Below are 236,323 nucleotides of genomic sequence, written 5' to 3' on the forward strand. Positions count from 1 at the left end.
TCAGATAATCAAGAGAATTCCTAAGGATGCAATGCTTTGCTATTCATACATCGTTGATTTATTGGTTGTATAGTATCGTCGCAGAAATGCGATACTTGGTACCTCACTCTGTCTGTCGGGACTGTGTAAATAGATGTTGTCTCAAAATTTAATAATGTGAGTTTCTGATATCACGAAAATAATTATTTCTGGAAATTATTATCGGTCTAGGTGAAGAGATTTGATTGGTCAAATGAACTATATATTGTTCATTTCGGTGAAACTAACTATAAATGGAAATGATCCTTGAAGATTGACCCTTGTTATTGGCTCCTTTTTAAAAGAACATTCCAAAGAGATTCTCGATTCATTTTTTTGCCTTGTATCGAATTTTATTTTTGGCCTTAACTATGGGTTATGATTTATATTATATAATATTATATTATCTACACGTTATCTGGATACGACTAGGTACCATACCTGCATACCTAGGTAAATAATACCTACCCAGTATTCGTATTCCAGTCTCTACCAAAGGATTAAAAGGATTAATAAAGAAACATCCCGCTCGAGCAAAATCTACTTTGAATACTGTACTTACTAAAAGAGCCTACCTAGGTATCGACCCTTATATTACCTTCATCTAGGTACTATAACGGAAAAGTTAGTCCGATCAGACTTCCGAGCATTAACCCCATCAATCCCCATCTCCATCTCCCCAAGAACACCAAGACCGAAAGACGACTAAAAACAGAACAACAACACCATATAAGAATATCACCAAACCCCCCCCCCCCATTCGTCCCCCCCAATTCTCATCATCCACCACATATCTCTACATCTTACATTCTATACAGCAACTTAAGCCGTCGTCTCTGTTGTTTCGTTTTCTATCTTCATTTTTCTCCTTTCTCCTCCCTCGTTACGCCTCCCGCCTCAAGCTTTAGGTCTCCTACACTTTCACAAGCTCCAGCTTCCCTCTGAAGTTCTGCTTAGACTTTCTGATTATTGGCAGATTCAATTCGATTCGAATCGGATCTCAATCATTTTCGTTTCCTTCTATCTACAGTCTCTCGTTTCATCAACATTTAAACTGCCTCGCAATTAGGCACTCAGAAGTAAGCCCCTAAACTTTCTCCAAATTCATGCATACCTTACCTGGGTCAATACCTCAATTCTTGCGGAGATCCGCATTTCTCACTTTGCTTACTGCACTAAATTGCATGAAACATCCAATGAGCTCATCGCTGACGTTGTAACTGTAGCTAGAACCCTTCGACAGCCGCCATCAGATCTTTCATATCCCTTCTCCAAATTCGAATATACATCTTAACATTACAACAAGACGCTCTCTCGGAGGCGTTTCTTAACCTTCAAAATTCCTTCCGCAACCACCGCCAAGCTGTCTTCCCCACTCCTCCTCCCTCGCACAGTCTCTTACGACGCGAGTTCAAATCCACCTCGTCCAAGTGGTCCGTATCGAACAATGAGTGAGCAAAAGGTTGGACGAAGGAGGCGGTCGAGCAGTTTGCTATATCAGGAGCCACCGGAGACGATTGAGCATATGAGTGATCAGGCGGCACTACCCAATCTCAATGCCAACTGGGTGAACGCAAAAGGTCAGAAATTCCTGGATTCGATTATGTGCCATGTAGCAATTGGAGCATTTTTTATAGCATGATTTCTACGTGGGATATGATGAATATTGAGTTCCCAATGCTAATTACTTCATTCAATAGGTGCCTGGACCATACATCTGGTTTTAATCGCATGCCTCAAGATTCTTTTTGATATAATTCCTGGTGTTTCCCAAGAGACATCTTGGACATTAACAAATATATCATACATGTTTGGTTCTTTTCTCATGTTTCATTGGGTCCGTGGTGTACCATTTGAGTTCAACGCTGGAGCCTACGACAATTTGAACATGTGGGAACAAATTGATAATGGAGCTCAGTACACGCCTGCAAAGAAATTTCTCATGAGTGTACCAATCGTTTTGTTCCTAATTAGTACTCATTATACCCATTACGACCTCACCTACTTCATCATCAACTTTCTCGCCGTTCTCGGAGTTGTGATACCAAAATTGCCTTACGTAAGTTTTTCTCAACCAAAATTCCCCATTTCCCATCTTCTATTTCATGTTCTCATATCGAAGACCCTGAATGTAAAACATTATATTGATATGACTTTCTCAGAGCCACCGAACTAGAGTTGGTCTATTCTCAGCGCCAGAAGACAATTACAGATGATACGATATGATATTTGAAAGTACGTCGAAGTACATGATTGCATCCAATTAGGCGTTTGTTTGTACGATATCTTGAGGCTTCACTTTTTTTTCATTTCAGATAATGATGAGAATACACTGGTTAACACAAAAGAATCCGGACCCGGTGAACTGTATCTAGAAATAGGGATGGAGTTTAGGTACATTTACAATTCTTGGCTATCTTTCTAAAATTGTTCTAATACGGATTTGATCTTTTTATCTTCTTCTCGTTTTTTCCTTTTCGTGGTGAATGTGTTTTCCCTTGATGAGCAGTCACTGGTAAAGGTGACGCTGTTTTCCTTCATAAGACCTATTGAGATTTGACCAGGAGATTTACCCTAATGAGCCATTGGCATTTGGTAATGGGACGGTGTTTTCCATAACCTGTCCTGTTGGTATTGGTGTCCTTGATAAAAATTCAATGGCTCTTTTATTTTCCTTCCAAAATCGAAACTTTGAAGTTGTTCAAATTCGGTATTTTTGTCAGACACATTTCCCGTACGGAAGATACGGAATCAAGGTTCAATTCCCTTCTTGCGTGGGTACTAAGTTGTAGTACCTACTAGATATGTAATTCTGCCGGTCCTCCGTTAAACTTTACAAGAAGCGAAATCTCTAGAATGATCAAGGCCTTGATACATATGATTTCTATGGCATTCCTCCGTGAACCAATCAAAAGCATGAGTATACGAGAGTTTGTTATGAACTTTGATAAGGACTATGTAAGCCAAGAAGTTGAACGACTAACAATTCAAGTTTTCCCCGAAAGGAAACCGTTGCAAGAGAAAACTTTAATGCGTTCAACAAACCCACAGACATTCTCCTAGTCTCTGGGGATCTCAACACTAATCCCCTCAATCAAACTCTAAGTCGTGGTGACCAGCCAGTCCTGATTGTCGAATCTATATCTATTGATATCGTCATGATGGTCTTAGTTGTTGAGGCAATACTAGTATTGGCTTTAGTCGATTACGTTTGAATTGAAAATTCAAAATATCTTCCAAGATATTGCTGTGCCGACAATATTCATTACTCATGAGGAACTTGCTAGTTCACTTTCCTCACTAAACTCTACGTCAGTAAGGTTTATCAATATTTACAATCACATGCATTGTATATACTCTCGTCAGGACCGGGGATCTTTTGAACTGATGCTAGCCTCATTTACTTTCGATGGCTAAGTCAGGAAACTTTAGGCGCTTAATAGCTTGAGTCCCATGAACTACCGAGGACGCTAATAAATATTTCACCCTAAAATCAATCTTGTCGGGAATATCTTCAACTTTTTTTCCAACCTCTCTGTTTTTGTACGACGTAAGACGTAATTCAAAGATGCCGATGGTTGAAAATGCATCTCGTAAGTACCCAATGATGCCGGTCTAAACTTGGGATTCATGGTGTTCTTGGGTATTCTCGAATATACGCCGGACGTGACTCCGATGTCCTTGGGGATCGTGTTTTGCAGCTAAAAGTTCATCATCCATTATCAACCATCCGCTCTTTCTGGAGTCAGACTAGGATTTATATCGCCAGACATATCAACTTCATAGAGGGAAAACTGTTTCCTAGAGCCAAATTTTGAATTGAAGATCAACCTCGTAAGACAGCATCTGCGGTGCTGTAATGGAACTATAACCTTGTATGGCATTCATCAAATGGCATGCCAGTTTTCAATTTTTGGGAATGGCAATCACTAATGAAACTACACTAACTCATGATGTTTGATTGTCGGAACTGGCTTCAAGAGCCAAGTGGGTTTCTGAAGAGTTTTCAACCTTAAGCACTTGATGTACCTCCTTAGTTTTACCTTGATATTCCTCTAAAATCCCCCCCCCACGCTCTTGAGTGTTGACATCCAAGAACAACTGGATCCCGCTTGGTACCATTGGTCCATACAGTCATTGCAAATGTCAAGAAACCAGATTGATTGATGATTTAGAGCTATCGACTGTGGCAATTGCCGTGCATTACCGCAAGTTTGACCCGAGTGGACGTCACTTCCTAGATTTCTCCATACCAAGCCCTGATAGTCGCACCATGGTAACCAATTACATGTTTACTTGATCTCGTGCGTCTTTGATCTGCTCTAGGAAGACCGCACTTTGGTCGAGCTTCTAAGTTTGGAACAGTAGCTAACGTTACCCGGCGCATAGCTCATGAGCTTCTAGAAATCTTATCAATAGCTTCTGTGGTTGTTCATGTCGCCATTGTTGGAATACGGTATCATCACGATGACGTTGGCTTAAGACGCTAACTTTTAGGGTGTGGTGGATTTGTATAAATATCGATTCTTCCCCTCGAAAAGGTTGAAGTCTTATTGCTTATTCTAGCAGTCAATCGTTTCTAATTCACAACACACCCTTCTCTTTACAACACCTCTTCCCTTCACAACATCTCCTTTCCTCTACCCAAAAACACTGAGTCACGATGAAGCTCAACTTAACCCAGACAGCTGCCATCCTCGCATTCTGCGGAGTTGCTACCGCACAAAACTCCCAGAATGGCCAAGTTAATGGTCAAGTCAGTGGTCAAGGTAACATCGTAGCTCAAGGTGCTGCAAGAGCCAACGGCAACGGTGCCGGTGCTGCTGCAGGCGCTGATAGCAACATTGCTATCCTTCAAGGTATGTCATCATCTCTAGGAGTTTCCCTGAAAGGGTCTATCAAATGATGAATAATTTAACCTCGTCAGGTAACACCAACAACGGCGGTAACGTCCTCGTCAACCAAGGTAATGCTTCATACATTACTCAAATCGTCAACGCCTACGCTACCTATTTGCCCGCACCTACCACTATCACTCACCAGAACTCTGTCGTTACTGTAACAAAACCAGGATGGGTCACCATCAGTGCTTGCCCAACTGGCTGCACCATCATCAACAAGGTCGACACACCACCTACCGTGACCCCAGTTGGACCAGTCATCTCCAAGACAACAGGCCACGCTTCCCCTGTCGCGACCACATCTGTTAAACTCACAATTGTCCCCGTTATTTCAACTGTCAATAACACAGCAGTTCTTGTTTCCTCAACTGCCAAGATCACAATAGTCCCTGTTTCTTCAGTTGCCAAGACCACAATAGTTCCTGTTTCCTCAACGGTTCAAACCACTATTGCCAGAATCACAACAGGACCTGCTTCCTCTGTAGTTCCAGGTATCGTCTCCGTCGCCGTCCCTATCTTCAAAAACGGAACCACCACTGCCGCTACTGTCCCAGCTGTTGTACTTACCTCAGCTCGTGTCTCCAATGGAACCATTGTTGCTACGGCTGGTTCCCCTGCTCAGACTCAAGCTGGTCAATCTGGTCCTGCTGGTCAAGCAGGTCAATCTGGAGCTGGTCAATCTGGTCAATCTGCGCCAGGTCAATCTGCGCCAGGTCAATCTGCACCAGGTCAATCTGCACCAGGCCAATCTGCACCAGGTCAATCTGCACCAGGCCAATCTGCACCAGGCCAATCTGCACCAGGTCAATCTGCACCAGGTCAATCTGCACCAGGCCAATCTGCACCAGGTCAATCTGCACCAGGTCAATCTGGAACCGGTCAATCTGGTCAACCTGGAGTTGGTCAACCTGGCGCTGGTCAAGGCGGAGCTGGTCAAACTGGTCCCGCTGGTTCCGCAGGTCAAGCTGGTCAATCTGCGCCAGGTCAATCTGCACCAGGCCAATCTGCGCCAGGTCAATCTGCGCCAGGTCAATCTGGTCAACCTGGAGCTGGTCAACCTGGTCGACCTGGCTTTACTGGCCCCGCTGTATCAGGCACAACCTCATCTAATGGCTCCAGCACTAGCGGCCCAGTCACCTTCCAAGGTGCTGCTTCTGCCAACGGCGTCAGCGCTGCTGCAGCTCTCGCTGCCGTCGCTGCCATCGCCATGGCTTTGTAATTACTACCTTCGCAACCTTCTCGCAACAATATTCATATTGCGGGAGGGCTGTCTCTAATCATCAAGGTTGGGACAGGGGTAAGGAGTTCGGGGGTTTGGAATCTTTACTGGAGTTTGGGAAAAGGATCAAGGATACATACGTTGTTGTTATAATCTAATTATGGGTATTTAATCTGGGCTGGTTTTGGGGGGGGGGAGTTCCGGATATCCTGCTGTCTCTCGCAAGAAATAATAGCGGCACGGCAGTGATTTGGGGTATACAAAAGTTCGAAAGGGGGCTTGGGCTTTGGGAGGCAGTTTCTCTCGTCAAAGATCGGATGATCATTAGCCACGGATCATGTGGATTTTTGGTGCTATCATTTTCAGATCACTTAGTGATCCGCGAGTATCGATTTATATTGATGCGAGTGTCTTAATGCACGATCAGAACACTTTGAGAAATGACATTGGAGTTAGGGGAACATTCGCCATGGGGCTTGAGTATTGAAGTGGTCCGCGAGTATCGATTCGTATCGATGCGAGTGTCATGACACGATCAGATCATTTAGTGATCCGCGAGTATCGATTTATATTGATGCGAGTGTCTTAATGCACGATCAGAACACTTTGAGAAATGGCATTGGAGTTTGGGGAACATTCGCCACGGGGCTTGAGTATTGGGGGCGTCACGGCTTGGGAAAAATGTATAATTATTAATGGGAAGAAACTACGTCCATCAAGGGATCGAAAACGGGAAAAAATGGGGAAAAACGATAAAAACTCAACGAAAAAAAACCATCAACGCCGAGAGGAAAAGAAAGTACGTCCATCAGGATCGAAAAGGAAAAAATCGAAAAAATAAACAAAGCCGGGGAAAAAAACATAAAAAGGATGCATGAGCAATCGTTTCAGGGGGACTCATACCAAAAACAAGTGGAAAATAGATGAAGAAAATCACAAAAAAAAGGGGATGTTTATAAACAAAAACCATTCAAAAAAAAAGCTTTGTGTTTTAACATGAAGTGTTTGGGAGTGTGAAATGCTAATCTTAGGGGTGGCTGTTGAGTTTTGAGTCTAGCCTTTCAAGTGAAATCAACACTCCGCACTCTCTCGTCTGATCAACTAATCCCCGGAATATGGGCATCGTGACTGACATGTCAGTATGTCATGCATGATGCTTGCAGGGGTAATGGGTTAGGATCTGCAACTCGCGGATTAGAGAGAGGTAAGTCGGGTATGGGGGAGGGGCGTTTTGGTATGGGGTTCTAGTGTTTGTCTGTCTGGCGGTTTGTGGAAGGGCGTTTTTGGTGGAATTTCTATACAGGGGCCTCGTACAGGTTACATCATATGTATCGTATGTACATGTCGCACTCTCTCATCTGGACTCGTCTTCATAATACTGATATCATGGTTGACATGGATTTTGCCATGCCTGATGCTTGTAGGGGGATGAGTTAGGAGAGGTAAGCCGATGACTTGTGGAAAGGCGTCTCTGGTGGTGTTCTCGGCGGGATTCTCGGCGGCGTTAAAAGGACGTTCAAGATCGTTATCGACTGCTTTATCAATGGCGTTTCGGTAAAGGCGTTCCGGCAAAGGCGTTCCGGCAGAGGTGTTTGGGAATTGTATTCGAAGGGCAATATGCTCGGTCGAGCATGTCGCACTCTCTCGTCTAATAGACTAATCCCCGGAATCTGGTATCATTGGGGTATGGTACTTGCAGGGGTAAAGATTGGGATCTGTATATGTCTTGGGAGTATTGAGTGCTGGTAGTGATATGTCTGTATGTCACTCACCATACTCTGCTACAATACTCTAAAGCAACTATAGATTAGAGAGGGGTAAGTCGGGGGCATGGGGGCGTGATGGGAAGGCGTTAGGGTATCACTTGCAGGCTGGACAGCGACAGGATTCTCTCGGGGACGGGGCGTGAGGGAAACGAGTATTATCTCGTGAATTCCATTGCTGTTTAACGTATAATATTCATTGTATATACTTACTTTGGGATATGGGATTATGGGGGCTTCACTTGAGGGTAATGGGATAGGCGCTATGGTTGAAAATAGGGGCGATGGGGTCTTTCGGTTGGGTGGTAGGCGGTGTTGATGGGGGACTGGGGCGTTTTGGTATGGGAAGGGGAAGGGGCGTAACGGTTGAGGATTAGAGGGGGGATTAGATATAGGCGACTGTACCTAATTCAATACCGATACCTCAAAATTTTGACTGTGTTCGAGTGACTTTGATTCTGGCTATGTATAACGTTGAATATAGAATCTATTTCTATACTCTTTATGGTGCGAGGTGGGGTGCTGAAAGTTCTCGAGGCCATTTAGAGAGTATGTTGGAATAGATATGTACAAGTCAGAATAAAAATATCAGGTCCTCATAAAACATTTCAAATCGAAATACAATAAAATCAATCTTAACCAAAAACAAACAAAGAAGTTTCCCCCCATTTTCACAGCAACACCCCCTCTCATACTTCATCACCTTTACCCCGCAATTAGCAACCCCACCGAGCCCACAATAGTCTCACATCCACCTCTATCAAACGAGCGATATCTAAGCACCGCGTCTTGGGATAACTACGGAAGCACTATTTAATCTTCTCAATCAATCACATTAACTTCCATTACATACGTGATTCTTATCAAAAGTTTCAACACCACTGCTATCATCGTCTTATCTCAAACCATTCCACTATCGTCGTACACCTCGATAGCTGAGATATCCTTTAGGTAATCTGTTTGTGACAGGTCGATCCACCACTTCGCTATCTAAGTCCACATTTGTCTGGTATTTACTGTGCCTCTATTTTTGTGTTGACTGGCGTGTGTATATATTGATACATCCAGGGACTCCGTGATCGGCTTGATATTCTAAATTCAAAATTGAGATCGAGATTGAGATTTGAAGAGTGCTATATCTTTACTACGAGGGTTGATCGTCTGTTTATTATACGCCATCTTAAGATTATTTATCTCCTGATAAGATAAAACGAAGAACAATAGGCTGGAAATTATGGCACCCTCAGCGACTGAATCACATCTTCCTATTCAGAAGAAAACAGGGGATATTTCAACCGCAAAGGATGAGAAAGTCGAACATGTTCATGGTGGAGAGGATTTAACTCCTTTGGAGGCGATTAGTCATGGGGGTGTGGTTATGTCTGGTGAGATATGATGGATTTTCCTTGTGTCTAGGGTTTCATGGGAAAATGGGAGTAGTGGGCGTGGAAGTTGAGCGTCCTGTATTGTTGAGATGAGTTTTGGAGGATTGTGAAGCTAGATGATGAAGGGGGTAGAAGGCATGGGCGTTACTGCGTGGTCCTGTTTTGCAAGTGCAAGATAGAATCATTCTGTTGGATGGCTAGTTTCTGTCTGGCTTGAGTATGCGAAATATACGAGGATAATTATGTATATCCATCTTCGCTTACAAAAGCTCTACTGTGTTTTTTCCCTTCAAAATCACTCCCTCATTTATTAACAATATTGTTAGGTATTCCAGCCTTTTCCAATCATGCTGATCACCGTCGCCACATCCTCATCCACATGGCGGCTGTCTTCCGAGACTTCTCTCGTCGTGGCTTCACCGAAGGAATGGCAGGACACATCTCTGTCCGAGACCCAGAGTTTGAGAACTACATCTGGATGAACCCCCTCGGTCGACATTTCGGCCTGATGACTGCTGGTGATATGATATGTTTAGATTTAGAGAGTGGAAAAGTCGTAGGAGGAAATCAAGTATGAGCTTCCTTTCGCAAACAGTGAAGATGAACATGGAAAGATGTTGTCATTAACTTAGTCATAGTCTCGTCCTGCAAATGCCGCTGGGGTTTTGATCCATTCTGCAATTCATAAAGCACGTCCTGACGTACATGCTATTTGTCATGCACATACAAATGCTGGTCGAGCATGGTGAGTCTTTTGTTCAAAAATTTACCACATACAAGTATTAACAATACCAAGGTCCGTCTTCGGTCGACCCCTCGATATGCTCAATCAAGACATCTGTAACCTTCACAATAGCATCGCCGTCTATGCTTCCTACGGCGGCATCGTCTTTGCCTCTGAAGAAGGCGCCAACATTGCGCGAGCCCTCGGTCCCCACAACAAAGTAGCCATCCTCCTCAACCACGGCTTATTAAGCACCGGATCCACCGTCGACGAAGCGGGATTCCTCTTCGCGCTCTTAGATCGCGGATGCGAAATCCAATTAAAAGTTGAAGCGGCGGTGGGAGGAACCCGCGATGCGAATGGAGAGCTGAAGAAAGGAGTGTATGTGATTGAGGATGAGGAAGCGGCGTATAATTTCAAGATGGCGAGTGAGAAGAATGCGTTGTATGCGGAGATGCAACCGGATCTGGAATTTGAGATGGAGATGGCGGGGCCGGGGGTGGTCGAGAGGGGTGTTGAGAAGCAAATTGTGGATCATGGATTGTGAGGAGGTGAGGCCTGGAAGCGAGGAGGAACTTGGAAGCGAGATGTGGGATTCTTGGAGGTGCGAAATTGTGTGGTTACAGTAGTCGCTTCTCTGTCGGTGTTTGGAATTATTTACATCTCCCTACCCAGATTATCTCCTTTCCAATCTGAACGTGAAATCGTGTGGGAATTTATTACTTATTGTAAGGTTACAATTCCCCGCCCCTTTTCCTAAAGAAAACAAAAATAAGAAATGGCATGCCCCTTCACCCCAGAACCCGCAAGACATTTGTTTCTTCACCACTACCTACTACTCACTACCTGCAAAATCACAAAACAATCACTACATCACTACATCAACTCAACATGATAACAATACCAACCCCCAAATTATAACATTCACATCCGCTACTACGATATACGAGTGAAGACTTTTCCACACTCCTCAAATCCATGCCTTCCAATTTCTCCGCAAGCAAAACTCGTCGTTTCGCTATGCGTGCGTGTGTTATGTATTCATGTTATGGATTCATGAGGATTAACCATTTGATGATTCAAAATGAAGTATATATGTTACATACATACATACAATACACTAGTCTTTCTATCTTACACAGCTGTGTGTTAAGTATATATGTATGTATGTATGTATGTATGTATATTCCGAATTAATGTATAGTTATAAAATATATAAAATTGATTTATTCCATACCCAACTAAAAATTTGTCTATAATAAGAGAGTGTGATTGGATATAGTACTTACTTCATATTGCATAGCATATTGTATATTCTAGACATCTAATCTAAGATCCGAGAATTTTCATTATCCTCGGATCCTGGAAATTACCTAGCTAGGTATGTACTGCACTCTCCCTGTCTAGGTATCTCGAGGGTATGTAAGGTTAGATATCTTCCCCATGATTTCCCAAACGGAAAGGAAAGCATCTTTTCGGTCCGTTCACTCGAGATGATCTCGGTCTCGGTCTCGGGATATTGTGATCTTGAGATTTATTATGTTGTCACATGATTGGTGATGTGAAACTGGATTTGGATGCACCTTTGACTAGGTAGATAGATACTGTACGTACTTCGTATTTCCATTGCACCTAAAAGTTACATACCTCCCTAATCTTCGTTATACAAGAAACGATACGAAAAATACACTTCGTAAAAAGCGTCACACATACACACATATCTACATCGTACATCTTGTGCTTCATAAAAATCAAGGGGAAGGAGGCGAAACCCAATTCGGAGTATGAGAAGTATTCGCTCCGCTCCGTAAGCAAGGAGGATGGATTGGATGTCTGGATGTTTCTTTCCATATATCAGTTGATTAGTTGAGAGGGGGTGTTACCTGATATGGCATAGTCGCGGATGAAAGAACCGTTTTTGTCTTTGATTGAGATGATTTTCATCATGGACCAATGAGAAGCAGTAGTGAGGCTCCGGTACAACTTACCACGCTGGTGTAGGAACTGGGATCGAGGGTTTTTTCTTCTTTTGCTTGGAGGGTGTGGCTGATGGTGTGTGTGGTGGTGGTGGTGGTGGTGGTGGTGGTGGTGTTGTCTGTGTGTGTGTATGTGTGTACAGTGCTTGTACTCGGTATAGATAGGAGATTGTATTGTTGGTACGATGTATTGTCGAAAGAGTGATATGTATTGATGGTACGATGTAGGAGATACTAGGTAGGTAGATCGCTTCACGATAGGTCGTTGGATGTGATTCGTAACACTGTGGGATTTTATGAATGTTTTGGTCTTGATAGATCATTAGGTTTTCTGGGGAGCGATTTCGATCGAAGACATAGGTATGTCTATCCATAAGTGTCTATGCCAACCTTGGAATGGCTCATGCCCCTTGTCATGGTAATTTCTACACATGTCTTAACGGCGGTGATATGATTGATATCTTGGATAATATGGTGAGTGACTAAAGTATGAGATACCTGTCGACTACCTCCCTCCCTAGCTACCTAGCTACCTATCAAGACGAAAGACGGACGGACAGTGCCACAATGAACCGTTTATACTTGTCAATTCAATCCTCCCGTCTCTTCCTAGTATGGATATATTAGATTGAAATATTGATACCTACTAGATAGGTAGTAAGTCTAGACTAATAATTATGAATTTTAGCCGTGGGTGTGTAATAATGTATGTTTACTCGTATATGTATAAATAATGTAATAATGTGATAAATAATATAGTTACATGTAATCTGTACATTTACTTATATTCATCCCATTTACTGAAATGAACAGTCCAGACGGACAATCTGGACTTCAATTGCTCACCCGCAAAATAAGAAGGCTTCTATAAAGTTCTTCTATTCATATCCATTATATCCATATTCACATCTATTTCCATAATTAATCATCATAATCCCTTCAATCTGGATTCACCAGAATCCAAATCGTTTAGTTATTTAACTTTCGTCTTTCTATTTGTGGGGTTCGGGGAGTACCAAATCATAAATAATCCTGGTCTAAAGTTGTTTGTTCACTTGCAAACTCTAGAAGCAATTCTCTTTCTTTAATCCTCCAATCTTTAATCTCCAATCCACGCTGGGCACTTCTCACTTCGGACTTCTGACTTCTGACTTCTGACTTCTGACTTCTGACTTCTGACTTCTGACTTCTGACTTCTGACTTCGGACTTCTGACTTCTGACTTCTGACCTCTAACCTCTAACCTCTGACTTCTGACTTCTCACTTCTCACTGCTCACTTCTCACCACATCTTTTCTTTCGTGATAGCTTTTTGGTAATCGCTCTCAACCACCACCATCTTTTGTAAATCTTATCATCAATCGACCACCACCTTTCCTTCTCCAATTCTCTTCAAAACCGATCCTTTACATAATGATGCATATGTTTTGAATATGCGACGCATACATTGACCCGAAAATCAACAACTTGAGTTCTTGTAGTTCTCGAAGGAAGAGCTCAAGCTACTAGGCTTGCGCGGCAACCTTCGGAAAATAATTCGACGACTTTCTTGGATGATACGATACTCCTGATGAATTCGAAACATCGCAAAGAAATCAAATTGAAATTCTACGAGTCCAAAACTACACGATCGAGGAAATTGTGTGCGAGTGTAGCAAATCGTTCGATTGCGAGGCCGGATTCGGCTCAAATCAACAAGGCAGTTTCCCTGACCTATCCTCGACGACCAAACATATAACGGTCTGGAGATGAGGATTGGTATCAGGCTGCAACTTGGCCTGGTTGTCCTGGTGGCTGCTCTTGTTCCATTAATTGTGCTTGCTCTCGCTACTTGGTTCAACAATTATAGCTTTACAGTCGACGTTAAAGAAAATGCACTGAGTCTTACTGCATCACTCAAAGCCGCTTCAGTGGCCTCCGATCTCCTCCTAATCCAGGCCACATGCTCGACCATTGTCACTAGAATCCTTATCCAGCAGGCCATTCGCGACTTTTATAGTGGAGTACCCGAGTGGAATGAAGCAAGACAAGATGTACAAAGCGCTTTGGCTTCTGGTGGTCTATCTGCATTGCTTCAAGTAATCATATTCTCGCGGAATGAGACGGGTTCAGTCAATGGGATATTAAATGTCACGGCAAATGCATCCGGTAGGTCATCTTCTCTCACAAATATAACTCATACTAATCGCTTGGAGGTGTTGCAGATATTAAACTTCCCTATAATAACTCATTGAATCAGCCCGCTTTCCTAGGCGATGCTGATCAGGGATACCCAGCGGCTTTGTATCCGAATATCTCATATATCCCAACCACAGATCCCGACCCAAATGCTCCAGGAACGAATTTTACTGAGGTATACGCATTTGCCGATTACCCACTGAATAAAAGTGCTGCTCTTCTACTCGGACCTTTACAAATTAACAGCACCTATGCTTTAGTATCGCTGACCTTACCGATTGTCGAGAATTCGAATCCCGATTACGTTTTAGGTTATATGACTGTGGTAGCAGCCGCAACTTCGCTAATCGATGTCATTTATTCTCGGGAGGGCTTGGATAATACAGGAATAGTGTTGGTCGTGGGAACCAATCGACGAGAGAACCAGTTCTCGTACGTGTCGAGACCGGCTACAGCAACTTACGAGCCCGACCTCCATAATTTGACAAAAGCGAGTGTCAAATACGTTTTCCCTCCATATCCTCTTGAAGGACAAACTGATAGACATTCTGTCTACAATGCAAATTTGACTAAATATGGAACCTCGAATTTTAGCGAAGGCCAATATCCGGCTATTCTAGATGGGTTTGGACGACAGAATCCGAAAGTCAATAATGCCAGTAGTTATATCACAACTACAAATGAGCAAGGAGTAAAAGTGTCGGTAGGCTGGGCAAGACCACAAAGTGTACTGGTTGATTGGCTTTTGATAGTAGAACAAGCTCATTCTGAAGCTTGGGAACCCATTATCAAGCTTAGGAATATCTTACTTGCATGTGTTTTTGGTACATTTGGATTGATTCTTATTGTGGTAAGTTCTTTTATTATAATTTTTCTTCCCTCGCCGTGGTTTCCAATAGACAGTCCGGGCTTCAACCCGGTATCGAACAGCTGTTCAATCTTGATTTCAATTACATTCTGGTATTCTTCTAGATATTGGATTCAAGTTGAACTGCAAAGCTTGTATCTAGTCTGCTAGCTCGGACCATTGAGCATATATCCAATGCCTCTTGAAATTTGTCTCTCTTGGCGAATTGGATGTACTTTGTCCATTCAGAATTGCTAACAACGACAAGGTTATACCGATGGCTCATTTCAGTGTTCGACCAATCAGAAGACTAAGAGATGCCACGAAACAATCCATTCAGCCACCGGGTTACACGCCGCGTCAAAGTATAGACGATGATTTATATGGCGATGACGAGGTCGGCGAGGGCGATTCAAGCGGGTACAAGAAAACGGGATTTCTGGTCCGACTGAGAAAATTGACACAATCAGGGCGTCGTGTGTCCAAAGCAGAAAAATCAGAGGCCGATAGACGAAGAGATTTCAAAATTCCTGGAAAGGTACCTGATCGAAGACATTGGATTGAAGACGAACTCACAGATTTAACTTCGAAATTCAATGAAATGAGCGACGAATTGCTGCTGCAATACACGAGTCTCGAATCTAAAGTTGCCGAACGCACGGAACAACTTGAACATTCTAAAAAGGCGGCGGAGGCAGCAAATGAGAGCAAAACGTTATTCATTGCGAACATATCGCATGAATTGAAAACTCCATTGAACGGGATTCTGGGAATGTGTGCCGTATGCATGGGCGAGGATGATTTGCCAAGCATCAAACGCTCATTGAAGACGGTTTACAAATCTGGTGACCTTTTGTTAAACTTATTGAATGATCTTTTGACGTTCAGCAAGAACCAAATCGGTCAGCAATTGCATCTAGAAGAGAAAGAGTTCCGGCTGTCTGATGTAAAGGAGCAGATCAAGAACATATTCCGAAAGCAAGTGGACGAAGGCGGTATCACTTTTGGAGTTCACTTCTTGGGCACTGAAAGTACAGATGGAACTCAATTAGAGAACCCGACTGGAAAGCCTCTACCCGCACTAGGACCTAATGGTATTGGTAGATTGAAAGATATGTGTTTGTGGGGTGACCAGCACAGAATTCTCCAAATCATAATCAATCTAGTTAGCAACAGTCTCAAGTTTACACCACCAGGAGGAAAGGTAGAAGTCCGAATCAGATGTATGGGCGAAATAGAACAACAACTTGATGGTGTCACTAGCCGAAATTCTATGGGATCGAAGCAGAGCTCGCACAGGAGAAATGTTAGAACCCGCACGGGCTCTGGATCAAATGCTTCAGGGCATACTTCAACGCATGCATCGGGGCAAATCTCAAGGACAGCTTCGAATACCAAGCAAGCTGGTACTGCTCTAGTAATCAACCCTATGGATCCAAGAGCTCGTGTCCAATTAAATGAGAGATCGCCAACTCCGCCACCGAATAATGCTAGGACTCTATGGTTTTCAATAGAGGTTGAGGATACCGGACCTGGTATTCCCGAGCATCTACAGGAGCGAGTCTTCGAGCCTTTCGTACAGGCTGATCTAGGTTTAAATAGGAAATATGGAGGAACCGGGTTAGGATTAAGTATTTGCTCCCAGCTAGCAGGCCTTATGGGAGGTTCTATCTCTCTCGTTAGTACACTTGGAGAAGGTTCCACCTTTAATGTTCAGCTGCCATTGAAATTCGTCAAGGAGCGGGCACCAAGCACATCTAGTTCCGATGTTATTGGTTCTCGGCCCGCAAGCATGGTTTCGCAATCAGAACTCGAACGCCATACTCCACAGGGTTCCATTGATGCCACGGCTGCTGTAGGATCCCCTGGAAAAGGGAATAGCAGTGCAAGCTATTCAATAGATACTCAACCTCGATTGGTGGGACTTCGACAGCCATTTTTTACATCATCCCCTACACCTCCTCCACCTAAGGAGGATAATGCGAAATCTCAACTCGCCGCAATCGATCGCGCTGCCAAGGAGAAAGTAGGGGATAAGAAAATTCGAGTTCTGGTTGCCGAAGACAATCTTGTTAATCAAGAGGTGGTTCTTCGCATGCTTAAACTCGAAGACGTGTATGATGTAGTAGTAGCCAAGGATGGCCAGGAGGCATACGATAAAGTAAAGCAAAGCATGGAAGAGGGCACGTTCTTCAACTTGATCTTTATGGATATTCAAATGCCAAATCTGGATGGTCTGCAAAGTACGAGATTAATCAGAGAAATGGGCTATTCCGCACCCATCGTAGCACTAACCGCTTTTGCCGAGGAGAGTAATGTCAAAGAATGCTATGAGTCCGGAATGGATCATTTCCTAAGGTTTGTTCTCCGTATATTTACTTTCATTACAATCGGAAGACTAATCTATCATAGTAAACCTATTCGACGACCAGCTCTCAAGCAAGTTCTTAAGAAATTCGCCACTATCCCAGAGGAGATAGAAGACTCCTCCGTAACTCGAAAAAGCACACCAGAAAGAGAGCAAGCGTCGAAAAAACAACACAAAAATACATCCACATCAACATCCAGTCCAGCATCAAATTCTGAAGCTGACCTCATTAAAATGAATGGGACTCCCTCACCTCCCTCACCTTTCACCTCTACATGACCGCGTTACAACACAACACAACAGATAGAGCGCGTTTAATTTCCGCATTTTAACTTTCTTTTTTGTTTTCACTTCATTAGGATACCCAGCTTATTATACACGAAAAAAGCATTTTAATATTTATCGCGCAACTGGAATGACACGAATTTTCTTTATTCACTCGAGTCCTTCAGAATCGTATTTTCAAGGGGAAATTATTGGCTGTAGGTACAAAAAGTACTGATTAAAAGATATTGCATAATGGCGTTTGGGCGAATTGAAAGACCAGGAAACGAGACGATATAATAAAAGTTCACTGGCGGGGTTTTTCGATTGGGCTTACTTTTTCTTATCTTAAACTTTGTATTTTCGAAACAGTCTTCAACTGTTTAAGTCCGTTGGATGGAAGAGTGGGTGGACAAGCGAGTAGATGGGGAAAATGATTGAACATCTGGAGTTGGCAAGTTCGAACAGCGGCATGCATGGCAGAATAATGAAAGATGATAAGATGTGAAAGATCGGCATAGTGGTTCAAGGGGTTCACGATTGGATGGGGTACAGAAGGAGTTAGATGTTTTGATCAGAATGGGATTTCAGAGATGATAGGAGGGAGATTGATCGTGGTGGAATGGTTGAAAAGTGGATGTATGGAATAGTAGGAGGCAGGCAATCACATTGGCACGTTAGCGAGACGCGAAGAGAATGGAACGTAGATGCAAATAATCGCATGTCATCTCTCGTGTGCTTTTCGCCTCGCGAACTCTTGAATTTTGAATGGATTAGTGATTGCGTGAATAAATGAACGTGTGATGAACATGTATATGATAAGCGAGTGGAAGAAAGCGCGTCGCAAAGAAAACATACACGAATATGAATATAAACAAGAGACTCGTGGCAATAAAACGCGAGTAGTTTTGCGCATATCATAGGTACCTACCTACTTTCAGGTATTAATCAATCCCTTGAAGTCGAATCGATCAATCACAAAATAGAATTCAAAGCTCTTAGGTCGTGATACTTACTTACTGCCTGTCAAGTACTCAGTATGAACTCCGGGAGAATGTAGATCTGGTGAAGGAAAGGAAATTGATCATGCAGTATCCGGCTATATTATCATATGATTTAAGTAGTTGGATCGAATCGAATAGAATCGAATCAAGTTGATGTAGAATTGGGAAAGAATCAAATGTGATGTTAATGACATACACAGCAACAGCATAACAAGCAATTATTTCCAAACAAGCGCGTGGCTTTCGCGTTTGTGTTAAGGTTATTGCATCCATGCACGCGTTATTTGTTTTTGGGACGGGGGGGTGTTGTTTATTTGTTTGGGTTGTTCTGGGTCTGGGGAGGATGGAGATAGAGATAGGGAGGGAGCTCAGAGGGAAAGATAGGGAGAATACAATGCCGGTCCCCCAATCCCGATGTGTACAGAGCATGGAGTAAGCTACATACATATTCGACCCCTTGATACTCGCAACTCATCGGCTCGTCTATTGGGTTTTCGCTCGCTCGCTCGCTCGCCACTGTGATTGCTAATGAATGGCACTGGACTACAGTAGTAAGTAATCGGTAACTATGTGTCAATCTTACCTACGAGACGAGCAAGTTGCGTTTCCTCATTCAATTTTTTTTCGACTTTCGATTTTCGATTTCGATTTTGACTTTCGACTTTCGACTATTATAAGGTTAGACTCGCAGAAGAAAAATAAGTATGAGTAACACCTACCTACCTACCTACCTACCTATCTCTCCCTCCTCTCCACTCAACATTCAACTCCCAACTTTCCACCTTTCAAAACGGTATCTCTATCTGCATGCATGCATACATATTCTCTTGCTTCCAATCATCGTTTTTGAAACATACATACATATACATATACGTTGCATACAGAGTACACTACCTACCTACATACATAAGATACATCCTTACCCCTCTTTCTTTCTCTTTCCCCTGCACTAAACTTATGGTTAACAATTCTCCGCCAAGATCTGTCGCTAGCGAATCGATCGATTCCTTGTTCGTGTGCGGATGATCATGATCCAGAATATTCACATCCGTCCATCCATCCATACATACACAAAATAAGCATCGGAACTCACCCTCCTCCAATCCCTGTTTCCTTTCCTCTCCATCCCCGACATCCCCATCCCTGTTCCCTCGCATGTGCACCTGGGCGCACCCATCCATCCACTCAACGCGGCTATCGCGCTCCTCCTCGTGTTTTTCACGCGAGTATTTCGCGTTTAGTGTTTCCGAGTGGCGCTTTTTCTTTCGTGGATATCCCGGGGTGCGGGGAATCAGACTGCAGAATGAAAGGAATGGGTTTGATGTGCTTGTATAGTATACCCTGTGTGTCGGACGAGCAAGTGTGAGTCAGAGGTTAGTGCGATTGAGAGACGGGAAGGGGAAGATTCGATGCGAGGAATCGTTTTTTTTTTGGGCGGCATTTCGAGATGGGGAGGAGGGGAATGGAATATGATGGGTGGTGGTGGAGGATAGGTTGTGTGTTATAAGGAAAGGGGAGGGACTGAGGTTCTTTAATTTTTCTTTCGTAACTTTTGTGTTTGTTTTATTTGAACTGCGATTTGAGGTTACACACTCAATCGATTGATGTTGATGACGACGAGGGTTTTTTGTGATTGAGTGAGATTATATTACATTGTTGAGTTGCGAGTAGTGAATTGAGATTTGTTTATTCATTCATTTGGAATCTATATTCAGCTCACTTCGACTACTCAATCTCAATTAATCATTTCACAACTTTTACTCCTCATTTGTATCCTGCTCCAAAATTTCATCAAAGACGATATCTATTTATCAATATCAAGCAGGACTTGACTTCATACTCCCTCCAGTCCCTTTCCCAAGCGATATGCGCAAGTTATGGCTACCACCAACCCAACAATCAACCGCCTCTGGCGATCCCAGAATATCATCACCAATATTCTCTCCCACTTAGATACCTCCTCCCAATGTTCCCTCCGCCTTGTATCTCCTGAAATCTGCAGGCTAACAACCAGCGAGATCTTCATCCGAACCCGTATAACCTTCACTCCCACCTCACTCACTCGACCTTCTCGTTTAGAAGCTCTCTCTCGGATCGGGAAACATATCCAACACCTGATATTCTACATGCCTCACTCCAATGCTACATTCCTTCCCCCTCTCTTGAACCCCATTACTGGCCAGGAGGTCAACTTTCTGTATACACCACATACCAGCATAGCTCCTCACAACGAAAGACCCAGTAATCGACGTCCCAAGTATGGATGTCCTGAGCTAGGCGAGATATTAACTCAACAATATCCACCTCTCTTCCATGCCGCGACCAATATCCCCACATTCATTAAAGCGCTATCTCATCTGCCCAACCTGCGCCATCTGACAATCTCATGTCCAGATCAAGATCCCTCGCAGAGGTATAGAAGGGATATTGTAGATTATGCACTTATTAGTCTGCGAATTGCCATTGAGCGAGCACCGGTATTAAAGTTGGAGAAACTGTCCATCCACATCCATCCATCTGGACTGCAATACCTGCGTCATATGCCTGGATTTGGGTGCACGCCATCTGCAGGACGACGATGGAGACAAATAAGAAAGCTCAGTATCACGATGGATTCATGGGATTTCCAGAGCTTACTGCCTGGTCGCGATCATTTGAAAATTTTGGATGATTACATTCGGAACTTTGGGCCAAATTTAGAGAAAGTGGGTTTTGGATGGCATGGAAGGAAAGGTCCTTGTCCATATTCTCTATTCAGTGATCCATTGTTCGCGCCACCAAAAGAGTCGATCAAGTTATTTGGAGAAGTGACATCCCCGATGTCGCCATTACCAGCTGCTCCTCCAAGACCACCAATGGTATTCCCCAAATTGCGATATATGCAAGTGAGGAATGCCACAATGTCGGAACAGCAAGTCGCAGATTTCGTTTATGGACATCGACACACGGTGAAAGAATTCGATTTTGAAAATACCACGTTGATAAATGGTGGCACTTGGGAACGAGCATTGGCACCATTGACGTCGAGAAATTGTCGAAGCAGTGATGAATGGTTGCCTCAACCGAGCGGATCTGATGTTGATAGTTTGCAATATCAGAGTGGTGGTGAATTGTATGATATTGAAGAGGCACCGGAGGTCATTGATACTTTGTCTGGCGTAACATTGCCTGGTATGAAGGAGTCGTTGATAACAGGTACAAAGCTTAAGAGAAAGAGGTCGCATCATCGCAGACGGAGACGCAAGCATAGGCAAAAGGAAAATAATAATGAGAAGAATGATGAAGTTGATTCTGGTAAAGAGGTAAAACTAAAGATCTCGGCTCCAATACCGATTGCTTCGCCTCCAGTAGAGTTATTGCACCCAATGACTTTTGATCCCAATATACAAGGCGTTCAGCGTGATTTTGAGAAGGAGGATGCTCAACAGGAATTGATTGATGATCCTGATAAGAGGATAATGGTTTTGAGGAAGGCTAGAGAAGCTGTACTAAAGCAGCTTAGCAAAGAGTTCTGCAAGACTCAAGATAAAAAAGAACGGGTATTGACAGCCTGGCCGAAGCCTTTGCAACTAGGGGCCTCATGTTCTTCTCCAAAGAAGTCCAGAGGGTTTTTTGGTCATGAGAGTGGTACCGCATTGGTACCTTTGATGTTAAGCCGATGTTAGCCAACAGGATGAGGTTGGCATTTTGCGATTACCTTAACGATTGTATGTATGGATAACGAATTATGATTATGACTTTCAAAACTCATTTTCTCGATTGTGATCGCTGCCATTGAAGCCGCCCTGCTTATGAACGACGGTAAAGATGTACCTGGTATCGCATATTTTCCAAAGGAATTGAATATCGGAGAGTTTCAGGTAGTCTAAACCACTGAGAGTCCTCGGAGTGGACTTTGACCCAGTCAGGAACGCTCTCTTTCCCCCTTGACTTTTGCGTCTCAATCAAAAAATGGTCAAGTAAAAACTTCATTGGATATTTTTTCTCTTCTGTACCGACTGTGGTTTCTGAATATGACCCTGGACTATCCACAACTAGAAGAAGGGACCCTTTTGGAAGAACTGATGTCATCTTGAGTAAGAAAGCAGTCGTTTTGCTAATTGATGCCGTGTATAGCTCATTCAGGGTGAAGAATAACGTAACAAGAACGGGCTTTTTGCCAGACAGATCACCAAGCTCAGCTTGGCTCATGGCTAATACGTCATGTTTCAGAAATTTTGTAGTGAAATCTTCAGGCTTAACAAGAGCCGAGTTTGCTTCTTTAGCAGATGCGCTTGCATATTTGGATATTGGCGGCGGAGTTGTGATACCGGTGTGAAGTTTTTTGACAACATTTGCCCAGGATGCTGTATCTACAAGTAATAATTCGATTCTATCATTTGCATCAGATAAAGTAAGGGAAGTCATTGCATCATCAGCGGTTTGAGAAGTCGTTCCCGTGCCTGAAGTTTGAAATCCATGCTTTAAGTAGCCTCCGAATGCAACAACTTCGGCTGCGCCCCCACCGATAGATATAACTCGTGACGTTGACTTAGGAGGAGTTGTGGAGGAAGCAGCATCGGTCGTGGCCTCAGAGTCAACTTTCATTTGAGCGCTCTTATCACGTGGCAGTATTTCTCCGAAATGTTCTTGAAGGTCCAAAAGAATTGAAGCATAACATAATGACCTGCTGGGTGACCATCTTGCAGAATAAACATCGAGATATTCGTCGTTTCCAAATGCACGACTGAAATCTCTATCATATAAAGCTCCTTTGACGTCCTGCAGAAGCTGTTGAAAGTTATCGGAATCGATGACACCTGAATATGCGTCTCTGAAAACATTCAACAAGAGCTGTTGCAACTTTATAGGAAGAAGAGATTCTTTAGGTAGATCTTTCTCCTCTTCTTGGTTTGTCTTTCTTGGTTTTGGTTCGGCTTTTTTTGTGAATCCTGGGCCTTTCCATCCGGGTCGACCAGGAAGGTCTTTACCAACCACTTTTCCATAATCTTTGCCGAACTTTCCGTTTTTACCCATGATGAGAGATGATATTCAAAGGTATTTTTCTTTTGCGTAATACGAAGTGTTATATGTTATCGATCAGTTTGCTCAGTTGAGAAGAAATCTTCTGCGGTGCGAGATTCTCTTCGCTTGAGAAATTTCAGACTAGCGCCATATATGCATAGGCTCGGATAGGTACCCCAGAATTTATTTGCGATTCAAAATTGACAACCTATTTATGTTCGAAAGATATTCACTAGATAACGTCGCAATTCACGTTGATAAACAAATAGTCTTTGGGATTGGTGGAGAATGAAGAAAGTAGTCTTCTGTCTAACCAATTTTTCGTGTCGACTGCCCTCTTCTCCTTCATCAGGAATCCGTACCTAAGGGTTGTCTGTCCCCGGTGAGCCTTTTACGTTCACGTACGTACCGTAACAACCATTCTTCAAAGTTCCGATCAAGGTCGACAATTAGATAGGCCACCAAGACTATTCGTAAGTACGAATTTATTGTTGTTCTAAAAAAAAATCAAAAAAAATCAAGGTTGAAATGATGAATGATAAACAACCAAGTACTTGCCATGGTCAATTGAGACATTCTTAATCCGGTAGTGTTGATCCTGTAAGCTAAAACTGCTAATTGATCCTTCAACCTCCAAACTTTAATTCCACTCTCTAAAGATCCACCCACATCCTTCCTCATATGACTTCGATGATAATTATATAGACACTGCCAGTATGCCTGGCCTCGTTCGCAAACTTCTTATCTTTGCTGCCATCGATGGGCTGATTTTGCAACCAACAGCGCCAAAAGGTCAACGCCCCGCCCCCGCAACGAAGATCACATACAAAGATAAGCATATCGGGTCAGTATTGAGTGATTCGCGGGATGTGGAGGGGTTGCCTGCCAAAAGTTTCGAGGCATTTGGTATTGTCGGTATGTGTCTGCGATATCGAGCGTGGTATACATGTCTAATCGTATCTAGGTCTTTTAACGGTTTCCAAAACCTCCTTCCTGGTATCGATTACGAAAAGAGAGCAAGTCGCACAAATACAAGGGAAACCTATATATGTTATTACTGAAGTGGCTTTGACCCCATTGAGTTCCAAGAACGAGGCAGAGATCTCAATTGATAGTACGAAAGCGGGGTTATTGAAGAGTACTACTGAGGGGCAGCATGGCTTGGATGAGAGTGATAGCGAGGATGATGTCGTTAGCGATGAAGTTGAGGAAGATACAGCGGTACAAACACACAAAAGAACAAGCAGTGTGGCTGAAGATGTGATCTCGAAGAAAGGAGGATATGGAAGATTTGCACAAAAATGGTTCTCGAAGAAAGGATGGGCTGTGGACCAGAAGAAGAACCTGGGAATGAGCGTTGAGCCGTATTCTACAGTAGAACAAGATTCCAAGGCCACAGGTGTAATAGCTACAATTTCGGAATCCCCTGAAGGGGAACCTGATATCCCAACTCCCGATAAGGGCAAGGACACTGGGGAGATTGAAAGTCCTAAAGATATTAGCGACATCGCGGAGAGCATGCTGCCAAAACTACTACGGACATCACAGATATTGTTTGGGACCTCTAGGAGTTATTATTTCTCTTATGACCACGATATCACAAGAAGTTTGGCAAATAAGAGGAATACAAACTCTGAATTACCATTGCATAAGGAAGTTGATCCACTCTTCTTCTGGAATCGGCATCTTATGTTACCATTTATTGATGCTGGCCAGTCTTCTCTTGCCTTGCCTCTTATGCAGGGCTTTGTAGGACAGCGTGCATTTTCGATGGATAGCAATCCACCAAACCCTGTTGTAGGTTCAGACACTGGGAAGACTTCCATGGAGATGAATGATATTACAACAAGTAGTTCAGATGAACAAATTTTCACAGCACGTGCTGGCACAGAGAAGTCATATCTATTGACGTTAATATCTAGAAGGTCAATCAAACGTGCCGGGCTTAGATATTTACGTCGGGGCGTGGATGAGGACGGCAATACCGCCAATGGCGTGGAAACAGAGCAAATCTTGTCGGATTCTGTTTGGGGTCCTTCGAGTAAGACATATTCGTTCGTCCAGATACGTGGCAGTATTCCCATCTTCTTCTCCCAGTCACCTTACTCTTTCAAGCCTGTGCCTCAAGTTCACCACTCTACCGAAACAAATTATGAAGCTTTCAAGAAGCATTTTGATAATATAAGTGATCGCTACGGGGCCATTCAAGTGGCTTCCTTGGTGGAGAAACATGGAAACGAGGCCATAGTTGGCGGAGAGTACGAGAAATTGATGACTCTTCTTAACGTTTCCCGAGCTAGCGAGCTTAAAAAATCCATTGGATTTGAATGGTTTGATTTTCATGCTATTTGCAAAGGCATGAAGTTTGAAAATGTCAGCCTGCTCATGGAAATACTGGGCAAGAAGCTTGACTCGTTCTCGAACACTGTAGAAGTCGATGGGAAACTTGTATCGAAACAGAATGGCGTTTTAAGGACCAACTGTATGGATTGTCTGGATCGAACAAATGTTGTTCAAAGTGCGGTAGCAAAGCGAGCCCTTGAAATACAGTTAAAGAATGAGGGACTAGATATCACTCTACAAGTCGATCAAACTCAGCAATGGTTTAACACTTTGTGGGCCGACAATGGTGACGCCATTTCTAAGCAATATGCATCTACAGCAGCATTGAAGGGAGACTTTACTCGTACCAGAAAGCGGGATTACAAGGGAGCTATCACAGATATGGGGCTTTCTATCTCCAGATTTTACAGCGGGTGCGTCAACCTTTTGAATTAAAAACTTCAGATACTAATTGATTTTTAGTATTGTGAATGACTACTTCAGTCAAGCCGCCATTGATTTCTTGCTAGGAAATGTGAGCTATCTTGTGTTCGAAGATTTCGAGGCGAATATGATGAGTGGTGATCCTGGCGTTTCGATGCAAAAAATGAGGCAGCAAGCTATCGACGTTTCTCAGAAACTCGTCGTTGCTGACGATCGTGAAGAATTTATTGGAGGATGGACATTTCTCACTCCGCAAGTACCAAATACTATCAAATCGAGCCCTTTTGAGGAATCCGTTCTCCTATTGACAGATGCGGCATTGTATATGTGCCACTTTGATTGGAATATCGAGAAAGTATCATCTTTCGTGAGAGTGGACTTAAACCAGGTGACCGGTATCAAATTTGGAACATACATCACGAGTACTTTGTCACAAGCGCAGGCAGATGAGAAAAGGAATGTGGGCTTTGTGATCACTTATAAAGCTGGTTCAAACGATATTATTCGTGTGAACACAAGATCTATGGCTACGGAATTTCCTTCTTCGAAACTTTCTCCTGAAGACAAAACATCCACATCTACTACCAACTCGGTCGTTGCCCCAATTGCCGCCGGGTTTGCAAACCTAATTTCAGGTCTACAGAATCAAAGTATAGCGGAACCTAAAGATGCTGTGAAGGTTCTCGCATTCAAGGCGCTGCCCTCCAGATCTGCAGTGTCAGATGAAGGAGTTAGTGAGGCTGAGCAAGTGAAGAGTGTCTGTGGAGAGATTAGAAGAATGGTTGAGATTGTAAGTATAAGAGAGGCTGGAGAGGAGAGAAAGGACATTGTAGAGGAAGGTACTATCATTAGTTTGGCCGAGGCCAAGAAAAGCACGGGACTATTCGATGTGTTGGGACATCAGGTGAAGAAACTGGTTTGGGCTTAATGAAAGTGTATCGATGCTCATGTAAGTAATGTTGAGAGCAACAGAGACATTTTTTCTAAAGATTTACGAATGGACTTATTAGCAATTGGCAGGGAGGTTAGCGATTGTCCAGAACGGGGCTGTGGAATAAAATTCCACATTGAAACTTCAATCCCGTCAATTTCAATAGAGGTGGATGTGTAGATAGACCCGAGTATGTGGTATTGGCCAGAAAAGTAATTTTAATGAGGACTCTGTACATAATGCAAACGAAGATACTAGATATCCATGAATTGAAACTTTTTTGAGAAAAGACTCGCTCTGATACAAACTCCAAGAAGCTTCACGTCTCATCAACAACATCTTTACCCACGATATCGAGATACCAAGACAGCTGTTCTATAGAAAATTGGGTCTACAGCAATGATTTCTCATGAGCTAATCAAAATTAGCATTAGTACCGGGCCCAGAGCCCCCGATGGGAAATGTTGAACCCCACTACGGGAGCTCCCACCACACATCAAAAATCAGAATATTCTTTCCATCCCTCTGACCACCCCTCGTCTCTCTTACTCTTCTGTTCATTCGAACTTCCAAATAAAGCAGCAATTGAGGAACTCTTAGATCTCAGTCGCAACAGTTTCTCTGGAAGACCATAATATCTGCTAGCACGCATTTCCATTGCTTCACAGGAATTATGGCACAAGCTGGGGATCGAAGTTTTGGTGATCACGACCCCACCATAGCTACACATGAGGGACAGCTTGATGGGAAAAGTCTGAATGCAAATGAAGTTTATGCCGATGAATCTGGGAGGGCATATGATGACGAGGAAGTTAATATCGAGAGAATTGAGAAGGTTTATAGGTAAGGATAACCTATAACTTCCAAAACTATGACAAGTTTGTAGGTCATATATCCTGACATCATCTTGTAGGAAAATTGATCGCCGCATTATTCCAGGTGATTCACACAACACTCTTTTTGCAAACGGCCATTAATGAATATATAGCATTCTGGGTTTTGTATTTTCTCTGTTCGGCTATCAGATCTAATGTTGGTCTTGCTCAAACTATGAATGCTTCAGCGGGCCATGATCTCGCCCAAGTTTTGAACTTGACAGCCAAACAAACTTCCACGGCTCTAGCTTTATTCTATGTTGCCTATGTCGTCTTCGACTTACCTTCAAACCTGATCATGACAAAGCTGAGTCCAAGAGTTTGGATGAGTCGTATTGTTCTCGCGGTTGGTATTATTGGAGCTTGTTTTGCGGCTGTGAAGGCGGCTTGGAGTTTGATGTGAGTTTATTCCTTCTATCAAGTTTGATTTCGTTGCTAATACTTCTTAGGCTCCTTCGTTTCCTTCTTGGTGTAGTTACTGCGGGAATGTGGCCGGGAATGGCTTATTATCTTACGCTGTTTTATCCACCCTCAAGAACTGGAAAGCGTATTGGCATGTACTTTACTGCATCTCAGCTTTCTGCTGCTGTTGTAGGTCTTGTTTCCGCCGGTTTCCAGAAAATGGATGGGACCAGTGGACTTGTTGGTTTTCAATGGATGTTCCTGTTGTATGGACTTTGTGGTATTGTGCTTGGTATCTCACTTCTTTGGTGGTTGCCAGATCGTCCCCTTCCTCCTGGAGAAGAACGAGTCCCCACAGGTCTCGCAAGATGGCTTCCTTCTACTCCACCAGTATTGACTGGAGAAGATGCCGAGATTCATTATCAGGACCTGAGAAGAGTTTATCATCCAAGATCATGGGGCTGGAAAGATCTTGCTTACGTTTTGATTGACTGGCGTCTTTGGCCTCTTACTCTGATGTACTTCGGCGTTGTTGGCGTGGGTATTGGAACACAACTCTACGCTACCGTCATTATACAAGGAATCGACTCCTCCTTCTCGGGCATAACTCTTAGCTTGCTCACAGCACCCATTTGGATCGTAAGTAAAATGCACCAAGATTATGATATAGGGCTCGAAGCTGACAAACAATAGATGGATCTCATTGCAATTCTGATGGTCACTCCAATCTCTGACCGTTTCCACAAGTACCGAGCTTTCTTCTTCTCCGCCGCAGTACTCATTCAAATTGCCGGTCTACTTACCACCACCTTTGCCCCTGTCTCTCACCCCTGGGCACGCTACGGTGGTCTCCTTATGGTCGGATATGGACTTGGTCCCACAGTCCCTATCTGCATGACATGGACCAATGAGATCTTTCAACATCGCCACGGAGAAGTAGGCGTTGCCGCCGCATCAGCTCTTGTATCCGGTCTTGGCAATCTCGGAAGTATCACAACTACCTACGCACTCTATACCGGATGGCCCGAGGATGCCAAAGCAGGACCTCATCGCTACCGCAAGAGTAATCTCGTTATGATCGGTATTCTCTGTTTGAGTATTCTAAGCAGCGTCATTATGACTGTCCTTCTCAAGATCTTTGGCAACCCACGTAGCACCAAGATTCAAAGCAGCGGAAGCTCAGCCAGCGACGAATTTCAAGATGGTGCTGCCAAGCGTGAGCAGCAACAACGTGGATTTGCGAAGATGTGGGGGAGAAAATAGTTTCGCCCGCTCTGTTCTACTAGCATCTGGTATCCCTATTTTGGGATAGGAAGAGATCTTCAACAGTACAGGTTATGCTAGACTATTCTACCCCCGCATCGGTAGCTCAACCTTCCATCTCTACCACTCACACTTTACCTCGATCAACTCCGCCTCCACTATTCACACTCTCACACTACTACCCCTTTACACATCTCCCATCATTCTCCTTCCTCCCTACAAGGAGCATCTACTCTACCCGAATCTCCGATTTCCGATTCGATTTCCTTATCTGTTCCATCTTTAAACCACCTCATCAGATGTTTGTCTTTTTGTTTTTTTCCATCTCTTGTCTCTTGTTTCAGCGAATGATACCCCATTTCACAGCGTATGTTACGCTCATCATCTCGAATTTCGAACAATGGAAGTGCCGCTGCGCCACCATTGGGATAGGCGTATCGGGCTGGATTAACGGATGTACATACCGCGACAATGTTTTGCGCTATCGTGTGTTGTCGTCTTGTGGAAATTCCTGTGTTTTTTTGTTTTCTGTGTTTTTGTTCATGCATTTTGGCGGATGCGAATTTAGACGATATTAGAGGGGACGAGGGGATGTTTTATCTATCTAAATTTTGCAAAGAGAGAGAACGAAAAAGAAGGTTTGGAGAAGTTTATATTTTATATTCATCCTAGATCCAAGATGAAGACACGAAAGGATAGATAGTACAATACTATTAGAATGTATGTTATCCTGGAATAAATTCTCAATTGAATGCTTCTTTTGATCCATATCTACAATGAATGGTTTGTGAATTATTCCTCTTCATTTCACTTTACTTCATTTGACCTTACCGAAGCGGACTGGATAGCATCATGACCAAGTCGTTCTATCCAGACTTGAGTTACTGCCCCACTGTCCAACATTATCAAGTGCAGCTAGAGAGATGTTCAATGTAAATATTGAGTACGCTCATCTCTCACATATACAGAGAAAACTTTGACAGTCGGAGAATGTACAACCAAGGCCACAGTAACCTGGGATATCTACGAAGAATTATTTTCATGTTATTGGATTGTCACGGTATCATGTTGTTGAAAGTATTAACCATACTATGCATACGTATACGCATACGCCTGCATAATCACCCATCCAAGTATAATGCATCCGCCGCACCACCGATATCCTTCCCAAAAGTTACCTAGCAAAAGGGAGTAAAACTATAGGTACAACGCCAGCCAACCCAGTACGCTCTCACCGAACCGAACCGTAGCCGAACGCCATTCCGAATAGTTCATCACCGTCATCCATCCCATGTTCCTACAGATAGCCGACCAAAAATCCACAAGTACAGACAAGAAGCAGAAGAAAGCAAAACATACAGATGTGGTATTTAAATCACAAAAACAAAGAAAAAGAGTGAAAAGAAAAGAAAAGAAATCAAAAGCCGTTGCCATCGACTTAACCAATACGCCGGCCAATCTGCTTGCTAAACAAAAAATGCAAAGAGGTGTGAAAGGAAGAGTTGTTCAACAATCAATATCCATCGAAGCAGCCATATCTTCACTAACGCCACGTATAGGTGCTTTGTAATTCTGATCATCGAATTCATCATCAGCTTCATCATCATAGCCGTCGTAGTATTCCTCTTCAGGGTCTACTTGGTCGTCTTCATCCCACATGTTGACATCAGTATCATCGTCGCCATTTTGATCAATCATAAGATTATCTGCACGATCACCTAGCCAATATCTGGCGCGTTTATTTGCACCGGCGTCGTTGTACTCGGCTTCTCGGCCTGCAATGCCCTGACCTTGACTTGGACTATGGCTCATGACTGGAACAGCTCGAACGTAGAAATACGCGACTCTCTTCTTCTCTTTATTGAAGAAGAAGTAGTTGAGACTCCAAATAGATCCCAATTCACCGTCAAACGGTTCATCAGGAGGGGCCCAAGAATAAACTGTACAGTCCTTGAGAGTCATCTCCTTATCAATCAAAGCCCACATCTGTGGACACCAGGCTTGACTTGTAGCACCAGCAGATGAGGTTGTCTTATATGATGTCTGCGATGGCACATGAAGCGTCATACCCGAACTCGGTCTAAGATTATAAAGTGTCGAATCAATGGTATTGATAACAGTCTTCAAACTTCGTTCTTTGTGGAAATCGGCAGGTCTGAGATTGTGCGAGAAGTCATAGTCGGGATGACTTGCATTAAGTGTTGCAATGAGATACGCGAAAGTTCGACGACTCGATACCTGGCTCAAGGGTCCAAAAGGACTTGAACGTGAGAGATTTACGCCAGCTTCGGTGGGATCAAGAGGAGGCGACACAGAAGCCGATAGTTTGAGTAGAGATTCATATTGAGATTCTAATGAGTTCTCAATATTTTTGTAAAGTTTCTTGTCGGAGCCAGCAGCTTTGGTTGTATAGAGATCACAACCACCAATGACGTGGCAATCAGGTGTGTTGAAATTCAACGCACTTGTGATATTGTCGAAGTCGCGCAAAGGAAGGAACTTCATCTTGGCTGAGATGAGAGTTGAAATTGATTTAGATAAGTTCTTATCGTGGATAGTGGTGAAGGATAATTGAAGAAAGGCGGAATGACGACTCGCCGTGCTTTGAAGAAAGTGAGAAGTATGTGGCTACGGAGCCCGAGTATTCTGTGGAGATAAACAACCTTTCGGATGATTCTTCAGACTCGTTGAACTGAAAACCAGGTACTTAAAACCTCATATAATTATTTCTGGTGACGGTGTATTGTGTAGTATGAATGTGTTGTTAATGGTGTTGTTGAGAGTAGTGTTTAGGGGTGAAGTATGGACCAAACGTGTCGCTCTTTGTTCCGTTATCGGTGTGTTTGTAGGACCTGCGTGAACTAAGAAAGCAAGATTGATACTTCCTGCGCTGGCTGCGGAGGTAATATCAAGATGTTCTTTAGCTAGACTTTATGTCTAGCAGGTAATGGACATTTTAAATTTGTTAATGTAAGTAGTGTTGAGATGCGTAGTAATGGGATAGACGGTGTGTGGTGTGGTTGTTGATACCGAAGAAGATTCGGGGGGGAAGGGGTGAGCCGGATGATGTGTGTGGAGACACAAGTTGATAACCTTGATTGTGACCAGAACGATTGATAAGCTAGTCTCATTATGTATTAGCGTGATGAATAAACGATGTCGCACAAAGTGGATCATGAAGTTTGATCTGGTCTGGGATTCTGGGGAGATCAATATCTTACCTCTGTACTTTTATTACCTAACAACCAATAAATGATTCTCGTGCGTGAAGAATAGATTCATATCAATTCCGGAAGCTTGTTACACATTCAGAGGTTGAAAAGTATCGTGAATCATGTTCGGGTGACGGTCAATTTGAGGGTCATCTTCTCAAATCTGCATTGAAGAATCAAGCACGTTTGCAGCTTTCACTTCGTAAAGGGTTTTACCTGATGACATATAAATATCACGTAATCAAGAATTGCCTCTCAGGCAACTTGGTCACATGTTGAGCATTCTTCAAGAATCTCGACTCTCTACACGTTAGCAACAAACAGCATGGTCAATCTGTGAGACATGAATGGCTACATGAGTAGTATCATGGTGAGCATGGATGACGACCTGGCTTACGAGCCAAGTAGTAGTGCACCTCAAGTGCAGTAGACAAGCTCGAGACAAGTCGAGAGGAAAAAGCGGAATAATGCCAAGCAATAGTCACTACTATTAACATTCAGAGGGGTCAAAACTAAGAAATAATCCAATAACTCAGTGCATTCAATTCCACACCCAACTTACGCAAACGCCATTTCGTAGTTCATACCTAACCTACGATTCCTCCTGGGTATCTTACCATTCATTAAACACCCTAACAAGAAAACCAGTACCATTCACATGAATTCCCAACTCCGAGTCGGCAGTTGTAAAAGGGGTGTTAAGCAAGACCAATCTCCCTAAGTCCGCTTATCATCTCTTCTTGGGCCTAGAGAGAGGAACCATCACCTAGTTAGCAAACAAACCCATCACTAGAAATCATGCACAACGCTTGAAATTGCTGGAAAGTGGTATATGATATTTTCGCGCCAGACTCCATCCACCCATATATTTCTGTAATACATGTGTAAAAGCACCGATTCACATAAGCTTGGTAATCTCTTCGTCGACCTGGAATTGCGGAATTTCAATCAGCATGAAAGAAATTCGAGTTTGAATAATGTTGTTCCCCAAAAGGTTGTAGAATGAAAGAATGCCCAGAATAATCACTACGACCCAAATTGATGTTCACCACTCACCTCCGTATCTTCAATTGAGTCTTGCGCTGATATCACCCTAAGCACGTTCTTCTTACTACTCTCCTGCATTTCGCCCGCTAGCAATAACTCATCCAATATGAAGTAGGCTTTTTGAAAGTTAAAAATAATGTCCTGCCTCCAGATTAGTATACATGCCACGTTCCATCTTGAGACGCAAGATTTACCAGCTCGCAAACATTTCCGTAGTATTTATCCATCTGCTCAACATAGCGGTGAACAATTTCCAGAGTGATAAGTTCGTTATCTGTCGAAGCACAACCTGCGATGAAGAAGAGAGAAGCGTATCGTCGATAAACTATCTTCGAATCTGCCATTGATGTGATCAGCATGGAGCTCAAGATATGGTTTTGTAGAACCAATCTGACCTTTGTACTCTAAGAAATTGCACATTCTCGTTCTACGTGCCAGCACAAGTTGAGAGACATCTTTGATGATCTTCGCCTTCTCTTTTGGTGATAATGTTGTAAACCACTTTGCGAGTCTCTGTGGACAGTTAGAGTATGTTTCGAGCTGCTTCTCATCCAGAGAAAGGAGAAGTACATACGACTTTACCCTGCCGCGATAACAAGATGAGATAGCTGCATGATATTAGCTTCATTCAATTATCTGCATATCATCTTTTCAAATGTTTACTTACTGAATGGCCATGATTATGGTTGTTTTTCGAGAAGATTGATATCTCAGCCTTGAGGGTGTCGTGTCTGGGCAAAAGGAGGAGCCTTGTTAATTGTTTGCAGGGGTGTGAGTAAAGTTCGGGGAATCTCCGCGCTTGCAACAAAAGCTTACAAAGAATGATGGAGGGGCAGATAAGTAAACGATTAGTGAGCGAGTACCGACAAACACTTGTGACAGTATTGATAGAATAATATAATTTTCCTTTTTATCCTTTATTATCTTGTACATCTCTCTTCGGTCCTATTCACTCTTTTCCCTAAACCTTTAGATTTCTTTTCCCTATATTATGATATATCTTATTCCGTGCAATTAGAATTGTATTATATCTGTGTTCTTCTCAGTCAATCCAAAGGAATTCTCATCCCACTTTCCCGTCAAATTCGATATAATCATGACTAGATTAATACTTTCCACGTCGTACGTTTTTCTCGACCCATCTCTCAAAAAAGCAATTGACTGACTGAGTATTTAGAAACATCATGGTCGGAGGTCCTTCCATCATTAGAAAACCCGGCGCGGACCGGTCAAATCTTGAACTTACAAATTCCCTACGGAGCAATTTTCTAGCTGCGCAGCAAGACTATTCACCCTCACCTTCATATGCAAATGGAGTCAATGGACACGATGAATCCGATGACGAGAATAGATCACCGAGCCGACCTCCAGTTTCCGTTTGGACAACTAGACAAGACAATGACTTTTATATCCCCACCATAGACTGGTCTCTATCCGGGCTTGCAGAAGAGCCCGAGAATTATGAAATTACTGTTAAGCTATTCTATATGGCCAATACAGATGTGAAGTCAAGGTCAAAATATACAAAAGATGCTCTAAATCTGGTGATGAAAGAATTAGGTGTCGATTCAATTGATCTCCTAATCGTTTCATTTCCTGGAATGTCCTTTGACGGCGACTGCGAATGGGAAGCAGACAAGAAGAACTCGGAACAAGGAAATGAAGCCGAAGAACTTGGAACCTGGCCTATATTGGAAGAACTATATGAGCAAGGAATTGTAAAGAAATTAGGGTTGGCCGAATTTGGCACAGCGAAACTTGCTAAGTTTCTAGAGAACGTCAGAGTACGACCGCAAGTCGATCAGATAAATGTGAAAGATTGTTGCAGAGTTCCACAGCCTTTGCTCAAGATCGCCAAACAAGAGAACATCGAACTTTATACTCACAATGATTGCACCGACATTTTGCCAAGTGGAACATTGCGGGAGCTTTTGGGACAAGGAGTTAGAGGCGCTGGTGTACTGTCAGAATCTAAGAGGGGAATTGATGGTATGAAGGGTGACTTGAAGCCGGAATGGGTGGTCAAATATACCGCAATTGTCCGGGATCGTGGCGTGATAGAAAATAAGGGATATTTCGCTTCGGCAGAATTAAGAGAGTGAACATTAAAGCACAATTAGGGGTTTGAATTTTGGCGCAATGGCGAATTGCGGTTTTCTGCTTGAATAGCGTGTTGAAAATAACGGGAACGACTTGAAGTAACAAGATTACCTGGTCGGCAAATTGTAGTGTTTGGAGAGCTGGTGGATGACGAAGACAAGTACATGGATATATAGAAATCCTAATACAAACATTGGACATATTATAGAATCAAAAGTAGATTGTAAATTCTCAACCTAACATGCTCCTTTTTCTCCCTCTCATTCTCACATCTTCTAACTTCTTCAAAACCACTTGTGCTCCCTTGTAACTTGTTCCGTACGCATTCAAAACCTCTCTGAACAATCCCTCCGCCCGTGGATGTGTACTTCCAAATGCTCTCTCTAACACATATAAGTCGACAGCTCGATCCTCCTCTGCTGTAGTCTGGCTCGCCAGCCCAAAATCAATTATAACAATCTCCCCTTCCAATTCCTTCCCGTTGTTTATCTCCTCCCCTTCAACTGGTATTGGTCGCAACATCAAATTACTCGTCGTCAAATCTCCATGTACAACCCCAACTCCATGCATCCTTCCCACCGCCCGTCCAATCCTCCTCATAAGGTCCACCGCATCTTCACTTCCCTCTTCCTCCCCAGTAACCTCCTTATTCCCTTCCTTCTGCTTCCTCCGTTCTAGCCACTCATTCAATCTAATCCTGACCACCTCCCCCGCAATCCACTCGGCCATTATACATCCCCTTCCCTCATCCACCGCATACACAGCTGGCACCACAACGCCCTCCCTCCTACACTTGACCAGCACTCTCGCTTCTGCCAATATCCTGGCTTTCGTCAAGCGCTGATCAAGAATCGGATGGCGATACGGTTTCGACGGGCGCCATTTGAGTGCGCAGGGTAGAGACGGCAGTAAGTATGTGGATTTGTAGAGGAGAGCTTCGGCACCTTGAGTGATGAGCGAGGGTGGGGTGGAAGAGGGGTATGTGAAGAGATGGGGGAGAGACGGAGGCGGGGAGATTTCTGGTTTGCCGGTTTCCATGGTTGGCGACGGTATCGTTTGTCTTTTTATAATATTGAACTGGACTGGATTGAAGTGATGTGAAGTGATGTGAGGTAATCTGTGCCGATCTTGAAACTTTCCTATCAAAGTCGCAGAAGAATTGTCGTTGTGTATTAGTGGATTTGACTCAGAGATGTGGATTTTTCTCTACTGCAGGTCATGGTGCTTTACATGAATTTACTGTATGTACCTACCCCACGCGTGGTGAATTAATGGTTCAATTGGCCAACAATGGGACGAAAGGTTGGAAAAACTCTCCACTTCTTGATTGTGTTGCATTGTCACATTTTCCTTTTTCTTATTGCATATCAATCATCAATCGGAATAGTATCACAAAATATCATACAGACAGAGCCCTAATTGTCCGATATCCCGATCTATTACACACACCTTGGACCTTGGACCTTAGACCTTACACTTTACCTAGGTAGTTCCTCCCAGTTCCCAACAGAACGAGAACTTACTTACTCACTCACTCACTCACTCACTCACTCACTCACTCACTCACTCACTCACTCACTCACTTACATCGGCTCACACCACCACGCAAGGATCCTTCCCTAGGTTCTCTCCGTTAACTTGCAAAAATTCAAAGGCCGCATGTGATGATTCTGCAAGTACAAGGGTTCATTTTCCCACCATCTATTGGTTTTTGGATCGTTTGGATCTATCGGTTTCCATACATGTGCGGAAGTGAGTAGTAAGTGGTACGGAGGGGAAAATACTACCTAGGTAAGGTACGCAGGACCAAGTATTCCTCTTTTCTTTTTGCCTCTCTTGATTATCCTAGATATCCGGCTAAGGGAGGTTACTTCATGATTCACCCATCTCACATCTATTCATCACATCTTTGTTACCTTAACATCCTTCTTCTTCATCTCAACCTCTCTATCAATCTAGATCGAATGCGACAATACTTATCTCAAAATTTGAATATGTGCACAACTCACTCTACCACCTTATTACCATCATCATCATCATCTTCATCATCTTCAGCCACCCCAGCAAAATGTCCCTCAATCCATTGATCCAATCCCTCCCACCAATGTCCCCCCTCCAATCTAGTCTGCCCACTTCCCTTCTCCTCACCTGTGCCGCGACGGCCGTTTCCCTTCCTCTTCTTGTCCAAACCCTCCTCACCCACCTCTCAGCCTACAATACCGCACCTCAAGACCTAACCACCTATCTCTCTGTGCTTGAATCCAGTGTTCAAGAAAACGCCTCTTACGACCATGATATCAGCAGAATCTCCAAACTCGAAGATAAACTTCGCTTGGCGGGCATGGTACGCGAAATCCAAAGATGCGGCGATGATTTGAGAGAACTTTTGAATAATATGGTTAGTAAAGAAGATCACAAGAGGTTGAAACTCGGATCTCGGATATTATGGGGAACGACCCGTCGGGATCTCGAAGAGCGAGTGCGCAAATTGGATTTACTGCGCATGCGTTTCCTCGTCGTGTATCTGGGAATGGTGGCTGCGAAAACGGAAGTCGTATTGAAAGAGAAAGAAAAGGAAAAAGAGAGAGAAAAGGAAGATGCGGATAAAATCTTCGGCTCTCCTATTCGGAGTAGGACGCTTCCGAGTAATTTGAGCGAGAATCTCAAACGTACACCGCCGCTCAGGAGGATTACGAGTAATGCCATAGGACATAATGAGGGTACGGGAAGTCCACAGAGGAGTGGGTGGTTAGGAGTTGTGAGTGAGTTACAAAGCAGTCCATTGATGCATAAGAGGAGGGCATCAGTGGAACAGAGTTCTTCGATCGGAAGTCCGAGAAGTGAAAAGTTTGCTCATTTTCCTTAAGGGGATTGACTCGGGTTCTCAGGAATCACTGAATCAGTTATCTCAAAAGAGAATCACTGGATGTTCCACTTGGGATTGACTATTGATTGGGAAGACGGAGGAAGCCAGAGGCTTTGAGTATCGTTGCACATACATGATACATTACGAATCTAAGTCGCTGCACCAATGCCCTTGTGAGGGGCAGTATGATTCGGGAGACGACTTTGGACAATGCTTTTAGGACGAAATTTTACGAAATATACGGTAGATACAGTACTACGACGCCACGAAAATGACACGAAATGAAAATGAAACGACAAACAGACGCAATCAGAAACAGAAAACAGAGAACACAACACGAATTCACTTTTTTTATGGATATAATGAAAGCATGCATCATCATGAACTTGGAGCAGCATTTAACGAAATCTACGAATGTCGGGGAGAGAAATTGAAAGGAGAGAAGGTGCGGTAGAGAGGGGGAATGTGGCTTGATGATGGAAGAGAACGGTCTGGAAGGCGAGAAATTGGGATGGGATGGGATGGAATAGGATGGGAGGGTGCGGACAGAATACTGTTGTTCTTCAGGATATATCCCTTTTTATGGATGGTCGGCGCATTTCATTTTTGTTTTGTTTTGTTTCGTTTTGGAGACATTATGATGTGATATGAAAGGGTAGTTGATTTTGGATATTAGATTTGAGGTCTTTAATATTGGATATCGAGATTGGATGGAGGATAGAAGAGAGGAGAATGCTAGGACTACTCAGGAGCTCTCTAGCTAACGTGGAATCGAAATGGAATTTTGATGGAGGCAGCTTACCTAGGTAGTAGTATTAAATATGGAAATCAGAGATTACAACTTGTCACAAGATAAAAGATAAGATGAGATGAGATGAGATATGTTAATCTTAGAGTCAGCATACAACTAACAAGCAAGTAGGTAAATACATCTCGATACCCTTATACTTACTTACTTTTCAAATTGAAACAAAGCTCTCTCGTCTTATTTCCGTATTACTTAAGATTATTAGTCGAGCATGCGTTGAATTGAATATTTATCTACATATATCTATCTATGTAGGTATATCATCTCACTGCACAGAACGAACACTATCTGAATACCTACCTACGTAGGTAAAAATGTATATATACATATATAAATCCTAGAAATAAGACCCTTTCTTGCCTCGCATCACCTACCTACAATATGTTTCTTAAAGATAATCTACCTAGATATATATTTAGGTATGTAGTGATATCACATACGAATTTGGGTTTTCCCTATTTTCTCTATTGATTATATATCCATGGATACCTATATGGTTTATCAGATTGGATTGGATTGGATTAGATGGGATGGGATTATATTGGGTATACTATGATTATATTACAATATCTACGATATGTAATGTATTGTATGTACTATATTAGGTATATATCCAATACCTCCTACCTATATTTTCCGCAAGAACCAACCGACCCACTCAACAGCATCAATCGATCTTGTCAATCAATATTCAACGTTCAATTAACATTCAACGATCAGATGAGATATAGAGACAATGCAGTACAACACACGAAATCCAATATAAGATTCAAGAAATAGAAACCCACACATTCCTCATCTCGCATTCATCACCTACACACACACAGTGCGAAGAAGGCAAACATTCATTTTATTTCGTAAGCCGGCATACCATACCATATCGACTTCTACTGATGCAATCATTCGCAAGTGTTCGCTAATACAACCTCCTATCTGCGATATTTCCATTTTCGATTCCCATTCATCGCTTCATTCCAAGGCCCATTCATTCATTCGCCTCAAACACTCAGTTTATAAGTAAATAAGTAAAACCTTTTTTAAATCTCAAAAATCTCTCCCACGCCCTCACCACCCGCACTCCTATTCTCCACTAGATCCAATCGCCAACCTTCCCAATTCCTCAACGCCCGCTTAACCTCCTTAACCCTCTCAATCCTCTTCATCGCCTCCTCCTGCTGTGCCTTCCTGAAAGCTTCCTCGTCGAATTCAAGGAATTCATCATCATCCAACAATTTATCATCCTCATCCGCCCCTGCATGCCCATGTCCTACCGGTGCCGTACCTCCCGTAATAGCATTAAAACCACTCGTCAAATAATCACCGATCCCCATTCCTTGCGGACCTCCACTCTTTCTCGCATGAGGACTTCCACTTCCACCTAAATCCACATCTGTAAATCTTGCGCCAGGACTCGTAAGTCCATCGTCTCCTTCACCCTGTAATTCGATTCTTCGATCTCTCCATACGCCTCTTCTCAATTCATGAACTTCCGCCTCTAAATCCCTGACTTTCTTTTCCAAGCGCTGTCTCTCTTCGTTTTCCAATTCATCAACCCCCTCATCATCGATGCCTTGCGCATCTCGTTTCTTCAATCTTTCCCTTTCTTCCTTGAGACGTGAATTTTCATTCTCGACAGTAGCGAATCGAGCTCGGAGGTCTGACGCTTCTTTTTCTACTCTCTCATGTTCCTTCTTCTGAGCTTGTGATCGGGCATCATGCTCTTTGTGAAGCGTCGTGAGCGTAGATACTTTCTTCTCAAGTGCCTCGACCTTCTTCTGAAGTTCATCACTGTGTGCCTTGGCCTCCTCCGTTTCTCTCTCCAATGTGCGTAATTTAGTCTCTGCAGATATACGTTCGCTACCTTCCTTGACAGCTTTCTCAGTCGTTCGTTCAAGATTCTTCTTCAGATCTCCCAATTCCCGTTGCGCATTTGCTGCCGACTTTTCACTCCTTGCCAATTTTCCTTCCAGAGCGGTGATTTGTTCTTTTTCCGCAGATGATCCAGATGCGATACGATCAAGCTGCGCTCTAAGATTTGAAATCTCAATTTCCATTGATTCGATCGTCGAGGATTTGGAACGAAGCTCGGCTTCCAATTCCGATGGTGCTGGCACCGATGTTGAAGGCGAAGATACATGTTTGCGGGTGGAAGAAACCTGAAGCTGTGTGTTTTGTCGTTGGAGGGCTGCGATCTCAGATTTCTGCAATATTCAATTAGCCCAAATTGAATTGTGCGCTATGGTCCAGAGCTTACCAATTTCTCAACTTCCTCTGAAGTCTCATTTTCAGTACCCTTTCCTCCTTTGGCAGATTCTCCCTCTGCCTCTCTCAAATCCTCCAATTCTTCCTCTGCCTTCTTCCACCTCTTCTCTGCATCTACCGCCTCTTTACTCAATTTTTTATTCTCTTTCTCCAAATCCTCGATTCTTAAAGCTTGCTTCCTATAAATATCCGGCGCCGTATCACCACTGGGACTAAAAGCAATTTCCGGTGAGAGAGGTCCCGACGCTTGTCTAAAGGACGATGACCTCATCTTAGATTGTACTGATAAGGAGGGCGATCTTCCATGTCTCGAGGCTGAATTGAGTTCCGCTACCTTCTCTTCCTCACCCTTACTCTTCGAAACTTCTGCCGGATTTTCCCCTTTCTTTTCATCCTCGACTGTTATCTCTTCATGAGCGACTGACGTTTCGGCGTGGGCCTCGAGTGGTATTTCAGTCGAAGCTTCGGATGGTACTGCAGCAGTTGTCTCGTGGGTCTCTTCGCTCTTCGTTTCTTCACTCTTCGCCTCCTCACTCTTCGAAGCTTCAGCTACTGCGCCCGCCTTCTCTTCTTTCTTCCCCCCTGCCTTCTTCGCCTTTTTCTTTTTCATTTCCTCAACCTAAATGCCACTCATCAGTAAGTAATCATGCTCACCATCTCCCCCGATCATTCCCCCAAACTCCCAACGCTGCAACAACCCACTCCTTCATCCCCCATACAAAGTAGAACAACATACCCTCTTCTTAGCCGCAGCCAGCTTTTCAGCCTTGGCCTTTTCCTCCGCGTCCGCCATGTTCAATTATTTCCGTATCGTATTGAATTCCTCGTTATCCAATGATGAAGATGCAGTTTCCGAATATCTTCACTCGTTGATCAAGTGCGCAGCGTCAACAATCGTCAATGTTTAATGCTTAGTATTGAAAATCAAAGGTGTTCAAAGTGAATGGAATGAATGTAGATATGTTCAGACCAGCTTGCAATATTGTCCCTCCGTAACCTTCACATGCCATGGATCGCGCTAAGTTTAGCTCCCGCTTTACCGACAAGGATACGCAAATGAACCACTGAATATGAACCGATACCTAGGTAGGTAGATAGCGTATGCCCAGGTCGCCCTAGGCCTTGTTTCCAAGCTGTTTCCTTTATCAGTTGATCATCAATTTCCCATCTTATTATCATCTCATTCACCTTTTTCTTGCCATCTCCATCTCATTTGCCCTGTTTCCTGGTTATCATCATTCGATTGTTTTGGTAGATTCGGATTCTCTTCTCCTATTTCCATTTGTATGGCTTTACAATTCTTATAATACAATTAATACAATTGACGTTACACAGCCATTTATCCAAATAACTATCTATCTATCCTATCATCCATCCATCACAATATCTTTGGGTACAACCAACATTCGCTCACAACCAACGATGACTTCATCCTCTTCTCCCTCCCCCAATCCAAATCACAATCCCAATCTTTCCCTCCATTTGACAGATTTATCACTTACCCCCCTCATTTCAACTTCCTCCTCTTCCCACCCCTCCCACTCCAACTCCCACGCCAAACCACCTCAATTTCAATCCCTCACAACTTTAACATCCACCGCTCTCTCTGCATACAATGCCTCGCTACATCTCAACCTCGGATCTCCGCAACGAATAATTGTTGAATCCGCTTCATCGGGTCCCATCCTTCTCCATTCCTTTATTTCTTCTACATCTTCTACCCCCCATTCCACCTCCAGTACCCGCCATCGCAGCCGATCTACACATACCAATGCACACGACACTCGAATGAATGGATCAGAAAACCTGAATGGGGTGTCGAACAATCGAAGTTTAGAAATTCTGTCTGCAGCCCGAGAGGAAATGCGACCGTTAAGTGGCACGACTGAGGGAAGCCATTCTGAGCAAGAGCGCCATGATGTAAGGGATGAGGGGGCCCAGGCTCCATTATTAGTGGGAACGATTGTAGCGAGAACAGCGGAGCATGTAAGGGAGGCGAGGAAAGCGGCACATAGAATTGAGATTGTCGCGCATGGGTTTCAACGAGAGCTCACGAAAGATACTAAAGTGAAGACGATGGGCGAGGATGAGAGCATGGCTGGAGAGGGTTGAGTCATTTGGAGAAGTGAAGTAAATGCCTTGGACGGATACGAGGATTATTGAACATACACTAGCAAGGGAAGGCTGCTTTCACAATGCATATCGAGGAAGACAAAACCGTTTGGCTGGAGGTCAACATTCTTATAAAAGCAAATTGGGAGTTGGTTAGATATCATGTAGATGCGAAAAGAGGGGTATCTTAGGAGACTGTCATGAAGAGAAGGAGCTTGGACCACAAGTAGCTCTGGAAAAGCCCAAAGCAACACAGATGCACATTGTAAACATTAATGGTTCGTTCATAAATCATTTGCTTATTTTCATAGTCTATTTGGCGAACTACACCCAGGACTTGCATTATTCATAAAATGCCCCAAAACCAATCGCGAAATTATTTCCAGAAATTTAGATAAGTTGCTTGAAAGCTCTGTTGAGAGGAGAGCGGATGTTTGGAACGTCCTTCCAGAAATCAACAGTGGCGACGGCGCGCTTGGAGATACCTTCTGGGGTGAATTCGAACTTCTAAAATGGGGGTTAGCACAATTCATTGGTTCCAAATCTACATGAAGAATAGAACATACCTTGTAAACATCCTTGTAAGCACCGGAGGCACCAAATCTGTTGAGACCAAATTGCTCGTGGGTATAACGTTCCCAGCCCATAGTTGACATAACTTCAACGGACAAAGATGGGATACCGTCTGGCAAGACACTGAGTCTGTATTCTTGGGGTTGAGCATCGAAAACCTCGAAACAAGGGATTGAGACGACACGTGCGGTGAGGTTGTGCTTCTCCTTGAGGTACTTGACAGCATCAACACAGATACCGACCTCGGAACCGGTGGAAACGAGGGTGATATCAGCCTTCTCAGCGTTGTGCACAACGTAACCACCCTTGATAGCGTTACCAATGGTAGAGTTCTCGAGTTGAGGAAGGTTTTGACGGGAAAGTGCGATGATGGAAGGAGTGGTCTTAGAGGTCAAGGCAATGTAATAAGCTGCGCTGGTCTCGTTTCCATCGGCTGGGCGCCAAACCATGCAGTTAGGCAGAGCACGGAAATGAGCCAAAGTCTCAATAGGTTGATGGGTTGGTCCATCCTCACCAAGACCAATGGAGTCGTGGGTAGCAACCCAGATAACACGTTGTTGGGACAAAGCAGAGAGACGGATTGCACCAGCGGCGTATGAAACGAAGTTAAGGAAAGTTCCTCCGTATGGGATGACAGTTCCGTATGCAGCCAAACCGTTCATGACAGCACCCATGGCGTGCTCACGTACACCATATCTGATGTATCGTCCGGACCAGTCACCAAGACCGGTAGCAGGTGGTTGGAAATCAACGGCCTCCTTCCATCTGGTCAAGTTGGAGCCAGTCAAATCGGCGGAACCACCAACAAGTTCTGGGATAGCTTCGTGAATCTTTTGGAGGACGATCTCGGACAACTTTCTTGAAGCGACTGCATCATCTGATGGGGAGTATGTTGGGAGGTTCTTCTCCCATCCTTCTGGGAGCTCTCCAGTCAAGCGGCGCTTGAGATCGGCAGCCTCCGAGGAGTACTTTTCGGTGTACTTCTCGAGCAATTGGTTCCATTCTTGCTCCAAGGCGGCACCGTGGGATGCACGCTTGTTGCAGATATCGTAAACTTCTTGTGGAACAACGAAAGATTGTTCGGGGTCGAAACCGAATTTCTCCTTAAGTTGCTTAATATCATCAGCCTTAAGAGGGGATCCGTGGACACCGTGGGTGCCTTGTTGCTTGGAACCGAAACCAATGATGGTTCTGAGCTTGATCATGGAAGGCTTGTCCTTAACGGCTTGGCACTTCTTGATAGCAGCCTCCATGGCTTCCAAATCGTTGTCACCGTCGGTGACAGTCTCGACGTGCCATCCATATGACTCAAATCTCTTGACGACATCTTCAGTGAAGGCAACATTGGTGTCACCATCAATGGAAATGTGGTTGTCATCGTAGATAGCAATGAGGTTGCCTAATTGCAAGTGACCAGCCATTGAAGCGGCTTCACTGGCAATACCCTCCATCAAACATCCGTCACCGAGGAAACAGTATGTGTAGTTGTTGATAAGCTCGAATCCGGGCTTGTTGAACTCACCAGCTGCGTGGTGTTGTGCGATGGCAAGACCAACAGCGTTGGCAATACCTTGACCGAGAGGGCCAGTGGTGACCTCAACACCATCGGTATCGGCGGATTCTGGGTGACCTGGAGTGCGACTATCTATCGACTGGAGAGGAAGCAAATTAGCTAAAAGTCAGGAATTTCAGATCATCAGACTACTCACTCTGAAAGCTTTGATGTCATCCATGGACAACTTGTAACCGTAAAGGTGGAGAAGAGCATATTGGAGCATGCATGCATGTCCGTTACTGTAATTTTCGGACAATTAGCTTTTGAATCATAAATTTTGGTACTAGATTTCTTTGAGAGTAACAGAAATGTGAGAGCCAAGGCGTGCTGTAACTAATATTCCCAAGTAATATGATAGTTGTAGACCTCCAAATAAAACTTTGCGTTCTCGAATGCAATGCAGAAGGATACATCTTGTGTCAAAGGACATTGATGCGCAAAGGCTCAATTATAGTAATAAATGGAAATGACTCACGAAAGAACAAATCTATCGCGGTTAACCCAGCTTGAGTTTTTTGGGTTGAAGTTCATGATCTTGTTGAAAAGAACGTGGGCAACTGGTGCCATTCCCCTAATATCTCATCAGCAAACGTATCTTTTTTGTGCCAACTTTGTAAAACTCACATAGGGGCTCCGGGATGACCGGAGTTGGATTTGAATGTAGCATCGGCCTTGAAGAGAAGATATCAGTACATGTTTTGAAGGTGTTGACGTTGATGTGTTCTTTTGAAAGAAGCTTTGAATTTCCGATCGCGGGGCAAATTCCCAGGGAAAGGGAAAGGGAAAGGTAGCGCCAACTTACAGCAAGAACACGAATAGTGTTGATAGCAAGCTTGTCAACGTCTGTGAAACCCATGATTGCTATTCTATGAAAATGAAAAATAACTTTTGGGTGTAATGAGGATTGTAGAGATCTTTGACAAAAAGGTTGTTGAGAAAGAAGAGATGAGAGAGGGAGAGAGTTGGAAAGAAGTGTAGAAGTGTAAAGTAAAAAGGAGGGGCGGACCCAAACGTTATTGAATGTATTTGGCTGGCTCTGTTTTTCTATGGTGGGGTGGAATTGGGAATTTGCGTCACAGAAACAGAATGCTCGGTGAAGGGGTCCACTTTATTGTGGTTTTGCGTTGAATGGATGTCAATACATGTGTGTTATTCAGCAAAAGCAAAAGAATATCCCAGATGGGAGTAATGAGTGTCGACGGAGAAATTATTGACTTTTTCTATGGAGTACATAGAACGATATCTACCAAGGTACTTACTTGGCTTGGGTCGGTAGGTGCTAGGTATGCTCTTCATTTCGTTCATTCATGAAGAGTTTGTCATGTTTGTTGGCTGGATGTATAGGTAGGTAAACTTGAGAGGATTGTATTGACACCAGTTGCACGTCGAAATATATGAAATGGTAATGGGAGTGGTAATGGGAGTGGCAATGGAATGAGAATAGCAAGAACATGAGAATGACCAAAGAACGGCGACGCAATGGGAATAGCAACAGAATGGCAATAGGATTCGGACCCATCTAGCTACGGAAAATGGTCCCTCCCATCTTTCTCTTTCTCTTTCTCTTTCTCTTTCTCTTTCTCTTTCTCTCTCTTTCTCTTTCTCTTTCTCTTTCTCTTTCTCTTTCTCTTCTCTTTCTCTTTCTCTTTCTCTTTCTCTTTCTCCCTCATCCCTCAAACTCTGACACACACATATCAATTGGCTCCGAATGGCTATCACCAGAGATCCATCATCAACAAACTTACTTCCACGGCTATAAAAGTCTAATTTGGCCGGCTCTTTCGACCAGGCCAGGTAAGCTCCCGATGCTTTTAGTCTAGAAGTTATTCTTGCATGAACGATTATATATCAATACATGGTCCCGAGATATTCTTAGCTACACCAGCAAGTGACTTGCAAAATCTCTGGAGACTTTAAGATGAAAATATCATGATACTTACGTTTAACCATCTCCCTTCATCAGTTTTAAGAAGGCATGATTCGGAGGGCCAAGACATCAAGCATTATTTGGTTTGACCCGTTCCTGGATCCGTTTGCTAGGAACATTACTCCGGAAAGATACCAACCTACAAAACGTTACACCAACACTTACTATCACTTACTTTCTACTTAGTATCAACACTCGGGACATATAAGCCAACATTTAGAAGTGTTGTGTTTTGTTGCACGTTGCTACCCCGAGTTGCAGAAGGTCCATAGTCTAGTGTATACATCAACCCACTTCTGAACCTTTCACTCTTTTGATTGATTGATATATATAAGGTTCTCTCAGAGAATCTAATCGACCGTTTTCTAAATCGCGCATAATAACTATCATTAAAATATTATACACATGTTAACTTTATAACTACTAAAGCTATAAGTAATCCAATACATAATTTCGATTTGACAGATCGAAACAATTCAAATTTACCTTTTGATTTATTCTCTAGCCCTCCTATAACCCCAAATAATAATAATATCGATTTGATAATTTTATTACTACTAATACCAATTTTCAATATCTCTTAATCTTTATTTCGATTTTCTATAAATAATATTAAAGAATGTATTGGATATAAATTACATAATAATTAAAATATGAAATATCTTGATTAAAATATTTATAATTATAGAAGTCGCTAAATTATTATATCTTTCATTCATTATGAATATTATAGATATACTATATTACAAATATAGTTTTTATAGTTAACTAAAACATATATATTACATAAACAACTCAAACTTTTTTAATTATATTTGTACTAACAAAATTTGGAATTTCAAAATAAAAGAACTTATATTAAATAGACAATTAATCAAAGTATTATTTTATACTATTTATAATTCATTATTATAAAATTAAATAATTAATTATTACAATAAACTATTAAAAAAGGATTAATATTTACATTAATCAAATATGATTTAGAAAATAATCGTTTAAATCCTCCTGGTGAAGCTATTAAAAATCATGTGATCGAACGCTTCGAGGGTCAATGCACACGCTAGACTAGAAGGTCCAGTGGAATGTTGATTGGTCTTTTAATGCCTTCTGACCTAGCCAATCCGAGGTTAATCAGTCATTCTTCTTATCGATAATGGTCTATCAAGCCTCGACTTCTCAGAACATCAAGACTGTACCCATTATTCTAAGTCACCTAGGATGAGGGTTGAACACGAGTGTCTGCAATCACAAGCTGTATGATTGTCGAACTGGCGTGTGAATATTGAAAATAGCTTGGATGTTCGAAATATCCGGTTTATCGAATCTAGATTGTGATATTCGATCTTGATGTTTCGTTTCTTCCCCTCCACCACCAGCAAGTCTATCTTCACGAGCATTGGGATTTCCAAGAACCATTGAACCCTGAATTTTGAGAAGATATGAGATCTCCAATCAAGTGGACGAATTGGGCCTACGAGATTGATCACCTGGCATCATTTGAACCTCGCGGAGTTATCAATTTCCTGCATGTCTCCAGCAAGCATATGCTGTGACATCTCTGCAGCCTACGGCTCAGATATCCGATTGGGAAGATCGTACAAGACAAACGAATCACGGTACAGCAAGTAGTAATACCCACGACTCTCCTCATTCATGTCAAAGTATCCATCAATACTTCATCTTTGGAACCATAGGCCACATGTATGGAGTAAATGAAAATAGTCATAGCACAGCATCATGATATGAATGTCCTCGAGGCTTGAGATAGCATCCTGCAAACAAATGTGCTACGGTATCTCATCTGATTGATCTCCAAAACCATGGCTTGCTTACTGTATCCCTTGGAAAATTCAAGATTCGTATGATAATGCTATCAACGGCATTGCGTTTGCAGTTCTTGCACCACCAAGCAAAGCACGTTGTTTCATCTCCACCACCATCTTAAGTCCTGTCGAAGGTTCGGAGGTTCGCAATCAAAAAGTTTCGCTGGGATCAAGGTTTATCGCTTAGGACTCAGACATCATGCAAACGCGAGAGATTATTATCATTGGGTATATAAAGTACATACAGGTGAAGCATATGATAGATGCGGATAGTAACATAAACTCCTCATGGCAGAGTGTGCCTCCAAACCGACCGAGAGCCAGTCTTATCCGTCTTTTACAATCCAACAACCATGCTCCTAGTCGCCAACGCCGGAAATCACACCCGAATGAAACAATCACAACCTATTCCTTGGATTGCGGCCCACTCTCCTCCTGATCAAAGCAAAATGCAGAGACGTCGAAAAGTAACGGATCCATACTTTCCACCTTGGATTCATCCCAGCCCCTGAGATTGGATTGCTCAAAATCTTTCGGTAAGCACGATACCGAACGTTCGGGATCGGTCTTCCCTTTACGCATTCGATCCAACTCCGACTTGACGCCCGAATACTCCACTTGCAGTGACTCATATGACCGCGAAAGTTCACTGTGACGACCTTCAAGCTCCTCCAATCGTTGCTCGAGTTCACGCATGTGTTTCTCTTTCCTATCCCTGAAAGCTCGTTGAGAAGCTCGGTTTTGGGCTCGGCGACGCTGTGTGGAATCAGTATCATGTTCTTTCGGTAGATAGGTCAACCACTTACCGAATGCACGTGTGAAGCAACCACTTTGTCGTTTCCACCCTTTCTCCTTCGGCGATCATGATCCTCGTAAATGCCTTCGATATCTAACTCCACTGGTATCAATCCCACCGGTACACCGTTTGGTTGATACTGTATGGGAAATGATGGATATGCCATATATGTGTTTCCTCCGTATACGTGGTCGTTTCCATATACATGATCAAAAGTCTGTGAAAGCATGAGGGTCTGAAAAGAAGTGATGGGTAGAGTTTGAACATACATTGCTGTTAAGTGGTGAGCTTGCTGAAGACTCGCTCGAGGTGTCATATAAATTCATGTCTCCGTGCATTAGATATTGATCGGTAGAACCGTCATGATGAAGAAAGTGGCCGCTTGCCATGTCGAAATATGTCGTATTATTGAGAAGTGAGATAGTGATACTGTGAGGGAGCACTTGATCTTTATGAGATGGAAAGGGGTTGAAGTCTGACTTGTATATTGCGAGGCTATGATGATCAAATGATATCTGTCAAGTATAATCGGAGGGGGTCTCAGTAACTTTAAATCTTACATCTTCTCTCTTCAGGATTTAGTTCGGGCAAAGATATTCCACGCCCATTCCGAGTGGGGACCGAATATTGCAAAATGAACAAGCCCTATCACTGTCGCGGAATCAAACAATTCCAACTCGCATACCGCTGTTAAACATAGACAATACCGCTTGAGGCAAGTGACCTAACCAATGATAGACAGCAAAAGACTCAAAGGAAGCGGTAACCACTTTTCGCCGGGACATGGGATGGGTACAATACTTTGCATGCAAATTACTAGGGATACATGACCTCTGCAATTAATCTCTGTCCACGATCCTGACCTCCACAACTCGCTTCCACCAGTCACCGATTGCAAATCCTTCTTGTATTTCATGTGGTAGGGTAGGGGTTCACAGCAAGGTGGCACTGCGCATTAAGGTTACGGACAAGCATGGCCTTGTGGGGGTCTTTCCATCCACTCACAACGCTTCTGGGACAGCGCTTCTTCATTACCTAAACTTCCTCACCAAAATTGGGAGTGCTTACTTTATGAGCAGTCAGTGTGCCCCCGGTCGCTCGTCTTGCTGACATTACAATCTCATCGCTCGGTAAAGATCGCTAGCTCGCGTTAGCGCGTACATCCTGGATTCCTCGTTCTGCTTTATTGCTGTTTTCATCCTCGTGTCCCTCGTACTTTCCATGCAGGCTGACTGCCAAGAACCGTTCCTCGGACTTACGCTGGTGTGTGTATATTATTGGATTTTCTTTTCTTCTTCTTCTTTGGAGGTAGAGAAGACGAGTTTGGCCCGGTGTCGTGGTGGCTGCGGAGTGATGAAATAAATGGGTAGATTAACCTTATCCAAGCGAGTTGTAGATACGGTAGATCCATGTTATGTTTGCCCGTTATTTTGGCAATGCAGATAGATAACAGTACCTAAGTAACATAGGAACGTTACTCTCCCATGCATTCGAATATTCCAGACATGTTGGTCGCATCGTGACATAGTATTCTATTCGTAACATCACTAGTCCATAGTAGTCTCCATACTCCAACCTGCCATATCAAGAGCGTCTCTAACTCTACCACAACACAACACAACGACCCCAACCCACAGTCACCCCATAAGAACAAACCCATCTCGATATCTCCCCAAACCAACCCTCCAAAAATTGCGGCTTACAATAGAGTTCCACGACGCTCGCGCCGCCATTACCAAACACAGCCTAGCCCTAACATTAAAATAACGTCTGTAGGATTCTTACCAGCTCGCTAGTACACGAGACCCCTGCGCAGTGCGCGCGCCCAAGCAAGAGAAGAAGAAGAACCCCCACTCTGCAGATCTCACCATCTCATCCCATCCCATCCCATCCCATCCCATCCCATCTCATCTCCAGCTCGGGAAAATTCCCAACTCCCTTTATAGTTACCGTAGGATTTTTTTCACCAGCTTCAAACGTCAGCATCTAAATAATTTCGCAAGACATCCATTTTTTATTTTTTGTTGCTTGTTACTTGTGGCCACTGCAGCGGGAAGGATTTAGAATCTACAAATGTACGATCCGATTCTTTTCCCTATCGGAATTAGCGCCGTGGTGGTTGAACAATCGAAGTCCTTGAATATTTGCCTCATTCGCTTGATTCTAGAAAATCCTAAAAGACGTCGTAGATAGCATCATTCATGATATATTCTCATATATTTCATACACTCAGAGATACAAGTAGAGAGTGTATGGGATTTAAGCTTATCTGCTCATAGAACCTTCATTTTCTCGGGATAATTCGATGACGAGATGGCGGAATTCTTGCTTTGAGCTATTCGGTGGATGTTTCGAGGTGTGTGTTACTGAAATGAGGCTGAGATATCTAGAGTTTAATGTTGCACTGAGGGTTTGGGAATGCATGCATAAGATGGGTTGAATACCGAGGATATCGAATGGGTACCTTGGGGAAGTTGGAATGCCATTATGGGAAATCGTAATTATTCTGTCACGATCGAAAGGATCCCCTACTTTTGGTGTTCGTATCGATATCTACACCCTCACCCTACGCCCATTTCCATCTCTATCCCCGTTACGTTTCACAACGACACATATCATTGAATTTGCATCCTCGGATCTTCACACCACATGCCAAGTCCCCATTCATGAGCTCATCCATCGAGAGCGCCCAAAAGATTATCCCAATCCCATTCCTTCCCATCAGTCTCGAATCCCCATCCCAGGGGGAAGAAAACGTGGAAATCCTGCGCCCCCAATGTTTGTCCCACATTAAACTTCTGACTGTGTCACATAATGCTCCTCGTAAAGTCTCTAGCACATCGAGAGAGAAAATCCTGATCTCCTAGTCTCCATATGGCATATTTTCGATTTCTCTCTGTTGGAGAAGAGCTGAGCTATGGGGCTCGCAGACTCAGCAGACCAGGAACTTTTCACCTCATCACATCTTATTCCCGAACTCTTCCCAATCCAGTAGTTTGGAATACAAAGATACTCGTATAGCAAAGATATAATATATTACCCGGAAACATTCAACCATACCCAGGCCCTTAACGCTAGCACCGGTACATACACATCATGCTGGCAGTGAAGTATTAGCGTCAAGGGTCCAATCCGTACGTATCCACTAGGAAACCAAACGTGCAGAAACCTTCGCGTGCACAAACCGAAAATGGTAATCTTACCATTGGCTCGAGTACTGGGTAGAGTAGGTATCTGGAAATAGGGTGACACGATACTATCCATGTATGTAACCCTAGCGATGGTTGACATGGCATGAGGAAAAAGCTTTTTCTTTCCAAATGTTGTGTGCATCCTAAGGTGGTGTCCGTTTGGGGAAAAAAAGGGGAGAAGGCGGGGTATACGTATTTGCAATTCCGCCCGCTGATTCGAGCTAATTCCCTCGTTAGATTTCAGTAGCGTGATGTATTTAATGCATCTCTCATAGAATTGGGAAAGGAGAAGCCAAGAAAAGTATTTTTATTGAAGCACTAGAACTGGTTTTCATAATGATTATTTCCGTATCACGAACTCTCCCCATGATTTTCCTCTTGGGTATCTTGGCACATATCTAACAATGATACCTGTACCATCAGTCCATCCAAAAATAAGAATCCGAGAAACTTCTGTATACATACTAGTTCCAAGCCCTTCTGCAGATGAAGATGCAGCAGGATAACGATCTCTTATCATCTTCCTTGTCCCACCAGTGACACGACACATTTGCCATTCTCGTCCCGCTTACATACACGAATCTTACATGTGTCAAAATAAGTATCAAGACTGGTCGAATATGCACCGCCATGTACCTTGCCCAAACGAGAAGTCCGCTCAAGCCCCATAGTAGAGATGGACTTCCATTTGTGAAGCGGAGATGCTCAGATGACATATACATGGGCTTACTTATACATGACATGGACATTTGGAAGAAGAGGGGTAAGGGAGGTGTGTAGTTGTAGGTATATTGCATGGGAGTTTTATATACTCGAGTAACAAGCATTCTAATTATTAACCTTATTTGTTTTAGATGTGATCACCATAATTTCTCTCTGCTTACTTTGTATTATTGGTTCTCCAAAGACTGGCAGGCAGCCTCGTCTTTTACTGATGTTTGCAAACAGCCTTCACGGGAAAAAGCGTATCTGGGACTGCTTACGATTTCAATCTTAATATGAAGGCAGTACTTTTGAAGTCAGCAAAACTTCCACTCAAAAACTTAAAAACATTGTTTAACGAACCGAGGAATCCACGCTGGCGAGGCTGGTTACTTTAGACATTTGAGATCGGTTACAATGTCTCTTTATTCCATCTACTGGATCATTCTTTCGAACCGTCATGTTTATGTCCAACAAAGAGTGCTTCGATCATGGAATCTATTGATACTGCCCGTGAGCTCTTTCTAAAGAATCACCTTCAAGTTTGTACACTGATAAAGATTAGGGAAAGAGGATAACTTTTCCGGGAACCAGTGGAACTCATTCTCATTGCAAGAGGGTGCGCTTTCGCTCTCGCACTCAGACGTTTCTAGCATCTGTAAATTGGCCCGGACTTCTGGAATACGCAGCAACGAAGTGAAACTCAGACACCCGACCACCAATTGCATTTTACTTCCGGACATTGATCTCGGCTACAACCATATGGTGCGCATTATCGAATTTACTGACAAAGTTCGATGGGTAGCGCGCGTTTAAATGCCTCGTCTAGGAAAATCGACTTACGATGAGGCCGCAGTCAAAAGACAAACGAGTTGTGAGCTCAATGCAATATCCTTTGTGCGACAACAGTCAAGCATAATAACTCCTGAAGTCCATGCTTTCAAGATGAGTAACGATAGCATTGTGAGAGTACCGTTCATCTTGATGGACTGTTTAGAGGGTAATGTTGGGATGGATGTGGGTATGGAGATACTGCGAGAGTATATGCAAACTTGTTTGCACGGAATGGCAAAAATACACGTAAATGATGGTATTAAGTTTTGGATAATCCATTGACATATATCCTTCTAGGTTGAAGTATCCGCAGTGCAGTTACCCAAGATTAGAACAATCATCTCCATCAATGAGGACGGCACGTATGGGTAAGGCCCCATCCCAGGAATAGGTGGTCCATTTGATACGGCAACCGCATTCTATACAGCTTGGGCATCCAGTGTTGAATTTCGCATGTCAGAAGATAGATTGCGAGCAGCATCCGGTCCATATGCTGCTGAAATCATCCCCAGAGTAGTATTGTTTCCAGCAGCCGTCAGCAAAATAGCCAGCAAACTTTCCGTCCGTGATAACGGCCCCTTTCCCCTTTGTCACGGTGATTTTGGTCGCAAAAACATTATTGTTGACGCCAAATACAGGATTGTTGGCTGAATTGATTGGGAAATGGCTTTTGCTGGACCTTGGGAGATATTTGGAGACTTCCCTTTAACTCTCTCGGGGACCCGCCTGCTATGAACGCACCTTTTAACTATGATGGAAATGGGTTACACATAATTCCTGTATTGATTCAAAAATTTCACCGACCAGGCTGAATATATTGTCGCTGTAAAGCAGGTAGAGAGTCAAAGTAATCATGACCATAAATATTCTCTTTCAGAAGCCCTGAGCGATACACAAAGGCAACAAATAGCTACTGCTTTAAGGCTCTATAGTGATGGAAAGGTTGCGTTTTACGCTAAGTTGATAGATAAATTTGCTTGATAGACTTCGATATCTTGAGCGCGAACTGGAGAGCAATTCGAGCGCAAGATATAATTAGATATCAAAAGTAAAGTATTTCTCACTCTATAGATGACTTTTCCCGAGAGCCTCACCAAACTAAAGCATCTTTAATCAACTTTAACTTGTAAAAAAGAATGAAGAGGAAAAAGTGACGGTGATGCGGCTTGGTATATGATGAGCATGTTCTGTGTACTGGAATATTCTGTAGGATGTGACCTTGACAACGATATGGAGAGGTTCTTTTTTTTTTGGTTTTGTTCTGTTCTGTTTTGTTTCCTGCTTTTCTGTTTTCTGGAAAGTACTAGGTAACCAGGATATCTGCATAGCAGTGCAGTAAAGTGGCTTGAGAACTACGAGGTACATGTGCATAAAAATTCTCGCAAATTACATATCTAGATGTACGGCAAAGAAGTTTGTGGAGGGGAACAATCAAACTCGCCATTACCTACGTCAAGGTAACGCTCTCTTTACCCCTCCTTCCATTCGCGTACGTCGGTCTGGAGGGAATTGGACACCAACCAAGAAATCGTATTGCTCCAGAGGAAAATCTTTGAGATTTGTGGCGAGAGTCTGGTAGAATGCGAGAGGGGTTTTGACGTGTATGGCGTGATCTGTCATGCTCCTATGGTGTGTTGATATAATACGAGGCGTAGTCTTGTACATCGGGAAAACACGAGTACCTTTGATAGGTGTCTGGACTTCTGAACATCTGCATTGCATGTACGTGCTAAATATGAGATATCTCACGGTATCAAATATGTACTCAACGCATCAGAAGCTTCAATGTCATAGGCCCGGCAAAACACAATTTCAATATCACCTCTAACATAGAATGGAGTGGATCGAGTAAATCTTATGACAATCCCAAATAATGTATTCTCAATAACCGTACCACAAACCTTGAGGCTTATTATTGTAAACCACTTCATTGCATGTGCACATGGAGTTTCTGCCTGTCTACTTTAATTTACAACTCTAAACCGCACATAAAGCCCGGTATGAATTGACACGTTGCAATGCATAGAACAAGCTCAGTCAACTACCACCTATTGACCAGTAACACAACGCCAATCTAATCTAATCTGCACAGGTGCAGGAAGATGCATGAAGAAACACAGAATTTGCAAGTTTTACGAACCACGGACACGATTGATATGTGATGAAGTGTGGTATAAGTGGTTTCGGAGTGTGGTGGGGAGATCGACTCTAAGGAGGGGAAGAGAAAAGCTTGAATATATGGTAAGTAGGTGAGAGGGGAATATAGAGGGGAGGGAAAAAGTGAATCGTTGAAGAGATAGTGATGGGTAACAGTGAAATGAATAGTAATCATTCAACAATTGAGTGTTCTTGGAGCGTTGGCAGTGAGTAAAATATCGAGTGAGATGATGGTAAGGAAAAAGGTATCATCATTGGAGCGGGGATATGCATTCGAATTCGAAAGGGAAAGAGTTTTAGTCGAAGAGAAAGAAGACGGGAAGACCACGCATGCTTCTTGTGCGATTCAAGTCGGGGGAGCCGATATCAGATCCGAGCTCAAATAATGCATCGTCGTTGAGCCGCTGTAAACCTGCTGATCTTTCTCTGACTTTCGCCAACTTTGCTGCATATAGATGTTCTTGCATATTCTGTGTTCCAAATGGCGTAGCGGCCTCTGTTTGATACTCACAATAGGATTGGATACCATGGATATTTGAAAGTCTATCATTTTGCATCGGGTAAAGAATCATGACCAGATACACGAATCTCGGAATCTTAAAATACAGTTGTGGATATATGTCGGTATTTAAATTCTCCAACCAACAGACGAGTTTAATGAGCCACATCATCCGGGCCGCTTAGCTTATTTTTTTCCCCAACTGTGAGGCGTGTTAGTAAAGAAGAGAGAAGCAATGGATTCATTGGAAGCCAAGCGAGAGGGTGTACGTATGAAAGGTGCATGAGAAGACTTACCATCAAGAGCTACCAGAAATCTGCTAACGCAATTGTATGCTGCAACCTATATTTCAGTATTAGCTTTCACTCTCAGCTTCAAGATGCATCTTATCTCCCTCTAATCTCCACTCCACTCCTTTTCACACTACTGGCAAGTGTCTCCTCAAGATTCTCTAATATCTCCAAAGGAAAATCCAACATACCGTAGCCGTTAACTCGACGATTTCCTTCTGATCAAACCACTTTTTCAATTCGTCAAAGACCTCATCCGGCACCCTAACATTTCTAGTCATCTCATCCGTATACTTAATCACAGCCCACTGTTTCGCGCTCAGTCCCTCTGCATCTCCATTCGCATCACCACTTCCCTCCCTCTCACACTTTTCCCTCTGAAGCGTCTCCATGCCCTCATCACTAACTCCTCCTTTCTTCGCTAATGGCGCATGATGTCCCCACTCATACCAAGCCGTGTTACAGATAGCAACTCTACAAATCGCTATCTCCCTGATATCATCAGCCAGGCTCGTTTGTGTCCTGACTGCTCCAAGAAATGAGTTCCAGCCATCTGCTACAGGGAGACTGTGTAGTAAGGTCAAGTCCAGTGCTTGAAGAGGTCGTGGTGCGCGACGCGCTTCAACACGTTCGATTATTGCACGGTCAGAGGGAGAGGAGAAGGTTGGGGAAGAGGGATCAGCATATGGAAGACGCATTTTGGTGTATGTGGTTTGGTGAATGAAGTGGAGTTGTGTTTGTGTCGGAAGTCGATGGTATCGAAAAGTTGTTTGCTTGACAGTTTGAGAGAAAGAGACGAGAGAAATGGGATATCTGCTACGAAACTTCATATTATTGTATCAAAACCTGGAGAGGATTTAACACAACTACCTGTGGCTATCGACGTGTACATATATATAACTTGCACCCACATCACACTACCCCATAGATGTGGGGTTGAGTCGGCCGATATAGGAGAATACTTTCCCGGCAGTTTGAAAAGGCAAATGCAAACGGTATCTTCAAATCTGAAAATGATATACGTTCACGCCGACAACGTTACTATAGACAATTTATTTAGCTAGGATGAGAGTGCCAATTCCATGCCATCGGTAGGCGTCTTGCAGTTTTATAGATCCGCCATCATGTGTATAGGTAATCCCGAGCTATTCGGGAGGGAAGCGGGAAGGTGCAGCACAGATAAGCCGACCTGTACATTTTGGTACCTTCATTTTTCTTTACCTTACCCAAAAATAACTCACACTCTTGGTATCTAAATAATGATCTTCAAAGGATCTTCTCATGTTTGTGACATATGGGTCGGGTTTATAGTGATTACAAGCTACGAACTAGGTTGAGTTTTCGTAGCGCTTAGAGTGTTGGATCTCGCCCCCAAAATTCGGGTGTTTTATTAGAACGCAGAATCTTTAGAAATGTCAAAACTTTCAAAGACTCAACAGATTGCATACGTGAGATCCTCTGTATTGAAATGAAAACCCAATACCATATGATTGCTACCAACAATAGAAACTACTAGCATACACGGTCAATTTGACCCTCCTCCACCTCCATCTCTACTTCTAATGCACGTCGGAAACGCCGAAATTTGTAGAATAACAACAATACATATATTTTTAGCCATGAATTGTTCAATTCATAGCTTCCATCCCGAGTCCATCCCCAAAGGCCATCATTATAACCCATTCATATATTCACAATTTGTTGCAGAAGAGAGGTGTGCGTTCAGATTGTCTCGAGGCTCTCTCTGTATGAAGTGACGTTAATTGCATGTAACATCTAGAGAAGCCTTGGAGTTCATGAGAAGAGCAACAATCAATCCGTAAAGACCTATTATTCATGTCAGTCACTGTTCAACTCAATATAAGAACCTTCAATCTTACCTAAAACTTCAGCGAAAATCAAAATCAGAATCATTCCGACGAAAAGACGTGGTTGTTGTGCTGTTCCTCTCACACCTGCATCACCAACAATACCAATAGCGAAACCAGCAGCCAAACCAGCGAGACCGACACTGAGACCAGCACCAAGTTGAATGAAACCAGTATATAATGCGAGGTTTTGTTTAAGCCCATCGGAAATCAAGACTGAAACAACGAGACCGTAAATACCGATAATACCAGCCATAATAACGGGAACAATGTCTATATAACACATTAGTAGGACTCTCAAAGATCCGATGATGAACATGGCTCACTCTTGACGATCAAATCGGGTCGGAGAACACCCATTGCGCAAATACCAACACCAGACTTAGCAGTTCCGTAAGCAGCACCGAAACAGGTGAAGACGATGGCGGATGTGCATCCCATGGCGCCGAAGAATGGCTATACATTAATTAGCATGATGCGTTGATACAGATGATGATTTCAAGTTGTTGGATATCGAATCATCGGTTGGTTGGAAAGCACATCGGAGGTGGCATTCGAGGGTAACTAACCGCGTAGACGGGACTATCATTATTGCTGTCAGTACTTGAATCAAGGCATGGAAATAATCGCGATCATATATATCAGTGCCAACTTCAGAGATTCTTATCTCGAAAGCAAGGCAGGTAGGTAGTAGAAGCGGGAGGCGTCAAGGAGATAGTTTGTTGACATACCAGAGATCAGACATCTTGAAGGTATTAGAGAAGGTGGTGCTTAGATTATTAAAGGTATATGAAGTTCGAAGAAGCTTTTGAGGAATTGATTGAAGATTTGGGTTGATGAAAGTTGAGCTTGGAGAGTTGATGGATAGATGATGATCAGTGATTCAAGGTGGTTTGTACGAGTTGTTTGATGAGGCTTCTCTGGCAAGCTTAGCTTTTCGACCAATCAAGTTATGGATTAGCGCGCAACGTAAGCGAAGCCTTTTTGAGGCACCCGATAAAGATTAATCTTCAGAAAAAAATACCAGAAGATTTTCAACTTCATCACTACCATTTTTTGCAAGTCAACCCACAGGGCGAGCCAACGCAAGGAACCCTGAAAGAGTATTTCTAAAGAAATCCTTATCATCTCAGTACATCCTCCAACAAATTGTACGTATTCCTTTCTGTCCAATTGGATCGATCGCAAAGTCTTCAATTCGATGAGGTCAACTTCTAACATTTTTATCTACAGTAAATTCAATTCCAAACCAAAATCACAATGGCTGAAGAACAAAACGAATCCGCTGCTTGGCCCGTCGGTAAGAATTATACAGACACTCTACGACCTGCATTTTACTAATACGCTACTTTTCAGCCGATAGCACTCTCTCCCAAGAGATCCTCGATCTCGTTCAACAAGCTCAACATTACCGTCAATTGAAGAAGGGAGCCAACGAGACCACCAAGACCCTCAACCGTGGTATCAGCGAAATTGTTATCCTCGCCGCCGACACTGCCCCATTGGCTATCCTTCTCCACCTTCCTCTTCTCTGCGAAGACAAGAACACCCCTTACGTTTACGTGCCATCCAAGACTGCTTTGGGACGTGCATGCGGTGTTAGCAGAGCTGTTATCGCAGCAAGCATCACCACCAACGAGGCATCCGACTTGATGGGCCAAATCAGAAGCTTGAAGGATAAGGTCGAGAGACTCCAAATCTAAGCCCTGAATTGAATAGTACATTGACTGGCGCTACACCTTAACTGCGTGATGGCATCAGGCATTGTTCTAGGAAGAAAAGAATCTATGAGTTGAAGATGGGCAAGAATTCCAACTTGTTATATAATTACAGGTTATGAATACAAATCCCATGACTGGGAAACAGACTCAAAAATGTGATGACTTTTGAAATTATTGGTTCTTTTTCATTTCCACCATCGATTGTCAAATGAGGCATCGATGGATTCCTATAGCCCAATTCTCATTCTGACGCATTGTTTTAAGGCCCTGAATACTGTTTGGGACTTATCCTTGTAAATGAGAAGCCCAAAAGATTCGATCTGTCACAAATGTAGAGGAAATCAGCTCGAAGGGCCATGACCAAGACTGAGGACATCATAAGTCTAGAAGCCCATGCCAAGCCAGTTTCATCCATAAATGCGTAATATCTTTCCATTAGTCAATTCCAATGCAATATCTCATGCGAATGGAACTCCGAAATCTTTACTTGTAACATTGATGACTATTCTCTAAAAGCTTTCAGGCTGACACCTTGGAGTGCATATTTGGGCTGAACTGGTAGCTTTGGTAGAAGTTGAAAGTTTGAAATTGCGTGGCTATGTATAATCCTGATATCTGAGTCGTCTCAATCACTACGAGTATTCGATTGTGTGTTTAAGAAGTGGAGTTTGGTGAAGTATTTGCCGCCTAAATCAGTTTAGAAACTTTCAAGCATCTAGTCATTTGATTGAGGTTTGTGTTCTGACTCTGAGCAGATAGATAGCGCTTCCGTCTTGATAGGAGCTTGTTGGTTATTTTATATTGACTGCTCGTGGTTACGGTCACTTCTTCGTCAGCGGGTCAAGACTTGGTTATCCTTTAGATTGATGACATCTAGTCTCGCTATAGGAACTCTGAGTACTATGACAGTGATGGCTATGAGTTTGTGGTGCTCATGGTACACCATCTTTATACAGGAAATCGATATATCATATTTGGATCAAGTGCACTCAGGATACGACTGAAGACGGTCAAATTAATAGTAGAGATTCTATAATCATATCTCTAAACCTTCTATTGTATATAATCCTCTATCTGTGTTATGTAAAAAAATGCTTGACGCTCCCTCTCTAACCAAACCCCGAATGCTACACGATGATATAATACAAATACACAAGCCCTCTTTACAACTTACTCCTAAACCTCTCCGTCTCGTCACTCTTGACGATGTTATCGTTGTCCGCATACGGATCAACTGTCAGCCCGTTCAACGGATTCAACTGACTAGCTCTATAGAACATATCCTCGTAAACCTTTCCATCCTTTCTACCCAGCGATGAATCAAGTTGCCAGTCGGGGAATGCCCATGCATCAACAAGACGTAATGCATGTGGTCTAATCTCTCCCAATAACTTCATTACGCTCTTGGTTCTCGCCAACTGGATCTGTCGCACAGTAACAGCAGACGAGGAGTAGAATTCTGATGCCTCTTTCTCAAGAGTATTCAGAGCATAGAGACGGTAGAGTTTGTGGAGAACATCAATGGTCTCGGCATCAAGCTCGTGTCGGAGAGACTCGCTTTGAAGAGCGTCGTAGAAGTTTTTGACGACGAGGTATTGAGAGTGCGCAGTGCTGAGGCGCCAGAAGTCAACAAGGAGAGAGTTCCATGATCCCTTTTCGGCGTCACGATGTTTCAGGGCTTCAAAGGTTAAGAAGGATGTTCTCCATGCAAAAGCAGCAACGATGTCACTGTCTGAGCCGAGAACATCGTGAGCTGCACCCATATCTTGCTTTTGAAGGAAAGTTGTGAATATTTTAGTTGTGTCGTTGTTGGGAGCATTTCCTTTCAACACTGCGCGAGCAGATTTGAGAAGGTATCGAGCCACTTGCTGCGTGAGCATGTAGTTGTCACCTTCCCAAGTGGTGGTTGGAAGGTAATCAGCATACCAGCTTCCGATACCACTGAAGCTTGAGTATCCATGACCACCGCAGGCTCTACGGCAGACCTCGAGACCTTCTGCGGCTGTAGTACTTCCAAGAGCTTTGAGACCACACGATGTAGCATGTAGATCTGCCAATAAATCACTCCCCGAGTTGAGTTCCTCTGGACCTGCACCCCTGCTGCTATCAGAAGCATTTGTAGCACTTTGTTGCATTCGCTTCTGGTTATCTTGGTACAGCCCCATCATGGCCTTTCCTGTAAAGTGCAAAGCAAACGTGGCTGCAAGCAATGGCAATAATCGATATTGGACCATTGTGTAGTTAAGAACCTGGTTCTCCTCAGATGCACCAGCTTCAGCATCCCGATCTTGGAATTGCCGTCTGACAGAGGCATATCTTGTTGCAATGGTCACACCTCTAGCTAAAACACCACCCGATTGTAGGACGATGGTTGATCGGACCCAAGTCAAAGTACCGTAAATCAAAGATGGTGACGACGGCTTGACGTATTTGTTTGTTTCAGGGTCAACGCTAGAGAATTTGGCCAACATATTAATATGTGGAATCTTGACTTGGTTCAATAACAGGAACCCATTGTCCATTGTATTGTAGCCAAATTTAGGCCCAATATCACCTACGTAAACACCATCTAATGGCTCATGGGTTTTCATGTCTCTGATCTGGCATACGAAAGGATGTGGGCCGTATGGCTTTCCAGCAATAATAAGTTGTGCCATAACCACAGCATGATTTGCAGTCCTTCCTAAAGACCCGATCCACCATTTTGACGCAGTGAGATGTGGCGAGTGAAGAATGAATGTCTTGTCTTCGGGATTCCAGGTAGCAGTCGTCTCTAAGCCTCGCACATTCGATCCATGTCCCAATTCGGTTTGTGCATAGCATCCAATCGCCTTGTAGTTCTCGGCGGGTTCGAGGAATAACTTGTGTTGTTCAGGTGTGCCTTGGCCACGCAGGGTGGTGAGGTACATAGAAGCATGAAGCCCGTCTAAACTTGATGTTAGTATTCTTTTTGAAAGGCATTGAAGGTTTTGGGAGTTACATACAAGGAGTCGGCTCGCTAATGAGCTCATTTGCCACTTGATACTCCTCTTGATTCCAGTTATGCTTGACTTGTAGTTGACGAAGTCTCTTCGCCCTTGCGAGAGAAGTCTTGAATCTATCTACTCGACCATCGAAATAGTTATTTGATTTGTCGAATATCTTGTCGGCTTGCAAGATCTTCAATATGCGTTCTTGACGCTCTAATACCTCTTTGGTGAATAAAAAGTTCGAGAGTTTTTCGACATGTATGTTAGACTTCTCCCTTTCCACCTTGATGAGCTCAGTGCCTTGCGGACCGGATGGCTTCAGATCTTTGACCCATTGCGGAGGTGACATTTTGAATGATTGATATAGAGAAAGATGGTTATGATGTTGGGAATCAAAAGTTATAAGGGATTCTTTTGTTCAATGAAATCGGCCCTCGGTCAACAATAGTTTCGAAGGCGTTTGGCACATGCGCCGGTATTGATGCATAGAGTTTGGAGCTTCTTGACAATGGGACCCGGATGCCGAGGTACAAATGCGGGCTTTTGATTGGTAAGAGTCTGTGGAGCGAATAGGGGGTAAAATGGGGTTCTCCATTTTGATCTCCATACTTTCAAAGACGAAGATATATGAACGTTAGATTATTTGGAAGGAAATCGGATTATTATATCTTCATCATAATTATGTAACTCCGTCCTCTGGGAGGTACTTAAGACATAGACGGCTAAAATATACCGTTACACTCGAACAGGGCTATTGTTGGAAATGCTATTATCCTATTCGTTACAATTTTCATCCTTGTCTGTCAGTACATCTTAAGATCAACCACACACATCTGGTTTAGAAGATCATCAGGATAGATCAAGAGTTTTATGAATATATGAAGCAAGCTGTTGGATGTTGGTGTCGACATCGCACTCTCCTAATATATTGGCACGCAATGGACGACATAAGCTGCGCACCAAGCTATAACAATATCTTATCTCTAAGTCTCCAAGCTATCTTCAACATTCCAATTCAGATTTGACATTCAAATAGCTGGACATTTATACCAACGACTGGATGCTTGGTGTCCCGTTTTGGTGTGTAGCTTATTCTCATCCACGTGGAGATTGATACCAGGAGACTTCTTAAGACGAGGTAAACCTTAAATAACCAAAGAGAAATAGCCACCGTCTCCTACCTGCTGCCTTGAAGCCGATAATACAAAATCTTTCAGATTCATAATTTGTTGTGATAGAGTCGCGGATGAGTTGGTGAGTTCCGCGAAATGTTTGCAGTAGCCGTCAAAACAGGTTGGAAAGTAATGCCATCGTTCCTTCTGTTTCAAAGGCATACCTTCCAGTTATTGTCACTTGCGTAGGGAGCTTTAGACATCTCATTATATCATTTCGAGATTTCCATACATCATGCTCGTCATTTCACCCTGAATTATATCCCCGTCTGTTCTCATATCCAAATGTCACCTCAATTTCTATTACACCGCTGGATTCAACCTATATTCGCTTTAATGCTCTTATTTCAAGTTATTCGTGTATATTTAAATTACCATCATCTCGATGCCAACACCTCCGCAGGAACCGCAGCAAGCACACCTGAATCTCAACCAGGATCCATCATCATTGGAGCCGGTAGAATCTCAGCTGACGTCTGATCCAAATGAACCAAGGCCTTGCACACGGAAGCTGGCCTCAAGGTATTGTATAGAGGCGTGCGTAGAGTCTCTAAGCTGGCGTGGATGGCTATGTTACCTTGCTTGTCTACTAGTTATCATTATGATAATTGGATTTGTCTGCAGCGCCCATGTATACTATCATGAGATGGGAGGGCAAGGTTGGCTCAAATTGAAGCGAAGAAGTCAAGAACAATTTGATCAAGTGCAGAGCTTTTCGGAAGTCTGTCTGCCATCAAGACAGTTGAAAAACCACAGTTCGATGTTCGCGTTGAGTCTAAGAATGCCAGCCACTGTACCTTGGTACACCTGCGGGGATCAGCAAAACAGCTGTGAAGCATACGCCCATCCAGTGAGTTTTTGTTCGAAGTAGGATTCCCTTTCTTTGCTGACCATGCCTTCTTTGCTACAGGAAATTTGCTGTCCTCGAGGCATGATCTGTCGACCTACAACTCACACGATGTCAGGTATATACTGTTGCAATCGAACGTTATCACATTCCAATTGTCGTCTTTTAAGAGCGCATGCAAGATGTAGGCCTAATTATTTTGAATGCCCAGGAGACATGGGAGGAGGTTGTTGTCCAAATTCGACAACTTGTTACAGAGATCAATGTATTCCGGTGTTTAAACAACCTTCCTCCGTTCGGCCGTCAGATGGACCAACAGTGACACCCTGGCCAGCTGCTCCAGTACCAAGAGAAGGGGAAATAGCGCAAGGATCACGTCTTATCATATCGACATTTTGGCGTGCTGGTTATCCCTTTTCGGCGTTTGGTTTCTTAGTCTTCATTGGTGCTGTGATGGGGATGCTCTAATAGTAGTTTGAATACATTGTCGGGCATAGGACTATTGATGACGCCAGTGGAATGCTAGTGTTTAACGATCAGTAGTTGGCGAATTAAAATGAAGAGATGCTACTGTTTCCGCGAATTGGATGAACGGCAGTTGATGTGTGGAATTAGTGACTGACAGAGCTACTCATAAAATGTGAGACATTGATTAATCATCTTTTGTAATTAATTAACCGACACTGAACTTTTCTCATACCTAACTTCAAGAGCCTGTTTTTTAACCGTTCGAGAAGAATAGACCACAACGATCTGTCTTCGAATCTCGTTGGATCGGATATTTCCTTGACATACCATGTACATAGCCACTTCCGGACCATTCGAAGCGATGAATCCATCCTAATCTGCATGGCTCGAGGCGTCGTGGGGCTTTCCTTTGTGCATTGATGCAACGATATTCCCTCATCTGTTTTTTCCCACTTAACCATCAAAAAAATATTAGACGAGGCACAAACAGCCCCAATCTGTCAATCAAGGAAATTATACACTGCCAAGGCGTATCAGAAATGTAAAAACAGCCGTCAACTGTCGAGCTGAAATGCTGGATAGCGCGTTTCTCCGATGGCAAAAAGAGTCTCAACTTCATTACCGCATCTCTACCTTCTCTTCAAGTATTTTGATCACCGTCACATTGACATCCTCTCAGCCTCTATTGGCTTTGGATGATCACCGTCGTGTAAAAATGAGGGTCTTGCGATATTAAGTTATGGCGATCACCTCGATGTCGATGCTGTGTTCGTTTATCTCAACATCTCAAGGTTGATCCCGATCTAGGTGGATATCAAGTGGCACAATTGTACAATTTGATATACTTCTGGCTTTCTGCTTCTCCATTGACGTGATCTTCTCGCCAATCACTGTTCAAAGTCTTTTCAATTCATGATTTTGTGGCAACCCGCCAAAATACTGATAGCCGATGACCTGAAGAGTGGAATGGATGAGTAAAAGAGCTAGATTTTTTTCACCGGAGTCTAGAAGTATTATGAGCTATTTGCTGGACACCATCATAACGGTGGCTATAGGGCGTTTATTACTACATGAATTGATAGGACTGCGACGAAGTCAGGGACAGAAAAGGATTCCTCTTTTGATTTTTGACTTTTCGGATTTACACATTCTTGAGACTAACAATTCATAGATCAATTTCCACGAGTCAACCGGGGTATGCTACAAATGTGCACGGCTTTCACCCCATATGCAGTGCGACTCGGCCGTGGGATTTTGTCGGGCTCGGACGTCATATGAATGGCAAAGAAGAGCCACACATCATCTTCTTCGATTGCTCTCTGTCGAGCCCTAGGATCTACTAGGTACTGTTCATCAAGAAGATTATCTAGATTCGGTTGAGCCAGGAGCCCTTGTCAATATTACCTTGTCACTCATTTAATACTCTACTCGCTTCATCCTGCGGAAAAGATTTTATAAGGGTCACACTAAGATGTATCCACCATAAAACTGGTATTGGTAACCTTTAGCTTTGGCGGTACGCTTTGTTGGGCCAAGACACCACACTATGAGAAACTAATCAAGCCTGATATTTACTTCTCGCCCCTCATAGGGGCAGTAAGCTTCGAAAGAAAACTCAGGTACCGTTAAACTAGAGCAATCGCCTTGACTATTTTGAGAAGCACTCGGATATTATGACTGGCTTCTTCTGCACTGAAGCTGGGGACAGTAGTTGCCAATATGCATATAATAAATAGCACCTCCACCTCCACATGGCAATATGCATTGTCTAACGTGGGTGCTATCTTTATTTCTTTTTACATTCACTTGGTCCGCGCCCCCTCATACTTATCTCAATTCAAGAGAATAAGTTGCTTTTATATCTCATCTCTTAGACCGCGAGCTATCTTACCTAAAGGGTAGACGCTTCTAGCCATGTCTGTACTATTTTACAAAAGACCAGATTATACCAACAAAACCAATGGTCCTTTAAATGCTACGGAATGTCAACGATATGCTGCAAGAGCGAAAAGTGAGTTAATCCTGTCTCATCCAGGTTGATTTGACTGACACTCACCAGATTCTGAACGTACAATTCCGCCCGGGCTACGGTTTGAAGACGTGCTCGAAAATCAATCTCTTCCAGTAAGTTTGAAGTCTCTCCATTGAAAAAGAAGTCTTTTACTGATATTCGTTTTAGCCATGTTCTCTGAGTGACTTCATGGACTTCCTTGTTTATATTGAGCACGATGCAGAGAATCTTCAATTCTACCTATGGTACAAAGACTATGTTCGTCGATTCGAGGCACTTCCAGATTATGAAAAGAAGCTGTCTCCAGAATGGGTACCGGAAACAACCGAGCCCTCTGCTTTTGCCAGGGACGCAGAGAAGAATGAAGGAAGGAAAAGAAACCCACCAATGGATATTCCGGACTTCAACGATATGGCCGACTTCGATGCAGATATTAAATCTAAGGATGGCCAGTCTCGTACCAATTTATCGAGGGCCGATAGTGCTCTGGGTAGCCCAACAGCTCCTTCAGTTTTATCAAGTAGTACTGGAGGACGCTCGGGAGAAAGATCGAGCCAACCAGGTCTCAAATGGCAACCTTGTATGTTCAGAATTTCTTGGACAAGAAAATTAGTACTAACTTCATTTAGTCACCATTCAACCTATGCGAGAAGAGGTGAATCGTATAATGAGACATTATCTTGCTTTCAATTCCGCTCGAGAACTTAACCTATCTCACAAAGACCGCGCTTTATGCCTACATGCCCTTCAACACACAACCCATCCGTCAGCTTTCCTACCAGCTGTGACCATAACTGAAGCAACACTTCGAGGCCAATCACATCCGAATTTTATTAGATGGTCTATATGCAACGGCAATAAACCTCGTGTCTTCTTCGTCCGTACCATGGGCGTCAGTAATACCATATTTGGGTTTGTGATGGCAATTCTTTTGACGTTATCGAGCGTTAGTCGGTGGTGGAGAATATTCGCGGGCGTGCAATGGTTTCTAGGAATGAGTACCTTAATAGCAGCCTACAAAGGTCTCTGCTTGATCATGCACCAATCGCACAATCGCAACCTACGGCCCTGGGAACAAATTCTACAACAAGAGGCCGCCGATGAGGAAAGTGGACGACATTCTTTTGAGAGTTCATCGGAACGACGCATCAAAATGACGACTCGCACAGGCGACGATCATGATAAGCAAAGCGATGGGTTCACAATCTCTGAAACTTCGACTATGTCGAGTTTTGGCCCGAAGAACGATGTGCAAGAATTTGAGGAAAAATGGAACAGTATGTACAAGAAGAAGAACTTAGTGAGGAAGGTGTTCGATAAGACTACTTGGACTCAAGATGAAAACTTGAGATTCTTACAAGACAAGATTGTGACTGGGGCTCTTGCTTGGAGTATGATTATCACGGTGCCGTTGACGGTTATATTTGTCGCTTTGCCAAAAGGAAAATTTTATTAGGTTTTGCGGAGATTAGTCTGAAAGGTACTAGGTACCCTTGCATATAGTTCAGGATCGGATGTTTTTGTATATGTTTGGATTGGTTAAAACTTTTCGGTACACTGAGATGATTTTCTTCTAGACTACATTGGAACCAGGCGGGAACTCTGACATTCCTAACCCCCAAGCGGGTTTTCTTGTAAATATATTTAAACGGTTCATTACTTAATCTTCTCAGAGGCAATATGATGGTTCTACAATGGAGACACGTGATTGTGATTGTGGTTTTGAGAAAATACAAATGATAATTTAGGTTTTTCCTAAGCACGGGGAATCCCCAGTGGAGATCTTAGCTCCCGGTGAGCGTTGCCTTGGCTTGTAGTATTTGGAAGGCTGTGGTCTGTGCTTTCCAAACCTTGGGGAAGAACTAAGAAGATTTGATTTTTCCTCTTACGTCCAACATCCGATTGGATATCTCTCTTAGTGAGATGCGGGTTTAGTAAACAAGCTTCTACAAGTGTTTTGAATCGCATGTTACCAAACGGTGAATTGGGATGGCTCGGTAGGTTATGTGGCAGTTACGCTCGTGATAATGTTCATGTGCTTGGCCACTTCCATCTACCATTTCGCTGCTAAGCAGCATTGGACTACCATTTTGCCAATGCAGAATCTCACTACATGATGCATTCAGCCAAGTACAGAGGCTCGGGGTTTCCTTTACATTTTCAATGTATGAATAGCAATTGATGTAACACTGCTCGGTTGCCGAATTGGGAGTCTGCGGCTCTCAAGTCATCTTGAATCAAGTGGTCCTATATGATTGACGAGGCGTTCTATTTGCAATTTCGATCCCTCCGTTTCTCAAATATTGGCTTCGGATTACAACAAGAAAGGCACAGTAGTACAATAGGCATTAGAAATGGCAACTCGTGTTTTATTGCCACCAATCAATCAAATTTCCCTCGCGAAATTCTACATCAAGAGCGCAGTCGGTATGAAATAGTTGTTTAGCCTGTAAGCATGCTTTTTTTATTATTGATATAACTTATTCTCCAAGTGATACTTGGGCGTTCGAATATTGAATGTATCTGCGCCAGTGGCTGAGAATTCTCGGGGGGTTGGAGGCCATGGAGGATGATAAGAAGGTATCTTCGTCTTACAGTTCTGTTATGATTTTTCGGGCTTGCCTTGAATGGCATTCAAAAATGAGTACTTCGACCGTGGTTCCAGCTGCATGTTACAGTGTTTGTAGTATGAAAATTGTTTGCCTGATAACCATGTGATGCTGATTCACTCATCTAGACAATGCATACGTTGACGCGATGAAAATTGGCAAGTCGCCAGCATTGTGCTCAGATTCAACATTCAACAACGAGTACAGTGCTTGCCAGGCGTGCGTTGCAACAGATAGCTCGGATCCAGCTGCGATGAACGAGAATTATTTGGGACCTCGATTTGAACAGTTCTTTGAATATCGTGCGTCACTGAATGCATCCTCGATAGCGTCGAGTGCGTTAGAGAGTACAACAGTGGCGACAACCTTGAGTGTCGCCTCCTCACTACTTTCCTCGCTCCCAAATTTCACGAGTACTTTTTTGAATTCTGCTTCCACTCTCTCGTGCTCACCATATGCGACCATCACAGCAACCAATACCCAAGGTATCTCATTATTTAACGGAAGCACAATTACCGTCACCTTTTCTAATGTAATAACACTATGGACGCAAACAAGTTCCAGTAAGATAATACTGATAGTTGGAAATGCGACCTACTGATTGTATTCCATTTAGCTTCATCCTCTTCCCCAACAAGCTTACAATCTGAATTGACACCTGGCCATGCGCAATTAAACGGTATAGTTGTGGGCTCCATTTTTGGCGGACTTTCGATTATTGCCTTTGGGATGATCTATTGGAAGTTTTGGAGGCACCGGCATTTGCGAAACTCAAGAGTCGGAGCTGGAATTGGTGATGAAACTGGCCCCGAGAAGGCGCAGTTACATTCAGATTGTATTCCTCCCAAACCCCTCGAAGAGATTGACGGGTCACCAAAAGGTCCAGTCGCAGAATTGCCAGCTATAGAAGCTGTTGTAGAGATGCCGGGAAGCGTCAAATACTTGTCCAGGGAGGTTGGGTGACTTCGAGTGATTCTGTAATAAATTTTGTTTTGGAGCCTATTGTGATACATAAGTTCATGGCGCATCAGTTTGCCCCAAGCCATTCAAAAGTGGATTCTGAATCACCGACGAGCTAGTTTCTATCGACGTCGGAATTATGGGCAATGAATCTAACTCGTGGTACTCCGTGGCCTCAAGCTCATACATCTCTTGCCATGGGTCTGTTAATTCAACCGATCGTTCCACGGTCATGAGTTCGGGGATATTTTCAATCGTGGTACGATGACTGGATAGAAGATTGAATGACATGGATTTCGCGGATTCGAAAACGAAAGCCGATCTCATACGGTTTTTGACGAATATTATGATGCAGGTAGCTAGCAGAATTCCAAATATTATGGAAGGTGCGACGAAGATAGACGAAAAGCCATGTTTCGAGCCAATGTTTTCTAAGACCGGTGTATATTTATTGCTGGGGCTGAAATCAAGACATGCAAGACTTCCTCCAGGAGTGTTGATGGATCCAAGCTCTGATGGTATGCGACTACAATTCCGAGTACCATTCTTCATCGCGCCATGAAGCGAAGGAGATAAAATCTTCAAGGAGGGCAATGGTATTCTGTTTAAATCAGTACAGTGACGGGTATGTAACATCCCACGGGTAATAATAAGGGACTGATTAAAACATACTTTGTGAAGGTGACGTTTATCACAGCGAGTCGTCCACGGATTTCCGCTAAACTCGTTAAATTGATATGCATCAAGTTTTTGCTACCAGACATCTCTAGATCTTTATCGACATGTGTTAAGGCTGGCATAGAAATATCCTGCAAGTTTCCATTTCCTGTGACTTTAAGTGATGAATTGCCGATAAGTGTGTTGTTTCCTTCATAAAAACTCTCGCTATGCTCCAATAACGCAACGCGTTGCAGAAGTGGCAGAGAAATTGTCCGCAAATTTTCGTTTCCAGTAATTTCGAGGTTCCCTTGGACATACTCAAGTTTTGGAGCAGAATATGATGAGAAGTTGTTAGCTGCCAAAATCAGGCTGTGACAAAATTCCAAGGCTGGCATATGTACCTCAGCAGCCCCGTATATCTCGCCATCAAAAAACGTTTGAGCAGAAGAGTAGACTTGCAATGAAGAGTTGGAAGGTGGAGCTTGGATGTGAAAATGGCTTGCATTGGATGAATCAATCAGCTTGAGGCCTAGGTTGTTGATTGCTCGGAGAAAATGAACAGCACCCATGTTTGGCAGAAAACCCGACGCAAATCGCGCATTTTTGATATTAGCTTTTTCCACCACAACTATTTCTGGAAAATCGACATTTAATGGAGAGGAGCAATTTCTGAGATTTAAAACATATATCGACTTCAGCCCAGGAAAGCTCCAGAAAGTCGGTATATCAACGTCATCAATCGTGAGATTCTGTGCTATATACCGAAGCGTCGAAGACGACACGCCTTGAAATTTGCGCCAATAGAGAGAGTTCATTTCAATCGATCCGAATACCTCAAGGCCTTCCAGCGAAATTTGTTGGGTTCCTTTAAACAGAGTCACAATCAACCGGCCAAGTATGTATTTGCATGCAGAGACTGCGGATGCTTTGGCTTGTTCTATGACTATGACTATTGACTGAGAACACACTCTGTCCAATCTGTTTGCTGTAAGACAATTCACGATTTCAGTCAGCCAGAACTATGTACTTCGCTCGTAACATACGTACGAAAGAAGTTCCACATGCTGTATCAGCTCGAAAAAAGACGAAATGCAATGAGAAATCAGTTGACGCGAAACAATAATATTAAAAGAATGGCCACAGTGTTACCATAACTAAGGAGTACAGCATGTTACTTGTACTGAAAGGTCAATCAATCTGGTACGGGCATTGCTGACAACATATTTCGTATTGGGGGCCAATGTTAGTTACTATTTTTGTTGCAGCCTTTTCAAGCATAAATTTCTCAGGGTATGTATGGGTTTGCATAACTCTTCTGTGGCTTGTTAGCATACTAGGGTTGCATGGAGATGGGCTTTGCTAACCGCTCGAGTATTCCTATGTCGTATGGTTGTTGGTTGGCTTAGTAGCCAGAACGCCAATTGGCGTTCTCATCAAGTCATAAAGGGTTTTACGGCATTTTGTATCTGAATGTTGAAACTTGAAAGCTTCTTTTTTGGTTAAGTCTGAGAATGCTATCCCAAAACATTCAGTTATGCGTTGATACACTTTTGAAGAAAACGATTTTTTGGGGGGGGGGGGGGGGGGCAGCACAAAAAGACCAACCGAAACAGACTCAGGTAATCAAATGGAGATCGGCCCCTCATGAAAGCTGCCTCTACGTAGCAAAGGCCATATCGCTCGTATTGACAAAACAAAAGGAGAACAAGAGATCGAAAAAATAGATTCACAGCGAAATTCCATGAGATTTATCGTCCTAGATGCAGTCTCGGACTGACGTCATTCATCAACTAACAACCATATGCTAGAAGCTAGACAGCGTCTGGTGTCTGGTGTCTGAGACTGGGTATTCATCGATGACTTTCGTCAGACTATTAACATAATTGAGATATTTGTGACATTATGAATGCCGAACGAGAAAGTAACTGTGCTCGGCGGGAAAAATTCGAGTAATTATTTTATTCAACTCGGATCTGATCGCGTTGTTATCAGAGGTACTACTACGCTTGAAAGCAGAAGAACTGGAAAGTTTTGCATTTATGCCAACTGATAGAATATCGAAGTGCCAGACTATGCTTTGAACGAACATTTGATCATGAAAGATGTGAAGCCGCCGATCACGAACGAAAGCCATTAGAACTTCATCTGGCAACATTATATGAGTCTGAAGCAGAAGACAAGAGATTCATAAGAGGTCTCTTTAATGGAAATGAACTGTACAAAATAGAAAACTACTATGTATGACACACAAGGTATGTCTTCGATGTAAAAGATTATATAAGATGAAGTCATCATATGAGACTACTCACATTATGATATATTTTTCGCCGTCACACAGCAGCCAACGAAGTATGTGTCACGTAGACGCTGTAGCACATAAACTGTGTGAAAAACATAAGTGAATTAGAGAGAATAAATGGAAGAAAGTGAAAAGGAGGCTCGGCCCACGCCACTGCCATCAGGACTAAAATTTCCAAACTGTTATTTCCCGCCAACCTTGTCCGTCAAACCCGCATACATCATCTGAGAATGTGACCAACAACGCCCTGCTTTGCAGCTTGCGCACCCGCATCTCATATCTTCCTTGTAACTTGTGAACTTGTGAACTTTTGCTACTGAAGAAGCGGCTTGAAAGTTCAACACTTGGTACTAGGATTGACAGATTGCTAAGCTACCACTGCAGTACTGTGAGCGAACATGCACAATACCCCTCGTATTGTGGAACTTAATTTTCTGAGCCGGATTTCGTTCCGGGAATTGAGTTTGAGTGGGCCTCTGTCTCTCCTCAAATACCCAATGACCTCTTCGCCGAGGCCAAGTATATAATCACGTGAACCACACGTGATTATTAGCAGCCAGCGGGATTGGCTAGGCAATTACGTACAACATGCAAATGCATCTTGTACGCACAAAATCAAACAGACAGAACGGACTCTGAGTGGATCAATCATTGCTGCGAGTAATACTTCATGATCCACTTGCAATTTATGTACCCGCCGACACTAGGGCTGATATGGAGTGTTGAAAGGGATGCATTACATCGTGACAGGATTAGTGTGCATGCATTTTGTTGGCTCGATGTCAAGATTGCTAAATAGAGAACGAAGGGCAGATTAACAAAAGCAAGCAAGCGGAGAAATAGATGATCGTAAATGCCTGTTCAAATGGGGCTTTTACATGGTAGTTCTGCCATGGGTGACGGAGGGTTGGAGGGGGACAAAACGATTGATTGGAACGATCGTCTGTGCAACGGCTGCAGATAGCACGGACGGTAAAATAGCTGGATATAAGCAGAAAGGGTGTGAGAGGCACATAAGTAGCAACGGTAGGTGTGATAGAGCAAGGGTAATGTGCCGCCTTTGGAGAGAGAAAATAATCGGACGGCGGTCGAGTCATCGATGACTTGTGACCTACGGTGCTCAAATGTTAATATTGACCGAAAGAAGTGGAGAATATTTGCTAGTGAAGTCGTTGAAAATCTTGAATTTGCAGCCATACTTCGTATGAAGCCGAATTGGGGGTTCGAATGCGAGACGTCTTGAGCATGAATGTGCTCAAGTGGGCATCGACTAATATGCAACAAGGCTGGCAGTCGGATATCTCAAAGACGCAGTCTATCCACAAGCAAATTTTGCAGAACTTGGACCTGCCCACATGCCTTCCTACCTTTCACGACGTTGTAGCTAACTTGTACTTGCTTCATCATTCCTTCACCGATTCTTTATTTTGAAAGCAATAGTTTGATGATTGATCAGAGTTCTTCTGCGACTAATAATTCTTCCATTGTACTTGTGCGACCCCTAGATATCGTACTGCTTTGCTGACTGCATCGAAGAATCATTTACTGAAGTAATGCTTGTGATGGCTGAGTGCGAATGACAACCTGATGACTACCTTTTCATCCGATATAGGAAAGAGATACGCAACTCGATATTATCCGTGTCAACGCCTGCAGAACCATTCGACGCACTTGACTTACCTAGTTCATTTAAACATCAATGCCAGTCTCTAGCTCGACTCTACTTTCCCTTCAACGACGTCGAGTCGTCAGGTATTTCTTGTTATGATCATGATGAGCTCTACTTATTCGGTTCCCTTGCAATTGATCCACTCTCCGGCAAATTTTTGATAATGTACAGTAGAGTAGATCATAAGAAACATATCCACTATCCATTATCGATAAAAGTATCCATCCATCACAAGCATCACTTTTCAAGGATCAAAAAAAGGTTGTGATGGGGATTTCGTTATGATAGGGTGGATGTTTGCGTTTGTTCTCCCACCAGTACGACCCCAAATTAAGCGAAGAAATTTTGTTGGTCTTTCTCGACGTCTAAATGGTCACAAATGGCAAGGATTTAGTCGCCAGAATACTATATTCGCACTAGCTGCCGTCCATCCAACATGTTCACCTTGCTTACGCGCCCAATGACTGCAGCTCACCTTGATCATCGAATCACCATATTTTTCCTTGAGTTTTGTCAATTGGGTCGTATAATTCGTGGAGTCCGAATGTACGGTAATCTAACCGGACTGCATGCATATACGCCGAGTAACGAACGAACTAACTGACTTCCCCTCATCAATGGCTGCAGTCTTCCCCTTGTCCAATATTGCACTTGGCCCTGCACTATTGCATGCGGACGGGATTTGCGGGATTCTAGGATTATACCAATTCTGCGCCTTACCATGAGTAGTTCTATGGTGGGCCTATCCAATGATCGATCCCAATGGCTATGATGGATGTCTCTCTGCGACCATAAAGGGACGCTGTGCCCCCTCTCAGAATATCTTCTTCTTCTCCTCAGCAAGCAGTCAATTCATTCTCAAGAGCTAGTCTCCTTCATTTTCCGCCCTTTTTTTGTTTTTCTTCATCTTTTTGTTTTTTCCCCCGTTCCCAAAGAGCTGTGCTCTGTAATATCATACCAAAATCTTTACATTCTAATCATTCTATCAAGTTGCCGGCCAACTTTTTATTAATTTTTTATTCACAAATCCATACAATCCGAAATTAACCACCAAAGACTAGTCTCTTCTTGCTCGAATTAGTCAATTTCAGTACATTGAATTTTCATCTTAGTATTTCGCATCAAAATCGATCAAAATGGCAGCTATTCAATTATCATTCTCTCTCCGTGTTTCTTCCAGTGTTAAGACCGTTCATTTGCTTGGTAGCTGGGATAACTATGCTGGTCAACTTCCGCTCGCTAAAGACAAGACTTCTTCAAAATCAGGTAGCTGGAAAGGTACTTTCAGATTTCAAGGCACCACTCTTCAACCAGGTCAAAGATATTGGTATTACTACATCATCGATGGATACCACGTCTCACACGACCCTGCCGTCTCATCAACTACCGAACCAACTACCGGTCGCGTCTTGAACATCCTCGATGTCCCTGTCGAGAAGTCCTCAAGCCGATCATCCAAGTCCAGTTCATCAAGCTCCAAGCATTCTTCCAGCTCATCATCTAAGCACTCTTCCAGTTCCAAATCATCACACTCTTCTCATTCATCTTCCCGCAGAGAATCCCGCCGCGACTCACATCTCAGTGTTGACATTCCCAAAGGTCGACCCCTCTCCATCTCTCAAATCAAATCACCTAAACCCATGTCTCCACACGCCACCAAGCACATCCTCGAAGCTGATTACGCTGCTGGTCCAACTGTCGATGAATTGACCGCACGCTTTGGTGCTACTACCATGGATGAGTACGATTATGATTACGATCTTCCAGGCTCACCATCTTCATCTGTTGGCTCCACCATCTCTGACACCAGTGGCACAAGCTCGCCATCTTCAGCTTCGAGCATGAGCGATTATTCATCAGGTTCTAATACATCATCCTGCACCTGTGAGAGATATGGAATTACGAGAAAGGGGGATAGAATCAAGTTGGATTGTGGGGGTTCCCGATGCGGATCCAGCGATTCAGAGTCCTGTAGCTCAGAGGATGAGGCTGATTACTCACGATCATCCCGCAGAAATGGAATCGTTGTCCGTCGATGAATGAACACCTAATGATCCTGGACTGGAAACCCAACACAACACACAGACGCAAACACATGTCACAAAGAGAGATGTGCCATTTTCGCGCCTTGCTCAAACACTCACCTCATTGCAAGTTTTCGCATCCAATTAAATCAAAAATCACGAAAAATATGCATGCATACATCACGTCAAGTCTGGTACTTGTCATGATGTATGTCCCACAGGAAACCGAATCCGCGGCGCAAAATGAAAGCAGCGAATCATTCGCGAATTTCATGTACACTCAACAAACGACAAGTTTTCATGGAACTATTACTGTACTTCTTCAATTTTTGGGGAAAGAAAGGAAAGTTACCACATGAAGAGGAGGAAAAGGGGATGATAAATTGCCAAAGGGGTGGGGGAGGGGGAAGGGAGCAGGATAACGATAGAGACACATACTCTCATGATTGAATGAGATATGACACGTCTTTTATTGGTAATGAAACATGATGGTCATGATTCATGATGATGAGAAATATTGGCACGACAGATTGGATAATGATTACGTGTCAAATCATGATAACGAGATGATAGATGGATGGGATAGAGGACAATTGAATCTGTTCCACACCATACCTTTTTGATGCCTTTGATTTGTGTGATGTGATATGATTGCAAGCTATTTTAATCTGTTGGTCGCCGGCCTTTGGCCTTTTAAGTGTTTCATGGCTCAGTAATCCGCGGCAATTTCTAATTGATGGCGCATTGCCAATTGCCCAATAGAAGTCTCATGCAAAGGCAAATTTAGTACTGATTATACTCTCATCAATGCATAATTTCATGGGTAGTTTTATGACTTGATTAGACCCCAGGCCTCACCCCTTTTTCGTCATCTACCACCAGCCCTCGACCTCCTATGAAACTTCTTCAACCCCGGATTTATCCAGTAATAGCCTTTCTTTTTAAAAATAAAAGGATAAGGAATTCCACGTCCTGAATAACCGAACTATAGGTTGAATCATTCGCTAGCCAGAGCTGTTTCATGTGCGGATGTTGATGTAGCGGTAGATATTCCATGGATTCATTTGTATTCGAATAATCTCATTACTCTATTCATTATGAGCCCTTATTTCTCGTCTTGAGTAGACATATCTACACATGTATCTAAGGCTTCGAGTTGCCTTTGTTTCATGAATCAATATCTCTCCACCACCATCCTCTAAGATGTCTTAAGTCAGAACAATTTTGTCTTTGTCCAAACATTCATTTGGTGCCTCTCGTCTTTATGTCTCACCCACAAGCTAGTTGATACTAGAAGTTATAACCAAAGTAGACCTTGAATATGGAAGAAGTGATATCCATTGAATTTGTCTTGTAATCAACAGTCGTTGATCATAACTAGCGACAGAAATAGTCAACTTTCCTTCCTATCAGTTTGGGAAACTGATCTTTGACACCTACCAGGTGTCAATACCGATAGCCCATCAAAAGACCCCTTGTTTATCAATAGCTCTTAGAAATTATTTCTTCATCAAGCATTGCCAGCTTCATTCACTGCCTCTATTTTCTTTCCTAAGATCCCCTTAGTAGCTCAAGTTAATCAAGTCATCCACAAGCGTAGGTAGTTTCAATACCTATTTAGATTCACTTCATATTATTAGATCTTCAACATAATTCCATTACCAAGTCAACTCAGACCTTCAGCCCATTCATGCTATTGATTCCTGTCTCAACCAACTACTCATAGAATATCAAATAGCACATCGGATCGTTTTTCATGTGCTACAATATTTAAACTCTGCCTACAAAGATCTCGTAGTTCTCAGTTCCAATGTGAAATCATGGCCTTGCAAACTAAATGCTTCTAAACCAAAACCTATCACAGTGCCACTGAGAAGTAAATTGATCAAATAGCCAGATAGCGAGCCAATGTTCAACTCTAGAGTTCCATCCAAACTACACAGGAATGCTGTCAACAGCTGATCAAAAAACAAGTAATCATGATTGGTGGTACTAAATTCCATCCGGAGATGAAAAATGATGATATACTTATCTCCTTCAACGACACCAATGTTACTAACTTCAGTACGACAATTTGTCTCATCAATAACCAGACACCAGCCGGATCATGACTTTGCTGACTCATTAATGTTCTAAATTCTCAGTTGGGAGGCTTAAGCTAATAACTGACACCAGCAGTCAGCACCGAATGCTGACTGATTGATCTTTTTGAAAGAAACTTTGGCTATGAGTAAAAGCTGTCGCCGCCGAGGAAGCAAAGAACAAGTATAAGACGACAACATCATGTGTGCGCCGAGAACTGTCCAGCCAGCCAATGTGAAGTCTTTGGACGATATATGAACTGATGCTGTATAAAATGCGACGTTTGCAAAATTTGTGATCAATTGCCAAGAAAGAAACTCTGCAAACTAAACTCAGCTCCATTATAGGTAATATCCAAGTTGGGGTGAGACAGGTACGAGAATGATCTCGTGTCACTGATTCTTTGAGCGCGACAAACGAAGCTCTTCCCAGCCGTGTATTGATATCTAATCCCTCATCTATGTCTCGATCAAAACTACTGATCTTAAAACCTATTTTCTCTACAGCTCAAACAATTCAAAATACTTCTTTCCAACAAGCAGCAGCCTAGACTATCAAGATGGACTCCGATAGTAGAAAAAGTTGATTCCTCCAAACAATCCAAAGACGCCTCGATGGCTCCTTGATCTTCATGACTGGAAGCTCGAGAGATACATTGATATTTCCCGTGCCATGGAAGTGGAAGGTTATGGTATAGTTTCCCATACCTGGGGTTATATTGCAGACCTCCAAAAACCGCAGCCAGAGGATAAACTGCCACGCGATCTTCTTTTGGGACGTACCAACTACTTCTGGATTTGGTCTTGATCGAGCGAGGTTATGTCCAAAATTGGCCCTCGTTATGTTTGGTGAGATTAGATGTGTGTTCCTCAGGAGACTTTGAAAGGTCGCCGAACTATCACTGATAGCCTGGGAATTGCAGGGCACGAAGAAATCAGGAAGCAATTGTGTGTTCGCTTATTGCCAGTGTTACCGAAGTATAACTAATCAATTTACGAGGAATATATAACGCAATGCTAAGAAGAGCATCGTGTGGCTTCATTCGACGGATTAGAGTCTGCAAAGCCCATCGAAAACGCTACTTCTAGCTTGATCAAAAGACAATGGAACGCTGACAACCGAACCCAAAGCATATTTTGATAAAATTGTGCAATTGCCCACTGAATTCCGGAAATTGAAACGATGGTTAGTTTGGGGTTGGAAGCTCCAAGTGGGCGTTCTACCCCCTGGAACTATCCTAATCGATGACTCTAGCAATGCTCTTGAACATGATACATTCATGCACAATGGAGGACAAGCTTCGGTAATCGACTTGACGGCCAGGGTTACTAAACCCGCTGTCGGAGTACCCCAATCCTTCTTGCTACAAGCCAATGGGAAAGAGCCTCAAAGCCAGGTCAGTATACTGATTGATGAGTCGGTTCACATGGCAAATGAATTTCGACAAATCCTTCGAGCTCTGGTCACCTTTGGCTTCATCGCGTACGGTAAAGCTTCTCTGCTATTTATACTCAGTGGCAAGCAGAGCCGCAAATTCGGCATGGAGCAGGATTCTTGCTGGGCGTTGATCAGAGCAATGAAGCTTGAGGATGTTACTGTCGACTACAAACTTCCCATGGATGAAATTAAGGTAATATTTCTCACAGCGAATATCAATGGTCAATGCTTTTGGTGCCTCAGCCTTTGTTTTCTGTGAAAAAAGGGCAGTCGGCAAGCGGTTTGAAATGGATCAATATTGTGGATGGGCTCTTGATTTCAGTTGGAATGTTTGTAGATTCACAAATAGGCTTAGCATCTCAGAGTATGCTACCACGCATTTCGCTTGATAACGCAATCAAGGTGACTGTTCAGCCACCTTAAACCAGCCAAACTTTCACTTTGTGGAAGAATTTGGGTATCAAATGGTATCTACATTACGTCCAGCCAGAAGCAGGAGTTGAGATTCGTTCCCCAGCATCAAAGACAAACCCCACACCGCGTACTCACGCGGTCTTTGTGAAGCTAGAGGATCTCGGCAAGAACGACTAGGCTACCACTACATCTAACGGTATGAGATGTATTGCTATTATGGGGTTTGGGACACCACAGATCAAAGAGTCTGCTGGCGTAGTTGGTGGAATTGTGGATCTCTGCTTTGGTAGGGGAAAGCAAAGTGGAGGATTCAACTTTGAAGCTCCACTTGTCGGCGCCGTGAACAAAATCCACCAGGGGGTAGATAGACATGCACGGTTTAAGACAAAGTTGGGCATTGAGATTTCATTGAGAAGGCTTTGTTGATTGGAATGTGTTTTTTGGTGAATTATGTTGAATTTGTATTGCTATTTTTCGAAATTTTGAGTGAAAGAATATGCTTGCGGCCTATAAGATCAAGGATATGGGTAATGTATCGCCTCGTGATATCTGCATTCATTTCAATGAACATTTTAGTTGGGATATGAAGGCAATTCTGCAGGCGAATATCAAGAACATCAATCCCCGGATCCTGCAGCAATCTTGAATATCCAAGCCATCCCTTGTTCGGCGAGGATATTGATATTACTACCTAATGAAGATGTGGCAAAGAATAACGGGACAAACATCTATCATTGGTTATTCGCATTTCTGTGTGGGGAGAGGAACAATGCCATTCGACGAGACGGTGTTTGATGCAATGCTGGCCAGACTATAATGGAAGAATTTTTCAAGTGCTTCTCCCGAGTTCCAGCGATGGATGATGTAATAACATCCGTTTTACCAACCTCACCCTGGGCGATATTCACACTCACAATCAGAGGCCTTAGATCTGGCTCGGCGAAAATGACATATTTCCTGAGCCAGCACTTGGATTTCTTTCCACCATGGGGAACAACACCAAGGATCAAGACTTGACTACGTTTCGAAGAAAAGCACGCGTGGATAAGAATGCTCTTGCGAGAGAGCTAGACTTGTCAAATCGATATTCATGAAAGTAGTAACTCAATACTGCGTGGGACGAAGCAGAAAGTCCAAATCCCGAGGGTTGCACATGTGTGGGAGTGGGAGATCCCAGTTTCAAGTTTGGTGATTCAATTGTGGCTATAGCGTGATCACCGGTGCCTTTTGTGGTGAGACAGAGTATGGATGGGTTGTAGAGCCCTGTAGGGAGGTGTTTATAGATGGGATTATGTGTGAAGAGGCGATAGAGGAAGACGAAGAATGGGGAGAGATCATCTTGGAATAGTATAGAATGGCTTGCATCGATGAATCAGAACTGTAGGATTTCCAGTTTGAGCGGCTGAAGTACTGACCTAGCTCCAGTGAGTTAAATTTTCGAATATAGGCCCCAGTAAACCTACTCGGGTATGTGCATCCAGAAGTTGCAAGCAAAACGCGAAGCAAAGAGGAGAAGTCGAGACACCTTGAACGAGGATCATGAATTTTGTGACAAGTCAGAGGTGAAGTGATACTTCTCACCAAATTTAATTCCTCTGGTTTGGATTTTGGTTTTCTGGAGTTGCGATGCTACTATGCAAGGGGAGTTCGTTTATTCCATTCCCCTACTACCCCGCGATCTCCTGAAACTGAACTTTGTTGGCAATTATAATGTTCTTCGGTGTTCTCAAATCTCCGCATTATAGTTTCAACCCCTACATTTCCTTTCACCCATCTTATATTTCCAGTACATCTCTACTCCTCCGTTCATACCAGTACACCATCTCCCTCCCCCCAGCACCTCCTAAATACCCTGTCTCTGTGCCTCTCAAGATTTCTCCACCTGCCCACTCCCTCTGCCAACCTCTTATCACCCTTCCCCCACCCCAACCCCTCATCACCCAATAGCCACGTATAAGCGAAAACGCTCGCATCAAAGAGGCCCGGCGCATCCCCGGAAAACCATTTCTCCTCCCCAAGTAACAAACTGAGTGCTTCCCAGGCTCTGTCCGCCTCCCTATAAATCATTTCCTGGTCAATAATCTCCGCGCTCTTGCGCAACTCAGATTCGGCTGCGGAGCGCAGTTGGTGGGCCGTATAGAGGCGAACTGGGAGAGAGGAGGATGCCGGGTCTATGTAGAGGGGAGCGGCTATCGCGCGGAAGTTCGAGGGGGTTAGATAAAGAGAATGTAGCTTGGGAAGGTTAGCTGGGTCGTCAAGTCTAATATTGGGCAAGCAAAGAGACGTACCCAAGCATTTCTAATGTTATAATCGATTAGAGCTTGATAAGCTTCCAATTTCCTACTCTTTGGTTCGGGGACTTTCTTTCCTTGTTCCTTTGCATATTTCACCAGTCCATTACTCGGTATTGGAAGGTAGCCATCTTGTGAAGAATTCGATTTGATGCCTGGTAAGAGGAAAGGTAGGACACCAGTAGGTGAAGCATGATTATTTGAAGAGACAATATTATGATTAACTCCTGCGAGATTTAAAAAAGTCTGCCCATACCGTCAGCCTCGTAGTCTTGCATTTGATATTGCTTGCTTCAATTTCTACATAGGTAGACATACCTGCCATTTCAAACATCCCGGATTAAAACTTGGTCTGCCTCCATTCTCTTCCTCGCCCTCTCTACAGAAGATATATAAACTGGGCAATCTAGCATCTCTATCATTCCTTCTACCCTTTGCCCCAGGACTCCTTTGTGGTAATTCGTTTGCTGGATATGTAACAACAGGAACTCTATCAAACAATTTCTTAACCGGTCTAGGTATACTGAATAAATCCTTCACGGCATTTGTCTGTCGAGTGAAGTTGGATTGATTGTATGTGGTATCTTTCTGGGCAGTCGAGGCATCCTTTCTCTCATTCTGCTTCGGCCTCGCAGACGAGGTTGTCTCATTTGAAGGAGGCATGGCTTCCCTTCCCTTGCCAATCTCGAATGGTTTAGATAGAGTCGACCAGGGTAATATCGAATCAGAACAATAATGATCGAGTTAAGTTAAATCCGTAACAAATCCGTGACTATGACTAGGTACCTTGGTAGTTTCGGCGCGTCTTCCGATAGTTTCCTTTTCTCTGATGGGATGGGACACAAATGGGACACAATTAATTTCATTTGCTTAATTTTTTTCAAATTTTTTCTGGATAGCCGCGACATGGCAAATTTCAATGCGAAAGAAAAGGGCCGAGGAACGGCAAGAACGGAGGATAGGATAAGACAAGGCACCTTTGCATTTCGAATTAGATTCAAAGGTCCATAGGTCCATACAAGTTACAAGTTACAAGTTACAACTCTTCCTAGTCCTGGTGAGTATGAGCTGTTAGTAGTAACTTAGTACCAGGTACGATACGATACGTATATTTACCGGAATGTACACCTAAATGCCGAAGTATCTCCCGTTTTTAATTGAAGGAAAAAATGGATTTATCCGTAAAATGTACGAAGTAGGAATACAATTCTAGGTTCTAGGTACCTAATGAGTGGAGTGAGGGATTGAGCGATCGAGAAATCAATATTGGAAAGATATGATCTCGTGAAGAATGTCGAGAATTATCGAGTATGAAAGCTACACAGTAAGTACTTGGTGTGGTCCAGTCCCATGTTACCACCGAAATAGCAACCTCCACATATGTATATATATATATATATATATAAAATGCATCTCTGGCGTGAGAATGATGGAATGATATTGGATGAGATGAACTGCCTTGGAATCTTTTTAAAGATCTTGGATGCATGAACCTACAAGGGATGAAAAAGAACCTCCGAATCATAAGAAATGGGTCTTTGGCTCAGGTACGATGCGTACAGAATGCATGTAAGATTGTTTCTGACATGCAGGATAAAAGTGCTAGTATGTCAGTGTGAAGGAAATATATCGTCACATCCAACAAGGTCATTTCCATCATAAGCGCAAGTGAGACAGATAGGAAAGAAAGATGAAAATATGTATAGTTATATAAAAGGGGGCAACAATTTGATAGCCGAATCTTTCTCGAAAAATCGTCATGCTCATACTCTCACACTTTCATCCTCTCATACATATACATACTTGCTACCTACATACTTACCACATACATTTAACCTCTTATCCGACCTCGCAACATGGAAATCGTTGTACCTCGGATGAAAAGAAAAGAAACGTATGATCCGTTTCGGTTCCACAGCGATAAGGCTCTTAGTGACTCCCACTCACGGCAGGATGAAATATTAACCCGAGAGAAAATGCTTACGAAGTGGCTAACTCTCGACTAACTCGATAGTGATATGGGGAAATACTATAAGCGGATTAGCTCTTCGATAAATTGGTACGAGTACCTTGCAATTGCGGAGAAAACAAAGCGGTCTCTTCTCTTTGCCCATGTCATAAATTGAGTTAGCAACATATGTACCAAGGAGTAGCCGATAACAAATACTTTGGTAAAAATCAAATGAAAAACGGTTGTGGGATATTTCGAGACAACAACCAATTAGATTTGAATTTACCTTCATAGAGAGGAGATACTTATGAGACAATAATCGATAACCCTGAAGTAACCCCATTCAAAATCGTAACTCGGATGATGATGCTCCTTCGCTGTCTGTCTAATTGTCAAAAATGTGTTTACCGAAAGGAATCCCTTCTGAATCATTGAGACCCTTGAGAATATCATATCATATTCAACCCACTTCCAAACCTTGCTTGCCTTGTTGAACCCTTTCAATCCGAAATTGTGAATAAAGAAAGGAATTTCGTTACTTGATCATCTTGAATCAAATATTCAACAATTCCTTCTTGTCCTCAAAGGAAGTCACTTGAAACAAAGGACCTGGCTCAAATCATCATCACCCATATCTCGACCGACCTCTTTCAATCCCACATCTTCTCCAACAACGAGAAATCTACCGAGTACTTAAGAAGCACTCCGTGCCCGCTTCACGTTACGATTACCATCCCACCTCAAATCCAAGTTACCTTCCTACCAATCTTCTACTCACCCAGCCATTTCACCCCTCACCTCCATCCCTTTAGTTCAAATTGACATCTTTGTTTCTGAATATACTCTCACACTATCTCTTTCGAAATTGACACTTGACGCATCCTCTCGCCCATCGTCATATCGTAGGCCACCAATCCGGTATCAATCTACGTACTTCGAGTCAAGCTTTCTTCGGAATCTCTTGTCCAAGTCCCAAAACAAGACCGATCGTCATATACGATCCAAACCATCTTCGATTCCCACAATAAGTCCGGGGTTTGAGTTTAAGATTACCCAGTCGAAATTCCGCAGGAGAACCACTTGAAGAATTTTGAGTCTTAGTTCGACCGAGGTATACACATTTTGGGAGTTACAAAAAATACAAGAGCAAAGAGCGAGAAAAACGAGCGTGGATTCATACGTTACGTCGTTCAGATCATACAGATACTTGAATACCGATTTATACATATATACATATTTCTCCTACCGAAAAATAAGAGAAAGTTCCTCATATTAAAAAATCTGCCCTTCTAACCCCGCTCTTCGTTCCAAGCACAACAAAGAAAAATACACTTTTCTATCTACCTGCAACCAACCTTATTTCCCTAAAGAACGCAAAAATGAACGCCCCTCTCACATCACCAACCCGCACCACCTCCTCAGCAACTTACTTCCAATCCTTCCCAACGGGCCCCTCGAAATCCTCCACCTCCTCCTCTTCCTCCAGCGGCCCAACATCCGCACCTCAACCCCCCGCACCCCAAGCGCCCCAGCGCTCCTCAAGTCAAGACGAAACCTCCCCGTTTCTCAAAGATTTCAACCTCGTCGCCGAAGCAGCCAAGAGGGCACAAATGGCATGTCTGATGCGAGATATGGAGGGCTGCGGATTGTAGATTTTGGGAACACGGAGAATGCTGGTGTCGATGCGCGTGCGAAGATGTCGATGTGCAATGGGTAGCACACCTACCCATTGATGCGAATCTGCACCAATCAATCGTCCAAAAATGGAGTGTTGAATAACTCGCACTGCGAACACAAGATGAAACAGGAGAGAAAGAGAAGAAGAGAAGCGATGGGTAAACAGAAATCTATCATCTAGATACTGTTCCCAGTGCACAAACCACACATCTCGCTTCCCTTCACTAAACCCCTTCATCGACATTTACACACAATTTCGAAACCTCAGCACACACCACATCACTTACTCCCCATCCACTCCACCAACCAACCAACCAACCACCACTCCTCAAAATAACGAAACCACGAGTTCAAGAAAGGCGGCGACGGCGGCGGCGTTTTGGCATCTGGCATCTAGGATATAGCATTGAGCATATCAGGACCACACATGGTGTTTCTTGGCGTTTCCTTTCCTTTTTCCTTCCAATTTTCATTATCATTATTATAGCATTGATTGATTACTTAATTCAATCCAATCCAATCCAATTATTTTCCAAAATTTTCCACCACGAAATTAATAACCATCTGGCTGGTTACCTACCTTTCCTATTTATTGTTATTAGACAAGAGGAGAGGAAACGAGAGACGACGAGGGGGAAGAGAGATGTGGTTTTTGAGAAATCAAATGGGAGTTCGGGATCACATACTTATATACTATCATCCCAGATCATAATACCAGAATATTTTACACGCAAAAACTGCTTCTTGGTTTGAGATAGCTATCTAGTATTCACTTTTGAGATTATGTGTACATCAATCCGTCCCCTATCCTCCCTACAAGCAAGTCCTTACCTCCTCTCCTGATCACACATCACCAACATATCAAGTAACATAATATTATCCCCCTTAGAGATCATACCGTGAATCAAAGCCCTCACCCCAGCAAGGATATTATAAGAAAATCGTATTCACAGTAGCCACACAGTCATGTATTCGAACAGGTATATCCTCGCTCTGCAGCTAGGTATGACTTTATTAAATATAGTATATCATTCCATATTGCTAATCATTAATCATTCATATAACCACTCCGACCTTCATTGCTCACTCCGATCCTCAATCTCCAATCCTTTCCCTTATCCCAAACCCATCCGAGAATACTCTGCTCGCATCCTTTCCCGAAAACTTTAGGCATTTTGTACAAGCATTTCCCCATTAACCCTAACTATGATTTCTACTTGCGCCATCATTCCTCCTAGGTCTCGTATAATTATCAATATTAACAAAAGCCCCCGTTCCGCCCGATTCTCTAAGGTCTTCTAACAGTACCGTGGTTTGTTGGTAAACACGTTCAAGAGCCGCTGAGGACGATTTGCCAAGGGAGACTTTTGTCTGTGTTAGCAATTAAGCACACAAACAAGAAAGTGAGCACTAGCGATTCTTCAACCTAGAATGCAAGTGAGAGAGGCGACTTACGAAGAATAGCAGAGTTCAATTCCTCTGCTACAGCAACCCTTCCACTCGGATCCAAGAGATGGGAGACGGTTTTCTCATTGATAGGGTCTTTGTATGCAATCAACGAGAAAGCATCTTCCAAAGCTTTGCTGACCTCTCTTCTTGGATCGTCCTTGAATTCTGCTTGAAGAACCTGTCCATATGATAATGTATCTGCTAGCAAATTCTGATAATCGGTTTCAAAAGTATCACCGCCGTCCGTTTCCATTCTATCCCAGTTGTTGGCCTGGGGTTGATGATCATCCAGTTCCATATCATGATTTATAATATCATCATACCAATCCCCTTTATGCGTCGAATTCTTCTTCGATATGTTGGTAGTATTGGAATTATGCATTTCTGCCATCTGTCGAACCATTTCAATGAACTTGCGACATCTTAATCGAAAGTAAACATGTTCGTTGTCTTTCAGAACTTGAGGATAATATGCGTTAGTGAATTTGAGGGCCTGTTCAACATCCCCTTCTAATATTGCTGTGCGTATGCCTGTATAGAATTAGTATTGAAATCTGGCATTGGTCGGGAATACTCACGTTGCCTATTGCTAGCATCTTGATCATCTTTGATATCGAATCCTGGTATGGTAACATTAGGATCCATGTTCAAAGCCTTCTTTTCAGAGTGAACTTCATTCGCAAATTCTCTTGCCGTTTCGACATAGCCATCGTGTGTTAGAAATTGTAGAACCTATCCGGAATCAGTCATTAGATGGTGGAACGTCTTGAGAGTAAGTCATACCAAAGATTGGATCAATTCCGTTTCATTCAATGGTGGTTGAAGTTTTGTAGTACTAAGACAAAGTTTAGGATCCCAACAAGCTACAGGGTCGAAATGAAGTACCTGGTGGAAGCGATCTCATTCTTAATCCGACGTTCTTCGTGCTGTGAAAGTGTTAGTTCACGATTCCACTGTGAATTGTCTTTTTAATTTTTTTGGTGCGCGAGTGGTCCGAAATAAACGATGCATAGCAGACAAGGGTTCTTATGATGCTCGGAGCTCAAGATGCGAAGACATTATAGAAATATTTTCACTTACCAAAATCATTTCATCTATGTTGTAGACGAATGGACTTTGCCCGAAATTTATTCTAATATGCTCGCCGGGTTTCTTCATACCTACAGATGGAAAAAGCTCGCCCCTTCCAGTTACATCTCGGAATGCGATACCTTGAATAATGATATTAACAGGCGCTTCAAAAAATAAGAACAGTGACAATGGAATAGAATCGAGTTGTAGCATGAGGAAAAGTTTTACCAATACTGACCTAAATGATCTCCATTCTTTGTGAAGAAGGCAACACCAGTTGAAAAGTTGACTCCGCAACCTATTACATCTTCTGTGGAAAATGATGGGCCGTAAGCTTTTCCAACACTTGCACCAGCATACCCATGGCCATCGTCACCATGATATGCCCAAGAATCAGGTTCCCATCCCGGTAATCTTGATAAGGGTATTTTTTTGGTAGAAAATCCAATACCAATAGAGCTACTAAGGTGAGCGTTAGCGAGGCTCCAACTATGCAAATCAATTGGAAATCATACTCTTCTCGCTTCCGCGACAAAATTGTTACCTCGAAGTAATAAATTCCACACTGGGGAGGCATGGGGTGATCGGATCTGATGGCAGATGCCTCATTATCTCGATCGTTCATGGATTTCGGGCCCGTCAATTTCACTTCAAAGCCGTCACTTGTGACTTCCAATGCTCCAAATTTGTCTGTTGTGCTCCATTTACTTGGCAATGGGGATAAGGTTTCATCTTCGATGAGGGGAGTTTTTTCGACGAGGTCATAAGGTCTACCTCGATGCGAAGGGACCATCTTTGCATGTAGATTAACACTGCTAGCACTAGTTGATAGAGAATTTGGTTGTGATGACGGGGCTGACCCATCTCTATGCGCCAGGACCTTTGCCTTGTGCGCTTCCTCTAACTTTTGCACATATTTCGATCCCCTCAGATACGAGGGCACAAAGAAATGGTCCGCATTCCCACCAAATCCACCGTACCCATGCCCGTTCGGGAGTGAGGAAAACTCATTTGCGAGTGAACCAAAAGCGCTTGAGAAACTTGGCAGTTGTCCTCCTCTACCCCATGATCCTGATCGTCCTTGATTGACCCCGCCATTACTATTTTCCTCATCAAACCCAGCGAATGCCCCATATCCGTATCGCCCATTATAATTTGGATCGTAGTAAATGGAATCATGTTGTTGATTCAACATGTGTGTGTTCGAATTTAGGAGATTCGCGAAATGGCCGGGTCTTGAAGGTTGTCCATATTGTTGAGAGTTCCCGGCAGCTATACCAGATACAACAGAGGCATATGAGGATCTTCGAGGCATGAAACCGGGAGCTCCAGTAGGCATGCCGGAGTCTGGAACCCCCGGTGAGCCCGAAGGATATGAGTTTGTCATTTCGAAAGTATGTAGACAGTAGTTAGATTGAGAGAAAAGATTCGTTGTCGCTGTGAGTGTTTAGAAGTCGAGAGCGTTGTTGGTGTATGGAGGTTGTTTTGTGTTGTTCTGTTCCTTGAGCTTGAGGTTGCAAGGCGCAGAAGCTGTGTTTATTACCTATCTGCAGCTCTCAATTCAGCAGTGAATGACGGATTGGATCAAGGTGGAGACGAAATGTGATGTACCAGTAGTAGTTGGATTGTTTCATGACTAGCGAAATCTCATTAAGTATTTAATGTGGTTGAGTTCACGATTCACATCAGAATCATAGTTCTGAATGTTCAATTTCTTATGAAGCTTCAGTTTGTAGTTTGTACGAATGATAAGTTGTTATCGAATCTTTAATACATCAATGTACGGTAGCTGGGTAGGCTGGTAGGTAGGTTCCTCGAATGTTGCCATTTGTGGATTTCATCATACGTGAGCTAATCCCGTTATGGTTCGATCCCCGATGACCGGGGGTGTGATGGATTTCATCATGAGGAGAAACATTTATTACGATTCACGAACTTCACTGATTTCTATCATTTGTTGCTTATGAACTAATTCACCAGAATTCGAGAAACATTTATTATGATGGGACACTATGAGCGGTGTGATAACCAGGTAGGTAGGCAGGTAGGTAATTAATTAATTAATAGAGCTAGGTACCTACATACATACACAAGCTGAACGATATCCTCTCAAGTGTTCAATATACTTTTTGAAATCCCTACTTAATACAATGATAGAAATCATCCCGAAGACACAAGACCACAATGTATTGAGATTCAAACCCCGTTTGAATGAGCATAGTTCCCAGCCATGTCATTCATATCGTTTTACTTAGCATGTACATGCATTACCCAATCGAGGTCGAATCTTTAAGAAGAACACATCAGACCGATCAGACGAAAATCAATGAACGCTCATCTGAACTTAAATAATCACATTATCAATTATTTCAATTTGTATACAAGCTCAAACAAACAGACCTCTATCATGTAAATATTCAAGAATCACATGGATATCTGGGTCCCTTATAAGAAATAAGACTCGCCGTGAACCGATGACATAAATGGACAGCCAGTCGAAGCTACCTTTGTAACAGTACAAGCTACTGACGAATTCACTCATCCGTCTGCGAATAGCTTGCCATCATGGTTGGAACTCTGCACGGGAGATCATGGTAAGGAAACACGTGGATTGACCCTTGTATGCCCGGTCAGGCTGTGAAAGCAAGAAAGTAGTCATAATTTAGAATTGTTTAAGCAATAATGCGTGAACCCAAAAGGCCGCGATATGCTATATTAACACTCTCCTGCTTGGAGGAAACGCCAGAAACACCATTGCTCTGGCGGAATTTATTTCCACTCCATCCCATTCCATCCACAACGCCCCAAATATTTTCCCAAAGCCCAGTAAATTGAAACCAAAGAAAATTTTATACATGTCTTGCGTTGGTGACAAAGCAGGGTCGTTTTGTAATCCGGTTCCTTGAAAAGATTGCCCATTAATGAGAAAGAAGAGGTTGACCGGGTAAGATCCGGGTTCTAATACACGGTATAAAAGATTAAGATAGATGGAAAGTATTAGGCGGAAGCAGTGATCACCGCAGGAGACTGAGTTTGGTCTTGAGCGGATGTAGGTGCAACGGCAGGTGCAGAAGTGGAGGTAGATGTAGAGGTTGGAGCTGGAGCTGGAGCTGGAGCTATAGCTGGGGGAGAGCTGACGAGGTTGGTAGCATCAACATCCATCGCACTCGTGCTCTTCTCACTTTCAACCTGGCTGTTTTCCTTGTTCTCCTTGCTACTATCACCAGTTGACGAACCTTCAGTACTGGGATTAATTGACGTCTTAGGAGGGGCTCTCCATCTAGGAATTTCGATAGGGATACCCGTAAAGGTTTTGATGATGAAGGAGCGCTTCTCCCATTTGCGACAAGGTTTACCAGAACGATCGAGGGCACGTAAGCCAGCATTGATTGCGCCTTGGTTGGCTTTAGGCCCAAGCCGATGGGAACTGTTTCCATTGGACGCCCTTGGAGTACTTCCGTTAGGAGCAAGTGTGCCATCATCCCTAAGATAGAGTTAGCACATGTAAAGGAAGATAACTGCGGAGCCCGGCGTTCTCTAGAGCATTGATCCACCCGGCAAGAGATACAGCATTGAAGCTCGACGACAGTGAAAGGGTGCAATATACTTACAATCTTGCCTTCTTCTTTGGACCTGGCTTGCCTCTAGCCCTAGGGGTTGTGTCTGATCCCAAGGCGGCAGTAGAACTTCTCTTGACGCCAGCCTTCTTCTTAATTGCTTCCGTCGGAGGGGGCATCGATGATGAAACTGGTGTATCCGTACCGTTTGGTACGGGCGTATTTGGATCCGACTCGGCCTGAGCATCGCCATTTTGACTCTTTGCGACAGGCGTAGTAGTTGGAATTGTTGATGTGGAATCCTTTGATGGAGAGTCTTCTTTGATCAAAGATTGGCCAACACCCCTTAACTTTGCAGGAGATAATTTGAGAGTAATGATCATAGAACTCTTCTCTCTCAGGCCCGACGACTTTCGTCGTGGAGCAGAGGTAGTCGGCGTAGGTTTGCTTGCTGAAGCCATGATGGAGAAGTCGTGGAAGTTGTCAGAGGTGAATGATTGAAGACTGGGAATTGACGGTCGCAATAATTAGGGTGGTGAGGTGTTGGATGTGTCAAGGAAGGACGTATTGAAGCCTCGAATCAATAGTACAGTATGGATATGGGTGATGGGTTATGATTTGGGAGGTCAAATGTTGATGATATTCAACATACTTCGAAAATAATTTAAGGTGTTGAGTGTGAATAATTTCTTTTTGGTTGAATTGAAAAACGAAGTAATAATAAGTTGGAAGGAAAGGTTATGGGGGTATGGAAAATCATGATTAAAATTTAAGAGCAAATGGACTTGTCTCGTTTTTTTTTCCCCTCTACTATACGCGTTGAGTGAAGGCAGGCTGAGAATGTTGGTGCTCTTTCACCCAGATTATTATTAGTTCAAGTTGAAGATACTACGCGAAGTCGGGGTTTGTGGCTTCCTTTGTTTTTTTGGCTGCTAACTTATTATTACTCGTTGATATGATGGATTTCCTTTACATTTTGTATTTTTGTATGTAGTTATTTCTTTTCTTTATCACTTATCAAGAATTATACATATAGTTATATATTTCTTTTGAAATCTGATATTTTATACGGTATTCATTCATTTTCTATTTCCAGCTTCAATGAATGAATGAATGAATCGATCCATCCACGAATACCTGGGTAGATGCCGTAAGTAGTATGTATTAATTCATCGTTATCATCCATTTCCAGTTTCAGTAAGGTACTACGAGGTAGGTAAGCCTTTTCTTTTTCAATCTCCTTATTATTCCTTCCTTCCGTAATCCCTGGCCTGACCATCGAACATTGGATGCTTGGAAAGCAGGAGAGGTAACGCCGAGATGGACATCATGATCAAACTTTTTACCACCGGTACTTGGGTCTTCATAAACCCCATCTCCATCCACGTAAGTATGAGGGAGGTAGTAGGTATATATATATGTGTGTATATCTACATATATTGAGCCGGTCGCTTTTCCACTCATTCCACTCTCTCTCATCGCATCCCTCAATCAACGGAATCTCACGTCATGAGCAAGACATTGCTGGAAGGTAGAGACGACAAGAGTCTAAAAGAAGGGGCCGCCAATCTAATGGAAGTAAGAACAGAGTGAGTGATAAACTGGTTTTATTACTATTCATTACTATATATATATCTTGACTTTTAACTTTTGTCTTCGTCTTCGTCTTCGTCTTCGTTACAAATTTCCCTTTGCTCCGGATAGTCAAGTATTTCCACCATGTGTCCGCCCTCTCCCCTCTCTTTACTCTACCCTAAGGACATCTCGGTCATTCTTTCCGACATTGTTTACCAAATTTGTAACCCCCAAGAAGTATCAAGAAAGAATTTTATCCACCACATAAGGATGAATACCAGGTATCTGCACAGACAGAGTGGCGCCAAAGATCAAAACCAACTCATTCTTTTTCACCAACAATAGACGAGGCTTGCAACATTATACAATCCCCGGAAACAGCAATTTGATGTGCGTACCATCACACCCATTTATCTTGAGCTATTGGGTGAAGAGATTGCGAGGGTGACCCCTTTCTTCTTTTTCTTCCTCCTCCTCCTCTTCTTCTTTTAGACACTGGATATTGAACAGGTGGCTGATCATTTAGTTTTTTATCGGATCATGAGCATCATGATCCGATGCATCCCTCTCTATCCGTCACATTGAAATTCAAGATTCAGGTGATGATTTGGGCTTCGAAATATAAGCATTGCCACGCACACCTGAAACCATGAATTATTCAAAGCAGAGAATTTGGGAATTTAACCAAGAAAGGTATGATAGCATTAACTAGCAGGAAAGCAATGACAAACAAAGGATAGCACAGCACTGCTTAATCCTTTGATCAATCCTTTTGTAGATGTTCCGCTGAAAAATCGTTGCGTTGGTGATCTGGAGATTTAGATATGTCAGATAGTTTTGACATTAATAAATCATCGGTCTGTTATACTTTTATTCTAATATTTATCGCTTTGGATGAATAGGTTGGAAGTCGAAATGTCTACAATCCATGATCTCACAGAGATACACATCAATCAATCAATCAATCAATCAATCAGGCCAACTCATGTTGGACAGCATTTATAGGCAAATTCTACTTGTCGCATACAGCATTATTTGCATTTATCATTGATGGTTACCCAGCATGCCCCATCATTTGATGTCTGTCTAAGTCACAGTGTTGGAACAATTTGACCAATAATGTGTAATGAAGCAAACATGGACGATTTCTCATGGGCGTTGCTTGAATGTCTTATTTGGCTTCAGATGGTATGTCGGTCAAAAACTCTAGTCTCATGAGGTTCGCTGGAATACACATCAATCATCTTCAAGATCCAAAATCTTCGTTCATGTCACATAATCGATACCGTAACTCAAGACATCACAGTATTAACATCGTTGGAGGCGTCTTCGAAGTACTGAATACTAAAAACGGCAATTAGACACCGATTCTATGAGGAGATTTTGGTTGAGAGGTTGAAAGAAATGTTGTCCTGCGGACAGCAATGTGAGTGGAAGAGGTGGTTCCTTTGTTCCTTCGAGATTGTTGCTTCATTGCGTACTGTCTTTCTATGGTTCTCTGTTCAACACTTTCATCGGAACGATTCAGAGATATAAAATCACTATGCCATTCGGTACTGGGTGGATAAACTTCTCGAGTCTTTCTAACCAAACTTTGTGATGTCTTGGCCGATTTAGATACTTGGGTATGTAAAGAGAGATCAGGTAAAAAGATGACGAAAATATAAAATATTTGGTGTTCAGTATCGTCTGTAGATATCACTGATATTGCAAGTAAATGACTAGCATTTCTAGTACTTATTAGTGATGATGTTCATTGAGTGGGATTAATGCCCAGGCTGATGATAAAGTTAATACCTGATGATGTTCCAATACCTACTAGGTACCGGCTTAAAGAATACCTCATGCTGATTGGACAAACTTGAAGGGAATCACATGTATTTCGCTCAGCCACAAAGCGGAGAAAATGTGCCACAATTGCAAGTGGGGTTACGACAGCTTCCAGAATCTGATTAGGCAAGAAACCATTTATCTATCTATCATCCCTAATTAGCACCATTCCTAAGATCTTGAACACATTTCTATAATTCATATACGCACGCTACACCTGAACTTCTTCTTCTCAATAGCCATTTGACAAAGGTGACTTCGGTACACTACAAAATGTCTACACCAACAAAAAAAACAGAGAGCCCTGTAAGCTAATACATGATACATTCCTTGATTCCACAACTTTATGCGTTATTCCGACATAGATTATGAAATAATTAATTCCTAACTCACTTCCTTTTTTCAGAGTAGAAGCCCTCCTCCAGAATCTCCAACCACTGTAGCGCCATTCGATATGGACGACGATGATGCACAAGAAGGTACTACTGGCGGAGATGTACCAGCATCGAACAATAAGAGCGCAGATGAGCTACCCCCGCAAAAGCCTCCGCGCCCCTTAAGCCCACAACAACAAGCAGAGCATACTCTGAAAGAAGCTTTCCCAAGCATTGATGCAGCAGTAGTCAAGGCGGTTTTAATTGCTAGTGGAGGTCGTGTTGAGCCTGCTTTCAATGCTCTTCTGGGTAGGCTTGTATTCCTGTCGCATTATATCACATTCCTAATACTCGATATCCATAGGCATGTCAGATCCAGATGCTGCGATTGAAGTTCCCCCTCCACAGCCCCCTCGTCCCCAGGCGCAACGAGTCGGCTCTACTCCAAAATCACAACTTGAATCAGATGAACAATACGCACGTCAACTTGCAGAACATTACGAAGGATCATCATCATCGTATGGCCCACATGGAGCTCGAGGCGGTTCCAGGGGTGCATTTCCTCAAGGTCGCAAACAGACTGGATTGAAACCAAATGAAATGTACGGCGAGGAGGATGAACATAGCTTTTTCGATGATGATCTCCCAGTTATCAAAGAGAATCTTAGAAAGGGGTTTCTTGAGACACAGAGTACAGTCAATGGTTGGATTACCAATTTGAAGAAGAAGCTTGATGGAGATGACACAGAAGAGAGACCTTCCAATCAGGGCTACAATCCCAGTCAACACACACAGTATCGCTCCCAGAGAAGCGGGGAAGGCAGACAGAGTGGGGATTATAATCGATATGATGCAGATCCTCAGGTTCTCGGTGACGATTTCGCTGGAATTCAGCTCAATGAGGATGGCAGTAGACACGAAGGTAATGCTTCTCGCGCAAGCCAACCTTCAAATGCTTACCATCAACCCTCTCCTGCAGCCCGCCGATCTACACGTCCACTTGCAAATCCCGATCTTTTCAAACCTACCCCTAGTGCTCCAAAAGCTGAAGGTCGGAAGGTATCATTTCAAACTGCTACGGTGGAGGATGATCTGTACCGCACGTCACCCAAACTCGGCGGAAAAGAAAATGCTCCATCAGCCAAACAGAGCAAATGGCAACCACTGAATGCAATGGAGCCCAGCCCCATCGGCGACGCTGATAACGACCATGACCCATTCAGCCTTGGAGATAGCGAGGACGAAAAGGAGTCTAAAGATCGAGTTGGTGGCAAAGAAGTCCGTATGGATGATGCGGAGAGACTCAAGAAAGCAGCAGCTGAAGCGATGTCCGAAAATATTGTTGAGCCTGCAAAGAAGCCTGAACCAGCCGAAACATCAGGTACGAAGGATAAATTGGCAGCGGAGCTGGCTAGCAAGCCTTGATTGTTGAAGAATCAATTATCCTAATCTCAAAACTTTTTCAGAGGGAGGTTGGATAATCTTGTTAGTACTTTCCATGATATCCAAATTGATTTTATTGCAAACTTGAAATAGCATCTATCATGTCTCTCACCGAAGTCAATGTACGCGAGATTATGCCGCTCGAGTATTGCATTGAGGTCTGACTTTATAAACTCCCGCTACTTGTACCTCGATGCTGAAGAGTAGTTTACAACGGCCATTGTCACTTGGTTAAGGGACATGGCAACATCATCCAGACAGGCCAATTCAATAATAATAATTACAAATTTTGACACCAAACGTTTCTACATTATTACCTAAAAATTGCCCACCCGCTATGTTTATACGAGATTTAATGATGCCGATGGTCGACATATCCCAGTGACATTCTACTTAGATAATAATGACTTGTTAACTTGTCTCATCTTGCAATTCAACATTTGAGAGTCGAGTCTCGACGTCCCCTCACCCCACCCCACCTTTCAACAACGGCTCAGCATTCTTGAGCCTTGCGTTTTAGCACGTGGGGTAATGATTTGCTAGGAATAGCTCATGAATGGCTGTGAAAGGTAGAGAGTACGAACGTTGCATGAAATGAAAACCTATCGATCGGTACCTGCCGATACTTTCCTGTAGCTACCCCGTTCTCTGGAGTCTCAGCGAGTAAAGTAAGCAGAGACGCAGACGATGATAAGCAGCGACAACAAGTCAATCAGCGAATCAACTTGGCTTGGTTAGAAAGTGCCAACTATTTTCCGATCAAAGCCTTTATAAATTGAAACCGTGCTAGATCATTGATAGTTAAGACAAAGTAACATGATCGACATCCAATTCCAAGATCATAGAACTGTCAACACTAATAACCATCTAGGTCCTCAGCTACTACCATCTGCCATCTTCCATCTACCAGGTGAAAAACAAAAAGCATCCTTAGACATTTACTGTGGGTGTTGGTTACTATTGCCCCTCACTAGTCCTCTTTTGGCCAAACCCTTCTCTGTTCGAGAGCTCTCAAGGGAAATCCGAGAAAAAAATAAAGTTGATCATTAAATACTGGACATCCCCAACCTGCATCAATTTTCGATTCGATATACAAAGTACTCATTGAATCTCGAGGATTGTTTTCATGATATTAACTTTGCAGACTCACATCACATCACAGCACTTGAAGACTTTCTTGCACGACTTAACTTTGTTTCTTCACCACCCACTAGGATCTTTCCCCCCTCTGATCCGGCCAACTTCTACTATCATATCAGGGTAGCAAGCAATACTACGGTACGGCGATCACCACAGCTCTCTTGCAGGCCCACGTGTGTCACACAAAAAACGTTTGGTTTTGATCATCTCCACATCTACTACCTTACAAACACCACACATACTCAACGTCATTTCTTGTTGGCTTATGAATGTAGCATTTCGCATGAGATATAGTCATGATTTGCATGTGATCTGATCGACCTCCCGCAACCTACAAGCCTTCATCTGGAAAGACCTTACTTCTTCTACCAGTCAGTTCTGTTTTCGTTGCTTTGGGACTTTAAGACTGCAAGCAGTCTATCATGTACGTCTCACCCCAGATTCAAGCCGTTTCGCCTTCTCTTGAAGACATAACCACTAAACTCTCCCTGCATAGGAAGTTTGGGAAGCAAATCCAAAAGAGGCAGCTCGAAGTGCCCGAGTATGCAGCTAGTTTCGTCAACTATAAAGCTTTGAAGAAGGTTCGTCTCAAAAATTTCTTAATCTGGAGCGCAACAAGTAATAAGCTCTAAGATTCTGGCACTTGCGATAGTTTGATGAGAGAGTTCTTACCATTGACTAACACCACGATAGCTCATCAAGAAACTTTCTGCTACTCCCATAATTCTTGCGCAAAATGAACTCCACCGTTCGGCACCGGTCCTTGATTCCCAGGCCGCGCTGCAAGCAAATAAGGCTACTTTCTTCTTTCAACTGGTACGTTGACCTCCTTTCTGCAGACACAAGTTGTGCTGATTATTCAACAGGAGCGAGAACTAGAGAAAGTCAATGCCTTCTACCTCCAGAAGGAAGCTGAGGTATGTCATTCATCGAACATGGGTCAAAACGCCATTTGCTTATTGAGAACAGCTTAAAATCCGGCTGAAGACTTTACTGGACAAGAAGAAGGTTCTTCAATCCCGCAGTCAAAATACTTCAAGAAGATCTGCCAAATTTACCACTTTGGAAGAAGGTTTCCAACAATTTGGTAATGATTTGAATAAGCTTCAACAATTCGTCGAGATCAATGGCATGGCATTTTCTAAAATCTTGAAAAAATGGGACAAAACTTCCAAATCGAAGACGAAGGAGCTCTATCTTTCGAGAGCTGTTGAAGTACAACCGTTTTTCGATGCTACTGCTATCAGCGAACTGTCTGACCAGGCCACTACAAGCTTACAAGAACTTGGAGCTTGGTCCGAAGGCGATAATGTTAACTTTGAAAGGAGTCAAGAACATATTGTTAGCAGTCAACATTTATTGGGGACTGACGAAGGCGATGCCGATACCTTATTATTGGAAGCTGTCATTTCCGGAAATCTTGATTCTTTGAAAGATCTCCTTCAACGTATGAATTCCGCAGCAGGCCCTAACGGTACTAGGGATCTGGCACTGATGGAAAGAATTACTCGAACATTCCTTGCAGCGATTAATGAAGGCCCCCAGCAATCATTACAATTGCTTTTGGATACTGGCTTGGTCGATGTACAGTCTGAAGATGATATAAATGAGCGCAATTGCCTCCATCAAGCTACGATTTACGGAAACTGTTTTGTGTTGACCGTTGGACTTTCTCAGGGAGTGACTATTAGCCGAACTGACGTATATGGGCGAGTACCATTGCATTATGCATGTATGCATGGTCGACTTGATATGATGGAGCAGCTGCTGAATGGTATGTCGGTCCATGAAATGCTGCCTCATTTTCAAATACTGATGACCTTACTACTACAGCGGATCATTCTACCATTGATCTAATAGATCATGACAATTTCACGCCTCTTATACATGCAATCATCCATGGCCATATTGAATGTGCCCAGAGGCTGCTTGCACGATCTGCCAGAATTGACCCGGTATCTGAGGCAGATCATGTGCCTTTGAACCTGGCTTGCGAAAATAGCTCCATCGCAATCGTCGAACTTCTGCTTAAGCACGGCGCCAAAATTCTTCCAGATGCTGAAGGTCTATATCCCCAGCATCTTGTTGCACGATCTGGTCAGACACCGCAATTACTTCTTTTATTGAAGAGCTATGGTGCGGATCTCAACCAAATCGACAAACTTTACTCATGGACACCACTCTTTCACGCAGCTAGTGAAGGGAATGTACCATGTATGCAAACATTACTGGATGTTGGAGTCGAGACTCATGTTCGTGACGAAAAAGATCTTTCCGCCATGTATTATGCGGCATGGGAAGGGTATCTCGAATGTATGAGGCTCTTGTCCTTGATTCCGCAGCCACCTACTGGTGGGAAGGCCATCGCAGTACCAATCATTGGATCTACAATGGGAAGCAGTGCTCCTATGCCAATGAGCATTGATGCTGATGGTATCCCTGACTTGGAATTGCCACCTCCTATTATTCCATTACGACGATATGGTCATAATTTCCTCGACACGAAAACCTTCATACAAATTAGCTTTGCGGAAGAGAATGGAGAGCAACCGATGATCTTTTTCCATGGCAGCAAATATCCTGCAGCACGTCTCACTATTTCCTCCAAACTTTCAGACTTGATACCCAAAAACATTTTACTCCCCTTCCAGGAAGATACCCGACTTGTTTCATTTCAAATTGATAATTTAGATTCTTTCGCCATCGATTTCGATGTTTTCCCCACATACGGTGCTAAAGTCATTGCAAAGACAGTCGCATTACCTAGCACATTCCGAGCATTAGAAAGCAGTTCCGGCCGTTGTTGCTTGCCACTATTCGATCCACGCCTAAGGGCCATTGGTCAGATTACTTTCAATTTCCAAGTAATTAAACCATTCCAAGGAAAGCCACTGGAAATCACCGATTTCGAAACGTACTGGAAAGCTACGAGCCAATTCGATTCTAGGCCAAGTGCTTTCATCACCGGATCTAGTTTATCTGGAGATTATATACAACTTTTCGTTCAGCATACTTGTGATGGGGTCCCAGTTCTTTGGCCACGCTGGAACATTACCTATAATGATATCGAATTTCCAGTCTGTCGCCTGACCTATGCGCAATTTTTAAGTGCAGGATCAGCCCAAAGAAAATCAACTAGGGGTTTATCTGCTTTACCTGGAATGCCTTTAGCTAACATTACCGAAATCCATGATATACTTGCAGCATCGACTGTATCACTGGAAGATGCGCTTTCTCTACTCCCAAAAGGTATGCATGTTGACCTACAAATCTTATATCCAACCATGGAAGAAGAGAAAGTCATGCAGCTTAGCCCGACGGTAAACATCAATGCATTTGGTGACGCCATTCTCAGAGTGGTTTTTGACCACGCAAGAACTCTCCGAGAACAATCCCCAGATGCAATGAGATCGATTGTTTTTAGCTCATACAACCATACTGTCTGCACGACTCTGAATTGGAAACAACCTAATTACCCGGTATTCTTATGCAATGATCTGGGCCGTGAGAGGGAACCAGGTCAACAACTAGGAGTAGAAATTAGTGGAAGGAGAACTACTTCTATCAAGGAATCGGTTAGGGTTGCAAAGAACAATAATTTCATGGGCTTGATTTGCTGTTCCAGACTTTTGGTATGTTTTTTCTCTTTGAGAAATCCGCCTCACCTACAAAATCCCATCTCGTGTTTCTTTGCTTTTACTTGCACGATGAATGATTAATTAACACAAAATTAGGATATGGTACCAGCATTGATCGAAGCCATAAAATCACAAGGACTTGTTTTGGTGATTGATAAATCCGCAGAACCGGTCGATGAGAAGAAATTATTCAGTGATCCGTTCCCACGTTTGCCAGATGGGGTTGATGGGGTCCTGAAAGCAAACGGCGTGTTAAGATTTAATGAAAGCATTGATATGTAGGTGGCTGGGTAACGTAGCTTAGGTGATGGGATTACTGGAGATCATGAGCGGGAGTGAGTTAGCTTTGATGGGAAGAATTGAATTGCAAAAATCGAAAGAAGGAAAAAAACTAGAATGTTGAGTCCTAGTACTTCGTGGCAGCACTCGATCTCGTAAATGCTTGTAGATATATAGAAGAATAGCTATGGCTACGCATTCTAGGTACACGCGATGTCTGTAGATAATCATTCTCTCATTCTTTCATAATCCACAAAACCAACTGTGTTCATTATCTTTCCCTCATTCATCTTCTCATCCGGACTTTTCTTCTCGCCTAAATAGCCCCTGCTAACCCTCCATTCATCTAGACCCAATCTGTACTGTCCCATTCACGCCCTCTTCCCTCCCAAAATTTCTCTCACTATAACACTTTCAGCCGAGAATCCTCTAAGAAAGACACCAGAATCCGTATGCTGAGCAAATTACTCGCTGTTCGCTTCCAAGAACAAGGGGTTACCCGAACTTCTCCTTTCCTTCTCGCTAGCAGCTCAGCTCTGTGAGTGAAATGCAGTGGTGTTTTATTCGCAGCGTTCTTCAGATATGCAATATTGCATGCAAAATGGGTACGTATGTTGTTCAAGAGATAGATATATGTGACATGAAGTTTTGCGATGCGGAAATGTGGTATAGGATGTTTGTAGCTTCATCTTGCGCTTCTCTTTGATCCACTGGAGTTTTGGCCTTGAGCTTGTAATTCATATGTTCGTGAGCTCGCCATTTTGTAGAAGGAATGAGATGATGTTATTGGGTGGAATGAATTGATACAAAATAGGAGGTATTCAATTCTTGATACTGGAATCGATAATCTTTTGAGTATTCGCTTGGTCTTTTGAAGGGATTGTCGCTGTAAAGCTTGACATCTCAAGCCAAATTCAAGGAGGCAAAGAAGAACAACAGTGTCAAAATTTGAAGAGATAAAAGTATAGAATATAAGTATTGAGAACAATATCGGAGGTATGTAACACTCTTCAAGCTCCCTTGTATCCATATCTCAAACTCCCCAGCTCTTCTTCGGGGTTTACACTCCCCATTACGGTTTTCGCTAAGAGTACCACGGCGTAAATCCCCAGGGGTAACCATTCGAACCCAGTCCACCATATATTGGTTTCTGCTTCGGACATTCTGGATCTGGATTGGTGTTTGGACTTGATAATCGTTCCAAGAATTCCTAGTATAAGACTGAGGACGAGATTGAGGATCGGAAGGTAGGTTTGGAGTGGCCCATCGTCTACGCTATTTGCTCCCAGCACTCCTATCTTTGATCGAGGGAAATTTTCAGATGGCTGGTTGATTTTATCGAGGAAAGAGATCGATGTTTTCTCCGGAGGTAAAGAGTAAATGAGGAAAGCGGTAGATAGGAGCGAGGTGATGGAGAGGATGCTGAGGAGAGAGGTAATTGGAGAAAAGAGGGTGAGGAGGTAGGGGATAATGCTTATTAGAGGGAGACAGAGAAGGAAGCGCGTGTAGATATTATTGTATTTTGTATGAAGGGTCGCAAGATGTTGAATTAGGTTGTCTTGTTCTAGAGGGTGAAATGATTAGTTTTAATATTTTAAAAGACGAATCGCGGGGTCAAGCATACCTTCTTCATCAAGAGCTTCGGGTAACGAGTCATCGGAGTCGTTATCTGTGGGATATCGAAATGTCTTGCGTAGACGCGAAGTAGTTTGCTCCATCTTTTGCAACAGGTTCAAATGCAAATTTGTTGTAGAAGATCTTGATCAGTATCAAATAAACTGTCGGGATAAAAGATGAAGCTGGAACGGGAGCCTTGCACATGCATAGCTCTCAGCCTCGCATTTGAGCCACACTAAACTTTTTAGCGGGTCAGTTCGAATCGCACGATTAATTCAAAGCTCCAGCTCCCCTCCTTTGCGAACAATTGTGATTAATGTCAATGCCATACATCATACATCATACATCATACACAAAATGTTACCACGACTACTACGAAGCTCGAGAGTTCTACCTAGGTTGAGAGTAAGCAACATAAACAATGCGAGAAATCTTGTCCAAAGGAGAACGTTAGTTGCAGCGCCAAAAGTTGGAGATGGCCCATTGATGGAGAGGAGAGGGGATCGAGAACTACCTGGTACTTTTACATGAACAGAGTAACAACTATGAAGAATACTGACAAAAAATATCAGACATTCCTGAGAATGGCATGAAATGGGTCCGATCTATCCCCATATTCCTCGTTGTCCTAATCTCCAGTACCCTCGCCATTTTCAACTACCAAAAGTCCTCATCCTCCGTCGTATCATCCACTCTTTACGCCCTCCGCACATCACCCAAAGCGCGTGAGTTCCTCGGCGACGAGATTTATTTTGCGCATAAGATGCCGTGGATCTGGGGAGAAATGAATCAATTGCATGGCAGGATTGATATTCAGTTTGAGGTCAAGGGAACGAAGAGAAGTGGAACAATGAAGTTTACAAGTCATAGAGCCACACGACAGGGCATGTTTGAGACGACGGAGTGGAGTTTGGAGGGCGGGGAGGGGGAGAAAAAGGTTAAGATTGATCTCTTGGATGGGGCGGATCCGTTTAAGGGAATCGAAAATGTGGAGGAGAGGTCAGCGGAACCAGGCAGAGGAAGTTATGCGCCTACTTTGTCAGGATAGAGGTTGGCTTGTGGTCGAGTGAAATTGAGAGATGAAGGGAGTTTTGAGAGAGTATAGGGATCTCGTAAATTGAGGGGAGAGAACCTTGGTTGGCTTTAGTCATTATGAAGATGGCGATGTCAGACTATTAGTTATGTGCCGAGCGCATGTATAAGCATATTCGTATGCATCAAGACGATGAGGATAGACTTAACAGTTGCAAGAAAAAGGGCATTGGGTTGGCGTTATAGGTTCAGGTCTGAAACGCCTGTATATGCCATGTATTCATACAAACATTACAATGTAAAACCATTCAACTCATGCTGCAGTAGCAGCTGTTTTCGCTGGCTCCTTAACTTCTTCCAACAAAGCGGGTATCGATGCTACCTTTGGCCATGGTTTCTTAATGGCATCTTGAATCTTCACCACACATCCATCTGGGCCCGCAATACATCCATTCAAGAGGACCAAACCTTTCTCAGCATCCACCTTCAATACCTTCACGTTCTGAATCGTAACCTGATGGTTTCCCATTCGCCCCGCCATCCTTTTTCCTGGATGGACTCTTGAACCACTTCCCTGACTTGCACCTGCACTACCCATCGTCCTGTGATTCTTAGAGTTACCGTGACTAGCCGGTTGACCACTCCATCCCCATTTCTTCATTCCTCCTGCAAATCCCATTCCCCTACTATTCGCCCTCGCATCCACAAACTGTCCCTCTATGAACCATTCTGCTCCAATGCTCCTACCAACATCTAGTAATCCACTCTCATTCTTCACACGAAACTCGGCCATATGCCTCTTAGGCGCAACCTGACTCTTTTCATAATGTCCCAATTCGGGCCTCGTAACATTGCTAGGGTGTTTCCAGCCAGCACCAACTTGTACCGCATAATAGCCGTTCTTCTCTCGGGTTTTGTGAGCAACGACTTGCACGCGATCGAGTTGCACGACGGTGCAGGGTGTGCGAACGCCGGTTTCAGGGTCGTAGAGGGCGGTCATGCCTTTTTTGATACCGAGGGCACCCGTGCGTAACGGGAGAGTAAAGTCTTTGCGGGCGAGAGCAGCGGTTGAGGAGGCGGAGAGGATGGGCAGTCCAGCAGTTTGCTGGTTAAAGCGTTCGGGGTGGGAGCGAGGAGGGGCGGTTGTCCAGCCATATTTTACACCACGTTTAGTTATGAGAGGGAGGAGAGATTCGGGGAGGAGAAAAGAGGGCGGAATTTGCGCCCAGCTGGTGGGGAGTTTGGGTGCCATGTTGTTTGGATTGGGGTGGAAGCTTATTTAGAGATTTGGTTATGGATGGGGAGGGGAGAAAATCTTTATACGGAGACCGAAACGAGTCGGGAGTGCGGTCAATATCAGAATTCGAACACCGATAACTTCAACCTTGACATTAATTACCTAGTCTCTAGTTTAATATCACAACTTTATGGAAAGGTTTACAATATAACAAGATGGTGTATTATTATACCTCTAACACTGTTTCGCCATCGGCTTACATTTACGCTGGAAAAGATAAATTCGAAAGTAAGAAAATAATTTCCATTGACTGAAACTCAAAAACACATGTTAACGAAACCCACAGATGAAGACCTCATCAAGCATGGATTAGAAGAAGATGTATGGTTTCACGTAGACAAGTTGTCGAGTGCGCATATTTATCTTCGAATGAATGAGGGAGATTCATGGGAGTCTATTCCGGAGGAATTACTGATGGATTGTGCTCAACTGACCAAAGCAAATTCTATTGAAGGTAGGTGGTACTGAGAGTTTGAGAAGGGAAAGGAGAGTATTATGAGTACATGTGAGTTGATGAATTTGGATTAGGAAATAAGAAGGATAATATTACTATCATCTACACACCGTGGTCCAATTTAAAGAAAGATGGAAGTATGGCGGTAGGACAAGTTAGTTTCAAGAATCAGAAGACTGTGAGTATTTCATTCGGATCTTTATTGAATTCACATTTCAATGTATGATGTGATGTTGAGATTTGCGGTATTAGGTTAAGAGAATTTTGGTTCCAGCCAGGGAGAACCCAATTGTCAATCGGTTGAACAAGACCAAGGTTGAAAAGTTCCCAGATTTGGCAATGGAGAAGGAGGAAAAAATGAAGGCTGCGAGAAAGAAGGATCAAGCTGCTTTATTGGAACGGGTACGTAGTGTGCATTCTGACATTCAAATATACTAATTCCGGGGATAGAGAAAACAAGAAGCGAGACAGGCTCAGGAGTATAAGGATAAGAAGTGGCAAAAGGATCATGCATATGATGATCTATTTGTTCAAGATGATGATGAAGAGGCGAACAACCAAGATAGAGGTGAAGATTTCTTAGATGATTTCATGTAACTTGCTGTATTGAATATCATTGGGCTTCTGAAACGATATGATTGAAGAGATACTTTTGATCTCATAGAAACATAACTCATGAAACACGATGTTCGCATCTTCATTTGTCGAAAGCACTTTTTGTGACCCCATTCTCTGGCCCCTCATATCTGTGTCTGTGGAGAATTTTCCGGTCCCGTTGTCTTCAGCTAGACTCTTCTTCCAATTTCTAGTCTTACCATGTACCGAAGCTTCTACCAACACGCGCAATCTCACCCAGCCAGAACACTATTGTAACATTCTTCACTGACCAACATTACTACCCATCTGATTCAAACTTGTGCCCTTGATTTTGTGATCGGTTGGATTTGCCGCAGCCTCATAAATGATATTCGTAGGCGCCTTCCCTAATTGCATCCAATCGCCCTTGAAGCCCATATAACAAATACGACTTATGTCCTCCCCATGATTATCCTCCACAAACAGCGTCAGATTCTGTACTTTTCCGAACAAGGCCCTTTTGACCCCTATGTCCTGAATCTCAGATGTTTGACTTAGTTCGAATTCCTGCGTAGGCCGTAGCTCTGACGCGGTGCTGAAATCAATATCGTCGCGATTGATAAACACTTTAAGGGTCTTAGGAGCAGATTCAGAGTTTGACGTGCGGATAAGAATCGAGTGGAGTTTCACTTGGCCGGTGAACCTATTGTATTGGGATGCATATGTTAGCTACGATCGCAATGGAAGATTATTTGGAGGGGTAAAATGGCGGGGTAAACAAACGGGATATGTATCAACAGTTGTTCATCAGCATCGCTCTCGAGCTCTGGTTGCTCATGCATCCGTTCATCCCATGTTTTCTTCACAATGGATTTTCCAGAACCAGAAGTGGCTTCATTTAGTGTGGTTATGTCGTCAAATTTGATGTGCTGGTAGAGTGAGTATTGAAGTGCGGGGGTGATATCATCAGAATGATCGTGACCTTCGTGAGAATGCCCGCCGTGACCGTGGTCATGCTCATCATGACAGTGACTGGACATATTTATTACGTTTTTAATGTCTGCTGAGCTTTGAAAAATTAAGAGGATTTTGTGTCGGGTTCTGAGTTGGGCTGTGGAAAAGTTGTTTTCTCTGTTTACTCACTGGCGGCAAAATCATTGTAGGGAAATTCACCAATCACTGGGTCCATAGTTCCTAAAATTTATTGTTGATGGGTAGTGACATATAGTCGTTGAGGAGTTTAATATGGTTCTTCAGGTACTAAACTTCAGGTACTAAAACTAAATTGAAAGATCCATACTTAAGGGGTGTATACAAATACTTTAACATGAACTACTTTAATCATCACACAAGTAATACAAGATAGATCTTTTGAACCATTTCCAAATCTCACATTGCAGAATCCAACTATCCTTGTACTAAAATTCGAGCCTCGTAAGAGTCATTGAAAGAGTCCAAAAGCATACTCCAACTTGTAATCTAAAAACCTGCTGCCCTACGCTTCTTAGACTTTTTCTTTCCAGGAGTGACGGGGGCAGCCATGCGGCTACCGAAAGCTCCCTTACTCGGTTGAGTCATTGGTAAGTCATTAACAGGCTGTGAGCTGTAAGTGTTGTAGCCAGCTGGTTGACTGCCAAACGGTTGAGCCATAGCTTGAGATGAAGATGCGGCTGCATTCGCACGATCTCGACTCAAGAACCTTTCTGCTCTTCGTTTGCGCCGAGCGTTTTCTCGTCGACTACGGTAATCGTCGTCCCCACTCTCTTCCGCAAGCACGGCTCTCTGAACATCCTCCCAGGAGTATTTAGCTGGGTCTGCGCCTGGGACAGATGGCCATTGGGATAATAGTGAAGCTCTTGCCGCACCAAACTCTATCTTCGGCTCGATGCTAACAGCATACTGGCGAAGTCGCGAAATCGTAGGATCATGTACGACTGCAGGGACGGATATCACTGAAGGAGTAGGCGTGGGCAAGCTGAATTGGGGGTTCTCCATTGCTCGGGATTGAACCTGGGAACTGAAATATGGAGGTGAACTGGCCCTTGAGACTTCGTCAATATCCTTCAATATGTGCATTGAGGTTTCATTCTCAAAGCTTGGTGGAGGTCTCGGGTCGAATTGTTCATTTCGTAGCGAAATACCAACAGAGCTCAGCCATATTTCCATAGCGATTCTGCGTATTGATCTCGCTTTTTCCAAACGAACTGACCCTGGAGTCTTGCGAGGGAGGTTTGTTACCCAGACATTGATTAGTTGATCATATATTTGCAGTAGATTAGGACACGTATCATCGGATGTTTGATCTTCAGAGAAGGTCATTCCGGGACAAGATATCAATTTCGAAATGCGAAATTTAGAAGATGATTCCTCTTCACCCTCATCAAAGGTCTTCATGAAATCCAGAAACTCAGTCACAGTTTTGGCTGCCTCGTCGAGGTCACCTGAAGGAGATGCATTATTCGATAGCTCGAGACAAGTTTTCAATGGCATGCTATCCTTTTGCTTGCCACTTTGCATCTGAATCGAGATATCTCGGAATGCCGTTTCCATGTCAGTATTCGAATCACTGGACATTGGCTTGTTGAATATTCGTTGAAACACCGGTTGCATGTTGATTCTGAGAAGCAGATCTGTGGAGGCTTTATTAAATTTTGATGAAAACTGGCCATTTTGTGTTGTTAAGGAGCCTATCTGATCCACTAAAGCGTCTTCGTCTTCCTCATCAGGAACGATAAAGTCATCTGTAAGACGGCTAGCTGTCATGCGGGTAGCATTATCCGCAATTTTGTGCATCGGCGCAAGCAGGGTGGGCCTTGCAGTCCATTTCTTTTGAGAATCGAGAATCTCAGATGCCCATAGGGAAGATACCAGCTCAAGATTTGGCGTGAGCATCCACGCCTGGTGAAATTTCACTCCTGTTTCCATGAAGTCTAATCCCATTCCCTCAGTGAAGTCTCTGGGTATCAGATATGAGGCGGAACGTATAGAGATACTCTCGGCCTTGAGTGTCTTTTCCTCGCTTATCCCAGGGGATAGCCTGAATCCTCCCTCGAAAGTTCTTGGGCTTTTCCCATCCATAAAAAAAGTGTAGGAATTCAAACGTGAATTCTCGCTAGATGAAATAAATACTGTCAATTCCTTTCCATTTTTGTCCTTAGACATTGTCAATTTCATTGTCTCGTCGGTTGGAGTTCTGTAGTGGCGATGCGAGAGAATAACCTTGATTCCAGAATCCCTGTTCAGACCATCCTCGCCAGTTGGTATGACTTTTAGCCAGAAAATCCGAGTCGTAGTCAAAACAAACAAGTGTGAAAGATCAACAGTGCTGCGCTTGATGTCCAGTATCCAATCTTTCAGCAGTGAAGTGTTGAATGAATAAGATGGTAGCCGCGTTGGCTTTGATTTCGTATCAAAGATTGCAAGGTGTTTTCTGTTTGCGACTATCATAGTGCTCACGCTACCTGCCCAGAGGACTCGGTGCCAGTCGCCAACTTTTCCAGGTAATTTATATGTCGGAATAGCAGGATCTTCGCCAAAATCGTCGTAAACATGCCCCTTTTTGCCTGGCACGATTTGAAAAGCTGAGCGTTTCTTTTGTCGACCTTCAATATCCCAACTACTCCATTGACCAGCGCGATCTACAACTGCAAACTGTCGAGCGTACCACGGGTTAAAACTGACATCCACATGTTCCTCTGATCCAGACTGCTGGCACGTTAAAGTTGCGACAGGATTAGGATCTAGACAGGATGGAGGATATGTAGCAATGTGCCCAGTGGGGGCTATGAAAGGTTTGGGAATATTTCGAAGGACGGGTCTGAAGATTGTTGTCATGGCTGCCTGTCTAACAGCGAACCAGGTACTAAGCTCATTGCCATCGTCGACAGAAGCAATCTGTAAAATTGACCCCCCAGCACCAAACCAATGTCCCTGATCCGTATTGGTAGCACTCATGTAAGATAGTCGGACTCCATTTTGCGACTCCCATCCAAGTTTCTCTGGGCGAGGTTTGACTAGTTTCAGAATATGGCCGGCTTCACCACATGGTATTGCTACTATGAATGCGATTTTGGAACCGGAGGTATGATTGATATCCGCAGCACCTCCAATTGCCATCAATGTACTCGTCTTGAATTGATTCAGTGTCGCATTGGAGCTATCTTTGGACAAGGTTGTAGCAAGACTTCCCCCAGGAAATGTTTCGGGTCGCTTCTTTGCGAGCCATCTCTGTTGAGTTCGAGCAATCTTCGAGCCTATTTTACCGTTTCCTGGGATATCTCGAATCGAGGGAGGAATGCATTGTGTGGATGAAAGAAGTTGCTGAAATCGATGAACTGCGCAAACGAGTGAGTAAGTATTCAATTGAAACAAAGGACCAAACCTACCTCTGCTAACATCTTGCGAAAACGACCATTGCTCTTCATTAATATCGTAAGAGAATTCACCAAAATGACCATGTACCAGGTCGGTTGCCCTGTGGTCAGTCATTTGGTTTTCGCGGACTTCTATTTGCACAATAAACCCTTCCAATCATCGTATTTTCGCAAACTTATTGAGGAGTGATTATAAGAATCAAGAGTGAGATGTGAAATGAATGAAGGGGGTCAGATTTCTATCATAAAAGTGAAAAGCAAAAAAAGGCTGGTCAGGTAAAAATTAAATGATAAATTATTCATTTTTTTCGAGACCGCGATTATGTCGGATTGGCTCCACCGCAAATAGTGCCGGACCTTAAATATTTGGTTTCCTTGCCAACCCGCTTATCGGAAATCAACATTTCGTTCCCATTTCTAGTTTTACATTTTTGCATTCCTTATCACCACCATCACCCATACCTGTGAAATAGTACCTTGACACTCGATCAACCGCACGAAGTTTACCAGCGATCATCATATCACTTCTACTCCCGAATCAAAGTATTTTAATCATCACGATACAATGTCGACAATGTTCGAGCCTTCGCTGTCTACCAGCATGTCTAGCAGTATGATGCGACCACCTTTGTCTTCAGCAGATGCCCCATCAATGGCAGATACACTTCCGAGTATCAATTTTGGCTTTGATGAATTGCGCGACAGGATGGCAAAGTTTACAGTCAAATTTGATGCCTTTATAGAGCAAGGAAGAAAGCGTGTGTTGGAAGAAAGAAACCAATTCCGCATGAATGTAACTGAACTACTTGGTACGAACGAGAGTCATTTGCCCAATGCGCTGCGCATTCAACTAATCCATATTAGAGGATCAACGTATGAAGAAGAGGGATATTGAAGTCTTGACGTCGAAGAGCAGTACACATCAACAAACTCTCGCGAAAGAGGCCGCCGAAACCGCCGAAATGCAAGCAGCGATCGCATCACTGAGCGCTCAACGTGATGCCCAACTTGCAACACGTGAAGCATTGAAAGCCCAGATCGCCGAAACACAAAAGGCTATAAATGGACGACTTGCTGCGCAGAAATCCCATGCTCAATATATCGATAAACAAGCTCGATTCAACGTCCCAGAACTCGACTTCTGGATTTCGAATTTGGGACTCATGATTGAGGGAGCGGGGCAAAATGATCGGTTGAAGTTCATTTTCACGAATTTTGACGAGAATGATTATGATAGAGAGGCTTGGTTTGAGCTTGATACTTCGAAGAGGGACTATGATATTCCGTACTGCAAGCCAAAATTAGAAAAAGAGCAGATTGAAAGGGTGGTGGATAATTTGAACGAAACCCGTGATTTGCGTGTTTTGTTGAAGGGTATGAGAGAACTGTTTGTCGAAGCTGTAAAAAATTGAAGACAGAGAGTGTAGAGTTTAGGGAGGTATCACAAAAGGTTGATATTTGGGTGATCTAATGATAATGACTTTAATTCTTTTGAATGTTATTACTTTGTACTGTTTTCAACTTTGCTCGAATTACCTTCTTTCAGATGAGACTACTCCAGCAGTATTTGCGCCGTTTGATTTTAGAACATATATCCTCTCAGCATCTTGCACTAGATTTCCTCATAATTTAAGCTTTTACCCATAAATAAAAATAAGAAGTCTGATGCCGACATAAATCTGCGTAATACAAAAATAATTATGATTTCATCCAGCTCAGTTCCTTCACCACCGTACCCAAACCCAATTTTCCTTATCTCCAAATCCCCGCTATCCACCTCCGCCCAAATATAAACAACAAACGCGACACCACGAACACAACCATACAAACCCAAAATGGCAGACACATCCCAAAAGCCCGACAAAGCTACCAGTGCGGCACAGGCTCGTCAGGTTATCGATGTCTTTCATGAGATTTCCACACTACTTGTAGGTTCTTCTTTTGGTGCTTGTCGGTTTTTGTTGTGGAAGGGGGGGAAAGGGAGAGCAGAGAAATAGGATTGGAAGATAGTCACAAGATGGGAATGGAAGATATAAGGGAAACAGGAGGGAAAGAGAACAGTGGAGCTTATGCTAACGCGCGATAGAATGCAGAACTCGATCGCGGAACCTTGAGTATTTGTATAAGTCTCATTGAGAATGGGATTAACCCCGAGGCGCTTGCAGTGAGTCTTTCTCCTATTGGCGGATTCTGGAGCTTCTTTTTGCGTGAATTGAGGCTGGGAAGATGAGGAGAAGTGTATAAGGGGATGGGAGGAACACCAAAAGCAATATTTCGGGCGGAAAGGTTAAGAACGCTACAGTAAAACAGTACAGCAAACCACGAGAAGAAAAGCTAACCAATATCCACCCAAAAGACAGTAGTCCGAGAACTCAAAAAAGACGCAGACGAAGTACGAAGACAGATTGCCGAGGGGGGTGTTCTCAATGGCGAATGAATGTGCAGTTACTAGGAAGGGGTTTGGGACAAGGAGCTTATGCTATGGAATTTTAACGTGCTCTTCTTTTGTATACGTTTGAGATAGGGCGTTCTGCGAGGATATACCGAGGCGTTACTGGAGATGCGATGCATGGATCTGGGAGTTTAGTGTATGGGCGGAGAGGATTTCCATAGTGGTTTAGGCATGGCACTACTTGATTTCTTGCCTAAGATGGTTTGATAGCCAGACTTGTAGCCCGCGATCCTCAATGGCGAAAGCCAGACGAGAAGACGGTGAAAACTTCAGTAGACAGTGGTGATGCGATAAAGGCCCCGGTGTCTGTGTGCATGGTGAGACTAAAGCATTCTCAGGAGGCTGCAAGTTATTGAAGGTGGAGTGTAGTCTAGACATTAGAGGCAAATGGGCATCAAAACAAGCTTTGGATATCTCATATATGGCCCTCATTACACCATGAGCAATAGGAACGAGGATTATCGAAGAGCTGACTAAGGTAAACGATCGAGGAATCAATAATTACACAACTCCATATAACTACAAGGTATACATATATCAACCTTCATCCCTGCCTGCCCATGCCCAGAAGAATATCCAGTACGCCTTCCGACCCTTCCTCCAATGTCTTGTCATACAATGCTGTAGCGCTAGAATCAACGCCCAAAAATGCAAGTTCTTTTCATTACCAATCCATGCCAGTGTCAACGGTGTCCAAAAATGGCAAAAGGTTCCTCTTCACCGTCGTCGTCTTCTTCATCATCATTTCCAGATTCCGAGTCACTGGAATCATCTTCATATTCAATATCGTAATCGTCTTGTGCATCTGCGTTCTGTGTCGCTGGTAACAATCTACCGCTTCGCGGTTCGTCTCTTCCCCAGAAATCTAAATCATCTTCATCTCCGGAGCCATCACTTTCGCCGCCAGCCGCTGATTGGCTATTGAACAAGTGTATTCCTCGAGCAGGCGATACTGATCTTCCTAGCCGGGACGGTACGGGATATGGAGAAAATCGACCAGATTCCGCTTGTGATGAAGAGGAGGGTATATGAGAAGAATGCCTGCGGTTCCTGGGAGCACCGGGTATCAAATGAGTAGATGAAGACATTTGATGTTCCTGGCCTGTTTGCATATCGTTCTGTGTATCTCCTGCTCCTGTGGCCGAAGTCTCGACATCTGGGTCACTCAGGATTGACAATTGAGCTGTGTTATATGAATCACAAATGGCACATTTCAGTCCCAACCAGTGGTATTTCACCGCACTTTTAGCATAACAATCGTTGCACGAAACCATTGCCAAAGTGTTTTGAAATTGAGGCGGCATGGGTTGGTTGTCAATGGCTCGATCGAGATTCCGAAATTGTGTCTCCATCCCAACGACACTCTTGCTACATATCGGGCACTTGTACGAAGTTTGCATGTGCTCGATGTAACAAGCTGAGTGAATGCTGTGACCACATATCATGAATACAACGGGTTTTGGTGATGTAAACATGTAGTCTCCACAAATAGGACAATCGCAATCAGATACCCTTTCAATGCATTTGTGGTCATCCATAAGTGACATAGACATGCACACGCCGCAGGTCTGATAATATTGTGAGCAGAATGTAAATTGATTGATTGGCAAGGGTAGACTTTACCTTGCAATGAAAGAAATCTTTGCCCAGACCACGACCCTTTCTACATATTCCACAATCATTGCAATGATAGATGCTTTTATTGGAGTCATTGTCCCACAACTTACACACCCCACAATAATACCAAGCAGTCCTCTCTCCGCACTCAACACAAAATTCCCCAGCCCGTTGAGCACAACCACATATCATACATAGCATATTTTTAGTATCATGACGAATTAAGATGTGATCTTCGACCTCGTCATGACAAAGCCGGCATGTATACCATCGATCACACGTAGAGCATTGTAGCTTCACATTCCTCTTGTAGTGTTTGCATCCGAGCTTGGGCGTAGAATCTTCCGTATTCTCAGATTCTTCGCTTCCATCGTCAATCTCAGGAGGATCAAGGGGTGCATAAGTCTTCATTAAGTCACCCGGAGAGAGGTGGAAAGTGTGAATTTCAGTTGCTGGTGCTTGATCCAAAGTACCATTCATTTGCCAGATGAAAGAGCTCAATGAGTTCGGAGTCGCAGGTCTCTCCTGGCTGATCATTTTGTCTGCGGCCGTGGTTGGTACAAATTTCTTCGCACTGAATATTTCATGAGCTTCAGTGTAACTTTGAGTCAAAAGTTGATGCATCAATAATGCTTTTCGTTCTGTAGGAATGTCCATAGCTTGTATATATATGATGCGTTGTCGAAGAGGACCCATGCCATCATCCGCAGGAAGAGCAGTACTTCCTGCATCAAGTCCCATTGAAGCTGGAGTGGAATTTTGACTTGAGTCTTGAGATGAACCTTCGATAGAACTCATAGGGAAATTGGCGGCGTTGAGGGCGGCACTGCTAGACGATCCTTCTGTGATGTTGCCCTGAGTCAGGGATGCTACTCTGGAAGAAGCGGTACCAGACATATTGTTGTCAACTGGACTTATATTCGACTGTGAATGAGAGCTTGCCAACGCATCAGTATCGTCATGGTTGGCATCATGTCGAAGGCTCTCAATATCGCCCGACGAACTTCCTTCATGAGTTGAAATTTGATTCAGAGAACTCCCAGTTATGCCACCGTCGCCTACAAACTCTCCCGTATCCGGCAGATTCATAGTTGACTCCATTTCCGTCGCATCTTCTATGACGGTCTCGCCAACCTCATTATTGCTGCTTCCTGGGATGAGGTGCGGGTTTAATGTATCATTCGAGTCGTGGGCATGAACAGGCTCGGATCGTGAAAACCGTCTGGCCTGTCTCAGAACTGGATTAATCAAAAACTCGGAAACAAGAGAGGTCATTTAGTGACATTTGCTGCTCATATGAAGCTATTTTGTAATTTTGTTTATATCAACTTCGGAAAGTTAATAAGTTAATATTTAATGTCCAAATTTGGATAGAATCAGATTATCAGATTGTCTAGTCTAACTTTGGAGGCAAGGCCGATGACGCGCTACTCGGAACCATCCGAAACATGCCCCGTAACATTTTCACATGCGATCGGAGTTTCAGATGTACCGATATCAATTTATTTTATTGTGAATTGCGTCAAACAAAAGACAAAAGCCAAACCGCCTACGCGAAAATATCATTCAAACGATCATGTCACCTACACAGAAGGATTATATATACGCCTATCGAGGTCTCTACCGAGCTCTACTACATGCTGTACAATATGCAAAGCCAGCACGATACATGGGAAGAAACATGCTGAGGGACGAGTTTCGCAAGGGAAATCCGAAAACTTTTGATCAAGGACGAATCGACAATACTATAAACTTTTTGAACCTTGCGGCGAAAGAAACTGGTCTTGAGCACAAATTGGTCAAGAACCTATTAAGGGTAAAGTACGAGCGTGGGATTCAATGGAAAGCGTAAATATTCCTTCAATATATAGATACAGATATCGATATTGCAATTCTGATCCTCTCGTAGGCAACTCAGGGAAAGACATCCTATGCAGATACATCTGAGGAAAAACAGCATGACACATTACGACAAAACCATTGAGATGCTTAACGAAAGTATGGGACTATGTCTACGTTAAGGGCATCACAAGTAGCAGAGAGAAAAGCAATTTATCGACTTCATGACTTCACGCTTATCATCATCCTAAAGCAGTTTCTAGAACGTATCCCTTTGCGGAATACAGTACATTTAGCCAAAGTCTAAATCCCAATGCCGCTCAACAAGCAGAGGCTGGTGGATGGTTGCCATATATCTTGACAATCGATAGCCAAGAGCTATAAATGATATTGGGGGTGTCGACAGTATAATCAGCGCATGGCTCAGTTGATTAGATGGTAGACGAACGGTCATACCATGATTGCCTGATGTTACCGCTGGTTGGGGATTGTACTTGGAGACGAAGTCCGCAAGCTAGGTTTAAGGATTGTTGGCAAGAGCTTACTTACAGCCTCACAGACTTATCTTACAGAGTATGGCAATAATGTATAACGAATGATATTGATGAGATCATTTCAGATGACTATCATGAATAGCCTGATGGTATCCGAGGTTAAGTTCTCGATGCCGCCCTATTTCAGCCGATAGCTACCGAAGTGCTGCGTTCAACAATAACTATGACTCTAATAATATAATAAGTACTACCTAGCTATACAAGTGCTTCTCCATTCTCTTCTTCATTTGGAGAGTGGCTGGTGTATGTCCCCTGTCGTCAACGTCTCTGCACGCCCATGAACGCCCAGGTGGTGGATGTCGTCTCTTGTGTTTCCTTCCCCTTATCGAAAGGTAATGGTATCACTGCGGGGCTTATCCAAATCCAATGATTACAATCTAAACAAACTGCCCTTGCTGCAATGCATCATTACAGTTTACATTCTTGTTACCTTTTCCTTTGAGTTAAATGTAAATGATACGTCAAGTCAAGTGGGGGTTGATTCTTTGTTCGAAAGCAAACGACCATCGTGATAGATTTCCTTTTTTGATATAGTTAGTCACCTAGGTAGTATTGAGAAGTAAGTACTCGAATACCCAACTAGTCAAATACTCAAATACTCAAATACTTGGTATTTACTAGGTGATTTGCTTGAAAGGTCATCGACTCCGTAGATTGTATTTGTATTGTATTGTATTGTATTGTATTGTACGGAGAAGCTGCACAAAGTGGATCCCGCTCTTAGCGAATTCCTTCCCAAGAACATGAGATTGATAAACTGACACTGACTTCTCGAATGAAGAAATGATTTGCGTTAAATCCAAACCAACTTCCAAGCCTACGTAACTTGAACGAAAAGTACCTCAGTCCTTGAGTCTCTATTCCTCGCTATTCCTAAGCCAAATCTTTGTGACGCCTCTGGTTGGCTCTAATCCTCCTTTCGCACTACCCGTATCTCGATTCTCCATATATTATATATCTCTCAACCCCGCCTTCTCACAATACATACCTGATTCACTTTCCCCAGACTCTCCATCTTCTTTCGGCTGCCACATCTTGCAGGGCAATTCTTCCGCTCGATTTTATAATCGACAGAAGACTCATGGACGATCATTGGCATTCGCCCTTATCGCGATCGCGTTGAGGACTCTGGTCGATTGACCACTGTCTTCCAGCGCTCGCTACGAATAATACCTTCCATTATGCCTGTTAAGCCTGGTCAACATGATATGATCAACCAACAACAACTACTACTTCTTCATCAAGAAAGATCGAAGGCACAGAAAAAATGGCTGAAACAATATCGAACAGAAGTTGCTGCGTCTGTCAGCAGCATCTGTTCTACCTTCTGCGCAGTGAGTTTCTCCGTGCTATGTGTTCAATGCAACCGCTGATTGCTTGTAGTTTCCATTGGACTCTGTAAAAACGCGAATGCAGACATACAAATATAATAACTTTACGGATTGTGTCCGACGTACATATCAAACGGAAAAATTACGAGGATTCTTTCGTGGTGTTGCGGCACCTTTAGCTTCAGTAACTCTGGTCCGAACAATATCTTTCTCGGTCTATCAGCGTTCAAAGTATACATACTCAGCTTGGTTCAAGAGAAACTTTGACGTCGATCCATTGGTGCATATCAATACATTTGGAACATATCCTACCCTTTCAACTGTTGCTTGTTTTGGAGCTGCCGGCGCCACAGCTGGATCGTTTATAACGCTTGTAGCTTGTGAGTGGATCGACTAAGTTTATTACTGTTTCTTCACGTTTCTAACATTATTTAGGTCCCTTCGAGTTGACGAAGCTTAGTGCCCAAGTATCGGTATTGATGGCTACTAAACGGCAAACAAGCCTTTCTGATCCCGTTAGAAACTCTCCTATGCAGAATGCGACTGCAGCGAGCTATAAAGATAAGGGAACATTTAAAACCGCTATGAACATTGTCAAGAATCGTGGGGTGTCAGGCCTCTATTCTGGATTCAACCTTCACCTTCGTGAGACAATTCTCCAATCCAAGATTGCTTGCACAGACTAATCTCGTCTTATACAGTTCGGGATACACTAGGGACTGCTATCTACTTTATGACTTATGAAAGTTGTAAGCAACTCTTGACTACATATACAGGGTCAAAAGGCACAACGAGTCCATTTGCTGTCGTTGTCGCTGGCGGTTTCTGCGGCGTAGCGAGCTGGGCATTGATTGTGCGTCAAAGAACCATATTCTTGTAGTGTTAGCCAAGCAACTAACGATGGATAGTACCCAATTGACTCTGCTAAAAGCATTTATCAGCGAAATTGTCTGACTTGCTGCAAAGGCGAGACCGTTCAGAAGGCACCAAAAATTAGATTTTTCGACAAAAAAATGTACCGAGGCTTGGGTGTATCCATGGGCAGATCGTGCGTTGTAAATTCAATCTTTTTTTCGGTATTTGAATGTAAGTGAACTCCATAGACTCAACAACTACATCACTAACAAGTTGTAGTCATCAAGAAAAATGTAAATGCAATTCCAGAATGATGGAGTATCTGGAGATGGAGGTATAGTCTTTTGTAAATATCCTCTTTTTGTATGGCAATTTGGCGATGCACAAGCATTAAGGAAATGGAGTTTTCAGGGAGCATAATGGCTAAGGTCAAGTCTGCATGGAATAAGGAGAATTATCTGAACTTTGAGTTTGATATCAAGGCACTCGAAACGAGCAAGGTTTGCTAAATAAATGGATGGCAATAGTAGGAGATTGAATGAAGATTTTGCATTCGCTAAGTCTTAGATTGGTAGTTAATAATGAATACATGGAATTTGAATTGAAACTGTAGTTAGATGGAAATAAATATACATTCAAACCACTCACGGTTGCAGTTGATCTCTTTGGGTGGGTGTCGATCTTTGTGTAAAGAGTCGCCTGAATTCTCCATCATCTACATCAACGCCTCCGTCCTTCGTTCCCCTATTTCGCTTTCGCTTGTCGAATGCATGTGCTGTATGTATAGTAACGGGCATTGTGGAAGGGGCCGAAAGATGGACTAGTGAACCTGTTGATCTCCAGATTCGCATTTGTACCTCCGCGGTGTGCACTTATAAGTTTTAACGACTCTCAGTATTGGCAAGAAGATAGAGGGACTCAATGGAGAAAGCTTCAGGTGCTCGATGATTCGGATGGAATTTTCATTTCGTGTGTTATCCGAAGCACGTTAGTGGTATTTCCATCAAGTTGTCCCTCAGGATCATGATTTAGCTCTTTTGAAGCGGTCGGCTTTTGATGTTTTGGTAGGGCGATACATAGATACTTGGAGAGAGAGAGATACGAGATTTCTGGTCAGATGTGAAGGGGGAGCTGATATCAATAATCATCGTTTGCTCGCTGTCAATGCATTCTTGAAAGTCTGTGGCTGTTTTGTGGTTTGTCTCGTGGGCTGAATGTCTTGTTATTTGGTAGCTTCAGATGTTGAGCATTGGAAGGGATTACAGATAGTGGGAAGCTGGATATAGGAGAATCGGGTACGGAAAATTGAGTTTCGGATAAAGGTATGGATGGATACTTGAAAGACGACCGCGGATCTGGGCCGCTTTGTGCATTTCTTCTATTTCATGGATTGTTGGAAAGTACAGAAGTTAGTTTGTTGCTGAGTGAGGAAGTGTGTATATATTGGTGAGAATTGGGGGGATAGAGAATGGGATGAATATACGGAAGATGTGCTGTTGAGTATGTTGAGTTGAAAACTACACAACAGTAGCAAGAGTTTGCGCCGCATATTCCCATGGCAAGAACTGTATATGTCCAGGTACCAGAATTCCGTCCAATGCTGCATTATCTTGACCTATGAAAGGGCGATGAAATCGCGGACGAAGTATTTTCTACTACGAAAAATTGAACTCATGGCGGTTTTGCTCGTCTCGTATGGTTTCTCGCGAGCGATTGTATCTACGATAGATATTGCAAGTGAGTCTCAAGAAGAAAATCCAATTCTCAAAGTCTTTTATCAAATATTCTCCTGTACGATAGTGCCCTATCCTACGGAGTTGCCTTCATATTCTAAAGCAAAAGTAGGTATCTGTTCGCGGCTGATTGTTCATAAAACATGATTGCTGGAAGCTGAAGAACATTGGGTCAAAAGATCATGCCTTAATTTCTCAGTTGGAACTAGTTGTATTTGTCCCTTCGCGTGCATCGAAAACCTAGGATGGGAACGCGTAGTATTTGAGATGGATCAAAGCAACCCGATCTAGACCTGCCTTTCCACCAAGGCACGATCTGTACCGCTCACCTGAATCAACCATAGGAGGTACCGTTGAAACGGTAGGTCTTGTGATTGAAGCCGCCTTCGAATTTCTCAAGGATATCCCTCAAGCTACTGGACAGTTAATGATTAACATATCTCTACCTCGGCATTTCTGATCCTGCTCCTATTGCACTCTGGTGAGCAGCATTATGGGATTGCGTTCATGTTAACATGGATCTTTCAAATACGATGGAGAAACTCCGCAAGTGAAATGGTGATCTTGAGATCTTATAGGAAGGTCTTATTACTGAGCACTGGTTCCATGAAGCAAAGTTTGAAATGAGAGATCGTGGCAGAGAAAGATATTGAAACCAAAGTCATAGAAGAGGTTTGCGTCGCCGAATGTGATTTCACGCAATTTGATTTGAAGAGAGACCCCACCACAGGCTTATTCTTAGCTACAGATTTCTGCTTTTTGAGCCGTGGAGCCTCGCCAGATGTTGTTTGAATAAAGCCTGTTATCACAAGCACATAGCTTTGTCTTTCAGAGCAGCTGATGCTCCAGTTGCAGCCACTGACTCTGGTTTGCTGCTGCCTGATGCAGTAACAAGAGCAGATGACTGTCGCCCTACTTGTATTGTACCAGAACAATTCTCTCTTCCGAAACATAAACGATATTTTACACAAATAGAACATCACTCCGTGATTCTGCACACCCATTGTTGTCTAGATTCCAACAGTATTCTGAGAGATAATGCATAGCAAGCCTCAAATCCACACTCGTGAAGGAGCTGAACTTAGAATACACAAGTACTGTTTTGGGCACTTCCCATAGGTACCTAGGTATGCTTTAGCCAGCATATCTGCGACCCTACCCATTCAAGCTACATACGAACTCTTGTAGTTTCTTCTATGTTGAGCAAGAGCTTCAGCGAGATATAACATTACGACATGATTTGAAATACCTCTAATATGTCCGGTCTTCACTTTTAGTAATAAGTATTCAAGAAGAAGAACATTCTTTGCCGCCGTATGCTGACTGAAATGTCGTGTTGGACTATTAGCATTTCATATAAATACTCTGCCATGATAATATCAAGACAATTTCATCAATATACCTAGTATTCACATATAGACACATACAAATATACGGCCTCGACGTGGTTCATTCATACAGCAGAAGTGAATAATCGATGTAATTGTCATGTCAAATCAACCTCAATTGCCCCGCGGCAAGATTCTGCGGGACCTGCCACTCGCTTCACACGCGCGCTAGGATTACGATTACCTACTGTACGCTGCCCACCCCGAGGACCGTTTGCTCTTTCTCCAAAGTTTGCGACACATAAGATTTTCATTCTTCCATCTCAATCATTTTCATTGAAAACAACACGCAAACAACCTTTTCCGTTTTCTAACACCAGAACACTGGATGTATTGTTAGGACGTATCGTGATTCTCTATTTTCTTATCAGCCTAGCATAAGCTGCTGATTTCACTTTGAGAGAGTTGTTATCGTGCCTTTTTATCAGCGCTTCTGCGCACTAATCTCTTTCTTTTAATAGGTCATAAGATTCTTATGGTAAGTCGAGGATAGTACTCGATATGGTGGGTAAAAGAAGAAAAGCCCTCCTGGCAAAAGGAGTCCTCAAGAATCCGAAAGCGGAAGCTGCCCGAGAAGCTTCGAAGGCCAAAAAGGCTCAAAAGAGTCTATCGGCTCGAGCTGGTAAGGAAGACCGCCGTGCTAAAAAACTGGAACGTCGGAAGAAAGAGAAGAAATCATATACTGCACAAGATTGGGCAGAGCCTGCCCCAGATCATTTGATTGCCAAGTTAGATCTTCCCAAGCATAGTTCTAAGTATCAATCGTATTTCGAATTTGCGGAGAATACAGAAAAGAAGAAGAAGTTGGAGTTTCAGGTATTTAGTTATGCAATATGTTTTTACCATATTGACTTGCGTTCAGGTCACAAATGATCCCAATCCTCCACCAGGATTCACCTATGTCCCCATTGGAGATCCGACTTTGACGAATGCTTGCAAAGAATTATCGCGAGAACAAAATGCTATGATCTTTATTGTTTCGGTAAGATTGACCGACAGGCCTATTTGTGCTGAGTGCAAGACTACACCTACTGACTTCATATCTTTCTACAGCGCTCGAAAGAGGACAACTCGAAAATTTCCGAGCACGTATTTCGAACCGGATATCACTTTCGAGAAGTCATCGTGGACGAAGCCCGCAAAGCTGTCGGCGACACCGTTATTTCGAACACGACCCATGGATTAATTGAGCCAATACCAGAATCCCAAGACGAGATAAACAAACAAGCAGACGCTGCAATACGCGATCTTTTTCCAAGAATACCTAATACTGATCGACAGAGGATTATAGAGCATGCTTTTCAAAAAGGTATCAAATTTCATGGAGAACCTACGGTCGGCCTACAAGCCGACCTTCCCTTGGCACGTCGAGTTCAGCTCGCTGTTCTTGCTCACATTCGTCATACACACACTAGATATGACAAGCTACTCAAGGAAACCAGTTGGATAAATGCACGAAAGGTAGTTGAGCCTGTGTGTTTAGATGTCCTTGTCAAATGGCGAGGAGATGAGGAAACTGGGCGTGATCAAATGGATGAGATCTTACGAGAAGTTGTCATTATAACTGATTCCGACGATGAAGATGACGACTCTGATGAAGACGATGATTCAGATGAATCCTCGGAAGAGGGAGAGACATCCATCGGATCTGCTGCTCCGGCCCTTCATGATGGTTCACAGAGGCGGCAACCTTTGATGACTGAGCAAGATTCCTACGCGAATGTTGCTGGCCCCTCAGACTCTATTTCTTCTCATACACGATCTAGAGCAAGGCAAAATGAAGGATTGAGAAGACCCCAGCCTCGCTTCAAGCGATACCAAGCTGCATGGGATGAGGCCGTCAATCGAGGTCAGAATAACGCTCTTGAATCTAACGAGCGAAGTATGCAAGGATATGAGGCAAGTATGAGACCCACCCAACCTAATGATGCACCACATTACCAAGAGATACCTCGACGACAAGCACCTATCGCTGCACCACGTCCTCACGTGGAGCCGGAGTATATCTATCGTGACACAGAGCCTCGGCATAGTGTTCCGCCTGAACAACAAGTAGGTCCAGTTTGGAGGAGACAGGTAGAGAAAGCTTCGTGACTAATATTTACAGATTCGCTATTACTACCAACAGGAGCGGGCACCTTCAAGGACGTTGCTTCGCAGGAATGAGGTAACAGTTAGACCCCTGCATGACCGCCCAACTTTTCAACCTCCACATTTTGATACTGCCCCACAAGTGAGCAGAGAGCCAAGATCCCAAGGAGTTGTCAGAGTTTCCCCAACTAGGTCTGGATTCCAAGACTTGCTTGCTTTATCCATTGAAACCCAAAATGATAGTATGAATGTTTCACCTCATTTGGATCGAGGTACTGCTGTTCGCGACTTGGGCCACCATCAAGAATCTTATCCAAGACACGTGGTTGAAGGGAGTAGATTGACACCTAGGCCCCGAGAAGTCATTCTCATTGATGATGATGATGATAATGATGATAGCCCATATTCTAAACGCCGTCGTGTGATTGAAGATGATCATGGGCGATTCAGGCCTTATCCTTCCAGGGTGCAGAATACCCATACCGCCCCAAATTTCTCTTACGGGGACGCCAACAGGCGTTCCGTTGCATTGCCCAGATACACTGAAGGTTTGTCACAAAACTTGCCATTAGCATCTTCACGACCTATACTTTCAGAACGAGTGCCTATTTATGATGCGCCTGATTCCAGACCATATGAAATGCATTCAAGTCTATCCAGGCGAGAAGATGAGAGGCTCTTGTACCAGCAACCTGTATCTTACTCGAGACGAGAGATGCCTGCGCCACGTCCTTATTTGACCAATTCTGATGAGACATACAATCCTCAGCGAGTGGCTAATGATAGTGTGAAAGTCGCTAAGCGTGATCAATTTGTACGACGAGAACAAGTTGAACCTGGTCAGAGGTATTATCTTCAAAGACCAGCGTCGCCTGATATGCATGACCTAAGAAGAATTTCTCATCCTCAAACTGTGGATGGTCCTGCAGACCAAGCTTTCATTCAAAGTTTCTCTCAATCTGGACTTGAATCCCCCATTTCTCGGCCACAAGATGGTCCTGTTTCTTATCAGAGATTTGCTCCAAATGTTCATCGTCAAGGCGAGTCGCTAGATCAAGCAGCTAGGTCATTCACAGTCATGCGTCCTGTTCAATCAAGAACTCCAGTACGATATTTAGATAGAGTAGAGTGAGTGGGCTCGAGTAACCAAGAGTGACATAGGAATCGCTAACTTTTTTCCCCTTAGAAGATCTGGTGATAGATATGGTCCACCGGTATACTACGAGAGACGTGATCCGTATACTATTGAGCGACATATTCCGAATACCATGCGTGTTTCGGTGCCGCCAGACCCTCATCACCAGACAAATCCTCGGGCTATGCATCCTGGGCGTCAAGTTATTGTGTTGGATTAGTTTTGGAGTAGTTTTCGAGAGATGAGGTGCCTCGAAGGAGGGACAGTTGAGCTCTTGAGGCTCCTGTCTGAGGCTTCTACAGCTTGTTTCCGTAGTTAGGATTCATATGTATCTTGCATTGGGAGTAACTGGCGCACGATTCATTTATTCATCGGTAAACGATAGGTCTTGTATCTGGATGGGAGGCGTACATGGTGCCATTGTTTTGCGCCCCTGGCTGCGTGGGCTTACCTGCATGAGCGTGGAGCATGGAAATCGCATCAAGGGACCAAAATTATTTGCATTAAAACGGCGTCACAGAGTGGCAGATGGAAAGTGCATTTTTGAACTTGGTGGTAACGTCGAGTTATTTCAGGAAAGTCTGATTTAATAGGTTTCGGTACTCATGCCCTAAGGGATCAGTACAGTCTATAATATATACACAACCGCAATTGTATGACTTTCTTCTCAGTCAGTCCCCAATAATTACTGAATCCATATATGCATCTGATGATTTCAAAGAGTGTGAAAGTATGATTCGGGTATCCAACCAATGCTCGCATAAACTCCTTTAAATGCCCAACAATAAAATATAACTCCTATGCCAACATTGCAACCTGTTGTTCCTCTCGCTCACGTTGTCTTGCTTTCGCCCTGTCTTTACTCGAAAGTTCTGACCTCGGCACATCAGGCAAGGAATCTTTCAATGGTAATCCCGCTGTAGGAACCTCAGGTAGCGGAACACCTGTAACTTCTGCTTCCAAAGCAGCCAATTCATCTTCTACCTCATCTTCATCCTGGTTTGACATCATGCCTCCCAGCATATCGCTCACCTCCTAGAACTCAAGTCAGTAAAATAGCCACTTATAACATGAAATAGCGCTTGCCTGTTGATAAGCAATTGCATCCGCCGTCTCTCCCATCAACTTTTCCACGTGATCCAACCCTCCCATTTCCTTGTGTATCTGGTTCAGCACATTTGTACCTTGTTGTAAACCAAATACAACATCCTTTTGTACCAGCGCAAACTCCACACTACTAGTCAATTTCTCCAGTTGCTCGAGTTGCGCATCCGTCTTTGCCAGCAAAGATTCTTGATATTTTTTCCGTCGCAGTGCTAGGAGAGCTCGTTTTTTATCTCCTTTCGCCAACATTTCTTTTGCGATAGCGGTTTCGCGGTCAGTGAGTACAGCTATACGTCGTTGATATTGGTGAAGCTTGTCCCGCTGGTTCTTCATGTCCAGGATAGCTCTGGAGTCAAGGAGTCAGTGAATGCAGACTTGAAGAATAGCTGAGAAGCTCCTTACTTATCCTGGGCGGAAATCTTATGAGTACTGGGTGTATTCCCCATCGTTGATTTGTTGAAACCACTTGCTCGCAGTTAGAGGGATGCATTCCGTAGAGTCCTGCTCCAGGACTTGAATGTTTGGAAACGGCGTCATGGCGGTCGGCGCTGATAAGCGATAAGAATTATTCCGCGCGGGACTTACCGTTTTTGGGAGAGGTCAACATTTTTTTTATTTTCAAACATTGATGCGACTTGGGAGTTCGAATAACTTCGGGCACACTTTACTCGAGGTTGTCTGGAAGGTTCACTATGATTTCTAGAGGCGGAAGGCTAAGTTTGAGCCAAGGACTAGACAAGGAGGTATGGATTGCTCACGGCGCAAACATGAACTCGAATTGTAGCTTGTTTACTAAAAGTTTATGCAGATATATCAAATTGTAAGGAAATTGGCAGATGAACAGGCACAGAGCCAGAAAGGACCAAAGCGTCTCACAATCTCTATTGTCTATGATAGTATCAAAAATTCGAATTCAAGTCTAAAAAGAAGATCAAAAAAATTGCTGGAAGATTCAATTGATAGAGTGCTGTTGGTGTTGAAGGAAGAACAAGATGATAGTGATTCCGTAGATGGGGATTTTGAAGGATTGGAGGAGGCGGCACCACCGCTAAAAGTATATAAGTCGCAAGCTGTTGAAGTGATATACTGACTTGTCTATTAGGAACATAACATAATGAATAAAAGTATCACCAAAGGCTGGGGAAAACCAGCAACATTACCTACAATGAGCTCTCTGAGCGGTACGCCTTCTGCGAGTGGGGCTACTACACCTATGGCTCAACTTCAGACCAACCCTCTCGGCAATGGGGAGGTTGAATCACCGATGAAATCAGATCGACAAGCAAACGGGGAACCAAAATCCAAACGTCGGAAAGCAGAACGAGAAGTTAAAAAAGATGTGGATAGGGCACCGCCGACGGACATCTCGTTGGAGAATCTCGGAGGAGTGGATAATGTTATTGAGGAATTGAACGAGCTTGTAGCGATGCCAATGCTATATCCGGAAACATATATAAGGACGGGAATTCAACCACCTCGAGGAGTTCTACTCCATGGGCCACCCGGTTGTGGTAAAACGATGATCGCAAACGCCTTTGCTGCAGAAATAGGAGTATCATTCATTCCAATATCTGCACCATCTTTAGTGGCTGGTATGTCTGGAGAATCAGAAAAGAAAATTAGGGACGTTTTCGACGAGGCAAAACGTATGGCACCGTGTCTTGTTTTCATCGATGAGATTGATGTCATCATGGGCAAACGTGAAAGTGCTCAGAGGGAGATGGAAAAACGAATTGTTGCTCAAATGCTCACATCCATGGATGACATGGCTTTGGAGAAAACGGGTGGTAAACCTGTCATTATAATCGCTGCCACAAATCGACCTGACAGTCTTGACCCGGCTCTTCGAAGAGCGGGCCGTTTCAACAAGGAAATCAATTTGGGGGTTCCAAACGAAGCTGCTCGAGAGAAGATTCTTCGTGCTCTTACTCAAAAGCTCGTCTTGACTGATGACTTCAACTTTCATGCTTTGGCAAAGATGACCCCTGGATTTGTGGGTGCCGATTTAAATGATGTTGTGTCTGTTGCAGGTACAGAAGCAATGAAGCGTATGATGGAAGCTTTGAAACAAAGAACTGCCTCTACCATGGAACTTGATACTCCATTACGAAGTGCCACATCCATGGAGCTCGACACTCCGATACTGAAGGATAGCACCTCCGAAGCTCTTCTCGTTCTGAGGTCTCTCGTCGCAAATGCTGGAGGCTCAGCTCCCGACGGTGATTTTTCTATCAAATATACCGATTTTCTTGCAGCTATACCCAAAGTTCAACCATCGGCGAAACGAGAGGGATTTGCAACAATTCCAGATACAACTTGGGCTCATGTCGGTGCTTTGCACGAGGTACGAGAGCAACTCGAAATGGCCATTGTCGAACCAATCAAACGACCGGAATCTTTTGCTCGGGTTGGTATCACAGCTCCAACAGGAGTATTACTTTGGGGACCACCTGGATGTGGTAAAACCCTTCTTGCTAAGGCTGTCGCCAACGAATCTAAGGCCAATTTTATTTCCATTAAAGGTCCTGAACTTCTCAATAAATATGTTGGAGAATCTGAGAGGGCTGTTAGACAAGTCTTTGAGCGCGCTAGATCATCCATACCATGTATTCTCTTCTTTGATGAATTGGATGCATTGGTTCCCAAACGTGAAGACTCTTTGTCAGAAGCCAGCAGTAAAGTCGTCAACACCCTCCTCACTGAGCTTGATGGTCTAAGCAATAGAGCTGGTATTTACGTTGTAGGCGCCACTAATCGACCTGATATGATTGATCCTGCTATGCTCCGTCCAGGTCGTCTTGGAACATCAGTTTTCGTCGATCTTCCAACTCCTGATGAACGTGTGGAAATCCTTAAGGCTCTCTATAGAAAAGCACTGCCACTTGCCAGCGCACAAGAAATCGAGGCACTAGGCCCAGTAGCGAGAGATGAGAGGTGCAATGGCTACAGTGGAGCGGATTTGGGCAACTTACATCAAGCTGCTGCGGTGGCAGCGTTGAAGAGGGAGATGAGCATGGTAGCACAGGGACAGGCGACCATGGAAGATGAGTTGAAGATTGGAGCGGCGGACTGGGAGGTTGCGTTGGGTAAGATAAAGGCGAGTGTTAAAGATGCGGGGAAATACAGGAGGTTGAGGGATAGGGGAATGTAGAGCATAGATGCCCCATTCAATATCAAGTTAAGAATCACAAATCGTGTATTCTATTGTTCATAGGTCATTGGATATGTTTTTGCATATAATAACACTGTGAATTACATTAACTTGTAGCACTTTTTGATTTCTCTTTCTCATTCTAGTTTCATTAACGGAATCTAGAATGATCATCTCTCCGTGGCGAATTCAATCTGATATAAGCATTTGCTCCCGGTGAGCTCGCATCGTTTCAACAGCTTTCGCATGTGGCCTGTGCCAGCGCCCACCTTCTCACATTCGTCGCATCAACTGAGTTTCTAGAAACACTACAACATTGAAATCATTCTCATCATTTTACGACACGCTGCATTTTAACCCCTTATCTTACGCTTGTATTGTCTACTAATAATTCTAATTGCATAATATTCTACTTTCCCATTCAACTGTTTGAAATCCCATTGCTTCTTTCATATGCATAGAAATTCTATTCTTTCTGTTCTTTGACCTTACTCCACCACGAAACGAGCCCTTCCAATACCCAATACCGAGTACCAACTTCCCGCCTCCTTGATCCCCTACCATCTATTATTCAAAGACTGTCCAACCTCCAACTGAAAGTTGAGCTAGATTGTCAATCACTGCTTTCAAAATCTCACGAATAGGATCCTTATCAAATATGTCCACGCCCATCATAACCACTACCACCACGACCACTACTACTACCACTACCAGTCCCCCATCTCTTCCCGCAAACTTCACATTCGCTCCCTCGACTTTATATATTCTACTTGCGGATATAGGCCATGAATCGCTTTGTAAGTTCTATTAATTACCAGTGGTTTCGTAGCTTTTCGTCATCCAAATCGTTTTAGTAAACGAGCATTGTTCGGGAAACTTTGATTATAATTCCCCGTTTAACCTTATTTGTTACAAATATGAAATTGATGCACTCATTTCATTTATAACAAAAAAATTCAAAAATTTGCAATTTTATCAATTGATGTACAAAAATACTTACACATAAACACCACACTCTAGTCCACTGGGGCTACCTCCTCACCTCTGCTCCTCCTCCCGCTACGCGTACCCCTTTTCTCACTCCCGTGACCGGCACCATTTGTACGTATATCTTGCATCTTTCTTCCCCGCCCTCCTGTCCTTCTCCTCAGCTCACACAAACCCCAGTCCACATAAGCAACATGACCGGCCCCTGGCTCTACCAATCCCCTACATTCCCCCTCGCGCACCTTCTGAAATTCATCCCCTCCCTCCTCTTCATCCTCAAAATATGTTCCGTAGATACAATTCTACACCCCGCGCTCTCAGAACGTCTAGGGATATTAGGTCTCCAAGCACAGCTGAAAAGCATGGAATCCAAGATTTCCCAATCACAAGATTCGCATCCGGGGACGGAAGATGGCCAGAAAGAGGAAAATGAGAAGTACTCGCAAGAGGAGAAAGAAATGGTGTCCTCGGAATCAGAAATTTCATGTAGAACATGGATTAAATCTACCCTTTGTGTTTTGGATGAAGAAGGATATATTTCGTTTCCCGAAACCTCGCATCGGCTGAGCTCGAAGACGGTGGTGGATAGTATCGAAGCGGAGGCGGTGGCGGGAGCGGGTTGGAATAGGATGAGGGGGACGGTGGGCTGGGATCGGAGTGTATGGGTTGGGGAGTAGAGTGATGAGTGGGACGGATAGGATTCACAAGATGCATGAGATGAAGCCGGTCTCAATCACTTGTGAAATGATGGATAGTTTGGAGTGGAATAATATAGGATCTTTCGGCGAAGCATACCGCTGTCGTTCTTATCATACACGATAATAGGGGCTTGTACATTTTGTATGTCCAGGTTCTCACTCTCACAATCTCTTATAACTTTGGAATATCAAATAGTAATCCAAGTACAAATCAAGTTGAATTCACTTCCCACATTGTTTCATTCCATTCCAGGTCTATTTACAAAATACAGTGTGGCCAACATTTAAAGGCCAAACTTCTCCTATCAGCTAAAATTTTCAACTCCGTATTATCCATCCATCACTCCATATGTCCATCTAGTCCTGAAAAAATAATCTCCAAACCACCTCGAACTCATCCAATTCCTATCAAGTAAAACACATCCCAGTGAAGGTAGTAAAATCATTTTGCCCAAATATGTATTCAAAAGCTTGATCAAATTTAAAAAGCCTCCAACCTTCTTCCCTTCCTTCTTCCCCTTCCAAATTGAAACTAGAGCAATAGTCATGCTCAGTATGGTATCTAAAATCAAAAGTGAAGCAAGCGCAAACAAATTCCCCCAAATATGTATTGACATTGAATAGATAAGTTTATTTAATATGTAAAGAGTCTCGAATGAGACTCGAGCAAGAATCTTAGGTGTTTCACAAACTGAATACGAAGCAACCTCCTAAAGTGAGCAATATCGCATATGTTTTTCGCTATGATGTAAAGTGATGATGAGCGTTATGTCGTTAAAAAGTATTCAAAGTATCAAAACCCAGCGGTGCTCTTCTTTCGGCGACCGAAGAATCGACTTGCGAATGAACTCTCCTCCTTTGCGTGAACGAAAGGTTTAGGTTCTATTGATGGAGGTGGTTCCGAGTTTCGTAAAAAGTCTGCAAGATCGCTGGTTTGAGATCTGAACTTAACTGGAACAGGTTCGCGACTTTCATAAGGCTTGCGAACAACATTTGAGCCCGAGGTTGCTCGTGGAAGTTCGGGTTGCCGGTTATGATTTCCCTGGCTACTGCCAACGGCGGGGGGAGCATTGAATTGAGGGTTGATTGGCGCAAGAGGCGTGTGCTTTGTGGGTGCGGTGCGGGAGTTTGCAGAATGTGATGTTTTGGGTGGCTGAACTTGAGAAGTTGAGCCACTTCGGGTGAAACGTGAAGAGAAGCTGGCCTTCTTCTTAGGTGGCTTAGGAGGTTCGGCGAAAACAGACGTCATCTTGGGTGAAGGCGGTGGAGGTACATTGCGGAGAAAGTCGGCCAAAGACTCTTCTTTGATGGGTGCCGGCCTGGAAGAAGGCTCAAATTCGTCGTCATCTTCCTCATCGCTGATATCAATGGCGTATGGATCCCTAACTCTTCGTGTCTTTCGTTTCGGCATCATATCTTCATCATCATCAAAATTCATGCCACTTTGTGGGGGCATTGGCTTGTTGGCTCTGCTGGCACCATTCAGTAGTCCGGTTTGCGAAGATACGGAATGGTTTGTGGATGTGTAGGTAGAGGCCTGGCTATATCTAGAGTCAGGTAGAGATGCATCGATAGCTTTACCACCGGCAAAACTAGACATTTGGTCGGAATCCATGGTAGATCTGAATGGGGCGACAGTTCGTGGGATACGATGACCACCCACCTCATCCGGACCAGCTCTTACAAAGTCGATAAGATCTGTGATAGAATCTTTGCCTACAGTGGCATCGCGAGCCTGTAGTTTATTTGGTCTTCCAGCTCTACCCGCTGATGATGCTGAGCGCGTCGGAAGAGTAGCAACAGGACCCACACGGGGAATTGAGCCGCTGATGTTTCTCGGCGTTCCATTGGTTCCTTTGTGAAAAGTACTGCTGGCTATTGGCCGGGAAATCTCACTAGCGGCACTTGAATTTGAGCGTGAGTGAATCTCTTCCTTTTTGAAAGGAACAGCAGGACCTGTGGTTCGAATAAAATCAGAGAAATCACCAAGTGAATCTCGTTCTATTCTTGCATCTCTCGGTTGAACATTGGCACGAACACGACTACTGCCTGTCGAAGGGCGACTAGTGCCTTTCAAAGAAGTAGTATTTTTTGAAACATCACTTGGAGGATGTGAGTGCAACCCAGTATGCTTGCTCACTGATGTTGAATGCGTACGGTTTGTAGCAGGTCGAGGGACAGGGATGGCATTTAAACTCAATGGAGAATCCGGACTTTCAATAGCCCGCATATTCTGTGGTGTCAATGTGTATTGGATGGTCTCGCCTCCCCGAATCAATTCTTCAAATGATTTGGAATCACCTACACTGCTCATTGCAGAAACACCGCTTTCTTCCGATACCCTCCTTTGGTTGACACGATGAACAGAAGATGAGCTAGAGGTAGATGTATAGGATGGGCGATGCGCTTTTTGCGTCTCTGATATAGCCTTGCGCGATACTTCCTCGCCTCTGGAGCTTGTTGGTGACGTGCGGCGCACCGAGGATGAACGAGGGATGTGTTTGAAAGTTTCTGGAGAGTTGCCTTCTTTTAAAATAGGCAAAATCGTCGAATTGTCGTTTGCAGGATTGGCCATTGGACGAGAGACGGACCTTGGAGGTGGTTCAAATGAATTTTTTGCACCCTGATATGTCGTTTGACCGTTTTGCTCACTTTCTGGAAACTTTGAGTTTGAGAACCCGCTTGATGACCTGCTCTGGCTAGATTGTTGTCTGGTCGAGCCTTTGATGCTTTCTCTATAATTCTGTGGGGTAGGAGGAGCAGCGAGCACGAATGGTGTCGGTCGAGAAGCGGCTGGCTTAAAGGAAGGGTAGTTTTGAGAAGTAGGACTGGGATCCACGTCAACACCTTGCATCGCAGCCGCTAGCTCTGATGGCACCGCTGTCAAAGGAGATTCTTCACCGGCTACTTCCCTTTCATCTACCTCTGATATAGAATCAGTAGTTGTGTTGAGAGGCAGTGAGCTCAAATTAGAGCCGGTTCGACCCAATGGAGAACTATTCGAGCTTCTAAGGTGTGGGCTTGTACCTCGAGATGAAAGTTCCGAGACGATCGGTGAATTGATACTGTTAGGTCGAGACACCGGGATCACTCGGCCTGCAATGAAATCAGTTGCGTCAAACGAGCTTTTGCGTGATCTCGTTGTAGGACTCTTCGCTGTATTAACATCGATCAGGCGCAAGGAATGAATGCTTGGTGATCGGAGACTAGAGCGTGAAGAAAAATCTTTGTCATCGGGAGAGATACGACCACCGAAAGATATACGTGAAGAAGTCATGATTTGCGGCTCCTCCTCTACAAATTCATAGTCAGAATCTACATCCTTACTGGTGTCATCCAAATTCATAGGGCCATCTGTAGGCGTGTGCTTCGAGTCCATTACAGCGCTCTTTGTTTTATTTGAAAATTCCTCAATTTCTTCCCCTGTATCTTTCTCTGATTCTGCGGGTGTGATCGTGCCATTTAAGACCGGAGCTCCACTTTGCGTCGGGCTGACACAATCCTCCTGGTCCGAATTTGCTTCCTTGGAACCTCGGGAGAAAAGTGACGTGACAGTAGATGGGTTTGGAGGTGGCAATGAATTTGCACGTTTCCTCGATTTCAAAGGAGAGACGGCGAAAATTGGAGTTGGGGGTTGGGAAGAATTGGGTGTGGGAAGATTGTGCGATGCATTCGTGAAAACGACCATACTCTTCGGTCGTCGCGATAATGACAGCTCTTCCGTCTCTGATGTTGCAACATCATCTTCATCATCGCTTTGTGGGGCTAGTCCTGGTACTTCGATTTCCCTAACATCATCCACGGACATTGGTAAAGGAATAATAGCAGCTTGTTCGTACTCGGTCAGTGCGTTCAATGATTTCTCTTGTGGTTGCTTATCACCGCTGAGAGGTATGCTAGCCACTTGGGCTAGTGCCGGTACAGGTTGTGATGACCTGTCTACTGTTTCTGTCGAGAGGTGACCTATTGACACTGGACTTGTAGGCGAGCGGATGCGCTTTTTCCAACCTCTCCAAAGTCTTCCCAATTTCCGATCTGATGCGACCCGTTCCATATCAGCCTCCTCTACAACTACACGTTCTGCAATATCAGTTTGTCTGATTACGCCATCTCGCTCATCTTTCTCATACTTCATGCGAAGCCGTGAATACGCTGCTTGTCCTCCCACAATTAGGATTTGTTCGCCAATGAATTCCAGGATAGATGTCAAGAAGATAGCAACAGCTGGAGAAACGATTCCAGATTCATTCTCACGGCCCCCAAATTCCGAAGATCCATTGAGATGCTCTTGAGCTGTGTATCGATCCTCATCCTCTTCTTCCATATCTCCCAATGATGAATAAACCATACATCTCAATCTCGTGCGCTTCCACACCAGTTCAAGATCCCAATCTCGGCTGGATTGGCCTTCCCTCTCCGACGACAACAATTCATCATCTTCACTTCCACCCAAATATTCTCGAAGCTCGGCATCCGCTCCACTGACAGCATCACTTGCCAGCCTTGACTTTAAGACCTCGGCAACAGCCGGGCGTAATGACACCAATGAAGTTGATTTCGAAACCGAGAGAAAATTGAATACAAGTTGATCAAGAAATGTGTTGACAAGTTTCAGAGCAGCGGGTGATACCAATGCTGTTTCTCCAGAAGGCTCAATGCCATGTTGATCGAGCCAAGCATCCGCGCTGCTATCATGATCGTTTGTAACGATTTGTGAAGCTGCTGAATGCGCAATGAAGACTGGTTCTGGTGAAATTGAGAGAGGTGGAGAGAGTAGCCCTGTGGAAGTGCTAGCTGTTGAATGCTTATCGCTCGAAACGCTATGTGATCTAGCAAGTCGCGGACTTGGACTCTCCATTCGTGTAGATCGCTGTGCCAATTGTGAAGTAGACATAATTAATATTCGATTAGACTCGGTTGGTATCCTTGATCCTCCCCAATTGATCCTCCCAGTTGTTTATTTTATGACCAGCAAAAGTATTAGTGATTGGGAAAGTGGTCAGGATAGGGCGAGTCGAATGACTGTAATAAATTGATCAAGTCGAGTGGGACATTGAGACAGTGTGGTTAAATCTAAGCAAGCCCCCTGTATCGAGAGCTTTTCGACGTAAATCAGTATAAGCAAAGATATGTTAACAAGGCGAAAACATATGATGATATAGATATGTGGATATGTAGTGTAAGACTGTGGCAGTTGATTCAGAAGGGGCTCGTGTAGGCAGTCAATGCACAACAACTGACTCGGAGGTGAGGCAATTCATACACCTCGAATCACATACAGATTGAAAGTTGGAGAGATTGTAGCACCGGGGAATTGTCCAAGAGGAAGGAGTATAACATTTGAATTGAAGTGAACAAACTGGGAAAGAAAAATCAAGCATAGGTATCTAGACGCAACGTCCCAAATTGGATACCCACAAAACGAGAAGAGTGGTGGTGGTGAAATGGAACATAGTTTTTGTTTTGAGCGTACCTGAGTGATGAAGCAAGATCCAAAGAGAGAGGGATTCGAATGTTCCGAGAAAGGAAACTGCCAATGAGATGTTTTGGGGTCCAAAAAGCTCTGGAGTGTTAAGGGCAACGACAATGACAATGGATATTGATGGTTATATTAGTTATAAGAGATTAAAATGTAGTTGATGAAGTGTTTTTGTTTTTGTTTTTGTCAATGATAATCAAGGAGAAACCCTTCATCCCCAAGAGAGAAGGAAATATGAGTGGATGATTCTAAAAGACTCTAGGAAGAGAATTCTAGAGCAAGAGGATTCAAATTCAAAATCGAAATCGAAATCAAATTCAAATTCAAATTCAAATTCAAATTCAAAATAAGAATTAAGTTCAGTAAACCAGTTGGTTGCACTTTTTTTTTTCTTCCAGCGAGGAACCAGTGGGCAGGAGGAACTAGACAAGTCTAGGATCCGTGATTTACCCCTGTACTTAAAAGTACTACGGAGTATATAAACTAGACCCTGAGTGAGTGTTGCTGAGTATGATCAACTGGTGTGTGAAATGTCAAACATTCAGGGGTGCATGCTTTTTCATTTGAGGCGTGGACTCCTGGATATACGGGGGAGGAAGTGTGCTGCGTAAGGTGGAGAATAGGAGGAAGGAATGAACCATGCCACACTAAACAGAGTAGTCCATATATGATGGGATGATTTGTTATTAGAAAGACGAAAATGACAATTACCGAAGTATCGGGTTGTAACTTATATTTGGCAATGAGGGAAAGACTTGGTGGAGTAGGTGGAGTAAGTGGGCAGAGTGATATAAAAATGGTACTGTGAAATGGTAATAGTAATAAGAGAACTACAGCGTCGTCGATATTGCAGTCGTTGTTGTTACTCCAGTATATTCGTAATGCAATCCTCTACTACCGTTACTCTCCTTATCTAGGTACTTTTAACAAACGACGATCCGACGTCCGGATCCGGAATACTTTCGAAGCTATCTTGAGTATGTGTAAAGAATCTAGAGACACCTAGATATACATGCATACATAGATACCTACATAGATACATACATACACACATACACACACACACACACACACATATGCATACATACAGTTGATGTATGACTATGATTACTCTATGTGCATCAAAAGGCCCCCCCAGTCGTCAGAGCTGAAGCTGATAATTGATTAAAAGGATTCTGGGGAAGGCTTAGCACTGTTTTAGGCAATACAGAGCGGATAACGTACTAAGCACGCAAACGCCTCTCTACAAGGTAACAACCCCATGGCAAACTCTTTTTTAAGTAATCTAATAAAGTAACGTCTTTGGTAAGGTAAGAGAGAGTACAACAAATATTGATTGATCAGATTTGATTCTCGACAACTGGTTGTACATAAGCGAAAACATTCATTCGACCGTCTAGTCAAACCACAAAACAGTACAGATACAGATACCCGTTGAGGCTTTTGTATCAACTCGGGGTTATGACAGACGAGGATATCAGAATCAGATATCCCGATTAATTCGGAAATAAAGTACTCTGTGTTGATACTCCACTGCGTTTAATGATCTGATGAGCATCCACAGATTCTACTGTAGCTACCTACTAGTTGGATGAAGACAGACTATCGCCAGTCACTTTGATATGCCAGTAATCCATCCCCATCCACACACCTTGAAGATCGTCGGAATTAAATCTTGCGGAATTCTTACGTGATCTGGACTGCTCCGTTGGAGTCTTTCAAACAAGAGGGCTGAATCTGGTTACTGGTGTCTTACTTGTTACTCAAGAAGGAAATACATTCGACTCCTTTTCAAACATACTTCCGGGTTAGGGACGAATCCAAACAGAAGTTATCTGATATCTTCGAACTACCGGTGTTAACACGAACGGTTCCTGTCTATCCTCGGCAATCATAGGAACGATCTTCAATAATCTATTCGAGGAGAAATCTAAGTTCTAATAACCGTCATAGGATTTGTTGGCGACGATTAAAGCTTCTACATACTCGGGTCATTCCTTGTACCAATTAATCATCGTCACGATATCAAACACTATTAGATCGGATATAGTGTCTCAACAAGTCAACGTACATACCTACTTGTTGATAACCATGCCTATATTACTGGTAGTATTCATGGGGGCTTTCTGAGGCTGCGACATTCTGTTTCAAGAAAGATCAGCTCAATGAAGAGTGAGGTCTGAGGAGTGAGGTTGTGCAAGAATGATTTAGCTTGCGAAAGACCTCCACGATGTTGCAGTAGCTTGCTTATAGCTCTTTAAATGAAAAAAAAGACCTTTGCACCTGCATATTTATTCCATGTACCGATATACCCACCTTTCCTTATCAGTGCAGCATCTTGGATTGACTTCGCGCTCGCCCGCAACAACACATTCAATAATGAAACATTTCTTAACTAAGAGCTTTATACTAGTTCATGTTTCTTTTTTATCCCCCTCTCTATCGGACCACTTGCTAACCCTTCCTTTAACGTTCTACGCGGAAAATTTTCTCAATTTGCTTTTTTGGATGTATGCAAGTCAGCAGCCGTAAGAAGCAACTTGTATGGGGCCATGGCAATCTAGCAGGGAAAGAATCTCTTAGCGACATGCCAGCATAAAAGGCACTAATAAGGCGCAAAAAGAAAAGAAAAGAAAAATGGATTCTAAACTAGACTAAGAACGATGTACCTCCAACCTACATGGACTTCCATTTATATCTTTGCGCCGTATGCTTGCTTCGATGACAGCAGCACAATCCCAAATGGAGTCATCGTGGCCATCTTCTAGAAGGCTTTCGGTCGACAGCCTTCATTTAGCTACATACAATACTTTTAGATGTACCAAAATTCACATCACATACACGGGGTCCTAAAGCACATCACAAATTCTGCGCAAAAGTCAATACCGTCCAATGATAATTGCCATAGTAAATCTAAGTTTGTGCCTGTTAATATATTCGTACCTTCAAACATACATCCTATTCACAGTACTCATCTCGGTCTTATATCTTATGGGAGTACATATCCCGTGTCTGCGATGGGCGTCAGGCAAATCTCGGGGCTCAGTAACCCATCGATTACACATGCACACCCATTCCCGCCTGTTCTACCCTACACCCTAACTCCTTGCCTGGAAATTCTACGGCTTGCTGAAGAAATATCGAGTTGCACAAATCTCACTCGCAAGGCAGATACATATTCACTCCTTTATAGACTCGCCGATCATGACTACAGCGTCTAGATTTAATTTCCTTCATCCAACACTTCGAACGGTACTCGCTTGAGTTGATATCGATAGATTCGCGAGGTTTTGAAGGAAGACAAAAAACCCCCGTTCCATTTATAGATACAACCTTGAAATGACTAGAAATTCATTCAGCTTGCGCAACATCACCTAATAAATTAAGTTTATTCTTATTGTCCTTGGTATGCTTGTCGATTCGTCCATGTCACGGACATCGCCCATGACTCTATCAATCGCAATCGATAAGGTCGGTGCACGAGGCATTTCCCCCAGATACAAAGATGCTCAGGTCCCTTTAACTCCAGGATCAGACCTAACTCAAAAGACCAATCCATATACCCCGCTACAAAAATACTGGTACGGAAACGCTCCTGACTCTCCAATAACCACTCGGTCAATCATCAAAGCACAGCTCTCCTCAACATTTCACTCCGTTCCGGATCATCCATCGTTAGTGCCTTGTACTCCATCTGTGCTTGCATATAACAACCATCTTTCGTTCCTTCCATGTATGCTAAGTGCCAATAAACTTCGTACTTAAGTTCGTCCTCCTCTAGCATCATCTGATCGTTGAAATCTCGGACGATTTCTTCAATCTTTTTATCTTCGTTGGCTGCATCAGTTCCAAGCCTCATATTGGTCAATGTGTCCAACACTTCGTTGAAATCATCGACGACGAGACTGTTATCTCCAGCCGAGTATACTCCACAATCTTCGAATGATTGGGACAAGGCATTAATTCGGCCATCATGAACCTAACAGATGTTAGTGACTAATCAACAAATTCATCTTCATCCAAACCCACGACTTGTGTGAGCACGGAGTGGGAATCTACAACCACAAACTTACACCACGAATATAAGCCTCCTCCACGGTACCGATCGGAAACTCTACCGATTCCATCTCGATCAATCGATCACAATAAGAAGCCCGAATCGCCAGTTCTCGCCGAGCCAAACAATCTACACACCATCTAGGAGTCAGTAAGAAAAGAGTGAATGGATCCAGTTCTCCATCTTGATAGCACGGAACTAATTGTTTGTCTCGAATATCCATTCCATCATCGCGATAGCAGTGACTGCATGCGCCATGAAGATATTGCATGGGGTTTTGAAAGTGAGGCGAGGTAGGAACTTGAGTATGAACCTCTGATTGTCCGGCGTGGGGCGAGATTTCCAAATCCATCTCCATCTTGAGGACTAGTGCGGTAGTTTCGTTCTTTTTGTTTGTTTATTGATTTGTTTGCTTGATTTATTTCTGGGGTATTGTGTGTACAAGTGTAAAATGATACTCTTGCGCAAGCAGATATCGGAAGATTATTTCAGTGGTCGTGGTGGTTTGTAAGAGGATTCGAGATCATGCGGTAATTGTGAGGATGGCTATGTTTATATATGTCCATAAGCGAGCGTGCCCAACGACGATGGTGAATCATAACGAGATTTTGGTCAGTGGCCTGTTTTAACTCGAGCGCGATTGCCTAATTTGACGCTAGACACGTGGCCATACTCCATTTTCAAGTATCTTCAGATGAAATCGGCTCAAGGGTTGAAACCCTTTCATTATATGTTTCAAGGCACCGCGAGTGAAGCGTATATATGTTGGCATGACGTAATAAATTGTTTTTCGTCTTCATTTGTATGTGGACAGATGGATAGCTCTAGAGGAGAGAGGAAATAGCCTCACAATAGGAATTCTTTGAATGATTTGAAGTCTCAACTTAGACAACCGGGTGTTAGTAATGAAAGTTGTCATTGTCATTATTAGCTTTATACAGGTCAATAAGAAAGATACGGTTACGTTGTCCCAGATTGAGAGTTTGCATTTCACCTATCAAAGCATCTTGAAAGAATAGAAGACTCTAGGAAAACAAGAATACAGTTCAAACTTCCGGCACTGTAGTAGCTGCTATAATTCGCACCGTCATGGCAAAGTGAACTTATTCATTGAAAGTGAAGATTTCATCTACGTAGACATTGCGACTACCATCGTCACTCATACTACGGCGCGGATATAGATGTCATTCTATATTACGAAACTTGCATCCTCGCCATACTGCTCTATCTCGCATTCCCTCATCACCCATCAAAGTCTCGCAAACACACCGAGCGCCTCTATCTCATAACTGACACTCACCCAAGATCTTCTCCACTGCCTCCCGAACATCCCGATGCACCTCCTCAACATTCCTACTGGCATCAATCTCAGCCAGCAACTCTCGCTCCCTATAATGTTCAATAACTGGTCCAGTAGCACAAACGTGCTGTCTAAATCGCTTATGCATAATTTCAACCCCATCATCGATTCGGCTGGAAGATTTAGCTCGAGACAAAAGTCTCTCTTGCAGAATTTGCAGCGGACAATGTAAAGAGAGCACGAGAGATGGCGCACAGATTGTGGATTCGAAGAGAGCGACCGGGTCCATACTGCGAGGGAATCCTATGTTCTTGTTAGCATTTCAGTAATCACATTCAGTACTACATGTAAGTGACTTACCATCGATCAAAAATACCATTTCTTTTCCCAGCTCGATATCCTCACTTCTTCGTGCAATCGCTTCTTGTAACATGGAAACAGACATCTCGGGTGGACCTGTTCGGCCTTCGGCCATGTTGGCTCGAATGACGGATGCCCATTTACTAGATGGTTTCTGAAGCTCCGAGCGTAGGATACCACCAATGCTGATGTGATGGATGTGCCGATGAGGATTCGATAACTGGGAGAGGAGCATACATTGGGTTCCTTTACCGACACCAGGGGGTCCGAGGACGAAGATGATTTTGGGTGAGGTCATTTTGATGCTGGGGAATGTGAGCGCTAGGGAGAGGGTAAGAAAGTAAGAAAGAGTAGGCTTGTTTGGTTTTGAGGTGAGATCTTCTGGCTTTCTAAGACGTAATTTGTTTCTTCGTGTGGGGATTAAGGTTTGGATACTGCTGTTACTATTCCACAAGCATGTAGAAAGTTCTGCTGGAATAACTTCGTTATCGGTATATATATATATACCAAGAAAAACATTCGCCGTTGCGTTCCGAACACAGCGAATATAATCACACTCGTTGTCAAGATGTATACCATTCAGTGCCGATATCGGTCAATACTCGCTATCTACCTGGACAAGTTGGAAGGGCTTGAATGTGAAGTTTGAAAGTGAATCATAAGACGAATCAAACCCCTTCGATTTATGCCATTCAGAAGCTTCACATCCATCACTCCACTAGAATGCTCATAAGCGAAGGGATGAATAGCAAGAAACCTTTCCCGTTGAGATTTTTTTCAGAATCAAATGCAATCACTCTGAATAAGATCATAAAAACATGAGAACCAATTTATCAAGCTAAATAATAGAAGTGAAACAAAACTTTTCCCATTCTCGATAGGGCTGAGGGGGAAAACGATCGGTGGGGTTATTAATGGACCGGTGTGAGATGGGCCCTTAGCCGCTATACCACTAGACGTCGGTATAATTTCCCTTTAACAAGTTCATGAATTGTTTCGGTGAAGAGATAGGCCTGTTTGAGCTTACGATGAAAAGTGTGTACAGATTATGGGGATAGGATAGGATTTGGGTGTTGGCATTTGTGTTTCATTTGGACTGATGATTGTGGTCTGCGGTTATAAAAGGGTATGAGGTAAGTATCTAGTATGTTTTGAGCGATTTTTTGTATGTATTTTCTGTTTTGAGATAATTGGTATCAATGATTATCTTTTGAACAAAGGATGTTAAGATTTATCAATGTCATTGTACATTCGATTGCTTTGTTCTGAACAGGATATAGGGGCTATGCATGCATTTTGTACTTTTAAAGGCTCGTTTATTTTCCATGCACGAGGTAATTACATATTCATGATCAGAGTAGATGTATATATTCTCCAAGGTTTTATAAGTTTGTGTGAATATATTAATTAAGTATTTAGTTTCCAGCACCATTCAAGACTATTCTCTTTGAGTCGTAGGCCGTCAAATCGTGTGGTACATTCCCGTCGTTGGACTGACTAGAAAAATTGCAAGAACGAAGATTGGGGCTGAAAACAATGAAGTGATGTCGCAGGACATTCAAGTCAAACAAGAGCACTTACCTGGACCAGATGGACCAGAAATCAGCTCCATAGAAGGAGAAGCAAAGATGAGGAGAACCAATATCCAGCGCGGTCCAGCCGCATGAATTTTCCTCTGCTCCTCGCCACTTATTCACCTAGATACGTGTTAGATTCCCGGTAAATCCTCATCGTCTAATCCTTCACATTGTGCTTTTAGCTTTCTCTTCCTTTCTTCGTGTCTTTCTCTCTCCCGCTCTATGAGCAGCTCATGGAGTTGATCCAACACTCGTTCTTCCTGTCTCCTCTCTACCAGTCTGTCAACTTGAGATAGTCTCCCTGTCCTCTCGTGACTGGTTCGCGCAGTCTCTCTTCGCATCTCATCAAGATCGTCGACTGACTGATTTAATTGGTCAGCTTTAGTTTCTCGGGCCTTCCTCTCCAATACTCCTTGTAACTTACTCGCTGCTATACCTCCTCTCGTGAACGGTCGTCGGATTCCATCTATCCCCACGTGCGTCAGTGTAGATGTACTTCCGAGATCTTCTTTGATTCTGCAAGAGTCACACATGCGATCGTGGTGCTCGACTCCTTCTGGCCCCATGGTGAGGAAGCAGCCGGCTTTCATATTTTCACTTGTTGCCCATGGGCAGGGTCGAGAAATCTTGCGTGGGCCCCAGTGATTGCAGGAGAAGACTACGTTGATACTTTGGCACATTTCTAGTGAGTTGGAAGTGTAATTAGAAGATATAAATTGTTGGGGATAGTAGGGGAACGACATTATGGTACAAATCATATATATAATATTCTCTGAAAACTTGTAGCATTGTTCAATACTTGAACTGGCTTGGTGTCTCTAGTTGCTTAGTTACTATACTACCGTGTGTATCAATATACAATGGGCAGGGTGAAATGGTCTCTAATAGCTATCAAGTCATGTCAAGACTTGAGTATGATCCAATGTCTCCAATTGCCAACTAGGACAATAAATCACCTGGTGGATACCCAAGAACGACGAATGAAGGAAAAGAAGAATGATCTCAAGTAAGATCAACTCTGATTGTATAGGAGGCTAGAGATTCAGCAAAAGCTCTTTCGCTTAACGAATTCAACACAACAAGTAGAAATATTCCTTTGTGTGTGAAAGAACAGGAGAACAATCCTTTGGTTAATTGTTGAACTTCGGAATTATTTATAGATTTCATGACTGAACTCATGGTTTTAAGCTAGGACTGTTTGCTAGTGTAAATTCTGTACATGCTTGTCTGAGGCATGTAAATGATCCAGATGAGATCAAAGGCATAAGCCTACTCGATGATTGAGGCGTGCCTGAGAATGAGTCTGTTCGCGCCACGAATTAGTAAATCAAACGATCCGAGCATAGAGGCAGATGAAATGTTGTATTATTCGAATCATCAGACAATGTTGAGAAGATTTTTTAATGCGGTTCTTGAAGTCATTGCATGTTCAAAACCACCAGGAATTGGCCCATTGGGAGAATATGCTTTTATGGCCCCGCGGTGTCATCACGAAACAGGGGCGAATTAACAAACAAATTTTTTGTCGCACATACCTTTATCAGCGGAGGCTATCCAATCTCCAGTCCAAGGTAGCACTGTCAAGCTTCTCCGGCTTGATCACCTCTCAGGTCTGAACCTTCCTCTTTTTTCCCTCATACCTTCCACTCTCTTCCTATCCGCCTCGAATCTCTTGACCAGCTCTCCAACCTCCTTCTTTCTCTTCTCTCGTCCCTGCCACCTATAGAATCCTGCGTCCTCCAACTCCTTTCTCCTCTTCTCCTCCTTCTCGGCCATCTCTCGCCTCTTTTCTTCCGCCGCCTCATTCCTCGCTGGGCCTGTCCTCCCACCCCTCACTACTGTCACAAATCCATCCTCATCTGGCACATTCCTTAATCTCTTTCTTTCCCTCTCTCTCTCCTCTTCCTTACTATTAAACTTCGTCATGAAAGCGTCTACACTCCTCTGCACTGCTAATTTGTCAGGGAATCGTAACTCCTGCCTCATTGCATAACGTGCGCTACCCAAAGCGGGCACTTTGCCTTCAGCACCTGCGCCCCAAACAGGATATTTTGATTCCTTTCCTGATTTGCAGGCTTTTCGTGCAGCCTTTAGAACGGATTCCACGCTTTTCTCATCTACCAATAATACCACAGCCGTCCTTCCCTTAATGCGCAATTGCCTATCCCATCCTTGTGGTAAACTCGTATCGATTTCAACTTCGCCTCCTCTCTTTCTTTTCTTGCTCTGCGAGGTATTCTCGATTTGTTTTTGTGCGACAACCTCTTCCTTTTCCCCATCGAATCGTACATCTTCAACTCGGCCAACACCTATCAATGATGCGAATATGCTTCGAATATAAATATCTGTGGAATCTATAGGTAGATTTGTTGCGAAGAGACTCCGCGAATCATTCTCGGACGGAATCTTTGGAGCATGCTGTCTCAAATATATGTGATGCGTCGTCGCAACGGGATATGCGGGCGTAGAAGGAATTGCGATAGGAAGGACGGTATAGTTGTCACCAATGGTAGTTGGTGCTTTCGACATGTTGTAGTGTATCTCTAGATAATTTGCATATGTGTGACGAAACTGCAGATTCTGCGCGTGAAATCAAATTGAAGTGGTTTATTCAATTGAGCTTGTCATTGGGGAACTTTTTTTGAAGCAAAAATATTTGGCAGGGGTTTATGTCTTATCGGAAGACGCTAAGCTAAGCCCGAAGCTACGAGGTACCACAAACACCCGATCATTGACCATCCTCGAGCCATCAACTAATTATAAAGCAACGCCAGCACTTCTCCTTTCTCTAGTATGCAACTGGTAATTACATTGAAAGATGCCAGAATTTATCCATTGAATCTTTCCATAATATTAACGCCCACCCAAAGCAATGTTATATCGAAGAATACAAGGTTATAAGTACGTGTATGAGGACTTTGGTAGGTCTGACTTTAAACTTAAGAGGCAGATGTATATCATTAGGCCTTTTCAGGATCGTTAATACCGCCGGTTGTAATAATATATGTTGCTTCACGTTCCGGGCAATCTGATTTCTGCTGTTAGTACAAGTGACTAGGATAGATCAAGGATAACTTACCAGGAGAATCTACAACCTTGGCAACACGTTCCTCTCCACGTCCTTTTCTCAAGAGGATTCTGGTTGTCGATGCATGTGCAAGTATATGTCCTCCAGCAGGCTTACGCCCATCAGCTCCTGCAAAAAGGGCACTGGCACCTGGGTCCGACATAACTTGATTGGTCTGTAAAGTGTCAGTTGAATCTCTTAGATGGAAAAGATAGACATATATACCATGAAGACAACCAGATTGAATTCTTCCGCCATCTGTGTTGCTTTACGCAGAAAGGCGTTGAGGGCGCCTTGTCTTTCGGAGAGCTCACCACGTCCGATAAAGTCACTACGATAGAGAGCCATAATGCTATCAATGATGAGGAGACGATATTCGTCAGTTGCGAAATTTTGGGCAAGGCCCTCGAGCAATTCCTGCTGCATCTGATTATGGTCAGTAAAGGATAGAAACTGGATTGAAGGAGCCACGAGGTATACTTCAGTGTTATGTGCACGAGCATAAACGATATTCTCGAGAGCTTGTTCAGGGTCGACACCAAATCGCTCTGCAATTTCCGAAATTCTTTCTGGGCGGAATGTGCCTTCAGTGTCTATCCAGTCAAGTCTTAGCAGATTTTCACCACAAATCTAAACTTCGCAAGCTATTTTTTCCCTACCTATATAGGCCACCTTTCCCTCGGCTCCACCCATCTCCTTAGGAAGCTGGGCAATGACTGCCATAGTATGTGCTAATTGAGTCTTGCCACATCCTGCAAGTTGTTAGCGAGAGAAACATCCTAAGGGTCTCAGCAAACTCACTGAACTCCCCGTATACCTCGCTGAGACTCATAGTTTGGAATCCACTGTAAAAAGTTAGACCTCCCAGTTTAGGTCGCATTAAGAAGATTGGCCAACCCGTTCAAACAAGCATCCAACTGCTTGCTACCAGTAGAAATTCTGATACACTTCTTTCGGAAGTGGCCATGCTCAGCGGCAGTAACGAATTGACCACCTGTGTTGGGGCCCTGTCTTCTGTCAGCATATGAGATGAAGTAATACGGAGCTTGGCGCTTACGGCTACTTTCTTTGCAGCTTCCTTGACTTTCTCAGCCTTGATGTCGGAGAATCCTTTGATTTTAACCAACCTCCGGATGGGGGTATTAATAAGAGTCTAATGCGAGGTCAGCTTCACGTCTTGAATTAGCCTTTTATGACTGGATGCAAGAATGCTCTTACTCCAACCGTATGAATGAGGTTAGATCTCAATTTTGCGATGTCAGAGGCAGAGATACCTGCTTCAATTAGAACTCAAAACTACAAAATATCGAGAGCACTCTGCGGATTACCATGCGCCTGGATCTCATCGATATCGATGATACCACTCTAAAGATATGTGTCAGTGAATTACCTCTCGCATGAGATTAGGAACGTCCTACCTCTTGCTCATTCGCATCACCGCAAAGTGAAGCTGCGATGGCCATGTCGACAATTTATTACAATCGAGACTGGGGCTCGAGATGTTTGAAGAAAGATCCGATGAAAAATTTCAAGTGAAGTTGAAAGTGAAGCTGGATATAATGATTCAGTAACTCCATTTCAGAATGCTCCAAACCCTTCGTTTTCATATCTGGATCATCATTCGGGAAGGGCAACACTCACATTTTCGAAGAATTCAAACTTCTGAACCAATAAAATCACCCACAAAAGAAGAGATGTCAAGTATGTGTATATTAAACTTGAAAACAATTGAGGATTTGCACGAACGAAGTTCAATCCGAATTTACGAGAATGTGTGCTTTTTTAAGAATAAGAAATGCGGAAGGGATGATCACCTTGATATAAGATTCAGGTATACAGATATCAAATAGGAAGTTCTTTGGAGTTTGGAAAAATTGAATTGAAGGTGAAAGTGAAAGTTGAGGGAAGCTCTAGGCAGGAGGCATTTGGCGCCAAGCTTGATCAAGCGAGAAGCGTCGTCGTTTTGGTTTCAATATATTGTCCCAACACAACTCATCTGCCACATACGACCATAGACTGAAGAGAATTGGGCATCCCGTCCGCTCTGCCATACACAAGCTTCAGATCGGTGGATTAGTAGTTGGGTGGGTGACCACCAGCGAATCCCCACTGTTGTATGTTTTTTGTTTCCTTTTTGGCTGTCGCGAGGAATCACAATCACCAGCTGGAAAGTGCAGCTAGGCTCTTGGGTGAAGGAAGATGGTCTCTAGGATTTGAATTGTACAGATCTACAGTGAAATAGAAGCAGGAACGGAGGGAAAGTGAAATAGAGGGCCAGGAAAGGCACGATCCATCAGATCCATAACTGACGCCAGTACGACATACTGCATTTCATGTCTCGCAACGAAATTATCACTTGATGAAAGACTTCGAGAGGGACTTATATAGATCTGTCGCGAGGATTTTGATGGTGGATCTTTTGCTTCGTTCCTTCCAGCATACTGCCACTTAGAAGTGCCTATCTGTTACTCTCCTGTGGGATTGAACATGCTGCTCTCGGACATTTCCTACTAGATAGCTGGTAGGAAACAACATTTCATTTCGACGTATGCCATGAGAGAGATCACCAGGTTATCGAAGAGCATAAAGCAACACATATGAATTCATCGATCTCAATCCAGTTCTCATTCCATCTACTCTGATTATTAGGTATTGCCAGTAGTGTCATAGACTTTCTTTCTTGAATTTAAGAACAATCACACATTAAATTGAATCCAAAAGCAAACATACCAGAAACCACTCTCCGTTACGCCTAATCCTTTCCTTCGAATCTACTCGATGTTTATAACCCAGAGCCCGTTTCGCTTTATCAATCCGATCTGTCCTCCTCGTGCAACTATACGCAATACACACTTGATTAACCCTCGATGTCTTCCGTCCGAAAGATATGATCCAACCACCCACTCAGCTACAATAGTTATAGCAAACTCGAAAATCTTTATCGACTTCACATCTTCTTTTCGAGTTGGATGACCTGCCTCGTCACAGATTTGGGAGCTCACAAAATGTGAAGACTGAGAAAGTTCGTGAAGGGTACTCATCATCTCGATTGCAAAAATTTCTTTCCGCGTCGCAGAAATTCTGAGACTGTTTCCATAGTTTGTTTCCAATCAATGCGCAATATCACACAGCGTCATGTCAATTCATACGTCTCGAAGTAAGGTATAACTTCAAGGACGTCAAAAGAAGACGTCTTCTTTCCTCCCCAAACACAATGGCGTTTTTTTTACCATACTAGAATCTTGCCGTAAGTTACCTATTGCTCAGACATAAAGTAAAAAGCCTATCCAATATTAGACCTCAACAGCCTCCCTTTTCGATAACATACGATGTTACGCCTCTTCATCGAAAATCGGTCGAAACCATTCTGGCCCGACTTTGCAATCTCGAGTTACCGTACTGAGTATTCGGTTGTTTCGTACTTGGACCTTGGTATCTTTCATCCTTCGCACGTATACTGCGTACAATCTTGAGAATAAAAAGATTTACAAAATGACTTTCTGGACTTATGTGATAGCTTTGTCGCGTTTTGTTAGCGAGTGGTTGATTTTTGAGACTACAAGTATGCGGAACGGGATGCTACCGTCTCTTGTTATAACGACGGTAAATATTAGCTGGATGGCGAAGGTGAATGTACTATGTTGAAAAGTAAGATTAGTGTGCGAATGAATAATGGAGTTAGCAAGATCATAGGAGCCCACTCCCAAAGCACCACTTGTCTCTGTTTTATCAATACATTGAAGGCTGAATTTTGACAAGACGCATTGCACTCCTTCAAATTGTGTATGGTTTGACCGTGTTCGGACCTCACGCATGAACTCCAAGCATAACTATTTCTGCAGTCCATGACCGCTTGGTCGAGCGTTTAAATAGTCAAAGTGAAGATATTTCAATATTGATAAATCTCCCCGATTTTGTGATTGTCATGCAACATTGGTATTTCCCCAACTCCTAATCTCTATGCAAATTTCTGTATAAGCGCAGAGCCAAAACTGCCACTTATCCTCAATATGATATCTGGCATGAAAATATTAACCTAGTTGATATTTATTCGCCCAAATACTCGGTAGAGTCATCCCATACCCCTATACTACTGTTACCTCTCATGTCCACATCCTGATTAAGTTCATCCCAATCTTCCCTCCAACTTATATCGTCCAGAGCTCTCGCGTGCTTTGCTGCCATAGTTTGCATTTCGATTTGGGTACGGTTAAGTAGTGATTGACTAGTCCCAAGCTCTTCCTGGCTGATTTGATTGATAGATTGCTTAGTCTCAAGAAAATAGAAGGCCAGAAAAGTGAGAGGAAAGAAGGGAACGAGAATGAGAGTAAGCACCTACAGATGCGAAATGTGTTGCTCTAAATTAGTGATCTCTTCCGTGCATTCGTCCAACTTGGAGACGTGCCAGGCCAGAATCTTCTACGTATAATACGTGAGCAACCGTATCTTCAGATTGAAAGTTGTCTGATGTATATAAACTTACATCACTTTCTATTCTATGCGCTTGGAGTTCCCCGACTGCTTTTGCAAGTCGTACATTCAACGCTTCAGCTGATGTTGCTATCTCGGCAGCTTTCGCGACCGCTACTACATTCCTATTGTATGAAGAGCTATGGGATATTGGTGGCGGAGAATTAGATCTTCGTAAGTAGCTCTCTCTTCTAGTGTTCAACGGTCGTCCCCAGAACATTTCGTTGGAGTCCCTTCGCGGCGGCGGTGGTTTAACTTTGTTGTGAGATACTTTCGGGTCCAAATCCATAGAATATTCCACTCTCAATAGTGTCTCCATCTCGTCCGTCTTCTTGTGCAACGCAGTGATGGCATCGTCTTCGGCGTCATCATGTGACAACCTGACTACGAGGTCATTGAGTCTTTGTAGTAAGACATCCTTGTTGTCCTGAGAGTCCTGATTCGAGGAATTTGACGGGGCAGTTGCTGAAGCATCAACATTCGTGAATGAGAGAGGGGAAGTAAAATGGCGCCGAAGACCCAGGATATTCATCTTTCTTTGGAGTATTACATGCAGGAAGTTATATAGGCGCTATGACCTAAGCAGTATCCAAGAATTCATTTTGTTGTAAAGGTTTCACGTGGATGCATTATGAAATGCAGTTCAAAATGCACAAATCCTCATACAAACCAATGGTTGATCTCAATACAACGTACATAAGTAGCGGTATGTTGCGCGTAGTGGGGTGGAAATGTCCTGTTGTTGGCATCTTCGGTGGAAGGTTCTGCCATGAGCCACCGCTTTTATTTATTGCCTTAGTAGATAGCAAAATACATTGCGGGACAATTTACATTCTACAAAGTAACCAACCCACAAAGAATTATTATTGACTCAATTGGAAGAATTCTTTCACACTATTTCCAGACTTTCTTCTATTGGCAATCGGCTTTTATACCCCCCGTATTCATTCTTTTTACTTTCAATCTACTCTTCTCAAACAAAATGGTGGTGGGGGTATGTTGAAAAGATGACTCCTCCCAGAATTGACAAGAAAAATGCTAACAAAGTAACTAGGACATCTCGCCTTCTTTGGCGGAAATATCGGATGTGCTTTCTAAAACTCGAGGAAAGTCATATGCCCCCAATCTAGTTGCTATTTATAAAGAAATATCTTCCGATCTCATTACTCCCTCCGCCGCATACCTCAAGATTTCGGCGCATTCGAAGTCCGATCACTCTTTCTTATTCGAGAGTGCTGCAACAGAAAAGGTTGGCAGATATAGTTTCATAGGAGCTGGACCTCGAAAGATTCTTAAAACTGGAGAAGGACATGGCGAACAGCTGGACCCATTGCCTGCGCTCGAGGCAGAATTGTCCAAATGTAGGGTAGCACAAATACCAGGACAAAAATTGCCACCTTTGACAGGAGGAGCCATTGGATATGTGGGATACGATTGTGTTCGATACTTTGAGCCTAAGACCGCACGACCTATGAAAGATGTTCTTCAAGTTCCTGAGTCACTCTTTATGCTATTCGATACTATTGTCGCATTCGATCGGTTTTTTGGAGTTATAAAAGTTATCACATATCTTCATGTTCCGGAAGATTTCACGCGGATTTCAGCGGATTACGAGAAAGCACAAGAAATCATTGATGAAGTTGTTTCCGCTCTTGAATTGCCAGATACACCTCTACCCACTCAGCCACCTATAAAACTGGACAATGAATATACGTCAAACATTGGACAGGAAGGCTACGAGGGACATGTTAATTCTCTCAAGACTCACATCACATCTGGTGATATTATTCAAGCAGTACCGTCACAACGCTTTGCAAGACCAACTTCTCTTCACCCCTTCAATATATATCGTCACCTCCGTACCGTCAACCCCTCGCCTTACCTTTTCTACGTCAACTGTGGTGACTTCCAAATTGTAGGAGCTTCTCCCGAACTCCTTGTTAAAGCTGAAGAGGGTCGCGTGATAACTCATCCCATCGCTGGTACTGTCAAACGCAATGCAGACCCTCAAATCGATGAAGCTCTTGCCGAAGAACTCCGCAGCTCTCTCAAAGACCGCGCTGAACACGTCATGTTGGTTGATCTTGCACGTAATGACATTAATCGTGTATGTGATCCCATAACCACTCGCGTAGATCGATTGATGGTCGTTGAGAAGTTCAGTCACGTGCAACATTTGGTCTCACAAGTCTCGGGAGTGTTAAGGAAAGACAAGACTCGATTCGATGCTTTCCGTTCTATTTTCCCTGCGGGTACTGTATCCGGTGCTCCAAAAGTCAAGGCCATGGAATTGATAGCCGAATTGGAAAAAGAGAAGAGAGGTGTATATGCGGGCGCAGTCGGATATTTCGGCTATGGAAGTGTAGATGCAGAAGGGAATGAGTTTGAGGGAGAGATGGATACCTGTATTGCTTTGAGAACTATGGTGGTCAAAGATGGAGTTGCTTATTTGCAAGCTGGTATGTTTAATTTTCTTCTTTCGCACCGAGTTTTCCATCCCCAAAAACACTGACTACAAACCCCTTGATCCTTTATCTTCATCTGTAAATTAACAAAACCTACAGGTGGTGGCATAGTCTTCGACTCAGACCCCTACGATGAATGGGTGGAAACTATGAACAAACTTGGCGCAAACATGCAATGTATAGCCGGCGCCGAGAGAATCTACTCGAATATTCAATCTAAATCCACACCTAACTCTGTGACTAGGGACGCCTCATTACCTGTAAAATCAGAGGAGAAGGCTCATATTGATTTCGCAGCAGAATAGAATTTGATCAGTTGAACATTGAAGTTGAGATGGCGGTTCAAAAGAGACGAATGAATTTGGTGGTCTTGGTGATGTCAGAAAGTCACGCTTGGCACTTATTTCGACGATGTCTGATAATATCTCGACTTCGGTATGGGTCTATTGACTGTTGTAGAAGTTCACAAGATACCAGGCTTACTTAGATTGCTAAAGGACAAAATCAAAGACTTTAAATAAATATATTTGTAAAGTTGTTCTTATATCGTCTGTGCAAGGTGTGGTCCGTGCATGTCTAACGTAGGAAACTTTGACAGATCGACCGACCGTTGACAGACCATCGGATGCATATTATAAATATCGGTCAGACCCACACATGATCAGAGATTTGCAAAACTCGGATAAAATCAAATTTGTGAAACACTACGTAGGTAAGGAAAGAGTCATGACAGATCAAAGTGGACACGATTAATGGGAAAAACATGAAGAGGAGTATTTGTTATTTGTATTTTAGTAGGTCGAAAAACCTGTGACCCAAATTCCTTCTACCCAGAGAGCATCTGTCTAACCTAGAGTACAAGGCTCTGCGTCTAATTCTATGTATACAATGGTCGTGAAATCTTTTATGCGGTAGCCTCCTTCAAGTGTCTGTGATGGTGGTTAGCAACTGCGAATCGAATATCTCAAAATGTAAATGATATAAGCTGAACTTTCAGAAGGAACAATTGGAATAATAATGTTATATCTTCATAGTCATGATAGACGTAAGAAGGTTAACGAATAAGAAAATCATCATGGTAACAGAAATGTGTAGAAACCCCTTTGGGGTGTTAGAGAAATGGGAAGTAAAACATACTGGATCAAGTCGTTCCTGTCCTTGTCCTTCTTCAATCCACCGAAAGCCATCTTGGTTCCTGGAATATATTTCTTTGGGTTCTCGAGGTATTCGAACTATTTCATGTTAGATGCGGCTCTCTCTGTACAACAAAAGTTAGAGTGGCGGTGTAGTGAAACATACAAGTGTGTTCTCGTCCCAGGTGATAGCCTTTTGCTTGTTGGCATCGGTGTATGAGTAGCCCTCAACGGAACCGGTTTGACGTCCGAAAAGACCGTGGAGGTTAGGACCGATCTTGTTTCCCTCACCCTCACCGAGGGTGTGGCATTGAGCACATCTTGTCTTGAAGAGGTTGGCACCCTTCTTTGCGTCTCCTGTAGAGGAAAGCTGTAAGTATTTATTCTTTATGTATGTTGTCATGAAAATCTTTGTCGGGTAAAGTGGCGAGCGAATGAAATTTGAAAGGGAGAATCAAGTCCCGCAAGATGGGAGAGAGACGCTGCCAGTCCTTGAGCGTCTGCAGAAATTTATGAATAGCATCCAGAGTCTGGCGGAGTGGCGGATGGAGGTGAAATGTCGAGTGGCGGCTCGAACAAATATTCCCCCCAAATCGAAAATACAAGTCCGCCCTCGATCGAAGACGTCCAGAGCATTTCCAAGCCACCAGCCATACCGTTGTGCAACTCGAAGACCCAATTCGCATCTTCCAACTCCCAATGGCAAACTTCTTCCTGGATGATTTATATTTCCCAAAAGTAGGAAGCCTTTCAAAAAGGAAAAATAAACGTACCTGCTTTGAAACCCATTTCAACTAATTAAGAGGTTGTATGTAAAAAAAATTGAAAGTAATTATCTATGTATGACTTGAACGAAGGTTCTTAAACGTAAGGTCGTGAGAGGAAAAGTGGTAGGAATTTTCAAAATAGTATTGTATGAAGATTTAAAAAAGAAAAAGGAAAAATAATCTTGCTTGAATATGTACTTTACCTGCAGGAATTAAGACGTAGCTTAATTTGATCCCGAAATTGACGAGGTCATTTTGAGCCACACTTCCCGAACGTCTCCAGCCAATAGGAAGAATTGAAATGGTCAGGTCATGTGGCGCAGGTCGGGATCTTACGGAGGATTAATGAAATTTTTAATTTGCGTCATGCAGACTTATTGGTGAACGTATTGCGGGAGTGAATCATGAATTTGTGAGAAGCTTCATTTTTCGATTTCATAGGTACAAGGTAGGTAGCTTGTTGATCTCTTCTTTACAACATCGTTTAAAATCAAGAGTTTTTTTCGTAGTCTATCATCCATAATGTCGTCCACAGCCTCTATACCCAGGTTTCTTTTACCGCTTCGATCTCCTCTGTGGTCTCTGTCCTCAAAAACGACTATTCGCAATGCTTCTACCAAATCAAAGAACAATGCATCCAAAAAGTCCCCAAAGCCCCTCGTTCTCGAGAAACCCACCAAATTCAACCCTCCTTCTCACCCTGCCCGCCTCCGCAAAGATCCTCCCCGATATCCAGGTCCTCAATTGAGCGCCGAAGAAATAGCTAGACAAAGTGTGAAGAAATATCCAAATATGATGCCACCGGAAGGAACATTCATGCATTGGTTTCTCAACAACAAGTCCATTCATATCTGGATCGCATTGGTAATACCTATTTCAATCTCTCTCAGTTCCCCAAGCCACATAACTAACCTTCAATTCCAGGGCACCCTCTCGACCCTCGCAGGAGGAGTCTGGATCACAAACTTTAAGCGCGATTCGCCATTCGGAGATATGCTACCTGAATGGCCACAACTATTTCTACACCCAATCGCATTTACAAGAACATGTTATGAGGTTTTACAGCTGCACACTGCGCATGTAACAGCAGAGACAATGGAAAGGAGAAAACATAGGGTGGAGGACGTTGCGAAGAGGGCTGCTTATAGAAAGGCGCATGGATTAGATAAAGATGAAGGCTTTGGTGGCTGGACTGCTAAGACTGATAAAGAGGTTTTGGGTCCGGGAATTAAGTTGGGACATGAAAAAGAAGCTGAGATTGCCGAGACGGCTGAGGGAGGTGCAGGGGGGGATGGCAAGGAAGGAGAGAAGAAGGTGGTTTATGAGAAGCAATTCTCAGGAAAGAAGTGGTTGGGAATTTGGTAAGAGCCAGACGCATCTTTTGATACCAGTTTTATTTTGAAATCGGATTAGAACATTGTTCTGGTGTTGGGCCGACATGAGACGAGATATTTTACATGTTTGGGAGAAGAAGGGTATCATTGTAGAAAATTCCTTGTAAGACCGCGACACTAAGACAGCTCCACAGTCTCCAATCCATCTAATACCTCCTCTGCTACACCTCCTTTCTCCATAACCTTTGCGATTATCGTCGCGACTAACTTTCGCTTGATTCCTCCCCTCGGCGGTTGCCATACACCTCCCTCATTCATTGTCTCTCTTTGAGTCGATGCTAGATCCGTCGTCTCAGCTGCCGCACCTCCGGTAGCAGTATTCATCACATTAGGAACACCAGGCGCTGTTAACCTAGCTGGTAAATCCACGGTTCTCACAGCCAATAATCTTAGATCCCTTCCAGAGCTAGAATCCATATCTACATCTCCATCCTTACGCCTTCTTTCACCAATGGTAATAGCTAATACAGCTTCGGCGACTGTAAGCTCTTCCTTACTTGGATCGAAGATTATATTCTCTCCAACGGATATGACGAGAAGTGTAATTGGTGGTCGGGAGTTGGTAGATTGTGGTGTTCGAGGATATAAGTAGACGGAAGCTTCCCAGTCGTCGTCAAAGAGTGGATCTTCATCACCTTCGGACTTGAGACGTGGGAGACGAGTAGACAAAAGCGCAAGATGGGTTGTTAAAGAAAGGAGGGGTAGTGGGTAGGATAATGGCTGTGAGAGTAGTAAAATCTGCATGGTTGTCAGTCGCGATGATTAAATTTTGAGCAATCAAAGTATTTCATTATGAATGTATAGAGAAAAACTCACATCAACATATATCTTCCAATGATACCTTGAATTAATCCATAATCTCCCCACAAACTCGGCATCTGCTAGTAGCGCCTCACTCAGCATGGCCGCCATAAAAACAGGCATACTATCGTCATCCCTAAACCCCGGAATCTCCACACTCAATTCTAGCCAGTCTCTTTCTCCCTTTTGTTCTTTCTCAAGCTTCTCTTTCTCTATCGCTTCTCTCATGTCTTCATCCTCCTCATCATCGTCATCATTTTCTGAAGGACCAAGTTCTGCAGCTTGATAAGTCGGTCGCGATTTTTCGACTTCACATTTTACGCCCACGATAGCTTCAGTACCATCTGCAAAACAAATGCGCGCACTGCCATTTGTGCCGGGAAGGACATCGCATTCGGCGATGAGAGGACGGAATTGAGTACACGTACGGGCATCAGGGCGAATTGGAGGGTTGAGAGCGAGGGACGTGTGGAGGTAAGAGAGTTCTGCGGGCGAGAGTAAAAGAGGCTGTGTAGAAGAAGGTGGCATTTTGGATCCGAGGCTCTTCAGACACGAAGAAATTGGGAATCTGGGGAGAGGTTGTGAGGTGATTGGATTGTTCACGATGTTGTGCAATATTTCTTTGCGAGAGCCAGCCTAGTGGAAATTCTTTAGACGAGGCTAGCATGCAAGCAAGGCTGTCTATTCGGAGAAAAAAGCGGCGGAATCTGACCACTCAAATCTCTATGGATATCTTTTGAATTAAACTGAATGAAAAATCAATTATAAATGAATTATTTAAAGTTATGAGGATTAGAATAATTATTAGCGTTATTGTATATAGCACTCAATAATACTCAACAAGAATAAACAATTCATTAATGATGATATAGAAGTGATCAAAATTTGCCTCTCTAGGCAATGGTTTCGTACTCCACTCATCATTCGCTTGATCTCTATAATGTAGAATAGCTTGTTGGTTCCCTGGCTCGTTGATGAGGCTATAGTTTTGGGATGGTAGCATATGAGTTCTTGTATATTGCTTTGGGGCCCATACAGATGTCATTATCGGGATAGTTTCGAGTTTCTGGAGCTGTTCTTCATATCCCAATTTCGGCTTATATCGAAATGATCCATGTGAGGATTGGAAATCCAGTCGGCGTGATGTTCCTCCATTACCCATGCTCTGATGCCAAAGTCTCCGAGAGCATCTTATATGCCCGAATTTGAATTGGAATTTGATCAAAGCTGTACTGCCTCTTAGTAATCCGATCTCTTTATTGTCCAATCATTCTATTAAGAATCCTTCAGAATGCCATCTACTCTATCAATTATCTGGAACAACAAGTTCAAACTTCCTCCCCTTCCAGCACCCAATACTTTTTTCGGAAAATCTATTCTTATCACTGGTGCAACATCGGGAATAGGTTATGCAACTGCAGTACATTTTGTCAATCTGGGTGCACGATCTGTGGTCATAACCGGAAGATCGCTTGCGAAAGGGGAACTGGCAAAGGCCAGAATAGAAGATGAGACGGACACTATAGGAAAAAACATTGTAAGATGCATGGAGTAAGTTTAATTCAATTGTATATTAACATAAGAACAACTGGTTGAAGCTTTTTGATTTCTGAAGTTCCATCAAGTATTCAGATCAGTTGGAATTTGGAATTGCTTCAGATGTCTACGGGCTTCCAAATGTTGAAAGGTGACATATAACGGGCTATTGCAGATCAACAGACAGCTCGAAATTGTCGCTGTGGTAATATCTTGGTTCACACACTAACCTGAGACTCCAGACTAGACATGAGCACCTTTGAAACTATAAACGAATTCGCAGGGAAAGTGACAAGAGATATTCAAGAGATCGACTTCGTTTGTTTGAATGCTGGAGCTATTTCCACTAAGCACAAATTAGGCAAGGAAGGATATGAAAGCATGATTGAGATAAGCGTTCTTGGAACTTCCTTCTTGGCGTTACTACTACTGCCTTGGATGAAAGAAGTTGGAAGAGGAAATGCTCATTTGGGCATAGTAACAAGTAAGTGACATCGAGACACTTGTACCTTGACGGATTTCCGTCGATCGACTCTAAAAAGAAACCCGCTTGGATTTTCAAATGGCTTTGACTAATATGAAACTTTCAGGTGGTCTTCATAGGAACATCGATATCTCCAAGTGGCCGAAAAATGATGTGCTCAAATATTGGAGCGCGAAGGAGAACTGGAAGGACGGGCAAAGTGGTTATGCTCTAGCCAAACTGCTCCAGCAGTATGCGGTCAATGAAATCGCCAAGTTAGCACTGAGCGCTGATGGAAAGTATGTAATGTTCCCCTCACGCCCACCTCCCCAATTTGTAATCACATGGTTTGTACTGACGTCAATCAAGGCACAAGGTCATTGTGAACTCAATTTGTCCAGGTTATTATCCCTTTGACCTAATTAAGAGTGATGACTTTCGATCCTAATTCATTCTAGGGATGGTAAAATCAGACCTTGGACGAGAGTACAATACCGGTGTAGCAATGAGTATAATGATCAGTTTGTGGATGGGTCTTGCTTGCAAGACTACTGAAGGTGGTGCTCGAACTTACGTTCTTGCGGCTCTCACTTCTTCATCGGAACATGGCGCACATTATACAAATTATGAGACGGAGGAAAAGTATAAGAAGTAGGTTCTTTACAACCCCCTTGATCATATGTAAGCTAAGAATATATGTAGTTCGGTTGAGCATAACATCTTTGGAGACGAGGGCCAAAACATGCAGGTGCAAGTTTGGAAAGAGATATTGGAAACTGTGGATAAAAAGTATCCAGACGTGGTCGAGAGAGTCCGTAGTTGAGTTTGTTAGAGAGAATTTTGAGTAGAACGTTTCTATCCTATCTTGTACCGGTGGTTGTCTCTATGTGCGGTGACTTTGTGGGTCTTTGCTGGAAATGAGTTAATGCTCCAATTTGACTTCGGTATTCCAGCTTTGGTGAACCTCGAAATCTTGCAAATGAGGTCGTTGGCTAATAAGTACTGCCAATTTTCTGTCCACTTGCTTCAACCCCATGGGTTTGGATCATGTGATAAAACGAGGTTTGCCCTATCAATCGAGCCGAGTACTTAAATCAAAGACACTTTGTTGCATGTCTGAACTGTTGACGACAATTTGTCATTCGTCCTGATCATCATGATCACCAGAGCGACAGCACTTACCTAGTCTTATTCCTGCGGAGTATAACCCTAACGGCAATGACGCGCGAGCGACACGCCAAGTAGTACATCGATATCCAAAAGGAAATAGTTGACAAACTACCAAGGTGTTGATTAGGATAGAAACTTGAGTCAATTAGTGCTGAACATTGTTACTTACTCTACACTACCTAATATAGGTTGAACGTTTGTTAAATGGTCTGGACTCTGGAGCCGTCTAGTTGCCGTTTTTATGTAACGCGGAGTATTTGACGAGGCTACCTAGGCCAAGAACTAATTGACTGCTTACATAAGACGGTCGTTTTCAACATCACTCGTGTGTAGAACTATGACGAAAAAGAGATTCTTCTCCAAATTGGGTTCTCAACGGAGCCTCGACAGTAGCTGGGCATACGAAATGAGAATTGGCATGTACATAATCTCAAGTATATACCAGGTATTCCCATCCATGATCCAGTTCAGCCTGCCAAGGTGACAGAAGTAACCAATAATTCGTATTAGCCATTTGACTCTGATCATCGGTGGGGACTTGAGAAGTGAAGCTATCAAGCTACAATTTTAGATCTTCCGTAGACCGACTTTCCATAGCTGGTCAAAAATGATCTACATCCCAAGCAAACAAACAAGAAGTCGCAGCATTCATATTTGATAAGCAAATTAGTTTTCCATATTTATACCTAGCTACCAAGTAGTTTCCAGGTGAAAATGATATCAAGGCGAACTAGTTGTTCGAATGTTCTCTGCAATAGTCATCCATTTCCTTGCTTATGGGGAATCTACTGAGCTACTTACCCCATCACCAAACTCAAATCATCCGACTTGGAAACTATCTACAGTCCAAATTATTCGATCGTCTATGCCGATGCCATCCTCGTGTAGCTAGTATAGCATACTAAGCACGACTTAGTATATGCTTCGAGTATTTCCCATAAATAAGAAGTTTGTCTCCCCCCTGTGTTACTTGTCTTCACTCTTGTATGTCAAAAACACCAATTTCATTATGGTTTCTACTACAAAGTCTGATCAAAAGGAGCAGCCCGAAGACAGGGTTTCCTCTTCACAACATCTCGAGCAAGCCACCGACGCCGAACGTCTTGCAGCCACAAATAGAGTCTTAAACGATCCTCTAGCATCATATGATGAGAACGAATTAGAAGAACTTGCCGAGGCTTACGCTCGAAAACATGGGCTCAACGACTCTGTCAATATTTCCGCATTCAAGGCCGGAGCATTACTTGCAAAAGATTCAGGTAGTTTTCGAGCCAGGAACGAACTTTCCAGGGACGAAATAGACTATCTGGACAAAGAAAGAACAAGCAAATGGTCTCTGCCATCGCTTTTCATCAAAGTTATTTTGCTTTGTTCAGTTTGCGCAGCCGTTCAAGGAGTGGACGAGAGTGTCGTAAATGGAGCGCAGATATTCTACGCCCGTTTGTTCGGAATTGATGATGAAAACAGCTCATTAGATCCATGGCTATTAGGTATCACAAACGGTGCCCCGTACGTACTCAATCTCCAAGTTCCCTTCTAGTCTCTACTGTAGCTGCCCAAGCCATCACTAACTTTAGATTTTCAAAGATATCTCGGTTGTGCAATTGCTGGCTGCTGGCTGACTGTCCCTTTTAACAATTGGGTAAGTCATATACATCTTTTCTACTGCTAAGCGCAGTTCTTTTCTTCTTAATCCTCGTTTCCCACCAAAATATTCTTCGATAGGCAATACTGACTCTTCGTAGTGGGGGCGTAGAGGCACCATCTTCGTCACTTGTTTGGTCTCCGCACTAACCTGCTTCTGGCAGGCATTCACCAACACATGGTGGCATATGTTTATTGCTAGGTATTAAGAGAAACCCCTAAATCTCCCCCCACCCCATCCCCCAAAAAGTTGACAATCTCTAATATCTGATACTAGGTTCATGCTCGGAATAGGTCTTGGTGCAAAGTATGTATTTTTTACCTGTCTTAACTCTCATGATATCAGCAAACCAGGGCACACCTCACTATTAAATATCTTCCTAACCATCTCTGATATTGATGCTAACGTTACCTAGGTCAGCCACTGTGCCCGTATATGCCTGTGAGACCTCTCCAGCATCAATCCGTGGCGCTATGGCAATGCAATGGCAAGTATTCACCGCTTTTGGTATTATGTTAGGCTTTGCATTTGATCTAGCCTTCTACTATGTTCCCGATACCGCATCTAATATCCACGGACTTAATTGGAGACTAATGATGGGATCTGCCGGAGTTCCTGCCCTTTTCGTTTGTTTCTTTGTTTTCTATTGCCCTGAGTCGCCTCGCTGGTACATGGGTAAAGGGAGACACCCAGAAGCATATCAAGCAATGTGCAGAATCAGACACACCAAGGTCCAGGCAGCACGTGATGTTTTCCAGATGCACATGCTTCTCGAAGCTGAGAAAAACATGGGTTCTGGACAAAATCATATCAAGCAATTGTTCACAGTGCCTCGGATTAGAAGAGCAATGGTGGCGTCAGAGATCACAATGTTTATGCAGCAGGTAGGTTATGCCCAGCTTCAATTCCTTCAAACACGTAATTATCGGTTAGCTCATAGTGATGAAAAGGGGAGATACATATCTCTTTCCTCCGCTTCCAATTTTCGTTACCCCTCACATCAAAAAGACATTGAACATGGTAGCTAATAGAAGTACTAGTTCTGTGGCATCAATGTGATCGCCTATTATTCATCCGTAATTTTCGTTGACGCTGGTTTTTCGGAAGTCAATGCTCTATGTGCGTCGTTGGGTTTCGGCATGCTTAACTTCCTCGAAGCGCTTCCTGCAATTTGGACAATCGACAAGTTCGGTCGACGATGGCTTCTACTATTTACCTTCCCGCTTATGTCAATCTTTCTATTCATGACCGGCTGGAGCTTCCTAATTCCAGAGGGAACTACTCGCATTGCCATCGTAGCTCTAGGCATCTATCTCTTTTGTTTGGCTTACAGCCCAGGAGCCGGGCCTGTTCCCTTTACATACTCCGCAGAGGTAAGGAAGTCGCTTTGTTTTTTAAACAGCCTGTCTCTAACAATGTTTTAGGCCTATCCTCTCCATGTTCGTTCACTAGGAATGTCCTTGGCAACTGCAACCACTTGGTTCTTCAACTTTGTCCTCGCCATTACATGGCCATCCATGCTGAGAGCCTTCAAGGCCCAAGGTGCTTTCTCTTTCTACGCTGGTTTCAACGTTGTTGGCTTCTTTCTTACCCTCCTCTTCGTCCCAGAGACTAAAAACAAAACACTGGAAGAATTGGACCAAGTCTTCAACGTTCCTACGAGAAAGCACGCCGCCTATGGATGGAGTCAATTTACTTACCCCATCAGGCGACATGTTTTAAGGATGAATGTTGAGAGGCCAAGTTTGTATGAGAGCTTGGCCCAGGAAAACAATCATCACTACAGCCCTACCTCATCTATGAGGGCTGGGGACAGGGGCAACAGTGTTGAAAAGCACGCTTGATTGAGATATCTTACTGCAGTCATCTTAATAAATCATTCAAACGAGTTACACCTTTCGAACAAGTTAGATTAACCGAAGCACTTGGAGGACTTAAATGAACTTAGCCTGCTTGGATGATTTAGATGATTATCTCTCGAAAATTCCGCTCACCTATACAATCTAAACTTTGGGAAACTTTGTACATTAAAACTGTAGCTAAAGCGAATAATTCATTATTGACCACCAATGTGAAAAATTCTCTTTTTGTATATTGAGACTCTCTCCATCATGTCATAATGCAACCCCCGGTTTGATTTATAACGGTGTTTGATTGGCTGCCACGAAACATGCTATTCATGATTACCCGTGGACATACAAGTGCATTGTGGCTGAAGGCGTCTGCATCTGATCTCGGGGAAAAAGAACAGCGCAAATCTCAATACCTCCATTGAGCATTATCTCCCGTGGCAAATGAAGTTCTTATTGGTTCAATATGCATCAATCACCAATATGGGAATCATGACCGATGATTTCACAGCTGTGTTACGATGAATGCAGTTGCGCTACAACGGGATGATTGATCGCAAGATCTGTGATTTGCCAATTGATGAAAAGCAGCGTAGCGACGTGCCTGAACGGCAAAACCTGCAAAATAGTATTACTGCAATGCTGCCAGATTCAAGGTTTATTGTGAAGCATATAGTTCTTGAAACCCCGCACCATCCCCAGCTTTCCCATTTGGTTCTATGAACCGTGAGTTAAGCAAATTATTACTGCTCAACTAAAAGTTACACATAAATCATGCTAACTCTCATAGCTTATACTGTTGTATCAGTAGCATCATTTATATGGCTCATCAAACGTCTGGAGACCGCTATCCTCTCACCTCTATCTCAAATTCCCAATGCACACTTCACGACGCCATATTTAAAGTTATGGTTATTTTGGCATCGAGCAAATGACACTGAGCACAAAGTACGATATGCTGCTCACAAAAAGTACGGTCCTGTTATTAGAGTTGCACCAAGAGAATTGAGTATCAATTGCCTTGAAGGTGGTGTCAAAACGGTATATGGTGGTGGATTCGAGAAAGGGGAATGGTATTCGATGTTCTTGAACTATGGGTATGTAATCATATTCCTCTTGATACTTTACTTTTGAATACTGTTTTGACTTGTCTCCATGTTCAGTCACAGCGTCTTGTTTTCTATGAAGGAGACACCAGTACATACTGAACGCAAACGCATGTTGTCTCATGTCTATTCCAATTCTTTTATCCAGGCATCCGAGGCCTTGACGGAAATCTTGAGGAATATTACCTACAGCAGATTTATTCCTCGGATGCGTATTTGGGCGGAAAAAGGCATACCAGTGAATATATTTCAAGAAAATAAAGCACTGTTCATGGATCTCACGAGTGCGTACTTATTTGGTCTCAAAAATGCATCAAATCTTGTTGAAGATCCTGGCAAGAAAATGATTCTACGAAATTTTGAGCTAGGTCTTTGCGGGCTATTCTGGAGACTCGATGTTCCTAATCTTACAAAATGGATGGCTCGTTTTGGCATGAGCCCGTTAAATGAAGGAATAGCTTCTGCTTCCCAAGCAATGGAAGACTTCATTCTCTCAATGGCCAACCAAGCACGAGACACTCTTCATTCTGAAGATGCTGAGGAGATAGATTCTTATCCAACCGTCTATGGACAACTACGCCAAAAGCTTGAGGCTTCGGAAACCCTTTCTGCGGATCAAATAGACACAGTGGTTGCTGCAGAAATGCTAGACCATATCACAGCTTCACATGAAGGATTATCTATCACGGTAAGCTATTTGATGGCTGAGCTCGCTCGTCACACATCTATCACCTCGCGGCTTCAGAAAGAACTACTTTCTGTGAATTTGGACATAACGCCTTCGCAACAAATTGATTCATTACCGTTACTAAATGCTATACTTATGGAAACACTACGGCTGTATCCTGCTGGTCTAGGAGCATTTACTCGTCAAGTTCCGGAAAAGGGCGGTATGATTGGAAAATACTCGGTACCGGGCGGTATTACTGTTAGTGCATCTGCATATACTTTACACAGAAACTCGGAAGTTTTCCCCGATCCTCTAAAGTGGAATCCAGATAGATGGTTGGATGCGTCTCCAGAGGCAAGGAAACAAATGCTGCGATGGCACTGGGCTTTTGGTAGTGGAGGAAGAATGTGTATTGGGAACCATTTCGCTATTCGTAGTAAGTGAAAGCTCCTCACATGATGAATTTCGATGCCGGGACTTGAGAAATTTTCCTGACAAAAAGGTAGTGATGAAAGCGGTAACTGTAGCAGTTTTCAAAGAGTTTCAGAGTGTAATAGTGTCGGAGACGAAGATAGAGCAAGTGGAAGGTTTTATAGGACATCCTGCAGGCTATAGTATTATGCTGGCATTCAAAAGCGCAGATAAAGGCAGGTCTTGATCAATATTTCCATAGTCTCCAACAGTGTTAAAATCTTTCCCTCTCCAGAACATAATTCATAGCAAATCAGCGAGCCTCAAGATCATTTTGCGACATTCTAAGCATTCGATTTCATAAAGCTGGTCAAGATTGAATTCAGAAAGCGAAAAGGTTTGACGGTTGAACTGCAGTGATTTGGTTATGGTAGGTACCTGAAAAGGATGCCTCTTCATAAAAAGAGCTAGGTAGACATGAACGAGGAACTCGCAGCTTACTTCAGGAGGAAGAAACTCGCACATTCTCGTCTGCGAGTCTGATATTATAGTTTATGATTATTAGTTCCTTCAGAACCGACTTTGATAAATGAGTGACGTGAATTTTGGCTTGCCTAGCTTCGTCCTTAGTCTTCTCCTTTGCCAATGGGCGTATGTAGGTGCTTGATCGTATCCTGAGTTACTCGGATCCCTTCATCATGATCCAACAAATATATCTAATGCTAACTTGTTAGTTTTGACTGTTATTTGTATTCATCACATCACACGAGTGAAATAATAAGAATAATTGCAAGCACAGGGGTAAGAAAGTCGTCCACAGATTCATGACACCTTCCAATAAGTAGAACATGAAAAGATGGCTGATTTCGTGTTGCCGTGTCCGGTAAGTCCGCACAAACTCCTGGAATCTACCTTAGAAGATAAATGAAAATACTTCAAATGAGGTATTTCATGCACCCTTAAAAAGTGAGTAACGAAATTCATTGTTATACATCAGAATAATCAGACTTCAGGCAGGTATATCGCGATGTTCAAAAATCTCGGTTAATTTTATTCTCGAATGATATGCTGGATGTAAAGTACCTAGGTAGGTTGCAATGTTACAGATTTACACATTTAGGTATTGAGTTTATTGCTTCTGATTGTTAGGTACTTGCTATGGGGATATGACGTTGTCTAGAAGATGAGTTATTTATCCCGATATCCTGTTCGACTACGCCAATTTTTGAAAGAGACAAGGAACAGACATGCCATGAAAAACATGTGCCGCAATTTGCAGTGCCGCAACGTGTACATCCTACAAGTACCCAGGTATTGAATACAAATATTGGATATCAAAGCTCAATTCTGCATGACCGACATCGCCACACTTCTGCATAAAACGTACATGTTTTTGAAATTATTGGGAGGAGATGCGTAGCTGTATTGTCGTATTTAGCCTACCTATGCACCTGTTTTACAACAATAACTGACAAGTAAACCTACCATTTGAATTATCCTTTGATCCACAAGATCCTTTCCACCAAGTTTATTTCTTGTATCTTCTTATAGCAGATCTTCAGTATAATCCAATTCCTGCCGCTCAACAACATGTGGTGGCCGTTAGGCAAAAAGTACCCAGAATTCCGACCTGCACAGGTTGATTCCAAAGCATATGACTTTGTCATTGTTGAAGGTACGACCTTTCTACTATGTTCTCAGTTGCTTAACTCACTATCAATATCCTAGCTAACATCTGCGGTGGTTCCAGGAGGCACTGCGGGGTGTATACTAGCTTCTCGATTGAGCGAAAATCCCAAAATCTCCGTTCTTGTCCTCGAATGCGGTCCTGTAAATGACACATGGCTATCCCGTAATCCTCTTATCTCTTCCGATCCGACCCGTCCAACCTTTGGTGCTACGAGGTGGAAATCCGAACCTATGAAATATTGTGATGATCGTCGGAGCGGAGTAATCCGCGGAGAAGCTTTGGGCGGCACTTCCAGAATTAATAGTATGATCTATACACGCGGGACTCCTGCCGATTATGATGCATGGGCATCTTTAGGTCATTCGGAGTGGAGCTATGAGAAATTGCTGCCTTCCTTTATTAAGAGCGAGACCTCCCTTGATTATCAGGATTCAACTTATCATGGAAACACGGGTGAGTAACCTCAAGGACACCATTTGTTCTCATCTAATACTGATCTATGTATACTATAGGGCCATGGATCACCCAAACCTTCACTTACTTCAATTGGCTGTTCCAAGCCTACCGAGCGTTAGCTTTCTTTGAGCCCTTCTGGTCATGATCTCGCTTCTGACTTTTTGTAGTTTCACTGATTGTGCAAAATGGATGGGGTTCATCGCTATCCCAGATTGCAATGCGCCGGGTGCTCCCCCCGAAGGAGTCGCAACACTTTCTCTTACTCTTAGTAAACGCAGGGAGCGTGTATCCAGTTTTGAAGCGTTTCTTCCCAAGAATATTGCACTGCAAAGACAAAACCTCACGATTTGCACCAACGCTCTTGTTTCTAGTATTGTATTTACGCAGGAAAAGGGTCTTCCACGTACTGAAAAGATACTCTTTAAATCATCAGATCGAAAATCTGAAAGCACTTATTCAGTCAAGGTCAATAAAGAAGTCATTGTGTGCTCGGGTGCTATAGGCTCACCGCAAGTACTTATGCTCAGGTGTGTTTTCTTCTTTGCCCCAATTTTTGTATGCATGAAGAAAAAAAGACAATCAAAAAAGACACAAAAGAAAGAAAGAAAAAACCAATGTGCCAATCTCGTAGTGGTATTGGGCCTCGCGAGAGTTTAGAGGAACATGGTATTAAATTGGTGCATGACCTACCGGGGGTCGGATCTACGTTGGTATGCTTCGGGCCACTCTTATCAAACTTTGTACTTACTAACTAACCTACTCCGGAACAGACTGACCACCATAGTATCCCAGTCGCTTGGGAGGTACCGGCAGCCGAATCATTAACTTCTCTGGCAACTAGCCCCCTTAAAATCGCACTTGAACTTTGCAAGTACATCTTCTTCCAGGTTGGTCTCTTCAGCATTCCCGTTCAGACCTTAACTCTCTACGTTCGCTCTCGAATGATCAAAGAAGATAGTACTGGACTTGTCGAAGAGGCTTCGACGAAATCTTTTGATCTCCAAAGTCTTATCCCCAACATTGAGCTCATGCCACTTTCCACGAGTGGAATGGATAATTTTGACGAGCCGGAATTCATAGACGTATTCTCTAAAACACCCTTATTTTGTGTTCTGGCCACGATTCTTCAGCCAAGATCCAATGGAACGGTCCGCTTGGCGTCGTCAAATCCACACGACAAGCCGAAAGTTGATTTTGGAATCTTGTCCAATCCCTCGGATTATACCATTGCTCGCAGCGCCGTCCGACTCACACTTTCCATCGCAGATAAAATGAAAGAGTCTGGGTTCCCCCTCCTCCGAAATATCACCTTTCCAGCTGAAAAACAAGAACTTGATATTAAAAGCAATACTACAGAGGAGATGGACAAATTCATCCGCCGCCGAATCAGAACGACTTTTCACTATGCATCTACGTGTAGAATGGCACCTGAGCATGACCCTAAAGCCCCAGGAGTAGTAAATGACGAATTGAAAGTCTATGGTGTGAAAGGCTTAAGAGTTTGCGATACGAGTGTTTTCCCGCAAATTGTATCGGTACACTTGCAAGCACCTGCTGTCATGGTGGCAGAGAAATGTGCGGATTTGATTAAGAATGAGCTATGGAAAATTTGGGTTGGTTTCGGCGAGATTGTTCAACTTTCTGGTGGTTAGCTTTTAGTTTGTGTTGGTTTGTGGATGGAGAGGATTGCCCAGGAACCTAATTCATCGGGTTTCCATTAGCGCTACTCTATCCGTGGAGTCTCAGTATAGCGTAATAGGCCCTTGGCCTCAACTCAAAGAATTGGATAGATTGACACCAATCAACTACTTGTCGTTTTAGCTCGAAGTGGGTTATATCATAACCTCTCCGTTCATGATTAAATGGTCCTCTTGGCACTCTGTACAAGCTCCCACTTCTACGTTCTCCTTGATGAACTTTCATCTTGCTTCCGAGCAAGAGTATGAGAAGCTCTTTGTACCTATATATTCAACATTGGAACTCGATGAAATTAAAAGAATATACGGCACTGTATCCAGAGCAATGGAGTTTGTAAGAACAATGGTATTCAATTAACTAATCTCGCTATTGATCGAAATTCTATCATTTCTACTCATCTTTTATTCACGCCTTGTTTATATCTTTCGTTGCTGCAATTATCCCAAGGAAAATTTATGTATCGCTTTCAGGATATTGTGGTCTCGTTGAACGCCCTCCCCATTTGGTCCAAGACTCCATCAATCCAATACCCATTTAATCCATCCATCATAATATTATGTTCCATCATAACACCAGTAAAAATAACCCAAGAAGACTTTTTTTTTTCGCATAATGAATGTAGGTATAGATCAATCGCAGGCAATGAATGCAAATCTATCAATCGGTAGCTTCGGGAGTGGCTGTCTCGCTAACACCCTGACTGGGAACCTCCAAAACCTTGGGTGGCATGCCTGCCATCTTTGGCTTTCCGTCGAGGCTTAATCCGCCCAAGCTATTGAGTGGCAATCCTCTTGGGTTGTTCTCCTCCATCTTTTTCTGGAACTCCCTTTCGATTCCATGTTTGACTGCATCCAGTACGGTATTCACGGTCACTCTAGGTTTGTATGCTGGCTCAGTTCCCTCTTGGTACACTCCAGTTCGTACCAAGATCGAATACCAATCATTCTTAGACTTCTCGTTGAATTGGTTAGTACCTCTGATATCGGACTCTGGAGTGTCACCGACGAAGTAAACAGTCTCGGGAGGACGGTTGCAGCGATGTTCGTCCTTGCGCCATTGCTGTAACAACCTGGTAGCAAATTCAAAGGTTCCAATTTGAGGCTTTCCGAAAGCGATGGTTTCTAACTCTTTGCCCTTGGTGAGGTCTCTGAAAAGCATTTCGGTCATTTTTCGTAAAGCGCCCATACCAAGACGAACATTTTCGTGAGCAGCTGACCAGACAATATCGCTGTGGGAGAAGTAGATTGGTGGTCCCTCATCGAAAGTTTCGGAGAGGGTACCAATGTATCCTCCTTTGGACATGGCAAGATCGAGCATAATTTGGACGTCGCTAGCCCAATCACGACTATCGGCGAAGACGAATATAGCTTCGATTTTAGTTTTGCTATAATCACGACCACCACGTGAATTCTTCAATTCTTCGGTCGTGAGTTTGCGGAACGGAGTGGTATGTTCGTTGTCTTTAATGATATCACCTGGGGTGATGACATCACGGAATCCGTAACCTTCGGCGACTTGCCTGCATTTTTCACCCTCACCTCCAATTACAAGAACAGTTTCATATTTTTCAACCATTTCCCTCATAGGAGTGTGGCCTGGAGAGAATTAGTATTTGAGCTGCAAGTATATTTCGACCAATTCTTCAATGAAGGATTCCAGCATGGGTACGTACCGCAAATGAACTGTGAAGGCGAAACTTCAATGTCCAGTTGTCTCGAAAGATCAATACATCTTTCTGCTTCGGTCTTTCCACCTCCATTTGTCAAGAAGATGTATGGACTAGGTACGTGTCAGCAAGGGGCTCTTCACACTATTTGTTGGAGAAAAAAAAAAAAACATACATCCTGATACCATATTCATTCTCTCCATTCAACATTCTCATAGCTTCAATAGCTTCTGGAATTGGTTTACCACCGCGAATGAGAACACCATCGATATCAAAAGCGTAAGCAAAAGAATCAGTGGTGGGGACATCGGCAGGGGTGAGTGGAGTTGCCGGTGAATCTGGGGAACTCGAAGAAGATTCCTCTTCCTCAAGATTCATAGCACTAAGTTCGTTTCTGGCATTTTCCAATGAAGCTGCAAAGTTTCCACCTTGGTATGAAGTTCCTCTAGATAAAGGTTCTCTCATTAATCTTTCTGGAACAACGACGACCGGTCCGCCGTTTGAAACTTCTACTGCGTTGGTAGTCATACTTGAAAGTCTGCGGATTCCAGGTCTGGGTCTGGCAGCTGCAGAAGGTTTGAGGGTGGAAGAAGGCGCCATTTTAAGTAGATATGAGCGTAGTACAAAATTGTAGTAAGTTGGCAGGAACAGTCAGCGATTGACTTTCGGGTAACGGGAACTGCTTCGCCCGTTTGTTGTTTGGATCAAGAGACTGCGGTTAACTGCGCGCGCTTCTCTTATTTGCGTAGGAGCAATAAATCTGTGGGTCGAATATGCTATGCTGGCCTGAAACGTTTGACCAGAAGAGGTTATGATAGTCAGGTCAGATGCGCTTAAATCTTATTCAATAATCATACACCTTGAAGTGTTAAACGGTTGATATGACCGGAGAATTGAACGATCCTAGACAAGATATATCAAAAATATAGATAGACGAAAACAAGTTGAGAGATAAGTTGACAGTGATCAACCAAATTTAAGAGGGGGGAAATCTTTTAGTTTTAAAGAAGCAGAAAGGCAAATGTCTTGATTCAAATATAGTAGGTCCGTCTCTGGACTAGAGAGAAAACTACTCTCTAAGTATGTTCGGGCCTTAGACTAAGTGGAGTATCTTTTAGCCTTGAATATCTTTTCAATGATGATGACCGTCAACTTCATCATGGGAAAAGCTGAACATGACGGTGAATTGCTGAAACCGCTTTTTGTTAGTATGACATCGAGCTACATCTTGCTCCATCGTGCCTGCCTTCATGCTTGTTACCTGGTCAATATTGATCGGGATTTCATCATGTGGACCCCCCAACTATTATGGTACGCAAGGTTTGCCCCCACTGCTATAGACCCTGTCGGTATCTGATGTTGTCTAATACCCAGTGAAGCACAATGGCATTGCTTGAGGTGCTCGGGTGTCTAGGGAAATCTTTTCATCTCGTTCAAATCAACCGGTTCCCGTCTTAAAGGGATCGGCTCGGTGGCCTACACTCTTGTACAGAAATGCATTTTCATTTGCATTTGCCTTGATATCCTTGTGAAAATGTCTCCGACTTTTGCCGTCGATTGTTACATGGACCGAAACTTTGAATGCTTAATTGTTGATGTTGTTAACTTGTTTGGTGGAGAGCAAACCCGAATACGTTTCATCAACAGATTTTGCTGATAAGGAAAAAGTCTTGGATCTAGGGGTAATAGTTATGACGCAGTTGTGCATACATAGTTCCACTAAACCCAATTTTGGAAGGCGTAGAAAGTATGAGTTGGTGGGATGGATGGAGATGGAGGGGGTGGGGAGATAACATTATTCTGTCTAGGCCCCTTCAGAGTTCCACTTAACCACGTAAAAGAATTGAGAAAGGAAGAATTTGTGCCGATGAGAGCGTACTTCGTATACTGCACAGTCAGATTCAATCTCGATTCTCTACCCCGAGGCAACAATTATTATCAAGCAAGCCGTTTCTAATTGCAGGGAAATTGATGCCATTCAGACAATCCACTCTGAGTAACTTCGTATGTACCTGTTTCAAGGCAACGAACAACGGTGGAGACAATCCATTTGCACGGCCACCTACCTAACACAGCCATTGTCCATGTATGAGGCCGAGATGCTCGCATCATCGGTCATGAATCGTTAGTTGAAATCACTTTGTGCTTCGTGGCGGTTGAGCATATTGAGATTTTCGGGTGGAAAGAGATCCAATCGATTGCCGCTATAGATCATGTGTATCTTGATCAGATCGATTGGCGCTATTAGAACAGATCTATAATCTCTTATGATTAATCCTTCGGAAGGAGCATCGATACGCCCCTCGTTTGGGTAGAATGAGTAGGTAGTAATGAGACTTTGTGTTACAGATTAGAGAGTCGTAAAGAATGCTCTAGGTACGCAAAGGAAGAACGTGTTCAAAGTCGTGACTCGTGCTTTTCTTACCATGGGATTTGTCCGTGAAAGCCACATTCCCAGACTCAATCATTGTTCTCAATCGTCTCTTTTTTCACGTTTTTGCGTTTTTGCGTTTTTGCGTTCTTGCGTTCTTGCGTACTTTGCAAGGGAAGTGGATACGCAAGTATTTTCCATCTACAGAGTATCCAACCAACCAACATTTCGCCAGCCTCAGGCTAAACTTCATCGGGGAGCGCTTACATACGCACTCGTCTATTTGGCCAATGGAAAGGGACAAAATAGCCCCAAAATATACGGAGTGCCATCGTATCGATTAAGTACATTCATTGATAAGGAATTCCTTCAAATCACAGATATTTCTCTCATCCGTAAAGAATTCTCCAATCCGAATGAACTATTCGACACCGTTTCCTAACTATCAAATTTGGCCGAAAAACAACGCCGTTCCCTGAGGATCTTTTGATTAATTGCATCTTGCCAAGGAAGTATCTGTAGATGAATTATCAAAAGTTGTTGCGGCTTATATTTTCACGAGTTACACAAGCAAGTTGCTTTCTTTTCTTGTTTATGAACACTTTCTCTCACATTTCCTCCCTCCCCATTGTTTTTTTGAAACCTTACTCCATGGTTTGACATGTGAACGTGCTTTTTGGCCCACCGACTCACGCCCACGTTGAGACACAATGGGAAGAAAGCGGGCTTTTGAGGACCCAATATACCCAGAACCTACATTGCATATGCATTTGAAATTTCAAAAGAGGTACTTGTCACCATTTCAACATCAGCAGCAGCATCATCATGCATGATGAGTATTCAAACAATCATGACTCTGAGAGAAAAATGGGTCTTTCCGCATGTGCTCCGTGCTCACGTATTCGAATTTCACATGCACATATTGATGCTGAAAAGGGTGTCAGTTGTTGTCAGCTTTCCGTGTCACCTATTTTTGTTAACATGCATCCATCAGGGGAATCCTAGGTGACGACGGAACAACGAAAATAACGCAAAAACTACGTCAGTTCGATGCCAAACGAAAACAACTGAAGCTGTGTGAATTTAAGGAAAACGACCAATGAACTGCCGAGGGGCCACTATTCTCCATTTGGTTTACGGCAAGCGCCTGAGAGTTCATCTACTGACAAACAACACGTTCTCTTGAATTTCAACTTTGGAAAGTTCAAAAGTTGTGATTACCTTTCAACTTTCCTCTCCAAACTTCTCCACAAATTTCCAACCGGCCAGGATGAAATTATCTGGGGAAACCCTCAAACCCATGAAATCACTTACCTGACACGGCGACTTGCAGAAAAATCAGTGGAGCTGGAAAATACGAGTCAGTATTGAAATGTAACGCGAATTTTGAAGCATCCTTGTATCAACTAAACATCCCCAGGTTTTTACCCCTCGCAGTGTTCTGGTGGGCTATTGCGGGACTGATAAAGTTTGGAGAACAGTCTCATTTCCTTTCAAGTTGAGACGAAATGCGATGATATCTACACTCGGAAAAGTCGGCAAACTCTAAATTCATTTGGGAAGATTGGTGTCATAGAGTCGGGTGGGTTCAATGAGACTGCTGGATGCACACCTGCCTTCAGTAAAGGTATGGTCGTCTCCAGGGGAACTTGTACTAGTGACGAATATATCTACCCTTTGATGGATCTCCTTGAGCTAAAGACCTAGGAGAAACAGTTAGTGATCGAGATGATCCGGGGTACTACACATTCCGTGCGCGTGCAAGACTCTCCCTCTTGATGAATTGGGAAATCCGAGCACGGCACGGATCACCGAGAACCATTTGAAAATATAAATGGGCAACGGGTATGTCTCAATTCTCATGGTCCATTTATGCAATTGAGGGTATGATGCTTTGAAGAATTAGCGGTCGGAGTACAAAAATCTATTCAAATGACAGAATTTAGCTACTCTGGATGGCAGGCTGTTGATAACAGCTGATATGGATGCTCAGAACGCCGTCGTCACTTTATTTGACGTCTTCGTCTTCGTTTCATCTCCAAACACAGGGCTGGCTGCAACATCCTCACACTATTCTCGCTACAATTTGGACGTATAGAAATTACCATTTTGACACAATCTCAAGGACCTGTACTATTCCCTGAAACAAGGAAATGATGCTCACGGATCCTTAGTATGACCCAGTAATATGAGTCTGATTGATGAGTGTATGTTTTAAGCGGTCAGACAGTGGCTAGAGGTTGTAGGGCAATCCTTCGCATACCGTAGAGAGGGCCTAAGATACTACATAGAGCAGGCAGAACAAAGAGACGTGGAGCGTCTTTGAGGTAAGGGAGGAAACAAATTCTGAAAGCTCACACGCAACAAACATATTGATCAAACAAGAAAGCAGAATATGAGTCTAAATACCCCTAGCGACAGAAGCAATAGAATAACACGTGATCAGATAGTCTCTTTTCGCTCACAATATTTGCCTTTCTCCAAACACTTCATTTCCTGTTCACCACCCTCTGGACAAAATTACCTGAATCTAAGTTAGTATGATCTTTGTGATACCAGACTTACACATATCAATCTGTCCAACTTGGCATGAACAGCACTCTCGCTTCTATCATCTTCAAGGCAGCATTTGAATTAGTCCCCATTTCCATCTATTTTCGCGACATCTCCAGCTTTTCCCGCCATTTCAGTCATATCAAAAAGTCTCGATCATCTAGTGTCTTTAGTTATCAATCAAAAATCTAGAGCTGAAATCCGGACACTGCAGACGTATATAGCATAGCCTTATTTAGCAGCCATAGTCATGTGATCGTCTTGTCAACTTCGGTGGAACCAAAACGGCGGGATCCCCCAATTCGTAATCTGCATTGTGTATGCAGCTCTTCGTCTTATTTTGGCTCTTTGGCCTCTCCCTTAGCTTTTCACTGGGCTCTTACATCTGACCTGGAGGTTACATTGGATGAAAATGTATTCAGATAGCCTCCTACTGCACATGAGTATATTTGAAGGTGGCGATTGATAGAAAAATAGAAATGACAATCCCTAAATACCTAAAAATTACCTACTTCACTCCTCCTCTATTTATTGTCCAAAAATATCCCCGAGAATGTCATTAGAGAGCGGTATCTTGTAGATGGGTAAAGTAAAAGTTTCTTTCTCGGGGCCCATGTCACCAGTCGCTGTGTGGTTTGATCTGATATCGCGAAAATCGACTTGTCAATATCCCCTTGAATAACAACACAGACTTTTTGATTTGCTATCTGATGAATGAAACCAGACCAAACAATCAAGTGATAGATCCTGATATACGACAATCACAAAATGAACTTGCTACAATTTCGAATGATGGAAGGTGTCCCATCAGTCCGTGCACCCACCCGCACGCATACCAATGGTTCATTCCAATCATTTAATGGAGAATGCAATGTAAATATCAGGATAAGGCTCTTATTAGTTACCTCTCTTGATAGCTATAAAGTTAGCCAATAATGCTTAACAAAATCTTCGCATGGAGTCGCCAGCGGAAAACTCCCCTTCCACCGCGGAATAATAGGTATTCATGAAGAATCGGCCGTCAAGAACTTTAAATTTAAGCTTAAGGTTAACCTTATCTCGTGTTTTTTATATTTCATCTCTATCTCTCAAAGCTCTGATTCTTTTCATCTTTCCTAAACATCAGTAGCTGGTATCTCAGACTAGAGTCCGCCCAGAACCGAATGAGCCTCATTTCCTTTGAGGTTATAGTATCCTTTTATACTGGAGTGTATGGCAAGAGTTTTATTGCCGAAAGCTTTACTCTTGTAAATCTAAATCTCTGGTTTCAAACAATCAAGTGTGTGAAGTAGGGTTACTCTAAGGATTATGGAAATATCCATGTGATGGGTATTAATAGATTCATCAATCATTCTATTTCATTCACAATGATGGTGACTTGAATTTATGTAATGAGCCGCATGGGAATGATTCAAAGGTATCAAGTATGATTCCCTTAAGAACCATGAAATACAAAGCAAATGGCAGTGATGAAACCTAGATAGACCAACCCATTATCAAAGATGATAGGGAGTGACAAATTGTTTTTGAAAAGGACAGAGTGAATTAGTGGAACAGGCATATAGTCCCAATTCACTGCAGTGGGAGGTAGGTCTCTAAAGAATTTCTCTCAGACACTCTGGCCTCTTCTAAGAATACTAAGCATAAACGATTTTCGGTTATTGACTTTACAGCACCCTTCTTTCTACACAGGAACAACTTATCACTTTGCTTATGGTTTCATTAACATCCATCAGCTTGTCTATTAAGAACATTACATCCAACTTGTCATTTCAAATTCCTACTACCAACTTTCCGAAAAACAGAGAGAATTCAGCAAAGCTCAGCACAACGGAACCGTGGGCCTTAAGCACCAAATTGTCATCATGGAACCAAGCATGAGAATCTTGTGGGCATTTACACTGCTAGCTACCATCGTATCAACCTCTGACATATACAACATCCTCAAGAAATCAAATACCGGATTTCTCAGATTTCTCAGATTCCCCGTAGCTGTCTGATTCCCAGCAGCATTCATCTGCGTCTACTACACCTGGGCAGATTCTCTCACTCTCAGCGACATCTAGATGTATCTCAACCTGATGAGACAAAAAGCCGACATTCCCGTACAATTAGCCTTCCAATTATTTTGGGCGATATCTTCCGCAAAAAAATTCTTGTTTCAGAGTCTTTTGATGACCCGTATGGTCGAAATGGCTGGTTCTCTCATATTCCATCCTCCCAACGAGAACGGACAGGCCAACAAAAAACTCTTTATCGCTCGTTTTTTGATGCACTGGGCATTCTCGAATGTATTCATACTTGGGGGGTGTGTTTTGATGATTCTGGCAAATGTCGGCCACCGCTTTGTATCTTGTGTGAACCTCGTTCTAAATATCCTGTTCAAAATTGGCTTATTGGTGAGCATAGATTGTTTTATTAATTTGTCTTCAAGATGAGATTTTTATACTGATTTGTTTGATGAATAGTCAATATATACGAGATTTGTGCTTAAATATGCTGGAATCATTGCACCCAGCCTCAATACAGCGGCACTTAATGGATCCAATTCTAACCAGAAGTAAAAGGCTTTGCAATATTCGATAACGATCATGTTTCGGCGTCGATGGGTGGTCATTGGTTTCGGCGCAGGTACCACGGGGTTTTTTGACTGGGGAGGCGTTGCGAAGGAAAGCATAGATGGGGCGGAATGTTTTCCTGAATGGGTTAATGAGATTTGGATGATTCGATCTCATCTCGCAATTTATCTACTTTGGTTGTGGAAAAGGTTGGGTTAGTATGCTTCTCCGTAGCAACAGATTCTACATACTAGCATACATAATTTACTTCCTGTGTATTCCTGAACCATTTTACTACTAGTGACCAGCATAGTGTTTATCCATTTTTGATAAAGCACAGTGAACTTTGTAAATTATCAAACTTCACTATTTCATTTCGAAATAAAATTTATGTATGGGTTTTAACATCACGGCACAAAAATACTTTCATTTGAAAGTTTTGCAGAAGACTACCTAGCTCTTATATATGTATATAAAGTTTATGACAATGTTCATCTAATATCACCCCCAAGTAGGTTAACTAGTAAAGGAGAATGGGATTAACTAAAATTTTACTTTCTCACAATGATGTAAAGCTTTTCACCTTGTGACATCGAGCCTTCCTGTGACTGGCAATAGCGGTGGTATGAGTTCAAGGTGGAGGTGGGGATGAAGGAAAGGAATCAGGAAAGCTGACGAACGTCTTACGATTTTGCCGCGAGTCCATTGCCGATCCTATAAGTCATAATGCCAGAGGTTACAAAGCAGAAGGAAATCATAAGCAGGAGAAATGATGATGTATAGAAGAAAAGACGGATATATGATAAAAGCATTACTGCAAAGAGATACTGGTGCGACAGGAGATGCTGGTTATGCCGAAGATTCTCAATTCAGCAGATCTTTATTATTTCCCACATTACTTGAATCTAAATTCTACTTACAAAGTCGGAAAACGCTCCTCGATCTCCTCGATCCAGTACATGTATCATTGGGAAGATTTTGAATGCTGCTGCTATCCAGCAACAATTGCATGTGAGAAACGGTGTTGGGCCAGTCCCAGCAGCCATAACATTTCCTGGGGTAGCCGCCATTTGGCTTCGTCTACAGACACGAGAGAGGATTGCTCGCTGACGGGTGATCGAGCTGCTTAAGCCATCTCTTGATACCCATCAATGAGTCGTGTGTGAAGTTAACGAGGCAGTGGATGGATGAGGGTCGGTCGACGATCATAAGGATGGACCTCGGTGGAGTAAGTTTTTATGACACCAGTCAAAGGATTCCAATCAATGAATCAATCCCCTTCGTGAAATACAATTAATACATTGTCCGCCAATATGCATCAATAACCACTGACATGCCACTTATCCAGGCACCTTGATGATGATTTCACATCTCATCATCTTGACGGGATTTCATGTGCAGGGCCATCTGTTTAAACTGCCATAGGAACTACGAATGTGCATGCAAGTGGTCTTTTACAAGCTGAAATATATGAAATCAAGATTCATGAAAGGCCATGTGAGAGACTACTCGCAGGTATCAATGTAAAGATGTGATAGAAAGGCTCTTTTCGTGGAGAGTATTTGAGAGGCTCAATTTCATGCTCAAAGTCACAGCATCAACCAAATAGCTTGCCCACCAAAAAGTGAAATCCTAAGAAACTAAATCTGAAGGACCATTTGATCGTCAAATCTAAATTGAGACAATTAAAAGCATTGGGATGTCAACTCTGAACCGGAATCATGATAATTTTGAGTTTGGTATGAGAATCATATCGTTCGTCATGTGTTGGTGTTAAATCAGGGGCTTGATAGAATGGAGAAATGGGGAAACGACGCTAACAATGACCCTGAATTTTTGCTCAAGCAGGTTGATGTCTCGCTCCTGAACAACCTTCATCAGCAAGAGCTACTTAACTCGAGTATTCTATATCACAAGAGCCATAAATATGAAATATAATCGTAAGGTAAAGAGATATATCCTCAATCTTGCGGTAAGTGAGCATGTAAGTGTACCTGCCTCTGAATCAATAATGTGGGGTTTTATTATCTTCGCTTTATGCTATGTGCTGCATTGTCCATCAATGATCTTCTCCAACCCCTAAACATACCACTGAATTTCTTACCATCTGCCTCATAATCGATCCCATCATTGTCCGCTTGAACAAGACGAAATCTATACGGAAGTTGTACACGAATAATATAATGGATTCCGATTCTTCTACCCCCTCGATCTCCTATCCAATTATCGACTCCCACATCCACCTCTTCCCCGAAAGCGAGCTCGATACCCTTGCCTGGAATACTCCTTCAAATCCTTTATACAAACAGCAGTCTCTTGATGAATACACAGCTGCTACGGCTTCTGCTCCCGCACTTGAAGGTTTCATTTTCCTCGAGACAGACCGCAAGAACGATCTGAAACGCGGCGAAGAAGATGGTTCGGGATGGGAAATGCCACTCAAAGAAGTTTCTTGGCTTAAACGAATAGCATTAGGTCAACCTCATGAAGGAGAAGGACACACTGCAGAACATGCAAAGCTTTGTAAAGCGATTATACCATGGGCGCCGGTACCGAGTGGAGAGAAGGCGTTGGAGAGATATGTAAAGGAGGTTGAGAAGGAGGCGGAAGGGAGTTGGGGGCTGGTGAAGGGATTTAGATACTTGGTACAGGATAAGGAGAAGGGGACTATGCTTACAGAAGGATTTATAGAGGGATTAAAGTGGCTGGGAAAGAAGGGACTTGTATTTGACTTGGGAGTCGATTTACATTCGGGTGGAAGATGGCAATTAGAGGAGGCAGTTGAGATGATGGAGAAGGCTCATGAAGGAGTTGAGGAAGGAGAAAAAGTTACGGTCATAATAAGTGAGTTTGATTATTTGAATTTTGTGCTACGAGATTCGAACAATGCTGACAACATTCCTTGAATAGATCACCTCTGCAAACCCGACTTCTCGATCTATAACACTCAAACCGACCCCTCTTTCCTTGCCTGGCGCACCGCCATGTTCAAACTCAGCAAATACAGCAATACATACATGAAGCTCAGCGGATGTTTCTCAGAAATGCCGGAATCTCTGAAGAAAGCCCCTGTAGATGAAATCGTCATGGCACTACAACCATATTTAGCAGTGGTTCTTGCTACATTTGGTCCTTTCAGAACAATGTTTGGATCTGACTGGCCAGTTTGCACGATTGGGGTTGAGGATGCTTGGGGAAAATGGAGAGATGTAGTCATGAGGTTTTGCTACTTGGCTAGTTTGAGTAAGGAGGATCAGATTATGATTTGGAGTGGTACAGCAATTAAAGCGTACAAGATTGGAGGGGAGCTATGAAAGTTGGGCTCTAAGTCTCAGGAAGCGTGAAGCAAAAGGTACCATCAGGAGTAAGGGTCTAACTAAGCAAGCGAATATCATTCCATAGTTGGGTTTATTGTATTTTGATTTCTCCAAATAATTCTAAATATTCTAGGAATAGCGATATTGAACGATCCGTTGTCTTCACAAAATCTATAAAGGGGGGTTATGCAATGAATGTATTGTATCCACCTTCTTGTTCCAAATCACTGCTCACATTTCGAACCTCAAAAAGTCCCCATTTCGTCCACATTAATGATCCCGTGTCAGTTTCATTTCCACTTCATTCATCTATTTCAAATATTAATCGACGCCGCCGATGGTCTAGTCTCTTAAATTTTTACCCCGCCATAGCTCGCTTCGGGTCAATAAATTCCTAGTGGGGTCCTCGTTCATTGATACCCCGAATAAATATACCTTGAGGACCTCGGGAATCATTACGACATTCAACCAGATCAATAAAAACATACGTTTCCTGCTCGAGATCTTCAAATTATCTTCTTGAGCCCTCATCTTCTGCTCTCGATCCCAGAATTCAAATACCCCAATCCAAAATGTCACAACCTCCACCCCCCGGCGTCTACGTGCCTGTTCCTACATTCTTTCTCCCCCGCTCTTCTCCTTCCTACTCCTCCATCGCCTCACCCTTGGATACCGAAACTCAAGCCGCGCATTCCCTCCATCTTGCTCGTTCGGGTATCAAGGGATTAGTCGTTTTGGGTAGTACAGGAGAAGCAGTACATCTTTCCAATTCAGAGAGATATACGGTTCTGAAAGGATGCAGAGATGCGTTGGATAAAGAGGGATTTGGAGGTGTTGGTATTATTGCCGGGACAGCGAGTCAGAATATTCAGGAGGTAGTGGAACAATTGGGCGAGGCGAAGAGGGCGGGGAGTGGATGGGGATTGGTGCTTGTACCGGGGTATTTTTCGGGGGCTAGTACACAGGAGGGAATTATTGAGGTGAGTTTCTTTTTTGCCATGTCGGAATGATGGAGAGCATTTTTTTGCGGGGAAAATCATCACAGGCAGGTGAACAGTTGCTGATTCTGAGTCTTCGCGCAAAACAGTGGTTCAAAGCAGTCGCAGACCAAAGTCCCATCCCAGTAATGATATATCATTATCCCGGCGTCTCGAACTCTGTGCGCGTTACTCCTCAAACCTTTACCACGCTCGCTGCACACCCCAATATCGTTGGTTGCAAACTCTCTCACGGGGATATTTCGTATCATGCGCAAATAGCACTTTCTCCCCACATCGACCACTCACATTTCCATACTTTTACTGGATTGGGTCAACAATTGTTGCCGGTGATGAGTATTGGATGTAAGGGAACTATTGATGGTAGTGCTGGTTTCTTCCCCAAGAGTGTTGTTAGACTTTATGAATTGAGCGCTAAGGATAATGTTACGGCGGAAGAGAAGAAGGAGAGAGGGTTGTTACAGTGGAAGTTGAGTGGTGTGGAGGAGATTGTGGTGAAGTATGGAACGGTGGGTATTAAAGAATGCGTATCTAGGATACTGGGAATGGGAGAGAAAGATGGAACGAGGTTACCTCTTATAGGGGGCATTCCTGGAGGAGATGCGGAGTGGGAGAAGTGGAGGGGAGTTATTGGGGAGTTGGAGGAGGTTGAAAAGAGTTTGTAGATTGGACGTGGTTGCTTGCGATGCTATGGTTTACCTATCAGGAGGGGGCTTCATGAGCATAGTTTGCGTAGATACAAACGTATTCCAAAAAAAAAAAATTACAATTACGTCAAATGGACGCAGAGTCATGATCTCACTATTCATCACCAAACATTGCTTTTTGCCATATGGGAATCAATCCATCACTAATCATAAAGAAACAATGGTACTCAGATAATTCATTCCTAGAGAAAGTTTTCAAAGAAAATAATCTAAAACTCAAATCTAAACGCACAATCATAAACCCAGTAAGTGAATCCTAACTTCATCCCCCTCTGTGGAAGCGCTGATATCATCATGTGGTATTACCAGTCCAGTAGATTCTTCCTTCCAGAGAAAGTATCTACACAAGCAGGTAAAGCAGAAGGAGAGAGAGAAAGGAATGAGTAAGTAAGGAAGGGAGTTTTTACACGAACGAAAATCGGTGCAACAGAGAGAGATTCAATCTGGTTTTGGGTTGTGGACATCTACTTCTGGAGCAGAGACGGCTATGCGCGTGTAAAGAAATAGAAAGACTAAGCTGTTGCGGTCACGGTTGTGAAAGTGGTGGTTGTGGTAATGACAGTGGTGACTTTGATTCCGGAAGCATGAGAAAAAGATGAAGCTCTGGTTTCTTTGTCGCAAGACTTCGAAATCGATTCGACGGGAGTTTTACTAGAAGGCCCTGCGGGATCCGCTGTCGATGCACTAGATGCTTGCGTTGAGGCTGGAGAATGGTCAGTTGGGGATGATAGTATTGTATTGCCCAGATTTGATATTGCTGGCGTTGAACTTGGCGATGTTGAAGACGCCGGTGAGTTCGTAGAAAAAATTGCGGAAGAAGAAGAAGAAGAAGAAGAAGAAGAAGAAGAAGAAGAAGAAGAAGAAGAAGAAGAAGAAGAAGAAGAAGAAGAAGCAGAACCAGAAGGAGAAACAGAGGTATGAACAGAAGAAGCCAGCACACTGTTTGAAGGGCAAACATACTCGCTATCGCGTTTTTGACGTCTCTCGCGTCTTTCTTCAGACTTGCGCTTCTTGGGTCCAGTATTGAATGGATATCTGAATTATCTGATTAGCAAGAAGCTTTTGTGAAGTTTATTCGTAACCTTACTGAATATTGGCGCAGTTATTGGAATTCGGACACTTCTTGTAAAGTGAAAGTAAACCTGCGTCTCCACAAATTTGTTTATCATTGCCAGAGCAAGGCATTGTACAACCTCCTATGAGACCAGGAACCGGATCTCTACCAGCAAGCATCTTATTATCGCAGAAGCATTGGGTAGAATATTCCAAACCGGCAATACTGAAGCCTTTGCTGTTGCAGTAATCAATACATTTTTCAATCGTCATGCCTGTAACATCTTGAAGTGAATCTCCTTGGAGGGTTCGAGGTTGACCTGGTGTATCGAAGCCACATCCCATATATGCGAAACTCTTTGATTTCGTAACATCAGTATAAGGCCACATTGGTGTACCAATAGTGGTGGTAGCACCGCATCCGCTTTGTGGACTGGCATTTCCCGGACCGCTTTGGACTTCATTGCAACCAGGCAGCTTAGGCAAAACACCCGAAATCTGCTCATGAACCGATGGAGGAACTCGGCAACCGTTTGCTACCTCGTTGGTTGTGAGTTTGAAGACGGGACATTTTTCTATGACTCCACTTTCGTCGGTACATTCATTGACGGCTCTTTGTAAAGTTGGTACATCCCAGCCATTGACGAAGTCACCGTGAAATCCATAGCCAGTTGGGTCTCCCATAGACCAGACGAATGGTTGCGAATTACCATACCACTAGAGGAGAATTTGTTTTTAGCATCGAAGTCTTATATTTAAAAGGCAGGCTTGGAGTTCTTCCACTTGCACTGTGTTGAATGTCCGGCAGTGAAAGTCTACATTTTCACGCAGATAAAAAACGAGAAAGTTGATGCACTTACTTTATCAGCAAAATCAGGAGTATTCCAAAGAATCTCGAAGAAAATAGAGACTAAACGTTTTGGATGAGTGGAAGGACAATGTCCACTATCGGAAAGACTAGGATAGGCCATGTGAGACTTGTGATCGGGAGAATCCAAATTCTTTCCATCCCAGCATGATGGGAAAAAGACTTGTGTTCGGAGTCCGTATGGGCATGGGTAATTTGGGAAACCATTTGTCTGAGGCTTATCAGTACCAAGACAGACATAAGTGACTGCTTGTTGTTCTAAGGAGCTTGCGTTGTATGATCGGAGGAATGGATTTCCTGCAACCATGCGGAAGCCTTCGGGGAAGGCCAGCAAGCCTTTGGAGTACTCGGGATCTAATGGGTCGCTTCGCTGCCTAGGAATTCAGGATTAGCAATGATTCAACGGAAGGAAGAGAATTGAAAGGTAAACATACAAGTAGTAAACTGTAACACCACCATTTTGACCGACAGAGATGAAACTGCCATTTTGAGCTCTGTAATACAAAGTGGGAGTCCAATAATTCGAAAGATCCTGTATTTCGGTCAGCTGGATCTATACCGTCATATTTTGTGAAAGCTTGCCTTTGTGACAGTACAGGAAGTGCAAGTTGATGCTTGGGTAGAAGCATAATTCATTGAGAAACCAAAGCCGTTACCACTGTAGGTCAAGAAGGTCAGTACCATGTAGCAGATAAAGTTTCAAAGAATGTCAAGGAGCTTAGTTACACTGAACTTACCCCATAATGGTATGAACATGACCAGAGACACTACCTGGAGAGATAACTGGGTCAGATCTCTGGACCACGATTGGATTCTGACATGGTAGACGCCAGAATGCTAGCGCGGGATTGGCATTGATTGCGAGAAGGCAGAAAGCCAACTGGAGCAAGGTGTTTGTTTGCATGCTGGATGTTTGAACTGTAAGAGAATAATGTAATGGGTTGATTCAAAGAGTGTGAGATCAGCTGCTAAGATCAAGATGGTGATGAAGTTTCAAATGATTGAATCGAAAGAAGGTGTCAATGACACAGAGTTGTTGGAAAGGTCTGGAATGAAAAGTCCATGTAGACTTGAAGGTATGAAGAGTATTTAAAAGAACTGCCATTAAAAAGTACAATCAGAAGCAAAACAATACTAATCTCTGTGAAACTAACCGAGCCAGTGACAGGAGGTATTGAGATACTAATCTTAGTGGAATGTATGAGTTGTTTGGTGAATGATGAAAGTCATTCCACCTCTTGTCGTATTGTCTAAAGGATAGAATAATGCACTTGGCATCATCTCTATTGGTGCTCAGGTTTATTAGATATTAAATTGTTCAATGTGATCTTGAAAAGGGGCCGAAAGACAACTCCTGGCAATATCAAGCTTCAACTCTGTTGGTTGAAGTGAAGTCGGAAGGTAGTCTTTCTCCACTGCAGCAATGATTTTTTATTGGGAAAATTATCCAAATATCAACAAAATAAATGAAGTATTCGGGTGGCTCAAACTTCTAAACGGAAACATGTCAAGTCCCTAGAGCTATCCAGGTATTTATGCACCGATCCTACTCTTGGTAGCAGATGTTCATTGATGATTTGACACTTTTCGAATCTTGGCAGGTAAAAATGTGTCCCGCTGCTACTATCCGATTTGTGCAACATCAGACTGAATAGCTAAGAATCATCACTTGATTCTGGATTTTTGAACTCATCAGATCGTCTCGGATGTTTGGCGGGATGATAGGGGAATTCCCAATGGCCACCTAATATCTATCACAAAATAGTCTAAGGCTTCAATATGAGACGAATATCTTCCGAAATCGATTACCGAATGGTCGGTATAGGCCAAGATTTAAATGATACGATTGTTTATTGATGATGGACGGGCCTCGCCTTCTCGAGATAGCTAAAGGGGCACAGGAAAAGATTTGAATGTTGGAAAGTCATTCATGGTTTGTCGTTGTACCTACAATGCTCTAGTAATACCTTGTGATATCTTCTCGTCTGGTACCTGACTTCCAGAAATCTCGTATTTTCACGTTGACAAAAACAAGAATACGATATTCCAGAAGATTTTTTGATATCGTGTGCCCCGGACCCCTGCTGCCGGTGATGGATGTCACATCATTTGACATCCTTGGGGACGGTAGAATGCCACATACACTGGGTATCCAAGATCTTGCATAGGACATATGCTGTGCAATCCTGTACGAGATCAAAATGTGTTCAGGCTTGTTTCTAGTTCAAATGTTGAAGGGGTGTGATGTGGCATTAATATTGTGTCGGTATTGTAAGATGTTGTACAGTGACGGCGACGTCGAAGCCCGTGACGGTGAATTTATGCTGTGGGAGCATTTCCAACCCGCTGCTGTACAGTATAAATATATTTACACATGATTCGTGTTCCATGACTTGGCAGATCTCTGAAATTATGCGAAGTTACAAGCTCATCGCCAGGTTGATGATTTATGATTTACACAACATGATGGGGGTGGAGGCTGATTTCTTCAATAAAAAAGCCAAGTCTGGGGAAATGATCAAGGACTTTAACCGCGGTGGGGAATCAGCCACATAGTACTACCTTAGCTGATCTAGTGTTCTGTATTCTTTTTGACATCCAAACTTCGGACCGAATTACATACAAAGAAGATCTCCCAAAAGAATCATCACCAGTCATCTAATACCTTCAATGCTGCTTCTCAATCAAAAGATCAATAGGATGCAATATGCCATACTATATACTTTTTGAAGACGTGGCAGCTCAATGTGGTACTCGTTGAGCGTTTACCTATTTCCAACCTCTGGACTTTCTTATGTCATTGGCTTCGAACTGTCCCTTGTCAAAATATATTCACTTCATGACTTTATTTATAACTTAATACTATCAGTGTAAATCTTTGAATTCCATCTTTATTCTACGTCGTCTGATACGCAGCTGCAGAAGATCTATCAATCTATCTTCGGCATTGACGCTTTCCGCTTCTGATTCTGTCATGTCAACCAGAGATCCATGACTGAACATGCATTTCAACCAATTGGAGACAAGGAACTGAGAGATGTTTTAATTCTCCAACCTGACTTCTACGATCCTTGAGTCATGCTGTCGACCGAAAGAAGCAAGTCATTACCCCATCGGACATCCCAGAAACCCAGCGATGGAATTCGTTCTCATTGGTAGAGCATACCCCGGATTTTCCCCAGCTTTCAAAAAACACTGGAATCGTACAGCCGAGAAGAAACACATCTCACCTCATGAATATCTCACTGCTTCGCTGAGAAATATCCACACTTCCTTCAGCCATGATTGACCAAAAGGGCCGAATTGGAAACAAAAGATTGAAACTATTGATAACACGAACCCAGATCATGTCTGTCATTTTCTTGTCTTTATACTCCAATCATTATTATTCTCAATCTTCCTTTCTGCTCTATCAGAACACATACCAGGCCTCAACTCCAAGCAAGACTACGAGTTGTATTTCAAAGAAATGAGTTTCGAAAAGACTTGATCGGAATTACTAAGAGATATAATCTTATATACTATGATGCACATCTGCGATGTGAAAGAAACTTCGAAGTCAAGCATAAATTTTGACAAGGTGAGAAAGATAGCATTAAACAATACATCGACAACACAGAACTCAAATTAAAGAACCACAAAAACTCATAATACCAAGATGCAGAAGCCTTCGCCTCCAATCCCATACTTACACCTACTTACCTTGTATCCTCTGTAAATTGAAGGCGCTATAATCCTCAAGTATCCCACCATCAACTTACAAACCATACCCGGTCTACTCCCTCGCTTACTTACATAATGCGCCTACCACTTCTCTCAGAATCCGAGCAGGAATCTGAGAACGTAAGCAGCGATCCAAGACGTCAAGGCAATCCTGTATCCTGCATCCTGAAGCTACTAAAAGGAAGAATAGAAAGAAATAGAGAAAGTAAGAACTCACCTGAGAAAATTATTCACTTACCAAGCACTTAATCTCCAGCACTTCAACTCAACAAACCCTCTTAACTTCAAGCCTACCATTTCTTCCCTCTCCCCTCTCTCCTGTCATTCTGACCCACAGTCTGATTCTCATGTACATCACCCTCCACATCACTCTCCACATCCAACTTCCAAACAACCCTTTACCATATTCTTCTCCCCTCCCACCCTTACCTCCCCTCTACCCCCACTGATTCAACCCCATCACAAGAATATTATACCCTACAATACTCATTTCATCTACACTACATACCACATATAACATACACCACACCACACCATCCATCCTTCATCATTCATCCTCCATCCCCTATTCCCTATTTCCAATCTCTATTCCCCATCTCTATTTCCAAAAACAACCCTCCCCCAAGCGAGGAGAGCAAACAAGAACCCAACATCCAATACCTACCTACGTATACCCAAACTGAAGGGCTCAGCTCAAGGTCGGTCTCAAAGGATAGGAAAGAAAATGAATACAACAAATATCTGGTGACACCATCTGGACAGTGAAGTAACTACACTCACTCACTACTACCCACTAGGTAGGCCAATATTCTGACATCAACAATCACAGTTAACAACAAGTTCCATTCAAAACGCAAGAAACAATAAGCGATTTTACAAAAAGAAAACAAGGCATCTGTAGAAAGACCGTAAAAATCAAATTGACGATCATTCACTTTCTCCATGATACGAAATTGCTGGTATTTTTAGTCTTTTTGCATTTCGATTTAGATATGATATATCCATTTCCCATTCCCAATTTCCTGCCTAAACTCCTGGTGTGTGTGAATATATAAATACCTATATTCTTCAATTCTCTTCTCCTTCCCTATTTCCTTCTTCCTCTCTTCCCATGCGCTTTTGCCGTCTCGAGCTTTACCTGCATGTGACGAAATTGCTCCCAACCATCTAATCTTCATTGTACTTTCCACTATCCAACATACCCTTCGCACCTCTCCCACTTCTCCGTCCCCAAACCCTCAACCCCCACTCTGTAATCGTGAATCCCCAATGGCCCGCCACCAACACACCACTCACAACATTGACAACCTTAACCACAAATCTCAAGAATCCATCTCTACTTTCCTCTACTGTCAAAAGAAGCGGTTCAATATCATATTTGAAGAATATACCCGGTATGCTGCGTTCGCCTACAATATGTTCTTGTGATGTAACAGCGTATTGATTTGTGCGTAGAAGAGTGGGAGATGACGAGGGAGAAAATGCCGATGGCGAGAGGGAGTAAAGAGTTGGGACTATGGAGAGGAAGTATTGGTATTTGTGGAAATGGTTGGGTGTGCCGGCGATGGTGCGGTCGAGGGGGTTGAGAAGGGAGGGGTAGAAGGGGCCGAATGATAACTCGTTGATTATATGGGAGAAATTGAATGCTATATTGCGTCAGCAGTTATTCAAAACATTCACAAGCAGAAAAGGAAAAGAAAGAGGAATACAAACCACTATGATCCAAATGTTGTCCCATCTCCGGATATCCATGACCCCTTGCAGTGATATGAAAGTCTCCTTGCACCTTATTAACCTCCAAACTTCCATAAACCCTACAACTATCACCTCCCTTAGGACCACCCTTAACTCTTGGGGTCTTCGCGAACTTCGCCCTCTTCTTTCCTCCCAATACCACAATATCATGAACATGTTCCTCTCCAAATCCCTCCTCGTGATATTCCTCCCCGGTAATCACTCTTCCGTGTGCATCTTTACCCAGTTGATGTATACCCTTTGCATCCACCCATTGTTTCCAATTTGTCGCATCCTCTTTGAGCATTATTCCAGCTAATATGCGATCACCAGCCGCATCTTGTACGTTAATATGGATCTCCGAACATTTCATTTTGATAACCATATCCATGTTTATCTGTAGGGAATGTCCAACACCCTTCTCAACTACGAAGGTGTGGGTTTCATGGCCAGTCCACCAACGCATGAATTCGGAGACGAGAAGAGCGAAGGACACGAGCATCATGGCGACGGTCCATTTGCCGCCCCCAGAAGTTTGTGTTATATATTGTGGCTTTGCTTTGGCTGTTGAGTGGGAAAGTTAGCTGGTGATCTTCCATGTTGATTATATGCTTCAAAATGAACGGGCAATTAGATGCAATTGCAGCCCAATATATGATCGCAAGCAAAAGTGTACACAAGCAAAAGAATGAAACATACGAAAAGCATCAAAAGCCTTCACAATCCCCCCCTTCTCCCCAAACGACCCCTCATCCAACCCATGATCTGAAAATCCATTCATTTTACCAGACTCGTTTCGTTCGTCCTGTCCCTTTGGAGTTCTCTTCTTTTCCTTTGCGCATACAATTCTCCAAATCAATCTCTCCCTCCTTTGCAATATTCACATGTGCAATCCTCTTGATCCTCTCAATTCGATTGATTCCCCAATAAAAAGTCTCCTTAAAGAACGAGAAACAAGCACGAAAATGAGGCTAAGAATAAGAAGTGGACAAAACTTCAAGAACCAACACAATCCATCGAAAACTTCACACTTGAAATTCAAGAAAACAAAAGAAGTCTCGAAATTTGGAGATATTGATTTCAGTGCTATGAAGATGTGCTCAGGCCTAGAATTAGCAGTTGAAAGCTGTCCTTGAAGTAGTCCGAAGATATACCGATGGAATATGATTGGTCAATCTAGTTCGATAGTGCAAGGCTGACGAATTCATCGGTAAGGGTTCAGGGTTGAAGTTTTATGGGCTCGTGCAGCGGGTTTTATGTGGTGTCAGTGAAAAGTGCATGAACATGAGGTGGGTGCGGTGTCTTGTAGTCGATTGGTATACGGGAATATGGGAAAGATTATAAGAATTGGTGTATTGATGAAATGGCGAATTGGCGGATAAGCTACACAGAGACGGAGATAGAGAGAAGGCGAGAAGGGGTTTTGTTGAACATATGATTGATAACATATTTCGATTGAATATAGGCTCAGATAATGAGGAGTAGCATGAGGTATCCGTATCAAAGCTTTAGGTGACTTGATGTGAAGCTACGGGTAGAATCTGCAAGATCGTCAGATCTACAACCTCAAGACCGTCCGCTCACTCCTAAAATTTGGGAGGAATTCCGACCACTCCAAACAAGCAAGCACACATGTATAATTGGTTGATTACTAAAGGACATTCGTTTATTTTTGCATTTCATTATATTGGCTTCCTTTCTCCCTCCTTCATGAACTCCACTTCCAACCACTGGAAGCACAATCATGCCTTATTAAAGAACCTGCAGGTGTCCCCAACCATCTCCCCAGTTTCTCTCTTCTCCCGTTCTTCCTCTCGTTCTCCCCAAACTATGCCATAGTCATAGTCCCCCCCCCCAAACCCCAACCCATCCCGTCGTCATAATATTAAAATACTTATGTAAAAAACCCCAAGCTTTTTGCATAACATGATATGTGACTCGTCCATCCCGTTGTGCATTAAAGACCCCAATTCATTCGTAGAAAGAGTAGAAAAGAAACGCGCGCAAGTAGAGAAAAAAAAAGAAATTACGAAAGATGATGCCCCAAACAACTATACAACATACAAGATTCTGTCCCATCCCCTTTATGGTCCTGTGGAACCACATCATTCGTTGAATCTGTCAATTGCTTTCAAACCCCCACCCCTCCATCATACTTCGTGCCCCGGAAGACTCACGAGCTCAAATCCATTAGAAAATTTCAACTACTACCGCGCGTTCATGCAGGCCTTTAACTAGTAGCAGTCTTGGACCCCTTGACCGCCAGTCCAACACCCAGACCGACACCGAGCGCAATGGCCAGGATAATAATGAGCGTAACCAACAAGCACCACCACTTGAGTCTGTTTCTACGACGAGCATGTTCATTCGCCTTGTCAATTTGAACATTTGCTTTGTCGACATCTTCAGCGGTTTTGATGGCGTTTTGTTCGGTATGTTCGACAACTGGATCTTGAGCTTCGACTATTTGGGCCATATCGGCGAACATAGCTGCAAGATCGGTGAGAGTAGCTTCAATACGTTGAAGTTCGTTGTGACGAGCACGAACGGCTCCGAGAACTGAAGATGCTTGTCCAGATCGATTGGATTTGAGCTGAATAGTTTGTTAGAATGATTTTAGAGGTGAGGAATTAATCTTTGAGAGTATCAAATGGCAGGGGGACCCAAAATCAAGATAGGATAGAACATACAGCAGTTTGGAAAACACCTTCCGAACCCCAATCCATCTGACTAGCTTCCTCGACCTCCGCCTCCGTAGCTTCAGGGTTAACAATACGGTACTGTCGTCCAATTTGGCGTCTATATTCGTTTCTATAATTCAACTCCTCTTCCCTATACTGCTGCAATTGATTTTCGAATTCCGTCTTCAACTTCTTAGCTTGCGTGCTCTTGATATTCTTGGTCCCATCTTGAGTCTTGATCGCATCACCTTCCAAATACTTGATCTGGTCACGAATTTGAGTGTTTTTGAGCTGGGTTTGTGTTACAAGATTTTCGAGGGAGGCGGTGGAGGAAGAATCGGGGGAAGAGAGGGCGCGTTGGTGGAGAGTGGCAATTTGGGAGATATTAGAGGATAGAGAACGAATTTCGGATTTGGCAAAGTCAACGCGATCGAGGAAAGCCTGTTGAGTAAGGACGTTGCTACTTGGAGGTGGAATGGCGCCGGGTGTACCGGAGGAATAGTTGGATCCTTCGGAGTAGTTTGACATTTCGTGGGAAAGCCCTGGCTGGCCTGCATTGTTCTATCATAGCGTTAGTATTTCTATAATAATGTTGCGCACATATGTTGTAATGATAATGAAGAGAGGATGAGGATGAGGATGAAATTGAATTTTGCTTACACCTCCATAGCCGGCTTCAGCAGCACCCGAGTTTTGATATGGATTTCCACCAATACCTTGATATTGTTGAGTGTACGACATATTGACTGAATCAATTGATGCAAAATATCAATGCTGTAATTTCAATTGTTTGCGATCAAAATGATAAGAAAAGATTTCGATAGACGGTGTGTGGTTATCGGAAGGAAGGAAGAAGGAATGGATTTGTTGTTGTTGTTGTAGTTAAGAGAAAGGTTAAAAAGACCCGGGGTCGAAAAATCGAATGACGTTAGGTGGAAATATGGCCGGCCTTGTTAGTTCTATGTAAGAAGAAAAAGCCGGGGAAAGCGAAATTAAAATCAAATCTTTATTTTGATCTCCAAGAAAATTTGAAGAAGAGAAGAAGTTTTTTCAAATTATAATCTCCGACGATTGTAGGTTTGTATAGGTATTATATTGGGAAATGGATGTGAGGTGGATGGAAATGGAAATGGAAATGGAAATGGAATTCGTTCCCTCCAGTACCTAGGTAGGTATTGAATGGATGTTGTATGAGAGAAGTTGAAATCAAGCAAAAGCAAAGTGTGAGATTAGGTGTGACTGTATGAGATTGATTTATGAGTGGAGTAAGATATCGGTAGTCCTATTGGATATCAAAACAACAACTTCTATATTCACCGATGGCGAACTTAATAATGTCTATTAAGAGGACTGACTGATGATCTTTTTTTCTTTATTATGTAGTTCATACCATTGCCCCAGTTGGCTTCAGAGATCGGATGAGGGGATGGGATGTCGCTTTCACGCTTTCATTGTTTAAGCGAACGTTTGAAGGCTGTGCTATGTATGTATGTCTGGTCTGTATGTGTATGTGCATGTACGTGAACGGAGTAGGTGATGTGTCAATCGGTCAATCAATCAGGTCAGTCAGGTCAATCAGGTCAATCAGGTCAATCAGGTCACTCAAGCCAACCAATATCGAATGAAGAATGAACTATGCGATGCTTCTTTTTGCCTTCCCTATCTTGATGTTCTTACAATAGAAGAACGCCATCATCAATACCAAATACTACTAGACAGATACACTTATTAGCAAAATATCCATACCTACCATACAATTACAAATGCCAATGAACCTATTCATCGGCTTCATCTGAGATCGAATATCGACTTGCATTTGTACGCGTATGTATTACTGCTGCGCATTCCACTTTCTCGCTATATTGATGATGCCTATCCTGCTGAGCCTCCCTGTCTCAACTGTATCGTATAATTAAGCCTTTTACTTACTTACATAATATGTCCATCATCTCCTGATTCGCATTCACGCCACCAATAGTAGGTTTTTGGCACGGAAGTTTTTGCCATCTCGTATAATCATCATTTCTGAGATATAAGTTTCTGCTTGCCGTCAACATGAGACGAGTCGCTGAACCCGAGTTTGGCTAATGGGGATTCCTTGAGGTGTCTCGAAAGTGAGTGCTTGAAAAGGTGGGGTTCGTCCCCCCTCGGAGAGTTCTGAGTTGATGCACTTCTCCCTTTTACATTTTTGGTAGACATTTTTTCGCTCTCTTGTTACTCTCCAGCTTGCCTCACATTCTTAAGTTTGGAAGCAGCAGGTTGTTGGAAGTACCCAATTACACATGATTTATGGTGCCACGGTCTCTTTTGTTGCAAAATGGTACATCCCAGTGTTCTCTTTTTCCCGATGATACTCCGGTTTCGTCAGCCAATGAGTAGTCTCGTTTGACTGTATCACATGATCATTCATTTTCCTGGTTTGTTGCATATCTTAATAATAAGAGTGTCGTTCATAGTTCTTGGGGTTCGTCCATCAGGAAGGTGCATGATGGCATGGATTGACGGGCTCTTCGCAGGCCGGAATTGACCACTGGCAAAGCACTTCAACAATCCAATTGTTTCATTCCAATTCAAAGTACTAAATGTTTAAATACTTTTATAATTCAAAATTATTCAAAGATCTATTCAACATTATTAACTATTGTAATGTCAACATCAATAGATTTATTATAGAATTTATTAGAGTGATCAATTCTACCCTCTTTTCTCTCCTGGGTAGAGACGGGAGGGATACTTCTCAACTGCCGAGATTTATAACAAATTCATTCTTTGATTGTTTGATATCAAAAGTTATCATTTAATCGTCTCATCTCAAGTGAATAATTGTAACAATCCCTAAGATATACATACAAGTTGATATATTAAGAGATATCCAGTGTCCTGTCCACCCCACCATCATGGGCACCACTTCTCATACACTTCGTATGTAAGTAATAGATAGGATAGTAATATCTATATTGAATAGTGTTCCTTTTTTATTCGAAGGGGCAGAATTACAATACCTTTTACTCTATATGCTTTGTGTATACACTTTACGAAGTCTGCTCAACAGTCAATGTGTACTAGGTATTGTTGAAATTCATAGCATTGTAAAAATATTTAAACCATCGAATATCTATTATCTATTATCTATTATCGAAACTCATCGAAACTACTGAACCATTGAATATGTAACCATCGTGGCTATTGAAGCAACAAGTCGAGACCCCTAAGCACCGTCATCGTAACTAAATAACACCAATAGCATAACCTAAACCTTGATCACGCTCAGCTCGCACACCTCTTCTAGCTCTCGAAACACAGATTCTGTCTGGAAAACGTACTGGATGGCCTTTTCCCCATCCACGTGCATGACGTTGTTCAGTGTAACCTCTCGCCAATCTCTAAGACGAGCAATGGCGTTATTGTCTCCCTTTGCAATAGGAGCGATGATTAGTGCATGACTGTGCATCCTAGCCATGGTACCTCGTAAATTTGCACCTCCTCTACAGGTATACACAACCTGCTTCCACAGATCTCCGAATGGACAAACGTATGGGGGGAGAGCCTCTAAGAAAGAATTCGGTACAATCATCTGTATCATCAAGGCTGGGGATGATGTTCGGTTTCGGACATAACCGCGATATACTTTCGCGACACTGAGGCTCGGGGTGAAGTAAATTGGTGCAAAGATCCTTCCTCTGAAATCTGTTGGCGGCAAGCTCGCGAGAGATTCGATATCTATACTTCCATCCGATAAATACGCAACTCGGGTGCTGGAAATGGCTTTGTAGAGTATCGTATGTCCAGGTACGGCTGATGAAGGCGCTCTTGCAACCGCAGCTCTTATCTCAGACTCACCATCTTCGGTGCCATTTCTCCTCCTCTCGTCTCTTCTGGCACTATTCTTTTGTAACCCCTCAAGACCTAAGTATCGAATACTCATCGTGTCGCGGACCCAGTACTGAATCGTTTCGGTCATCCGTACACCTTCAAATGCACTTGCCATTATGCAGTTGATCAGCTCACCCGCCAATCCCCAGAGCTCCATTTGCTCAATACACGCCTCCCGACCATCTGAAATGTTGACCTCCGGAACGTATCTTTCAAGGACGAACCCTAAAAACTCCATCTCAATAACCTCTTGCCCATCTTCTGTCTCAGCTTCTTTGATCTCTCGCCATCTGCTCCAAATCTCTCCAGCTTTTTGTAACCCCCACCCGAGATATATCAGTGTCTCCGGAGACACAAGTAGATCTGGAACTATCTGCGTATCTTCTGACCCACTCGAGCTTGAGATATACTCCTCAGACATTAGATGCAATGACACTTCACGTCTTCTTCCATGCGCTGGCTTCAAGTGACCCGCTCTTGTAAGAGCATCCGCATCGGTAGGGTGAAATATTGGGGAGTCAGCAGCATCAGCTGTATCTGGAGGTATCGCAGTCATCTTGTTAGATATACTGTTGTTCAAAGGCTCTCTTTCTTGGAAGCGCAGATGAAAATTTCGTTAGAGACGAAGTATGAGGATGTAGCTGTGATGGAATTTGGATAGGATTCTGGGATGGATTGTCAAATTTATACACTTGGAAGAAAATCTAAGGTCGAGGTTTGGCGTGGGAGTTAGGTATATCATGTGTTTCGTTGATAAGATTCACCATAGAATAGAGGGGTTCAGACAGGGATCGTCACAAGTCTAAGTATGATTCACAACATAGATTATTGATTTAGATTATTTGCTTTCGTCGAAAGAGGAATATGATCCGCGGGAGAACTGATTTAAATATGATTCACAATAAATAGTTCCAGTAGATACGTTCATGTACTTCCTTCAACGGAAATTATGACGTGCGGAGTGACTGATTTATTAATAGGTGTGCTTGGGGGTGGGGTGTTTGATCTAGCCCTAATCTAAGATCTGGAAATCTGCATCTAATTGGATCTAATTGGATCTAATTGGGTGGATCTGCATAACTGAAGTTAACTTGACAGACTACATTGGAAACCCTTTTTAGTCCTAAAATTAAGCATGAAACATTATCTTTCGTTCTCTTAATCTTTCTATTCCTATAAACCTCACTAGGTACCTAGATAGGCTCGTTCAAGAATGCCACGTGATCATTTCTTTTGAATCTGGTCTGTTGCACATCTCAAAAATGTCGTTCCGAGTTCTTAGGGCTCGTCCCCTCTCTCCAAATTACCTTTCAAAGAGTCAGTAAGTTTCATCAAATTAATCTGTCGGATTTGCTACCTCTAATTTATCATATTTCTGACCACAGTAGGTATGGTATGTAAAAGAAATCTTCAAGCAAGCTGTGAAATGCCGGGAAAATCTTCTTTGGCGTGCTTTCTCAATCCTGTTCTTGTTCTATCTTGGGTATTTTGTATCAATTACCTACCTACTCATCTAGTATTTTGATATCATCTGTAAAATTTTACGCCGCTGAGATGCAGCGGCTCAAGTATTGTTTTTCTCAAATACATACACTCTCTTTGGTCCTACCTCTTCTTCAGATGAAACTCGATTGATAAACTAGCCTGGTCGAGTCAGCGTCAGCGTTTAAAGCACCAATAGTCCAGTCGACCAGCAATACCTCCTGTTTTCTATGAACAATGAGAAGGTATTCGCATCGAAGGTTTGTCAGTAAGACTACAGACAGTAATGGCGAAAGGAAAAATATTTGCAAGTATATGACATCCAAATACTGCCTTCTCATACCTCAACATCCTCATCAACTTACTTATATCCTGTCTCCACCATTTTGAAGATTACTACGCTGCGATATCAATAGATTCCAATCCAAATCTCAAAAGAAGCAATCCTGTTTGCGTGTTTAGATCACATTGGCAACCTGGCAGCCCGGTAAAGGTGAGGTTTAGTATTATGTGAGTAGTGCATTCACAAATACAATTACATTTAGATCCTAAATATATCGGTGTTATAGATAACGCCTTACCACGCTTTGAATAACCAAAATTATGTCAACTCAGTCAGCCTATTAGTATTTCCCTCTAAAGAATGAGAAGTATGAAATACGAGTGCTGTCGATTCTGGCTGGTCCTGATGAGTCGCCTGTACAATGCGAAATGAAAACCATGTCTCTGGTGGACAAGTATATGGAAGACTATACCGCTTTATCCTACTGTTGGGGTAGCTCTCCAGAACAATCAGTAATATGGATTGACAATGTCAGAGTCAGTGTCGGTATCAATCTTGCTAAAGCTCTCATCAGGCTCCGAAGAATGGCTATTGAACTAGTATAGACTGATGCAGTCTGTATCAAACAAAGTGACAATCAGGAGAAAAGCTTTCGAGTCCGACTTATGACACAGATCTACTCAAAAGCGAAAATAGTCTACACATGACTCGGATTGGATTCAAGTGGATTGTCAGCATTTGCCATGAATTCCATGAAGGACCTAGCACTATCAAATCCCCATCGCATCGACTCACTATTGCGTCGAATATCACTTTCGAAACTATTCACATCCCTTAACTGCAACGTTTGTTATCGTTGCAACATTCCAGGATGTAAAGAGCTTACAGCCTCGCTCAGAGACTTTTTCAATTGAGAATACTGGGCAAGGATGTGGATCATCCAGGAAATTGCTGTGGCATCCGACGTTCTGTTTCTGTGCGGCGATGTTGCATCCATAACATATGACCAACTAGCTATAGCCATTAGGTTCCTGAGCAATGAGCTGAAACGTCGAGATTGAAAAGTGGAACGAGCAGCTTCGAATTACCGACACGTGGCTACTATTCGCAACATTTATCAAAATGGCAGTTTAGATCTTCGTCGAGCAATGACGTTGGCTAAACAATCAGTATGTAGATGGCCACAAGATCGAGTCTATGCCCTCGCTGGCTTTTCTAGTGATGGTTCAGTATTAGTTCCAATAATTGACTACGAAAAAACATTGGAAGAAATTTTATGCGATTTAACAATGGCATTTGCTCAAAGGGAAGGCTCTCTCGACGTTATATTAACTCAATCTTATAAATTCAGATCTCGAGAGTTACTTTTACCTTCTTGGTCCCTTAACTGGATATCTTCATCATGCTGGAACGCCACATCCAAATTTATTTTAGAAAGGGCAGAGAAGATTAAGCGCATAGAAAATGTCGATTCTGGACATGAAATTCGAAAGTTGCACACTCGAAGCTACAATGGAAAATGGTTAAATCTCATGGGAACACAACTGGGTACTGTTCAAGATACTGTATGGACGACAAACCCACGAATGCGTCTGACTTCGGGCCACGCTTTTCAACAGCCTGATCATTTACGGGTCGAACAGATAACCTATAGCAAAGCTCACATATTGAATTCGTTGTCTTTATGTTTCCGTCAAGAAGATTTCGAAAGGAAAGATGAGGGCATCATAGGACTTCTTTGGTATGCATTTTATTGCGTTCAGTTTAAAAGGGTCACCAAGGGGATGCTACCACCCCGAAACATCGAATCTCGATCAAAGTATGCCTCAAAGCCATTCCTAATGCACGGAAAGACCTTGAATCAATGGGCCCTTTATAGCAAAAAAGAGATTTGGAAAAAACAGCACTTCGGTTGGTATTTTCAACATCGTAGACTCACATATTTTTTGATCATCCTTATGGGAGTTCTGCCCATTGTTTTTTTGGTTCCGCGCCACAGCCAGAAGTCTGTAGTTTTTGGTATCGGAATTATATGGGTTTTCGTACTATCCTTGGTGCTGATAGTTGCATTAGTGGGTGCAGGATACGCCGTGAAGAGGTGGTACGCTGGTACTTTTTTTTAGTGGCAACGACCAGAAGGCCGAGATTCTTAAGATTTTTGGCAACAAAATGAACTTGGTGAATTCATATGGACCTTGGGAGGAGACATTGAAAATTACTGTTTGTAAGAATGGACTTTTAGCCATGACTGCTGAAGGTACCATGGAGGGAGATGTCATTTGTTATCTGGCTGGCTGTAAGCATCAAGTTGTGTTGAGGATGGAGAAGGAATTAGGGAAGTGGAGAGTTATTGGTAGGGCATTTGTACCAGTTCAGGATATTGAACGAGTCATACAGCAGAAGAATGGAAAGAATTACTCTGGAAAGCTGAGGGTGATGGAGGAAGAGTTTACACTGGTGTAAGGGTGGCTGTTGAAGTCTATTGTTCATATCCTAGGCATGCGGCGTATATAAAATTTGATGAAAGCGCAGGTCGCACTTAATTAATTTACATTTATAGAAGTACTATCAAGTTACGCTTTCCCCGTGGTGCTCACTGTAGGGTCTACTGCGAGATAGAGAGTTACAAAGAGGAAAATAGTCATGTGATACGTTTCTCAGAAGAATCATCTTGAAAATCACGAGACACTATTAGCTCCATATATAGCTGATCTTGAAATTTCGAATTCCAAAGCAGGTTCTGAGAGCTTTACACCAATCAAAGTAGCATGGAAGTTCTGTAGTTTGATTTGGACAGAATCTCAGTGAGATGGAGACGACGGTACATCATTTGATCCAGAATTTCCGAAAGTCCCTACTGCGACCCAGCACTCGGAGTGCCTCAACTTCTGAATTCAATATAACAATATAACGGGTCTCAATCTTTGGCCTCAACCAGGCATTCCAAATAATTTGTCTACACACAAATAGTCTTTTACTTTTACCAATAGAATGAAAGAGGAATCATCAGCAAAGAAGTTGAGATTAAAGGCTGTAGAATAGACTCGGCAAGCTTGGTGAAAGCCTAGCATACGAAGCTGGTACAAGCACGAAGATATGATGCTGTTTTGCAAGCAGCATACAGTCAAGTAAAAGGTGTATCGATCCAAGTACAATACTAGTAAGACCAGACGAAATACCCGAGCCGAGTAAGAAAAGAATTCGAAGGGACAGAAGTCAAAATTGTATAGAATTTGAAGAGCAAACTGACACGAAAAGATGTAAGGAGTAAAAGAGTTGCAGATCTAACGTTGAAAGATCAAGATGCTGCTAAAAGTAAACTAAACATCGAGAGAGAATGACGGATGCTATCCAAAAAGCAGCTCAACAAGCAAAGAATAGAGAAGATGTGAAGAAGCGCAAGAGCAAATAAGTTGCGCAAAGAGAGCAATACCGGAACGCAATATATGAGATCCTCTAGAATTAGCTTGTGACAAAGCCATAAGAACGTAGTAATATCAAGAAGAAGCAAAAGTGAAGAGCATGGGCAGTTCTTGCTGTGCAACTAGAGATACTGCCAGCAAAGAAGGTCAGAAAACTGTCAAAAAAAGCCAAAGATGCCGAAGAATAAAGGGGTTCAATCACTCATGTGGTATTCGCTCACTTTAAGTTCACAAGCATCTGCATTGAGCAAATCTTACCCAGTATTTTCCATCAGCTCGGCTACAACAAATCAAGAAGAGTTAGCAATATCTCTTATTGCCGCAGCTGGAAAACAATACTCGGAAACCGCATATTTGCCACACCTTGAATCTCCTCTTCCCATGCAGGTACCATGTGTCATCAGAACTAAATATAGGTATTAAAAATCTTCAAGCAGGCGATCCTTCTACGCCCTTCATTCCGGACTCCGGAATCCGAGGCTGAAAAATCTCAATCGTATCTTATCGTATTCATCGTATGTGCACATCTTTGCAATAAACTTTTGAAGAATCCTACCCGCCCATCGTCTAAGATCATCTCCAGGGTTGTGTTTAAACGAGAAAATCACACGGTTTCGTTCCGAGATCTTTTAGCGGGGCGAATGTCATTCTTCACGTGAAATTGGGAAATAAATGGATAGCCCTAGATGCGGATCCTGCGACTCGGTTCTCCACTTTGTTGTTTCTCCGTCATTTCCACGATTCCCACCTTTACCGCTTCAGCACTTTCACATTCACATTCACACTTGATAGTGGTGGTTTGTGGATACTAATCATAATATTGGGTGATATGAATATCTGGTGACATTCAGCGGCGAAGGTTATGAGATGATGATAGATTTTGAGGGATTTTGTCTTATCCAGGGCCTATCAATTGAGCGCGTGTTAGATACTCGTAGGACTTTGTATAATCATAGTTTTGTGGATATTTACTAGATCGAACACTATGCGCTATGCAATCACAGGTGGTCAGAGACTGGTATCATAGGGATTCATGGTATTTTATATCCTCAGGTTACTGGGAGTTTCTATACGATAGCAAGAATCGACCGGGTGTACAAGTAAATACCAATGTATCTATCGTATATTGCCAACCCCCCCCCGATGCCCAGTACTCGAACCTTTCATCATAATCATGAATCATTCTTCACTGTGTTATACATCAGATATATTCATTCTTAACCCCCCCTAGAAAGGGCAAGATGAGAGGTTTGAAATATGCCCTGGTCTATAAGTCTTTCCACCTTATAGAAATCAAACATGAGAGATAGTTTATTGCTCAGTATAAACTGGGTACTTCAGGAATGCCTTGGAGCATGCTTAAGAAGTGTATGACTTTGATGTGCGACTTACTTGGTCCATTGCTTACTACATTAACATCGACTTGTCCATCGTATCACCATCGCAATCACCAAACACAAAGGCCATATAAGTCCACTAAGCCATATATATATTTATAAACTATGTAATCTTACCATATACACACTGAGTAGAGTAACCGCCTTCCCATCCGCTCAAACATATCCAAACCAAGGGAATAAAGGTAATTGAATCGAGTCAGCAAGCAAGTTCTGTATTCCTATGCTTCTTCTCTGACTATCCAGAAATCAAAACTAAACGAGTGACCATGCAGATACTCAATATGTACTGCTCGCTCGCGAAATAACCCGGAAGGAAGTAAAGTAAGAATAAAATAAACAAAAATATAATAAACAGATAGATGAATGAATGAATGAATAAATGAGCAATTGATAATAAATAATAAAAATTATGTGCAGTGGTATGAATGAAGGTACTCTGCGTTTCTCATGACATCCGTGATAGTATTGAGTGGTGTTGTGTAATAAGCGAGAGGAGGTTGAAAGATGTAGAAAGACATCCACATGAACGAACAATTTATCCGATTAATGATTTGGAATTGCATAGGGCAACAGGAATCCCTTAAATTCCAGAATCATCCTCAGCGAACAACTGAGTAGGAGTATAAGCATTCCAGTTTGCACAAGTATTCTCAAAAATAGCAGTGTCGCTCATCCCGACAGCAATCGAGCTTTGAGACTCCACAAATTGCATTGCCAATCCCTCAGATGCGTGCCATGCGATATGGCAATGAAGGAGCCAGGAACCAGGGTTGTCAAGCTTGAATGCAATGGCAAGATAACCGTTTCCGGGAAGTGCCGCAACATCACGACGTGGGGGATTGACGAGGTTGAATTTGGCTGGCGACTTGTCGGGATTGAACACATCAGCTTCTTGAGCTACGATGAAGAAATCGTGGCCGTGGAGATGGATAGGATGCCAAATGCCGAAGCCGGTGAGATCCTCGATGACATATACGACCCACTCTTCGTTGGCGTTGGTTTGCTCGAGAGGGACAACGTTGTATTCAGTTGGGAAGATTGTCTCGTTGTTGAATATCTTGAGAGTTGTTGGGGAGCTCCAGTCGAGGAGCAGACTACTAGAATTGATGGTCCATGTGAAGTAGTTGGTGAATGCGAAGGACATCTGTTCGTCGACGAGAGAGTATCCACCAACGTCCAATGCTAAATGTGGAACAAGACTGGCAACTGGCTCATCCTCGCAAGTTCCGCGAGGTGTGGTTTCAACAGAGGTAGGATCTGCGGTGCTAGAGCTATCGTATCGGAGGATACCTGTAGCATTTGCTGCTTCCATGTTGCCTGAGCAGGTGGTTCCCCAATTTCCTCTGATCCAGTAATTATCTGCTGCCGCATTGGCTTCAACAATAACATCATATCTTTGACCAATGCCAATGAGAATGGTGTCCGTAGTGTAGGGTACAATTGGAACAAGATCATTGGCGATAACAGTAAGTGTGTGTCCATCAATGGCGAACTCGAAGTGACTGTCAATTCCAACGTTGATCAATCTCAACCTATATTTGGTGCCTTCGACGAAAGTCAACTCGAATTTCTTACCACCACCAACACAGTTAGGATCAGTAGAGGCTGAGCAATCGAACGTGTTGGTTCCGTTCATCAAAGTGTTTTCAAGTGCTGGAGGAGCGCCAAGTCTAGCGGAGTCCCAAATTTCGAAAACGGATTCATGTGCCCAATCTTGGAGGAAAATAACACCAACATCTTCATCATAGTCCGCAGTAGCAGGACCGTTAATGATTAAGGGTCCAAAGAGTCCATCACCGTATTGAAGAGAGAAGTGAGAGTGATACCAAGTGGTTCCATATTGAGTAGCTTGGAACTTATAAGTCAAGGTATCTCCAGGAGCGATAGGACATTGAGTTACACCTGGATTTGATGTTAGTCATTTTTCAATAGAAGATAGGAAATATTTGTGGGTGCAGGGAGGAGGGGATATAGAATGGGATGGGACAGATGGGGGGATGTTGTGATCGTATGATGACGATCTTTTAAAGACATACCAGGTACACCGTCGTACTCGAGACTTCCTAGTTGACGGATTCCATGCCAATGAATAGATGTACCGTTGTGTTCAAGATTGTTGGTAACGTCTGCAATTAGGTAATTAGTAAATATAGCCAAAGTTTGGACAGAATGATATTCGAGAGCCTCAAGTTGTGAGGACAAAGAGATTCTTTGGGAAACAGAAGACGTACGGATGATAAGATTGTCACCCCAGTCTGCTATAATTGCAGGTCCTGGGACAGTTCCATTGAAGGTCATGGCTGAGCGAGTATAACCATCAGGTGTGATGGTAGAGTTTTCAACTGAAAGCCAGTACTCTGTAAATAAAGTTAGTGATAGACTAATGAATTGGAGTTTGATATCACATACCTCTGGTGACTCCGGTAGGAGTAACATCATACCAGTTGGTATCAATGGAATACTCTCCCCAGCAAGATCTGGAAGTAGCTGAGTTTGCACAAGAGGTAGTGGTGTTTTGACGAGGAGTGAGTGGTGAACGAACAGCTGGGATAGCTGATGCAGATGCCTGTGCAAAGAATGCAGTGAGGGCAGTAAAGATTGTAGAACACTTCATGATTATGAATTAAACAAAAAAAGACGGAAAAGATTGTGTTCTCCAGGCAAGGAGTTGTAAAGAAGAGACTGTGATGAGGATGAGACGAGGACTGAAGAAAGGAATTCCACGGCGAAAGATCTTGACTTTATAGAAAAGTGAAGCTCTTGAAATTGGACCGTCCCGTCAGCTTCGTGTCCACCTCCGAGCTTAGGTTCCAGACGCTGACGGCAACATAGTGAAGTTCGTATTGTCCTGTGATGGCTCGGGTAGCCTTGAATGCTTTGTCGCCGTGCTGGGTTACATTGCATGGGAGGTATACGTACTCTCTGAACCCCATCTATGTGCAGTATATCTGTAGACTCTTTGCTTTTGTTGCCAATGGCATCTCTTGGCATACGAATGTGGTAAGTCGAATGCATGGTGAGAACCTCAAGATCCATCTGAATTATGGAAGGGTTGAAGGAATGGACAGTGCTTCCCAACGCGGAGCTATGCTAGCGCCATCAAAGGTACATTAATATATCACTCCAGGGGAAGACATCAGTTCGTGCCGAAGACCGTGGAGACATATTCAAAGATCACCTGCTGTTGAAACAGTTAATATTCGTCAATCCTTTTGGCTGGAAGGATTACCACATCTGAGCTTATTCGATGATCTGCACTCGTCTCGGTCTTTCGGGACCTGGCAGAAAGTTCGTTGCTAGAGGTAGTGAGCAGAACAACTCGGGGAATTATTCCTCACGTTGTGGTTATAAGCCGCAAGGATTCACGGGTGTCAAGCCACTTTTTCCTCATCGGTAAGTCCTCACACGTCAGTCACAATCGATAACTTACACGATGCAACTATTGCTTACTGGTGACTGCAGGTACACAGATTAGAGTTTTGTGCTAAAAAAAAATCACATAATCAGTAGGCCTCCTGGTAATTCTCCTCAGCCCGCAGCGGAAGGCTTTCGCCCCTGGCTTGGGTTCCATATTTCGTACCCGTGGTCAAAATAGATAATGAAAGTAACTTTCTATGAAAATGGTTCCAGAATAATGAGTGAGTATACTGATGAGTAGCATGCATGGTCTGTTGAGTTAGTAAAATTTCATACTCAATATGCCCACTCAAAATTTCCTTTTCCTTGCATTTCGTAATCGCGCTGTTGCGTATGAAATCTTTCGGGTACCTTACCGAACGTATGAGACGACGCCTTAAGCTTTAGGATTAAGCTTGTATGAACTTAGATTTCAGATTTCATTAGTTTCCGTTTGCTTGAGCCTCAGCCGTATTGATCACTTCCTAAAATGCATTAAACTCTGAGGAACATGTAGAAGTATATGGTGATCTCCGGACACAACACAGATTCAGTCCACGTCCTACTCAAATATCCCCAGAAAAATCGTAACCCAGTTAGAAAAGGCAAGCAAAAGGTTTTTGGGGACCGTCTGTGCACCTTTGTCTGGCATGGATTATGATTAGGGGACTTGATAGAGCTTACGACGCTTTTCAATATCAAGTCTTTGATACCACCCCGCGAATAGTGTATTGTAGTACAATATCGTAGTAGTGTCGAGGGAACCCTAGGGCCGGTAGTTGACCGAGATATACCAAGACATACCAGGACTTCCCATCTTCCTAATCAAGATTGTACCTACTGACATTGCACAGATTGTAGTTAAAGAGCCGGGTCGGAGCTTTCGAAGTGAAGGAAATGTCCGCAACTTTTAAGGTAAAGAAAATGACCGGCAGCATACATCGTGCAGGAATATTGGGTTGATTGCGTTTAGTAGTTCCATTAGTTCCATTAGTTTATGAATATTTAATTTGTAATTTTTTCACAACATATCATTGTCTTCAAGTTTCGAGACCGTAAGGAATGCCAAGAATATAAAGAATGAAGAAAACGGTATTGCATTGCGAATTAGCGTTGATAAAGCTAAGAGTTCGGTTTTTGATAGGGCAAGACGAAACATCCTCAGGAACCGAGCCACATGATTGAGGGGCTTACGGAATAAACAAGCAATGATCGTGTATCCACAGTTGATCGGAACCTTACTTCCTGATGGTGGAGCCACTGCTGCGACTAACTCCTCTTTCTTGCCGAAGGTTTTGTGAAAAGTAGACCCCGAACCTCCTTCCCCCCCCCCCACTCTGTATGGAACTACCTTAACAATTCTAAAGAGGCAACAACGAACAGCATCTATACATTATCAAAACTTTGATTCCTTCCATGGTAGTTTGAATTGCTATCTCGTATTTCACGAGAGATTTCTTCAAGTACATATCACAAAGACTTGTGACAAACTGTACCGTACGTAAATAACACTTTATTACGCGCTGAAATTTCGGGACTCGGAATTCGATGAGCTGAACTAAGAATGATGTCGGCTCCCAAAGGAAGTAATGATGAACAATACATGAAGAAATCTGTACAAAGTAGGTCGTGAAGAAGGGAATGCAGGGTATTCCACATGGTCACAGGGAACCTAATCCTGATAAGATCTTATTCAGATGAACCAGTCGCGATGGTAACGCGGTTCGGCTTAAATCCGAGATTGGGTTTCAACTTGCGCGCCTGTCCTTATAATCCTTGCGATATAAGCATTGCAACCTAATTGATCAGATAGTAACGGCTGTAAGAGCGTGAAGGGGCTGTCAGCTCTTACAGTGACTATTGATCTCGCTAACCTTTCTGTCAAGAGGTAACAAGGTAGGTTTAGATTTACTTTGGCATATTCCTTCAATTTGAGCCCGTCATTCTGAACCCTGAACACCACGAATTTATGTGATGTCTTGCTTACATACGAAGGATAGAAGCAGACCACGGGAACAGATTGGTGCCGTTACTCGTGTCAGCATTGCCTTTGATAATATTGGAAAGACTTTGAAAGGGTCCAAGACTGCAGTATGGATCGATTCAGGGTCATCTCGTGTTGCCCCTGTATCTGTCAATATATTCCCAAAACATTGTGAGGATTTGTGTCCATGACAGCGATAGTGCGAACTTCGTCTCGTTCCCCTGATAGAGACACAACACGCGATGGAGTCGTTCTCATCTTGAAAACTCGCATGGTCCTAATTCGTGAACGGAGAAATTGTGTCCGGCGAGTAAATGATGGAAAGGCCTCAATTAGAAATTCATTTAGAGAGAAAAGAAACTTGGTATGCATCAGATCCACACACACACGATAAAAGATTTTGAAATATTGAAGGTGGAGAGATATGTATATGCCAAGACTTGAATTGGGCAGCCAAGGAAGCCTCGGAGCATCCGCAGAATCATTTTATATCTCCTATCTTGGTCGAATGTTTGAGCAAAAAAACATCAAGAACATGTGAAACCACTCGACTTTTGCCGTTTGGCTCAATTCTCAATATCTATCGATAGATAATTAGCATCTTTGGCAAGTAGCATGCTCAAAGACAACTACAACAAAGCGTTGAAAGAGCTTGAAAGACAAATTAATGAACAATGTGATTGAGAATATGCATCTAGACACCTACACTAATTTTGTTTGCTTCGCTCATAACCGAATTTTGAACAAAGAAACCGAAATGCATAACAAGGTAGCAGAAATGAGGGGATCTGAATAATGCCCAACCATAGACTGTTTTCAGATCACATCGTACCCATGATGCATCAACCCCTCCTCGGTACATTCTCGATTCTTTCCATATCGGTAGACGAGGCATGCAGAGTCGCCGCGACCATATGGCTACTACCTATGTTATCCGCGGATATTTTTTTCTTTGTCACGATCTTTGGTAGATATGTCGATGGAGAAGGACCTCGACTTGTAATCTTTTGAACCTCGCAACAGTAAGTTGATACCACCAAACTCCACGCTAAACAAACAAGCAAATAATCATATCCCAAACTCTCACAGGTAGTCCTTCTTCTTGGAAGTTCTCGTATATTGATTCATCCTCCATTCGACATCGCCATCCTTATTCTCCAAAGTTCCTCCTCTAATTTCGAAACATCTCATCGTCATCCGAGGTCCAACTTCTGCGAGTTCCACATTTTGATATCCCGTCTTAACGAACACGTGGTGTCGAACTTCGATGCTATCTTCAATATTCTTGAACGTGACAACTCTGCTTCCCATTTTCGTCTTGTTCGTAATCGCTTCTCTTGGGGGAAAGATATGTTTCAAGATTTTGACGATTCGAAGACCCAATCTTGATGTAAAGCCTTCGAAGATTAGATGGGGATAAGACTCGCTGACCGTACCACGAGAGCTATTGGGGATGTCATGGCGCAAAACAACATTGTGTAGAGAGAATGATATCGTGGGCCCATGGGGAAAGTGGGATAACGTTAAGGCCGTTGGTGTACCACGATGTTCATGGAGGAGGATGATATCGGAAAGTCCAGATGCTTGGGCGGACGTAATTAGACTTGGCAAAATGAGATTTCCTCGATTTAGACGGATTGAAGTTGGTATCAATAACCTGATCTCTTTCGCAAAGGCAGAAAGTCTTGATGAAGGATCTCTTGAAGTTGTGATCAGTACTCTGGGATCAACGATTCCAGAAAGTTGAGCATATTCATCATCCAAGTCAAGTTCCTCGTTTGCCGTCAAATCTGGTCGTGATTCATCATATTTATAATCTTCTCGTAGTTTTTTATCATTCGCAATTGATGGATCTAAAGGTTTGCCTGATGCTAGAGAGGCTCGAAGCTTTGCGCGCTTTTCACTGATCTCAGCGTCTCGAAGTGTTAAGGCTCTTCGATAGAGATAATCTCGTCGTTGTCGAGCTTGTTTGCGCTAGAGAACATAACATGTATTAGTTAATTGAATTTGAAACAGCATTGCAGGGAAATATATGATGATTGATATGAATCCAACTTACAATCATTTTAATAATGGTTTATTTGGCTTAAGAGAGTTTGTTTTTGAGAGGGATAGTATGAAGCTTTTTTGTGAGGTAGTCAAGCAGAAAAAAAAAGTTTCTATCACAAACCTTTATCGGCTGGTATCGGTATCAGTATCAGCACGCTAAGCACCCAAATAGCAATGTCACTTATTAGTAAATGTGAAATCCCACAATCAAAAAAGCAACTGTGCATCTCTTCTCGAGTACTCCACCAACCCGACCAACATTGGTAAAATACCTTCTGGGCTCCTCAATATTACACAAGAGATATCAAACTTCTGCAGGACAAGTTGTGAATTACGGTCAAAGTTACGATAATGACTTGAAAGTCTTGTCCAGCTTTCAAGAATATCTCCAAAACCTTTGCGCCGCCCTCCCGCCACAAAGGCTACCTCCACAAACATAAGGAATTTATCCAATCTATTGTAAGTACTAATATTCTACTGCTTCATAGCGGGATCTTCAATGATTTATTCTGATGTCTTCTGATAGTCGCCTGAACTACAGCTAGTTCCAACCCTTCACTATTTTGTGTAGTATCTAGACATACTGTCATCATGGAAAGCGCTTTTGCCCACGTTGGGAACCACCTCATATCCGATTCTGCTGCAGCAATCAACGCCGGTGCAGATGATCTCTCAAACATTGATCCGGATGAAAGCTTGTTATATGGTCAATACGGAGGTCATGGTGGCTTGGGATCCAGCAGACGAAGAAGCGATGATGATGACAACGAGACTGAAGTATTCGATGACGACGACACCGAGAGTCTTGCAAGTGTTCCAGTCGATGGTATGAAAACTCTTGGGCTTCGAGGTCTTGAGGATGAGAAGGAACTACCAGCACACGCATGCGCGTAAGTTGAACTATCAACGATCTAAACTGTCCTGAGCTGGGCTGATTTGATGTGTAGATATTGTGGAATTCACTCACCAAGCTGTGTGGTTAAGTGCTTGGGATGCAACAAATGGTTCTGCAGTGCCCGTGGAAATGCTACATCTTCGCACATTGTCAATCACCTTGTTCGCGCAAGGCATAAGGAAGTTCAATTGCACCCAATGTCGACCCTCGGAGATACTGTACTGGAATGCTACAACTGCGGTATAAAAAATGTTTTTCTCCTCGGCTTTATTCCTGCAAAATCGGATACAGTCGTGGTTCTTCTATGCCGTCAACCTTGCGCCTCTGCTCCATCTTCAAAGGATATGAGTTGGGATGTGTCCAAATGGCAACCGTTGATCGAGGATCGATCCTTTTTGTCTTGGCTTGTCTCTCTTCCTACGGACGCAGAACAGCTTCGCGCTCGGCATCTCACGCCGCCAATGATTGCGAAGTTGGAGGAGATGTGGAAGGATAATGTTAACGCTACCCTTTCCGATTTGGAGAAGGCTGCTGGAATTGATGATGATCCAGCCCCTGTCCTTCTTAAATACGATGATGCCTATCAATATCAAAATGTCTTCGGACCTTTAGTCAAGATTGAGGCAGACTACGACCGCAAGCTTAAGGAAGCTCAATCTGAAGATGGTTTAATCATTCGTTGGGATTATGGTTTGAATAACAAGCATTTGGCCAGTTTCATTCTTCCAAAGATAGAGCTTGGCGATGTAAAGCTCGCTGTAGGCGATGAGATGCGACTCAAGTACAAAGGCGAGCTACGACCTGTCTGGGAGGGTGTTGGATATGTGGTCAAAATTCCGAACAATCAATCTGATGAAGTTACCATCGAACTCCGAAAAGTTGGCAACGATAAATCAGTACCAACTGAATGCACCCACAACTTTTCTGCCGATTATGTCTGGAAAGCAACATCTTACGACCGCATGCAGTTTGCCATGAAGACTTTCGCCGTAGACGAAATGAGCGTATCAGGATATATTTTCCACAAACTTCTCGGTCACGAGGTGGCCGCAGCTCCAATGAAAATTCAAATGCCCAAGAAATTTAGCGTTCCTGGTCTGCCAGAATTGAATAGCAGTCAAATCAGCGCCGTCAAGAGCGTCTTACAAAAGCCTTTGAGTCTCATTCAAGGACCTCCGGGAACTGGAAAGACAGTCACATCCGCCACAGTCATTTATCATTTGGCTAAGGTCAATGGTGGTCAAGTTCTTGTGTGTGCTCCTTCTAACGTTGCTGTCGATCAACTTTGTGAGCGTATACATCGAACTCAACTCAAAGTTGTTCGTCTTACTGCCAAATCCCGTGAAGATGTCGAGTCATCTGTTGGTTTCCTCTCGTTGCATGAGCAGGTCCGCATGAATGATAGCAATCACGAATTGGCCAAACTTACTCAGTTGAAGAGTGAGTTGGGGGAATTGTCAAGTCAAGATGAGAAGAAGTTCAAGGCATTGACGAGAGCTGCCGAACGTGAGATTTTGAGCAACGCTGATGTTATTTGCTGTACTTGTGTTGGCGCCGGAGACCCAAGACTTGCCAAAATGAAATTTAGAACAGTCCTCATCGATGAATCTACTCAATCAGCAGAACCAGAATGTATGATTCCACTTGTTCTGGGATGCAAACAAGTGGTTCTGGTTGGAGATCATCAACAATTGGGACCCGTCATCATGAACAAGAAGGCCGCAAAGGCAGGTCTGAACCAGTCACTCTTCGAGCGTTTAGTCCACCTCGGCCTCAACCCCATCCGACTTAACGTTCAGTATCGTATGCACCCATGCCTTTCTGAATTCCCGTCCAACATGTTCTACGATGGTTCCCTACAAAATGGTGTCACAATGCAACAACGGCTTCGTCGTGACGTAGATTTTCCCTGGCCTGTAGCCGATACACCCATGATGTTCTGGTCCAATCTTGGCAACGAGGAAATCTCTGCTTCGGGTACTTCTTATCTCAACAGGACTGAAGCCTCAAATGTTGAGAAGATTGTTACTCGATTTTTCAAAGCTGGAGTACAACCTGGAGATATCGGCGTTATCACCCCATATGAAGGCCAGCGCAGTTATGTCGTGACATCTATGCAGAATGCTGGTTCTTTTAAGAAAGAGCACTATAAGGAGGTTGAAGTCGCTTCTGTGGATGCCTTCCAAGGACGAGAGAAAGATTTTATCATTCTTTCTTGTGTAAGATCTAACGACCATCAAGGGATTGGTTTCTTGAGTGATCCTAGACGTCTCAATGTAGCTTTGACGCGTGCCAAGTACGGTCTTGTCATTGTTGGTAATCCAAAGGTTTTGTCAAAGCATCCTCTATGGCATTACTTGCTGCAGCATTTCAAGGATCGTAGCTGTCTTGTTGAAGGTCCACTTTCAAACTTGCAAATATCGCTTCTACAATTTAGTCGTCCAAAGACAACTTACCGTGGCCCACAACGTTATCAAATGGGATTGCCACACAACGGCCGAAACGGCAATAACAAAGCCCCTCCATTACAGGATTTCACTGACACTGGTTCGATGATGAGTTCTGCTTTGGATGACGTTTCTTCGGTTCACTCGTCCCATCTCGGCGGTGTAGGTGTCGGATCCGCTTATCCCGCCGGCTTTGGTAACTTCCCTCTCACCGGTCTTGACAATTGGCCTGGTCTTGACTCACGAGGCCCACGTGCCAATGGCCAAAAGGGTCGTGGGCGTGGACCTGAGAGCATAGCTGGAGAATCCGTTGCCGCCAGTGAGTTCACTGATGTCACAAGCAGTAGTGTCACAGATGGCAGAGGCATTGGCCAAGGAGGTGTTAGCCTCGGTGTTAGCGTTCACGAAGGACAGAAGCAAACTAGTTTGAGTCAATCTGACCGCTTGAAGCGATACGTCGAATCAGGTGGTCGCATCGCTGATTACAAAACTGGTGATGCTGGCAGTGTCTTTGGCACGAGCTCTCTACTAAGTGGTCGTCGTTTCGATGATGATGAAAAGAGTGTTTCTACTGCATTCGCAAGCCAGATCGGAGGAGGTTATGACTGATTCTACGATGACAAGGTCCATTCTCATAGGACATCATAATCATGATATACTAAGGATATTCCTTCCGGATCAACAGATGGCTCTTTGCTGCTCTGTGCGGCCAGCAACCAATATCGAATTTCATCGATCTATCCTTCATCGATAATCGACCTTCCAAGTTCCGTACCTACACATTTAGGGCGTGAGCATCTACACATATATCATATGTAGAGAGGGTTTACTGCAAGCATGAAATGCCAACCAAGCAGACTGCTAAAGTGTCGAAGGAGAGAAGATGAGAGTGGTGCCAAATTTAGATTGTTAATGGCCGTAGGGAGATTGCTTTATAGGGGAGAGGATATTTTGACGGTGGCTGATGTGGTTGTTCTAAACGAGTGACAGAAATCTTTTGATGGTGAGGTTCATGATCTTATTTAGCATGTCATATTGTAATATTCATTCCCCAAGCCGATGCTTATGGAGTAGAATACTATCAATATTAGCTTTGGTATATGGCCATGCATGCCAACAAGATAGATACTGGCACATCTGCAGTACCTTAGAAATTTCAACGCCTTGCTAGCAAACTTCTACCTGAAAGTGATAACGTGAGAAATGTATTTCATCTTGACTGCTCACTCTGAAAGTCCTATAGAAGACCCTTGTGTCAAAATATGTCAATCGTGAGTTTTCACGTTTAACATTTGGATATCTATGTATGTAGAAAGCAAAGATTCCTTGACTCACAGGGCTCATAGAGTAGTCGCAGCTAACAACCTCGTTGCCAGCAAGTCCCTTTCATCATATTGCAAGCACCAGATCAAAGGATTCTAGAAATAGGCGAGGTGATTTTACTTCGCAGTGCATAACTATTAGCATCGAAGCAATCAGAGCCATTGCACTCAAATTGCCCCATTCATAAACTCTCGGAAATTCCTTTCCTCTAAGCATGAGGTCTCGTGATCGCGGTCGGCACTGGCTGGTTTTTTTTTAGTAAGTTCAGACTATGTACTGCTATCATTAGTGGACACCGCAGGTGTAGAGCATTTCATTAATTCTAGCATTTGACTTTTCCAGCTCGCTTGCGGCCCCTGAAACTTTAGCATCCTTTGCCAAGTCCGCATTCGCAAGCAGTCTAGTTTGTTCGCACATCAAAACGCAGTGGGTTTTCCAAGTTTTCTATCGCTACATGTATTCCTTGAAGTAGCCTAATATCGCTCTCTGACTATCCACTCCAAGTATTCTAAGTATTATGCCTATTCCCTTAATGATACATCGTCTTTCTATGCGTGCAATGACAACCATGCCTCTCGTGAATGAAATCCTTAATAAGCACCCTCTTCTTCCAATGCTTGATGACCAGAAGTCAGGTTTCTGCCTCTCCTTAGTGCCGTAAAGATGTTGCGCGTGTCTGTGGAGGAGTTGAGTGGTGCTTGGAATGTCACGGGGGGGTTCACTAAAGCTACAAGTTCAACCCAATTTTCTGTCGCAGGATCGGCATACTGGAGCACTTGAACCTGATTCTCTATAAACCTTTGACTCCCGTCTAGACTGTAAGGATAGGTGGACTGAAGGTATCAGAAAATGTAAACCCATTTTATCATGGGTCACAGCTTCGATACTTGAATTGAGTCTCGATGGTTGTTGCCCTAGATTTTAGTACTTATGACAGTTAAAACTTTACCTCCATGGTGCAAAAACTCCGGAAAGCTTAGGATTCCACGACTTGAATCATCGTGATGCAATACCAAAGAGGATCGAATATTTCATAGCTGTGTCTTCTGAAATTTTGAAGTGGCAGTGATTTCTGTGGCGTACATTATCTGGGATGCCAGGTGACGGTCAAACTTAAAGGCTTAGCATGATGGGAACGGATCATCTAGTCCTCGTCTTAGCTACCACCAATGTAAATTTGAGGTGGAAACTGGTGAACATACTCATAATGAAAGAGTAATTCCTCAATTTTCATTCTTCTAATAGTCCTTTATTCTTCTCTACATTCCCATGGAAACATAGTCCTCGAACCTTTGTTGCGTTCAACTTCTGAGACCTGGGCTGTGGAGTTACGATCTTGAACTTAGATTCGCCAGCTTCTTCTTCGTCTGTTTGCAAAATGATTTTTCGGAGCTCTGAGGGATAGCTAGCTTATGCTTCATGCACTTCGTGAAATAGTAAAACCCGCTTGAAGGTTGATCAAGACTATAATCAGCTTGTACAGATCCAACTCAGATACCGTGCCCCCACGATTTCACTCCTTCCTTCCTTCCCTACATACAAAACTATGCCCACGTTTCTGCGAGTGATATTGCGAATTTTCGCGTTGAGAAAAGGCAAAAAATGCTTCTCTAGCGACCTGTGACGTACTACTGAGACCCATAGTTGAATCTTCTGAGCCACTGAGTTTTAGTTGGCCTCATTCACAGTGATAACATGATCTTCTTTGACATTCGCATCGATCAAGCATTTCTTTCAACGGCGCTGCATCTTCCGATCCACCGCCGAGAAGTTTCTTCTCTAACGACTGCCTCTTTTCTGGAGCTAAGAGAGAAACGAACCCTAACTTATCTATCAAACTAATCTATCAACCACATCCTTTTCATTATAATGAGTACTACACCAGGAGAAGTTGAATTGCAGCTACAATTTGATTTATCAGCATCCCAATTACCTCGCCGGCTTCATTTCAACTGATGCATTATGACTCTTACTTCCTTATTTCAAATACCACTTCAGTCATTGAACATTCTCCGACACCAATGGACGATAGTTTGCCAATCTCCATACCCAACTCTCACTTCGATTCATGAGGTGTTCAAATTGCAGGCGAGAGTTGTTGAGTCGTCAAGCAAGTTAGAAAATATATAATTATCAGGATGTGCCAGCGATCACGCCAGGATACTGACAAACATATCTCACCAAGTCATCAACCTAGATACTTTTACTGAACTACAAAGTTTGCACAGTCTCAACAACATACATTAGTTTTCGACATTAAAACCAAAGATTTTATAATCTACCTTGAGCCATAAAGATCCCATGTCTTCAAAATCCTCGCAATGATAACCCCCATCCCTAAACGCCAGAAATATGCACGCCGCCTGAAACAACCCGGTTCCTAATCATCATCCATTGGCATCTCATCATCAATATACCTGACTAAAGTAATCCTCATCTCAGTTGAATCATGACCCCTTAGAATATCACTGATGAAGTGAGCCTCAACTTGCATTTGTACCATCTCCAGTGCACCTCTCAAAATCCCACAGAAGATATTCGAATACCACAACTCATCTTGTGCTCTTCCATCGTCTGGCAATTCCACAAAGTCGGCCAAGGGATTTTCTTCAAAAATCAGGGAAAATTGTTTGTTATCGCTCGTCCAGTTCGATACCGCCGGGGTGATGTTCAAGAATATCTTAAACCCAACCTATTGTTTTCTATCAGCACTATGCTCCGCAAATTCCGCACAATACCGATTGAAGCCATACCTTGGAAATCATCTCCGCGGTCTCTCTGAAGTTCGAGCAACGTCTCATGGTATTTGACTTGGCAAGATAATCTTCGATTAAACGTAGCCCAATATTATAACCCATCTTATCAAGCTGTTTGTTGACTTCCACATAATCATTTTCGTAATCTTTGCAAAGTTGTGCGACAATGGTTCCATAGGTGAGAGTGACTAGCTCGGCATTGACTTTGTCTACACGACTTCTGGATGCTGATTAGCCATCGTGAGATATGGCAGGTGTTTCTTGTGTTGCTGGTGTACTTACTTCCAGACCCTGAGTTGCGCATTAGTATATGTCGCCTTGATGACTGACAAGAGATCACTTACTCCTCGCCCATCCTCGCAGCTTTGTTGGAAGCCATACTTGTGTCTTATAAATCTTAAACTACACTTGAAATTGGGTTATGAAATCAATTCATGTTCCGGAGCTGTTCTTGCTACATAATAATATTCCCATTGAAGCTGGAAGCTGGTCCAGGCACAAGCCGGATAGGCGGCCGCACTTTAGCGTACTTTTTAGAAATTCATACTGCGTTCTGCTATTGAGCCTTGGTGCCAACAACGCGCAGCTTAAAGCATCCATATCATTTCTCGAAAAATCACGCGTAGCCTGAAGGAAGAAGTTATAATCATGTCTTCTGGAAAACGTCCAGCTTCTGGGTCCTTTGGATCATCTCAGATGGTTGTGAAGAGACAGAATGTAGGCAATGAGAGCACAGCTCTATCCGCCTCAAATGGTTCAACTGGCAATGGCGCACTCATTCAAGCAGTACGTACCTATCAATATTCATGGAACAATCTGCTATCTGGGAGGTGTCTTACTGACCTCTGTAAAATAGGTACCTCGGACGAGTGGTTTACAAGCTCCAGTGATGCAATTGGAAGGGCATTCAGGAGAGGTATTTGCTGCCAAATTCGATCCCAATGGAAATTATATCGCTTCAGGGTCAATGGATAGATCAATTAGTGGGCAATACGCATTCATTCTGTGTTGCATGCATACTGATACTTTGCAGATTTATGGAGAACGTATGGAAATTGCGAAAACTACGGAACTTTAACAGGGCATAAGGGCGCTATATTAGATTTACAATGGTCGCGCGACTCAAGAGCCTTGTTCTCAGCATCTGCAGATATGCATCTAGCCAGTTGGGATTTAGAAACAGGTACAAGGATACGAAGACATGTTGGACACGAAGAAGTAATCAATTGCATGGATATTAGTAAAAGAGGAGAGGAACTTCTCATCAGTGGATCAGACGATGGGTATATAGGCATTTGGGATCCAAGGACAAAAGCTGCTGTCGATTTCATCCCTACTGAGTTCCCTGTCACGGCCGTCGCATTGGCTGAAGCTGGAAATGAGCTGTATTCTGGTGGGATTGACAATGATATCAAGGTGTGGGATATGAGGAGAAAAGCTGTGGTATATTCTATGCTTGGCCATCAAGATACGATTACATCGCTTCGAGTTTCGCCTGATTCTCAAACACTTTTATCGAATTCCATGGACTCGACGGTTCGAACATGGGATATCAGACCATTTGCGCCAACTGAACGACATATCCGAACTTTCGACGGCGCGCCGGCGGGAATGGAGAAGAATTTGATTCGGGCAAGCTGGGATCCGACTGGAAAGAAAATCGCTGCTGGTGCTGGAGATGGCACTGCTGTTGTTTGGAACAATGAGAACGGCAAAATATTGTACAAATTACCTGGCCATAAAGGAACGGTTAACTGCGCCGAGTTATCGCCTGGAAAAGATCCTATAAGTAAGATTTGCTCCTCCAAACCTGTATCTTATGTTACTAACAATCTTTTAGTTCTTACCGCTTCTTCGGATCGTACATTGCTCTTGGGAGAATTGAAGTGAGATAAGGAGGAGGTCAAAGTCAATGAAAAGATACCCAACCACAAAAATCTTGCAGAAATTCGGAGTTTAGGAATCAGGAACTTTGAAGCTTACGAAAAGCTCTGCAAACCATCCGGAAGGCGTTGAGGGAATGGGGAATTGCGCATGCGAGTAGGATTAGCCTTACAGATGTTTTCGATCGACGGCAATGGTGTAATTGATACGAGCAAGTTGGGAGATCTGAACAAGCACGGATGAATGCTATGAAAAACATTCATACCTTTACCCCTCACCAATCCAAATCAATATATTGCTGATTAAAATAGCCACAGTACGAGATCTGCAAAATTAGAAATTTGTATGGAGCTGAGTGGCTGGATCTTATCTGTAAAAGTATGTAGAAGTCAGATAAATGTGTAAATTGTATCATCCAGCACCTATGTAAACACCAAGAATATCTCATATGTGAATTGACTGCATTGGTGGGATGCATACCGTACTTTCATATTTCTTTCTACTGAAATGATTACATACCTACCTACCTACCTGCCTGCCTCCTGCCTACCGAGCTAGGTAATCTAGATGTTTCTAATCCGTGCTCTCTGCATAAATCATAGCGTTTTCTTCAAAACTCCAAGGTCTTGACCTTTCATCATAAGCAGCGCGGTTAATTAATTAGACGAGCTCAACCCCCCTGAAAAAAGAAAGAAAAAAGAAATTTGATTGGTGGGTCACAACCTTCAACTGAAACAGACTTAAGATTTGAAAATGTGTCCCAGGTCAAACTTCATTTAGACCCAAACAAATTTAATCTACAAGTCACATCCTTACATCCCTGAAATGCGGCTCGCAATTGGAAATATGTCAAACAACTTGATATGCAGGGTCACTGTTATTTTCGTCGCAGATTTATCCGGTATTGTATCAAATTATTTGCTACCCATGGTCATCTTCTAGTCGTCTTCTATGAGACATGAGAGATCAAGAATTATCAGCCAGCTTCTTGAGGAGGTTCTGTCGTTCTTTCTCTGCCTACCAAAATAGAGTAGTGACTGGGACGAAATTAACTACCTAGTACAGTCCACTGAAATCATCATCATCGGCCAAAGCTTCTTCTCCTATTCTGTCTTTTTTGTTCGCATCTTGTTTATATTTGCATATCTTGCTTGAGCTTGAAGTCCGTGAGCTGTGTTCTCCGTTCCTTCTTACCCTTATGTCCCTTTTTAGTGGTCAATTTCGAAGCAATTTCTGACCATTCGAGACTCATTCGTAGAGCGAAGAAGTTCTCTCTCGGACGTTTCGTATTCTTCTCTCACTCTTCACTCTCTTGGGCATCTCTTGGTCTTTGCGCTTTCTTTTGTGCGTCTGGGTTTGTTACTTTACATCACAGTTTCCCCATATTCTTTCCAGATCCTTCTGCTGCCTGCCTGCATATCCTGTCGGTTGGTGGATACTGATTCGCGAACGATTGCTGGCTTTTCGATTCGGGCGTGCAATGAGGACGGGTAGATTTGTTTACCACGATAACTTCACCTTTGATTCGATCTAATGTCTTCGTGTTATATCATACAAGGTCGTGTTGACAGGGCCTAACCTCTCGCTGTGGAAAATAAAACAACTCGGGGGCGTTGTGGGTTTCGCAAGCAACAAAAGCAACTCGGTTTCTTGAAAAGACATTTTTACGATCATCTAGGCACATTGTCTCTATTCACCAGTTCCGCGACACATTTCGAAGTAGGATATAATAATGCCTTCACGACAGAGTGAGATTGGACAGAGGGATATGCCATCGGGCGAATCAGACAGGCGACAGTCGAGGTTGGAGGAAATTCGAGGGGGGCTAAATTCGTTGTTTTCGGGACGATCAAGCGCTGAGGCTAGGAGTCCTTCCCCAGAAAGTCCTAAAGCTCCACGATTAGTTGGCCTTAGCAATCTGCCATCAACGCGAATCCATATTCCGGGCCTTACCATAAGTCGAAGCTCGACGCGCCGAAACTCTGCCGCTGCTGAACCAATATTACCTCGACATGAAGAACGTCGTCCACCACCTGTCGCGACTCGTTCCAATAGTAGACTCTCACAATCCACACAATTTCCAGCAGTTTCGTCTCCTATTTCGACAATACCACCTCGAGTGCGAAGACGATCGGAGCGCAGGTTTCTTAGTGTAGATCCTGCTGAGCAGCATCTAGCCGACTTAGCAGATAGTGGTAGAAGAAGAAGAAGGGTAACTCCAAGGGGAACGCAAGAAAGTGGAAGAGGGTCTGCGCCAAGAATCCGGAACAAAAGAATACGCCAAAAAATATTGCATTCCTTAATATCTGGGCTGGTATGTGTTACATTTTTCTCCATATATCTTTCCCCCCACAATTTTCTAATGTAATTTATAGTTTCTCGTTCTAGTGCTCACGATATATCTTACATTGGCATTGTCAAATAAGGATGAGAGCCAAGAATTTCACGTTCTCTTAATTTTGATTATTTTGATAATTACTATCTTCTTCTGCCATTCTTTAATTTGCCTTTGTATGATGATCTTAAAACCGCCGATAGAGGGAGAACCAAATCCACGACGTCTTCCATCGATGGTTGGACCTGGAGGTTATGCCGAAACCTCAGTCCCTATACCAGTCGCACTCGCCAGAGATGAAGAAGCAGCAGGTATTGAGAGTCAAGCTACGAAAATGCCTCCTCCAGCTTATGGATTATGGAGAGAGTCGGTGGTAAGTAACTCCAATCCGTAGTGAAGACATGACATGGTTATCTAACAATACACATAGAGGGTTGATCCAAATCGGATTTTCTGGCAAAGAAATGAAGCAGCATTAAATCGTTCCATCTCTCGAATATCCGAACGACCCTCGACAGCTAATCGTCCCCCGTCATATATGTCTGATGATGGCATTGATTATGTAATCGAGGCAGCACCTCGTTCAACGGTTACGGGAGAAGACGTATTACCTCGACATCCAGCTGATCGATCGGAATGGCCTCGTTAATCTAACTAACCATGTCTAGTAAACGGACATGAAAGAAAACTCTACGAGAATGAGCCCTTGATGGGCATCATCCGAATTCTGTACATGTATGGGAAAATCAAATTTCACAATTTTGGACTGGGAGATATGGAGTTTTTTATTTGATCTGATTTGATCTGGGGCGTTTAGATGCATATACCTATGAAACATTGATAGCGTTTAGCATAGTGTTTGGAGTTTTTTTTCTTTTGTTTCTACCTTTCTACTTTTGTGGGTGGTATCTCTCGTGGCTCTTGAGTAGGTCATGGTTCTTTACGTATATTTGGTGGGAATGTTGGAATGGTGTTGAAAATGGAGGGGAGATACAGATATAGTATAACAGTATTTGGAGGGGAGTGTGTGGTAAGAGTAGAGATTGGAATTTTAGATATTAGTCTTGGCTTGGATGCAGTGAGTGATGGTGGGTAGATGTGGAGATGGGGGAGATCATTGGATGGATAGAAGGATAGATGAGTGGAGATTCTAGATTCTGGAAGAAGAGATGTGAATATAAAATATACCTATATACGATATCAGAAGTAACAAATAACAAGCAATAAATTTCACAAGAGCCGCATCGTATTGTCACAACGCGTGGGAGTTCGCATGGCATGCATGTGCAAGATAAGATGTCTTGCTTGGGTGTGTGGAGGTAAATTGATTGGGTTGGCTGATTGTTGGTGCATAGAGTGGGTGCCTAGAAGGTGTAGGTAAGGTAAGGTACGAAAGGGGATGCGGTTATTTATTTCTTCTGTACTGAGGCTGTGGGATTGGTGTCGTATGGTAGATAGATATATATCTAGTATATCGTAGCTATGAATGTGGTAGGTATGTATGTATAGAAAGTTACCTAGGTGCCTAGGTACTCTCGAGGGAAATTTCATCATCCATCTCGGATACTTGTAAATTTGTAGAATTGGTGATTACAGATCGGGATTTCTGTTTCTGTCTATCTTGTCTTACCTAGGTACCTAGACAGTCCTATTTACATTTTATGGGGTACAAGGACGGATTTGCTTAATGTGGTATTTAGAGATTATGGATCTGGATTCGTTTTTGATGTTTGGAAATTGGGAATTGATTTAGTATGGAGTATGTATGATATGGTAGAAAAATTAAGATTGGGAAAAGGCGGCAAAAGGGAAAAGAGAGTGGAGGTTGGGGGCGGCGCAGCGAGACTTGCACCTGCACTGGGGGTTTACGGTTTACGGTTTACTAGGAGAGATGTAGCTGGGGAGAGGGTAGGTGTAGTAGAGATTCCTCCGCAAAAGCTTTGTAAGAGCGAGGGGGGTACGGTGGCCGGCTCGGGGCCGGGTGGGCGAGAGGTGAAGGGGAGAGTGGTAGTTATGGGAAGGATGGTAGTCATTGGAAGGACGGTGTGTATAGAGAGAGGATAGGAAGAGTGTGGAGGATGTATTGTATTGTATCTTTGGGGATAGAGACTTGGATTTGGATACCCTCGGTCGTCCCGGCTGATAAGCTCATAAGATGGGAAATCATTGATGAGAATGCACTTTGATTGGACGGCTCTCTTTATTCTTCTTTGTAACTCTGCACCAAGTACTCTCTCTGCCTACATAGTAGCTAGTCTCTGGTGTGAAATGCATGGTTCGTTCTGTTAAATATACCTACTCTAGAGTCGAGCCAAATATATAAACGAAATCAATACGAGGCAAGGAGGGGCTTTTGCTCACTCGAGACTCACACACTCCCTCACTCAGCCACTAATCCGTTTTTTGCCTAAAATACTAGGTAACAACCATCCTGACAAATCACTTTTATCAATCAGCCAATATTTTGAATCCTATTACTCGAGATCAAAGAGGCGAATGGACAAAGTTGATATGAACTTCTGACTTCTTGGAATGTACTGGTAGGATACGATGAGATTCCATTTCAATGATTCCATACTTTCCTCAATAGTAAGATACCAAGTTGTTAGTTGGAAAGTATATCCTCCTCTATCATAGCGTACCTATCTATACTCCGTAGTAGGTATTGCTACCTAATAAGAAGTAGTCCACGGGTGTACCGTACCGTACCCGTAAAATCATCAATTGTTAAAAATCAACCGATATTGATTGATTAACCCCCCCATTCCAAGTATTCAAGTGATTCTCCATTATTTTATCTATTTGAACCAATCAAATCTATCAATTTCCCCAATTTCCCATTCATTCCCATTCATTTCATTCCCACTAGTTCGTTTATCAAAATTCACTCGTGTTTTTTTTTTGCCCTGCCCTGATCCTACCTATCTACCCACCCTTAGACTACCCACCTTGGATTACCATTCATTCATTATTCGCCATTAGATTTTCCATTGGGCGGTTGAGCTAAACTAAGTCTGGCACTAGTCGCCATATCCTAATTCAGAAGCTAATCTCTTTCAAGACTAGATCATTCTCAAAGAATTAGGATCTTTGCTAAGCTAAAGTTTTCCAGGTTACAAAGGGACATCCTTTTTGAAGTTTTGCCTTCCGAAATCCCTCCACAAAATAAAAACCACATCACACACAATTCTGCAGTCTCTTTCGCGAAACGTTTGTATCACGGGAGGTAGAAGGAAGTAGGAAGTAGCTGTTGTTGAAGGAAAGGTTGATATATTTTTCAAGAACGGGAATCTAAGAAGCAAAAGTCCAAAGGAATTTTATTCTGTGAGTACTTGCTTATTTTCATTTCTCCTTTTTAATTCGTTGATGGTTGGATTTTGTTTTGGGAGGGGGAAGAATGGGAAGGGAGGAAAAGGGAACTACTTGAAAGGTCTGCGCCGGCTCTGGCTTTGGCTTTGTACCTCTTACGATCCTACGTCCTCAAGAGTTGAACAATGTCTTTTGGATATGGAACAAAGCAAACCATAAGGTGGCACATCTACTTGATGATACTCAAACCTATCCAACGTCCGATCTTTCCATCCTCAATATTACGTACAACGACTATCCTTACCAAGTGAACAAACAAAGTCGTCGAAAGCATGTCAACGAATCACCACAATATAAATCTTATACTCAAAGGTTGCACAGCATTTGTACGCCCTGCAGCCTGACGATGATGCTGGTCATGCAACTGCAACGTTCTTCTGGTGGATATTTCAATGCGAACTTACCTCATCGCCAAATCTTCTTAAGCAACAATCACCAATATGCCGACTTCGAAAGTTGAGGAATGGTTAAGATCAGATCGTGTGGATGAGCCACCGCATAGATGCAGGAGGATTGTTAAAGAATGGGAATTGGAGGATGGTGCCTTTGTTATTTGCCGTGCTGATGATGGAACACAACAGACACATAAATTAGTAGCCATGTCTTCATTATCTCGTCGTGCTTGCTACAAGTAAGTCCCTCCACTTTCTCTCGGACATCAAGGGATGCTTGGCTCTGGAACTTATCTTCCTGGCGACATCTCAAAGAACTCAATGCTTTTTTGGTGTTATGCAACATTCTTGTTTCAAAGGGTAACGCTAACATTGGTATTTTCAGGTGCGGAAACGTTGGTCATTATGCTGAAGTTTGCGCTTCTGCTGAACGCCTTTGCTACAATTGTGAGTACATATCAAAGAACCTTTGATAATGAATAAGACTAATACTTTTGATGATTAGGCAAGCAACCTGGTAAGCCTTCAGAAGCAAAGCACAGCTTTTTGTCATACTAATGCGACGTAGGACATGAATCGAATGGCTGCCCATTGCCAAGAACTACCGAGGCTAAGCAGTGCTACCACTGCCAAGGTTTAGGACACGTTCAAGCCGACTGTCCAACTTTGCGTATTAGCGGAGCTGGAACCACCGGTCGATGCTACAACTGCGGTATTCCTGGCCATTTGGCTAGAGCTTGCCCAAACCCAAACAACGGAATGCAAGGTCCTCCACGTGGACTTGGTGCTCCTCGTGGTGGATTTGGCGGTGGATTTGCTCCTCGCGGTGGATTTGCTGGCGGACCTCGCCCAGCCACTTGTTACAAGGTAAGCAATCTTCTCTCAGGTTGCCACATGTACCGAATCTTCCGGCAGCATGTCATGTCGGCAACACTTCGGTCTAGTGCCTCGGTTACATTAAACTAACTCCTGATAGTGCGGTGGTCCAAACCACTTTGCCCGTGATTGCCAGGCTCAAGCCATGAAGTGCTATGCATGCGGAAGAACTGGACACAGCTCCCGTGAGTGCACTAGCCCCAACGGCGGTGTTAACAAGGCTGGAAAGACTTGTTACACCTGTGGAACCGAAGGTCACATTGCTCGTGACTGTCCATCAAAGGGACTCAATGATAACCTCGCTGGAGAGGGTGGTGCCGGCATAGTTAGCAACATGGAAGGTGCTTCAATTGCTCCTGTTGCAGCTCCTGTTGCATAGGTCCCTTTACTAGGGATGCCGTTGTTCGATAGGCCTCGATGAACTATCGATCATTGCTTTTACACTGGTTCATCGTATTTTGTCTCTCATTTGTAATTTGGACAACATCAATTGATCCAAGGCCGTCTACTCGTTTTCTCGGTGTGCGAAGATCGAACAGCATTATAAGCATTATATCAAAACCTTACGGATTGCTTCTTTTCGGCGCTTAGTCATTTCCCATGTTTCTTTTGATATGTTCAACAAAAAATTAAAAAAAGCATTTCTGCACGCGATATCCATTTCCTATACCCTTTACGAACTGGCAACCCGGTAAATACCTACAACATTACCCATGACGACGTGGAACCATTATTTTTGTGGTTTTCATCTTACAAGATAGATTTCAAGATTTTTGGGCGACTTGCAAAGCACAAGCAAACAGGCGAAAAGTTCTTTTTCTATCTTACTTTTAATGATGTGATGTTATGAACAAATAATGGGTTCAATCTCACATATGATCTAATCACAAAGCAAGCAAGAGGCTGTGAGGCACGAATGGTTGGAGAGTTGGTCTTTGTTGAAGGTGAATTTCAAAGAACGATAAGAAATAAGTGATAAGATATGAAGTTGGACGGACGATGAACGATTTGAGGGGATCCCAAAGGAAAGGAACGAATTTGGGCTTGAGAGTACCTAGGCTGGACTGGGGACTTTAGGTCTAGATTGGTGGATTGAGGAAAAGAAAGACTTTTGTTGATCGATCGTCGTTTGTTGACTTCTTCTTTTATGTGCTTAGGGATACTTTTGAACGGGGTGGGTGTGTGGAGATTCAGGGGAGGTGGAATAGGAATGGGAATTGAGTGATGCGATTGTTCAAAAATGAGTTTTGTAAAATTTGTGTGATGTGATGTGTGTGTGTGTGTGTGTGTGTGTGTGTGTGTGTGTGTGTGTTTGTGGTTTGGAGGGTAGGTGAGATGGGGTATGAGTGGAGTGAAATGAAATGGAGTGAGTGAGTGAGTGAGTGAGTGAGTACCTATGAGTTGCTTCTAATGTATATTGAAGTGTCTGTAAGATTACTTTGGAGTTTTGAGTAATGGGTATCGAATATGTGTTTAATAGATCTCTGTTAGATATCTAATGAGTGTCTAATCGGTGTTTCATAAGTGTTTAATGAGCGTCCAATCAGTATTGTATTTATGTTTGCATAAGTGTACGATGAGAATACTAAGGAGGTATGTGGAGGGAGTGTAGGAATTCGATGAAGGATGGGTTGATTGGCTAATTGATTGGATATTGATTGAATGGTTTGATGGTTTGATGGATAATAGGAATATTGATGAGAGATGAGAGGTCGGGAGGGATGATGAAGGATGCTGGGGGGTGATGGGAGGTGATGGGAGGTGAGAGACGAGAGATGGGAGATGAAGATGAGAGATGGTGAGAGGTGGTAGGAGGTGGTGATGTTGAGATTGATGGGGTGTGGATGGATGGGTGGGTAGATGATGAGTAGTGGGTGAATGGATGGGTGAATGGATGGATGGAGGCAGAGAGAGAAAGAGAAAGAGAGAGAAAGAAAGGGGAGAAAGAGA

The 236,323-nt window shown here is 43.1% G+C and overlaps 81 protein-coding genes across 81 annotated transcripts; 42 read left to right on the forward strand and 39 right to left on the reverse strand.

Moving 5' to 3' along the window:
- Positions 1-1,465: 1,465 nt before the first annotated feature.
- Positions 1,466-2,234, forward strand: EAE97_004232 (uncharacterized protein; the record flags this gene model as incomplete). Its single annotated transcript, XM_038874744.1, has 3 exons — positions 1,466-1,598; positions 1,719-2,077; positions 2,181-2,234. The coding sequence occupies 3 exons, from the start codon at positions 1,466-1,468 to the stop codon at positions 2,232-2,234; spliced, it is 546 nt and encodes a 181-aa protein (XP_038734188.1).
- A 2,447-nt stretch (positions 2,235-4,681) lies between these two features.
- On the forward strand, positions 4,682-6,138 carry EAE97_004233 (uncharacterized protein; the record flags this gene model as incomplete). The annotated part of the gene is made up of 2 exons (XM_038874745.1): positions 4,682-4,877; positions 4,946-6,138. The coding sequence occupies 2 exons, from the start codon at positions 4,682-4,684 to the stop codon at positions 6,136-6,138; spliced, it is 1,389 nt and encodes a 462-aa protein (XP_038734189.1).
- A 1,317-nt stretch (positions 6,139-7,455) lies between these two features.
- EAE97_004234 (uncharacterized protein) lies at positions 7,456-8,443 on the reverse strand (the record flags this gene model as incomplete). Its single annotated transcript, XM_038874746.1, has 3 exons — positions 7,456-7,794; positions 8,115-8,227; positions 8,401-8,443. The coding sequence occupies 3 exons, from the start codon at positions 8,441-8,443 to the stop codon at positions 7,456-7,458; spliced, it is 495 nt and encodes a 164-aa protein (XP_038734190.1).
- Positions 8,444-8,703: 260 nt separating this feature from the next.
- EAE97_004235 (uncharacterized protein) lies at positions 8,704-10,746 on the forward strand. The gene is made up of 5 exons (XM_038874747.1): positions 8,704-8,910; positions 8,970-9,286; positions 9,613-9,857; positions 9,925-10,031; positions 10,083-10,746. The coding sequence occupies exons 2-5, from the start codon at positions 9,136-9,138 to the stop codon at positions 10,555-10,557; spliced, it is 978 nt and encodes a 325-aa protein (XP_038734191.1). The 5' UTR covers positions 8,704-8,910; positions 8,970-9,135; the 3' UTR covers positions 10,558-10,746.
- A 2,362-nt stretch (positions 10,747-13,108) lies between these two features.
- Positions 13,109-18,464, forward strand: EAE97_004236 (uncharacterized protein). The gene is made up of 4 exons (XM_038874748.1): positions 13,109-14,133; positions 14,181-15,013; positions 15,279-17,368; positions 17,423-18,464. Exons 1-4 carry the CDS (start codon positions 13,734-13,736, stop codon positions 17,655-17,657), a joined length of 3,558 nt encoding a protein of 1,185 aa, XP_038734192.1. The 5' UTR covers positions 13,109-13,733; the 3' UTR covers positions 17,658-18,464.
- A 2,308-nt stretch (positions 18,465-20,772) lies between these two features.
- On the forward strand, positions 20,773-22,311 carry EAE97_004237 (uncharacterized protein; the record flags this gene model as incomplete). Its single annotated transcript, XM_038874749.1, has 1 exon — positions 20,773-22,311. The coding sequence occupies one exon, from the start codon at positions 20,773-20,775 to the stop codon at positions 22,309-22,311; it is 1,539 nt and encodes a 512-aa protein (XP_038734193.1).
- Positions 22,312-22,435: 124 nt separating this feature from the next.
- On the reverse strand, positions 22,436-23,662 carry EAE97_004238 (uncharacterized protein; the record flags this gene model as incomplete). Its single annotated transcript, XM_038874750.1, has 1 exon — positions 22,436-23,662. The coding sequence occupies one exon, from the start codon at positions 23,660-23,662 to the stop codon at positions 22,436-22,438; it is 1,227 nt and encodes a 408-aa protein (XP_038734194.1).
- Positions 23,663-24,055: 393 nt separating this feature from the next.
- EAE97_004239 (uncharacterized protein) lies at positions 24,056-27,658 on the forward strand. The gene is made up of 3 exons (XM_038874751.1): positions 24,056-24,565; positions 24,615-26,406; positions 26,456-27,658. Exons 1-3 carry the CDS (start codon positions 24,367-24,369, stop codon positions 27,342-27,344), a joined length of 2,880 nt encoding a protein of 959 aa, XP_038734195.1. The 5' UTR covers positions 24,056-24,366; the 3' UTR covers positions 27,345-27,658.
- A 362-nt stretch (positions 27,659-28,020) lies between these two features.
- EAE97_004240 (uncharacterized protein) lies at positions 28,021-29,887 on the forward strand (the record flags this gene model as incomplete). Its single annotated transcript, XM_038874752.1, has 5 exons — positions 28,021-28,190; positions 28,261-28,286; positions 28,336-28,621; positions 28,672-29,263; positions 29,318-29,887. The coding sequence occupies 5 exons, from the start codon at positions 28,021-28,023 to the stop codon at positions 29,885-29,887; spliced, it is 1,644 nt and encodes a 547-aa protein (XP_038734196.1).
- A 1,506-nt stretch (positions 29,888-31,393) lies between these two features.
- EAE97_004241 (uncharacterized protein) lies at positions 31,394-32,392 on the reverse strand (the record flags this gene model as incomplete). The annotated part of the gene is made up of 1 exon (XM_038874753.1): positions 31,394-32,392. The coding sequence occupies one exon, from the start codon at positions 32,390-32,392 to the stop codon at positions 31,394-31,396; it is 999 nt and encodes a 332-aa protein (XP_038734197.1).
- Positions 32,393-34,125: 1,733 nt separating this feature from the next.
- Positions 34,126-34,824, reverse strand: EAE97_004242 (uncharacterized protein; the record flags this gene model as incomplete). Its single annotated transcript, XM_038874754.1, has 5 exons — positions 34,126-34,287; positions 34,341-34,483; positions 34,542-34,659; positions 34,721-34,754; positions 34,814-34,824. The coding sequence occupies 5 exons, from the start codon at positions 34,822-34,824 to the stop codon at positions 34,126-34,128; spliced, it is 468 nt and encodes a 155-aa protein (XP_038734198.1).
- A 239-nt stretch (positions 34,825-35,063) lies between these two features.
- On the forward strand, positions 35,064-36,446 carry EAE97_004243 (uncharacterized protein). Its single transcript, XM_038874755.1, has 2 exons — positions 35,064-35,268; positions 35,324-36,446. The coding sequence occupies exons 1-2, from the start codon at positions 35,243-35,245 to the stop codon at positions 36,246-36,248; spliced, it is 951 nt and encodes a 316-aa protein (XP_038734199.1). The 5' UTR covers positions 35,064-35,242; the 3' UTR covers positions 36,249-36,446.
- Positions 36,447-36,477: 31 nt separating this feature from the next.
- On the reverse strand, positions 36,478-37,284 carry EAE97_004244 (uncharacterized protein; the record flags this gene model as incomplete). Its single annotated transcript, XM_038874756.1, has 1 exon — positions 36,478-37,284. The coding sequence occupies one exon, from the start codon at positions 37,282-37,284 to the stop codon at positions 36,478-36,480; it is 807 nt and encodes a 268-aa protein (XP_038734200.1).
- Positions 37,285-38,314: 1,030 nt separating this feature from the next.
- EAE97_004245 (uncharacterized protein) lies at positions 38,315-39,112 on the forward strand (the record flags this gene model as incomplete). Its single annotated transcript, XM_038874757.1, has 1 exon — positions 38,315-39,112. The coding sequence occupies one exon, from the start codon at positions 38,315-38,317 to the stop codon at positions 39,110-39,112; it is 798 nt and encodes a 265-aa protein (XP_038734201.1).
- Positions 39,113-40,957: 1,845 nt separating this feature from the next.
- On the reverse strand, positions 40,958-42,975 carry EAE97_004246 (uncharacterized protein; the record flags this gene model as incomplete). Its single annotated transcript, XM_038874758.1, has 3 exons — positions 40,958-42,121; positions 42,175-42,801; positions 42,919-42,975. 3 exons carry the CDS (start codon positions 42,973-42,975, stop codon positions 40,958-40,960), a joined length of 1,848 nt encoding a protein of 615 aa, XP_038734202.1.
- A 629-nt stretch (positions 42,976-43,604) lies between these two features.
- EAE97_004247 (uncharacterized protein) lies at positions 43,605-44,294 on the forward strand (the record flags this gene model as incomplete). The annotated part of the gene is made up of 1 exon (XM_038874759.1): positions 43,605-44,294. The coding sequence occupies one exon, from the start codon at positions 43,605-43,607 to the stop codon at positions 44,292-44,294; it is 690 nt and encodes a 229-aa protein (XP_038734203.1).
- Positions 44,295-44,684: 390 nt separating this feature from the next.
- On the reverse strand, positions 44,685-47,278 carry EAE97_004248 (uncharacterized protein; the record flags this gene model as incomplete). Its single annotated transcript, XM_038874760.1, has 6 exons — positions 44,685-44,801; positions 44,861-46,519; positions 46,577-46,661; positions 46,898-46,993; positions 47,047-47,093; positions 47,225-47,278. 6 exons carry the CDS (start codon positions 47,276-47,278, stop codon positions 44,685-44,687), a joined length of 2,058 nt encoding a protein of 685 aa, XP_038734204.1.
- Positions 47,279-50,580: 3,302 nt separating this feature from the next.
- EAE97_004249 (uncharacterized protein) lies at positions 50,581-51,360 on the reverse strand (the record flags this gene model as incomplete). Its single annotated transcript, XM_038874761.1, has 3 exons — positions 50,581-50,931; positions 50,982-51,188; positions 51,241-51,360. 3 exons carry the CDS (start codon positions 51,358-51,360, stop codon positions 50,581-50,583), a joined length of 678 nt encoding a protein of 225 aa, XP_038734205.1.
- Positions 51,361-55,680: 4,320 nt separating this feature from the next.
- On the forward strand, positions 55,681-56,349 carry EAE97_004250 (uncharacterized protein; the record flags this gene model as incomplete). Its single annotated transcript, XM_038874762.1, has 2 exons — positions 55,681-55,885; positions 56,090-56,349. The coding sequence occupies 2 exons, from the start codon at positions 55,681-55,683 to the stop codon at positions 56,347-56,349; spliced, it is 465 nt and encodes a 154-aa protein (XP_038734206.1).
- Positions 56,350-58,151: 1,802 nt separating this feature from the next.
- Positions 58,152-58,412, reverse strand: EAE97_004251 (uncharacterized protein; the record flags this gene model as incomplete). The annotated part of the gene is made up of 1 exon (XM_038874763.1): positions 58,152-58,412. The coding sequence occupies one exon, from the start codon at positions 58,410-58,412 to the stop codon at positions 58,152-58,154; it is 261 nt and encodes an 86-aa protein (XP_038734207.1).
- A 97-nt stretch (positions 58,413-58,509) lies between these two features.
- On the reverse strand, positions 58,510-59,342 carry EAE97_004252 (uncharacterized protein; the record flags this gene model as incomplete). Its single annotated transcript, XM_038874764.1, has 3 exons — positions 58,510-58,556; positions 58,651-58,696; positions 58,836-59,342. 3 exons carry the CDS (start codon positions 59,340-59,342, stop codon positions 58,510-58,512), a joined length of 600 nt encoding a protein of 199 aa, XP_038734208.1.
- Positions 59,343-60,403: 1,061 nt separating this feature from the next.
- Positions 60,404-61,257, reverse strand: EAE97_004253 (uncharacterized protein; the record flags this gene model as incomplete). Its single annotated transcript, XM_038874765.1, has 5 exons — positions 60,404-60,471; positions 60,525-60,785; positions 60,839-60,968; positions 61,082-61,094; positions 61,244-61,257. 5 exons carry the CDS (start codon positions 61,255-61,257, stop codon positions 60,404-60,406), a joined length of 486 nt encoding a protein of 161 aa, XP_038734209.1.
- Positions 61,258-61,549: 292 nt separating this feature from the next.
- Positions 61,550-63,239, forward strand: EAE97_004254 (uncharacterized protein). Its single transcript, XM_038874766.1, has 3 exons — positions 61,550-61,663; positions 61,746-61,812; positions 61,869-63,239. Exons 2-3 carry the CDS (start codon positions 61,773-61,775, stop codon positions 62,213-62,215), a joined length of 387 nt encoding a protein of 128 aa, XP_038734210.1. The 5' UTR covers positions 61,550-61,663; positions 61,746-61,772; the 3' UTR covers positions 62,216-63,239.
- Positions 63,234-65,857, reverse strand: EAE97_004255 (uncharacterized protein). Its single transcript, XM_038874767.1, has 2 exons — positions 65,218-65,857; positions 63,234-65,159 (listed from the first exon to the last, which is right to left on the reverse strand). Exons 1-2 carry the CDS (start codon positions 65,549-65,551, stop codon positions 63,397-63,399), a joined length of 2,097 nt encoding a protein of 698 aa, XP_038734211.1. The 5' UTR covers positions 65,552-65,857; the 3' UTR covers positions 63,234-63,396.
- A 1,118-nt stretch (positions 65,858-66,975) lies between these two features.
- Positions 66,976-67,689, forward strand: EAE97_004256 (uncharacterized protein; the record flags this gene model as incomplete). The annotated part of the gene is made up of 2 exons (XM_038874768.1): positions 66,976-67,224; positions 67,285-67,689. The coding sequence occupies 2 exons, from the start codon at positions 66,976-66,978 to the stop codon at positions 67,687-67,689; spliced, it is 654 nt and encodes a 217-aa protein (XP_038734212.1).
- Positions 67,690-69,603: 1,914 nt separating this feature from the next.
- Positions 69,604-71,156, forward strand: EAE97_004257 (uncharacterized protein; the record flags this gene model as incomplete). The annotated part of the gene is made up of 4 exons (XM_038874769.1): positions 69,604-69,700; positions 69,749-69,813; positions 69,869-70,280; positions 70,330-71,156. 4 exons carry the CDS (start codon positions 69,604-69,606, stop codon positions 71,154-71,156), a joined length of 1,401 nt encoding a protein of 466 aa, XP_038734213.1.
- Positions 71,157-72,340: 1,184 nt separating this feature from the next.
- On the forward strand, positions 72,341-73,272 carry EAE97_004258 (uncharacterized protein; the record flags this gene model as incomplete). The annotated part of the gene is made up of 3 exons (XM_038874770.1): positions 72,341-72,386; positions 72,438-72,872; positions 72,926-73,272. 3 exons carry the CDS (start codon positions 72,341-72,343, stop codon positions 73,270-73,272), a joined length of 828 nt encoding a protein of 275 aa, XP_038734214.1.
- Positions 73,247-76,274, reverse strand: EAE97_004259 (uncharacterized protein). The gene is made up of 4 exons (XM_038874771.1): positions 75,535-76,274; positions 74,977-75,443; positions 73,942-74,914; positions 73,247-73,870 (listed from the first exon to the last, which is right to left on the reverse strand). The coding sequence occupies exons 2-4, from the start codon at positions 74,990-74,992 to the stop codon at positions 73,327-73,329; spliced, it is 1,533 nt and encodes a 510-aa protein (XP_038734215.1). The 5' UTR covers positions 74,993-75,443; positions 75,535-76,274; the 3' UTR covers positions 73,247-73,326.
- A 2,759-nt stretch (positions 76,275-79,033) lies between these two features.
- Positions 79,034-79,936, forward strand: EAE97_004260 (uncharacterized protein; the record flags this gene model as incomplete). The annotated part of the gene is made up of 1 exon (XM_038874772.1): positions 79,034-79,936. One exon carries the CDS (start codon positions 79,034-79,036, stop codon positions 79,934-79,936), a length of 903 nt encoding a protein of 300 aa, XP_038734216.1.
- A 3,346-nt stretch (positions 79,937-83,282) lies between these two features.
- Positions 83,283-83,863, forward strand: EAE97_004261 (uncharacterized protein; the record flags this gene model as incomplete). Its single annotated transcript, XM_038874773.1, has 2 exons — positions 83,283-83,633; positions 83,684-83,863. 2 exons carry the CDS (start codon positions 83,283-83,285, stop codon positions 83,861-83,863), a joined length of 531 nt encoding a protein of 176 aa, XP_038734217.1.
- A 411-nt stretch (positions 83,864-84,274) lies between these two features.
- Positions 84,275-86,946, reverse strand: EAE97_004262 (uncharacterized protein). Its single transcript, XM_038874774.1, has 3 exons — positions 86,464-86,946; positions 86,143-86,391; positions 84,275-86,086 (listed from the first exon to the last, which is right to left on the reverse strand). The coding sequence occupies exons 1-3, from the start codon at positions 86,806-86,808 to the stop codon at positions 85,661-85,663; spliced, it is 1,020 nt and encodes a 339-aa protein (XP_038734218.1). The 5' UTR covers positions 86,809-86,946; the 3' UTR covers positions 84,275-85,660.
- Positions 86,947-89,475: 2,529 nt separating this feature from the next.
- EAE97_004263 (uncharacterized protein) lies at positions 89,476-89,748 on the forward strand (the record flags this gene model as incomplete). The annotated part of the gene is made up of 1 exon (XM_038874775.1): positions 89,476-89,748. The coding sequence occupies one exon, from the start codon at positions 89,476-89,478 to the stop codon at positions 89,746-89,748; it is 273 nt and encodes a 90-aa protein (XP_038734219.1).
- Positions 89,749-90,973: 1,225 nt separating this feature from the next.
- On the reverse strand, positions 90,974-93,680 carry EAE97_004264 (uncharacterized protein; the record flags this gene model as incomplete). Its single annotated transcript, XM_038874776.1, has 8 exons — positions 90,974-91,137; positions 91,229-91,753; positions 91,801-91,954; positions 92,006-92,057; positions 92,108-92,148; positions 92,303-92,433; positions 92,532-92,755; positions 92,809-93,680. 8 exons carry the CDS (start codon positions 93,678-93,680, stop codon positions 90,974-90,976), a joined length of 2,163 nt encoding a protein of 720 aa, XP_038734220.1.
- Positions 93,681-94,127: 447 nt separating this feature from the next.
- EAE97_004265 (uncharacterized protein) lies at positions 94,128-96,699 on the reverse strand. The gene is made up of 2 exons (XM_038874777.1): positions 95,905-96,699; positions 94,128-95,777 (listed from the first exon to the last, which is right to left on the reverse strand). The coding sequence occupies exons 1-2, from the start codon at positions 96,309-96,311 to the stop codon at positions 95,291-95,293; spliced, it is 894 nt and encodes a 297-aa protein (XP_038734221.1). The 5' UTR covers positions 96,312-96,699; the 3' UTR covers positions 94,128-95,290.
- Positions 96,700-99,431: 2,732 nt separating this feature from the next.
- Positions 99,432-101,362, forward strand: EAE97_004266 (uncharacterized protein). Its single transcript, XM_038874778.1, has 3 exons — positions 99,432-99,561; positions 99,662-99,938; positions 99,994-101,362. Exons 1-3 carry the CDS (start codon positions 99,529-99,531, stop codon positions 101,052-101,054), a joined length of 1,371 nt encoding a protein of 456 aa, XP_038734222.1. The 5' UTR covers positions 99,432-99,528; the 3' UTR covers positions 101,055-101,362.
- A 1,272-nt stretch (positions 101,363-102,634) lies between these two features.
- Positions 102,635-106,132, forward strand: EAE97_004267 (uncharacterized protein; the record flags this gene model as incomplete). Its single annotated transcript, XM_038874779.1, has 6 exons — positions 102,635-102,793; positions 102,906-103,028; positions 103,079-103,129; positions 103,182-103,986; positions 104,046-105,844; positions 105,947-106,132. 6 exons carry the CDS (start codon positions 102,635-102,637, stop codon positions 106,130-106,132), a joined length of 3,123 nt encoding a protein of 1,040 aa, XP_038734223.1.
- Positions 106,133-107,139: 1,007 nt separating this feature from the next.
- Positions 107,140-107,847, reverse strand: EAE97_004268 (uncharacterized protein; the record flags this gene model as incomplete). Its single annotated transcript, XM_038874780.1, has 2 exons — positions 107,140-107,693; positions 107,754-107,847. The coding sequence occupies 2 exons, from the start codon at positions 107,845-107,847 to the stop codon at positions 107,140-107,142; spliced, it is 648 nt and encodes a 215-aa protein (XP_038734224.1).
- A 256-nt stretch (positions 107,848-108,103) lies between these two features.
- Positions 108,104-108,794, forward strand: EAE97_004269 (uncharacterized protein; the record flags this gene model as incomplete). The annotated part of the gene is made up of 2 exons (XM_038874781.1): positions 108,104-108,263; positions 108,319-108,794. 2 exons carry the CDS (start codon positions 108,104-108,106, stop codon positions 108,792-108,794), a joined length of 636 nt encoding a protein of 211 aa, XP_038734225.1.
- A 297-nt stretch (positions 108,795-109,091) lies between these two features.
- On the reverse strand, positions 109,092-110,030 carry EAE97_004270 (uncharacterized protein; the record flags this gene model as incomplete). Its single annotated transcript, XM_038874782.1, has 1 exon — positions 109,092-110,030. The coding sequence occupies one exon, from the start codon at positions 110,028-110,030 to the stop codon at positions 109,092-109,094; it is 939 nt and encodes a 312-aa protein (XP_038734226.1).
- Positions 110,031-110,182: 152 nt separating this feature from the next.
- Positions 110,183-111,302, forward strand: EAE97_004271 (uncharacterized protein). Its single transcript, XM_038874783.1, has 5 exons — positions 110,183-110,303; positions 110,362-110,529; positions 110,604-110,707; positions 110,782-110,931; positions 110,980-111,302. Exons 1-5 carry the CDS (start codon positions 110,231-110,233, stop codon positions 111,124-111,126), a joined length of 642 nt encoding a protein of 213 aa, XP_038734227.1. The 5' UTR covers positions 110,183-110,230; the 3' UTR covers positions 111,127-111,302.
- A 106-nt stretch (positions 111,303-111,408) lies between these two features.
- EAE97_004272 (uncharacterized protein) lies at positions 111,409-112,145 on the reverse strand (the record flags this gene model as incomplete). Its single annotated transcript, XM_038874784.1, has 2 exons — positions 111,409-111,808; positions 111,889-112,145. 2 exons carry the CDS (start codon positions 112,143-112,145, stop codon positions 111,409-111,411), a joined length of 657 nt encoding a protein of 218 aa, XP_038734228.1.
- A 439-nt stretch (positions 112,146-112,584) lies between these two features.
- Positions 112,585-115,593, reverse strand: EAE97_004273 (uncharacterized protein; the record flags this gene model as incomplete). The annotated part of the gene is made up of 2 exons (XM_038874785.1): positions 112,585-115,439; positions 115,491-115,593. 2 exons carry the CDS (start codon positions 115,591-115,593, stop codon positions 112,585-112,587), a joined length of 2,958 nt encoding a protein of 985 aa, XP_038734229.1.
- Positions 115,594-116,043: 450 nt separating this feature from the next.
- On the forward strand, positions 116,044-116,890 carry EAE97_004274 (uncharacterized protein; the record flags this gene model as incomplete). Its single annotated transcript, XM_038874786.1, has 2 exons — positions 116,044-116,287; positions 116,343-116,890. 2 exons carry the CDS (start codon positions 116,044-116,046, stop codon positions 116,888-116,890), a joined length of 792 nt encoding a protein of 263 aa, XP_038734230.1.
- A 423-nt stretch (positions 116,891-117,313) lies between these two features.
- EAE97_004275 (uncharacterized protein) lies at positions 117,314-117,915 on the forward strand (the record flags this gene model as incomplete). Its single annotated transcript, XM_038874787.1, has 3 exons — positions 117,314-117,406; positions 117,565-117,642; positions 117,835-117,915. 3 exons carry the CDS (start codon positions 117,314-117,316, stop codon positions 117,913-117,915), a joined length of 252 nt encoding a protein of 83 aa, XP_038734231.1.
- A 698-nt stretch (positions 117,916-118,613) lies between these two features.
- On the reverse strand, positions 118,614-120,822 carry EAE97_004276 (uncharacterized protein; the record flags this gene model as incomplete). The annotated part of the gene is made up of 2 exons (XM_038874788.1): positions 118,614-119,498; positions 119,554-120,822. The coding sequence occupies 2 exons, from the start codon at positions 120,820-120,822 to the stop codon at positions 118,614-118,616; spliced, it is 2,154 nt and encodes a 717-aa protein (XP_038734232.1).
- Positions 120,823-121,123: 301 nt separating this feature from the next.
- EAE97_004277 (uncharacterized protein) lies at positions 121,124-122,493 on the forward strand (the record flags this gene model as incomplete). The annotated part of the gene is made up of 2 exons (XM_038874789.1): positions 121,124-121,395; positions 121,457-122,493. 2 exons carry the CDS (start codon positions 121,124-121,126, stop codon positions 121,566-121,568), a joined length of 384 nt encoding a protein of 127 aa, XP_038734233.1. The 3' UTR covers positions 121,569-122,493.
- Positions 122,494-122,638: 145 nt separating this feature from the next.
- Positions 122,639-124,782, forward strand: EAE97_004278 (uncharacterized protein). Its single transcript, XM_038874790.1, has 6 exons — positions 122,639-123,274; positions 123,324-123,651; positions 123,707-123,916; positions 123,973-124,124; positions 124,180-124,357; positions 124,406-124,782. The coding sequence occupies exons 1-6, from the start codon at positions 123,122-123,124 to the stop codon at positions 124,438-124,440; spliced, it is 1,056 nt and encodes a 351-aa protein (XP_038734234.1). The 5' UTR covers positions 122,639-123,121; the 3' UTR covers positions 124,441-124,782.
- A 2,966-nt stretch (positions 124,783-127,748) lies between these two features.
- Positions 127,749-130,693, forward strand: EAE97_004279 (uncharacterized protein; the record flags this gene model as incomplete). The annotated part of the gene is made up of 5 exons (XM_038874791.1): positions 127,749-128,063; positions 128,110-128,229; positions 128,301-129,299; positions 129,355-130,466; positions 130,525-130,693. 5 exons carry the CDS (start codon positions 127,749-127,751, stop codon positions 130,691-130,693), a joined length of 2,715 nt encoding a protein of 904 aa, XP_038734235.1.
- A 578-nt stretch (positions 130,694-131,271) lies between these two features.
- Positions 131,272-132,023, reverse strand: EAE97_004280 (uncharacterized protein; the record flags this gene model as incomplete). The annotated part of the gene is made up of 3 exons (XM_038874792.1): positions 131,272-131,508; positions 131,560-131,923; positions 131,980-132,023. 3 exons carry the CDS (start codon positions 132,021-132,023, stop codon positions 131,272-131,274), a joined length of 645 nt encoding a protein of 214 aa, XP_038734236.1.
- A 246-nt stretch (positions 132,024-132,269) lies between these two features.
- On the forward strand, positions 132,270-134,728 carry EAE97_004281 (uncharacterized protein; the record flags this gene model as incomplete). Its single annotated transcript, XM_038874793.1, has 3 exons — positions 132,270-132,320; positions 132,386-132,631; positions 132,680-134,728. 3 exons carry the CDS (start codon positions 132,270-132,272, stop codon positions 134,726-134,728), a joined length of 2,346 nt encoding a protein of 781 aa, XP_038734237.1.
- A 658-nt stretch (positions 134,729-135,386) lies between these two features.
- EAE97_004282 (uncharacterized protein) lies at positions 135,387-136,392 on the forward strand (the record flags this gene model as incomplete). The annotated part of the gene is made up of 3 exons (XM_038874794.1): positions 135,387-135,525; positions 135,749-135,829; positions 135,896-136,392. The coding sequence occupies 3 exons, from the start codon at positions 135,387-135,389 to the stop codon at positions 136,390-136,392; spliced, it is 717 nt and encodes a 238-aa protein (XP_038734238.1).
- An 814-nt stretch (positions 136,393-137,206) lies between these two features.
- On the reverse strand, positions 137,207-141,307 carry EAE97_004283 (uncharacterized protein; the record flags this gene model as incomplete). The annotated part of the gene is made up of 1 exon (XM_038874795.1): positions 137,207-141,307. One exon carries the CDS (start codon positions 141,305-141,307, stop codon positions 137,207-137,209), a length of 4,101 nt encoding a protein of 1,366 aa, XP_038734239.1.
- A 3,267-nt stretch (positions 141,308-144,574) lies between these two features.
- Positions 144,575-146,513, reverse strand: EAE97_004284 (uncharacterized protein). Its single transcript, XM_038874796.1, has 2 exons — positions 145,966-146,513; positions 144,575-145,871 (listed from the first exon to the last, which is right to left on the reverse strand). The coding sequence occupies exons 1-2, from the start codon at positions 146,305-146,307 to the stop codon at positions 145,518-145,520; spliced, it is 696 nt and encodes a 231-aa protein (XP_038734240.1). The 5' UTR covers positions 146,308-146,513; the 3' UTR covers positions 144,575-145,517.
- A 719-nt stretch (positions 146,514-147,232) lies between these two features.
- EAE97_004285 (uncharacterized protein) lies at positions 147,233-147,907 on the reverse strand (the record flags this gene model as incomplete). The annotated part of the gene is made up of 2 exons (XM_038874797.1): positions 147,233-147,552; positions 147,610-147,907. The coding sequence occupies 2 exons, from the start codon at positions 147,905-147,907 to the stop codon at positions 147,233-147,235; spliced, it is 618 nt and encodes a 205-aa protein (XP_038734241.1).
- Positions 147,908-149,317: 1,410 nt separating this feature from the next.
- EAE97_004286 (uncharacterized protein) lies at positions 149,318-149,929 on the reverse strand (the record flags this gene model as incomplete). Its single annotated transcript, XM_038874798.1, has 1 exon — positions 149,318-149,929. The coding sequence occupies one exon, from the start codon at positions 149,927-149,929 to the stop codon at positions 149,318-149,320; it is 612 nt and encodes a 203-aa protein (XP_038734242.1).
- An 856-nt stretch (positions 149,930-150,785) lies between these two features.
- Positions 150,786-151,715, reverse strand: EAE97_004287 (uncharacterized protein; the record flags this gene model as incomplete). The annotated part of the gene is made up of 1 exon (XM_038874799.1): positions 150,786-151,715. One exon carries the CDS (start codon positions 151,713-151,715, stop codon positions 150,786-150,788), a length of 930 nt encoding a protein of 309 aa, XP_038734243.1.
- Positions 151,716-152,146: 431 nt separating this feature from the next.
- Positions 152,147-153,716, reverse strand: EAE97_004288 (uncharacterized protein; the record flags this gene model as incomplete). The annotated part of the gene is made up of 11 exons (XM_038874800.1): positions 152,147-152,214; positions 152,266-152,428; positions 152,479-152,679; positions 152,734-152,846; positions 152,913-153,005; positions 153,055-153,098; positions 153,151-153,260; positions 153,311-153,406; positions 153,472-153,527; positions 153,582-153,618; positions 153,672-153,716. The coding sequence occupies 11 exons, from the start codon at positions 153,714-153,716 to the stop codon at positions 152,147-152,149; spliced, it is 1,026 nt and encodes a 341-aa protein (XP_038734244.1).
- Positions 153,717-156,300: 2,584 nt separating this feature from the next.
- EAE97_004289 (uncharacterized protein) lies at positions 156,301-157,255 on the reverse strand (the record flags this gene model as incomplete). Its single annotated transcript, XM_038874801.1, has 3 exons — positions 156,301-156,499; positions 156,593-156,672; positions 156,737-157,255. 3 exons carry the CDS (start codon positions 157,253-157,255, stop codon positions 156,301-156,303), a joined length of 798 nt encoding a protein of 265 aa, XP_038734245.1.
- A 450-nt stretch (positions 157,256-157,705) lies between these two features.
- On the forward strand, positions 157,706-159,493 carry EAE97_004290 (uncharacterized protein; the record flags this gene model as incomplete). Its single annotated transcript, XM_038874802.1, has 3 exons — positions 157,706-157,717; positions 157,778-159,182; positions 159,288-159,493. 3 exons carry the CDS (start codon positions 157,706-157,708, stop codon positions 159,491-159,493), a joined length of 1,623 nt encoding a protein of 540 aa, XP_038734246.1.
- Positions 159,494-159,884: 391 nt separating this feature from the next.
- Positions 159,885-161,274, reverse strand: EAE97_004291 (uncharacterized protein). The gene is made up of 4 exons (XM_038874803.1): positions 161,095-161,274; positions 160,488-160,678; positions 160,326-160,420; positions 159,885-160,117 (listed from the first exon to the last, which is right to left on the reverse strand). Exons 1-4 carry the CDS (start codon positions 161,108-161,110, stop codon positions 160,093-160,095), a joined length of 327 nt encoding a protein of 108 aa, XP_038734247.1. The 5' UTR covers positions 161,111-161,274; the 3' UTR covers positions 159,885-160,092.
- A 218-nt stretch (positions 161,275-161,492) lies between these two features.
- On the forward strand, positions 161,493-162,503 carry EAE97_004292 (uncharacterized protein). The gene is made up of 2 exons (XM_038874804.1): positions 161,493-161,952; positions 162,013-162,503. The coding sequence occupies exons 1-2, from the start codon at positions 161,611-161,613 to the stop codon at positions 162,451-162,453; spliced, it is 783 nt and encodes a 260-aa protein (XP_038734248.1). The 5' UTR covers positions 161,493-161,610; the 3' UTR covers positions 162,454-162,503.
- Positions 162,504-162,599: 96 nt separating this feature from the next.
- On the reverse strand, positions 162,600-163,811 carry EAE97_004293 (uncharacterized protein; the record flags this gene model as incomplete). Its single annotated transcript, XM_038874805.1, has 2 exons — positions 162,600-163,220; positions 163,299-163,811. The coding sequence occupies 2 exons, from the start codon at positions 163,809-163,811 to the stop codon at positions 162,600-162,602; spliced, it is 1,134 nt and encodes a 377-aa protein (XP_038734249.1).
- A 763-nt stretch (positions 163,812-164,574) lies between these two features.
- EAE97_004294 (uncharacterized protein) lies at positions 164,575-166,105 on the forward strand (the record flags this gene model as incomplete). Its single annotated transcript, XM_038874806.1, has 6 exons — positions 164,575-164,834; positions 165,062-165,303; positions 165,410-165,581; positions 165,652-165,683; positions 165,741-165,933; positions 165,985-166,105. 6 exons carry the CDS (start codon positions 164,575-164,577, stop codon positions 166,103-166,105), a joined length of 1,020 nt encoding a protein of 339 aa, XP_038734250.1.
- Positions 166,106-167,461: 1,356 nt separating this feature from the next.
- On the forward strand, positions 167,462-169,941 carry EAE97_004295 (uncharacterized protein; the record flags this gene model as incomplete). Its single annotated transcript, XM_038874807.1, has 7 exons — positions 167,462-167,961; positions 168,040-168,094; positions 168,198-168,298; positions 168,374-168,403; positions 168,513-168,981; positions 169,138-169,470; positions 169,522-169,941. 7 exons carry the CDS (start codon positions 167,462-167,464, stop codon positions 169,939-169,941), a joined length of 1,908 nt encoding a protein of 635 aa, XP_038734251.1.
- Positions 169,942-170,666: 725 nt separating this feature from the next.
- Positions 170,667-172,381, forward strand: EAE97_004296 (uncharacterized protein; the record flags this gene model as incomplete). The annotated part of the gene is made up of 4 exons (XM_038874808.1): positions 170,667-170,673; positions 170,738-171,044; positions 171,111-172,159; positions 172,230-172,381. 4 exons carry the CDS (start codon positions 170,667-170,669, stop codon positions 172,379-172,381), a joined length of 1,515 nt encoding a protein of 504 aa, XP_038734252.1.
- Positions 172,382-173,612: 1,231 nt separating this feature from the next.
- Positions 173,613-176,102, forward strand: EAE97_004297 (uncharacterized protein). Its single transcript, XM_038874809.1, has 6 exons — positions 173,613-173,809; positions 173,885-174,277; positions 174,337-174,394; positions 174,448-174,807; positions 174,912-174,990; positions 175,051-176,102. The coding sequence occupies exons 1-6, from the start codon at positions 173,725-173,727 to the stop codon at positions 175,930-175,932; spliced, it is 1,857 nt and encodes a 618-aa protein (XP_038734253.1). The 5' UTR covers positions 173,613-173,724; the 3' UTR covers positions 175,933-176,102.
- A 215-nt stretch (positions 176,103-176,317) lies between these two features.
- Positions 176,318-179,116, reverse strand: EAE97_004298 (uncharacterized protein). The gene is made up of 3 exons (XM_038874810.1): positions 177,820-179,116; positions 177,651-177,757; positions 176,318-177,573 (listed from the first exon to the last, which is right to left on the reverse strand). The coding sequence occupies exons 1-3, from the start codon at positions 178,242-178,244 to the stop codon at positions 176,636-176,638; spliced, it is 1,470 nt and encodes a 489-aa protein (XP_038734254.1). The 5' UTR covers positions 178,245-179,116; the 3' UTR covers positions 176,318-176,635.
- Positions 179,117-187,052: 7,936 nt separating this feature from the next.
- On the forward strand, positions 187,053-188,635 carry EAE97_004299 (uncharacterized protein). The gene is made up of 2 exons (XM_038874811.1): positions 187,053-187,970; positions 188,037-188,635. The coding sequence occupies exons 1-2, from the start codon at positions 187,310-187,312 to the stop codon at positions 188,438-188,440; spliced, it is 1,065 nt and encodes a 354-aa protein (XP_038734255.1). The 5' UTR covers positions 187,053-187,309; the 3' UTR covers positions 188,441-188,635.
- Positions 188,636-189,015: 380 nt separating this feature from the next.
- EAE97_004300 (uncharacterized protein) lies at positions 189,016-190,106 on the forward strand (the record flags this gene model as incomplete). Its single annotated transcript, XM_038874812.1, has 2 exons — positions 189,016-189,423; positions 189,531-190,106. 2 exons carry the CDS (start codon positions 189,016-189,018, stop codon positions 190,104-190,106), a joined length of 984 nt encoding a protein of 327 aa, XP_038734256.1.
- A 554-nt stretch (positions 190,107-190,660) lies between these two features.
- EAE97_004301 (uncharacterized protein) lies at positions 190,661-192,973 on the reverse strand (the record flags this gene model as incomplete). The annotated part of the gene is made up of 7 exons (XM_038874813.1): positions 190,661-190,851; positions 191,109-191,183; positions 191,236-191,918; positions 192,062-192,443; positions 192,504-192,601; positions 192,652-192,727; positions 192,807-192,973. The coding sequence occupies 7 exons, from the start codon at positions 192,971-192,973 to the stop codon at positions 190,833-190,835; spliced, it is 1,500 nt and encodes a 499-aa protein (XP_038734257.1). The 3' UTR covers positions 190,661-190,832.
- Positions 192,974-196,748: 3,775 nt separating this feature from the next.
- On the reverse strand, positions 196,749-198,605 carry EAE97_004302 (uncharacterized protein). The gene is made up of 3 exons (XM_038874814.1): positions 198,226-198,605; positions 197,506-198,090; positions 196,749-197,438 (listed from the first exon to the last, which is right to left on the reverse strand). Exons 1-3 carry the CDS (start codon positions 198,305-198,307, stop codon positions 196,960-196,962), a joined length of 1,146 nt encoding a protein of 381 aa, XP_038734258.1. The 5' UTR covers positions 198,308-198,605; the 3' UTR covers positions 196,749-196,959.
- A 1,151-nt stretch (positions 198,606-199,756) lies between these two features.
- On the reverse strand, positions 199,757-200,948 carry EAE97_004303 (uncharacterized protein; the record flags this gene model as incomplete). The annotated part of the gene is made up of 3 exons (XM_038874815.1): positions 199,757-200,119; positions 200,217-200,768; positions 200,868-200,948. The coding sequence occupies 3 exons, from the start codon at positions 200,946-200,948 to the stop codon at positions 199,757-199,759; spliced, it is 996 nt and encodes a 331-aa protein (XP_038734259.1).
- Positions 200,949-203,457: 2,509 nt separating this feature from the next.
- Positions 203,458-204,636, reverse strand: EAE97_004304 (uncharacterized protein; the record flags this gene model as incomplete). Its single annotated transcript, XM_038874816.1, has 1 exon — positions 203,458-204,636. One exon carries the CDS (start codon positions 204,634-204,636, stop codon positions 203,458-203,460), a length of 1,179 nt encoding a protein of 392 aa, XP_038734260.1.
- Positions 204,637-207,134: 2,498 nt separating this feature from the next.
- EAE97_004305 (uncharacterized protein) lies at positions 207,135-208,308 on the forward strand (the record flags this gene model as incomplete). Its single annotated transcript, XM_038874817.1, has 2 exons — positions 207,135-207,943; positions 207,969-208,308. 2 exons carry the CDS (start codon positions 207,135-207,137, stop codon positions 208,306-208,308), a joined length of 1,149 nt encoding a protein of 382 aa, XP_038734261.1.
- Positions 208,309-211,247: 2,939 nt separating this feature from the next.
- On the reverse strand, positions 211,248-213,281 carry EAE97_004306 (uncharacterized protein; the record flags this gene model as incomplete). The annotated part of the gene is made up of 4 exons (XM_038874818.1): positions 211,248-212,569; positions 212,704-212,793; positions 212,899-213,024; positions 213,077-213,281. The coding sequence occupies 4 exons, from the start codon at positions 213,279-213,281 to the stop codon at positions 211,248-211,250; spliced, it is 1,743 nt and encodes a 580-aa protein (XP_038734262.1).
- Positions 213,282-216,697: 3,416 nt separating this feature from the next.
- On the reverse strand, positions 216,698-218,162 carry EAE97_004307 (uncharacterized protein). Its single transcript, XM_038874819.1, has 2 exons — positions 218,107-218,162; positions 216,698-218,021 (listed from the first exon to the last, which is right to left on the reverse strand). Exons 1-2 carry the CDS (start codon positions 218,110-218,112, stop codon positions 217,131-217,133), a joined length of 897 nt encoding a protein of 298 aa, XP_038734263.1. The 5' UTR covers positions 218,113-218,162; the 3' UTR covers positions 216,698-217,130.
- Positions 218,163-218,308: 146 nt separating this feature from the next.
- Positions 218,309-222,613, forward strand: EAE97_004308 (uncharacterized protein). The gene is made up of 3 exons (XM_038874820.1): positions 218,309-218,555; positions 218,623-218,986; positions 219,044-222,613. Exons 2-3 carry the CDS (start codon positions 218,688-218,690, stop codon positions 222,045-222,047), a joined length of 3,303 nt encoding a protein of 1,100 aa, XP_038734264.1. The 5' UTR covers positions 218,309-218,555; positions 218,623-218,687; the 3' UTR covers positions 222,048-222,613.
- A 2,376-nt stretch (positions 222,614-224,989) lies between these two features.
- EAE97_004309 (uncharacterized protein) lies at positions 224,990-225,896 on the reverse strand (the record flags this gene model as incomplete). Its single annotated transcript, XM_038874821.1, has 4 exons — positions 224,990-225,453; positions 225,515-225,737; positions 225,800-225,808; positions 225,862-225,896. 4 exons carry the CDS (start codon positions 225,894-225,896, stop codon positions 225,142-225,144), a joined length of 579 nt encoding a protein of 192 aa, XP_038734265.1. The 3' UTR covers positions 224,990-225,141.
- A 269-nt stretch (positions 225,897-226,165) lies between these two features.
- EAE97_004310 (uncharacterized protein) lies at positions 226,166-227,407 on the forward strand (the record flags this gene model as incomplete). The annotated part of the gene is made up of 4 exons (XM_038874822.1): positions 226,166-226,303; positions 226,374-226,500; positions 226,551-227,306; positions 227,358-227,407. 4 exons carry the CDS (start codon positions 226,166-226,168, stop codon positions 227,405-227,407), a joined length of 1,071 nt encoding a protein of 356 aa, XP_038734266.1.
- Positions 227,408-229,133: 1,726 nt separating this feature from the next.
- On the forward strand, positions 229,134-230,385 carry EAE97_004311 (uncharacterized protein; the record flags this gene model as incomplete). Its single annotated transcript, XM_038874823.1, has 3 exons — positions 229,134-229,715; positions 229,777-230,109; positions 230,167-230,385. The coding sequence occupies 3 exons, from the start codon at positions 229,134-229,136 to the stop codon at positions 230,383-230,385; spliced, it is 1,134 nt and encodes a 377-aa protein (XP_038734267.1).
- Positions 230,386-233,545: 3,160 nt separating this feature from the next.
- On the forward strand, positions 233,546-234,752 carry EAE97_004312 (uncharacterized protein; the record flags this gene model as incomplete). The annotated part of the gene is made up of 5 exons (XM_038874824.1): positions 233,546-233,736; positions 233,883-233,944; positions 234,003-234,014; positions 234,066-234,364; positions 234,474-234,752. The coding sequence occupies 5 exons, from the start codon at positions 233,546-233,548 to the stop codon at positions 234,750-234,752; spliced, it is 843 nt and encodes a 280-aa protein (XP_038734268.1).
- Between the last annotated feature and the right edge of the window lie 1,571 nt (positions 234,753-236,323).

This window comes from Botrytis byssoidea (assembly GCF_014898295.1).
Source record: "Botrytis byssoidea strain MUCL 94 chromosome Unknown BBYS_007, whole genome shotgun sequence".
In the NCBI taxonomy this organism is placed as follows: domain Eukaryota; kingdom Fungi; phylum Ascomycota; class Leotiomycetes; order Helotiales; family Sclerotiniaceae; genus Botrytis; species Botrytis byssoidea.

What these genes read in the sequence shown, in the direction of transcription:
- EAE97_004235 (XM_038874747.1), top strand. Translation starts at nt 9,136, where the DNA reads ATGGCACCCTCAGCGACTGAATCACATCTTCCTATTCAGAAGAAAACA. An exon ending in AAGTCGTAGGAGGAAATCAA is followed by an intron (nt 9,858 to 9,924) that starts GTATGAGCTTCC and finishes ACTTAGTCATAG; the next exon opens with TCTCGTCCTGCAAATGCCGC. An exon ending in ACAAATGCTGGTCGAGCATG is followed by an intron (nt 10,032 to 10,082) that starts GTGAGTCTTTTG and finishes AACAATACCAAG; the next exon opens with GTCCGTCTTCGGTCGACCCC.
- EAE97_004236 (XM_038874748.1), top strand. Translation starts at nt 13,734, where the DNA reads ATGAGGATTGGTATCAGGCTGCAACTTGGCCTGGTTGTCCTGGTGGCT. An exon ending in TTGGATTGATTCTTATTGTG is followed by an intron (nt 15,014 to 15,278) that starts GTAAGTTCTTTT and finishes AACAACGACAAG; the next exon opens with GTTATACCGATGGCTCATTT. An exon ending in GGAATGGATCATTTCCTAAG is followed by an intron (nt 17,369 to 17,422) that starts GTTTGTTCTCCG and finishes AATCTATCATAG; the next exon opens with TAAACCTATTCGACGACCAG.
- EAE97_004239 (XM_038874751.1), top strand. Translation starts at nt 24,367, where the DNA reads ATGCCTGGCCTCGTTCGCAAACTTCTTATCTTTGCTGCCATCGATGGG. An exon ending in CGAGGCATTTGGTATTGTCG is followed by an intron (nt 24,566 to 24,614) that starts GTATGTGTCTGC and finishes AATCGTATCTAG; the next exon opens with GTCTTTTAACGGTTTCCAAA. An exon ending in ATCTCCAGATTTTACAGCGG is followed by an intron (nt 26,407 to 26,455) that starts GTGCGTCAACCT and finishes ATTGATTTTTAG; the next exon opens with TATTGTGAATGACTACTTCA.
- EAE97_004243 (XM_038874755.1), top strand. Translation starts at nt 35,243, where the DNA reads ATGACTAGATTAATACTTTCCACGTC. An exon ending in AGATTAATACTTTCCACGTC is followed by an intron (nt 35,269 to 35,323) that starts GTACGTTTTTCT and finishes CTGAGTATTTAG; the next exon opens with AAACATCATGGTCGGAGGTC.
- EAE97_004254 (XM_038874766.1), top strand. Translation starts at nt 61,773, where the DNA reads ATGGCTGAAGAACAAAACGAATCCGCTGCTTGGCCCGTCG. An exon ending in ATCCGCTGCTTGGCCCGTCG is followed by an intron (nt 61,813 to 61,868) that starts GTAAGAATTATA and finishes GCTACTTTTCAG; the next exon opens with CCGATAGCACTCTCTCCCAA.
- EAE97_004255 (XM_038874767.1), bottom strand. Translation starts at nt 65,551, where the DNA reads ATGTCACCTCCGCAATGGGTCAAAGATCTGAAGCCATCCGGTCCGCAA. An exon ending in CATTAGCGAGCCGACTCCTT is followed by an intron (nt 65,160 to 65,217) that starts GTATGTAACTCC and finishes CATCAAGTTTAG; the next exon opens with ACGGGCTTCATGCTTCTATG.
- EAE97_004259 (XM_038874771.1), bottom strand. An exon ending in ATAAACGTCACCTTCACAAA is followed by an intron (nt 73,871 to 73,941) that starts GTATGTTTTAAT and finishes TGATTTAAACAG; the next exon opens with AATACCATTGCCCTCCTTGA.
- EAE97_004262 (XM_038874774.1), bottom strand. Translation starts at nt 86,808, where the DNA reads ATGCCTCCTTCAAATGAGACAACCTCGTCTGCGAGGCCGAAGCAGAAT. An exon ending in CGGGATGTTTGAAATGGCAG is followed by an intron (nt 86,392 to 86,463) that starts GTATGTCTACCT and finishes CGGTATGGGCAG; the next exon opens with ACTTTTTTAAATCTCGCAGG. An exon ending in ATAACATTAGAAATGCTTGG is followed by an intron (nt 86,087 to 86,142) that starts GTACGTCTCTTT and finishes AACCTTCCCAAG; the next exon opens with CTACATTCTCTTTATCTAAC.
- EAE97_004265 (XM_038874777.1), bottom strand. Translation starts at nt 96,311, where the DNA reads ATGGCTTCAGCAAGCAAACCTACGCCGACTACCTCTGCTCCACGACGA. An exon ending in CCAAAGAAGAAGGCAAGATT is followed by an intron (nt 95,778 to 95,904) that starts GTAAGTATATTG and finishes ACTCTATCTTAG; the next exon opens with GGATGATGGCACACTTGCTC.
- EAE97_004266 (XM_038874778.1), top strand. Translation starts at nt 99,529, where the DNA reads ATGTCTACACCAACAAAAAAAACAGAGAGCCCT. An exon ending in CAAAAAAAACAGAGAGCCCT is followed by an intron (nt 99,562 to 99,661) that starts GTAAGCTAATAC and finishes TCCTTTTTTCAG; the next exon opens with AGTAGAAGCCCTCCTCCAGA. An exon ending in TGCTTTCAATGCTCTTCTGG is followed by an intron (nt 99,939 to 99,993) that starts GTAGGCTTGTAT and finishes CGATATCCATAG; the next exon opens with GCATGTCAGATCCAGATGCT.
- EAE97_004271 (XM_038874783.1), top strand. Translation starts at nt 110,231, where the DNA reads ATGGTGTATTATTATACCTCTAACACTGTTTCGCCATCGGCTTACATT. An exon ending in CAAAGCAAATTCTATTGAAG is followed by an intron (nt 110,530 to 110,603) that starts GTAGGTGGTACT and finishes AATTTGGATTAG; the next exon opens with GAAATAAGAAGGATAATATT. An exon ending in AAGCTGCTTTATTGGAACGG is followed by an intron (nt 110,932 to 110,979) that starts GTACGTAGTGTG and finishes TTCCGGGGATAG; the next exon opens with AGAAAACAAGAAGCGAGACA.
- EAE97_004278 (XM_038874790.1), top strand. Translation starts at nt 123,122, where the DNA reads ATGCCTGTTAAGCCTGGTCAACATGATATGATCAACCAACAACAACTA. An exon ending in TCTGTTCTACCTTCTGCGCA is followed by an intron (nt 123,275 to 123,323) that starts GTGAGTTTCTCC and finishes GATTGCTTGTAG; the next exon opens with TTTCCATTGGACTCTGTAAA. An exon ending in TAGCGAGCTGGGCATTGATT is followed by an intron (nt 124,125 to 124,179) that starts GTGCGTCAAAGA and finishes AACGATGGATAG; the next exon opens with TACCCAATTGACTCTGCTAA.
- EAE97_004284 (XM_038874796.1), bottom strand. Translation starts at nt 146,307, where the DNA reads ATGGAGATGGATTTGGAAATCTCGCCCCACGCCGGACAATCAGAGGTT. An exon ending in AGGAGGCTTATATTCGTGGT is followed by an intron (nt 145,872 to 145,965) that starts GTAAGTTTGTGG and finishes AACATCTGTTAG; the next exon opens with GTTCATGATGGCCGAATTAA.
- EAE97_004291 (XM_038874803.1), bottom strand. An exon ending in CCTGGGACGAGAACACACTT is followed by an intron (nt 160,421 to 160,487) that starts GTATGTTTCACT and finishes AACATGAAATAG; the next exon opens with TTCGAATACCTCGAGAACCC. An exon ending in GACAGGAACGACTTGATCCA is followed by an intron (nt 160,118 to 160,325) that starts GTATGTTTTACT and finishes CCACCATCACAG; the next exon opens with ACACTTGAAGGAGGCTACCG.
- EAE97_004292 (XM_038874804.1), top strand. Translation starts at nt 161,611, where the DNA reads ATGTCGTCCACAGCCTCTATACCCAGGTTTCTTTTACCGCTTCGATCT. An exon ending in TTCATATCTGGATCGCATTG is followed by an intron (nt 161,953 to 162,012) that starts GTAATACCTATT and finishes CTTCAATTCCAG; the next exon opens with GGCACCCTCTCGACCCTCGC.
- EAE97_004297 (XM_038874809.1), top strand. Translation starts at nt 173,725, where the DNA reads ATGTGGTGGCCGTTAGGCAAAAAGTACCCAGAATTCCGACCTGCACAG. An exon ending in TGACTTTGTCATTGTTGAAG is followed by an intron (nt 173,810 to 173,884) that starts GTACGACCTTTC and finishes CGGTGGTTCCAG; the next exon opens with GAGGCACTGCGGGGTGTATA. An exon ending in CTGTTCCAAGCCTACCGAGC is followed by an intron (nt 174,395 to 174,447) that starts GTTAGCTTTCTT and finishes GACTTTTTGTAG; the next exon opens with TTTCACTGATTGTGCAAAAT.
- EAE97_004298 (XM_038874810.1), bottom strand. Translation starts at nt 178,244, where the DNA reads ATGGCGCCTTCTTCCACCCTCAAACCTTCTGCAGCTGCCAGACCCAGA. An exon ending in AATGAATATGGTATCAGGAT is followed by an intron (nt 177,758 to 177,819) that starts GTATGTTTTTTT and finishes ACACGTACCTAG; the next exon opens with TCCATACATCTTCTTGACAA. An exon ending in GCCTTCACAGTTCATTTGCG is followed by an intron (nt 177,574 to 177,650) that starts GTACGTACCCAT and finishes AATTCTCTCCAG; the next exon opens with GCCACACTCCTATGAGGGAA.
- EAE97_004299 (XM_038874811.1), top strand. Translation starts at nt 187,310, where the DNA reads ATGGATTCCGATTCTTCTACCCCCTCGATCTCCTATCCAATTATCGAC. An exon ending in AAAAGTTACGGTCATAATAA is followed by an intron (nt 187,971 to 188,036) that starts GTGAGTTTGATT and finishes TTCCTTGAATAG; the next exon opens with ATCACCTCTGCAAACCCGAC.
- EAE97_004302 (XM_038874814.1), bottom strand. Translation starts at nt 198,307, where the DNA reads ATGAATGGATTTTCAGATCATGGGTTGGATGAGGGGTCGTTTGGGGAG. An exon ending in GAAGGCTTTTGATGCTTTTC is followed by an intron (nt 198,091 to 198,225) that starts GTATGTTTCATT and finishes CCCACTCAACAG; the next exon opens with CCAAAGCAAAGCCACAATAT. An exon ending in ACAACATTTGGATCATAGTG is followed by an intron (nt 197,439 to 197,505) that starts GTTTGTATTCCT and finishes GACGCAATATAG; the next exon opens with CATTCAATTTCTCCCATATA.
- EAE97_004308 (XM_038874820.1), top strand. Translation starts at nt 218,688, where the DNA reads ATGGAAAGCGCTTTTGCCCACGTTGGGAACCACCTCATATCCGATTCT. An exon ending in CTACCAGCACACGCATGCGC is followed by an intron (nt 218,987 to 219,043) that starts GTAAGTTGAACT and finishes TTTGATGTGTAG; the next exon opens with ATATTGTGGAATTCACTCAC.